This window comes from Eurosta solidaginis, chromosome 2, assembly GCF_040869045.1.
Source record: "Eurosta solidaginis isolate ZX-2024a chromosome 2, ASM4086904v1, whole genome shotgun sequence".
Classification (NCBI taxonomy): domain Eukaryota; kingdom Metazoa; phylum Arthropoda; class Insecta; order Diptera; family Tephritidae; genus Eurosta; species Eurosta solidaginis.
In genome coordinates this window covers 200,660,634-200,948,991 of record NC_090320.1, presented here as the reverse complement: position 1 = coordinate 200,948,991, position 288,358 = coordinate 200,660,634, and the positions used below count along the sequence as shown (strand labels likewise).

The 288,358-nt window shown below is 37.0% G+C and overlaps 5 protein-coding genes and 2 pseudogenes across 9 annotated transcripts; 6 read left to right on the top strand and 1 right to left on the bottom strand.

The window, feature by feature from the left end:
- Positions 1 to 15,012: 15,012 nt before the first annotated feature.
- Positions 15,013 to 24,171, top strand: LOC137240510 (glyoxylate reductase/hydroxypyruvate reductase-like). 3 transcript variants are annotated; one of them, XM_067766906.1, is made up of 5 exons: positions 15,013 to 15,122; positions 18,572 to 18,977; positions 19,047 to 19,384; positions 19,449 to 19,574; positions 23,967 to 24,171. In XM_067766906.1, exons 2-5 carry the CDS (start codon positions 18,577 to 18,579, stop codon positions 24,083 to 24,085), a joined length of 984 nt encoding a protein of 327 aa, XP_067623007.1. In that variant the 5' UTR covers positions 15,013 to 15,122; positions 18,572 to 18,576; the 3' UTR covers positions 24,086 to 24,171. The 3 variants fall into 3 exon arrangements, with proteins under 3 accessions (XP_067623007.1, XP_067623009.1, XP_067623006.1); XM_067766908.1 differs by lacking the exons at positions 15,013 to 15,122; positions 23,967 to 24,171 and adding an exon at positions 19,667 to 19,796 and having other exon boundaries at positions 16,881 to 18,977; XM_067766905.1 differs by lacking the exon at positions 15,013 to 15,122 and having other exon boundaries at positions 16,882 to 18,977.
- A 3,402-nt stretch (positions 24,172 to 27,573) lies between these two features.
- LOC137242556 (glyoxylate reductase/hydroxypyruvate reductase-like) lies at positions 27,574 to 36,127 on the top strand. The gene is made up of 4 exons (XM_067769828.1): positions 27,574 to 28,153; positions 28,223 to 28,560; positions 28,627 to 28,752; positions 35,858 to 36,127. Exons 1-4 carry the CDS (start codon positions 27,657 to 27,659, stop codon positions 35,977 to 35,979), a joined length of 1,083 nt encoding a protein of 360 aa, XP_067625929.1. The 5' UTR covers positions 27,574 to 27,656; the 3' UTR covers positions 35,980 to 36,127.
- An 8,268-nt stretch (positions 36,128 to 44,395) lies between these two features.
- LOC137242555 (glyoxylate reductase/hydroxypyruvate reductase-like) lies at positions 44,396 to 47,638 on the top strand (annotated as a pseudogene).
- A 3,242-nt stretch (positions 47,639 to 50,880) lies between these two features.
- Positions 50,881 to 59,868, top strand: LOC137241791 (glyoxylate reductase/hydroxypyruvate reductase-like; annotated as a pseudogene).
- Oseg5 (intraflagellar transport protein Oseg5) lies at positions 59,693 to 200,447 on the bottom strand. Of its 3 annotated transcripts, none has more exons than XM_067766902.1 (10): positions 70,920 to 71,112; positions 70,568 to 70,845; positions 70,323 to 70,501; positions 64,731 to 64,958; positions 64,275 to 64,654; positions 61,070 to 61,239; positions 60,609 to 61,008; positions 60,247 to 60,538; positions 59,874 to 60,179; positions 59,693 to 59,814 (listed from the first exon to the last, which is right to left on the bottom strand). In XM_067766902.1, exons 1-9 carry the CDS (start codon positions 71,102 to 71,104, stop codon positions 59,886 to 59,888), a joined length of 2,406 nt encoding a protein of 801 aa, XP_067623003.1. In that variant the 5' UTR covers positions 71,105 to 71,112; the 3' UTR covers positions 59,693 to 59,814; positions 59,874 to 59,885. The 3 variants fall into 3 exon arrangements, with proteins under 3 accessions (XP_067623003.1, XP_067623004.1, XP_067623002.1); XM_067766903.1 differs by adding an exon at positions 200,389 to 200,447 and having other exon boundaries at positions 59,701 to 60,179; positions 70,920 to 71,031; XM_067766901.1 differs by having other exon boundaries at positions 59,701 to 60,179.
- Positions 115,613 to 202,227, top strand: LOC137240509 (UPAR/Ly6 domain-containing protein twit). Its single transcript, XM_067766904.1, has 3 exons — positions 115,613 to 116,176; positions 166,475 to 166,660; positions 201,245 to 202,227. The coding sequence occupies exons 1-3, from the start codon at positions 116,116 to 116,118 to the stop codon at positions 201,457 to 201,459; spliced, it is 462 nt and encodes a 153-aa protein (XP_067623005.1). The 5' UTR covers positions 115,613 to 116,115; the 3' UTR covers positions 201,460 to 202,227.
- Positions 202,228 to 239,461: 37,234 nt separating this feature from the next.
- Positions 239,462 to 280,770, top strand: twit (target of wit). Its single transcript, XM_067769826.1, has 3 exons — positions 239,462 to 239,899; positions 278,665 to 278,868; positions 278,947 to 280,770. The coding sequence occupies exons 1-3, from the start codon at positions 239,833 to 239,835 to the stop codon at positions 279,156 to 279,158; spliced, it is 483 nt and encodes a 160-aa protein (XP_067625927.1). The 5' UTR covers positions 239,462 to 239,832; the 3' UTR covers positions 279,159 to 280,770.
- The last annotated feature ends 7,588 nt before the right edge of the window (positions 280,771 to 288,358 follow it).

Here is a 288,358-nt window from a genome sequence, read left to right as displayed (position 1 = left end):
TGTTATTAAGGGTGCGTGCATGTCAGAGATGCGATAAGCGATAAGAGCGTCGATAAGAGCAGCGACAAGAGCATAGCGTCGAGCTTTAGTTTTGTGTGGTATATATAACAGAGCTGCGATAGGAGCGTTAGTTGCATTTGCAATTTAAGTTTTGAAAAGTGAACAGCTATAATATTTATAATAATGAGTGATTCAGAGGAAGAAAATATGTTATTGTTGACGCCTACTGCTGCATATTATCATCTAGATAATACTGTAAGGGAAAAGCGTCAGTTTTCGGCGCATCCTATAAACCAAGCAAGACTAAAACTCGGAGAATTTCACCATCTCTATAGTAGTTTGAGACAGGATCCAAAAAAGTTTTTCGAATATATGAGAATGACAAGCGATACATTCGATTATATTCTGTCTCAAATTTCGGATCGACTGCAGAATAATGGGCAAAACTGGCACAACAGGCCAATCTTGCAAGAGGAGCGATTGATGCTTACAATAAGGTACGTACGAATAATTTTATTGGAGAAAAATCATCACATCTAGCCGTGGTGTTTTCAGTGGTACATTCAATATAAATATGTATTGATTTATTGACCAGTTCATGTGTCAGCTGCAATACTTTCATCCTGTATTCAAGTTTATGCAATGAAGACATATTTCTCAGATGAGGCAATAAACTTTAAAAAAAACAAAGATCTTCATCATCCTCATCTTTTTTTGCTCTCTTTTCTTGCAAAAATCCAAGTCTTTCCTTCTCCATTTCAAGCAATGCATTGATGGAATGATGGAGCTTAAATTTTCTCGTTTCTTTTGAAATAGAATTTTGCATTTCACTTTCATCATCATTTAAAATTTCATCCATCAAAGAATTCATAGATTCATCTTCAACTATCGCTGGCAATTTGCTGGTGGATGTCCTGGCAGTAAACTGATCTTTTTAAAAGGACAGATTATCAAAATACTGCCACGAACCATTGTAATCCGCCAATTCAGCAGAACCAGATTTTGGTTTGGAAATGCTTGCCAACGTAATTCTATATTTGTCATGTAGTCCTTTCCATTTATTGCGAACTACGGGTATTACAATAATAAATAAACAATAATGCCACAATTTATCCAAAATGAACCTGTTGTGGTGATTTGCATCTTTTTGATCCCAAATTGCAGGTTTTAAAAATACTGCACTTATAAAATCGTCTGTGTCCATCATCGATAATAGCGAAGAAATTACTGACCTACAATTTCAATGCTCTTATCGATGATAGCGAGCAAAAAGTGAGTTAGCGCGCTGCTCCGACTTGCATACTTCTATTAAAATACATGCATTAATTTTCTACGCTTCGCTCTTATCAACGGTCTTATCGCATCTATGACATGAACGCACCCTAACATGTGTACTCTTACAGCGGGTTATAAATATAATGATAGTCGATTGCTTAGTATATATCATTAAGCTTTCTTAAAGCTTTTCTTCTACAGAGAGAGCTGATATAACAGCAGTTGAACAGAAGTCTAAAGCTTTGGGTAAAAGAAAGGCATTGCCAGAGTATGAAAAACTGAATTTAAAACTGTAAGATAATTTATTATATCGTCAGCTTAGTGTGAGAATGTGCTTAGTCACTTTTTTTGAAAAATTTTATTTTAATGCAGTTTTAAAACTGAATTCAAAATACATCGAACACAAAAACAATATTTTAATTTTTCATTCTTAAGCGCAATGATGTGTAAATTTCCTAAGTCGTCAGCTGTTAAAAAGAATGTGCCAAGTCAACCTGTCAATAATATCAATCTGAATTACTAGTCATTTCTTTGTACGCGCATTTTATTTATTTATTTAATTCATTCTGTCTAAAAGTACATGCGTTGTTGTTGTTGTTGTTGTATTAAAGATGAAGACACTCCCCGAAGGATTTGGGGAGTGTTACCGATGTTGATGGTCCTTTGCCGGATACAGATCCGGTATGTTCCGGTAACAAAGAACTGTTAAGGTACTAGCCCGACCATCTCGGGATAGATTTACATTACCACAATAAACATTCTTGACCATGCCGTCCTCCCCACTAGAGATATACGCCGCCGATAAACGCCGACTTGGGTCGTTGCTCACTTTGTTTCTCGCCATTTCTTTCGTGTGTTCATCGCCCAATGCTTGGATTGCTTGCTCAATTTCTGATATTGTATGTATTGCGGAGAAGTTTTTTCTTGTCGTCGGAAGAGTGGCGAGAAAAAAAGTGAGCAACAGAATTCTCCAATTTAAACGAAACATAAAAAACAATTCATTGGAAAAATTTATATTAGAAACATACAACAAAAGCAAAGCATTTCTAAACCTACACAAAAACAACATAGTTATAACAGACGCAGACAAGGGAAACAAAACTGTGGTTATATACAAAAGAGACTATAAAGAGAAAATGGAAGAGCTACTAGAACACAAAAACACTTACAGAAAACTTAGAACAGACCCAACAAATACACTACAAAAGAAAAACAACAGAATAGTCAACGATCTATACAAACAAAAATACATAAACATTAAAGAAAAACACAAGTTAACTTGCTCGGCAGCGATTGCACCAAAACTTTACGGGTTACCAAAAATACACAAGCCCAATACACCCTTACGCCCAATTGCAACATCCGTGAATGTACCATGCTACCAGATATCGAAACATATAGGAGAATACAATCTCAGAAGAGTACAACATTAAAAATATGTTTAGGCTGAAAGAGAGACTGCAAAATATGATAATCGACAAAGAAGAAGCTCTTGTATCTTTCGACGTCGTGTCACTATTCACGAACATTCCCACCAATCTCGCCATACGGATAATAATGGAAAAATTTGATAAAATCAACTCTTTAACAAATATACCCAAATGCAAATTCCAAGAAATTTTAAGATTTTGTTTGCTCGATAATAATTATTTTATTTATGACAACGACATATATGCCCAAACTTTTGGTATGCCAATGGGCAACCGTGGTGTGATGGTAGCGTGCTCCGCCTATCACACCGTATGCCCTGGGTTCAACTCCCGGGCAAAGCAACATCAAAATTTTAGAAATAAGATTTTTCAATTAGAAGAAAATTTTTCTAAGCGGGGTCGCCCCTCGGCAGTGTCTGGCAAGCGCTCCGATTGTATTTCTGCCATGAAAAGCTCTCAGTGAAAATTCATCTGCCTTGCAGATGCCGTTCGGAGTCGGCATAAAACATGTAGGTCCCGTCCGGCCAATTTGTAGGGAAAAATCAAGAGGAGCACGACGCAAATTGGAAGAGAAGCTCGGCCTTAGATCTCTTCGGAGGTTATCGCGCCTTACATTTATTTTATTTTTAATGGGCAATCCGCTCTCACCTACAATAGCGGATATAATTCTAGATGACCTTATTGATAAAACTCTAAATGAGCTGAAACAAAAACATGACATCGACATAAAATTTTTAGTAAAATATGTGGACGACATTCTGGCGATTGTAAAACGTAAGGACGTGGATTTAATATTAGAAACACTTAACAAATATCACAACAAAATTCAGTTTACGATTGAAATGGAGAGAGATGACAGCATACCATACCTGGACGTAAGAATATATAAAAATATAAATAATGGAAGCCTCTCATTTGAGTGGTACGCAAAGCCTTTAGCCTCCGGCAGATTGATACATTTTCATTCGTCCCAGCCAATGAAATACAAAATAAACACGGCGAAAAATTTGATAAAGAAAGTACTAACTATAAGTGACAAGCAATACTGGAACACAAACTTGCAAAAAATTGATAAAATGCTTAAAAGCAATAACTACCCACACACCCTAATTAAAAATCTAATAGAACAAATAATAGGAGAAATAAATAACGCACAAAACAACACAACTGCACATAAGGAAAATAAGTCAAAACAATACTTCAGTGTAACCTATGTACCTAAACTTACCCAAAACTTCAGCAAAACTATATTCCACGACAAACAAAACATATCTTTATCATATAAATCAAACTATACACTAGCAAGTATATTTACTAACACAAAAAGCCCAACCGAAAAATTAGAACAAAATAATGTGGTATATGAAATAACGTGTAAAGGTAAAGAAAATGAAAACTGCAGCAGGGTATATATAGGGACTACCAAACGTGCACTGGGAATCCGACTGAAAGAGCACGAAGCTGATATACAAAACAAAAAAACCACCACCGCCTTAGCGCAGCATATCACAACAAGTGGACACTCAGCTGATCTGGCTAATACAAAAATAATAGATAGGAACAAACACGGGAGAGCCAGATATACATTGGAAAGTCTGAGAATATTGGAAAAACGGGCAAATACGATAAACAAGAAAGAGGACACACAAAATATAGCAGCTGTTTACCTTTTATGTTTATAGTTAAGAATCAGTATGACAATGATACTAATGCTTTTAGTTTTAATATTTAAACAATAAATATATTAAGTAAGTGTTGTCTATGTTTGTACGTATGTAAATCAATGTTAGTGTTGTTCTCGTTACATATATAAAGTAAATTTATATATATAAATTAATGCAATCTGTATACCATAAATTAATGTAAATATTTATATCTTTATTGTTGTTAATAAATTAGATCACCTCTGATGATGCTAGGAAGTCTAGCGAAACGTTAGGTGGAAAAATTATTTGCAATTAAGAAACGATTGGTCAAAAAAGCCTATTACCAACAAAAATCTACAAAAATAAATTGACAGGAAAAGTCATAATATTTTTAATTGAGTTATCCTTTGAAGATGAGAATTTTTGAATTACTTCAAAAAGAAAATTTTTGTTTTAGATATTTAAAAACTTCAGATGAATAAAAACTAAAAGTTGTTCTTAAATTTTTTTTTATCGGGAAGTTGCTTAAATTTGAATTACAAAATTATGATCGCTACACATAGTCAAGCTAAATAGACCCGTTTAAAAAGCATTTATTTTGAAATAACTGGCGATACAAGTTGAGAAACATTTATTGCGTCCTACATTGTAAAATTAATTTTATATGGATTTGGAGGTTGAATTTTTATTTTCCACGAACTTCAAAGGGGAAGCACAATGCATGGTTTGTTTTACCATTATAAGCCGAATTTGTGCTCACGACTTGAGAAGGCATTATATGAGTTGTCATGCTGAACTCTCCACAGATATTTTAGTGGGAGAATCGCGGAAAGAACTAGTGGAAGCTCTTCGAAAATCATTTATTGAGCAGGATGCGAAAAATATACTGTCGTATATTGAAAATGATGGAGAACTCGTGGGCTCACGGCTCTCTAAAATTCAACGTTTCCCAGACAATACCCCCTTAAGAGCTTCATACATTGCAAGCTTAAGCATTGCAAAAAATTGCAAAACCTTCACAGAGGGAGTTTTCATTAAAAAAGTTTGCCAAGAAATGCTGCATTGTTTCGGAGATGAGGGTGGATTGTTGGCAGATACAATAGATAGAGTTTCTCTCTCCGCAGTATCTGTGACTCGCCGAATCGCAAACTTAAATTCCTTTCTGGATGGAGCGTTAGGTGAAAAGTTGAATTCCTGTAGCTATTTTTCCATTGCCTTGGATGAAACTTGCGACATTTCCGACACAAGTCAACTCATTTTAGCAGTAAGAATGGTTAATGAAAATTTTAGCATATCCGAGGAGATTTTCGCATTAATTCCTTTATTAAAAAATACTCGGGGAGTTGATATTTTTAATTCCGTTAACGAAAGGTTAAATTTAAGCGCTAACATTGAAAAGTTTTCTTCGGTGTGTACAGATGGTGCACCCGCAATGGTTGGAAAAAAAGAAGGCTTTGTTGGCCAGCTCTTGAAAAACGATATACGGGTTCCATCGTTTCATTGCATAATACACCTGGAGTCTCTGTGTGCAAAATGGACTAGTAGTGTTATTACGATGAACGTGGTCGTAAAAATGGTTAACAGAATCAGAGGAGGGCACAATTCATTAACACATAGAAAATTTAAGATATTTTTGGATGAAATCGGAAACGAATACGGCGATTTGTTAATGCATACGGAAGTTAGATGGCTTAGTAGGGGAAAATGTCTGCAGCGATTTTTTGAACTGAGGAAAGAAATTGATGTATTTATAGAAACTGAAGTGAAAGGCTTTGATGATATTTTAATAGAAATTAAGTCACAAGAACTTAATATAAATCTTGCTTTTTTGACAGATTTGACAAAATATTTAAATCATTTAAATATTTCAATGCAAGGATTTAATAAAACGATTTTTGAAATGGTGAACTCAATTGAAGGGTTTGTAAATAAAATTGGCGTGCTTTTAGCTGATCTGAATATAGAAAAACTTCATCACTTTCCTTCATTAAAGTTGGTTCTAAATGAGTATAATATTTCAACTTACAATTTCTCTTTTTTATAACTTGTCTCACTGACTTGAAAAATAACTTTTCTAAAAGATTCCAAGACTTTGAAGTTATCAGGAAAATGTTACCAATTTTTTTTATACCCATGACATGCGATGCAATTGAGCAGAGGCCAGAACTCCAAATAGAGCTATGCGACTTACAATGCGACTCTGAACTACAGTTACTAGATTTAAAAGGCATTGATTTTTGGAAAGTTGTAAGCAAGCACAAATATCCCTTACTGCGTCAAGAAATTTTAAAATTTTATTCAATGTTTGGTAGTACGTACATTTGTGAAAGCTCCTTTTCATTCCTTAAGCAAATAAAAACAAATAACAGAAATAGAGTTACAAATCAGCATTTAGAAGCGCTTCTGAAATTATCAAACACAAACATCAAAATAGGTGTAGAAAAATTAGTTGCGGGCAATTTAAAGTAGGTTAATATCTGCAGTTTCATCCTAATTTTAATCCTTCTTTCCGAAATATTATTAAATAAAAAAATTAAAAACAAAACAAACAAAAAAATAAAAAATATATACAAAAAACAAAAAAATATAAAAGATGGAATAAAATAAATGAATGAATCAGAATTACAAGATTATTATTATTTATATTATTTTGTTTCTAAAGAAACAAAACAAAACAAAAAAAAAAAAAGCCTAAAAATGTAAAAAAAAATTTTTTAAATATAAACAAAAAAAAACTAAAAAATTTAATATAAAAAAATCGAATGAATTTACCTTCTATCAGTATTACAAAATGTATAATTTTCTTTCAAAAATAATATCATTTTAAGAATTTTCGCAGTTTTTACAGTGTACTTTTTAATAGCTCTGTCGCCATTTTTTTATTTTTGGATTTCAAAGTAGGTGTGGTCACGCTTCCATAAGAAGCTTGTGGCGATCGCTGGTCTAGAATATTTTTAATGCCATAAGTCGAACAAAAATTTACCAATCCTTTTACCAATTTGGTAGGCGCATAGATTCTTTGACGATAACTGTTTTTTGTGAAAATGGGCGAAATCGGTTAAAGCCACCCCCAGATTTTATACACAGTCGACCGTATGTCCTTCCGCTCGGCCGTTAACACGATAACGTGAGCAGAAATCGATATATCTTTACCAAAATTAGTTCACGCACTTATCTGAACTCACTTTACTTTGGTATAAAAAATGGCCGAAATCCGCCTATGACCACGCCCACTTTTTCGATATCCAAAATTATGAAAAATTTAAACAATGCCTTAATTCTCCTATAGAACACTGAAAGAACAAGTAAGGAAGGTTAAGTTCGGGTGTAACCGAACATTACATACTCAGTTGAGAGCTATGGTGACAACATAAGGGAAAATAACCATGTAGGAAAATGAACCGAGGGAAACCCTGGAATGTGTTTGTATGACATGTGTATCAAATGAAAGGCATTAAAGAGTATTTTATGAGGGAGTGGGCCATAGTTCTATAGGTGGACGCCATTTAGGGATATAGCCATAAAGGTGGATCAGGATTGACTCTAGAATGCGTTTGTACGATATGGGTATCAAATTAAAGGTATTAATGAGAGTTTTAAAAGGGAGTGGTGGTAGTTGTATATGTGAAGGCGTTTTCCAGATATCGACCAAAATGTGGACCAGGGTGACCCAGAACATCATCTGTTGGATACCGCTAATTTATTTATATATGTAATACCTGCCAAGATTTTAAGGGTTTTTTATTTCGCCCTGCAGAACTTTTTCATTTTCTTCTACTTAATATGGTAGGTGTCACAACCATTTTATAAAGTTTTTTCTAAAATTATATTTCGCGTCAATAAAACAATCCAATTACCTTACCATATTTCATCCCTTTTTTCGTATTTGGTATAGAATTATGGCATTTTTTTCTTTTTTCGTAATTTTCGATATCGAAAAAGTGGGCGTGGTCATAGTCGGATTTCGTTCATTTTTCATACCAAGATAAAGTGAGTTCATATAAGTACGTGAACTGAGTTTAGTAAAGATATATCGATTTTTGCTCAAGTTATCGTGTTAACGGCCATGCGGAAGGACAGACGGACGACTGTGTATAAAAACTGGGCGTGGCATCAACCGATTTCGCCCATTTTCACAGAAAACAGTTAACGTCATAAAATCTATGCCCCTACCAAATTTCAAAAGGATTAGTTAATTTTTGTTCGACTTATGGCGTTAAAAGTATCCTAGACAAATTAAATGAAAAAGGGCTGAGCCACGCCCGTTTTTAAATTTTCTTTTATTTTTGTATTTTGTTGCACCATATCATTACTGGAGTTGAATCTTGACATAATTTTTTTTTTAAAGTGGGCGTGGCCCTTCTCCGATTTTGCTAATTTTTTTTAAGCGTACACATAGTAATAAGAGTAACTCTCCTGCCAAATTTCATCATGATATCTTCAACGACTGCCAAATTACAGCTTGCAAAAGTTTTAAATTAACTTCTTTTAAAAGTGGGCGGTGCCACGCCCATTGTCCAAAATTTTACTAATTTTCTATTTTGCGTCATAAGTTCAACTCATCTACCAAGTTTCGTCGCTTTATCGATCTTTTGTAATGAATTATCGCACTTTTCGGTTTTTCGAAATTTTCGATATCGAAAAAGTGGGCGTGGTTATAGTCCGATATCGTTCATTTTAAATAGCGATCTGAGATGAGTGCTCAGGAACCTACATACCAAATTTCATCAAGATACCTCAAAATTTACTCAAGTTATCGTGTTAACGGACGGACGGACGGACGGACATGGCTCAATCAAATTTTTTTCGATCCTGATTATTTTGATATATGTAAGTCTATATCTATCTCGATTCCTTTATATATGTACAACCAACCGTTGCCCAATCAAACTTAATATACTCTGTGAGCTCTGCTCAACTGAGTATAAAAATACTGGTATAATCAACCGAAATACGGGTCAATTCAGACGAAATTTTTGTCAATTTTTATCCATCGCAACAAGATGTTGAATCAACAGCGAACAAATCGTTGATTTGTAATTGACCGTTTTAGTAGTCAAATGAACAAAAAAATTTGTTGCGACAGCTTTGTATGAAAGTACCTATGTTGCCATATAAATATGTAAGTAAATGTAAGGCGCGATAAACTCCGAAGAGATTTTAGGCCGAACTTCTCTTCCAATTTACGTCGTGCTCCTTTATAATTTTATTTAATTATTATAATTTTACAAATTGAGTGACGGGACCTACTTTTTTTATGCCGACTCCGAACGGCATCTGCAAGGCATGTGAGTTTTTACGGAGAGCATTTAATGGCAGAAATACACTCGGAGTGCTTCCCGAACACTGCCGAGGGGCGACCCCGCTTAGAAAATTTTCTTCTAATTGGTAAAGCTTGTTTCTAAAATTTAAATGTTGCTTGGTCCGGGGTGTGAACCAGGGTCTTCGGCGTGATAGGCTGGGCACGCTACCATCACACCACGGCGGCCGCCATGTAAATACGTAAATATGTGAATACATAAATACGCATGGTGGCTACATATACATACATATGAATATAGAAATGAAAATAGTAGGCACATAACTGATTCTTTCAGTTGCAGCCATGGCGCAACGATACAAGGTGGCAGCATGGAACAGCTGATTATAAACTTTTTTTTATTTGATTTGATACATCAACTTCCGGTGCAGTACGATTTTGACATTTGTCCATCGAATTAACAAAAACAAAGTACATGGGATTTTAATTTATGTTTGTAGGTATGTCACCATGCTGCCACCTGGTATCGTTCCGCTATGGTTGCAGCTCAGCTCATTCTCAATTTCTTCTCTCGCATGTAGATGCCACACCTGATTGTTTCGAACAAAACTTGTAGTATAAATATTTGACGTAACATTTTAAAAAGAGAACTTGTAAGTTATAGCAAATAAAGAATCAAATCGCAGGAAGGTAATTCACCACTGGAGTAATTTTACATGTAATTCGGCAAGTTTTATTTTGGTAACACTTTAAGTCGAAACGATTCCAAAACAACTCAAACTTTTATTTAGTCGGAAACATCAACATTTAAAAAGGATGTTTTCATAAAAACTTGAACAAAATTTTACTAACTTTGAAAAATCCTGATCGTTCAAGCAAAACTTTTGCAACAAGAGGGGGCAATTTTGCATTTCGCTTGGACGAGAAGTTGCAAAATTGCACCCGATAGATAGGTGTCCCGGTATCTCATAATTTTTTGCACAGTAAATTCAAAAAAAAGGTTTTTTCGTTTTGTATTGATAACTGAAAAACTAGTTTTTTGTTGTTTTCCCATTTTGTGTGTTTTTTCGATTTGACGGTTTTCTTATTTCGGTGTTTTTTTTAACAAGTGGCACCCTCGTCATAAGTACAAAGTAGAGAGCACAGTGAGCGTAAAATTCTCTTTGAAATTTGCTCGTGTATTGAAAGTTGATCGCCGTTGAAATGACCTGTAAGATCAGTTGTGTTAACAGAAAAATCATTTAGATTGATTACGAATCTGTCAAGTTTACAAAATTTTGTTAACTTAAGAGCGACAATTTCTCTTCTGTTGAAATGACTAAACTAATTTGTTCGCTTGACAGAGAACTCGGTCAAATTAACCATAATTCGATCAATTTCACCGAATCTCCGTTAAGTCAAGAACAACAGAACCGATTTGTTGATTTTACTAGCACCATTTCTTTCAGTGAACTAAGGCCCACTCCTTTTAAATAAAGATTAACACCTTTCATTTGATACCCATATTGTACAAACGCATTATAGAGTCACCCCTGGTCCACTTTTATGGGGATATCTCGAAAAGGCGTCCACCTATAGAACTAAGGCCCACTTCCTTTTAAAATACTCACTAACATCTTTCATTTGATACCCACATCCTACAAACACATTCTAGAGTCACCCCTGGTCCACCTTTATGGCAATATCCCGAAATGGCGTCCACCTATAGAACTATGGCACACTCCCTTTTAAAATACTCTTTAATACCTTCCATTTGATACCCATGCAATACAAACGCATTCCAGGGTTACCCTAGGTTCATTTTCCTACATGGTGATTTTCCCCTATTTTGTCTCCAAAGCTCTCAGCTGAGTATGTAATGTTCCGTTACACCCGAACTTAGCCTTCCTTACTTGTTATTTATCTTTTTCAAAGCTTCTAGACTCAAATGTATTGCAACTAAGGTATCCTGATTCACAGTTTTGAAAAAAGGTTATTTCAAAAATTATTCATTTTTTTCGTCTCCTGTAAAATTCGTAAAAAGTGACTTAGCACATTTTCACATTCAGCTAACGATATGGATATCTCCATATATATTAGACTGACCCTATTTTGCATCATATTTTTATATTTTTGATGCTGAATGCTAGAAACCTTCGAATAGGTCTCAGAAGTAATTTCCCAGAGTTTGGAGGCGAATCTGGAAAATTTACCCGATGCGAGTGTTCGTTTTTTACGAATCTTGGCCACTTCCTTTTAGAGCTTCCTTGCAGAGAAGGCGGTGATAGTTGATGATAAAAAAAAGTTTCCATTTAAGTTTCCATTTTAAAAAATCTAAAATTTCTCCATCCATGCTAACTGAAACATTTTAGGTAATTGTCGACCTGATTGATAGTGTTGTATAGTGTTGCATATTCAAAAAAAGGGCACTATTGTGAACGAGCGAATGAAATGAACATACGAATGTGCAGATAAACAAAAATAACAGCGTGGCGGCAGGGTGACATACATACAAACAAACACACGCATTTCATGTATTTTATTTTTGTAATTCTCTGGTTGAGTGTCAAAAACATACTGCGCTAGAAGTAGAAATGTCAAAGCAGCTAAAAAAAGAAACCATCTGTATAGTTTTGCCATAATGAAACTGTTTAGCTAGTTGGAGCGTTTTTTTCGAGCTCGCGTAATAAAAAGAAGTAAGGAAGGCTAAGTTCGGGTGTAACCGAACATTACATACTCAGTTGAGTGCTGTGGAGACAAAGTAAGGAAAATCACCATGTTGTAAAAATAACCTAGGGTAACCCTGGAATGTGTTTATATGACATGTGTATCAAATGGAAGGTATTAAAGAGTATTTTGAGAGGAAGTGGGCCATAGTTCTATAGATGGACGCCATTTAGGGATATCGCCATAAAGGTGGACCAGGCCTGACTCTAGAATTTGTTTGTACGATATGGGTATCAAATGAAATGTGTTAATGATAATTTTAAAAGGGAGTGGGCCTAAGTTCTATAGATGGACGCCTTTTCGAGATATCGCCATAAAGGTGGACCAAGGGTGACTCTAGAATTTATTTTGTACGATATGGGTATCAAATGAAAGGTGGTAATGACTATTTGAAAAGGGAATGGGCCTTAGTTCTATAGATGGACGCTGTTTCGAGATATCGCCATAAAGATGGACCAGGGGTGACTCTAGAATTTGTTTGTACGATATGGGTATCAAACGAAAGGTGTTAATAAGTGTTTTAATAGGGAGTGGGCCTTAGTTCTATAGGTGGACGCCTTTTCGGAATATCGTTATAAAAGTGGACCAGGGGTGACTCTAGAATGCGTTTGTACTATATTGGTATCAAATTAAAGGTATTAATGAGTATTTTAAAAGGGAGTGGGCCTTAGTTCTATAGGTGGATGCTTTTTCGGAATATCGTTATAAAAGTGGACAAGGGTTGACCCTAGAATGCGTTTGTACAATATGGGTATCAAACGAAAGGTGTTAATGAGTATTTTAAAAGGGTGTGGGCCTTAGTTCTATGGGTGGACGCCCTTTCGGGATATCGCCATAAACGTGGACCAGGGGTGACTCTAGAATGCGTTTGTACAATATGGGTATCAAATGAAAGGAGTTAATGAGTATTTTAAAAGGGCGTGGGCCTTAGTTCTATAGGTGGACGCCTTTTCGAGATATCGACATAAACGTGGACCAGGGGTGACTCTAGAATGTGTTTGTACGATATGGGTATCAAATTAAAGGTATTAATGAGGGTTTTAAAAGGGAGTGGCCCTTAGTTGTATATGTGAAGGCGTTTTCGAGATATCGACCAAAATGTGGACCAGGGTGATCCAGAACATCATCTGTCGAGTACCGCTAATTTATTTATATATGTAATAGCACGAACAGTATTCATTCCAAGATTCCAAGGGCTTTTGATTTCGCCCTGCAAAACTTTTTCATTTTCTTCTACTTAATATGGTAGGTGTCACACCCATTTTACCAAGTGTTTTTCAAAAGTTATATTTTGCGTCAATAGACCAATACAACTACCATGTTTCATCCCTTTTTTCGTATTTGGTATATAATTATGGCATTTTTTTCATTTTTCGTAATTTTCGATATCGAAAAAGTGGGCGTGGTCATAGTCGGATTTCGGCCATTTTTTACACCAATACAAAGTGAGTTCAGATAAGTACGTGAACTGAGCTTAGTAAAGATATATCGATTTTTTCTCAAGTTATCGTGTTAACGGCCGAGCGGAAGGAGAGACGGTCGACTGTGTATAAAAACTGGGCGTGGCTTCAACCGATTTCGCCCTTTTTCACAGAAAACAGTTATCGTCCTAGAATCTAAGCCTCTACCAAATTTCACAAGGATTGGTAAATTTTTGTTCGACTTATGGCATTAAAAGTATCCTAGACAAATTAAATGAAAAAGGGCGGAGCCATGCCCATTTTGAAATTTTCATTTATTTTTGTATTTTGTTGCAACATATCATTACTGGAGTTGAATGTTGACATAATTTACTTATATACTGTAAAGATATTAACTTTTCTTTTAAAATTTGAATTAAAAAAAATTTTTTTTAAAAAGTGGGCGTGGTCGTTCTCCGATTTTACAAATTTTTATTAAGCAGACATATAGTAATAAGAGTAACGTTCCTGCCAAATTTCATCATGATATCTTCAACGACTGCCAAATTACAGCTTGCAAAACTTCTTAATTACCTTCTTTTAAAAGTGGGCGGTGCCACGCCCATTGTCCAAAATTTTACTAGTTTTCTATTCTGCGTCATAAGTTCAACTCACCTACCAAGTTTCATCGCTTAATCCATATTTGGTAATGAATTATCGCACTTTTTCGATTTTTCGAAATTTTCGATATCGAAAAAGTGGGCGTGGTTATTGTCCGATATCGTTCATTTTAAATAGCGATCTGAGATGAGTGCCCAGGAACATATGTACGTACCAAATTTCATCAAGATACCTCAAAATTTACTCAAGTTATCGTGTTAACGGACAGACGGACGGACGGACGGACGGACGTGGCTCAATCGAATTTTTTGTCGATACTGATGATTTTGATATATGGAAGTCTATATCTATCTCGATTCCTTTATACCTGTACAACCAACCGTTATCCAATCAAAGTTAATATACTCTGTGAGCTCTGCTCAACTGAGTATAAAAAGAAACTACTTTCAGAATTGGAATCAATCACACATATATTATTATACCCTATCACTCGTTGTGCTAAATTATAGGCAGAAGATTAGAAACAGAGCTTTAACAAATATTTACGTATAAATTAAAATTTTGTTAGTATTTGTATGGAGAAATATTTTTTTTTATCTTGTTCGCACCGATAATTGTAGGTAGGGGTTTATTTAATTTTTGATTAAATACTCTGAATTATGTATAAACATTGTAGCTTGAAAACAAACTGATTCAGTTACATGCGGAACATTCAGGCGCTAAGTTGACTGGGAAAGTGAATCGTACAAAATTTCAATAGGCAGAAAACGTAGAGATCAAATTGGTGAGTCAGAAATGTTAAGTTGACGTAAGAGAAGCTAAAATGTTTGCACTCAAAGCACAGTGGTATAGTTGTGGCAAATATCTCTGTATATTCTTTCGTGATAAAAAAGTAAGAGTAAATAAAACTTCTCTCACACACTCAAAGTGAATTTAACAAAGTGTGATTGACAGTGGAATATGATTTTCTTGTCAGGGACTAGTTATAAAGTCAAACGAATGTAAACGAATGTATTAACCCTATGTGGTGCATGTAGCATTTTATCACTTCTGTTTTATTTGCTTTTACCTTGTGTGACATTTCATTTATGACTACAAAAAAATATAAATGAGAACTTCAAAAGCGAACCTACTTATTTCAATAAAACCAAACACACAAGTTACGTTTTAATATCTGATATTATATTAGAAGTGTATTTTACTAAAAATAAAACATATTGCCTTACACACCGTTTAAGCAATTTTTTGTATTTAATTGCCCAAGATTTATGATTTCCGTATTAATTATATTCTCCCTTCCAGAACTACATTTTGTTAGGATTTTTAAATTTACACAGCGAACCTCCTTGAGCCTTACTTCCATGTTTCATATCTTCTGCTTTCCAAAACTGGTTTAGAAAAGGATTTCTGTTTGAGTTTCCAAATCGGAAGCATGTATGGTATTTTGCTTACTTGTGTTTAACTTGAAGGACGCGACTCAATTGGAATGGGAACAGCTGCTGGATAAAACCGAACACGTTTGTAAATACTAAGATCAGGGCAGCTGATAAAATCAACTCTTTGAAATTATTTTCGGAAAGGCGAGATGAATTTCTTAATATAACCTCATAGCTTTCTTCCCATCGCTTCCTTCTTTGTTGTTGTTGTTGTTGTAGCGATTAGGCCACTCCCCGAAGGCTTTGGGGAGTGTTATCGATGTGATGGTCCTTTGTCGGATACAGATCCGATACGCTCCGGTAACACAGCACCATTAAGGTGCTGGCCCGACCATCTCGGGAACGATTTATATGGCCACATTAAACCTTCAGGCCATCCCTCCCTCCCCACCCCAAGTTCCATGAGGAGCTTGGGGTCGCCAGAGCTTCGTCTGTTAGTGAAACGGGATTCGCCGCTCGAAGGTGAGGTTGACAATTGGGTTGGAGAAGCTATATATTGCGCTACACAACCCCTTGAATCCCTTCTTTGTTCGCAAGCTGGCGTTTTGAAAATAAAATTAAAGAAAAAAAAATTTTTTTTAAATAAGCTTTTATTATTGGTGAATAAAATTAACTAAAAAGTAAAAAATAAATTGACTGTAAAGAAATATAACACTTTATAGTTCATCGTAACGTTTAACGATAATTAGGCGTTTTCGTCTGCGACAAAAAAATTCAATATTGTACATAATTATATATTTTTAACAATAAAACTTTACACCTAAATTATTAAATCTTACAGTTCATATCACAGTCCTTATTGTTCTAATAAAAAGCGTGTTAAATTTTGGTGCTATAATTAAGGACATTTAGGACCTCCTTTTCTTGCTATCACAATGTAACACGCCTTTATTAGAACAATTAGGACTGTGATATAAACTGTAAGATTTAATAATTTAGCTGTAAAGTTTTAATGTTAAAAATATATAATTATGTACAATATTGGATTTTTTTGTCGCAGACGAAAAAGCCTAATTATCGTTAAAAGTTACAATGAACTTATAAAGTGTTATATTTCTTTACAGTCAATTTATTTTTTACTTTTTAGTTAATTTTATTCATCAATAATAAAGGCTTATTTAAAAAAAAAAATTTTCTTTAATTTTATTTTTTACTTTTTATTTTTATATTTTTTTTTACTTAGTTATTTGTAACGTTTCTCATCCTATCCATTTCTTTTAATGCATCAACATTACAAGGTTTCTTCGAAGTCAACTTTGAACAGTTAAGTTCTTCTATTCGAGCGTTAACTAACTTAAAATCATATTTTATTGTGACTTTGCCTATGTCGCGTTCAGTTGACAACTACTCATTGCAGATCTCTGCTCTGTTCCATCGCCAAAAATCTGTAAAACAAAATCAAGTGCGCAGAAAAATATGCAACAAAAAGTATGCAACGTTTGGCGATAACAGCCTAACTTCTACGTTTGTTGCATACACAAACAAAGCGAAGTTACCTGCGTTCTTGAGGACTTAGGCTTTTATTCCTTTGTGAACACAAATCTTTACTGATAACTCTGTTATCGATTAATTTATCGAATTATCACCAAGTAATATTGCATTGTCATCGGCGTGTGTGCGAAATTTCAGCTCAATCGGACACCGGGAAGTGTATCAAGTTTAACTTGCAAGATTTGATTACAGACAACAGCCAAGTGAAAGTAAATAGGCTTAAAAATTGACTACTTTGCTGTCGTCGCTGTTGTGATACGTACCGCAATCTTCATACCTTGTGCCTCTTTTAATATTTTTACCCTCTATGATCTTAATGCAATGATAAGCGAAATGAAAAGCTTTATAGCCTTACAGCTTCCGCAAACATTATCAACATCACCTACTCGAGGGGAATACTGTTACAAGTATGAAAGTATCATACAAATATTTATCACGCGAGTCGTAAATGCCGTGGGTTCGATTCCAAACCAACATCAAAATTCATCTGCCTTGCAGCTGCCGTTCGGTTTCGGCATAAAATATGGGACCTCTGTGCATGCCAATATGTATGGCGCCAAGTATTTATTTATTTAATCTTTTAAAAGTCCTATTGAAAATACTGACCGGTTCTGCACCCAAAAAATAAATCGGCATCGTTTCAAATATCGTACTCTTGATACCATTCTCCGATATAATTTTAGATCATCATTAATCATAGAAGTTTACATCCAAATGTTCTTTCGAATCCATGATTTAATTAATTCAAAACAAATTGTTTTGCTATATTTTTTGCTTGGAAATTTACAAATAAGTCACACTGTTATCCTCAGAGCAAACCTTTTATAAGCTGGTGTAGGTAAGAGAATGTTAAAAGCTAAAACAAAATCACACAAACAAATGGCCGGCATTATTCAGAGAACTTATACATCTGCTACTTTGCCAAATTGATCAAACATTGAAATATGTTGGCTTCGCGTGAGATCCCCTTATTGGGTATTAACACTTTGCGCTTTTCTTCCACACTTTGTGTAACAAGGTCGCAGGCGAAGCTTAAAAAAGGTACATGAGAGTGAATGCAAACCCTGCGGCTTGCATTAATGAATGTGTATAAAAGAGCTTTGTTTTGTTTCCGACATTTAGTTGGTTCTAAGGAGTTAGCACAAACAGAACGTTAAATTCTTGCTCAGGATTTCTTTGTGTTATTTTTAAACAACTTTCTATAACCGCAAAATGTTTATAAATAACTTATCTCCTTTTCTATACCTCGTCGTCATTGCGCTTCATGTCGCTGTGCATGCCGAGAACAAAAACGAAACTAATGCAGTAAAAATGTCAGGCGAAGAAGCGAAATGCAAAATATTGGTTACACACCCGGAAGTGCCACAAGCTGCTATCGAACTTCTATCGCGTAGCTGTGAGGTTATCATGTGCGAGAGTTTACCAACTAAGCGTTCCGAGATTTTGGAGAAGTCCAAAGGTGTGGACGGCATATTCTGGGGAGGACATGATGCGTTGAACGCTGAGGCATTGGATGCTGCTGGTCCGCAACTAAAATCGATTTCCACCATGTCTGCGGGTATTGATTATGTCGATGTGCCGGAGGTGAAACGTCGTAAAATACCGCTAGGGCATACGCCCATCGTACTGAACGATGCTGTTGCGGACACAGCAGTTGGGCTATTGTTAGCGGCAGCGCGCCGCTTTCACGAAGGACGACTGAAGATTGAAACGTTCGTTTTTGATGAATTGCCGTAAAGCTAAAAGTCAGCTTGATTTCTATTATCGTTTCTCTTTTTCAGCGGTTCATGGGAGACTTTCCATCTAAACTGGATGTTGGGCCAGGATTTACGTGGCTCTGTTGTGGGTTTCTTTGGTTTTGGCGGTATCGCTAAAACGATTGCTAAACGCTTGTCTAGTTTCGATATTGATCACGTACTATATACGACACGTCGTCGTGCATCTGAAGAAACTGAATTGGAATATAAGGCAAAAAAGGTCGATTTCGATACTTTGTTAGCGGAGAGTGATTTTGTTATAGCTGCTGCTCCTTTGACTAGTGAAACTGCAGGCGTCTTCAACGCCACCGCCTTTGGTAAAATGAAGAAAAGCGCTGTGTTTGTGAATATTGCGCGTGGAGGTAAGACAAATATTGTATTCTGTTAGTAAGTTCCAACTAGCCACATTTTAAATTTCCTATTTAGGTCTTGTGAATCAGAAGGATCTATATGAGGCTCTTAAAACAAATCAAATATTCTCTGCTGGCTTAGATGTGATGACACCGGAACCATTACCTACCAACGACCCACTGCTAAGTTTGCCAAATATTGGTGAGTATTGAATTAATTGAACCTAAGCAATAACTTAAGATGTAACTAAGAAATGGCGATATTTTCCGATATTTACGTTGTCTGCTTTAAAGGTGTTTAAGCTAAGCAGAATTTATAAAAAAAAAAAATACTCTCTGGCAAAACCCCGTTTATACTATTTTTGAAGTTTCTTACTTGCATTGCGACTTCAACCTGGAACCCTGATGGTTTTGGAGAAAATGGATAAAGTAGCCAGTGACGGTAAGTTTTGGAAATCGGTTTGGCTGAATAAGCATAGTTTCCAGTGCATTGCAAGATATTCGCCTTGAAGAGTTTTTGGAGGCCTTAACATTTCTTATAGGTTTTTCAGCTTCTGTTCAAGAAATATTTCATGCTTGCCTTCCATAAACTCAGTGTCGTTTGTTACGCAGAATCTCAAATCGTATAATTTCTCAGCCAGCCCTTCTTCAAACAACCATTTGAGAAGATTTGGTTTTCATAATTCAGTAGCGCACAAATTTCGTGATATTCCCGCGGTCTTACTTTCCGTTCAATAGGGGATATTGCACATTTAGCATTAATGCTGTCCACTCAGATCTGGACTTAGTTACTTATCGAGTTTGTAAATTATTCGAGATTCGTTAATTATCTACTTACAATGATTTCAGGGCCCTTAAGAAATCTATTCAGAATAATTTGGTTTTTTTAAAGATTAGTTAGGGATCTTTTTGTAGTGGCATTTTTCTACAAATTCGTGTACTTTTCATAACGATATCCGTACTGTTTACACCTATTTAAATTTTTGTTTAGAAAGTTACATTGAAGTTAGGAGTTTTCAACACAAGTTCAGATAATTGCAACTGAAGTTCAGAAAATTATTATTGAAATTCAGAATTTGAAATTAAAGTTCAGAAAATCACAATTGTAGTTCAGAAAAAAGTTTCATTTGAAGTTCACAAAATTTTTCAATTGACAAATTGACATTTTCTGAGGTTCATTTGAAACTTTTTGAACTACAACTGTCGTTTTCTGAACTTCAGTTGTAATTTTCTGAGCTACAAATAAAAAATTCTGAACTACAGTTGCAATTTTCTGAGCTTCAATTGAATATTCTGAACTTCAATTGTTATTTTCTGAGCTTCATTTGAAAATTCTGAACTTCAATTGCAGCTTTCTGAACTTAATCGGAAAAAGGCGTAGAAATCTATTCAGTTATTTACAGTGGAATTTTTGCGGGACCATGCCGGAAATATTTAAGAATAATTGGGTTGGGGATTGTTTTGGTTTTACATGGTAATTTTTCGTTGATTTGGAATTTGTTGAGACTACTTTGGAACTGTTTTAGAATTCTTTTCTGAGTCATGTCGCACCACTTGAGAACTTCTGCTGTATCCTTTTCTTCGGGACCATGTTTAAAATGTTAAGTTTCTGTATTATTTCAGGAAAAGATTCCTATCTGATCCCGAAATAGTTTTTAAGATTATAAACGTAGCACGAAAAGGTACATGAAGTAGGAGCCCTAATTGTACCCAAATTTCACTGAAATAAGACATATCAATCCCGAAATATACCTAAGTTATACGGGAATAGGTCTGGAATATTCCTGAGTTGATTCGAGAGCAATCCCAAAAAATAGCTCCTAAAAGGCCCGGTAAATAATGCAGACAAATTTTTTAATAGACCCAAAATAGTTTATAAACCCATACAAAAAAGGTCCGTAATGGTCTCAAAATGACTCCGCATAGTCTCCAAATAATCTAAAAAATAGTCCAGAAAATTTTAAAATCGTGGGGAGTTATCCTTGAAAACAATCTATCTCGAAATGGTTCCCAAACAGTTCCAAAATAACATACAAATAGTTGCAAAGTACTACTGACATTTTCCCGTGAGAGTTGCAAAGTATTTCCACGTTTTCGAAGAAATCCCGGAATGGTACGAAATTTGTTACTGAATGATACCCAAATTATTCCAAAAATATCCCAAACAAGTAAAAAATACAAGATTATTTCGAAAAGATCTTCAATTGATCCTTTGAGGCTCCTAAATTCTAAAAATACCCTCAAAGACAAGCAGAAGTTTTGTCCCACTTTTCCGAACTTGGAAATATTAAAACACTTCTCAAAGATCACATGCTAAATCACAAAATAAATTGCTTTAGTAAAGAAACTTAAGGATTTTTACCTTCTCAACAGTTTTCCAAATTATGGTAATTGGTTATACCTCTCTATAGGCGTATACAACTCAGATAAAATTAACTGCATATATAAACGGACTTTCACAGTTCCGTGATATGCAGATATTCAAACCCAAAATCTTATCAATTTGCTGGAAATATACTTTTTTTTATTATAGCCATAATTGCTGTCGTGTTTGTTATATTTTTTCTTTAGTTTTCTTATTAAGATAAATAAAAAACATTAAATTACTTGTCACAGCTAATCATTTTAAAAATGATACCTAAATCGATTTCCTTTTTTGTTTGAAGCGTAACTATGAAGGCAACTTTGACTGCGCCATTAAACGTTCCAGTAGTAGTTCATGCTGGATAACAGCATTGGGGTCGTAAACCCTGTATTCCTCTGTACTTGCCCAAAGAGGTTCCGGCACAATCATGTTAGAGACGGACTCCATAATCTAAGCTTTAATTTTTTAGTAGCATTCAATCAGGATCAGACTATTTCTAAAAATTTGTATTATGTATTATTTGTCGCAAGCTCACTTATGCCATTAATCCGATCCACCATTTAAGAGCTATTGTGATTTAAAAAATGAGCTTCGATCACCGATCGTAACACGTAATACGTAAGCCTTCGTTGCGACAATGTAAAACATGTATGCAAACGTCAAACTGAAATTACATCCAGAACAAAAATTGGAAATTGTGTTCGCTTTTTACGCAGTAAATTCAATTTCGGTTAATATCATACAATTTGTAAGTGTATGAGACATTTTTGCATGATTTAGAAGCGAAAAATTAATAACTGACTGAAAAATTAATATATTTCATTCAAACCAAGTGTATATGTTTGTATGCCTTACCCCCTTCAGTGAGGATAGGCCAAGGAGGGTAGGGGCTTGGGGGGTTGGACCCCCCCTCCAACATTTTTGAATTTACCCCAAACAAAAACTTTCTTATAGCCTTATCTTGTTCTTTTATTCACAACTGAAAATACCTCTATTTAAATTTCTTATCTTCTTCAAACCACGAAACAAACTTCCCAAAAAATGTACATTGGTGTAATTCACTTGAATCCATCTCATACAAAGTTTTATAAAAAAAATCGAACTTTACTGCAGAATTCATCATACAATCCCTCGTCTCTATTTACTCCCTCCATAAAGCAGTAAACGCGTGATCTAAAACGGCTCTATCCTTTTGTATTTGGTCACGTTCTACAATCCACACCTCATACAACTCCCTCTTTGTGATCGTCATTATACCAAAATGGGGACCTTCGGGGATGAAGAATCATTTGAGTTATGTGCAATAATATTGCATTATTGTAGAAATTCAAAAATTATTGTGGTACAGCATGGTTCAAACTTTTGGCAGGCTTTTATTTTCACGGTTTTATATATTTTCAGCACAAAAATAATGCATATTAAAAACTCATAATTTCGTAAAAAATACTCAACCAAAAAACGTTTCAACACTTGCAAAATAATATAATTACGTGTAGATTTTAAATAATCAAAAAATATTTTACCTTTTGTTTCACCACAAAGTTTTGTTTAATTTTAAACCACGCGTTGTTTCCTTCTGTAAATTGTACTAATTAGCGCGTCGTCAACAACCCACAGTTTGACAGAAGATTATTCAATGAAGAACAATAATTATTAGAAATAATAATTACCGTTATATACTGTGAACATTTTGAAAACAAACTGCATTCAAATAAAAAAAAAAAGACTTGAAAATTTTTACTTTTTCGCGCCTAAACCAAGCAAAAAATGCCACTGTGTGCCGCAGTGCGTTTTCATTAGGTTTGTCTGTAAGGCTGATGACCTAGTCGTGGCTCTCTCGGCCTTAAAGCCTTTTCTCCGGCATCGAATTTTCTTCGCATTCACGTTTTTCACCTTGCTTCATTTTGATGCGCTGTAAAACCTGCATGGATCAAAACAGATGTTGTTATTTCCAATTTAAAACAAAGTTCAGGCATCATCGTGAATTATCCCCCGATAGAAAATCCTACGTCCGACTCTCCCCCAATAAGAGGCAGTACTCAAGTTATTTTCTGTTACGCTGAGGTTGTATAATTGAGCTTTTATTATATTTACAGTGGGATCTAATGAAATTGTTTAAAAAGTGAAACGGCAAACATATTCGCTACAAAATTTATTTTATTATAAAAAAAATGCAATCTCTTTAATTAAAAAGTTGCTAATCACGTTACAATATTTACCTCTTTTCAGTTCTCATCCCCCACTTGGGATCGGCTACTGAGCGTACTCGTAGCGAAATGGCTGTAATAGCTGCACATAATGTTCTACGTGGATTGGCTGGTGAACCAATGCTCTCGCCTGCTTATTAAATAGAAAAATTAATTAAATATATAAACATTCACACAGATGTTCTACAGTATTTGTAACATATTGCAATAAAAAGTAAATCTATTAAGTAGTGAGTGGTTTCGTATTTCATGCTAATAAACTAGAAGTTATGGATAATTTATACAATACCCACTGAGTATTACATAGTTACAGCAAATACATAAATAAATAAACAAAGAATTCAAAAAAGTAAAAACAATGCCAAAGCTGAGTAGTAAAATTTAAAATAAAATAATGTAAGGCGCGATAACCTCCGAAGAGATTTTAGGCCGAGCTTCTCTTCCAATTTGCCTCATGATCGTGTTTTTAGTTTTTGCACAAATTGGCGGTACGGAACCTACTTGTTTTATGGCGACTCCGAACGGCATCTGCAAGGCAGATGAATTTTCACTGGGAAGCTTTACATGGCAGAAATACACTGCAGTGCTTGCCAAACACTGCCTAGGGGCAAACCCGTTAAGAAAAGTATTCTTCTAATTTAAAATACTTGTTCATAAAATTTTGATATTGCTTTCCCCGAGGCGTGAACACAGGATATTCGGTGTGATAGGCGGAGCATGCTACCATCACACCACGGCGTACGCCAAATGTAACAATTGCCGTGTTTTTTAAACAGTTTTATTTAGCTTGACTTGACAGGCAGGCCACACGGCCGCATGCACGGCCGTTGTGAACGAATTTTGTAATTGAAATTTAAGTAACTTCCCGATAAGCTCCAAACTTGAAACTTGGAATATAGTTCAGAACCCGATGACAATGCAATAATAAGACAAAAATCGCCGCTAAGTGGCGCAAGGATCGAGATATTCGCAAAAATCGTATTTGCGGTCCGATTTGGCTCATATTTGGAACACATAATACATACAAGAATAGAAAGCGACCTATGCAAAAACAAATCGCCGCTAAGTGGCGCGAGGATCGATATATTCACAAAAATCATATTTGTGGTCCGATTTGGCTCATATTTGGAACACATATTGCATCCAGTCCGGTAGAAGTGACATCAAAATATTTTGGAGTTGGAGGAGGGACAAGCATACGTGGCGCAGAGTCGAGTAAAGTCTTTGGAAGTATTATGTATTGACGACTTAGTTTGTAACAAATTGTCAGGAAAGAGTCACTAAATGAACTAAATGGAATGAGAAATAATAGGCAATTAAATAAAGACTAAAAACTTGAAAAAAAATTAATAATAAAAAAAATTTTAAGTTAAACGGTTTTATTGAAAACAATACTTACATGAAGTAATAATAATACGAAAAGCTAGAAAATAATTAGGTAGGTCCTAGGTACTAGTCATCACACTCCTTATCAATCTAGGGCGTTGGTCAGACAATTAAATAAAAGCGTTGGACGCGTCAAATTTCTATTGATAGTCATATATAAGACCAACTGAACCTTAATCAGGTTATGCTACGCCTCACATTTTTAGACATTTCACGCGCCCAATGCTTTTATTTAATTGTCTGATAATCGCCCTAGATTGATGAGGAGTGTGATAACTAGTAACTTGGACCTACCAAATTATTTTCTAGCTTTTCGTGTTATTATTACTTCATGTAAGTATTGTTTTCAATAAAGCCGTTTAACTGAAAAATTTTTTTTATAATTTTTTTTTACATGTATATACAACTGCATTCGTGGGTAAAAAAACACGCTTATCATCACTTAGGCCGGTTTTGTGTTGAAGACGAATAGAGTTTAACCTTGCCACTTTGTTCGACCATCTAGGGAACGATTTGGTATGACCACGTGCAACCTTCTAGGCCATACCGCCCTCCCACCCACTAGACCCATCAGGAGTTCGGGGTTGTCAGAGCCTCGGATGTTAATGAAACAGTATTCGCCACGCGTAGGGGAGGTTGAAAATGTGATTGGAGAAGCTATATATTGCGCTGGCAACCCTTTGAGAGGTTGCGCTACACAACCCCTTGAATCAATTTGGTATTTTAGTCGCCTCTTACGACAGGCATACCTACAACTGAAGCGTTAGGGGCTTAGAATATGCCAGCTGCCGGTCCTTAGATAACATTTAGGAGACCCCTCTAGCGGCATTTATTGAAGATGCGCGGCAGTGGCAAATAACTCGCACAAAACGGGTTGTTCTTAGCGGATATACGCACCTCTGTTGATCATAGTGTATAACCTTTAGCTGAATCGGTTGCGAAGAATAGTGCTCACACATTTTTCGGTCATAAAAGTGAAGAATAGTGTAGAGATACAATAGAGAGACACATTTCAGTTACAGCTGAGTATAATGCGTACTGAAATTTAGCAGTACTTATTTTCTACGCAACAATTTCATAAGTGTAGATAAAGTTACACACTTTGCAATCCATAAAAAGTTTAAGTGCAAAGGTATAATTAACAAAAAAGAAAAAAAATGCAGCTAATATTAGCTCTACTTAAGGGTTCTCCAAGCAACACTATGGATCTTTTTATTTTTTTTTTGAAAATGATTTGTAATTCTGTTCAATTTAATGGAAAAATAAAAACAAAGCCATAACAACAAAAAAAAAAAGGCTACAGACGTAAGCCCGGAAATACTTTATACATATGTCTAGTAGAGGTTTACGCCGATTACTTTATCGGCGCGCCGGCGTTCGCCGGTGTTCTTACTTTAAAAAGCTTGTTTTTTCTATTAAAAAAAAATATTTAAGAAAGGGTTTGTTTGTATGTATTTAAGGAAATCAACGTTTTGGCCATTTCGGAAAGATTGGGGGGGGGGGGGGGGTTTCCCTCAGAACCTCGCATATCGTTCAAAAATTTTCAGGAGTAGCTCTTGCGGAGGGATTGTCCCTCGTTCACTTACTCCAGAGAGGCTTCGAACCTAACCCCAGTCTTTGGAATTGGTACTGCTGCGTCTGCTAAAAAGAAATAGAGATACATAAAATGGTCACACTTTTGTCTGTATATCTCGTGCAAAGCGTAGTTTCACCTGGGGTTAACTCCTAATAATCGTCGCAAACACAATTTATTTAAATCATGTGGCTCCTTGGCGGTCACGCACAAGGCGACTTACGGTTGCAATTAATGGTCTATTAATACTCATGACTTTCATGGCACAGGGCGCCTCCAGTTTTTTCGGCTGTTTTTAAGAGCTACAATTCCCGATGTGCGAACAGCAGCAAACCCGACCACCAGTCGCTACCACGCCTCCTGACTCTAACACCATATGCCACAGAAGGACAGGAATTGTTAATTTTTCGAAACGGTCTGATGTACCTGAAAGCTAAATCGGATTATGTAGTTCTTGTCACCGTTGCATTTTGCATACCATTACTCAAAAATGCTTAACGGTTGTGGACAATTTAAAAAAAAATAAAAAAAAAATTACTGTATCACTGTGCCAGACCAACAATAAATTTATACCAAACCGGTTTTTTGAAGTTAAATATTCACAAATATGAAATATCTTTTAACCCACGTTTTGCGCTTTAGTTTGTTGCAAGAAGTCCATAAACCCAGATGGATATTTAACTTTTGATTGCACATAAATTTGTCTAAACCGTAATATATTAATTTTTCAAGTTTGTTTATAATAAACGCAAAATGTTTTTAAAAAACGCGTCCTTCCTCTCCGCTATCTTCGCCACATTAAATGTCGTGGTTAGAGCTGAGATAATTACCGCGAATAATACAGACAAATTATCTGGAGAAGAAAAGAAATGCAAAATTTTGATCACACACCCAGAAGTGCCAAAAGTAGCTATCGACATACTCTCGAGGAGCTGTGAGTTGATTATAACACAGATTTTTCCACCTGATCGCGTCGAAGTGTTGGAAAAAGTCAAAGGGGTGGACGGTATTTTTTGGGCCGGTCTTGAAAAATTAAATGCTGAAGTATTAGATGCTGCTGGTCTGCAACTAAAAGCGATTTCTACAATGTCAGCGGGTTTTGACCATGTCGATGTGCCCGAATTGAAAAGACGCAAAATACCGCTAGGACACACACCCATTGTTGTCAATGATCCTACAGCTGAGATAGCAATCGCCTTGATGTTGGCAGCAGGACGTCGTTTTCACGAAGGTCGACATGCGATAAATACGTAAGTTTGTGTGAAGTTGTTGGTGTAAGGAAGACAGTAATAATTATATATGCACTTCTCACTTTTTAGAAATACATGGCAGAACTTCCGTCTCAACTGGCTGTTGGGCAAAAATATACGCGGTTCTGTAGTGGGTTTCTTTGGTTTTGGTAATATCGCACAATCGATCGCTAAACGTTTAGCTGGCTTCGATATTGATCACATTATCTATACGACGCGTCGACGTTTGCCTGAGGAAATCGAAGCGCAATTCAATGCAACTAAAGTAGATTTCGATACTTTATTAGCAGAGAGTGATTACCTGTTGGTTGCTGCTCCATTAACTAATGAAACGGCTGATATCTTCAATGCCACCGCTTTTAGTAAAATGAAAAACAGCGCTGTGTTTATCAATGTTGCGCGTGGAGGTAAGGCGGGTTGAATGAAAGCGTGAGTGACCTTGGTCTAATTCAATTATTTACTTATTTACATAGGACTTGTGAATACGAACGACTTGTACGAGGCTCTTGAAACAAATGAAATATTCTCTGCTGGCTTAGATGTGGTGACACCAGAACCATTACCTTCCGATCATCCCCTGCTAAGTTTGCACAATCTTGGTGAGTGATGAATAAGTGAAATTTAGAGTAATAGCCCTGCAGATAATGGCGCTGACTTGAGCCTGGTGCAGAACTATCGTATTTAGAAACGGTACTACTCCTCAATATATCCTCAAGCAGTGCTTTCAACTGACGCTTCTAACATAGCGATGTCCACGAAGTGACAATCACCACCCGTTGCTGAGCTTTATAGCGAACTCTTAGCTTTCTCAGTCGTAGGTGGTACTGAGATGGTCACTGCCTAATTTATATATGCTATATATAGCTCAGACTTAAGCGTTGTTATTACAAGCTTGCCTGCCAATTGCCTCGCTGTCGATTTTTGTCTTATTCATAACATTTTTATACTCAGCTGAGCAGAGCTCACAGAGCATATTAACTTTGTTCGCATAACGGTAATCCGTAACGGCATAAACTAATCGAGATAGATATAGACTTCTATATATCAAAATGATCTGGGCAAAAAAAGAAATTCATTTAGCCATGTCCGTCCGTCTGTCTGTCCGTCCGTCCATAAACACGATAACTTAAGAAAAATTTGAGGTATCTTGATAAAATTTGGTATGTAGGTTCCTGGGCACTCATCTCAGACCGCTATTTAAAATGAACGAAATCGGACCATAACTGCGCCCACTTTTTCGATATCGAAAATTTCGAAAAACCGAAAAAGTGCGATAATTCATCACCAAAGACACCTAAAGCGATGAAACTTGGTAGGTGGGTTGAACTTATGACGCAGAATAGAAAATTAGTAAAATTATGGACAACGGGCGTGGCAGCGCCTACTTTTAAAAGAAGGTAATTTCAAAGTTTTGCAAACTGTAATTTGGCAGTCGTTGAAGATATCATGATGAAATTTGGCAGGAACGATACTCCTATTACTATATATGTGCTAAGTAAAAATTAGCGAAATCGGATTACGAACACGCCCACTTTTAAAACAAATTTTTTTTTAAGTCAAATTTTAACAAAAAATTTAATAGTTTTACAGTGTATATGTAAATTATGTCAACATTCAACTCCAGTAATGATATGCTGCAACAGAATACAAAAATAAAAGAAAATTTCAAAATGGGCGTGGCTACGCCCTTTTTCATTTAATTCGTCTAGAATACTTTTAATGCCATAAGTCGAACAAAAATTTACCAATCCTTGTGGAATTTGGTAGAAACATAGATTCTATGACTATAACTGTTTTCTGTGAAAATGGGCGAGATCGGTTGAAGCCGCGCCCAGTTTTTATACGCAGTCAACCGTATGACCTTTCGCTCGGGCGTTAACACGATAACTTGAGCAAAAATCGATATATCTTTACTAAACTTAGTTCACGTACTTATCTGAACTCACTTTATCTTGGTATAAAAAATGGCCGAAATCCGACTGTGACCACGCCCACTTTTTCGATATCGAAAATTACGAAAAATGAAAAAAATGCCATAATTCTATATCAAATATGAAAAAAGAGATGAAAAATGGTAATTGGATTGGTTTATTGACGCAAAATATAACTTTAGAAAAGACTTTGTAAAATGAGTGGGTATTAAGTAGAAGAAAATGAAAAAGTTCTGCAGGGCGAAATCAAACGCCCTTGAAATCTTGGCAGGAATACTTTTCGTGGTTTTACATATATAAATAAATTAGCGGTACCCGACATATGATGTTCTGGGTCACCCTGGTCCACATTTTGTTCGATATCTTGAAAACGCTTTCACATATACAACTAAGGGCCACTCCCTTTTAAAACCCTCATTAATACCTTTAATTTGATACCCATATCGTACAAACCAATTCTAGAGTCATCTCTGGTACACCTTTATGACGATATCCTGAAATGGCGTCCACCTATAAAACTATGGCCCACTCCCTTTTAAAATACTCTTTAATACCTTTCATTTGAAACCCATTGCATTCAAACACATTCCAGGGTTACCATAGGTTAATTTTGCTAAATGGTGATTTTCCCTAATTTTGTCTCCAAAACTCTCAGCTGAGTATGTACTGTTCGGTTACAACCGAACTTAGCCTTCCTTACTTGTTTTATTCATACTTTATTTTCTGTTTTCTAGGTTTTATCGTTATTAAATTTTTTTTTATATATTCCTCAACCTAGAATAAATTAAATGCAAATTATACAAGAAAATCGCTATTTAGGATGGCATAGATATTGGATAACAAACATAAAAACCAGCTTAAATTTAAAATTTACTACCGACCGCATCTCGCTGATTTTTTAGCCGAGCGTGCTTTCGAATGTGTTCTTTACAGCTGGTTCAAGCCGCCTGACAGTAAATTAAATATCATTATTTTGAATATTTTGAAAGCGGAAAACAAAAAAATAAATGTAAGGCGCGATAACCTCCGGAGAGATCTAAGGCCGAGCTTCTCTTCCAACTTGCGTCGTGCTCCTCTTGATTTTCCCTACAAATTGGCCGGACGGGACCTACATGTTTTATGCCGACTCCGAACGGCATCTGCAAGGCAGATGAGCTTTCACTGAGAGCTTTTCATGGCAGAAATACACTCGGAGCGCTTGCCAGACACTGCCGAGGGGCGACCCCGCTTAGAAAAATGTTGTTCTAATTTTGATGTTGCTTTGCCCGGGGTGGGAACCCAGTGCATACGGTGTGGTAGGCGGAGCACGCTGCCATGACACCACGGTGGCCGCTTGAAAGCGGAAAAAGGTTTAGTAAATTAATTGTAATGGTTTTTTTTTATGAGGAGAGGTTCAAAACCTCCAAAAATGCGATTTGCAAATACAAAATCCCCAACTTAAAAAAACGCGAGAAAGTGGAAAGTCAGTGTAGAATGTAGACTTCTCAGCCCTGGAAAACAACAAATAGTGGGCGAACCAGTTTTTACGGTATTTATCATACGAAGTGTCTATTTGCACATCAAAGATGTCTTGGTAGGGAGAAGTTCGGCTCAGAAATACAGTGGACGGTGCCATGACATAGTTCCAAGTTGCCTTACCCCATTTTTAAACGGTTTTATTTAGCTTGAGTTGACAGGCCGCATGGCCGCATGCACGGCTGCACGGCCGTTGTGAACGAAGCTTGTAATTGAAATTTAAGTAACTTCCGATAAGCTACAAGCATGAAACTTGGAATATAGTTCAGAACACGATGACAATGCAATAATAAGACAAAAATCGCCGCTAGGTGGCGCATGGATCGAGATATTCGCAAAAATCGTATTTGTGGACCGATTTGGCTCATATTTGGAACACTTAATACATACAAGAATAGAAATCGACCTGAGAAAAAACTCGCCGCTAGGTGGCGCATGGATCAAGATATTCACTAAAATCGTATATGTGGCCCGATTTGGCTCATATTTAGAACACATAATACATACAAGAATAGAAAGCGACCTATGAAAAAAAATCGCCGATGGTGGCGCATGGATCGAGATATTCGCAAAAATCGTATTTGTGGACCGATTTGGCTCATATTTGGAACACTTAATACATGCACAAATAGAAATCGACTTGTGAAAGAAAATCGCCGATGGTGGCGCATGGATCGAGATATTCGCAAAAATCGTATTTGTGGACCGATTTGGCTCATATTTGGAACACTTAATACATATAAGAATTGAAAGCGACCTATCAAAAAAATCGCCGCTAGGTGGCGGAAGGATCGAGATATTCACAAAAATTATATTTGTGGTCCGATTTTGTCCATATTTGGAACACATAATACATAGATACATGAATAGAAAGCGACCTATGATGCCCGATTTGGCTCATATTTGGAACAAATATTGCATACAGTCCGGTAGAAGTGACATCAAAATATTTTGGAGTTGGAGGAGGGACAAGCATACGTGGCGCAGAGTCGAGTAAAGTCTTTGGAATGATTATGTATTGAGGACTTAGGTTGTAACAAATTGTCAGGAAAGAGTCCTTGAAATAATGAGTCACTAAATGAACTAAATAGAATGAGAAATAATAGGCAATTAAATAAAGACTAAAAACTTGAAAATAAAATAATTAAAAAAAAATTGTTTAAGTTAAACGGTTTTATTGAAAGCAATACTTACATGAAGTAATAATAATACGAAAAGCTAGAAAATAATTAGGTAGGTCCTAGGTACTAGTCATCACACTCCTTATCAATCTATGGCGTTGATCAGACAATTAAATAAAAGCGTTGGACGCGTCATATTTCTACTGATAGTCATAAGTAAAACTAACTGATTCTTAATCAGTCACATTTTTAGAAATTTCACGCGCCCAACGCTTTTATTTAATTGTCTGATCAACGCCATAGATTGATAAGGAGTGTGATGACTAGTACCTAGGACCTACCTAATTATTTTCTAGCTTTTCGTATTATTATTACTTCATGTAAGTATTGTTTTCAATAAAACCGTTTAACTTAAACAATTTTTTTTTATTATTTTATTTTACTTTAAATTATATCAACCCCACTGCAGTGTCAAAATCCCAAGAAAGCCCAGCGCGCTTCATCGTGCATGATAACCAAGAACAAGAAAGGGCTTTTTGAGTAAGATGTGTTCATTTTTGAGTTCCTTCTGTATTCCTCATTGATGAATTTTTATTATTAATTGTTTTATCATTATCTCTGAGATCTTTAGTGTGATTTATTGCCTAAAGTATTTTCTTTTATTTTCTGTTATTTTGCGGCCGAAATTGGTTTCGAGAATAGTAAATTTATCTCCCGTCTGCTCTGATAGATTGAAGATAATTTAACCTTAATATTAGGGGGTCTGCAAATAATAATTATTCCTAAAAATTTAAACCAGGAAAACCATACTACGTCCCGATTGTATATTTCTGGGGTTCTGAGGGAACTATGTCCAGGACCACTTTCAAATAATTTCTGGACTGTTCGGGGATGGTTTTGGATTAGTTCGATTGATTTTTTTTGTTGGGTCATTCCATTCGAAATAATTTGGAGAGAATGTTCGATTTGTTATAAAAAAATATTGATCTTTTAACGGATTTGTTATCGAAAAAATATCGAATTGCACGGATATATTCGATTTGTTACCAATTTGTTATTGAAAATATTCAAACAATAATAACAATATTGAATTGTTATCGAAAAGTTGCAGATTTGCTATCAAGAATTTATCGATTCGTTATTGAAACGTTATCGACTGGTAATCTTGAAAATATCGATTTGTTATTTAAAAGGTGTCGATATTTTTCGATAACAATTCGGTAAATTTACGATAAAATATCGTGAACTTATCGATAGTAAATTTAAATTTTGGTAACTTTTTGACAACAAGTCGAAAAATCGATAACGATAATTTTTTTCCATTGTAAATATTTTTCAAAAAAAAAAAAAAAGAAAACACAAATTATTTTTATTATTAAAAATTTATGAGCTTAACACCAGCTTACAATAATTGAATATTCAATTATCACGTTTTTCTAAGAGAAACTGAAAAGAAAGAAAGAAACATTTACTGGCATATTGCGATGGTACCATTTCGAAAAACTTCACGAATTCATCATCAGGCAATTTCGTAATGTTATCAAAGGTTTCACCGAGATTCGAACCGCGAATCATACGGTGAAACTGCAGTTGCGTTAGGTTATTCTGCTTGTATTTGTTTCCTTGCTTAATTCAGTTTATCTCATTTCGACACTAACAACACAATTGAGATATTCTGACCCCATTAATTTGCCTGTTATGTAGATTTGTTTTTGTAAAGTTTCTTTTTCGTTGCGAATGAGAAGCTTTGTAAACTCGGGCTCAGTTTTACATATTTATGTTTGTTTGTTTTAATGGTTTGAGATAAACTGAATTAAACAAGGAAACAAATACAAGCAGGATAGCCTAGTGGTTAAGGCAACTGCAGTTTCATCGTGTGATTCGCCGTTCGAATCTCGGTGGAACCTTTGATAACATTACGAAATTGCCTGATGATGAATTCGTGACGTTTTTCGAAATGGTACCATCGCAATATGCCAGTAAATGTTTCTTTCTTTCTTTTCAGTTTCTCTAAGAAAAACGTGATAATTGAATATTCAATTATTATAAGCCGGTGTTAAGCTCATGAATTCTTAATAAGAAGTATAAATTGAATAAACCATTAAAACAAACAAAAATTATTTTCTTCCCTTTCCTATTCTTTCCGTACTTTTCCTTTCCTTTCTCTCTCTTTTCCTTTCTTTTGCTTCTTTAGTGCCTTTTCCTTTCCTGTTCTTTTCTATCGTTTCATTTCCTTTGATTACCTTTTCTTTACTTTTCTTTTCTTTTCTTTTTCTTTCCCTTCCCCTCCTTTCCTCTCCCTTAATTTCCCCTAACTTCCATTTCTTTCCTCTTTTTTCTTCTGTTTCCTTTTATTTTCTTTTCCTTACTTTCCTTCACGTCGTATTTGCGCAAGCGATAAATAATTCACAGGTATGATATTTGTTTGAAGCAACTCTGTTTCCTAACATATACACATGCACGTTTTAAAAGAACGCGATTTATATTTTATCGGTAATCGGTAGCTCTCGTTCACTGACACTCTGTCACTAAAATTGTTATTCTCTGTGATAAACTGAGACCAGTGGAAAATATCGTATGCGGGAGCCGCTATATGTGATATCTGGCTTTTATCATGATAATGATAATCAACTACCTATCAGCGTTCGACAATCGCTAAAGAGAAAATATCCCTGCTATAGTAGTTTTAAAGTAAGACATTAATTGTAACTAAAGCGAAAAGGAACACATTTTAGAAAAGGTCATGGCTTTTATTGACGAGGACTTTTCTGGCATTTCGGGATCCGTAGCTCATAGCTGAGTGTATAATGTTTGGTTTCACACGAATTTACATTCTTATACTTGATTTTTAGACAAAAGTTTGCAGTCGCAAATTGTAAAAACTCTGACTTAGGATAATGGAACTCTGCCAGTAGGTAATCATGCCCTTAAGCTTTTTCAAATAAACCTATGTTGCAAAATGAAATTATTGAGCTCCATGAGATCCGGAGGAAACCCAAAAGTTCCAAATATTTTTGGAACATAAATCACTTCTGTGAAATACACATCCGCAAAAAGTTAATCAAATAACTATCTTAAAAATATGAAAATCTACAACAAAAGAACGTTGATAATATTGATATCATTCTTCTTTTCAGTCCTCCTTCCTCACTTGGCAACGGCTACAGAGCGTACTCGAAACGATATGGCCACCGTAGCTGCGCGTAATGTTCTACGAGCGTTGGCTGGTAAGCCAATGATCTCACCTGTTTATGAATAAACTAAAGATTTGAGTGCTCAATATATGTGACCCGACCTATGAAAAGGTGGATTATGACTAAAAAAAAATTACTACTACTAAGAAACTGAAGAAATGCATTCTTTATCTTTAACAGCTGTTTCTCGTAATTTATTTTTTGAGTCATAAGCCACCTATTCATAGGCCGGGTCACATATCTAAAATATTATATTAAATAGTAGATCTTAAAATAATTAAATGGTTTTGTATATAATGTGTCTTACTTATTAGGCATTTTAGCAAAATAACTAATTAGCGAACTGTTTTAACATTCATTTTGAAATAGATGGCACTCCTATTCAAAAAGAAGAAGAATTAGCATAGACTGAGACGTCACTTGGAGGCGACTTCGTTTATGGTGGTGTTCCTCTTCGTGTCGCGTTAACGCCCGCTGTCGACCACCGTGGTGTGATGGTAGCGTGCTCCGCCTACCACACCGAATGCCCTGGGTTCACACACCGCGTGCAAAGCAACATCAAAATTTTAGAAATAAGGTTATTCAATTAGAAGAAAATTTTTCTAAGCGGGGTCGCCCCTCGGCAGTGTTTGGCAAGCACTCCGAGTGTATTTCTGCCATGAAAAGCTCTCAGCGAAAACTCATCTGCCTCGCAGATGCCGTTCGGAGTCGGCATAAAACAAGGAGGTCCCGTCCCGCCAATTTGTAGGAAAAATTAAAAAGGAGCACGACGCAAATCAGCCTAAAATCTCTTCGGAGGTTATCGCGCCTTACATTTATTTTTTATTTATTTATTTTTTATTGTGCTCATACGTACCGTGGCCCTATTAACAATGCCCTTTTGCTCCGAATCTGCATGATATTGCTCATCGCATCAGCAGAATTTTCCGACAGTAGGACCAAAGACCGCTTCCTTGTCCACCCTGGCTTTAAGGTAGCCTAGCATGATCATGACAGAAGAAGTCATTGTATGCCCTTTCTAGTTTAACCGCGACTTAATAGCCGTGAATGATAATATTTGGCGCCGAAGTCTATTTTCTATTACAATATTCACTCCAGACTATGTTTACGACTTCCCTTTTTCTGCTACTGTGGTCTACGCAAGGTCGGTGACATTGATGTTCGCTTTTGTCTTCACGAGGGCATACACTGTGCAGGGCGTTTTGAGAAATTCAGTTCTCATCCGAAGCTTGGTAATAATATTTTTCATTGTTTTTTTGTAATCATTCTGCCCGCGCGCTAATTTAAAAACGTTTCATACCAGAATATTTTTCAAAAATGCCCTTTATCAGAATTCGGTTGAAGTACCTTCTATAATTGGTGAAATAGGACGTACTTCGAAACTTTTCTATATAGGGAGTTTTCGGAATGACAGCCACTCAGCAATGGAAATGTAAAAACAAGGAGACCCTACTTGTGTTGATAGTTCTTTGTCGGATTTTGATACGGAACGTTCGGTAAAATAGCATTTTTAAGATACTAGCCCGACCATTGCGGAAACGTTTCGTTACTGGCAGCTCGTCAAGATGAGAATCATTAGAAAATGATGAGAAAAAGACTTTCACACTTGTCTAATTAGTACAACCATTAGACAAATTACCACTCCAAGTCACACAAGGCGAGAATATTGATATCCGTATTTCACTCCATATTCATGTTGGGGAGGATTGTTTGTGTGCAGTTCAGATTACAATTCCCCAGATAAAATTTTTGGGAGGCATTGCATGGTATTAGCCGTGTGTTTTTTTTTACACGCGTATACGTTTACGTTTGCGTGTATAAAAAACGCGTATCCTCGCTTAGATAATGATTAGGAGTAGGTTAAATAACTAGCTACAGAACAGAGTGTCCCTAAAATCGGAGACACAAACCTCTGGTGGCCATAACGTATAACATATTGTAAGCCGATGCTAACCAGTGACGTGAATGCACATCAATAATTCAATCATTATGTATCTACATAAACGAATAAATAATTGCGTCTACACATATGTACGTATACGAGCAGCGGAGCGGCAATGCACAAACACATGCATATATCTTATTTGAGTTGTCACAAGAGAGAGCAATAATTTGTGCACGTAGTTGTGGCTGGCGATTTTGTAGGCGAACTAACTAGTAACTTCTGGAAATCGAAGAGCCTAGAAGTATGCAGCGTAAACTATAAAAGCGGGGCAGGCGAGTAAGAAGTAATTCAGTTTGATTTGAGTTGTCAAGCAGTTTGATTAAGACGATATCTAGCGAGCAATAGCAGTGTTATTTTGAATAGTAGAGTTTCATTGAGCTATCAATCAGTGTGGTTATTAAGCAAGCTATTCGTTGCACAGTTTGTTATTGTGAAGTACTTTAATAAAGGCCATTTTGCATTATTACAAATTGGAGTTATTTATTCAACAGTTTAGTGATTCGAACTTAGCAGAGGATTGCAGATAAGAGGATTTACAAGCAAATTCGTTACAATTGGTGTCAGAAGAGGAATTGTTGAATAAATTCCAAAGGACAACAAGGACATGGCAAAGTTCGGTGAATTGAAGATCCAGCAACTAAAGAAGGAGTTGGAGACCCGTGGATTGAATACAAGCGGCGTTAAACTTGAACTTCAGGCACGGCTACGAGAGGCAATGGAAGCAGAAGGAATTGATGTGGAAGAGCATGTCTTTCATCTTGATAGCGAGGAGACAACAAAAATTGAAGAGAAAAACGAAACATCGCAGACGGTTACCAGTACAGACTTGAACATGATTTTAGCTGCAATATCTGCTCAAACATCGACAGTGTCATCTCAACTGGCAGAACAGCAAACATATATGGAATCGCAGGAGAACCGAATAACATCGAAGATTGAAGCACAGGAAACAAAAATTTCTTCACAACTTGAAGAACAGAAGACGTATATGGTATCCCAACTGGAGTCGCAGGAAACCCGTATAACATCCAAGATGGAAACGCAATTGGAAGAACAGAAGACATATATGGCATCCCAACTGGAATCGCAGGAGACACGCATAACATCAAAGATGGAAGAACAAGAAGCGCGCTTATCATTACAGGTGGCACAAATGTCTTCACAGTTAGAAGCACAGGAAGCAAGGGTAACATCAAAGCTGGAAGCGCAGGATGCAAAAATCGCTCAATTTCAGGCAGAAGTCGATGATTTGAAGGGTCGTATGGAGCAGTTACAATTAAATCGTCCAGCAGTTTCAGCGAGTAATCCAAAGGTAAAAACACCATACTTTGACGGTTCTGTTCCTTTCCAGGTCTTTAAGCTACAGTTTGAGAAGACCGCAGCAGTGAACAACTGGAATGTGGAAGATAAAGTTGCCGCGCTCTTCGTAGCATTGAAAGGACCAGCTGCCGAAATCTTACAGACTATTCCAGAGTACGAACGGAACAGTTATGACGCATTGATGGCTGCTGTAGAACGGCGATACGGAAGCGAACACAGGAAACAGATATTTCAAATAGAATTGCAAAACCGCTACCAAAAAGCTAACGAGACTTTGCAGGAGTTTGCTTCTGACATTGAAAGATTGGCTCATCTTGCAAATGCGGATGCACCCGTGGAATACACGGAAAGAGTGAAGATTCAGAGCTTTATAAATGGCATACGGGACGTCGAAACGAAGCGAGCCACATACGCGAACCCAAAGCAAACATTTTCTGAAACGGTATCCCATGCATTGACTCAGGAAACGGCGTCATTATTGAGTAAACCAGCATACAAAGCTCATCGTGTGGAAGTAGAAAGGCCAGAGTGGGTAGATACAATTTTGGAAGCTCTGAAGGGATCACAACAGAAAAATGCCGGAGTTATGAAATGTTTCAAGTGCGGCAACCCAGGTCATATTGCACGACATTGCAGCACCGGTCCTAATAGTTCCAACAATGTGGGTGGCCGTAAACGCAAAGCTGGCGGAAATGAGCAAGAACGTGTCGGATGTAAAGAACGAAAACTTGCCCCGGCTATTGAATGTCCTGTGATATCTGTGTCGCAGATTGGAAGGAAATCAAGCAGTCTTACCATCAGAGGGAATGTGGATGGTAAAGAGCGTGTACTGACTGTAGATACGGGGGCATCTCATTCCTTGATTCGATCTGATTTGGTCTACAGGAGAGTAAAGTCGTTACCTGGAGCAAGGTTGCGTACGGTCACAGGCGAGTATAATCAAGTACAAGGCGAAGTGGTATGTGAGGTATTAATTGGAAAAGTCATGGTTCTACACAAATTCGTTGTGGCGGAGATCGTTGATGAAGTCATATTGGGAGTGGACTTCTTGGTTGACCATGACGTCAGGATCGATATGCGGAGAAAAATTATGCGCTATAAGAACCAGGACATACCACTTAACTTTAGTTTGGAAAAAGGTTTCAGCAGTAATCGAGTACTGGTGTAGAAAAGTCGACAAAGGCCACGAAAGTAAAGGTAAAGGTTGATGAAACGAATGGGCCAAACAAAGCGAAATCAAAAGTACCTGCGAGGAAAACACCGGCATTGACAAACCCTAATGGACGCACTAAAACGACTGCAAGAATTTTGCAGGAAGCATGCAAGGGTGGTTTCAAGCCATCGCGCACTTCTGTTGGGAAACGGCGGAACGATACTGTCAAGCCAATCCGTCAAGCGTAAGCTCTGCGAAGTAGTTCATTGGTCAAACAACAGAGTGCGAGGAAACGACTAAGGATAATGAGTAGTAAGATCAAACGCAGGTACAATGAGAACAATAATTCGGAAGGGTTCTTGGAGGGAGATTTGGTACTGTTAAACAACCCTCACCGGCGGAAAGGTGTTCCAGCCAAAATTCGGTGCATTTGGGAAGGCCCGTACAAGGTTGTGAAGAAGATCAGTAATTCCATCTACTGCATACAAACCATTGGGAAACCACGAAATAGAAAGGTGGTTCATTTGGAGATGCTAGCGGCGTTTAGATCGAGAGATTTATCTGATCGGGACGATCAGACTTAGGTGGAGGGCAGTGTAACGAATGTTAGCAGCACTGAGCGATGCTATCGTCTCTAAGCCGATGCTAACCAGTGACGTGAATGCACATCAATAATTCAATCATTATGTATCTTACTTACTTACTTACTTAATTGGCGCTTAACCGTCTAAACGGTTATGGCCGTCCAACAAGGCGCGCCAGTCGCTCCTTCGCTCCGCCAACCGGCGCCAATTGGTCACACCAAGGGAGTTTAAATCGTTTTCCACCTGGTCCTTCCAACGGAGTGGGGGCCGCCCTCTACCTCTGCTTCCATAGGCGGGTTCCGATAGAAACACTTTCTTGGCCGGAGCATCATCTTTCATTCGCATAACATGGCCTAGCCAGCGCAGCCGCTGCGTTTTAATTCGCTGGACTATGTTGATGTCTGCGTATAGCTCGTACAGCTCATCATTAAATCTTCTTCGGTACTCGCCATCGCCAACGCGTAGAGGTCCATAAATCTTTCGAAGAACTTTTCTCTCGAACACTCCCAAAGCCGCTTCATCTGCTGTTGTCATGGTCCATGCTTCTGCCCCATATAGGAGGACGGGTACGATAAGTGACTTGTAGAGTATGATTTTCGTTCGCCGAGAGAGGACTTTACTTTTCAATTGCCTACCTAGTCCAAAGTAGCATTTATTGGCAAGATTGATTCTTCGCTGGATTTCAGTGCTGATGTTGTTGCTAATGTCAGTAATTGCACGCTTTTATAGTATATTGTTCCAGTGCGGTTAAGTTCTGCAGCTAGTATAATTTTCTCCAGCATCAAATTAAAGAAATCGCACGATAGGGGGTCACCCTGTCTGAAACCTCGTTTAGTTTCGAACGGCTCGGAGAGGTCCTTCCCAATTCTGACTGAGCTGATGGTGTTGCTCAACGTCATTTTGCACAGCCGTATAAGTTTTGCGGGGAAACCAAATTCAGACATAGCGGCATATAGGCAGCTCCTTTTCGTGCTGTCGAAGGCGGCTTTAAAGTCGACGAAGAGGTGATGTGTGTCGATTCTCTTTTCACGGGTTTTTTCCAAGACTTGGCGCATTGTGAAAATCTGGTCGATGGTAGATTTACCAGGTCTGAAGCCGCACTGATAAGGTCCAATCAGCCGGTTCACGGTGGGCTTCAATCTTTCGCACAATACACTTGAAAGGACCTTATATGCGATATTAAGAAGGCTGATTCCACGATAGTTGGTGCATTTTGCAGTATCCCCCTTCTTGTGGACTGGGCAAAGAACACTTAGATTCCAACCGTCGGGCATGCTTTCGTCCGCCCATATTTTGCTAAGAAGCTGCTGCATGCGCCTTACCAACTCCTCGCCGCCGAACTTGAATAGCTCCGCAGGCAATCCATCAGCGCCCACGGCCTTGTTGTTTTTCAATCTGGTTATTGCTATTCTAACTTCGTCATAATCGGGCGGGGGGACATATATTCCATCATCATCGATTGCGGGATCGGGTTCTTCATCTCTGCGCGGTGAATTGCTGCCTCCATTTAGGAGAGCAGAGAAGTGTTCCCTCCATAATCTAAGCACTCTCTGGACATCAGTTACGAGGTCGCCGTTTTCATTCCTACAGGAGTTTGCCCCGGTCTTAAAACCTTCCGTCTGTCGCCGTATTTTTTGGTAGAATTTTCGGGCGTTATTCCTGGTGGCTAGCAGCTCAAGCTCCTCGCACTCACGCCTTTCTGCTTCTGCTTTTTTCTTCCTGAAAAGGCGTCTCGCTTCCCTTTTCAACTCACGATAGCGTTCACACACTCCTCTTGTCGCGCTCGCTTTTAACGTAGCCCTGTAGGCAGCGTCTTTTCTTTCGGTTGCAACGCGGCATTCTTCATCATACCAGCTGTTTTTTCGTGGCCGCCGGTAACCAATTTTTTCCTCGGCGGCAGTATGAAGTGCTTTGGAGATATGCTCCCACTGCTCCTGTATTCCTTCAGGATGAGTTGTGCCCTCAGAGAGCAGGTGTGAGAGTCGAGTTGCGAAATCATTGGCAGTCTGTTGTGATTGAAGCTTTTCGACGTCTAGCTTTCCTTGTGTTTTTTGTTCCTTGTTTTTAGCCGCGTTGAGGCGGGTGCGTATTTTGGCTGCAACGAGATAATGGTCCGAATCGATGTTAGGTCCTCGGATCGTTCGCACATCTAAAACACTGGAGGCATGCCGTCCGTCTATCACAACGTGATCGATCTGATTGCGAGTATTTCGATCAGGAGACAGCCATGTAGCTTGATGTATCTTTTTATGCATGAACCTCGTGCTTGATATGACCATGTTTCGAGCACCGGCAAAGTCAATCAGCCTCAGTCCGTTAGGAGAAGTTTCATTGTGTAGGCTGAACTTTCCGACTGTAGGGCCAAAAACACCTTCTTTGCCCACCCTGGCGTTAAAGTCGCCAAGCACGACTTTTATATCATGACGGGGGCAGCGCTCGTATGTGCGTTCTAATTGTTCATAAAAAGTGTCTTTCACCTCATCGTCTTTCTCCTCTGTCGGCGCATGGGCGCAGATGAATGATATATTAAAAAATTTTGCTTTTATTCGAATAGCGGCGAGACGCTCGTCCACAGGCGTGAACGCCAGCACTTGGCGACAAAGTCTCTCTCCCACCACGAATCCGACGCCGAAACTGCGCTTATTCGCATGGCCACTCCAATATATGTCACATAAACGAATAAATAATTGCGTCTACACATATGTACGTATACGAGCAGCGGAGCGGCAATGCACAAACACATGCATATATCTTATTTGAGTTGTCACAAGAGAGAGCAATAATTTGTGCACGTAGTTGTGGCTGGCGATTTTGTAGCCGAACTAACTAGTAACTTCTGGAAATCGAAGAGCCTAGAAGTATGCAGCGTAAACTATAAAAGCGGGGCAGGCGAGTAAGAAGTAATTCCGTTTGAATTGAGTTGTCAAGCAGTTTGATTAAGACGATATCTAGCGAGCAATAGCAGTGTTATTTTGAATAGTAGAGTTTCATTGAGCTATCAATCAGTGTGGTTATTAAGCAAGCTATTCGTTGCACAGTTTGTTATTGTGAAGTACTTTAATAAAGGCCATTTTGCATTATTACAAATTGGAGTTATTTATTCAACAGTTTAGTGATTCGAACTTAGCAGAGGATTGCAAATAAGAGGATTTACAAGCAAATTCGTTACAATATAGCTAACTCAGTAGCGATGAATAGTGGACACGCATAGAATATATATAATTAGTGTAGAGGATGAAACATAGACACAGATTTCAGTTACATCTGAGTATTTAAAATTTAGTAGTACAAATTTTATGCGCAGCAATTTCAGAGGTGTATTTAAAGTTTGACGCTTAGCATGTAAAAAAAAACACAGCTATTGAACCAATAGCGACCGTACTACGAGAAAATAAGAAAAAGCGAAAAAAAACCTAAAAGGTATTGCGCTCCGCCTGCGAACTAAGTTCGCTACGCCACTGATAGATTATTATCTATATTGTTTTGGTGTATTTGGTGTTTAAGCAAAAACCACGCATACTAAAATAGTACTCAATTAAGATACGAGCTGCTATCAGAGCAGTACGTCTCTATTCGGTCATGGGTACATACTCACTATAGCTACAATGTCTGCAACACATCGCTGTTCTAAAGTTCTTGTCACACATCCCCAAGCACCAAAAGCAGCTGTGGAACTTCTCCAGCAACGCGGTTGTGAAACAATCATTTGCGAAAATGTTCCACCGCATGACGAACTATTCACTAAATTGCCCGGAGTTGATGCCATTTTCTGGTCACATCATGAACCATTAAACGCGAAAATACTTGATGCGGCGGGTGAACAGTTGAAAGCGGTTTCTGTCCTCTCATCAGGTATTGACTATGCTGATGTTGGAGAATTTAAACGGCGCCAAATACCACTGGGTCATACACCAAGCATTGTAGGGAATTCAGTTGCTGATTTAGCTGTGGCGTTGATGGTTTCCGCAGGTCGAAACTTCCATGCTGGACGTTTAGCGATTGAAAAGTGAGTAACAGTGCAGTAAATAAAAAAAAATTTAAGCTTTTTTAATAGCACCGGTCAACAGTTGTTGGCATTCTGAAGCTCTAAAGCTTAAGCTAAGGAAACGCTTAGCGGCACTACACTACATTTAGCGTCGCCAAGCTTGAAAATTTGTCTGTTGTATGTTAAACGGCAATTCTCTTTTCAGTTCTGGTTGGCGTGTAAAGCTTCTTGACTTCATGTTATGGCAAGAGGTGCGCGGTTCTGTTGTTGGATTTTTTGGTTTTGGCGTCATTGGGCAAACTATAGTGAAGCGTTTACAAGGTTGGGGGACGTCCAAATTTATATACCATACACGTAGAATACACGATGGGGCGACTCATATGAGTTTTGGGCAGCTTTTGCAGGATAGTGATTTCTTGGTTGTCTGCAGTCCTTTAACGGTGGAGAGCGTCATAAATTTAATGCAAGCGCGTTTAAACTAATGAAACGGAATTGTGTGTTTGTAAATTTGGCACGAGGAGGCGAGTTTACCAAAGTTTATAAAATTTTGTTTGATTCCAATTAATTGAAAATTAATATTTCCTATAGGAGTTGTCGATCAACCTGCTTTGATTGATGCCTTAAAAAGTGGTGAGATTGCAGCGGCGGGTTTGGATGTGATGGTACCCGAACCACTTCCAGCAGATGATCCATTACTTAAGCTAGCTAATTGTGGTAAGTGTGTGATTAGAAAATTCATAGCCCATTGCACGCTTAAGTAGTTCCAATACTCAGTTTCTATAATTATAAGCAATTATGCAGTGGAGCTGGGCGTTCATCGCCATCACGTGTTTCGAATTTTAGGGCAAGCAAAAGTCGTAGAATTCGAGGAGTAGGGGTGAATATTAAGGGATTTGTTTAAGGAACTAGAAAATTATAGAAGCTAAAATAGCCCCCTGGAAAAACTTTTGTGCAGACTTCGAATGCTCTCGAAAAGCAGCAAATTTGAGAAAAGTTCTACCTATCAGTAAGCTTAACTAAAGCAGGGGTTTGTTGAATGTACGCTTAGTAGTGAAAAGGCCATTGAGGCGCTTATCGAAGCATAGGGAGATGATGTGGTACAGCCGATATGTTGTACCTCGATTCCAATTATGTAGCGAGTAGTGCCATGGTTGTTCACTAATACATAAATACAAATGGGCGTTAAAAGCGTCTACCTTGTAAAGATCGTCCGACTCAAAAGGAATATTCACCCTTTTAGCTTTGATAGATGCATAGGACTGAATCATGTGCTGCACGTCAGGAGAACGGTTTCTTACCAAAGACGGGAATTTCAATCATTTGGAACGGGGATTTAACATTTTTGCTGCACAAAACCATTTATTGACTAATATTAATTTATGAAAAATCGAACTGCGGACGTAAAGCTGGTTTCTTACGCACAAAACATGTACATCAAAGACAAGTAAGCAAACAATGCCCTGTTTAGAGTTGTCTTCAACAAAGAAAAGGCCTTGGAATATATGGATTACGCCAAATGGATGGTCTCGATTTCACACATTCCACCTTAAAAAAATGGATATGTATGTCAAATTGCAGGAAGATTACTTCGCAATGGGCGCTACATAAGTGAAACTGTTGTACGACCATAGTAGTATAACGTCATCCAACATTGGGCCTACAGCAGTGTTCACCAAAATTTATGATGGTAAGGTGTAATCATAGTAGTGGTAGTGGGAGTCGTTGGTTAGCTAGCAGTGAGGAAATATGTATGCTTACACTAAAAAAACAATTTTTAAATCTTATATATACAATTTTCGTGTCACAGGGTTTGACGAAGCGGCTTCGCTGGTTAGACCATGCTATGTGAATGAAAGATGACGCTCCGAATACGAAAGTATTTTTGTCGGAACCCGCCTGGTGAAGCAGAGGAAGAGGGCGGCTCCACTCCGCTGGAAAGACCAGGTGGAAAACGTTTTAAACTCCGTTGGTGTGACCAACTAGCGCCAGCTAGAAGTGTGAAGATGCGACTCGCGGGCTTGTTGTACGGCCATACCTGTTTATACGGTAAAGCGCTAGTTAAGTAAGCTGCCGATCTCTGGGTTACAGCAAGACACCATGCACTTGCTTCGATGGGAATTTTATAGTCACAATACCGGTGGAAGTGTGGCGAAAGGGTGAGGAAATGAAGGTGATCCATGATGAACACAGTTGTTTAATTGGCTTAAAACTAGAGGAAGGAATAGGGTCTGTGGTATACATTGCCAGATAACTCTTTCCTAGCAGCAGAAGATGGAAGTTTTGAAGAAATGGATGAGCATATATAGTGCTTGCCCCTGTGCACATCATATAGATAAGGTTCCTGCTTATAGCAGTAGCAAAATTTCTTGTTTATGAGTAGGTAGTAAACTGGGTTATTGAAAACATTAAGTATTAGCAAAGAGCACATAAGAAAAATTATCTTAAAAAATTGGAGAAAAGCAGTTAATAACCACACCCACTTTAAAAATACTTTGTATCAAAAAACTCAAACTAAATGAATATTATTCCAAATAAAATGCTTTTTTTCGTTTCAGTCGTCGTACCCCACTTGGGCACTCAAACAAAGAAGACGAGAACAGAAATGGGAATATTATCTGCCAATAATATGCTGAATGCGCTTGAAGGTAAACCGACGATTTGTCCAGCTTACTAAAAGTGGTTATCGGCTTTTAATATTGTTCCAAAGAATAGAAAATAAACATTAAGCACTTACAAATTTATTCAAGTGTTTTTTCATCTTACTTACTAAAAGGCACTTAACGGTTTAGCTCGTTCAATAAGGCGCGCCAGTCGCTTCTTTGCTGTGCTAACTGGTGCCACTGAAACCAAGGGAACTTAAATCATTTTCCCCTCTTTCTCTGCTTTCGAAGGCGGGTTCCGATAAAAATACTTTCTTATTGATTCATTTATTTGTGTTGATTTTCCGACAGGGTGGATAATTGATGCATATTGGAAAGATTTTCCGCCATCCCCTGTCAAATTTGGTTTCGGTACAAACCGGTTTCGGCGTTGTGCCATCATCAGTGTCGATTTTCGTTCTGATCTATCGTGGTTTGTCTTGTATTTATAGTTCGTAAGTACATGAGCACACATTGTCAAAATGGAAGTGTGTATATATATATATGTGTATGTGCAGTGTGTTCATTCAGAACCGAGGGTGGCTTTTACTGATCGATTTGTGTGACCGACTGAGGCAGGTAGAAGTCAGTAATTCTAGTCGTTTGACCTTCTTTGTGGGTTTGTTGCTTTGGTGCGTTTATTGTTTTGTATTTATTTGTTATTGTGTGTTTGTCTGTTTTACTTTGTTTCTTTTAAACAAGTTATAAAGGTTCAAATATTGTGTCAGAAATTGTGTTTGTCTGTTCGTGTCTACCATCGAATGTTTCTGTTTGTAGATTTCCATGTTTTCGAGTACGTTCAGGCCGCGGCCTTTTGTATGTGAAGGACCCTGGCATGATGTTTGGATTCCGTGTTTTTTTGTTGTAATCTCTAATGTGTTCTCTGAGCCTCGTTCTTATTTGCCGTCCTGTTTGTCCTATGTAACTGTGTTGGCATCCACAGGTAAGCTTTTATACGCCGTGGCTGCTAAACGGATCCTCTGAGTTAGTATTAATTCTTTGCAAATTTATATGTTGCTTTTCCAGTATAATTTGCAACTTCTGCCGTATTTTAACATAATCTTGTAGAAAGTCGAACGCATACACACAAACAAAGAAGTAAACAAGGAGGACCTGTTTAACAATACATGTAAGGGTATAAAGAGTGGAAAAAATATCTGCCAGACCGTACCTGTAGCAGTATAAACCTGACGAGCAATGCTCGTAAGGGTATAAAAGAGGTTAGAAAATCAATCTGTCCGACAGTACCTGTAGGGGTATAGAGAAGACACTACCCGCTCAGGCATAACTTTCTCATTCGCTAATTAGAACAACCTTGAAAAAAAAAATGGGCGGTATCGTCGGCTGATTTTAGTCAGTTTTACTGGGCCTATAGCTCATAACAAAAGTTACACCTCTGCCAAATTATAACATGCTATTTTGAACAGCTTAAGAGTAAAAAAGCATTACATTTTCTCCTTAAATGTAGGTGGTGCCTCTCCCATTTCGCAATTTTTTAATAAGCTACATTTTTTCCATTTTATAAATGCAAAACAATCCATTCAAAATAAACCCAATTTTAAGATTTGGAGATAACTCATTTTGTTCGAGCTAACACATGATTACACAGTATTTCAAAGCCACAAAAATAACAAGTAAGGAAGGCTAAGTTCGGGTTTAACCGAACATTACATACTCAGCTGAGAGCATTGGTGACAAAATTGTCGTTTTCATGGATACATACAAATGGTAATACTAAAAAGTGGAGCAACTTGCCTTTTCTATCTTTCTTCAACTATCAATTCATTTTATTTGGTTTTTATTTTGAATATGAAAATTTGGTTAATTATGAGTCCGATAACCACCGTGGTGTGATGGGTAGCGTGCTCCGCCTATCACACCGTATGCCCTGGGTTCAACTCCCGGGCAAAGCAACATCAAAATTTTAGAAATAAGATTTTTCAATTAGAAGAAAATTTTTCTAAGCGGGGTCGCCCCTCGGCAGTGTTTGGCAAGCACTTCGGGTGTATTTCTGCCATGAAAAGCTCTCAGTGAAAACTCATCTGCTTTGCAGATGCCGTTCGGAGTCGGCATAAAACATGTAGGTCCCGTCCGGCCAATTTGTAGGGAAAAATCAAGAGGAGCACGACGCAAATTGGAAGAGAAGCTCGGCCTTAGATCTCTTCGGAGGTTATCGCGCCTTACATTTATTATTTATTTATGAGTCCGATAAGAGTCCGAAATTGTAGACCAAGAGTGACATTTTTTGGAACGATTTTCCTTCATCCTTTGTCAAACAAGGGAAATAATTCACCATGTTGGAAAATGAACCTAGTGGAACCCTGGAATGTGCTTCTATGACATGGGTATCAAATGAAATGTATCAAACAGTATTTTAAAAGAGAGTGGGCCTTAGTTCTATAGGTGGACGCCTTTTTGAGATATCGCCATAAGGGTGGACCAGGGGTGATTCTAGAATGTGTTTGTACGATATGGGTATCAAATGAAAGGTGTTAATGAATATTTTAAAAGGGAGTGGGCCTTAGATCTATAGGTGGCCGCCTTTTCGAGTAATCGCCATAAAGGTGGATCAGGGGTGACTCTAGAATTTGTTTGTAAGATATGGGTATCAAATGAAAGGTGATAATGGGTATTTTAAAAGGGAGTGGGCCTTAGTTCTATAGGTGGATGCCTTTCCGAGATACCGCCATAAAGGTGGACCAGGGGTGACTCTAGAATATGTGTGTACGATATGGGTATCAAAAAGTATTAATTAGGGTTTTATAAGGGAGTGTCCCTTAGTTGTATATGTGAAAGCGTTTTCGAGATATCGACCAAAATAGGGACCAGAGTGACCCGGAACATCATCTGTCGGGTACCGCTAATTTATTTTTATATGTAATACCATGAACAGTACTCCTACCATGATTACAAGGGCTTTTGATTTCGCCCTGCAGAACTTTTTCATTTTCTTCTACTTAATATGGTAGGTGTCACGCCCATTTTACAAAGTTTTTTCTAAAGTTATATTTTGCATCAAAAAACCAATCCAATCACCATGTTTCATCCCTTTTTTCGTATTTGGTATAGAATTATGTCATTTTTTTTTTTATTTTTCGAAATTTTCGATATCGAAAAAGTGGGCGTGGTCATAGTCGGATTTCGCCCATTTTTATTACCAAGATAAAGCGATTTCAGATAAGTACGTGAACTAAGCTTAGTAAAGATATATCGATTTTTGCTCAAGTTATCGTGTTAACGGCCGAGCGGAAGGACAGACGGTCGACTGTGTATAAAAACTGGGCGTGGCTTCAACCGATTTCGCTCATTTTCACAGAAAACAGTTACCGCCATAAAAGCTATGGCCTCGCCAAATTTCACATGGATTGGTAAATTTTTGTTCGACTTATGGCATTAAAAGTATTCTAGACAAATTAAATGAAAAAGGGTATTTTGTTGCACCATATCATTACTGGAGTTGAATGTTCACATAATTTATTTATATACTGTGAAGATATTCAATTTTTTGTTAAAATTTGACTTTAAAATTTTTTTTTTAAAGTGGGCGTGTTCGTCATCCGGTTTTGCTAATTGTTATTTAGCACACATATAGTAATAGAAGTAACGTTGATGCCAAATTTCATCATGATATCTTCAAGGACTGCCAAATTACAGCTTGGAAAACTTTTAATTTAAACAAGTAAGGAAGGCTAAGTTCGGGTGTAACCGAACATAACATACTCAGTTGAGAGCTATGGAGACAAAATAAGGAAAATCTATCTGGGGTAACCCTGGAATGTGGTTGTATAACATGTGTATCAAATGAAAGGTATTAAAAAGTATTTTAAGAGAGAGTAGGCCATAGTTCTATGGATGAACGCCATTTAGGGATATCGCCATAAAGGTGGACCAGGGCTGACTCTAGAATTTGTTTGTACGATATGGGTATCAAATGAAAGGTGTTACTGAGCATTTTAAGAGGGAGTGGGTCTTAGGTCTATCGGTGGACGCCTTTTCGAGATGTCCCCATTAAGGTGGACCAGGGGTGATTCTATAATGTGTTTGTACGATATGGGTATCAAATGAAAGGTGGTAATGAGTATTTTAAAAGGGAATGGGCTTTAGTTCTATAGGTGAACGCCTTTTCGAGAAATTGCCATAAAGGTGGACCAGGGGTGACTCTAGAATATGTTTGTACGATATGGGTATCAAATGAAAGCTGTTAATGAGTATTTTGAGTATTAGTGAGTATTAGGGTGGGCCAGGGGTGACTCTAGAATGTGTTTGTACGATATGGGTATCAAATGAAAGGTGGTAAGGAGTATTTTAAAAGGGAGTAATCCTTAGTTCTATAGGTGGACGCCTTTTCGAGATATCGCCATAAAGGTGGACCAAGGGTGACTCTAGAATGTTTGTACGATATGGGTATCAAACGAAAGGTGTTACTGAGCATTTTAAGAGGGAGTGGGCATTAGGTCTATAGGTGGACGCCTTTTCGAGATATCGCCATTAGGGTGGGCCAGGGTGACTCTAGAATGTGTTTGTACGATATGGGTATCAAATGAAAGGTGGTAATGAGTATTTTAAAAGGGAGTAATCCTTAGTTCTATAGGTGGACGCCTTTTCGAGATATCGCCATAAAGGTGGACCAAGGGTGACTCTAGAATGTTTGTACGGTATGGGTATCAAACGAAAGGTGTTACTGAGCATTTTAAGAGGGAGTGGGCATTAGGTCTATAGGTGGACGCCTTTTCGAGATATCGCCATTAGGGTGGGCCAGGGTGACTCTAGAATGTGTTTGTACGATATGGGTATCAAATGAAAGGTGGTAATGAGTATTTTAAAAGGGAGTAATCCTTAGTTCTATAGGTGGACGCCTTTTCGAGATATCGCCATTAGGGTGGGCCAGGTGTGACTCTAGAATGTTTGTACGATATGGGTATCAAACGAAATGTGTTACTGAGCATTTTAAGAGGGAGTGGGCATTAGGTCTATAGGTGGACGCCTTTTCGAGATATCCCCATTAGGGTGGGACAGGGGTGACTCTAGAATGTTTGTACGATATGGGTATCAAACGAAAGGTGTTACTGAGCATTTTAAGAGGGAGTGGACATTAGGTCTATAGGTGGACGCCTTTTCGAGATATCGCCATTAGGGTGGGCCAGGGGTGACTCTAGAATGTTTGTACGATATGGGTATCAAACGAAAGGTGTTACTGAGCATTTTAAGAGGGAGTGGACATTAGGTCTATAGGTGGACGCCTTTTCGAGATATCGCCATTAGGGTGGGCCAGGGTGACTCTAGAATGTGTTTGTACGATATGGGTATCAAATGAAAGGTGGTAATGAGTATTTTAAAAGGGAGTAATCCTTAGTTCTATAGGTGAACGCCTTTTCGAAATATCGCCATTAGGGTGGGCGAGGTGTGACTCTAGAATGTTTGTACGATATGGGTATCAAACGAAAGGTGTTACTGAGCATTTTAAGAGGGAGTGGGCATTAGGTCTATAGGTGGACGCCTTTTCGAGATATCGCCATTAGGATGGGCCAGGGGTGACTCTAGAATGTTTGTACGATATGGGTATCAAACGAAAGGTGTTACTGAGCATTTTAAGAGGGAGTGGACACTAGGTCTATAGGTGGACGCCTTTTCGAGATATCGCCTTTAGGGTGGGCCAGGGGTGACTCTGGAATGTTTGTACGATATGGGTATCAAACGAAAGGTGTTACTGAGCATTTTAAGAGGGAGTGGGCATTAGGTCTATAGGTGGACGCCTTTTCGAGATATCGCCATTAGGGTGGGACAGGGGTGACTCTGGTATGTTTTTGTACGATATGGATATCAAATTAAAGGTATTAATGAGGGTTTTAAAAGCGAGTGGCCCTTAGATGTATATGTGAAGGCGTTCTCGCGATATCGACCAAAATGTGGACCAGGTGATCCAGAAAATCATCTGTCGGGTACTGCTAATTTATTTATATATGCAATACCACTAACAGTATTCCTGCCAAGGTTCCAAGGGCTGTTGATTTCGCCTTGTAGAACTTTTTCATTTTCTTCTACTTAATATGGTAGGTGTCACACCCATTTTACAAAGTTTTTTCCAAAGTTATATTTTGCGTCAATAAACCAATCCAGTTACCATGTTTGATCCCTTTTTTCGTATTTGGTATAGAATTATGGCATTTTTTTCATTTTTCGTAATTTTCGATATCGATAAAGTGGGCGTGGTTATGGTCAGATTTCGCCCATTTTTTATACCAAGAAAAAGTGAGTTCAGGTAAGTACGTGGGCTAAGTGTAGTAAAGATATATCGGATTTTGCTCAAGTTATTGTGTTAACGGCCGAGCGGAAGGACAGACGGTGGACTGTGTATAAAAACTGGGCGTGGCTTCCACCGATTTCGCCCATTTTCACAGAGAACAGTTACCGTCATAGAATCTATGCTCCTACCAAATTTGAGAAGGATTGGTAAATTTTTGTTCGACTTATGGCAATAAAAGTATTCTAGACAAACTAAATGAAAATGGGCGGAGCCACGCCCATTTTGAAATTTTCTTTTATTTTTGTATTTTGTTGCATCATATCATTACTGGAGTTGAATTTTGACTTAATTTACTTATACACAGTAAAGATATTAAATTTTTTGTTAAAATTTGAATTTAAAAAAAATTTTTTTTAAAAAGTGGGCGTGTTCTTCATCCAATTTTGCTAATTTTTTTTTAGCACATATAGAGTAATAGTAGTAACGTTCCTGCCAAATTTCATCATGATATCTTCAACGACTGCCAAATTACAGCTTGCAAAACTTTTAAATTACCTTCTTGTAAAAGTGGGCGGTGCCACGCCCATTGTCCAAAATCTTACTAATTTTCTATTCTGCGTCATAGCGTCAACCCATCTACCAAGTTTCGTCGCTTTATCTGTCTTTTGTAATGAATTATCGCACTTTTTCGGTTTTTCGAAATTTTCGATATCGAAAAAGTGGGCGTGGTTATAGTCCGATATCGTTAATTTTAAATAGCGATCTGAGATGAGTGCTCAGGAACCTACATACCAAATTTCATCAAGATACCTCAAAATTTACTCAAGTTATCGTGTTAACGGACGGACGGACGGACGGACGGACGGACATGGCTCAATCAAATTTTTTTTCGATCCTGATTATTTTGATATATGGAAGTCTATATCTATCTCGATTCCTTTATATATGTACAACCAACCGTTATCCAATCAAACTTAATATACTCTGTGAGCTCTGCTCAACTGAGTATAAAAATAAAATAAATGTAAGGCGCGATAACCTCCGAAGAGATCTAAGGCCGAGCTTCTCTTCCAATTTGCGTCGTGCTCCTCCTGATTTTCCCTACAAATTGGCCGGACGGGACCTACATGTTTTAAGCCGACTCCGAACGGCATCTGCAAGGCAGATGGGTTTTCACTGAGGGCTTTTCATGGCAGAAATACACCCGGAGCGCTTGCCAAACACTGCCGAGGGGCGACCCCGCATAGAAAAATTGTCTTCTAATTTAAAAACCTTATTTCTAAAATTTTGATTGTGCTTTGCCCGGGGTGCGAACCCTGGGCATACGGTGTGGTAGGCGGAGCACGCTTCCATCACACCACGGTGGCCGCCACTTTACTTTTTTACCTTCTTTTAAAAGTGGGCGGTGCCCTAACCATTGTCCAAAATTTTACTAATTATCTATCCTGCGTCACAAGGTCATCCCACCTACCAAGTTTCATCGCTTTATCGGTCTTTGGTAATGAATTATCGCACTTTTTCGGTTTTTCGAAATTTTCGATACCGAAAAAGTGGGCGTGGTTATAGTCCGATGTCGTTCATTTTGAATAGCGATCTGAGATGAGTGCCCATGAACTTACATACCAAATTTCATTAAGATGCCTCAAAATTTACTCAAGGTATCGTGTTCACAGACAGACGGACGGACGGACGGACGGACATGGCTAAATGAATTTCTCTTTCCGCCCAGATCATTTTGATATATAGAAGTCTATATCTATCTCGATTAGTTCATGCCGTTACGGGGTACCGTTATGCGAACAAAATTAATATACTCTGTGAGCTCTGCTCAGCTGAGTATAAAAATATCCGGCCCGATAACCGGATAGCTGAAAAAACCGATTAAATTTGTTTTTCTTAGATCAAACCATTAGCTTGTTTCTAGTGTAACAGCTAAGGCTGGATGTAAATGTATAGCTTATAATGATTGCTATTGCACTGCACGATACTGTCTTTATTTAATTTCATAATTAATCTGTATACAAAAGCTCAACGCTGTTAACAGAACAATTCAGTCTTTCCATGTGCGCTCATTTGTAAACACATACCACCAATCATAAGAATGTCCGCAACGCGTCGCACTTGTCACACATCCTCAAGTACCTAAAGCAGCTTTAGAGCTCCTCCAGCAACGTGGTTGTGAAACAATTGTTTGCGAAAACGGTCCCTCCAATACTGAAGTACTCTCCAAACTACCCGGTGTAGATGTCATTTTCTGGGCACACTATGAACCACTGAACGCTGTAATACTTGATGCTGCCGGCGAACAATTGAAAGCCATTTCCACCATGTCGTCGGGGATTGACTATGTTGACATCGCAGAATTTAAACGACGCAAAATGCCTCTGGGTCACACACCGGGCATAGTAAAGAATGCAGTTGCTGATTTAGCTGTGGCTTTAATGATCTCCGCTGGTCGGAATTTCCATGCTGGGCGTCATAGATGAGTGGATTTGCAACTCTTTGTTTCGAGAGAGCGCTGTCAAAATGCACATTTTTTATAACATTTATCAATGATGCCACTCCAAACAAAAATGAATAGATCTGAAACTGGGTATTTTTGACATACATTTCGGCGATTATAGTTTCAATCATTTAATAAAATCATAGTCGTAAAATATTTATTTCCTTAAAGTTATTTTACAATAATACGACTAGTTAGAGTTAAATATAAACAAATCTAAGTAAAATTTACATTTCGATTAAATTAATTAGTCAAATATTGTAACGCATTTAACTCGCAGTGAAAACCATATATTCTTTTGAAATTTCAGTAAATCGGACCTATGATATAATAGTTAACATTATTTAATGGATAGGGCTTATCCTACATGTTTGGCGTTCCAGGTTCTGTGATCAAAATGGACTGGTTGCATCGGGAGTTCATATTTACAAAACCTATTTTTAGTGATAACTTTTGAATGGGAAATAATATTTACGCTCTGCCTTCGAACTAATAATACTTACACTAAAACAAGTATTTTTATCCTTTTTCCCATAATTTTTGAAAGCTATTCTACAGTTGTAGGTGAAACTAAAGTTTACCAAAATTTTTGGCACGTTTTTCGTTTTGGCTGGCACATTTTTTGTTCTGGCACCCGCTTCAGCTGGTGCGAGGGATTTATCTGTGATTGTTGCCAGCAACAACTAGAAGATAAATCCCTCGTGAGAGCGAAAATATGAGAGCGTAAGCAAAAGATTCGTATCAATCTAATCTATGCTGGGCGTCAGGCAATTGAAAAGTGAGTAGCATTGTAGTAGTGACCATGACGGAACGATACAAGGTGGCAGCATGGTGACATACCTACAAACATAAATAAAAATGCTGTTTTTGTAAATTCGATGGACAAATGTCAAAATCGTACTACGCCGAAAGTTGATGTATCAAACCAAATAAAAAAAGGGTATGATCAGCTGTCCCATGCTGCCACCTTGTATCGTTCCGCCATGGTAGTGACATAAGCAATTGTGTGCTTTAGATACTGGAAGCAGCTGATTTAACAGCTTCGTACAACAGTTTTTAGTCTGATAAAGCTTTTGAAGCTTACGTTGGCATTGCCAAACTCGAAAATATGTTTGTTTATAAATTGCTCAAGTGCTCTTCGCTGTTAACCGCCAAAAAACTTTTCAGTTCTGCTTGGCACAAAAAGCTTATTGAATGGATGAAGGGTCAAGAGGTGCGCGGCTCTGTTGTGGGATTTTTTGGTTTTGAGGGCATCGGTCAAGCGATTGTGAAACGCTTACAGGGTTGGGAGGCGTCCAAATTTATATATCATACACGTACAGTACACGGTAACCCCTATGGCGCAAGTCATGTGACTTTTGAGCAACTTTTGCAGGAAAGTGATTTCTTGGTTGTTTGCAGTCCTTTAACAGCAGAGGCGCCATAAATTCAATGCAAGTGCGTTTAAACTAATGAAACGGAATTGTGTCTTTGTAAATGTGGCGCGAGGCGGTGAGTTTATCAATGTTTATAAAATTTTGTTTGATTCCAAATAATTAAAAATTAATATCTCCTATAGGAGTTGTTGATCAACCGGCTCTGATTGATGCCTTAAAAAGTGATGAGATTGCAGCGGCGGGTTTGGATGTGATGGTACCCGAACCACTTCCAGCAGATGATCCATTACTGAAGCTACCCATTTGTGGTAAGATTTTGATAAGAAAATATATGTCAGACTTTCCAGGCCTGGTCTACGGGATTGGTAAGGGCTGTTGTTTGTGAATAACTCGGCCTCAGCCATCTCGTTACATTTCCATGACATTACTGTTACAACAACAGCTATTCATTTTCTTCTTTTCGGGTTTGCTCTGATCTCGTGTTAAACTGCGATCGGTGCGACCACTTACTTATTGCCAACAATGTCCGAGGAAATTTGCTGTTTCAATAGGTTTGACCCGATAGAGGTTTTAGAGATACTGGTGTTAGAGGCGATGGTTCTGCATTGCAATTGAAAAAATGGTTGGTGTCATGTAGGGACACATTACAAGCGGGACATAAATTGGGTATGTCGTGGTTGATTGTAGATAAGTAAGTGTTTATCCCATTGCAGTATGCAGATCGAAGTTGAGCTAGAGTGACGCGCCTCGCCCTGGGGATGTTGCTTCCCTCAACTGCGAGCTTGGGGTATTTTTCGTTAAGAACGGAAATTACCTAGCAATTCCTGGCATAGTGGTCAGACGCCTCTTTAGGGAAGTTTCTGAGGGCCTTGCCAGGATCCTCTTTTTCGAACTGCTGAGTTTTTATGTGCCGGATTTCTTCACAGTGTTTACGAATTTGACTTCTTAAGTTGAGTACAATCAGATGTGGGTATTTCTTGGTTTCTGGGTATCAAGCTGTTTGATCAGCATTTAATTTCTCTTCTTTATGGGGAGTATTCTCGCCTTACTGTGTAGGTAGTGTTCTGGGGACATAAGAAGTCATCTCGTGGTCATCCTTCCTGTTGCACTATTTTCATATCTGCGTAAAGCTCATAGAACTCATCGTTAGTCAAGTATCATAATTTTTTATAAAGTCTTTAGCTACAGATTTTTCGGGCGAACGGGCAGTGCTAAGAAAACAGCGACATCAGGAATGTCTATTCAGAGCTGTTAAAGTGAGCTGTCTTGAAACTTTTCTGTGAACTCGCATCCCAAAAATAATATGCTTGGTTTCTTCGGCTGCATCCAATCAGTTTTGAAGTGCATAGTTGGATGTTGGAGAGGCTAGAGATGTACGGCCGCTGTGATGAGTGGTAGCATGCTCCGCCTACCACACAAAAAGTTCTGTGTACAAGTTCCGGCAACTATAATAAAGGCGCTGGACTAGAATTTGACTTGGAGGACAGAAGAAGAGTCCCCAAGCTGCATAGCTGAGGCTTTCTAGGATATTAGGGCTTACAATATACATAGATCCTAATTCGGATGTTACCTGTTTTCACTCCAATTACCATGAACGGCTGCATTGTACCATATCCTAACAATTGCGTCAAGCCTTTTGATACCACAACTGGCCACACAGACGTGAATGCCTGCCAAAAGGTGGTTCGTTCAGGATTTGCTTAGCTGACTCAAGGTCAATCAATCCAGAGGCATAAAGCAAGTGGCCAGCGGAACCTTAAAGTCTTTACAGACTATAAACTTCGGATCGCACGTACTAAGAGAGGTCAAGTTGATAATTTCGAGGGATATCCTGTAGTTTTGGTACCTAATAAAAGAGTTTGTTGACACTGTACATTATTTTTACAGTAATTTACAGCTCGTTCCGTATTAGTTGTCTACGCTTTTCCTCCCTTAAGGGAAAATGAGGTACTATTAATTAATAAAAACAATAAAAACATAAAACCATAAAAAAGGCAATAAATCCGATTCTCCTAAATATAAAATTGTATACTTTACAGTCGTCATACCACATCTGGGTACCCAAACGATGAAAACTACAACGGAAATGGCTTTAACTGCAGCCAATAGTATACTCAATGCACTTGAAGGTAAGCCAATGGTTTGTCCTACCTACTAGAAATTGTTGTTTGTTGTTATTGTGAAAATAAAAGTGAATAAATTTTACACACTGAAGATTATTTTTATTCGCCTTTGTCCTCATTTTTTTTCACTTGAAAAGGTAAAAATAGCGTATCCCATTCGTCGCGCTGCAAAGCTTTCAAATATTTGCGCCTCTTTTCCAAGACCTTGTCTAACAATTCAGGTTGATAGTTTTGCGCCACCTCTAAGGCTCGACGCCAATTATGCATGCGCAAGCAAAGTGCGATGGCTTCAGTAAACTTTTTGTTATGCAACAAAATGGTTTCGGCTTCGACTAGACGTCCCAACATGAGCGAGTTCTCAGCCATTTGCTCTGGGCTGGCTTTTGCTAATTCCTAAAGGAGAGGATAATAAAATTTATTTTATTTTTGATGAGCATGAACTTCTGGGTGTTTATTTTACCTTAATGTACTGTAAGTAACTGACTTTGTCGATCTGTAGCGCCGCCGAGTATGCTTCCTCGCTTATCTGCAATTGGTTTTTGCGTGTTGCAATTGCGGCCAGCGTAGCCCATAGATTTCCATTTTGCGCTAGACGACAAATTTTTAAGGCCTGCTGCCATTGACCATCCATTAGCGTGCGATGCAAAATTTCGCAATAAATATTAACATTGACCGGTAGTCGAGCGCCAGCACAACGAAACGTCACAATGGCATCCTCAAACGACTCTAAGCTGATATTTTTGCCAAATTCACTGAAATAAATTTTAATAAAAATCATCCAAACTTGAAATTCCACCTACATACGTATTTCACCCCACTTACGTTGCATCAATGGTTACTGTGGTTAACGCAATCAAAGTCGGATCCGCAGCACCTTCACCTGGACAGTACCATATGCTATAGCAGTTATCGTGCACACCAACCAGAATATTGGTCTCACTAGCCCATATAACTGTTGTTACCTGCGTACCGATCTTATATATTTCTCCTCCATTCGAGGAGCTATTGCCTCCACCAACTCCACTACTTGCACCACCACCAGTACTAAGACTACGGGTCTCTGTGATGTACAGATCACGATTATTATCGATAAGTACTACGTATTGATCGTCGATTGTACCCGCACGACATGCCGCTATTTCGGAGATCAGCGATTTTGCATGCAATGAATGTGGCTCGTATTGACGAGAAGCGCCTGGCACCAAATCGAATATGTGAATCACTTTAGAGAAAGTAAATTTATATTCATATAACAAAATATCGTAAGGCGAAAGGAACTTTACAAGTGTTATCTGAATTATCTCGTATAGCGAGCACATCTAGCCCCAACGATACAGCGCTCCAGGTAAGTAACGGTACTTGTGCTTGTAGACCAGGATAACGTGGATTTAAATGCAGCCGACCAGTGTAAGTATAAACCCAAACTGAAGTAGCATCCAGAACCATGAAGAATCTAAAACAAAAGGTTCAACTCAAATCAATTGAAGCCAAAAACAATTTGGGCCTGACGATCTTGATTTCGAGTACTTCCCTTTCATGATATGGAACGTTGACAGAACTAAGTAGGCTAGCAGAGGAATGTCGCCGGTCAGCAAATAGCCCTATTACTTATCACATCTGGGGCGAAAGATCCTCTACAATCTAAACTAGAAAGTTGGCAACAATATAAAGTAAAAAATGGGGCTCTGGGTGAAGGTAATGTTTTGGCTGCATGAGACGATCGTGCTGGCGTATGGTTCAATAGTATGGTGGGAATATCTCAGAGAAACTAAAATATCACCAGGCTCCAGAAAGCTCAACGCCCTGCGTACGCTGCCTTATTACACCTGCCCCACGGGGCCCCTTAAATCTTACACATAACCTGCTTCCGATCTACTCGCGTATTATCTGTACAACGGCAATCTGGATCCTGAATTCACGTTCGTTAGTTGCGAAATAGATCATTATCCTCACAGACTTGATTGAAATAAAGGCACAAACGAGGAACATATATATCGGCATAATTCTACGCCGACGACTCTAAGATGGATTAAGTTGCAGGGGCTTCTAGAGATTCCTATGTTACTTAAACTCCCGTCATACTATGTGTTTCAAGCAGAAGTCCTGAAGTAACTAAAGATATTCTACGTGAGCCAGTCCTGCTTTGGTTATTGGGCTATAGCACGTACGCGGAAAAGCTGGGCAGTCAGTCTAGCTAGCACTGCAGAGGCTGTAAGACGTAACTATCAGAGAGACAGTTGAGCATTTTTTTGTTTAATTGCCCTCTTTTGGATAATAAAAAAAATGTAAGGTGCGATAACCTCTGAAGAAATTTCAGGCCGAGCTTTTCTTCCAATTCGCGTCGAGCTCCTTTTAATTTTTCCTACAAATTGGCGGTCTCCTACATGCTTCATGCCGCGTCCGAACAGCATCTTTAAGGCAAATAAGTTTTCGCTAAGAAGCTTTTCATGGAAGAAATACACTCGGAGTGTTTGCCAAATAGCTCTGAAGGGCAACTCCGCTTCGAAAAACATTATTCTAATTGAACAAAACTTGTTTCCAAAATGTTTAGAAAGGCGGAGCACGCTACCAAAAACACCACAGCGGCACTGGATAGATTACCAGACATAGGGATTTTAAATATTTTTGACCGCGGAATCGGACTTCAGTTGTCCTAGGCTATTATATTGGTCTGGGAAAACATCTTATAGTTTGGTTATGCCTCACATCTCTAACCATAGCCCATCTGCCGATTCTGAGGATGAGGCCGCCTCAGAAGTGATCCTAAAATGTTTCCTTTTCTCTGTTAAGCAAACTGGCCGCACTCGGAAAAAATGACAAATGTCGTCTATAATTTCACATCTTAGGCAGTTTGTATTTTCAGGCTTTCCTAATTTGTGGAGGTATTTGCGGAAGTAAACGGGTCCTGCTAAGAATTGCATCAGTATAAAATTGTTTCCTTCATGCGCCTACTACTAGTACTTCTGCTCCATTGTTGTTGCCAGCGTCCGATACATTTTTCTTGTGTCTTCATTTACCTTTACGTCGAGGTCGTAAATTCATTATCTTTCTATAGCGCGAAGATATACTGGTATGGTTGCAGCAATACCCAGGACCACTAGTGGTTAAAACGAAATACTGGCACCTTTCTTTCTACAGCGAAAAGATATACCAGTATTGTTCCCTTAATGACCATTAAAGTTTGTGCTTGAAGCGTGCGATAAGCTGGAGTAATTGTACTGGTCCTTCATATGGACAGAGATGATAGCGGTTGGGTACTACTGATATTTCATTGCATCTTTTTTAGATCTGTCCTTTTTTGAGGATAGCTGTTTTTGTTTTTCCTCTTCTCAGCTGAATACCGTAAGTAGGCACCCATCTTTTATACGTGAAACCTAACCTGGTTCCCGTGCTATTATGACCACAGCCACATCGTCTGCGAAAGCAATAGGAAGAGTGCTTTCTATTTTGTATGTAAGATTTTAGAGGAAGTGGCCTAGTACTGAAATCTAGGCCTCTTTTCATCACCTCGTTTTCACAATAAGTGGTTTCGAATGCTGAATATCTGTCAGATGGCAGATAATGTCTCAAGATATAAATCAGATATTGCCTCCAGCATGCTGTCCCACCCAGGTGAGTTTCTGGTCCAGCGTGGTTATTAACACAATATGTGTTGCCACGTTGGTTGGAAAGGCGACAGAAAGTTCTGGTCTCATTTGACCTTCCTATTTTTGCAACTTAAACTCATGCAATTCCAGAATATGAGTTGAGCACAACGAAATAAGAGTAAAATTACAAAACTATAAATGGCGATGTTTGCGGGCACATGTTCCTGGTCATCAATTCTTCATCAGTTAGCTTAGAAGATGGCATTTTATAGCTCAGCCGGATTCCGGCCGACTAAGGCGTTAATATATGCTCGCGGGAAGAACGCCTGCTTTGAGACAAAACTAAAAACCATAGACCTAGAAAATTCCAAGTGGTCAATCGTTATTATTTCCAGAATGTATGTGGTCCGGCAGAGGACATCCCTCGGGAGTCTTTATGGCCTCAAGAAGAAGAAGAAAATAACTCAGCCACATGAAAACTCCTGAAAAGATATAGTTATATTTCTAGCCAAGGTTGAAAAAGAGCGTCTTTCATTCATAAAGGTCCATCACTCGTTAAATAAACATCAATATTCTGAACTTCATATGTCCTTTTAATTAGGCAGGGGACGGGGTAGCTTGGTAGTTTGATGAATACTATCCATCTGGCAAAACCGGCAGTTCTTTTAAAATGTCGACACTTTTATCAACCACTCATCTCGTTTGTTATTTGTTCTATGCATTAAGTTGAAATGAGCGTCGAGTCATTTTGACTTTTACGGGCTAGAGCATATGATATTGTTTTTAGTAGTGCCGAATGGGTACAAGTGACAAAAGTTGTCAGTTCAAGATAACCGCGGCTTTTGCCAAACCAAAATTTCATAGGCATAATTTTACTGAGGGAGTTTGTGAATATACTCACTTCTTTCCCACTTCAATAACACGTACATCCGCCCTTCCATCAATAATGATCGGTGTGTTAATATACTTTTCATTGTAGATATGTATATGATTTGATGTAGCCACTATTAAATGACCATAGCCCAAGCCAAAATTAATAACTCGTTCAGGAAAGTCCAAAACATCATTGCTGTTATTCGTAATATCCTTTAAAACTATAGTTTTGCGACCTGTGGTGGTGGCCTTCAAATTACGTGAGATCAACTGCCGTTCGATGATATAACCCATAACAAGATTACCCGTCGACGTGCCACAAGCGACTTGTGTACCATCCGAAGACCACGACATTGTGTAGAACGACCCAACAGCGGGTTCGCTGAAACGTGTGCTGCTATACGACCACTAGTTATTTGGATTAAGGAGACAAAATAAACTTTGTGTATACATTTATGTATCCTTATGTAAAGATATAACTCACCCCTGCACTTGAACAAAGTTTTAACATGTTAAAAGAGCCGACCAGCAGTACATCTTTCTCAGAATTGAAGCATACCGAAGTTATGGCATATTCCTCTGCTGAACTGGTGAACAAGTTGGCACCTTGTGTATCCCATATCTTGAAACGAAAATCTTCACCTCCAGAAGCAATGATATTTGAGTGAGTAGACCAAGTTAATGAGAGTACAAGACCATCATGAGCACGCCACTAAACGAGAAAGAAAGAAATTTTCGAACAGCATAATACGTGTTTTGTTTTTTTTTTTTTTGTTAAATTCGATATGGACCAAAACTGTGTGTTTGATTACACATTTTGTGAAATACCTTACGCAGTCTTTTTCGAGCCCTATGGATAATTATACCCCGAGATCACACTATAAAGAAAAAATATCATATAGCATCTCCGAAGCCGTACAAAAGTGAAATGTTTTAGAAGACTTCACAGGCATACTATTCATTTGTCGCACTAATGTCTGCGATTGACACATGCCCACATCGAGAGCTCTCCTCCATGATTATCGGAGAGTATTAAAGCTTCAAAGCTATGAAAATATGCCAATGCTACCATAAACAGCGCAAAAGAAGATAATACTAAGATAGTACTAAAAGAATCAGGATGGCATCATACGACTAAGTTACAATATGCTTTTAATTCTTTCACAAATCCAAAAAAGATCGGAACAGCTACGTAAAAACATCCGGCATTTACAACAAAATTTATATTTGCTATACGAAGTCTGAAAAGCAAGTGCCCAAGGCAGTGGCGGATCCAGGGGGGGGGGGGGGGAGGGAGAGGGGGGCGATCGCCTCCGCCGCTCTGTATTGGAACTTATGAAAATTATAAAAGTTTGGTTTAATTACATATACAATTTTAAAATTTTTACCTTTTATGCATGTATAATAGACTGGGTCGATTTATTAACCTATATCGCGGCATCGATTTTTCGATAGGTTTTGGGCTCAGGAAAAAAAAGTTTCACTACGCATACCCAAAAAAATAATTTTTAAACCTGCAAAATTTCTATGATTTTTTCGATTTTTTATGCACTTTTCAAGGCTCCAAATAATTTTTTATGTATTTTTTTCATTTCAATTGGCAAATGCAAAATTGGTAAATGCAATTTTTTGAAAAAAAAAAAATTTCTTTTATGGAGATTTAGAAGAATTTTGGTCGAAAAATCGATTTTTTTTGCAGGCTCAAAAATTATTTTTTTGGATATGCGTAGTGAAACTTTTTTTCCTGAGCCCAAATCCTATCGAAAAATCGATGACGCGATATATGTTAACTTTCGTCCATACAAATCGACCCAGGTTAATATATAATCTATAAGATCGTCCTAATCGAGAGAATAATTCTAAAAATTCTTACTGAAAGCTAAAAATTTGCATGAAAATTCGCGGAATTTTCCCGAAATTTCTAAAAATCTTAAGTGTATATTTGGATTGTTTGGTGTTACATAATAATACGTTCTTCTAATATATAAAATTCTTCTGTCACGGTTTTAGAGGCTTAACTCCTCCGAAACGGCGGAACCGATTCTCATGAAATTTAGTGAGCATATTGGGTAGGTCTGAGAATCGGCCAATGTCTACCTTCTTTTTCGGTACGTGCCTAGGGTCTTGAGACCAAAACGTGGACCCGGGTACCCCTAGAATGTGTTTATACAATATGGATATCAAATGAAAACTGTTGATGAGTGCTATAGTACAGGATAATTTTCATACAACTGTGAGACTAGGGTCTCGAGATATAGCCCAAAACGTGGACCCGGTTACCCCTAGAATGTGTTTATACAATATGGATATCAAATGAAATCTGTTGATGAGTGCTATAGTACAGGATAATTTTCATACAACTGGGAGGCTAGGGTCTCGAGATATAGCCCAAAACGTGGACTCGGATACACCTAGAATGTGTTTTTACATTATGGGTATCAAATTGAAGCTGTTGATGTGTGCTATAATACAGAGTAAATTTTACACCGCTGAGTGACTAAGGTCTCGAGATATAGGCCAAAACATTGACCCGGATACCCCTAGAATGTGTGTGTATTATGGATATCAAATGAAAGCTGTTGCTGAAAGCTCTAAAGTTCATTGTGATATTCGATTTAGTCGCATCAACCTGGCAAAGCTGATAAATATGCATGCGAAGCCGAAATAAAGACAAGAATTAATAATACCCACATACCTATTTACATACGTCCTATTCGATTTGCCTGAAATTTCGTATATAAATTTGCCTATATTAGTATTTACAATGCTTTTTTCCGGGAAGTATACAAGAGACGGACTGGGATTGGGATTAGGACTAGGACTGGGACGGAGACTGAGACTCGGAGTGGGACTGGGACTGAGACTCGGAATGGGACTGGAACAAAATACATACCACCATCTGGGGCTGGCAATAAGAGATGAAGAAGAAGGAGAAAAACTTGAGAGAAGAGAAAAGAGAGAAGGATACTGAGAAAGAGATAGAATGAGACGAAGAAGGAGATGAAGCGAAAAAGACGGAGGGAGGAGTGAATAAAAGGATTAGGAAAAAGTATAGAGGGGTAGGGCAGAGCTAGACGGAAAACACTTATTAAAATGTATGCAGATAAGCCAAATTAAGGACAGAACAACGTCTGCCGGGTCTGCTAGTATTTTTATAAAAATAGCGAAAATAATGAAGGTAGAAGCAAAACTTAGTAAAAACTGGAAAAATCTGAGTTATGGTGACTTTTGTAAGTGAGTGTAGATATGTATGTGTGTTTGTATGAAAAATTTTAAGGTCACTTTATCTTACTTAAGAAGTTGACTTAAATCGCCCCTCCCCCTCCCAAATCGTGCTGGACCCGCCCCTGCCCCAAGGTAACACCAACTCTATACAGATTGTCCTCATTGCAAAGTTAGACGCGAGAAACGCGTTAAGAGCTTACATTATTCCCGCGATAAGGTATTCGCTGCCGCTAGATGCGAGTAAAATCCACACACCCGGAGGTTCCTAGCCTTCGGCAATAAAGGGGTGTTACAGATATGGACAGTCTTTTGCAGGATACGAATCAAGGAATGTTTATTATTTGGACCACCGCTTTTGCGATTACAACATCACCAGAACTTCTCATCTTCGATACAAACCTCAGACCCATGTGGATCATGGCAGTCCCCTGCGGAGCTGCTTAATGGGATGTCAGTTCGTCTGAAGCTTTCTTGAACCAAAACCACACAATAGGCATTATAGTGGGCACTGATAATATAGCCTCAAGTACAAATTCAGCTTGCAAAATTTAAGACATCTTAACAAATTTTATTGCTAAGCAGGTAGATGGCTATGCCGAAAGACCAACAAAAAGCAAAAGGAAGCCACTGACAAACGTCATGTACGCTATGAAAGCTATATTACGACTCCGACTTTAGAAAGCACACTTCAGAAGGCCGTAAGCGCAAAAAATACCTATACAGAATCGAAACATCTTTACAGATATTAAAGGTTCGAACTATAGGTAAGGCGATGCAGATGTGAACGATGCTGACGACAATTTCTTCTCGTGCTCGCAGTAGAGCCAGTATCTATGGAAATTTCAATGTGGTCATATTAAATCATTCCCACGATGGACTGACGTGAACGTTTATGGTGCTTGTTAAAGCAATATACCAATTCTATATCGGGAAAAGAACCATCAACATTGATAACTTTCCCAAAAACTTTCTCTATCAGTTGAAATGTTGAACGGTCCAAAATCGTGGATGATTTTGTAGAAGCCCCACACTTAGAGCAACAAAGCGAAACCACGGACAATAGAAGGTTATTGGAGATTGAGCAATATAGAACGTCACCCTAAGGCAATGGGACAGCGGTCCCATGGTGGACGATGGATCCAAGAGGGGAACGTTTTTTAGTCCGCGATCACCGAAAAAAATCCTGAGACCTTTTCGAATCTTACTAATTTTCAACCGGCGATTGCTTATAGACATGCTTTAGAAGGGGTAATATTTTATTCTTTAAAAATGTTGTTATTGTTGTTGAAAGAAGCAACAAAGCGAAACCACGGACAATAGAAGGTTATTGGAGATTGAGCAATATAGAACGTCACCCTAAGGCAATGGGACAGCGGTCCCATGGTGGACGATGGATCCAAGAGGGGAACGTTTTTTAGTCCGCGATCACCGAAAAAAATCCTGAGACCTTTTCGAATCTTACTAATTTTCAACCGGCGATTGCTTATAGACATGCTTTAGAAGGGGTAATATTTTATTCTTTAAAAATGTTGTTATTGTTGTTGAAAGAAATAAAATAGTGTCGAGGGTTTCTTGTGATGAACCTTTAGTGTGACAGTCCTTTACGGATAGTGAGTTCAGTGCGATGAAATATTAGTAACTTCAATTTGTAACGTGGGTTTCGTCAAAACCTGATGTAGTACTTCTCAGACCATTCAAAGTTGGACCTCCAACTTCCTGGAAGTAAATTTTTTGGTGTTGTTTGAATCACGCACATATATACACACTGTTGTGGAGAATTATAACTATTCGAAATGAAGTGAAGATGAGCTATAGATGACCAGTCGTCGGTTCACGGTAAAGACGGTGGATGGTCGATACAGCGGATAGAATTGAAGAGCCTTATATGGTAAAGACGGTGGATGGTCCAAACTGCGGAGAGAATTGAAGAGCGTTAAACTAATGACCGATTCCAAAACCAACCAGTGAAATAGCTAAATAGATTGACGTACACTCGGATTCGACGGCGGATCGGTGGAGGGTGTATCGATAAGCAGTTAGCTGGTATCCAGAATGACCGGGGAAGGTTTGGTGATGGTGATCATTCGATGGCGGAACTAGCGAATTATTGACCAGTGGATGGTTGATCATAATAAATGAGGGGTAGACCGGAGGATAGTAAAATAACGAGCGGTGGAGAGGGTAAACGGTGAGCCGATGGCCAAATTAGCTTAACCGAACCTGCGGGATGAGGAGTCCACGGATCGTAATGATGCAGGCCTCTAAGTTTCCTGAATTACCATAAGATTTAATGATCGAAATGGGAAAATTGTCTAGTAAGCACGGGAGTAAGAGGAAAAGACATACTTATGGAAACCGCTCTCTCGATGCTTTGTCGAACGCAAATCGGTACTCAAATGTAAGTAGCAAGCAGAATAATATATATCCCCCAAACAATTTGCTTGTCTCCGTTTGAAAAGTGTTACTTCTTGTTATTACTCTTTTAACGCTTCCTCTTCTAATTTACTTTCCTATGTTGCTTGAATTCCTACATGATCTCCGCTTCCAATCCCATAGTCACTCACCCGTTTCTAATGCCAACTCTTACCACCATTCTTACACCCTCTTCATCTCTCATTTCAATCCCCATTCTCACTTTTGCGTTTATTCCCACTTCTGTACCGTATACCCTAATGCCTTGGAGCAAGTGACATACTTAAGTGCTTGGTTTAGGGTTAGTCCTATGAAAATGTTTCAAAAATTTGACTTTTCATTATTAAGAGCTAGGTATCTGCTAAAGGAGGCATGGACACTGGGGAATACTTGCTAGTGGTCTCTAAAGAAGCCAAGTTTAAAGTGTAGTTTTACTTACCCTGGTTATTTTACTATTGGCTGCCAAAGGTTTAACAGACATATAACTACCTTGGCTAAAAACGATTGAAGTTGAATTGGGTGCCCAACGCGCGCAGCTTATTGGTTCATCACTTTGAACCACAGTTGACCGCAGCATACCAGATCTTGACCAAATCTTAATAACACCATCTTCGCCAGCTTAAGAAGTGAATAGAAAAGTGTAATAAGATCATACTAAAACTTTTTAAGACTTAATTGGACTACCTGTCATCAAACCAGCGCCATCGGGACTCCAACGTCCAGTGCTTATAGCCGCGGTATGTGCCGAAATATTACGCTCAACTCGTGCACTTTTATTCAAAATAATAAAACGCCCATCATTGCTACAGATAAGCAAAGTATCACTACCCTTGCCTCCACCGCTGCTACGTCCACCCAAAAGCAGCCAATGCAAATCGGTCGGTATAAAATCGACAGGTAATTTGGCCACCTCCACGGAATCGCGTGTATTTGCACTCCATTTGTAAATCTGATGGTCATCGCTGTATACAAATAGGCACGATTAGTGCTTCCTGTGTCCTAAATACAACACAAATTGATTTGCCTTCTAGCTCACCTCACAAAATATATTTCCTCATTGCTACTCCAATCCACACAGCTCAATGGTGCTACATTAGCTTTTTCATTATTTCCTGTATCTTTGTGTCCACTTGCAGTCCGCTGTGCTGCTGAATTTTGTAATCGATAATCAACATTATTATTGACCGAAGTTTGTTTGCAAATATGAGTTTTTAGGCGCATTTTTTAAATTTTGCGATTAACTTCACCTGCAACTTTGGCCAAACTAATTTTTCTATAAAAATTGTTTTGTTTTGTTTCCCGGTAATATTGCCATGACAACTTCGTTGAATTTAACACCCCAAGAAACTACCCTCAAAGTTCGACCTTTGCAACTTGTTGGATATCTACATTACACTACATTGTCAAATAATGTCATTAAATAAACGATTTGTTCCAGTCTGAACCCTTTAAACGATTATACCAAGATCCAATATATCAAATGCAACTTTCGAAATGGATCTATCTGCGCAGCTATGGCAGGTTGTCTGAAAAATTTTCTACTTACTATTCCAATAACAAAATAAAATTTTTCAAATTTAGAAAAATTAAAAAATAACAGTAATTATCATTAGAAAAAAATTATTGTTCTGGCCTTGAGCTCGAATCGAACCTTGAATCATTTATCATTAGGCCGATAAAAACAAAAACAATTGTTAACGGCTAAGGCCACGGTACGATATACCTTGACAAAAGCTAAATTCTCGATGGAGCCAGTCTTCGATATTCAAACGAATTTATTGAGTATAGCATTTCTTTATGCCAGGAGGAAGCATCGAAAGTCTCAAAGTCAGTGTGAAATTTTGAGCGAACAAAACCCACCCTCTAAGTACAATTTCCTCTCTATTACTAGAAGTGAGACTATCAACTTCTTCTGGAATTGATGGTTTTTGTGTATTTTTTTAAATAAATTTTTATTTATTTATCTATTACAAACATATTTTTTGTTTTTTTTTTTTCGTATATTCTCAATACTTGGGGAGTATGTAACACCCAGATGTTGTTAGTTGCCCCGGTTGAAGAGGCCGCGTCTCCAATCCGTGCTCAGACAACCATATTTTTGACAGAGAACTGCACTTTTGCTAAGAAAATTTTCATTGCAGATATACATCCGGATATTTCGCCGACCACTGCCGAGGTATGACTAATTTTTTTTATTTGCCTGAAGTGGTTTGATGTCATATGTGGGAAGACTTGGTGCTGGTACCAAAGAGAAATATAGTCTAGGGACTAATGAAAAAAGAAAACGGGAATGGTCACGTAGCAGCGAAGAGTCCCTTGAGGTGCTTTTCGACTTGCATTTACCATCAGGAAATGATGCAGAAGAGCCAGCAAATAGAGCTTAAACTTTAATACCAAGGTCGGATGGGCGGAGAGGACTTCGTCTAAGTTCAAATCGCTGAGCCCAGATGGCATATTCCCTGCCATGCTACAAATTTGAGTAGAGCGATCATTGAATGGCTTAAATGAATAAGCAATGTAGGCCCGTCTTGGGGAACTATTCGTTTAGTTTTCCTACCAAAGGCGGGAAAGATCGGTCGGGTGTGCCTCAAAGACAACAGCCCCGTTATCCTTACATCATTTTCGCTCAAAACCTTTGAGAACCTGATAGATGTGTATATAAAGTTCAACATTTATGGAAAACTGTTCACCACAACACAATATGCGTACACCAAAATCAAGTCGGTACATCCAGCCCTAATGGATCGACTGCACTTCAAAATCGGGGTTGTATGAGGCCACTAATTCAGTGAACAAGAACACGCCGCACGGCAGGGTGTTATCACCTCGCCTGTGGGGACTGGTTATCAGCAAACTGCTGAAGTGGTTCTATGTGGACCCATCACACTTACTGGGTACGCAGCTGACCTTGCAGTTGTACTAAGAGGATAGTACCTTACAACAATATGGTCTGTTTCCCTCACTCCAGTGATATACACAAAAAGGCGCCGCAACTCTATGCCAGGAATTGCCCGGTGAACCCAGTTCTTAAAGAAAAATACCCAGAATTCGCAGAGGAGGAACGTTCTCTCCCTAGGTTAACTGTAATATGTTAAACTCTTACCTATCCAGAATCAACCCCCACATACATAATGTATGACCTACTTGCAATGTGTCCAAATATGACACCAACCATGTCTTTAATTGCAATATGGAACCAACGTCTCTAACACACCTCTCACTCTGGCCCATCTCTGTTGGAACTGAAACTACAAGTTTCTTCCTTTTGAGTCCCATTGGAAGATATTGATGATAATTTGTGATCGGTCGCGCCTATTGGATGGAGCGAAGCACTGCTGCAACAACAACAAGGGATATGGTCTTGTTCACCAAGATGTATAAGGTCCCGAATTGGACAAGGCATAACCTTAAAAGGGGTAACCCTGCAGAAGAAACCCAGCTCAGATATCGAGGAATCATTCTAGACAGAAAGTTATCTTGGAAGTTCAACGTGGAGGCCAGAGTGAAGAAGGCACCGACGGCACTTTATGCATGTAAAAGAATGCTATAGCGAGAGAGAGAGCTCTCATTGGGTATTTACAGCGATTGTTGAGCCTATCCTATACTATGGAGTCCTTGTTTGGCAGCCAGCCACAAAAAAATTGACTTTGCTCAAAAAACTATAGGGGATTTTGCAGGTTATCAATGCTTAGCATTATGGGAGCTCTGAATGCAAATCTGTAGACCTGGTGGTGAAGAACAAAGCGGCAGCAACTGCAAAGAAGCTCAACGCTTCGGGGCAGCTTCAGCGCAAACCATACGGCCATAGTGTATAGCGTAATCAATAATAAATAATTTTGGACCCGCACTTAAAAGGGGCTACAATAGAGGGTCTTAAAGCCACAAAGTGTGGAAATATGGAGTTCTAAATGATTTCGGCACTGCTAAGAATACATTTAAGCGGAAGAGTTTCTAAAGAAAACCGAAGCATTGTTTTGCATTTGAATGGCAATTTGGCATATACAAAGTCCTAACAACGCAAATTAGGGCAAGGCCTCGGCAAATATATGGACATAATTGGTAACTTAGGTAAATAGTTATTCATTTTCGGGCATTTGATTTTATTTATAGCCCAGATTTATTTATAGGCTAACCTACATTTCAGTCCAATTTACTTAACCAAATTGACATTTGTGAATGAAGTTCAAAACTATAATTACAGTTATTAGAGGAAAGTAGAGCCGCGTTTATAGGGATGGAATAAAAAAATCCTGAAAATATTTACTTTGTAGTTATGCAAGTAATGTTCCCATGAATTGCATAATTAAACAGCAAATTCTTAGTTCACTGTTCTAAAGAAAAACCAAAATTGCATGTAAATAAATAGTAACGAAATGTTATTTTAACTTGCAGGAAAAATATAAGAAATATTTGTTAAGTTTTCTCCATAGAAATGTGTCCAACCCTTAACAACGGAAATTCGTTATTACGTTAGTATAGCTCTAGTGAATAGAATTTATTTTGAAAAGAAAATTACTCATAATATCTTTTGTAAGGATCATCATTAACGTATTGGACTAAATGAGCTGATAACCTGACAGGATCCCAAATGATCCCGAAATTATCCAGAAAAAGCTACGAAATGACGCCAACGCTATCGCGGACGGATCCCGAAAACCATCCAGAAATGCCCCGAAAGGGTCTCCAAAAGTTCCCCGAATAGTCCCAAAAAAACCCGAAATGAGAGCGACACGATTCTAGACGTATCCAGAGAACCACACAGAAATGATCCCTGAAGGTGTTTCAAAATGATCCCGAAAAGGTTCCGAAATGACCCTGACGGGCTCTCGGGCGGATCTCAAAAACCATCCAGAAAATATCCAGGAAGGGTCCCTAAATTATCCCGACTAATTCCAGAAAAAGTTCCGAAATGGCTCCGAGGGGATCCACGATGGATCGCGAAAACCATACAGAAATGATTCCGGAAGGATTCCAAAATGATCCCGAGATAGTCCGGAATTGACCCAGATGGGATCCCGCACAGATCCAGAAATGATCCCGGAAGGGTGCAAAAACTATCCCGGAAAAGTAACAAAAAATACCGAAATGGCTCCTACGGCATCCCGGACGGATCCAGAAATGATCTCGGAAGGGTCCCCAAATGATCCCAAAATGGTCCCGAAATGACCCTGATGGATCCGGCAAACCATCAAGAAATTATGCCGAAAGGGTCCCAAAATGATCCCGAAATAATACAGAAAAAGTCACGAAACGACCCCTAGAGGATCCCCAAATGATCCCGTATTAGCCCCGAAAAGGTCCCGAAATAACCCCGACGGGATCCCGGACAAATCCCGAAAACCATCCAGAAATGATGCCGGAAGGAATCCCAAATGATTCCGTAAAAGTCCCGCATTGATTCCGACGGGATCCCGAACGGATACCGAAAATCATCCAGAAGTGATGCCGGAAAGGTCCTCAAATGATCACCTAATAGTCCCGAAATGACCCTTAAGGGGTCATGGACGGATCCCATAAACCATCCAGAAATGATCCCGATATAGTCCCGAAGAAGTCCCGAAATGACCCTGACGGGATCTCAAACGCACCCCTAAATGACCCTGACGGGATCCCGGACAGATCCCGAAATCCATCTAGAAATGATCTTGGGAGGGACCCCAAATGATCCCGAAAAAGCCCCGCAATGATTCCGAGGGGATCCTGATCGGATACCGAAAACCATCCAGAAGTGATGCCGGAAAGGTCCTCAAATGATCACCTAATAGCAAAATGACCCTGACGGCATCCCGGACTGATCCCAAAATCCATCCAGAAATGATCTTGGGAAGGTCCCAAAATTATCCCGAAATAGTCTCGGAAAAGTTCAGAAATTACCCTGACGGGTTCCCGGACGAATCCTGAAAGCCATCTCTAAATGATCCCGAAAAAGTCCCGAAATGACCCTGACTGGACCCCGAAAGTATCCCGAAAACTATCCAGAAATGATGCCGGAAATGTCCTCAAATGATCACCTAATAGTTCCGAAAAGACCCTGACGGGATCCCGAACGGATCCCGACAACTATCTAGAAATGATGCCGAAAGGGCCCGCAAATGATTCCGTATTAGTCGAGAAAAAGTCCCGAAATGAACCCGACGGGATGCCGGACGAATCCCAAAAACCAACCAGAAATGATGCCGGAAGGGACACCAAATGATCCCGAAAAAGTCCCGCAATAATTCCGACGGGATCCTGAGCGGATACCGAAAACCATCCAGAAGTGATGCCGAAAAGGTCCTCAAATGATCACCTAATAGTTCCAAAATGACCCTGACGGCATCCCGGACAGATCCCGAAATCCATCCAGAAATGATCTTGGGAGGGTCCCAAAATTATCCCGAAATAGTCTGGGAAAAGTCCAGAAATTACCCTGACGGATCCCGGACGAATCCTGAAAACCAATCTTAAATGATGCCGAAAGTCCCGAAATGACCCTGATGGGACCCGGAAAGGATCCCGAAAACTAACCAGAAATGATGCCGGAAAGGTTCTCAAAAGATCTCCCAATAGTTCCGAAAAGACCCTGACGGGATCCCGAACGGATCCCGACAACTATCCAGAAATGATACCGAAAGGGCCCGCAAATGATCCCGTATTAGTCGAGAAAAAGTCCCGAAATGACCCCGAAGGGATGCCGGACGAATCCCAAAAACCATCCAGAAATGATGTCGGAAGGGACCCCAATGATCCCGAAAAAGTCCCGCAATTATTCCGACGGGAATCTGAACGGATACCGAAAACCATCCAGAAGTGATGCCGGAACGGTCCTCAAATGCTCAACTAATAGTCCCAAAATGACCCTGAGGGCATCCCGGACAAATCCCGAAATCCATCCTGAAATGATCTTGGGAAGGTCCCAAAATGATCCCGAAATAGTCTCGGAAAAGTCCAGAAATTACCCTGACGGGTTCCCGGACGAATCCTGAAAGCCATCCTTAAATGATACCGAAAAAGCCCCGAAATGACCCTGACGGGATCCCGAAAGGATTCCAAAAACAATCCATAAATGATGCCGGAAAGTCCTCAAATGATCCCCTAATAGTTCCGAAATGACCGTGACGGGATCCCGAACGGATCCCGACAACTATCCAGAAATTATGCCGGAAGGGTCCGCAAATGATCCCGTATTAGTCGAGAAAAAGTCCCGAAATGACCCCGACGGGATCCCGGACGAATCCCAAAAACCATCCAGAAATGATGCCGGTAGGTATCCCAAATGATCCCGAAATAATCCAAAAGACCTCGTCGGCATCCCGGACGGATACCGAAAATTATCCAGAAATGATGCCGGAAAGGTCCACAAATGATCCCCTAATAGTCCCGAAATTACCCTGATGGGATCCCGGACGGATCCCGAAAACCATCCAGAAATGATGCCGGAAGAGCCCCCAAATGATCCCGAAAAAGTCCCCAAATGACCCCGACGATATCCCGGACGGATCCCGAAAACCATCCAGAAATGATGCCGGAAGAGCCCCCAAATGATCCCGAAAAAGTCCCCAAATGACCCCGACGAGATCCCGCACGGATCCCGAAAACCATCCAGAAATGATGCCGGAAGAGCCCCAAATGATCCCGAAAAAGTCCCCAAATGACCCCGACATACTCCAGAAAAGGTTCCGAAATGGCTCCGGGGGAATCAACGACGGATCGCGAAAACCATACAAAAATGATTCCGGAAGGATCCCAAAATGATCCCGAAATAGTCCGGAAATGACCCAGATGGGATCCCGCACAGATCCAGAAATGATCCCGGAAAAGTAACAAAAAATCCCGAAATGGCTCCTACGGCATCCTGGACGGATCCAGAAATGATCTCGGAAGGGTCCCCAAATGATCATAAAATGGTCCCGAAATGACCCTGATGGATCCGGCAAACCATCAAGAAATTATGCCGGAAGGGTCCCCAAATGATCCCGAAATAAAACAGAAAAAGTCACGAAACGACCCCTAGAGGGTCCCAAAATGATCCCGTATTAGCCCCGAAAAAGTCCCAAAATGACCCTGACGGGATCCCGAAAGGATTCCGAAAACAATACAGAAATGATGCCGGAAAGGTCCTCAAATGATCCCCTAATAGTCCCGAAATGGCCGTGACGGGATCCCGACAACTATCCAGAAATGATGCCGAAAGGATCCGCAAATGATCCCGTATTAGTCGAAAAAAAAGTCCCGAAAGGACCACGACGGGATCCCGGACGAATCCCAAAAACCATCCAGAAATGATGCCGGTAGGTATCCCAAATGATCCCGAAATAGTCCCGGAATGACCTCGTCGGCATCCCGGACGGATCCCGAAAATTATCCAGAAATGATGTCGGAAAGGTTCCCAAATGATCCCCTAATAGTCCCGAAATTACCCTAATGGGATCCCGGACGGATCCCGAAAACCATCCAGAAATGATGCCGAAAGGCTTCCCAAATGATCCCGTATTAGTCGCGGAAAAGTCCCGAAATGACCCCGACGGGATCCCGGACGGATCCCGAAAACCATCCAGAAATGATGCCGAAAGGGTTCCCAAATGATCCCGTATTAGTCGCGAAAAAGTCCCGAAATGACCCCGACGGGATCTCTGACGGATCCCGAAAACCATCCAGAAATGATGCCGGATGAGCCCCAAAATGATCCCGAAAAAGTCCCCAAATGACCCGACGAGATCCCGGACGGATCCCGAAAACCATCCAGAAATGATGCCGGAAGAGCCCCCAAATGATCCCGAAAAAGTCCCCAAATTACCCCGACGATATCCCGGACGGATCCCGAACCATCCAGAAATGATGCCGGAAGAGCCCCCAAATGATCCCGAAAAAGTCCCCATATGACCCCGACGAGATCCCGCACGGATCCCGAAAACCATCCAGAAATGATGCCGGAAGAGCCCCCAAATGATCCCGAAAAAGTCCCCATATGACCCCGACGAGATCCCGCACGGATCCCGAAAACCATCCAGAAATGATGCCGGAAGGGTCCCCAAATGATCGCGAAATAGTCCCGAAATGATTCCGGAATAGTCCCGAAAATGTTCCAAAATAACCCCGACGGGATCCCGGACGGATCCCGTAAACTATACAGAAATGATCCCGGAAGGGTCCCAAAATGATCCCGAAATAGTCCCGAAAAAGTCCCGAAATTACCCCGGCGTAATCCCGGACCGATCCCGAAAACCATCCAGAAATGATCCCGGAAGGGTCTCGATATGACCCTTACGGGATTACAAATAAGGTGAAGCTAATTATAAAACCATGTTAATAAGGCAGCAGGCGCATTGGAGCGAATAAAAAGTTAGATAGAAACATACAGGTAAAGCTAATAAAAGCGTGCTAATAAAAACAATTGATGGAGGGCGGATGGCGGAAGTAGAGGAGAGGACCACTGATCGTTCCTCCAAAATTGTCTAGATCTCGTTCTGTATGTACCAGATACCAAAAACTATTGATTTAGGAGAAAATTTAGATTGAGTTATAACAATTTATGGATTTTACACCAGAGGGGAGATAAAGGGGGGCGGGCGGAGGATATCACTGCTTACTTTGTAAGCCCTCGACTTATTTGACACCTTGAGTCTGTGATATTGGTGAAGGCCAGTATACGTAAAGTTATAATGTGTAAAAATTATGAAAAATAATTTCTAGAAGGGGTCGTGGGACCCCACCCCTCTTTCCATGTTCGAAAAAAATTTCGCTAGTAGACTATTGGCTGTGTCCCAAATTTCATCAAAATCCGTGTAGCCATTCTGGCGTGATTCAGTCGCAAAGACGAAAAAATATAATAATTAAATTATAACTGTTCCTGGGGGGCGGGGACCACGCCCCTTTTGAAAAATATATAGCTAGTAGATCCTTCTAGACTATTGGCTATATGTGTGCAAAATTTCATCCAAATCGGTCCAGCCGTTCTTGCGTTATTGAGTCACAAAGACAAACGTCTAGACAAACATCCAAACATCCAAACATCTTAACATCCAAACTTTCCCATTTATAATATACTAGCCTTTACCCGCGGCCCTGTCCGCAAGGAGACATTTAAATATATGGGCTATTCGCGTTAGCCTGCTTATCAAATTATCTGTTTAAAATTTTGTTTTCTGTCTAATGCATTTTATTTTTGTAATTTGAGTAAAAAAAAAGAACTAAATGAGCTGATAACCTGATAGGATCCCATTTGATCCCGAAATTATCCAGAAAAAGCTACGAAATGACCCCCACGCTATCGCGGATGGATCCCGAAAACCATCCAGAAATGCCCCGAAAGGGTCTCCAAAAGTTCCCGGAAAACCCGAAATGACAACGACACGATTCCAGACGTATCCAGAGTACAACACAGAAAGGATTCCTGAAGGTGTTCCAAAATGATCCCGAAAAGGTTCCGAAATGACCCTGACGGGCTCCCGGGCGGATATCAAAAACCATCCAGAAAATATTCAGGAAGGGTCCCTAAATTATCCCGACATACTCCAGAAAAAGTTCCGAAATGGCTCCGAGGGGATCCACGACGGATCGCGAAAACCATACAGAAATGATTCCGGAAGGGTCCCAAAATGATCCCGAAATAGTCCGGAAATGACCCAGATGGGATCCCGTACAGATCCAGAAATGATCCCGGAAGGGTCCAAAAACTATCCCGGAAAAGTAACAAAAAATCCCGAAATGGCTCCTACGGCATCCCGGACGGATCCAGAAATGATCTCGGAAGGGTCCCGAAATGATCCCAAAATGGTCCCGAAATGACCCTGATGGATCCGGCAAACCATCAAGAAATTATGCCGGAAGGGTCCCCAAATGATCCCGAAATAAAACAGAAAAAGTCACGAAACGACCCCTAGAGGATCCCCAAATGATCCCGTATTAGCCCCGAAAAGGTCCCGAAATAACCCCGACGGGATCCCGGACAAATCCCGAAAACCATCAGGAAATCATGCCGGAAGGGATCCCAAATGATTCCGAAAAAGTCCCGCAATGATTCCGACGGGATCCTGAACGGATACCGAAAACCATCCAGAAGTGATGCCGGAAAGGTCCTCAAATGATCACCTAATAGTACCGAAATGACCCTTAAGGGATCCTGGACGGATCCCGTAAACCATCCAGAAATGATCCGGATATAGTCCCGAAATGACCCTGACGGGATCTCGAACTCATCCCTAAATGACCCTGACGGGATCCCGGACGAATCCCAAAAACCACCCAGAAATGATACCGGAGGGGACCCCAAATGATCCTGAAAAAGTCCCGCAATTATTCTGACGGGATCCTGAACGGATACCGAAAACCACGCAGAAGTGATGCCGGAAAGGTCCTCAAATGATCACCAATAGTCCCAAAATGACCCTGACGGCATCCCCGACAGATCCCGAAATCCATCCAGAAATGATCTTGGGAGGGTCCCAAAATGATCCCGAAATAGTCTCGGAAAAGTCCAGAAATTACCCTGACGGGATCCCGTACGAATACTGAAGACCAATCTTAAATGTTTCCGAAAAAGTCCCGAAATGACCCTGATGGGACCCCGAAAGGATCCCGAAAAATATCCAGAAATGATGCCGGAAAGGTCCTCAAATGATCTCCTAATAGTTACGAAAAGACCCTGACGGGATCCCGAACGGATCCCGACAACTATCCAGAAATGATGCCGAAAGGGTCCGCAAATGATCCCGTATTAGTCGAGAAAAAGTCACGAAAAGACCGCGACGGGATGCCGGACGAATCCCAAACACCATCCAGAAATGATGCCGGAAGGGACCCCAAATGATCCCGAAAAATATCCAGAAATGATGCCGGAAAGGTTCTCAAATGATCTCCTAATAGTCCCAAAATGACCCTGACGGGATACCGAACGGATCCCGACAACTACCTAGAAATGATGCCGAAAGGGCCCGCAAATGATCGCGTATTAGTCGAGAAAAAGTCCCGAAATGACCCCCCGACGTGATGCCGGACGAATCCCAAAAACCATCCAGAAATGATACCGGAAGGTCCAAAAATGATCCCGAAATAGTCTCGGAAAAGTCCAAAAATTACCCTGACGGGTTCCCGGACGAATCCTGTAAGCCATCCTTAAATGACCCTGAAAGCCATCCAGAAATGATGCCGGAAGGGATCCCAAATGATTCCGAAAAAGTCCCGCAACGATTCCGACGGGATCCTGAACGGATACCGAAAACCATCCAGAAGTGATGCCGGAAAGGTCCTCAAATGATCACCTAATAGTCCCAAAATGACCCTGACGGCATCCCGGACAGATCCCGAAATCCATCCAGAAATGATCTTGGGAAGGTCCCAAAATGATCCCGAAATAGTCTCGGAAAAGTCCAGAAATTACCCTGACGGGTTCCCGGACGAATCCTGAAAGCCATCCTTAAATGATCCCGAAAAGGTCCCGAATTGACCCTGACGGGACCCCGAAAGGATCCCGAAAACTATCCAGAAACGATGTCGGAAAGGTCCTCAAATGATCTCCTAATAGTTCCGAAAAGACCCTGACGGGATACCGAACGGATCCCGACAACTACCTAGAAATGATGCCGAAAGGGCCCGCAAATGATCCCGTATTAGTCGAGAAAAAAGTCCCGAAATGACCCCGACGGGATGCCGGACGAATCCCAAAAACCATCCAGAAATGATGCCGGAAGGGACCCCAAATGATCCCGAAAAAGTCCCGCAATTATTCGGAAGGGATCCTGAACGGATACCGAAAACCATTCAGAAGTGATGCCAGAAAGGTCCTCAAATCACACCTAATAGTCCCAAAATGACCCTGACGGCATCCCGGACAGGTCCCGAAATCCATCCAGAAATGATCTTGGGAAGGTCCCAAAATTATCCCGAAATAGTCTCGGAAAAGTCCAGAAATTACCCAGACGGATTCCCAGACGAATCCTGAAAGCCATCCTTAAATGATCCCGAAAAAGTCCCGAAATGACCCTGACGGAATCCCGAAAGGATTCCGAAAACTATCCAGAAATGATGCCGGAAAGGTCCTCAAATGATCCCCTAATAGTCCCGAAATGACCGTGACGGGATCCCGAACGGATCCCGACAACTATCCAGAAATGATGCCGAAAGGGTCCCCAAATGATCCCGTATTAGTCGAGAAAAAGTCCCGAAAAGACCCCGACGGGATCCCGGACGAATCCCAAAAACTATCCAGAGACGATGCCGGTAGGTATCCCAAATGATCCCGAAATAGTCCCGAAATGACCTCGTCGGCATCCCGGACGGATCCCGAAAATTATTCAGAAATGATGCCGGAAAGGTCCCCAAATGATCCCCTAATAGTCCCGAAATTACCCTTATGGGATCCCGGACGGATCCCGAAAACCATCCAGAAATGATGCCGAAAGGGTTCCCAAATGACCCCGACGAGATCCCGGACGGATCGCGAAAACTATACAGAAATGATCCCGGAAGGGTCCCAAAATGATCCCGAAATAGTCCCGACAAAGTCCCGAAATTACCCCGACGGGATCCCGTACCGATCCCGAAAACCAACCAGAAATGATCCCTGAAGGGTCTCGATATGACCCTTACGGGATTACAAATAAGGTGAAGCTAATTATAAAACCATGTTAATAAGGCAGCAGGCGCATTGGAGCGAATGAAAAGTTACATTGAAACATACAGGTAAAGCTAATAAAAGCGTGCTAATAAAAACAATTGAAGGAGGGCGGATGGCGGGAGTAGAAGGAGAGGACCACTGATCGTTCCTCCAAAATTGTCTAGATCTCGATCTTTATGTGCCAGATACCAAAAACTATTGATTTAGGAGAAAATTTATATTGATTTATAACAATTTATAGATTTTACACCAGAGGGGGATAAAGGGGGGGGTGGCAGGGGGTGTCATTGCTTACTTTGTAAGCCCTCGACTTATTTGACCCCTTGAGTCTGTGATATTGGTGAAGGCCAGTATACGTAAAGTTATAATGTGTAAAAATTATTGAAAAATAATTGCTCGAAGGGGTCGTGGGACCCCACCCCTCTTTCCATGTTCGGAAAAAATTTCGCTAGTAGGCTATTGTCTGTGTCCCAAATTTCATCAAAATCCGTGTAGCCATTCTGGCGTGATTCAGTCGCATAGACGAAAAAATATAATAATTAAATTATAACTGTTCCTAGGGGGCGGCGACCACGCCCCTTTTGAAAAATATATAGCTAGTAGATCCTTCTAGACTATTGGCTATATGTGTGCAAAATTTCATCCAAATCGGTCCAGCCGTTCTTGCGTGATTGAGTCACAAAGACAAACGTCTGGACAAACATCCAAACATCCAAACATCCAAACATCCAAACATCTTAACATCCAAACTTTGCCATTTATAATATATATTAGATACTAGCCTTTACCCGCGGCCCCGTCCGCAAGGAGAAAATGAAATATGTGGGCTATTCACGTTAGCCTGCTTATAAAGTTATCTGTTTAAAATTTTTTTTCTGTCTAATGCATTTTATTTTTGTAATTGAGTAAAAAAAAGAACTTTATGAGCTGATAACCTGATAGGATCCCAAAATGATAACGAAATTATCCAGAAAAAGCCACGAAATGACCCCGACGCTATCGCGGACGGATCCCGAAAACCATCCAGAAACGCCCCGGAAGTGTTTCCAAAAGTTCCCGAAGTAGTCCCAAAAAAACCCGAAATGACAACGACACGATTCTAGACTTATCCAGATAACCACACAGAAATGATGCCTGAAGGGTAACAAATTGATCCCGAAATAGTCCCGAAAAAGTTCCGAAATTACCCTGACGGGCTCCCGGACGGATCTCAAAAACCATCCAGAAAATATCCAGGAAGGGTCCCTAAATTATCCCGACTAACTCCAGAAAAAGTTCCGAAATGGCTCCGAGGGGATCCACTATGGATCGCGAAAACCATACAGAAATGATTCCGGAAGGATTCCAAAATGATCCCGAAATAGTCCGGAATTGACCCAGATGGGATCCCGCACAGATCCAGAAATGATCCCGGAAGGGTGCAAAAACTATCCCGGAAAATTAACAAAAAATCCCGAAATGGCTCCTACGGCATCCCGGACGGATCCAGAAATGATCTCGGAAGGGTCCCCAAATGATCCCAAAATGGTCCCGAAATGACCCTGATGGATCCGGCAAACCATCAAGAAATTATGCCGAAAGGGTCCCAAAATGATCCCGAAATAATACAGAAAAAGTCACGAAACTACCCCTAGAGGATCCCCAAATGATCCCGTATTAGCCCGGAAAGGTCCCGAAATAACCCCGACGGGATCCCGGACAAATCCCGAAAACCATCCAGAAATGATGCCGGAAGGAATCCCAAATGATTCCGTAAAAGTCCCGCATTGATTCCGACGGGATCCCGAACGGATACCGAAAATCATCCAGAAGTGACGCCGGAAAGGTCCTCAAATGATCACCTAATAGTCCCGAAATGACCCTTAAGGGGTCATGGACGGAGCCCATAAACCATTTAGAAATGATCCCGATATATTCCCGAAGAAGTCCCGAAATGACCCTGACGGGATCTCGAACGCACCCCTAAATGACCCTGACGGGATCCCGGACAGATCCCGAAATCCATCCAGAAATGATCTTGGGAGGGACCCCAAATGATCCCGAAAAAGTCCCGCAATGATTCCGAGGGGATCCTGATCGGATACCGATAACCATCCAGAAGTGATGCCGGAAAGGTCCTCAAATGATCACCTAATACCAAAATGACCCTGACGGCATCCCGGACTGATCATAAAATCCATCCAGAAATGATCTTGGGAAGGTCTCAAAATTATCCCGAAATAGTCTCGGAAAAGTTCAGAAATTACCCTGACGGGTTCCCGGACGAATCCTGAAAGCCATCTCTAAATTATCCCGAAAAAGTCCCGAAATGACCCTGACTGGACCCCGAAAGGATCCCGAAAACTATCCAGAAATGATGCCGGAAATGTCCTCAAATGATCACCTAATAGTTCCGAAAAGACCCTGACGGGATCCCGAACGGATCCCGACAACTATCTAGAAATGATGCCGAAAGGGCCCGCAAATGATCCCGTATTAGTCGAGAAAAAGTCCCGAAATGAACCCGACGGGATGCCGGACGAATCCCAAAAACCAGCCAGAAATGTTGCCGGAAGGGACACCAAATGATCCCGAAAAAGTCCCGCAATAATTCCGACGGGATCCTGAGCGGATACCGAAAACCATCCAGAAGTGATGCCGAAAAGGTCCTCAAATGATCACCTAATAGTCCCAAAATGACCCTGACGGCATCCCGGACAGATCCCGAAATCCATCCAGAAATGATCTTGGGAGGGTCCCAAAATTATCCCGAAATAGTCTGGGAAAAGTCCAGAAATTACCCTGACGGATACCGGACGAATCCTGAAAACCAATCTTAAATGATGCCGAAAAAGTCCCGAAATGACCCTGATGGGACCCGGAAAGGATCCCGAAAACTAACCAGATATGATGCCGGAAAGGTCCTCAAATGATCTCCCAATAGTTCCGAAAAGACCCTGACGGGATCCCGAACGGATCCCGACAACTATCCAGAAATGATACCGAAAGGGCCCGCAAATGATCCCGTATTAGTCGAGAAAAAGTCCCGAAATGACCCCGACGGGATGGCGGACGAATCCCAAAAACCATCCAGAAATGACTTTGGAAGGGACCCCAATGATCCCGAAAAAGTCCCGCAATTATTCCGACGGGAATCTGAACGGATACCGAAAACCATCCAGAAGTGATGCCGGAACGGTCCTCAAATGCTCACCTAATAGTCCCAAAATTACCCTGAGGGCATCCCGGACAAATCCCGAAATCCATCCAGAAATGATCTTGGGAAGGTCCCAAAATGATCCCGAAATAGTCTCGGAAAAGTCCAGAAATTACCCTGACGGGTTCCCGGACGAATCCTGAAAGCCATCCTTAAATGATCCCGAAAAAGCCCCGAAATGACCCTGACGGGATCCCGAAAGGATTCCAAAAACTATCCAGAAATGATGCCGGAAAGGTCCTCAAATGATCCCCTAATAGTTCCGAAATGACCGTGACGGGATCCCGAACGGATCCCGACAACTATCCAGAAATTATGCCGAAAGGGTCCGCAAATGATCCCGTATTAGTCGAGAAAAAGTCCCGAAATGACCCCGACGGGATCCCGGACGAATCCCAAAAACCATCCAGAAATGATGCCGATAGGTATCCCAAATGATCCCGAAATAATCCCGAAATGACCTCGTCGGCATCCCGGACGGATACCGAAAATTATCCAGAAATGATGCCGGAAAGGTCCACAAATGATCCCCTAATAGTCCCGAAATTACCCTGATGGGATCCCGGACGGATCCCGAAAACCATCCAGAAATGATGCCGGAAGAGCCCCCAAATGATCCCGAAAAATCCCCAAATGACCCCGACGACATCCCGGACGGATCCCGAAAACCATCCAGAAATGATGCCGGAAGAGCCCCCAAATGATCCCGAAAAAGTCCCCAAATGACCCCGACGAGATCCCGCACGAATCCCGAAAACCATCCAGAAATGATGCCGGAAGAGCCCCAAATGATCCCGAAAAAGTCCCCAAATGACCCCGACATACTCCAGAAAAGGTTCCGAAATGGCTCCGAGGGAATCAACGACGGATCGCGAAAACCATACAGAAATGATTCCGGAAGGATCCCAAAATGATCCCGAAATAGTCCGGAAATGACCCAGATGGGATCCCGCACAGATCCAGAAATGATCCCGGAAGGGTCCAAAAACTATCCAGGAAAAGTAACAAAAACTCCCGAAATGGCTCCTACGGCATCCCGGACGGATCCAGAAATGATCTCGGAAGGGTCCCCAAATGATCCCAAAATGGTCCCGAAATGACCCTGATGGATCCGGCAAACCATCAAGAAATTATGCCGGAAGGGTCCCCAAATGATCCCGAAATAAAACAGAAAAAGTCACGTAACGACCCCTAGAGGATCCCCAAATGATCCCGTATTAGCCCCAAAAAAGTCCCAAAATGACCCTGACGGGATCCCGAAAGGATTCCGAAAACAATACAGAAATGATGCCGGAAAGGCCTCAAATGATCCCCTAATAGTCCCGAAATGACCGTGACGGGATCCCGACAACTATCCAGAAATGATGCCAAAAGGGTCCGCAAATGATCCCGTATTAGTCGAAAAAAAGTCCCGAAAGGACCATGACGGGATCCCGGACGAATCCCAAAAACCATCCAGAAATGATGCCGGTAGGTATCCCAAATGATCCCGAAATAGTCCCGAAATGACCTCGTCGGCACCCCGGACGGATCCCGAAAATTATCCAGAAATGATGCCGGAAAGGTTCCCAACTGATCCCCTAATAGTCCCGAAATTACCCTAATGGGATCCCGGACGGATCCCGAAAACCATCCAGAAATGATGCCGAAAGGGTTCCCAAATGATCCCGTATTAGTCGCGAAAAAGTTCCGAAATGACCCCGACGGGATCCCGGACGGATCCCGAAAACCATCCAGAAATGATGCCGAAAGGGTTCCCAAATGATCCCGTATTAGTCGCGAAAAAGTACCGAAATGACCCCGACGGGATCCCGGACGGATCCCGAAAACCATCCAGAAATGATGCCGGATGAGCCCCAAAATGATCCCGAAAAAGTCCCCAAACGACCCCGACGAGATCCCAGACGGATCCCGAAAATCATCCAGAAATGATGCCGGAAGAGCCCCCAAATGATCCCGAAAAAGTCCCCAAATGACCCCGACGATATCCCGGACGGATCCCGAAAACCATCCAGAAATGATGCCGGAAGAGCCCCCAAATGATCCCGAAAAAGTCCCCATATGACCCCGACGAGATCCCGCACGGATCCCGAAAACCATCCAGAAATGATGCCGGAAGGGTCCCCAAATGATCGCGAAATAGTCCCGAAATTATTCCGGAATAGTCCCGAAAATGTTCCAAAATAACCCCGACGGGATCCCGGACGGATCCCGTAAACTATACAGAAATGATCCCGGAAGGGTCCCAAAATGATCCCGAAATAGTCCCGAAAAAGTCCCGAAATTACCCCGGCGTAATCCCGGACCGATCCCGAAAACCATCCAGAAATGATCCCGGAAGGGTCTCGATATGACCCTTACGGGATTACAAATAAGGTGAAGCTAATTATAAAACCATGTTAATAAGGCAGCAGGCGCATTGGAGCGAATAAAAAGTTAGATAGAAACATACAGTTAAAGCTAATAACAGCGTGCTAATAAAAACAATTGATGGAGGGCGGATGGCGGGAGTAGAGGAGAGGACCACTGATCGTTCCTCCAAAATTGTCTAGATCTCGTTCTGTATGTACCAGACACCAAAAACTATTGATTTAGGAGAAAATTTAGATTGAGTTATAACAATTTATGGATTTTACACCAGAGGGGGAGATAAAGGGGGGCGGGCGGAGGGTGTCACTGCTCACTTTGTAAGCCCTCGACTTATTTGACCCCTTGAGTCTGTGATATTGGTGAAGGCCAGTATACGTAAAGTTATAATGTGTAAGAATTATGAAAAATAATTTCTCGAAGGGTCGTGGGACCCCCACCCCTCTTTCCATGATCGAAAAAAAATTCGCTAGTAGACTACTGTCTGTGTCCCAAATTTCATTAAAATCCGTGTAGCCATTCTGGCGTGATTCAGTCGCAAAGACGAAAAAATATAATAATTACATTATAACTGTTCCTAGGGGGCGGGGACCACGCCCCTTTTGAAAAATATATAGCTAGTAGATCCTTCTAGACTATTGCCTATATGTGTGCAAAATTTCATCCAAATCGGTCCAGCCGTTCTTGCGTTATTGAGTCACAAAGACAAACGTCTGGACAAACATCCAAACATCCAAACATCCAAACATCCAAACATCCAAACATCTAAACATCCAAACATCCAAACATCTTAACATCCAAACTTTCCCATTTATAATTTATAATATATATTAGATTAGATTTTTACTTAACAATATTTTATTTCCCTAAAAATAGATTTCAAACACATATCAAACACTAACCGCAAAATAAACTGGAATGAAAAATTTGAAATGGGTAATTCCAGCCTATAGTATAAGGGATTGTTAACACAATTAGTGAAATCGATAACTAAGTTATTTAGGTCGAGTATCTTCATGCGCCGAATTATTAATTTCAAAACATTTTTTAGTTATACACTATGGAAGTCTCACAATTTTATTACATTTCAGAATCTTGTAAATTTCACGAATGACAACTATCAGTTAGTTTAATTAAATGTCAACTTACTTCCCTAAGCGGCATCTGTTGGCAAGTAGTTAAATGGTTAGATGTCGTCTTCAAATTGAACATATGCCTCTAGTGTTCAACGGTAGCAAATTACCATGGTGAGATACCTTTTTGCTACGGTGAGAAATCTTTCTTATAATAATCTGTGAGAAATTGCAATTATTCATTTCATATTTGCCAAAAATATGCATTTAAATATATATTGCTAGAATTTGCCACGGTGCCTTTATATTGCATTTCAATTTTATTAGCGTGTATGAAATTTAGAAAATTAAGTCGAATCATGTGTAAGATTTTTTTACGAAGATTTTTAACTTTAATGTTCTCCTTTAAAGCTTTAATAGAATATGAGTAAGTAGAGTACTATTTCGTCCAACTACCCCAACCCTAATTGGTAACCCTACTCAAAGATGTCCCTATTGTAATGCGGAGTGAAATACCTTTCTTTTGATATCCATATCGGCATATCTCATGCAATTTTTTTTTAATTTCAAATATGTGGCAACCCTACTCAAAAATGTCCCTATTGTAATGCGGAGTGAAATACCTTTCGTTTGATACCCATATCGGCATAACTCATGAATTTTTTTTATTTCGAATAGGTGGCAACCCTAAATGGCAACCCTGCTCAAAAATGTCCCTATTGTAATGCGGAGTGAAATTACTTTCATTTGATACCCATATCGGCATATCTCATGCAATTTTTTTTTTAACTTCGATTACGTGGCAACCTCAAATGGCAACCCTACTCAAAAATGTCCCTATTGTAATGCGGAGTGAAATACCTTTGTTTTAATATCCATATCGGTATATCTCATGCAATTTTTTTAAATTTCGAATAGGTGGCAACCTTGTGAAATATTCTGAGTGGCAATACCTAAGTAGAAAGTCTTAGAAGGTGATACATTATCTCTGTGCCAAATTTCATTTAAATCGGTGTGAGCCGTTCCCGAGATCGCTCGGCTATACAAACAAACAAGAATTGCTCGTTTAAAGTTATAAGATTTAAGAAAATTTGTATAAATGGTATCGATTGTCCTTCTGCATTACCTTGACACCAAAATTTCGTCCACCTTAGCAGATACAGTTTTGGGTCGGCATAAAACATGTATTTAGGTGAGCCAATTTGTAGAAAAACGAATACAGGATACGTAGCCTTCGAATTGGATGGAAAGCTAGACCTTAATCTCATCGGATATATATCACACCAAATTGTTATTATTAGTAGATATGTATCTCTTACGTATACCTTGGCGGTAGGTCGGGTTTTTCTTCTCGTCGCAAACAATTTGTTGAAGAAAATTCCTCAGAAGAGGATTGTGGTCTGATGCTTTTGTTATATTTTTGTTATGAAAACAAAACCAAAATAAAAAAATAAAAATGTGAGAGTAGTGAGAATTAAAAAAATTTTTTAAACGTCATTTGTCTCGCACCGGTTTTACCTTGTAATATTTGTATCATGGTATACATGATATAGAATAAAAAAAAATACGGAAAGGGAAAGGGGGATGTGTTAAACAAGAAGAAGGACATAATTTGGACCAAATTCGAGATGCGTGTTTTACAGATAAAGTAGTATGAAATTCTAGAACTAAATAAATAAATGTGAACCGCGATAACCTCCGAAGAGATTTAAAACCGAGCTTTTCTTCCAATCTGCGCCGTGCTCCTTTCAAGGACAGAACAACGTCTGCCGGATCTGCTAGTTGTATATAAAGGGAATAGCAATAGAGGCATCTGCCTTTACACTAGTATGAAGTATGAATGTTGGAGATTTTGAGTTCAAAACTCAGCTCCCGAAAAGATAGCTGATGAAGAACTGCAATTCCGTGTGCGAATTTTGAAATTTTTCTGTAATATCAATAACCAATATCCAATTCAATACACAAAAATATGTATGAAGAAAGTTCGAGATATCTGTGGAGTCCATCAAGTACTCCTTTTTTCTCATATTCGCTGCGCCTTTTGCTGGCCACATGAAAATATATAGAGTGTTAAGCTCCAGACATGTATCAGCTTCTGGCTTCTCTTGATAAACTGAAAAAGCACGTGAGAAAACGAGTAACTTGTTTTTGACGGGCTGTACGTTAAACGACGGTCTAATATCCATAAATATTAAATGTAGGTAAACATTTCCATTTCTTATAAAATTGAGTATTTTATGTGGTCGATTGATTAGCCCAATCAATTTCTTAGGCGAGGCTAAGGTATGAAATGGGGTGATTGCTAAATTCAAGGCTGATTTCGATGTTATTCTGTTGGTTTTATATTACTACAAACCATTGTTTGTCTGCCGCTTGGCCAATGAACTCCAAATTATGTGAGTGTGTATGTTTAATTATCAGTGAAAGGAACAATCAAATAATTAAAATTTTTTTAAGTTAAACGGTTTTATTGAAAACAATACTTACATGAAGTATTATAATACTAAAATATAGAAAATAATTAGGTAGGTCCTAGGTACTAGTCATCACACTCCTCATCAATCTAGGGCGTTGATCACACAATTAAATAAAAGCGTTGGGCGCGTGAAATTTCTATATGAGGCGTAGCATAGCCTGATTAATGTTCAGTTGGTCTTATATATGACTATCAGTAGAAATTGCACGCGCCCAACGCTTGCATTGTCATCGTGTTCTGAACTATATTCCAAGTTCCAAGCTTGTAGCTTATCGGGAAGTTACTTAAATTTCGATTACAAAATTTGTGCTAGCCAGCCAACCAATCAACCAGCCTGTCAAGTCAAGCTAAATAAAACCGTTTAATAATAATAAAACCGTTTAATAAGTATACATAGATATATGTATGTACATACATAATTACGTCCTACGCACCGTTTAATACGCTTTGTGTACGTAGTTTGCCAGTCGTTAAACAGACAACCCTAAATATCGTAAAATCAAAATTCACGAATATGTAAGATACTTTTCTCGGTGGTACTACGTAAAAGTTAAATGTATTAAAATATTTTCCATTGGCCTGTTGTGTCGTGCCTTACGCCCAGTGCACGGACCTATAAAATGAGAATGTTGTTAGACGAAAAATTAAAATAGTGGTAGAAGTTGGTAGATTTTTTTTTTTCAAGAAAACAATAGCTACATTTTATATTTGTACAAAAGAATTCATATTTTATTGTAAAACAAATAAAGCACATTTCACGGAAATAATACTTTAAAAAAAATGTGTAAAGAAAACAAAAAAATTTATGTAAATTTGTATATACATAGCTTATGCCTATATCATACTTGCTTTTTTCCTGTATTTTGAGCTTGAAATACTGATGCCTCTTTACCGATACGCCTCATTACAACAACAATTTTCCAATGTATCTTCCAGTATTTTTCTGCCACAAAATAACCGAATTCGGCATATTATCGTTTACTTAAAACTTTTTTTATTATCGTTCAAAATTATCCACAAACAAGTAAGGAAGGCTAAGTTTGGGTGTAACCGAACATTACATACTCAGCTGAGAGCTATAGAGACAAAATAAGGAAAATTACCATGTAGGAAAATGAACCTAGGGTAACCCTGGAATGTGTTTGTATGACATGTGTATCAAATGGAAGGTATTAAAGAGTATTTTAAGAGGGAGTGGACTATAGTTCTATAGGTGGACGCCATTTAGGGATATCGCCATAAAGGTGGACCAGGGGTGACTCTACAATTTGTTTGTACGATATGGGTATCAAATGAAAGGTGTTAATGAGTATTTTAAAAGGGATTGGGCCTTAGTTTTATAGGTGGACGCCTTTTCGAGACATCGTTAAAAATGAGGACCAGGGTTGACTCCAGAATGCATTTGTACAATATGGATATCAAACCAAAGGTGATATTGAGTATTTTAAAAGGGAGTGGGCCTTAGTTCTATAGGTGGACGCCTTTTCGAGATATCGCCATAAAGGTGGACCAAGGGTGACTCTAGAATTTGTTTGTACGATATGGGTATCAAATGAAAGTGTTAATAAGTATTTTAAAAGGGATTGGGCCTAAGTTCTAAAGGTGGACGTCTTTTCGAGATATCGCCATAAAGGTGGACCAGGGGTGACTCTACAATTCGTTTGTACGATATGGGTATCAAATGAAAGGTGTTAATGTGTATTTTAAAAGGGATTGGGCCTTAGTTTTATAGGTGGACGCCTTTTCGAGACATCGTTATAAAGGTGGACCAGGGTTGACTCTAGAATGCATGTGTACAATATGGATATCAAACCAAAGGTGATATTGAGCATTTTAAAAGGGAGTTTGCCTTGGTTCTATAGGTGGACGCCTTTTCCAGATATCGCTATAAAGGTGGACCAGGGGTGACTCTATAATGTGTTTGTACGATATGGGTATCAGATTAAAGGTATTAATGAGGTTTTTAAAAGGTAGTGGTGGTAGTTGTATATGTGAAGGCGTTTTCGAGATATCGACCAAAATGCGGACCAGGGTGACCCAGAACATCATCTGTCGAGTACCGCTAATTTATTTATATATGTAATACCACGAACAGTATTCCAGCCATAATTTCAAGGGCTTTTGATTTCGCCCTGCAGAACTTTTTCATTTTCTGCGACTTAATATGGTAGGTGTCATGCCCATTTTACAAAGTTTTTTTCTAAAGTTATATTTTGCGTCAATAAACCAATCCAAATACCATTTTTCATCCCTTTTTTCGTATTTGGTATAGAATTATGGCATTTTTTTAAATTTTTCGTAATTTTCGAAATCGAAAAAGTGGGTGTGGTCATAGGCGGCTTTCGGCCATTTTTTACACCAATATAAAGTGAGTTCAGATAAGTACGTGAACTGAGTTTAGCAAAGATATATCGATTTTTGCCCAAGTTATCGTGTTAACGGCCGAGCGGAAGGACAGACGGTCGACTGTGTATAAAAACTGGGTGTGGCTTCAACCGATTTCGCCCTTTTTCGCAGAAAACAGTTATCGTCATAGAATCTAAGCCCCTACCAAATTTCACAAGGATTGGTAAATTTTTGTTCGACTTATGGCATTAAAAGTATCCTAGACAAATTAAACGAAAAAGGGCGGAGCCACGCCCATTTTTATATTTTCTTTTCTTTTTGTATTTTGTTGCACCATATCATTACTGGATTTGAATGTTGACATAATTTACTTATACACTGTAAATATATTAAATTTTTTGTTAAAATTTTACTTAAAAAAAAATTTTTTTTTAAAAGTGGGCGTTGTCCTTCTCCGATTTTGCTAATTTAAGATCATCATGCTAACTTCAACGACTGCCAAATTACAGCTTGCAAAACTTTTAAATTACCTTCTTTTAAAAGTGGGCGTTGCCACGCCCATTGTCCAAAATTTTACTAATTTTCTATTCTCCGTCATAAGTTCAACTCACCTACCAAGTTTCATCGCTTTATCCGTCTTTGGTAATGAATTATCGCACTTTTTGTGTTTTTCGAAATTTTCGATATCGAAGAAGTGGGCGTGGTTATAGTCCGATTTCGTTCGTTTTAAATAGTAATCTGAGATGAGTGCCCAGGAACCTACGTACCAAATTTCATCAAGATACCTGAAAATCTACTCAAGTTATCGTGTTAAGGGACGGACGGACAATCAAATTTTTTTTCGGTACTGATGATTTTGATATATGGAAGTCTATGTATATCTGTCTCGATTCCTTTATACCTGTACAACCAACCAATATCCAATCAAAGTTATTATACTCTGTCAGCTCAACTGAGTATAAAAACTAATGAAAATATCGCAGGAAAATATTTGCGAGCTCATTTACTACATTTTTTTCATAAACAAATTTGTAATAAAAACCGAATTTTCAACAAAAAAAAAAAACTGTCAGAAAAAAACAAAAGAAAAATCTAGTTCCATACGGGTGTTATTAAATACAAGGAACAAAATTACCTTCTACAAAGTAAATTTTTTTATAAAATCTTATTAATTTAATTGGAGGCTGAAATAAAGTCCGTCCGATACAATACTCTTTTATTAATATTTGATTGGAAATGCGTGAAATTTTTAATCCATTACGCTTGGCGGTTTTTATGTCGTTCATTATAGAGAACTACCTTTCTGCGGCTGCACTACTGTGAGGTAATATTGCTAAGGAGCACATTTATTCACCCAAATTGCCTTTTAGAAGACTTTTTTCAGTTCCCAATTTTTTCCATCCTTCAAGAATATCGTCGGAAAATATCTTTTCTATTATTTCCTTATCATATAACATTAATGATCGCCATTCGTTTCCATGGGAACAATCATTGTCATTTGACTAGAATTAATATTTTTTTCATCAAAGTTTTTCAAAAGGTGTAACTTTTCATCTTCGGAATTGAATTTTTTGATTGTTCTGATTTTCTCAAATCGACCACGTGATGCAATAAAACCAGACAGGTAGAAAGAAGTCAGTAGCACAACAATAAAAATTGGACGGTCCTCATAATCCGTTAATGAATTTTAAAGTAGTAGGGGGACATTTTTTAACACTTTAGCAATACAAATTTCGGAAAAAAGGCAAACGAAAAAAGAGGAAATGGAGAAGGGAAAGAAGAGGAAGAAGGAGGGAAGTCAGACAAGTTAGAGGTTAACGAGAAGAATAAGAATAACAAAGGGATAAGATTAAGAGTAATAGGAAAGAGTAAGAACAAAAGGGAGAAGAAAGAACGGTTTGATCATAAGGCTGGAATTATTTCATGTTATTCTAAACATTTACAGAGTTAGTCAGAATTGTTTAAAATAAAGATCTTATAAGCCAAAGGCATGTAGTTGCTGTAGCAATAAAGACACTCCACGAATTTTTTGGGATCTTATCGATGTTGATGGTCCTTTGCCGAATATAGATTCGGTACGCTCTAGTAACAAGCACCATTAAGATATAAACGCGATGACCTCGGTAACGATTTAATATGACCACATTGAACCTTCTAAGCCATCCCTCCTCCACTCCCTACACTCAGAGAAAAAATCGTTCTAAAACGAACGAAACAAGTTCAAAATTAAGAACATTCGTTGACAAAAGTCTGCTAAGTACGTTTTTTCTTAACTCTTGACCGATGGACTTATTTTAAGAACAGTCTTTCCAAGTACACCCTTCGTATTTTATGATCACTTTGATATTGATGTGTGAACCTTCTGCGCTCATTTCAAGCACTACTTGGGCTTGATTTAAGATTTTTCGTTCTCACGGTTCGAGAACGATTTGTGGTCGATTTAACAGTTTTCGGTCTCAATTCAAGAACGGTTTGTACTTGATCATTGGTGGGAGTGGGAGGGTACCATTTATTTATTTTTTTATTAATAAATAATTTTTTTGTCATTAATAAAAAATATTAATAACAAAAAAACTATGATGCAATCTGAATATATATTTAAAACATTTCATAGCAAGTTTGAGAATTACCTGTGCATATGTGAATAGAACTGAATGAAAAATAAGAGTTAAAAAAATAGAATAAAAAAAATTGTTTTAAAAAACTTAAGAGTTTGACGGTGATCGAACTCGCGCAACACGATCACAACCAGAACATCATAGCCGCTGGGCCACTACAACTGCTTGATAGCTTGTGCCAAATGTTGTATTTGACATTGTAGTGCACGCGAATTATACTGTTTCATTTTTCTTGAACTTAATTTAAGAACATTGTTCTCATTAATAGAACATTTGTTCATATTTTAAGACCAGCCGCATCACTGAAATTATATGTCCATATTACAGACGTGCTCAACTATACCATAACGATATACCATCGATTCGCGTAGACTTTGGTAATGATGGCGTTCACATAATACAGCCTAAATCGGTTCAATTTCCTTCTAAATTTAATCACGGCACACCTGAAAGAAGAATGCTCTCGATTTTCCTGTCGTAGGCTTCAACTGTGCACAAAATGCAGGGAACTACTGTAGATCATGCTGTTATTCATCTAGGCTGCAAATTATTTTCTGCTGGTGAAGCTTATGTTGCTTTAAGCCGAGTTAGGTCTTTAGCAGGTCTTCGAATCGAAGAACTTGACTGTTGACTTCGAAAAAACCTTGTAATGTTCATGCATTAAAAGAAATGGATAGGATGAGAAACGTTACAAATAACTAAGTAAAGATTACATAACTAATTTAAACAATATTTTACCCTACTAAAAATTAAAAAAAAATTGATATTTAAATTAAATTTAAGAAGAAAGCTTTCTAAGAAAAAGCTTTTATTACTTGTTAAATTAACGAACTAAAAAGTAATTAAACTTAAAGAAAAAAATCTTTTTTAAAAATAAGCTTTTATTATTGGTTAATAAAATTAACTAAAAAGTAAAAAATAAATTGACTGTAAAGAAATGTAACACTTTATAAGTTAATTGTAACCTTTAACGATAATCAGGCTTTTTCGTCTGCGACAAAAAAAAATCCATATTTTACATAATTATATATTTTTAACATTAAAAGTTTACACCTAAATTATTAAATCTTACTGTTCATATCACAGTCCTAATCGAGGGAGCCCGCGATTTAGAGGTACTATGACATTTTTTTTAATTCAGGAGAGTCTTTAGTTGTGTAGAGGGCAATTGTCATACCCCTGGGTGACTAGGGTCTGGAGATATAGGCCAAAACGTGGGCCAGTGATACCTAGACAGTTTTTATATAATATGGATATCAAATGAAAGCTGTTGATGAGTGCTTTAGTACAGAGTAATATATTATCCAGAGACGGAATGGGACTGGGATTAGGACTAGGACTGGGACTGAGACTCGGGGTGGGACTAGGACTGAGACTCGGAGTGGGACTGGGACTGGGACTGAAATAAAATGCATACCACCCTCTGGGACAGGCAATAGGGATGCAGAAGAATGAGAAGAAATTGAGAGAAGAGAAAAGAGAGAAGGAGATTGAGAAAGAGATAGAATGAGACGAAGATGGAGATAGGTGAAGCGAAAAAGACGGAGGGAGGAGTGAATAAAAGGATTAAGAAAAAGTGAAGAGGGGGGGGGGGGGGGGGGAGGGCAGAGTCAGACGGAAAAAGCTTATTAAAATGTATGCGGATAGGCCAAATTTAGGGCAGGACAATGTCTGCCGGGTCTTCTAGTATATAAATAAAATGCTTATGGAAGTTTTTAATTTTCATATGGATGTGCAATGCAAAGGCACTTTAATATGATGAACAAGCACTTCGGTATAAGAAAAAAAAAACAAAATTACACTAATAAATTGACAACAAAAAATTATTCTAAAATATTATGCCACTAAAAAAAGTGCTCAAAGTTGTTTCATTAAGAAAATATAAAAGAGTCCAGCCCTTTAAGGCTTTCACCTCGGAATTCGAGAAAATACTTGGAAACTTGCAAATGCCTCTGTTTTGACATTATGTTGATAGTGTTGCGATGTTCCAGACCCGGGTTCTTAAACATTTAGTACTTCCTACGTTTGGCTCGAGCTTCGCGCTCAGATCGAAGATGAACATCATGAAATTCTCCACAGGTCCAGCCTTAAGTACTTTGCGTGTTCTCAACCATTTCTGAGTTAAGGCTCGAGCAGTTGCTCCAACTTTGCATCGACCTAAATTATATATTAATAAAGCGAACTCATTGTATTTGGACTGACATTTGGGTTGCCAGCAACAATGATTCAAAATTTTTAGAAATGGGCATGGCTCCGCCCTTTTTATAATCAGTTTTTCACCACATATATTTATATATATTATATTTATTTATTTATTACCACTCTAAGAGCCTAGTTAAAAACTTAAAAATATGATTGCATTAATTAACAATGTGTACTTAATCTAAATTTTTAAATTAAAAAAAAAAAAAAATTTTAATTATGACACATGTAACACTAATGCATTAATCTCAACGAATATATCATTTAATCGGCCTAGATTTGGTGTAGTCATACAACCGTCTGCTAAATAAGTTTCTATCACAATTTTTTATATATTCAGGTAGTTCGTTGAAGTATTTCAACCCTTTGTAAAAAAGGCTATTTTGTTCCGATTCTGTTTTATAATTTGGCAATTTAAAATTATTTCTCTGCCTTGTATTTATATCATGGACCTCGTAATTAAATGTAATACCTGTTCTGAGATACTCTGGCAAAATTCCGTGCATTATATTATAAATAAATTTCATTGTGTTGAAGAATATTTGTTGTTTAACGCTCATCCAATTTAAACTTAGAAGCATGTCTTTTATAGGAGTATCATAACGTTTGCTTAAAATAAAGCGCATTGCTTTATTTTGCCTTTTATGCACTTATCAATTTGCGAATCTTTCATAATAAAAAATATTGTTGAGCAATAAATAAAGTAAGGATCAACTATGGATCTATTTATTGTAATAGCTTCAAAATTAGCAATGTTTTTTCTTGAAATAAGCACGTATTTAATTTTAAGTTTGTTTGTACACAGCCAGATATAAAGTGCGTTTAAGTCACTTTGTAACTTGATTCTTATATCATTTTCATTTTTGCCATTTATAGAAATTAGAGCATCATCAGCGAAAAGTTTTATGGAGCTGAATTTCAAAACAGAATTTATATCATTAATATAAATGTTGAATAAAATTGGTGCAAGAACAGAGCCTTGGGGTAGGCCAATCCACTTCGGCTGATATTATCGAACCAATTACTGTTCTTTGTTTGCGATTTGTTAAGAAATCTTTAAACCAATCCAGTTCAACATCTCTAATACCAATTCCTTCCAATTTTCTTAATAATATTTTTTTATCTATAGTTTCGAAGGCTCCTTTAAGATCAATGAAAACTGCTATTATTGCCTTTTTATTATTAAGTTCTTCTTTCCATTCAGCTAAAACCATATTCAAAGCTGTTTCACAGGAATGTTTTTTTCTAAATCCTGATTGTTGAGGTATGAGTATATTTTTTTCTTCCAAGTATTGAACCAACTGTTTTTTACCACAAGTTCTAAAATCTTTTCATCACTGGCCAATGTATTTATCGGACGTAACTCCTCTGCTTTTATTGTGTTATTAACTTTTTCGATTGGCACAATGGTAGAGGTTTCCAAATCCTCGGAGCTATGCCACTACTTAAACTTTCATTTATGATTTGCGCATAGAAGTATCCCAGATATGATATCATGTCTTCAAGAACACCATCTGATAACAGCTTTTTACCACCTCGCTTAGATTTAAACGTCATGATAATTTTGATGACATCGTCTGTACTAACTTTTACAAATTTGAAAATCCCATTTAACTGAATAGGAAAATTTACTTCTGTATAAAATTCTTCTATATTATTGCAAATATCCTCAATGATATCAACAAAATATTTATTTAGATTGTTAGCAGTTTCAGATTCATCCATATATGCTGTACCGTTTATCAAAATTTTCTTGAAAGAAGACTCTTCATTAAGCCTAATTATTGCGAATTTCAAATATTTCCACATCGCTTTACGATCTTTACTATTCATCTGTATGTTATGCTCCATATGCTTAATTTTTTTAATTTTTACTAGCTTTTTATATTCTTTTTTTATGTTTTTATACTCATCCCATTCTCCGGATATTTGAGCTAGTTTATAAAGTTCTAATTTATATTTATTCATGTTGGCTAACTCTTTGTCATACCATTTATTAATTAACTTTAAGTTTACTATCTTTTCATACGTTAAGTTGCGCATGGCATTTAAATCATTGCTATTAACCAGCCCTACTTTGGACTCTAAATCACCAGCCCTACTTTGGACTCTAAATCAATTCTATTAAAGTTGCTAAAATCGCACAAGCGCAATTGATTAATCAGTGCTTCCGTATTATAATACTCCCAAGAAGTAATTTTTTTAAGGCTTCTCATTTTTGTCTTAGGACTGCTTTTAATTTTAAATTGGATGGTTTCATGATCTGATATTTGGTGTTCATCTAACTTTTCACAATCTATATCATCAGTATTCGAAAAGAGTAAATCAATTTTAGTTTTTGATGTCGCAGTTATACGGGTATCAAAATCAACTTTTTGATTCATTGAATATGATTTAAATAGATCGATTAGTTGAATGCTATAAGTTGAGCTATTATTCAAATTGATATTAAAATCACCTACAAGAATATTGCTATCCGACAGTTCGCAAGTACTACCTAGGACGTTGCGCAAATAGTTAATAAAATCGGCATCACTTGTACTAGGAGAGTCATAAATCACTCCAATTTGCCATTTTGGGTTGAAGTGCTTCAATTTAATAAAAATACACCAAAGATTTTTATCTATTGCTTTGTTGAATTTAATGTTATATTCAATTGAATTATGTACGTAAATCAGCACACCGCCAGTATGTCTACTATGTGAATCGCATCGCACTAGTTTGTAAGTATGTATATTTAACTCTGAATTTGAAATTTCATTAGTGGTACATATCTCAGCACATAATATTATAGCTGGATTTTTTATTTCAATAAGTCTTTCGAGTTCCTCTTTATTGCCTAAAATACTATTAATATTAAGATAAAGACAAATAGGATATTGATTTCTTGATTGCTACTTTCTAGTTCTGGATTTACTTTCAATATATCTTTTATATGCGGGGCATTCCTGACTAAAGGCAGTATGGTGTATATCCGCTTCCAATAGTTTTTTATGTACAAGCTCACAACAATTAACACACTTAAAAATACTTGATGAGCAATCTTTTAAGTCATGATTTCCTGCACATTTACTACATGCTTTTTTGTTAATGCATTCAACAGCCTTATGATTAAAACCTAAACATTTAAAGCATCTAAATACTCTTACGTACTCAATGGTAATGCAAGAGTCCCACTCTATATTTATTCTCTTTTGGTGCAAAATATTTTCAAACGTCTCTGCATCTGTTTCAACAAGTGCATTAAAACATTCTTCTCTACGACTATAGTTCTCAAAAATCTTTACAACTTTAAACTCTTTACCCTCATATATACTATTCTGTTTCGTAATGCATTCTACTAAGCGCTCACTGCTTAGTCTCTCTGTTAAACCAATCACTTTAAATATTTTCTTCATTTCTCTCTTGTCTTTAGTTTTCTCTGCCTCGAACTCTTTTCCAATTTGTTCCGCTATTTTCTTCTGCAGTAGTTCGCATGACTCTTTATTCTTGCATTGAACATTTCCGAAATACAAAAAAAAAAAGTCTACATAGGATTTCTAGATCAAAGCTAGTGTTACAACTCCCAACACGTTTTCCACACAACATTTTTATTCAGCACAAAAATTTAGTATGATAACCATAAAACAAATACCTTAATGTTTCAAATTTGAACAATTTAATAAAAAGGATCAAATCAGAAGAACCAAGGACAGAACACTACATGTTTGGTTAAAATTAACTAAAGTGACACCAATACCCAAGACTTCGATCACAATATTCTATCTTGGAAAATATTCATTACCAAGAACTTGTTAAGGACCCTGTAAAATAAAACTGATTTTACTCAAACCAATTAGAAGTGATGGTCTATCGTGATGCCAAGGCTCTTGCTATTTAGTCAACTGGTGCGGAAAAGAAAGATTAGTCGTTCAAATATGCCTTTTTAATGTAATTGAATATATATTACAAAGTGTCCACTAAACATGCAAACCATAAATTATGTCGGAAATTGCTGACGACCCAACTAATTAAAACCCCTTTAGGAATGTAAGTATGTACAGATACGCAAACAATCAAAATAGTTCAACGCACTCAACAGATTGTTTTATAAATACCTACGTTTACACAAAAATAACATGAAACTTTATGATTAATATATATTTGTGCGGTTGTGTGTGTGCTTTCATGCAGGCCATCATTAAACCCATTAAACCTCCTTCGTTAAACAGTCTTGGGATGGAACACAAACTTTCCGGAGAATATTTCTTTTGAATACTCCTTGTTTGCCAGGCCTACTCAGTCCGAATACCACATGTTGGTTACCAGGCTGACACTCATTCCGTTTTTAACACTAGTTCCGAGTTTTTCCGAGTAGTTTATAACACTAGTTCACTATTCAGAATCTATATCCTAGATCAATCATCTTTACTAAAGCAGTGAAATTCTAAAAATGTATTAAAAAAATACTTCCAAAGAAATGAATTCCGAGATCATTTTCTAATTTTCTGCTACAAAGCTAATCAATTTTTGCTGTGGAGTTTTTAACGACAGAAAATATACTCGGAGATCTTGCTAGACCCTTACGTAGGGTGACCCCGTTTAGAAACACTGTTCTAAAGTATTTTTATTTGTCTTGGCAGTATGGAGACCAGCATACTACCCCTATATATTTCCTGTAGGGAAACTGCACAAACAGCCATGACTTTTAGCAATTCCTCTTGTATCTTTATTCCAAATCAAAAATTTGTTTTGTTAGAAGATATCTAAATATGAATTTTTGCTTGGTGCATTTGTCTTTCTTTCCCTGAACGGTATTTTCCAAATCTATGAACATTTTCATTCATAAGGAAGCTGTGTCGTATTTCAGGCTGATATCTGCACCTATGTACATGATCTCGTACCATATTGTAACGAATTTTGGGAAATTCCTCTTATTTGCAACCTTCTACTAACGTTCGAATCACTATGTTAAATAAATAACTCCACTATTCAATAATGCAAAATGGACTTTATTCAAGTACTTCAAAATACTACTACTTCTCGACAGATAGCGTGCTTAAATCAAACTAATTCTGATTGCTCGGATTGCGCTCTTTTATACTCTTCGATTTCCTCGTTCCATACTTCTAGGCGCTTCTATTTCTAGAATTTACTCGTTCACCAGCTATAACTACAGATGCACGATTTTATAGCTTCTCGCAAAGCCCATGCGCGTGTATATGTGAGTGATACTTGCAGAAATGATTGCATACTTTCGGGAGTATCTCAGATATATGCATGTGTTTGTTTTTCTCTCTCTGCTGCGTGTACGTACATATGTGTTGACATAATGATTGATTCGTTTATGTAGATACAAGTGACTGCTTGTTTTATTGTTGTTGTGGCTTCATTTACTAGCATCAAACTAGTGATGTGAGTATAACTTATAACGTTTTCTTTTCTGGCTATAGTGTTACGCTTTTGTACGCCGCGCAAGGGTTGTTGTTCTATTTTAAAAAAACAGGTAACGCCTTTACGGGGTATTTCGTTCTCGCAACGCAAAAGTGTTACACTTTTACCCTGTTAAAAATGGCGGTGTGTCAGTGCAACTCTGTGAAACTCTCAATTCGCTCTTGAGTTCCACATATACTCTGTTAATATGAGTGCACAGATCACCTACCAGATTGCGCATTCACGAGTTCAAAATTGCTTCGTTCTGCTCATCTACGTCACAGTTGACTGTTTGAGCGAATGAGAGAAAAAAGAGAAAAAACAAGTAAAGAAGGTTAAGTTCGGGTGTAACCGAACATTACATACTCAGTAGGGTGTCCCTTATTTTTAGAAGTCTTTTTTTTTGTAACGCATACCCTTCAGATCGGTTCTCCTTAATCCAATATACTCAATAAAAAAATATAAGCTCATTACGAAAACTCTAAACCGTGCCGAATTACGTTGGAAACAAGTTGGTTCAGGTTCAACGGTTAACATTCGATCAAATTCTTTTTATTTGAAATGAGGTGTTCTATAAACAAATTTTTACGATTTGGGTTTTATATATTATATTCTAAATAAAGTGTACTAATATTTAGAATATAATTTTACGAGTAGTATCAGTGGTGTAGATGGGAGGGATTTTAGGGAATGGATCCCTCCCATGGGCTTCGATGCCAAATACCTTAAATTGAAACCTAAATATGTGGGTAGTTGTTTTTCTGAAGATTTCATGATTTCATCCCCATATAGTGAGTACATTGATTTGGGATACTTGGATACAGTGGCGAATTTGCGGGGGGGGGGGGGGGGGGAGGAGGTGCGGGTTCAAACCCTCCCCGTAGGACTCGATTTTCTATGGAAAAAGACAAAAAAAGGCAATTTTACTGGCAAAAGAACTCTTTGAAAGCCAAATACCACCAAATACCACGCAAATGCTCTTTCGAAACAACAAATTGTTCCATATGGATCACATTGTTATTAAATTTTCATGTTAAATGTTCATCCGTCAGTGGCGCCACCTTCTGTATTAGAACAACAACGCAACGCAGTGCAGCTTTATACAGAAATATAGCCCGGCTACATTCAAAACGACGACTGCGAACGACAACGGCGAAAAACTGAAGCTTGACGATAATTGCCGCCAAGCACCGACGACTGATTATAATGAAAGCGACAACGACAGTTCTGCATTAGCTCAAACAACAACAAAAAATTTAGAAAAAAGTATTGCATGTGTTAAAAAAATTTATAACAAATCAATTTCAACACATATTTAAGGCTATTTGCATTTATTTTGATTTTTATTCACAAAAAGAAAAAAGGACGCCACGACCGTCGCCTGTCAAAATAGAAATAGATCTAATCTAGCGACAGCGGCACTCATGATTAATTGCCGCTTTGTCGTGTCGTACGCAAAAAATTCCTCCCCATAAGAACATGTGTAAAAATAATTTGACAGATGCCGCACCGTCGTTGTCGTCTTGAATCTGTTTTCCCTAATACGCTAGCTTTTTCCAAATAAAAACAATTTGATAATATTAGGCCAACTGATTTGGTGGCGTTTCTTATTAATAGAAAAAAATTTCTACATAACTGTTCGTTCAAATAAGACATGCACGGATTATTATTCTTGAGTTGTCGGGTTTTTCATTTCGAAAATGTCAGTGGAACTAAGAAGCAATAAAAACAGTATATTTCTGGTGGGTGAGATTAATCACCAAATAACAGGCGCAAAATTACCGTCGAATCGTCAAATTCTTGCGGTTCTGTTTTTCAACATTCGCGAAATAAAGTTAACTATTAGTGAAAGTGCAAATCTTGTGGCTCGGGAGTGCATTATATTCTGGGAAAAAGCTAGAATACCCACCAGAGCTTTCCCTAATTGTGTTAAAAAAATTGTGGATCTTTATCAGTTCTGCCAAGAGCTGCAAAAAAATTGTAAAAAGATACCGGATTTTTATAAACGTCGCGAGGAGGAGTTTCAACAGGATTTGGATAATTTATTCGATATCGCACATGCTGATGCGCTCAACAGAATTAAAATAGAAGAAGATAAAGTATTCTTACGTAAACAGAGAGAGCCAGGCCGCCCAGGTTGCTTAATGGGTGTAGACAAAAAGTTGGCTGTAATTGAAGAAAAGGCAAGGTTAAGACAACTAGCAAAAGAGAAATATAGATTAAAACAAATGCCCTCAGATGCCGTATCGACATCTGTTGCTGCTTACAAGGATATGACACATACAGAATTAGATGACCAATCTGCAAGCTCTGAAGAAAGTCTGAACGAACCGACTCCTTCCACTTCTCAATCAATTCGTTCTTTAAGTGCAGTAGCAAAAAGAGGAAGAAAAAATTTCATCACGTCAAAATTGGTTGCGACTTTAGACAGATGTCAACTCAGCATTCGAGATTCTGTTTATGTAGTTCAAGCTGTAGTGGAAGCACTAGGTCTTAACTGTGACGATTACCCAATCAACAAATCCTCTATTCAACGCATTCGAACGCAAATGAGAAAACATAGAGCAGAATCCATTAAATCTGATTTTCAGAATAACATACCCGAAGTTGTTGCTGTTCATTGGGATGGAAAACTGTTACCTAGTCTCAACGTAAAAAGCTCTAAAGAAGAACGCTTGCCAATCGTTATTTCGTTTGAAGAGAAAGAACAAATTCTTGCAGTCCCGAAATTAGAGAGCTCTTCCGGCTAAAATCAAGCAAATGCAGTACTAAATACGCTAAATGATTGGAACCTTAATGATAAGGTACAAATAATGTGCTGTGATACGACAGCATCTAATACAGGTCGCTTGAATGGAGCTTGTGTGCTTTTGGAGCAAGCATTAGAAAGGAATTGTTACTTTTTGCTTGTCGTCATCATGTTTACGAACTTGTGCTCAAAAGTGTATTTCAAACTAAAATCCAAGAGGACAGTACCAGTCCCGAGATTCCACTATTTAAAAAGTTCAAAGATAACTGGAAGAATATTAATCCTAATGCTATCGAACCCTGCTCTAATTTCGTAAAACAACACTTTTGTGAGACCATGATAAATGAATTGGTGGAGTTTTATTACAACGAACCGGAGAAGTCAATTGTACGAGATGATTATCGGGAACTGATTGAACTAGCTATTATTTTTTTGGGAGGAAACTCTGAGAATAAAATTAAAATAGACCTCCAGGCGCATTGTATCAAGCTCGGTGGATGGCAAGAGCTATTTACTCTATAAAGATATGTTTCTTGCAGTCTCAATTTAAAATGAGCGTCAAGGACGAACAAGCGCTTAAGCCCTGGCTAAGATGCAGTTTAGCAGTAAAAGCGCCGAATCAAGACTTACTCTTTTTAAAGACCCTGAAGGATTACGAAAGAGTTGACAAGTTGATTTCCAAAGCAGCTTTAGGAAAATTCAGTCACCACCTGTGGTATTTATCAGAAGAAATAACCCTGCTATCAATTTTTTACGAAGACGTTGATGAACAAACCAAGAAGAACATTGTAATTAACTTAAAAAGAGAAAGCTTTGATGATTCCGGAAAGAGATACGTTCCATCGAAGGATGAAACGTCGATATCTTTATATGGTGAATATTTATTCATATGTATTAAGCTATGCTCACTATTTACTAAACGCTAAACTTTTGTTCTTGTTTTAGAAAAATCTTTGAGTGATTTCATCACTATTAGAAGCAAAAATATATTTTCGAGGCTAAAAGTTGACTGCAGTTTCCTTCAGGAAAATATATCTTCGTGGGAAGAAAACGTGGCCTATATAGAAGCAAAAAAGAAGATTTTGTGCTTAAAAGCAGTTAATGACACAGCTGAAAGAGCTGTTAAACTTCTGCAAGACTTTCATGGTTTGATAACCGCAGAAGAAGAACAAAAGCAGTTCTTTTTACGCTGTGTGCAAGAACATAGAGATATGTATCCAGATTGTAAAAAACAGACTTTAAAAAGAAAATGTTCTGAGTAATCCTATTAACAATACTGCTATTTTTGAGGCCCTGTCGGCACGGGTTAAAGTTTACGTGGAAAGTTAAAATTTGTTATTTAAGCAGAGGTTTGTATACTGAACCGAATTAGAGGGTATGCGTTTTGATAATTACAAAACGAAATATTTCGTTCATATAAGGGACACCCTAATACTCAGTTGAGAGCTATGGTGACACAACATAAGGGAAAATAACCATGTAGGAAAATGAACCGAGGGAAACCTTGGAATGTGTTTGTATGACATGTGTATCAAATGAAAGACATTAAAGAGTATTTTATGAGGGAGTGGCCATAGTTCTATAGGTGGACGCCATTTAGGGATATAGCCATAAAGGTGGATCAGGGTTGACTCTAGAATGCCTTTGTACGATATGGGTATCAAATTAAAGGTGTTAATAAGTATTTTAAAATGGAGTAATCCTTAGTTCCATAGGACGCCGTTTCGAGATATCGCCACAAAGGTGGAACGGGGGTGGCCCTAGAATTTGTTTGTACAATATGGGCATCAAACGAATGGTGTTAATGAGTATTTTAAAAGGGAGTGGGCCTTAGTTCTATAGGTGGGTGCCGTTTCGAAATATCGCCATAAAGGTGGACCAGGGTTGACTCTAGAATGTGTTTGTACGATATGGGTATCAAATTAAAGGTATTAATGAGGGTTTTAAAAGGGAGTGGTGGTTGTTGTATAGGTGGTCGCCTTTTCGAGATATCGCCATAAAGGTGGACCAGGGGTGACTCTAGACTTTGTTAGTACGATATGGGTATCAAATGAAAGGTGTTATTGAGTATTTTAAAGGGAGTAATCCTTAGTTCCATAGGTGGACGCCGTTTCGAGATATCGCCATAAAGGTGGACCAGGGGTGACCCTAGAATTTGTTTGTACAATATGGGTATCAAAAGAAAGGTGTTAATAAGTATTTTAAAAGGGAGTAATCCTTAGTCCCATAGGTGCACGTCGTTTCGAGATATCGCCATAAAGGTGGACCAGGGGTGACCCTAGAATTTGTTTGTACAATATGGGCATCAAACGAACGGTGTTAATGAGTATTTTAAAAGGGAGTGGGCCTTCGATCTATAGGTGGACGCCGTTTCGAAATATCGCCATAAAGGTGGACCAGGGGTGACTCTAGAATGTGTTTGTACGATATGGGTATCAAATTAGAGGTATTAATGAGGGTTTTAAAAGGGAGTGGTGGTTGTTTTATAGGTGGTCGCATTTTCGAAATATCGCCATAAAGGTGGACCAGGGGTGACTCTAGAATTTGTTTGTGCAATATGGGTATCAAAAGAAAGGTGTTAATGAGTATTTTAAAAGGGAGTAATCCTTAGTTCCATAGGTGGACGCCGTTTCGAGATATCGCCATAAAGGTGGACCAGGTGACCCTAGAATTTGTTTGTACGATATGGGTATCAAATTATAGGTATTAATGAGGGTTTTAAAAGGGAGTGGTGGTAGTTGTATAGGTGGTCGCTTTTTCGAGATATCGCCATAAAGGTGGGCCAGGGGTGAATCTATAATGCGTTTGTACAATATGGGCATCAAACGAAAGGTGTTAATGAGTATTTTAAAAGGGAGTGGGCCTTAGTTCTATAGGTGGACGCCGTTTCGAAATATCGCTATAAAGGTGGACCAGGGCTGACTATAGGATGTGTTTGTACGATATGGGTATCAAATTAAAGGTATTAATGAGGGTTTTAAAAGGGAGTGGTGGTAGTTGTATAGGTGGTCGCCTTTTCGAGATATCGCCATAAAGGTGGACCAGGGGTGACTCTAGCATACGTTTGTACAATATGGGTATCAAACGAAAGGTGCTAATGAGTATTTTAAAAGGGAGTGGGCCTTAGTCTTAGTTCTATAGGTGGACGCCTTTTCGAGGTATCGCAATAAAGGTGGACCAGGGGTGACTCTAGACTTTGTTTGTACGATATGGGTATTAAATGAAAGGTGTTAATGAGTATTTTAAAAGGGAGTGGGCCTTAGTTCTATAGGTGGACGCCTTTTCGGGATATCGCCATAAAGGTGGACCAGGGGTGACTCTAGAATATGTTTGTACGATATGGGTATCAAATGAAAGGTGTTAAGGAGTATTTTAAAAGGGCGTGGGGCTTAGTTCTATAGGTGAACGTCGTTTCGAAATATCGCCATAAAGGTGGACCAGGTGTGACTCTAGGATGTGTTTGTAGGATATCGGTATCAAATTAAAGGTATTAATGAGGGTTTTAAAAGGGAGTGGGGGTAGTTGTATAGGTGGTCGCTTTTTCGAGATATCGCCATAAAGGTGGACCAGGAGTGACTCTAGAATACGTTTGTACGATATGGGTATCAAATGAAAGGTGTTAAGGAGTATTTTAAAAGGGCGTGGGGCTTAGTTCTATAGGTGAACGTCGTTTCGAAATATCGCCATAAAGGTGGACCAGGTGTGACTCTAGGATGTGTTTGTAGGATATCGGTATCAAATTAAAGGTATTAATGAGGGTTTTAAAAGGGAGTGGTGGTAGTTGTATAGGTGGTCGCTTTTTCGAGATATCGCCATAAAGGTGGACCAGGAGTGACTCTAGAATGCGTTTGTACAATATGTGTATCAAACGAAAGGTGTTAATGAGTATTTTAAAAGGGAGTGGGCCTTAGTTCTATAGGTGGACGCCGTTTCGAAATATCGCCATAAAGGTGGACCAGGTGTGAGTCTAGGATGTGTTTGTACGATATGGGTATCAAATTAAAGGTATTAATGAGGGTTTTAAAAGGGAGTGGTGGTAGTTGTATAGTTGGTCGCCTTTTCGAGATATCGCCATAAAGGTGGACCAGGAGTGACTCTAGAATACGTTTGTACAATATGGGTATCAAACGAAAGGTGTTAATGAGTATTTTAAAAGGGAGTGGGCCCTAGTTCTATAGGTGGACGCCTTTTCGAGATATCGCCATAAAGGTGGACCAGGGGTGACTCTAGAATATGTTTGTACGATATGGGTATCAAATGAAAGGTGTTAATGAGTATTTTAAAAGGGAGTGGGCCCTAGTTCTATAGGTGGACGCCTTTTCGAGATATCGCCATAAAGGTGGACCAGGGGTGACTCTAGAATATGTTTGTACGATATGGGTATCAAATGAAAGGTGTTAATGAGTATTTTAAAAGGGCGTGGGGCTTAGTTCTATAGGTGGACGCCTTTTCGAGATATCGCCATAAAGGTGGACCAGGGGTGACTCTAGAATGTGTTTGTATGATATTGGTATCAAATTAAAGGTATTAATGAGAGTTTTAAAAGGGAGTGTGGTAGTTGTATATGTGAAGGCGTTTTCCAGATATCGACCAAAATGTGGACCAGGGGGACCCAGAACATCATCTGTTGGATACCGCTAATTTATTTATATATGTAATACCTGCAAAGATTTCAAGGGTTTTTTATTTCGCCCTGCAGAACATTTTCATTTTCTGCTACTTAATATCGTAGGTGTCACAACCATTTTACCAAGTTTTTTCCAAAGTTATATTTCGCGTCAATAAACCAATCCAATTACCATGTTTCATCCCTTTTTTCGTATTTGGTATAGAATTATGGCATTTTTTTCATTTTTCGGAATTTTCGATATCGAAAAAGTGGGCGTGGTCATAGTCGGATCTCGTTCATTTTTTACACCAAGATAAGGTGCGTTCAGATAAGTACGTGAACTAAGTTCAGTAAAGATATGTCGATTTTTGCTGTAGTTATCGTGTTAACGGCCATGCGGAAGGACAGACGGACGACCGTGTATAGAAATTGGGCGTGGCTTCAACCGATTTCGCCCATTTTCACAGAAAGCAGTTAGCGTCATAAAATCTATGCCTCTACCAAATTTCAAAAGGATTGGTAAATTTTTGTTCGACTTATGGTATTAAAAGTACCCTAGACAAATTAAATGAAAAAGGGCGGAGCCAAGCCCATTTTGAAATTTTCTTTTATTTTTGTATTTTGTTGCACCATATCATTACTGGAGTTGAATGTTGACATAATTTACTTATATACCGTAAAAATATTAAATTTTTTGTTAAAATTTTACTTAAAAAAAAATTTTTTTTAAAAGTGGGCGTGGTCCTTCTCCGATTTTGCTAATTTTTATTAAGCGTACATATAGTAATAGGAGTAACGTTCCTGCCAAATTTCATCATGATATCTTCAACGACTGCCAAATTACAGCTTGCAAAGTTTTTAAATTACCTTCTTTTAAAAGTGGGCGGTGCCACGCCCATTGTCAACAATTTTGCTAATTTTCAATTCTACGTCATAAGTTCAACTCACCTACCAAATTTCATCGCTTTATCTGTCTTTGGTAATGAATTATTGCACTTTTTCGGTTTTTTGAAATTTTCGATATCGAAAAAGTGGGCGTGGCTATAGTCCGATATCGTTCATTTTAAACAGCGATCTGAGATGAGTGCTCAGGAACCTACATACTAAATTTCATCAAGATACCTAAAAATTTACTCAAGTTATCGTGTTAACAGACGGACGGACGGACGGACGGACATGGCTAAATCAAATTTTTTTTCGATCCTGATGATTTTGATATATGGAAGTCTATATCTATCTCGATTCCTTTATACCTGTACAACCAACCGTTATGCAATCAAACTTAATATACTCTGTGAGCTCTTCTCAACTGAGTATAACAAGAGCTAAAGGAAAATGACGTAAGAATTGCCCATAAAAAAGGGATGATCTAATGTTTACATGCGCAATCTTCTTGTGTGATTTGTGATATGAGTGAATATGGTGGGTGAAATGTTCTTTGTATGCACTATAAATGTTGACAATTTTCTGGTGTAGGAGTAACACTATTAAGGCTTTACCATTTACTTAGTCAACAATTTATTTCAGAAAAGAAAACGCTATTAGTGTCACTAATATTCGTCACAATATGTAGCCATACCTAAGTGATGTTATGCTACAAAATATATCGGCTTGTGGCTATCATATGATATAACATGTGATTCCTTGTCATCTCATGTATATATAGTATAATATTGTATAGTAAGATACGTAGTGTGAATTAGAACCTATAATCGGAATGTGTTTATCATATGAAGCATGATGATATATGTTTAGTAAGACACAACATGTGTTTTCTTAATACATCATGTGATTTCTAATACATGACATATTTGTGTAATTTCCTGTCATAACATTCATCGTGTGATATCCTAAAACATCCCTTCTGTGAACCGCACTGGTTCAGAGCCAGCGCAGAACTATCGCAATAAGAGAAGGTACAAGTTCTAATTCTATACCTTCGCAGTGTTTTCAGCTGTTACTTGTATCATTGCGATGTCCTACGAAGTGGCAAAGCATTAAAGGGGGGCCGACGATATATCGTGTGAGTGCGCACCACATGCGATTCCTTGACATGAGATATATCGTATGATTTTGTATCATATGATAAATTATGATAATTTGAGTTCATAAGCCGTCAATGTGATTACTTATATTTTGCCTTCCTAAAATCATGTGACTCCCTTACATATGTCATGTGACTTCCTCTCAAAAGATTCATCATGTGATTTCCCAACACATAACACATAATGTGATTTTTTAACACATGATCCATCAAGACATTTTCTAATGCACAAAACATCTTGTGATTTTCTAACATACGATACATCATGTGATTTTCTAGCACAATATATCAAGTGAGTTCCCACCAAATCACCTGCGAAATAATACCTGTAGTTAGAGCCAATCGTGAAGTGACAGCCACATCGCATGATCAGCTCTATAAGAAGAGTAACCTGACCAAATTTTCACATTGCTTGAACCCACGTAATTTTTAAGCGTTGCAGCTAAATATCACTCTAACAAAAGTGTGCATGTAAATACTTTGTATATACATTTTTTAGAATGACTAGAAGTAATTTTTTAAACACACAAAAGTTCGACACGCATTCTTACACACGCAACGCCAGAGGTTTTATATTGATGAGAATGACTTAAGATTTAACTTGTAGTATGAACAGCTATCAAAAGGAAACACCATAAATTTAAGTAACACCAAGTTATCTATGTAGGTTGGTGCATTTCTTTTTTAAATCGTTATACTATCACCAAAGACTGTATTTTATATTTAGTTATCATGCAAGAAACAAAATGCTATCGATTTGCGACCCTAAGCTTAACAACGGAATTACCGCCCAAAACTTAATAACATAGCCAGTTTGTTTTAACTTCCGTCCGCTGAACGTGCCACACGACATTGGCAAATAATAGCAAAACAAAAGCATTCACACACTTTCAAACTTGAGACACTACGCTCCCAGACGTTTTAATTCTATGGCAACAAAACGTACTGAATCTTCACCGATAGAAACAATCACATACACGCACTTAACCGCCGGGAGCTGGTTGGAGCAATCATTTTCAAATTCGTTTGTAGTAGTCAACGAATGTACCACTCGAGCTGTGGAGGCCAACGACGCATTAATGTCAACATTCAAACGACAGTCAGTCAGCAACGTTGTCGTCGTCCGGTAGTGTTTTGGGTGGAAATTTATTAGTGGCGCGAGCATTTTCGAAATTTTTTCCAAGGGAAAATAAAATAAATGGCTTGCAGTGATATTCGATGTGAAATTCCTAAAAATAGTGTTTGTTAAATAAATTTGTGTAATTTAGTTTATACATTTTACATGTAAATTTTGGCAAAAAACAAATTTTAAATAATTTTATGACCAATTTTGCATTCCCTCTTTGTTTGTACTAACTGCATATGTGGGCGTATGTACTTTGCGCCAAAATATATGTAAACAAAAAATTTACGAACATATTAAAAACTTTACAACATTTATTTAAAACTCGTTGTACAGCAAACTTATAGCAATAAGTGCCTTTTTAATCTTAATCATTGGATCTTTTACAAATCAACATCAAAAATATTCTTTGAAATCAACATCATGTCGACTTCAGCATTTATCCTCGCGCTAGTCTTGGGACTGGCTTTAGGAAGCACAGCAGGTGAGCACTTCACAAAAAAACTGTCTTTACTTTCGTGATTCGGGGTGGGCTTTAAGTACGACGAGCTGCAAGTTCTACACATAGTAGTGGATTTGTAAAGAAAAGTAAAAGTATAAAACAAGTGGTATTGAAAACAAAAATATTTTTTTTGTGTTGCAATTGGACATCGTTTTTCCTTAGAAATAAAATTGAAACACACAATAAAATAAGTGCAGTTTTAACACTTTTCGGAGTAATATGAAAACTAATTTTTGTTTACTTTCAAATTTAGCACCAAAATAGTGCAAAGTGGAAAAGTCTTGGTGTATACACCTTTCAGAAAGATATCAAAACTAAGTTTGCAGTCAATGCTGTTGCTCGTTGTATGGAGTAATAATCTATCTTTCACACCGTACGTGAACGAAGGAAGAAAGAGCGAAACTTTGAGACCCTGTATAATCAAGTTTTTCAAGTCGGAACATTTTTCGCAGCGATGAAGACACTATCCGAATGTTTTTATGTATGATATATCCATATTTAAAACAGGATCGGCATCGGGAACGTGAGGTTGACAATTGGGTTGTGGAAGATGTTGCTTCACATTTAATTGCGCTTAAATTCCTTTGAAAGTCCCTTACATAGATAATTTGTTTACAGTTTTTTTGTCCCTTTTATTGCATTGTCCCGGTGCTCTTAACTATGTATAATGATAAAGTTTGTAGCTGCTTAGTGGATGTCTTAAAAATTTATGTCTCGATCCCTCTCTTTCCCTTCCACTTTCGGATGATTTTCCCAAAGAGTTAGATCCGTGCGACACCTAGCGAACCTTTTTCTCATATGTGTTAACCCATCATTGACCTCTGAATCACATTTAAATTTCAAGTTTCTAGCTTGTCGGCAAGTTACTAAAAACCCGAATTATCTCGACACATGTTCCATCTAGTGGAAATTTGTTTTCCTTTTTTATTATTGTCTCGGTGTCCTGGATGAAGTGCAAGCTTTCACGTTCGTAGTTTAGTATTTACCAATCGAACACAATATTCCTCATGTTCTATATGGATTTTCCAAAAATTTCAAAATATTTCAATCCTTGGCCAATATAAAAGCTTTTTCTGTCCTAAATATTGCATTTTAATAGTGATCTACCACCTTGTGATAGTTTTATTTATTTATTTATTTTCACACATGTAGCGCTGTAATTGTGTTCTGATTTGTGCTTCAAGGTTGAAGATTTTAGCTCCATGGGAAGTTACTCAAAAATCGATGGCAAGACTTGCGAATTTTGTATTGAGTTTTGCGGATAAGCATGATAGCGATCTAACATAGAGGAAGTAAAAACGTGGCCAAAAAAGTCTGTCGCGATAGCTAGATGGACAGCTGTCTGAAGTTTAAATTTAGATAATAATTCTTATCTTTTTTCCGCGCTTGCTGATTTTTTTATTAGACTTAAATCGAAAAAGGCTATCGAAAAACTTACTCTAAACTTTTTTTCCAGCTACCATCAAACGAAAGCTTTTTATGCAAGATAAATGTAATCTTCTCTTTCTTCTCGAGATGGTACACAATTCTATAATTCATGCTAACTCTCGCAGTCTTATTTGGAAAATGCGCATCAGATGCGTTTCCCTCGATCACAAACGCTGTCGAAGATATTCTTAACCGATTTCCAAAAGGTCGCCATGGTTAGTTTAAGATTATAGCAATTCGCTATTTTCGCATATCCGCTTCAGATCACTGTATACCTCCCCCTCTTTAGAAAACAGTCATCGACCATAGACCATTGTTTCGCGACTATATAACTTAATAGCATGTCACCAACCAATATTTTCCTCCCCCCTTAACTGCGCGCCAAGTTATAATTTGACCAACGAGCCGGTTGACCTCTTATGTCTTTTTACCTCTGTTCTTCTCTTGCAACACTTCACTAAGTACACTTGAGTTGCATATAAAATGGTTTGTTCCATTTTATTCATATAATCGCCGTTTGGTCGCATTTTTTTTTTGTATGTGTATAAAAATTCTGTTTAGCATTGGCACCGACCGTGGCGCATAAGAGTCCACTAATTATGAGTTGCGCCTATTTAAACAAATGTGCTACCTAAATTCCTAAACTTTGACCCCTTTGCCGCCCATTCCGTTTCATGTTACATACACAAACTTATGCGAGTTCAGTCAACTGTTGCCGCTTCCGTTGTTTGTATCAGTTCGCGTTGTGTCAAAAGTGCAATGTAAATTTTGAAATGGTAAAGTTGAGTAAATGTATTTGTGAAACTTTTGAATGCAAGTTTGGATTATGAATTGAAAGTTGTTAAATTACCAATGGTAGCTTTAATCTTATTAATGTGATAAGTATGGATGTTTGGAGAGTCCCGCAAGAAAAGTTGAACGTACTTAAAAGCAATTTGACACACAAATCAAAAAATATTTGGCCTAACAGGCAAATCTATATATATAAAAATCAAATTCTCTGTGTGTGTGTGTGTGTCTGCTCGCTATGGAAACGTATTTCCAACACTTCAATCATCACCAAATTTTGGCTATAGGTTTCTTCGATCAACAGGAAGTTTTTAGGCTAAAATAATTTCGATATATAAAAGGGGCGTGGCACCTTCCATGCAAATAAAATATTTGGTACTGCATAACTCAGAAGGTATACATGCCAGAACATTGAAATTCAGTAAGGAGTTATATGAGGTCAATCCCTAACACCACCAATAAAATGTAGAATTGGGAAAAAGGGGCGTGGCACCTCCCATACAAATGGAATATATCATACTGCATATGTCTGGATGTAGTAATGGTACGATAATGAAAATTGGTCATATACGTTAAGTCCTAACACCTCCAGTAAAATGTGGAATTGGGAAAAAAGGTGCGTTCCCTACAAATGGGATTTTTCAGAGCTTGGGCTGCCGTACAAACCTAGGTTATTTCAACACCTAAAGTTTGACTGCATTGCTGAGTTTGGCTGTTATTCCTTTTGGACGTTTAGTAATCTGCCGCCGTTAAAAAAATTTGTTAGCTTCAGTCTATCTACATCAAATTCTGTGTGTGTTTTCCCTATGGAAACGTATTTCGACACTTCAATCATCACCATATTTAGGGTATAGGTTTCTTCGATCAAGACGACGGTTTTTCATATTTCAGAATTATGAATTTTAAATTAAATTTTTTTTTTGCTATGCGAACGAGCAATCTTAGCTCCCAAAAATGATCATGTTAACAAAATCAATGATCGCATTCAAAACCAAATTCCTGGTGAAGTGAAGAAATATAAATCGATCGACAGAGTTACAGATCAAGAATAAATTGTGAACTATCCAATTTAATTTCTAAACTCTTTAGAACCACCTGGAATGCCTGCGCATATATTAACTTTGATAATTGGCTCTCCAATCATGCTTCTTTCGAATTTAGACCCACCAAAATTGTGCAATGGAACCAGACTTTGCGTTAAGAAATTAATGCCGAATGTAATCGAAGCAACAATCATCAGCGGTAAAATCAAAGGTGAAGATGTGCTCATACAAAGGATCCCAATGATTCCTGCAGATTTGTCATGCAATTTTAAACGCTTAAAGTTCCCTGTACGCCTTGCTTTTACAATTGTAATCAGCAAAGCACAAGGACAATCGCTTACTGTTGCAGGATTAAATTTAGAGAGTCCGTGCTTTTCCCATGGCCAGCTATACGTTGCTTGTTCTACAGTTGGAACGCCAAAAAATTTGTTTATCTTTGCACCGAACGAAAAAAACAAAAATATTTTGTTTTACAATAAGATACAATAATAAAATGTTTTAAACGAAAATTTCACCAAATATGCGTACAAAATTCAATTCAATTTACAGAACAATAAACTAAATTATCAACCAACAAAACAGAAAAAATAACGCAACATTCAATCTCGGGCGTTACAACGTACGCCGGGTAAAGCTAATCAGATATAAGGGGAATCTCTCCAAGCATTATTAAGATATACGTCACACTAGAAAAACACTGTTTGTACCAGATTAGCATAAACATGCCCTCAGCCGCATACGCAAAGATTCAGCAAAGTCTTATGCCGCTAATTGCCCGCGAACCCCATACTCAAATGCCAGTACCCGAAAATTGCAGTGGAGGAAAGCAGACTTACAAAACTAAGCAAGCAGGAACGACTAGTTTGCGTTGGCATAACAGGTGCGATGTTAGTTACTTTGTGCAAATACCTAGGCTCGGAACTTACCTGAAACAAAAAAAAAAAACAGTCAAAAGCCAGAGATTTTGTCCGCCAGCACTCTGTATTGCCATTCCTCAACGGGTACTGTTTCCCTTTTGGATGTGAAATAAGGACCACAGGCACCATCTCTATTTTTGGGTTTATGCCGCGGGCGTTATTTCGCAGCTTCAAGAATCCTAGCAATGTTTCAATCTACGGAACTGAGTGGCTTTATGTTCAGAGTATAACATTGTCTACAACTAGGGGACATATCAAAATACCTTTAACGTTAATGAGATGACGATTTAGAAATTTCTCGTGAAAATAGGTATATGGGAGGCTTGTAATATAAAAACTGTGGATTGGCGGATTACGGCAAGAAGACCCCAACATTTACCTACATATGTATACCAAGCGCTAGAAGTAGGCTCTTTAGCAGGAAGAGGTGAATGATGTAAAATATAGCGGCAAAGGTTCTAAATTTCGAACTCCACATAAGTATATGTCTTGGAGGCTTATCTCGAAAAACGGTACTTTTTTTACTTATGTATCAATTAGACCTGTTAAATTTGATTGGCATTAGTAATCAATTAATTTAGATTCTTATTTTAATGGTCACTGATTATTTCAATTGTTTTCCGAAAACGATTTTATTGCCATTAGAAAAAAATAAAAAAAGGATCATGATTTTTCCGATTATTGAAAAAAATCTAAAATAATGAAAAATAAAAACCTTTTTTGATTAATTTTGATTTTTTTGATTTTTTTCAATAATCGGGAAAATCATGATTTTTTTTGTTATTGGCAAGTAATCATTAAATGGTTTTTAAAGAAAATATTCAATTGAACGGGTAATCATTACCTTTAGTCATCATTATTTAAGAGTTCTGTTATATATAATATATAGAAAAAAATCAGTTTGGTTCAATTCCAGGCAAAATGCTGTATAGTGAAATAAGTATCTTGTGATGGGGAAAACTTCTCAATTCGGCTATTTTATTGATTTAAAGATTTCAGTCTTCTGCTCCATGACGGATCCATACAAAGTATGGGCAGGTTGACATACATACAAACATAACTATTCAACATATTGTTGCGTTCACTTACTCTCAGTATCTCGGTCTTGACGATAACTAACTTAAACTGTACTGATTCTTTAGCTTTGGATCTGCTAATTGAATCTAATTCAGAAAGCAGCAACAAATACACAAATGCCTTGCCCCTCTTTCAATTACTTATGATTCTTTTACAAACAGTAAATCAAAATCGTATCATAAACTTTTTGATTTGAGAATCAGAAAGCAGGACATAAAAAAATACAAGGTGCGTCGTGCTCCTTTTAATTTTTCCTTCACATTGGCGGGACGGGACCTCGATATTTTACTCCGACTTCGACTGACATCTGCAAGCTTTTCATAGCAGAAGTACACTCGGAGTATTTCCCAAATCACTGTCGAGAGGCGATGCCACTTAGAATTATTTCTCTAATTTAAAAAACTTGTTGCTAAATTTTTGATCTTGCTTTGCCTGTGGCTCAAACCCAGAATCTTGGGTGTGGTAGGCGGAGCTCGCTACCACCACATCACAACGGTGACCGAACGGAGAAAACATTTCACTTATTTATAAAAGCCCATGTTGCAGTGCCAATCTGGTATCCTAAAGTATTTTACACTTTTTTCGCTATTTAGAAAAATATGACATGGAAATAACAACAAGCATGCCAGTGTCCTTGCCTGCTGGCTAGTTATAACCCGAATATTTCATTTATGTTTGCAATCGCACGACAATGGCATTCGATAATAACTTGTTGACAGGCTGTGGTTTTCGTTCTCATTTCCATTTTTCTCCTTCAACGCTTTGCAATACTGGATAAGATGGTTTCTATTCAGGATATTACATTTACTATGCTTGTGGTTGTAAGAATCATATAAATGTATTTACAGTAGTAGAATGACATTTTTTAATTGAGCAATATTTTTAGACAAAGGGTCAAATATGTAAAGCACGCAGAGCTGTTTGTTTAAAATCGAGTTATAAAAATCGCGAAAATATGTTAACTTTTGCAAATACAGATTAAGATCAGAAGAAGAGGAACCAAAAGTCAAGAACTATCTGTGAAAGTAAAAACGTTTTTACCGGACATGCCTTAGCTTTAATTCAATTCATTAATACACAATCTTAATAGCAATACAACCTCAAATCTGAAGAAAAGAACCTAAATAGCCTCTCCATAGGTTACTATTTACAAACAAATTCAAATACCGCCCGCTGAAAAGTCAAGAATCAGACTAAAAATACCGTAGGAAACGACGCACTCAAATACTCGGGTTTCAGCCACGCGGTATGATGAAGGCCCTGTGTCAGGAAGACCTGACGCGGGTACAGGAGGCTATCATGGACAATGTTTTTCAGAGTTGAAAATGCTCTTTGGTCTTGAGTGAGGGGACTTGAGGTTTTCAGCGCTGGGGTGGCATAATCTTTATAACGATGAAACCAAATGATACTCCAGCGACGCAAAGAGTAACAATGTATATACCCAGGTCGGCTGTTTGCCTAAAATCTACTTAAAGCTCGGTATACAGTTTTGAACATGGATATGTGGCACACAAGCAGGAACAATATTAAGAGTTAGAGACTGGGAACTAGGATGATAGTCCTGAAACTGGAAACAGTGTTACATGAAAAAAGATGAACTCCGCTGGGAGGTGTACGGATCGACACAATTGAAAAGTTAAAAATCGGTGGAATCGTCAAACTAAACGTAAAACCTTGCAATATATTTTAAAGAAGCTTGCCGAGAAGCCAAAAACCTGAAACTCAAATCTTTCTTAAGACACTACGACTATACAACATGAGGGCAAAAATCTCACTAGGTGACGCATGGATTTGGAAAATTTGTGCAGAAACGAGTTTCAGATCCCAGTTAGGTAAGGTTGAACTGGCCGGTAAAGAAAGACCTCACATAAACTGAATATGTCCATAGTATTACCAGAATTTGTTTGCCTACCAAACGGAAGAAACCCAATCAGGTGACAGGATTTATGTAACAGAATAACTCCGACCTCTTGGCAAACACTAAAAGTTGTCTTAACTTAATTGTTGCCTCGAGAACTGGCAACTCTGCCGCCTCTAATTGCTTTAGCGTTGACTTGGCGAGTGCAGGATACGAACTCAGAACGGGTTCAACCGTTTCTTCGTGCAGCTCGCACTTCCTCCACCTGCTGTTACTGACGAGGCCTAACTTATAAGCATGTGACGCCAGAAGGCAGTGTCTAGTTAGGATGCCCATCATGAGCCTAAAGTCTTCTCTCTTCAGAGATACGAGCCAATTTGTGAGTCTAATATCGTAGGCTTTCCACATCATCTTAGATATTTTGCAGCCCTTTTGTCCACGCCTTTCCTGCTTGTTGGATCATATGCAACTCCTGTCTCCCTTTGATTTCTCCCAAACGGATTAGGACATCTATCCTCTATTCAGCGACTGCTGCAACTTCCTTTGACAACACGTCGGGCCTTTCCGTTACCTTCTATCCCTTTATTACCGGGAACCCAGTAAAGATATATTGTCCGGTCTAAGCGAAGTTTTTCAATTCTTCTTTGCATTGTAGAATATGCACTTCTTAATAAAGTACTGCGTGAGATTATTCTTCATTATTATTCAGATCCCGGTGATGTGAAAGAAAATTCCCACGGTGGTGCACTGGTCGGATAATTCCTTCGAAATATATGGAATCCTGCTATAAAATTTGAATTGATTTCCCCCAATGCTTGGGACTTGTAGCTGGGAACATATTTCTAATCCCGCTGACAATGCAACATGCGGCAAAAATTTCGCTAGATGGCGGATTCAAATTATTTGAAATCATATGACCATTGTTGGTTAAGTTATATAAAGGTAGCCTTTAAAAGTTTGTTTGCCTTATTTTTATCTATAATACAAATACTCTTTGAGAAAAAGTTATAAAAAAGTATTAATTACGAACGGAAAATTCTTTGACATCTAAAAAAATTCTTGGCATTATTTCCGTAATTGTTTCACATTAAATTTTTAACAATATTTCAAATTCTGCACTTAATTTAATTATAACTTAATTATGAGTGGCAGCATGCTTTTTGAAAATTCAAAAGTATTCATATGCCAGTACATGTGTGAGATTAATAAAAGTTTGATTCGTTGAATATATTTACGAAAGTAATAACAATGAAATACAGGTTGTACGCAGCAAACGTCGCTCTTGCCTTATGCGGGACCTCGAACTTTGTGAAATCATAAAGTTTAACTTTAAGGCCTGTTCAAAACTCAGAATACCGATTAGTGCAAATCGATTTGAAATGGCTTGAATTGAAAGGTTAATCGGTTCAAATCCGTTCAGCATTTTCCCTTTATCCGTCAGGTCTATGGCTTTGAATAAGCTCCTTACGACACCATTGTATACGAGGAAATAATATTAAGCCAGTACGGACCTCTAAAGGTATAAATTCAACGATCCGCAAACATTCACTCCTCATTTTGTTTGATTGGTGCGGCTAGGATCAACACATAAATCGATGTTAGTGAGTTGTGATCATCAGCAGCCTACTCCAGAACCTTGCATAAAAACTTTGCCTTGTAGAAACTTACGCTGAGCTCCTGGTTAACGTTGTAAAGTAAAAAGTTCTTTAGTTTACTCGTGCGATATTCTGTACATTAATCTTGATTTAGTGACTGGGCGGTCTGAATCAACCCAATTTTCTATCGACTACCTAAAACAAAGGGCACCTGATCTGCCAGTTCTCATTTCTCCTCAAATATAAAAGGTTTCTTGTGATGAAAACAGTACAGTGAATAGTGGACTGCCAATATTTATACAGTGCATTGCCCTCCAAGCGGAAGTCCCTGCCATTAGGGGAGGATATTCAGTGCTCCTTCGCCTATGGGGATTCATTATTTACTCATTTATCCGAACAGCAATTACAACTCCGAAAATGAATGTGCTACTATGCAGGCTGGTCTGCGAATGCCTGAACATACTTTATTTCAAAGCACAAATGCATCGCGCAGGCAGACCTGTTACCCCAATTCGCGCTCTGCCAAACCTATTTGGTTCACTCACAGCCCGTTACTATCACAATTTAGTTTTTATTACAGACATTTTCCATAATAAAACAGAACTACCTAGGTATTGGTTTCCTCGAATAGCATATGTGTTAAACAAATTCAAGTAATAGAGAGTAAAGGTGGGTTATAACAACGGCGCCCAGCAGAGCACTTACTATTTGAAACAAGCTCAGCCTTCGTCTGATATCTGAAAACATCATGGACGACTTGAAACTTATGGATTTATAGTGTTGGACAACGTCATTTCCAGGGAAACAAAGTAGAATTTAGGCAAGGAACTTAAACTTAACAAACCTCATTTTATTGTTCTTGATCTCCTTCGATATTTAACAATACGAAGTTTTCCTTCTATAACCGTATAATATGATGGCAAATGTTGTTTAGTAAAGAATGCAAAGAAAGTCTAAAATTGATTATTTATATCGTCGCCCGCTTGCCAGAAGCATGAATGTGCCAAAATGAAAATGATGGGAAATCGAGTTTGAAAGTTTATTGCTCCCTCAAGATTAGAAGAATTAGTTCCTAATGTAAAAGTGTATCTACATATTATATTCACACTATGCTCTTTCATCTTAGATAATTGTTCTGCTCGCATCCCTTCTATTTTCCGAGATTTAGCACATTCATTTTTCTGGCGCAACAAAAATTTTAAAAACTGATCTAATTTTTTGTTAACACAGCTATAGAAAAAAACAAGTAAGGAAGGCTAAGTTCGGGTGTAACCGAACATTACATACTCAGTTGAGAGCTATGGAGACAAAATAAGGAAAATCACCATGTAGGAAAATGAACCTAGGGTAACCCTGGAATGTGGTTGTATGACATGTGTATCAAATGGAAGGTATTAAAGAGTATTTTAGGAGAGAGTAGGCCATAGTTCTATGGATGGACGCCATTTAGGGATATCGCCATAAAGGTGGACCAGGGCTGACTGTAGAATTTGTTTGTACGATATGGGTATGAAATGAAAGGTGTTACTGAGCATTTTAAGAGGGAGTGGGCCTTAGGTCTATCGGTGGACGCCTTTTCGATATATCGCCATTAAGGTGGACCAGGGGTGACTCTAGAATGTGTTTGTACGATATGGGTATCAAATGAAAGGTGGTAATGAGTATTTTAAAAGGGAATGGGGTTAGTTCTATAGGTGAACGCCTTTTCGAGAAATCGCCATAAAGGTGGACCAGGGGTGACTCTAGAATGTGTTTGTACGATATGGGAATCAAATGAAAGGTGGTAATGAGTATTTTAAAAGGGAGTAATCCTTAGTTCTATAGGTGGACGCCTTTTCGAGATATCGCCATAAAGGTGGACCAAGGGTGACTCTAGAATGTTTGTACGATATGGGTATCAAACGAAAGGTGTTACTGAGCATTTTAAGAGGGAGCGGGCATTAGGTCTATATGTGGACGCCTTTTCGAGATATCGCCATTAGGGTGGGCCAGGGTGACTCTAGAATGTGTTTGCACGATATGGGAATCAAATGAAAGGTGTTACTGAGCATTTTAAGAGGGAGTGCGCATTAGGTCTATAGGTAGACGCCTTTTCGAGATATCGCCATTAGGGTGGGCCAGGGGTGACTCTAGAATGTCTGTACGATATGGGTATCAAACGAAAAGTGTTACTGAGCATTTTAGGAGGGATTGGGCATTAGGTCTTTAGGTGGACGCCTTTTCGAAATGTCGCCATTAGGGTGGGCCAGGGGTGACTCTAGAATGTGTTTGTATGATATGGGTATCAAATGAAAGATGGTAATGAGTATTTTAAAAGGGAGTAATCCTTAGTTCTATAGGTGGACGCCTTTTCGAGATATCGCCATAAAGGTGGACCAAGGGGGACTCCAGAATGTTTGTACGATATGGGTATCAAACGAAAGGTGTTACTGAGCATTTTAAGAGGGAGTGGGCATGAAGTCTATAGGTGGACGCCTTTTCGAGATATCGTCATTAGGGTGGGCCAGGGGTGACCCTAGAATGTGTTTGTACGATATGGGTATCAAACGAAAGGTGTTTCTGAGCATTTTAAGAGGGAGTTGGCATTAGGTCTATAGGTGGACGCCTTTTCGAGATATCGCCATTAGGGTGGGCCAGGGGTGACTCTAGAATGTTTGTACGATATGGGTATCAAACGAAAGGTGTTACTGAGCATTTTAAGAGGGAGTGGGCATTACGTCTATAGGTGGACGCCTTTTCGAGATATCGCCATTAGGGTGGGCCAGGGGTGACTCTAGAATGTGTTCGTACGATATGGGTATCAAATGAAAGGTGGTAATGAGTATTTTAAAAGGGAGTAATCCTTAGTTCTATAGGTGGACGCCTTTTCGAGATATCGCCATAAAGGTGGACCAAGGGTGACTCTAGAATGTTTGTACGATATGGGTATCAAACGAAAGGTGTTACTGAGCATTTTAAGAGGGAGCGGGCATTAGGTCTATATGTGGACGCCTTTTCGAGATATCGCCATTAGGGTGGGCCAGGGTGACTCCAGAATGTGTTTGCACGATATGGGTATCAAATGAAAGGTCGTAATGAGTATTTTAAAAGGGAGTAATCCTTAGTTCTATAGGTGGACGCCTTTTCGAGATATCGCCATAAAGGTGGACCAAGGGTGACTCTAGAATGTTTGTACGATATGGGTATCAAACGAAAGGTGCTACTGAGCATTTTAAGAGGGAGTGGGCATTAGGTCTATAGGTGGACGCCTTTTTGAGATATCGTCATTAGGGTGGGCTAGGGGTGACTCTAGAATGTTTGTACGATATGGGTATCAAACGAAAGGTGTTACTGAGCATTTTAAGAGGGAGTGGGCATTAGGTCTATAGGTGGACGCCTTTTCGATATATCGCCATTAGGGTGGGCCAGGGTGACTCTAGAATGTTTGTACGATATGGGTATCAAACGAAAGGTGATACTGAGCATTTTAAGAGGGAGTGGATATTAGGTCTATAGGTGGACGCCTTTTCGAGATATCGCCATTAGGGTGGGCCAGGGGTGACTCTAGAATGTTTGTACGATATGGGTATCAAACGAAAGGTGTTACTGAGCATTTTAAGAGGGAGTGGGCATTAGGTCTATAGGTGGACGCCTTTTCGAGATATCGCCATTAGGGTGGGCCAGGGGTGACTCTAGAATATGTTTGTACGATATGGATATCAAATTAAAGGTATTAATGAGGGTTTTAAAAGCGAGTGGCCCTTAGATGTATATGTGAAGGCGTTCTCGCGATATCGACCAAAATGTGGACCAGGTGATCCAGAAAATCATCTGTCGGGTACTGCTAATTTATTTATATATGCAATACCACTAACAGTATTCCTGCCAAGATTCCAAGGGCTGTTGATTTCGCCTTGTAGAACTTTTTCATTTTCTTCTACTTAATATGGTAGGTGTCACACCCATTTTACAAAGTTTTTTCTAAAGTTTTTGCGTCAATAAACCAATCCAGTTTTTCATTTTTCGTAATTTTCGATATCGATAAAGTGGGCGTGGTTATGGTCGGATTTCGGCCATTTTTTATACCAAGATAAAGTGAGTTCAGATAAGTACGTGGGCTAAGTTTAGTAAATATATGTCGGTTTTTGCTCAAGTTATTGTGTTAACGGCCGAGCGGAAGGCAGACGGTGGACTGTGTATAAAAACTGGGCGTGGCTTCCACCGATTTCGCCCATTTTCACAGAGAACAGTTACCGTCATAGAATCTATGCCCCTACCAAATTTGAGAAGGATTGGTAAGTTTTTGTTCGACTTATGGCATTAAAAGTATTCTAGACAAACTAAATGAAAATGGGCGGAGCCACGCCCATTTTGAAATTTTCTTTTATTTTTGTATTTTGTTGCATCATATCATTACCGGAGTTGAATTTTGACTTAATTTACTTATATACAGTAAAGATATTAAATTTTTTGTTAAAATTTGAATTAAAAAAATTTTTTTTTAAAAAGTGGGCGTGTTCTTCATCCAATTTTGCTAATTTTTATTTAGCACATATGTAGTAACAGTAGTAACGTTCCTGCCAAATTTCATCATGATATCTTCAACGACTGCCAAATTACAGCTTGCAAAACTTTTAAATTACCTTCTTGTAAAAGTGGGCGGTGCCACGCCCATTGTCCAAAATCTTACTAATTTTCTATTCTGCGTCATAACGTCAATCCATCTACCAAGTTTCATCGCTTTAACTGCCTTTGGCAATGAATTATCGCATTATTTCGGTTTTTCGAAATTTTCGATATCGAAAAAGTGGGCGTGGTTATAGTCCGATATCGTTCATTTTAAATAGCGATCTGAGATGAGTGCCCAGGAATCTACATACCAAATTTCATCAAGATACCTCAAAATTTACTCAAGTTATCGTGTTAAAGGACGGACGGACGGACATGGCTCAATCAAATTTTTTTTCGATACTGATGATTTTGATATATGGAAGCCTATATCTATCTCGATTCCTTTATACCTGTACAACCAACCGTTATCCAATCAAAGTTAATATACTCTGTGAGCTCTGCTCAACTGAGTATAATTAAAAGTAGTCGGATCAGGTAATGCGACTCATGTTTTCTATACATTTTGATGCGCTGAATCAAATACGCTATAAGAATTGGCTCAAGTTGTCATGGTATGGCCTTAACCTCAAAACACGTAAAAAAAATCACTGCATATTGATTTTTAAATAATGTTAGGGCCAAGCCAATACCTGCTAGGCCAATTCTGTTGGCGGATTGGGATTCGGAGCATCACAGTATTTGGGAAAACATCCACGGTTTTGACTTATAGAAAGTATGTATCTAAACGAAAAAGTTATACATTTAAATCAATTTCATATACACTAATGTGTTTTTATTTAAGATATTATTGCAAACTTAGAACTAGTTCTTATTCTTATCAGAATCAGAATCTCTGAAATATTGGGTTTGGGTAAAGCGTTGCCCTCAAGATTTTTATAAAAAGAATGATATTCTTTTGATATAACCAGTTTTTCACACAATTTTTTCAAGTATTTTAGTTTTGATTTGAGAAGAGACAACGGCTTCGAATAAATCGGTTTGTCTCGAATTAAACAACTATCTTTTTTCAGATATTCAGCTATTAAAAATTCTTCATCGGTATAATTTTTTATGAAGAATACCTTATACAGCTCATCTTTTGTGTATCTCAACTAGCATATACATATATCGCATGGGTAGTTTTACAGCTCCCTGAGTAAAATAATTATAATTAAAAAATCGTCATACAATTGTGTGTGAACCTCGAAAAGTTTTGGTGAGTTACGAGTTGGTGCCCACCATTCAAGCACGTATACCGGAACATTCGAATATACGAATGTGTGCTGTTCTTACTTTTTTTCCAAAATTGTTTAGCCATATAAACGAATGTGTCATACCAACAGGAAAATCATTACCTTGTTGCTACATGAATGTGCTACATTCATTTTTCTGGCTCAACTTTGTGTGATTGAAATGTACATTTATGAAAATGGCACTGCAAATTATTGGGATTTCCACGTGCTTAGGAAGCTCTAGATTTAAGTAGAACCTAGAGAATCTAAAGGGTAATATAACGAGGCCTATAACACAAAATCGGAAAAATTGCACATTCATGCTTCTGGTTAGTGGGCGACGATATGGAAATTTATTGAAAATTCCATATTGCGTTCAACTTCAAAACTAACCTAAAACTGGGAACGATGAGCTTTACATGGAAAAAGTTTTATGGGGCCGCTTTTTTTAAATATTTTAAGCAGCGTGATCTTTCAGTCAGCCCTTAATATTTAGTTATTTTCATTTGCTTTTCCAATATTCTTTCTATCCATATATGTAGGTAGCCATAAAAAATTGTGTAAGTGTTTATTTCGATGACGCGTTAGAAATATTGAATTTTGTTATTAATTATTTTTCTTTTGCTTAATGTCTTATATCTACCTTAGTCTGATCCTGAATTCATAAATAACCCTTAATATTTTCGAACCACCAAATGCATGAAAACATTTAGGGATTTTTATACGGCCGTGCTATATCTTCGGTAGTTGTTCTTCTTTTGATTTTGAAATATATTGGTTTTCGTAGATGCTGTCGGAAAGACGCTTAAACAATTTTTTTTAGTATAGGACTAAACTTAACGAAAACTAAATTCGTTAAGTTTAGTCCTATAACTTTCAAGTAAAACATTTATTATCAAGTAAATTCGTGGGATTGTGGTTTATTGGTAGAAAAATTTTGCAAAACAGTTTTTTGGTAAAATTTTTTTTTTTTTAAATGTTGTTGGAATTTATTTATTATTATTAATTTCATAAGGGCTTCATTCTGTATTACGAACGATAGCTCAGACGAGCGGTTCGCTTCCAAACGATTTCGTCTAGTAATGGTATTCTCTATCATTTCCGTTCTGCCTTTACGATTCTTACTTTATGTCAAATAAGAAGGCGAAAGCAAGTGTCAAATGATATGTTTCCATCGTTTGACATAATGCAAATACACTAGCGATTCGTCTCTCAGGCGAAACGAACGTTCGTTTCGTAATAGAGAATGAAGCCCTAACGTTTGTTATGTCCTTTAAACATTTTTATCGCTTAAATTGAGAGGGTTTTGTTGGTATGAACAATGTATATCTATCTATGACTTTGATGATTCCTCTGTTTATTATTATAGGTTTGTGTCACTGAACTGTCATGAAAACACTTACAAAAATTGGCCCTCATGCATAAAAACCGAGCTTTTGCTCGAGTCGAGTCTGTAGAGCAAATAGATCGAGCTCGTGCTCTCTTTACTATAAATAAAAAGCGAGGTAAAAGGTAGTAGTAGTGGAAATAAAACGAATTGTTATAGTTCGCAAAGTGCTTGGGTGTGCTCCGACGTCATATCCAACCATGTTTTGAAACAAAGACACCTCCTCATTGTTGGTGAGAGAAGTAGGTATAATCTCTTCCTTAAGAGTTCGGAAAACCGCGTGTTACCAAACTATTACACGCCTTAAAATTATTCCGTTACCACATCCTAAAAGGCTGGTCACAAATCTTTGTAACATTTTTCCCCCTGACAATTGCCTTCGTATTAGAAATCAATTTCCCTTTCGTGCTTTCGTTGTCTTATTTCTAGTACTGGCAGCAATTTTTTAATCACGGTAGTTGGAATTCATAGTGGTGTGCGATATTTGATAACTTTAATATAGTGTTTGCATATGCTACTCCTGAGTGACAGTAGCAACGGAAAATATGCTCTGCACTACAGCTTCGTCTCTGAACATGGACAGGACGTGGAGCTGAGCCGTGCATAAAAAAAATTATAACATTTTTAAAGCAAATAGCGGGAAAAAAACAACGACCGAAATACTATACTTGCGCCGCTCTCAAACAGGGCTTAGCTGATAGCAGAGCCTTGTGGCCGACCATAATGAAGTTTTTCATATTGTGGATGCGTTCATCGCGCAAGATGTTGCTTTTGTAAATATAAAGGAACTTCAGACTTGGCAACTAAAGTTAATTTTGCCTTGACCATTCACATAGAAAATTTCGCAAAGTACTGGTATACAAATTCTCACTATTGTTAAATTGCAGTTTATAACTGTGAAAATATTAGAAAAGTACCAACAATAGGGAAAAATAATTTCACTTCCAAAGTAAGAAAACACCTTAGCCAAAGCAAATGTTGAATTTGGCTACTTTTCCATGTCATATGATGCCAGCCTAGCTCGATCTGCCGTTCTCCTTTAAAATACGTACAATCTACTCATCATGCATCATACAGATTGCGTTAAACGCGTCTATATGAAAAACTGCTTTCGTGACGGGGCCTTAAGAGATGCTATCATTTTTTATGCTTCGGTTCTGCGCTATGCTCTGTTGATGTTAAGAGCCGGAGCAATACTAATAAAAACTCCCTAGCAGCATAGCATTATTATACCTTTCATGAACATGAAATGGTATATTAACTTTGGTCCGATGTTTGTAACGTTGAGAAATATGGAAGATAGACTCACCATTAAGTGTACCGAATTGATCAGGGCGACGAACTGAGTTGATATAGCCACGTCCGTCTGTCCGTCCGTCTGTCTGTTTGAACGCAAACTAGTCCCACAAATTTTGAGATATCTCAATGAAATTTGGCAAAAGGATGTATTTTTGTATTATAAGAGACATTTGTCGGATCCGGTAGGCTCGGACCACTATAACATATATCTCCCATACAACCGATCGTTCAGATAAGACGATTTTGGTCATTCCTGCCGCAATTTAGAAAGTATAAACGTGAAACTCGGTGGTATATATTCTAATATATCATAGAAGATATCCAGAAAAAATCAATTTGGTCGGAGCTATATATAGTTATATCCCATACAATCGATCGTTCAGATAGAAAGATTTTTGGCCATTTCTCCCTTAATTTAGAAAGTACTGTTACGAATATTAGCAAAACTAAGGGGTGCTGCTATCTCTAAGCCGATGCTAAGCAGTGACGTGAATTCACATCATTAATTCAATCATTATGTATCTACATAAACGAAACAATAATTGCGTCTACACATATGCACCATGTACGTATACGAGCAGCGGAGAGTCAATGCACAAACACATGCATATATCTGAGATACTCCTGAAAGTATGCAATGAGAAGCTATAAAATCGTGCAATTGTAGTTACACTGAGAAGTTTGAGAGTTGATGGACTAGAAGATTCTGGAAATGGAAGCGCCTAGAAGATGCAACGTTGAATTCAGAGAGTATCGAAGGCAGCAAATGTAGAGGCGCTGGAATTCAGTGTGATTTGAGCTATCAAGCAGTTATTGATTAAGCACGCAATCTGGCGGGCAATAGTAGAGTTTCATTTGAGCTATCAATCAGTTTGGTTATTAAGCAAGCTATTCGTTGCAAAGTTTGAGTGTTATTGTGAAGTACTTTAATAAGGGCCATTTTGCATTATTAAATATTTGAGTTATTTATTAACAGTTTAGTGATTCGAACTTAGCAGAGGGTTGCAAATAAGAGGATTTGCAAGTAAATTCGTTACAATATCATAGAAGATTTTCTGAAAAAATTACTTAGATCGGAGCGATCCTTCAGACAGAAAGATTTTTAGCCATTTCTCCCTTAATTTCCAATATAAAAACGTCAAGCTTGGTGATATTTATTCTAATATATCATGGAAGATTTCCTGAAAAAATCACTTTGAGCGGAGCTATATGTATGTAGTATATACCTATCCCATACAACCGATCGTTCAGATAGAAAGATTTTTGGCCATTTCTCCCTTAGTTTCCAATACAAAAACGTGAAACTTGGTGATATATATTTTAATATATCATAGAAGATTTCCTGTATAAATCATTTCGATCGGTGCTATATATAATATATATCCCATACAAACGATCGTTCAGATAAGGGGGTTTTTTTTTCTATTTTTATACTCAGTTGAGCAGAGCTCACAGAGTATATTATGTTTGATTGGATAACGGTTGGTTGTACAGGTATAAAGGAATCGAGATAGATATAGACTTCCATATATTAAAATCATCAGGATCGAAAAAAAATTTGGTTGAGCCATGTCCGTCCGTCCGTCCGTCCGTTAACACGATAACTTGAGTAAATTTTGAGGTATCTTGGTGAAATTTGGTATGTAGGTTCCTGAGCACCCATCTCAGACCGCTATTTAAAATGAACGATATCGGACTATAACCACGCCCACTTTTTCGATAACGAAAATTTCGAAAAACCGAAAAAGTGCAATAATTCATTACCAAGGACAGATAAAGCGATGAAATTTGGTAGGTGAGTTGAACTTATCACGAAGAATAGAAAATTAGTAAAATGTTGGACAATGGGCGTGGCACCGCCTTCTTTTAAAAGAAGGTAATTTAAAATTTTGCAAGCTGTAATTTGGCAGTCGTTGAAGATATCATGATGAAATTTGGCAGGAACGTTACTCCTGTTACTATATGTATGCTTAATAAATATAAGCAAAACCGGAGAAGGACCACGCCCACTTTTAAAAAAATTTTTTTTTTAAGTAAAATTTTAACAAAAAATTTAATATCTTTACAGTATATAAGTAAATTATGTCAACATTCAACTCTAGTAATGATATGATGCAACAAAATACAAAAAATAAAGAAAATTTCAAAATGGGCGTGGCTCCGCCCTTTTTCATTTAGTTCGTCTGTCCTTCCGCATGGCCGTTAACACGATAACTTGAGCAAAAATCGATATATATTTACTAAACTCAGTTCACGTACTTATCTGAACTCACTTTATATTGGTATAAAAAATGAACGAAATCCGACTATAACCACGCCCACTTCTTCGATATCGAAAATTACGAAAAATGAAAAAATGCCATAATTCTATACCAAATACGAAAAAAGGGATGAAGCATGGTAATTGGATTGGTTTATTGACGCGAAATATAACTTTAGAAAAAACTTTGTAAAATGGTTGTGACACCTACCATGTTAAGTAGAAGAAAATGAAAAAGTTCTGCAGGGCGAAATAAAACACCCTTGAAATCTTGGCAGGTATTACATATATAAATAAATTAGCGGTATCCAATAGATGATTTTCTGGGTCACCCTGGTCCACATTTTGGTCGATATCTGGAAAACGCCTTCACATATACAACTACCACCACTCCCTTTTAAAACCCTCATTAGTACCTTTAATTTGATACCTATATCGTACAAACACATTCTAGAGTCACCCCTGGTCCACCTTTATGGCGATATTTCGAAACGGCGTCCACCAATAGAACTAAGGCCCACTCCCTTTTAAAATACTCATTAACACCTTTCATTTGATACCCATATCGTACAAATAAATTCTAGGGTCACCCCTGGTCCACCTTTATGGCGATATCTCGAAAAGGCGACCACCTATACAACTACCACCACTCCCTTTTAAAACCCTCATTAATACCTTTAATTCGATACCCATATCGTACAAACATATTCTAGAGTCACCCCTGGTCCACCTTTATGGCGATATCTCGAAAAGGCGACCACCTATAGAACGAAGGCCCACTCCCTTTTAAAAATACTCATTAACATCTTTCATTTGATACCCATATCGTACAAACAAAGTCTAGAGTCACCCCTGGACCACCTTTATGGCGATATCTCGAAAAGGCGACCACCTATACAACTACCACCACTCCCTTTTAAAACCCTCATTAATACCTTTAATTTGATACCCATATCGTACAAACATATTCTAGAGTCACCCCTGGTCCACCTTTATGGCGATATTTCGAAGAGACTACCACCTATGCAACTACCACCACTCCCTTTTAAAACCCTCATTAGTACCTTTAATTTGATACCCATATCGTACAAACACATTCTAGAGTCCACCTTTATGGCGATATTTCGAAGCGGCGTCCACCAATAGAACTAAGGCCCACTCCCTTTTAAAATACTCATTAACACCTTTCTTTTGATACCCATATTGTACAAACAAATTCTAGGGTCACCCCTGGTCCACCTTTATGGAGATATCTCGAAACGGCGTCCACCTATGGAACTAAAGGTCACTCCCTTTTAAAATACTCATTAACACCTTTCTTTTGATACCCATATTGTACAAACAAATTCTAGGGTCACCCCTGGTCCACCTTTATGGAGATATCTCGAAACGGCGTCCACCTATGGAACTAAGGGTCACTTCCTTTTAAAATATTCATTAACACTTTTCATTTGATACCCATATCGTAACAACACATTCTGGAGTCAGCCCTGGTCCACCTTTATCACGATATCTCAAAAACGGTTCCACCTATAGAACTAAGGCCCACTCCCTTTTAAACTACTCATTAACACTTTTCATTTGATACCCATATCGTACAAACAAATTCTAGAGTCAACCCTGATCCACCTTTATGGCAATATCCGTAAATGGCGTCCACCTATAGAACTATGGCCCACTCCCTCATAAAATACTCTTTAATGCCTTTCATTTGATACACATGTCATACAAACACATTCCAGGGTTTCCCTCGGTTCAGTTTCCTACATGGTTATTTTCCCTTATGTTGTCACCATAGCTCTCAACTGAGTATGTAATGTTCGGTTACACCCGAACTTAACCTTCCTTACTTGTTTATTTTATATTTATCTTAAAATCGTTTAGGTATGCACATCTGTTCACTATATATTTCTTATATTATACAGCGCATTATTTGGAGATTACGAATGGGATAAGATTATTGTTCAGTCCCATTCATGAAAGGTATGAAGTCTTCGGCACAGCCAAAGACAGTCCCGTCCTTACTTGTTAATTACTAATTTAATGTAAGCAGTTTTTCATATAACGAATATTTCTCAAAATTTTCCAACCTAATAAGGAGCAAATTTATTGGTGGGTGTCTAACACAATCCTATTTATTTTATATTTTCTTCATATTGTCATCGTTTAAGTGATTTCTTTTATATAAATAAACATGGTCTTTATGAGCTCATAAATAAAATGCAGAACAGCGATGTAGAAACTTTACACAGTTTAGATATTTTTACTGTATTTTCGAGTTATTTTTGCCTTCATAAAAATAGGCTAAGAGTGCCACTGCTTGGCCTACGATTTGTTATGCTAAAATTTTGTTCGACTTCAATTTTCATATTGAATTTTAGAGAATTTTGGGCTTATTGATAAAAATAAATTATTGCTGTTTGTTTAAAATTGTCTGTACGCGTATGGTTGGTATGCAAAATATTCTATCAATTCATTAAGATTACATACATAGTTAGAGATTTAGTTAGGTAATATATTTTATTCATGTAATAGGGTGACTGTGAGAAAGGAGTTGTATTGGCGAAGCGTCGTGAAACTGTATTTCAGAATAAATCAATTTTCTTTCAAAAAAGCTGAAATGAATATCAGAAAAGTGCAAATGTATTACAAAAAAGCCATTTTTTTCAGAAGCAGGCGTGGCTCTGGTGACCCCAAGTTCCTCAGAAGGTCTTATGTGGTCATATTAATTGTTTTCGCGATAGTCGGGCTAGTACCTCAAGGGTGTTTGGTACCGGAACGTTTCCGGATCTATATCCGGCAAAGGACTATCAACATCGGTAACACTCCCCAAAACTTTCGGAGAGTGTATTTATTGTTAATTAAACAACAACAGAAAACCGCAAATGTATTTCAGAAAATGAATAAAGATAAAAAGTCAAATGCATTTCACAAAAGCTCTAATGTATATCCCAAAAATTCAAATGTTTTTCAGAAAACAATACCCTTTTAGTAAAGAAATATTTTTGTAGAAAGTTAAAATTTCAATAAGCCCAAGCAAAAAAATAATATTTTGACTCTCACTGTAAAGAAGTTAATACTTTTATTAAATTTTAAGGGAATGTTAGCGGTCTGGAACTCGGGCCTCCATCAAGAGATTGGTGATATAAGCACACTAAGTGTGCTCTCGATAGAAAGGCGTCGTAGTTTATTCAAAAGGGAAAAAGGGTTCAAGAACTTTTAGGGAAGTGGACGACGTTATGCTATAGGAAGTCTATTTTAACAGATCAGCAACTCGTTTAGGTTTGAAACTGTACTTTTCGATGCTCAAACCAAATGAAAATTCATGGTAAGGATGAAATCTTTTAAAGTCATTGAATGACATTTGTTATATATATAGAACGTGGTTTTTTTTACAAAGACAAAAAGCGGCTGCAACAGCTGATTGTGTCCGTGCTATACAGCACTCCGGTATGTACTTTTTTTTAGATGCTTCGGATCATCGTTGAAATGTAATACCATTTTTATTTTCTTTATATAATTTTGTTTGATGTTTTTCCGCCAATTTCTATACAAAATTGGAATATTTTGCAATCTAAATATTTTTGAGTAGAGCTGGGAGAGCTAGAGTCTTAAAATTTGAAGCACACATCAGAACCCGATGACTATTTAACGTTAGGGGGAAAACTTTGCTAGGTGGTCCATGAATCGTGAAAATTCTAAAAAACGTCCGACCTGGGAAATTTTGCTTTCAAATTTTAACGATAACGCAGAGTTCTCAAACTTGTAACATAGATTTGAGCTTTATCACGTTGTAATGTTTAGGATGAACGAGATTTCTAGATGGGAGAGGGAATGAGATATACATAACATAATACACATAAAAATGTGTTGAATATTGCTTCCGCTATTTGAGTAACTTCCCGTAGAGCTAGATTCTTGAAACTAAGAATATGATTCAGAACCGGATAACAATGCAACATGAGTTAAACAATTTCTTGGAAGGTGGTTCAGGGATCGTGAAAATTCAAAAAATCTTCCGTACTTGGAAATTTTTCTATCGATTTTCAAAGAACTTCCCGATAACCCATTGACCTGAAACTTGGAACATAGCTTCGGGCTTTATTGCGTTATATAATTGGGGATTAAGGAATTTTCTCGATGGGGCAGGGATCAAGATATTAAAAACATTACAAATTTCATTTACAACATGTTGAATCTTTCGTCCGCTATTTGATGTACTTCTCGTAAGGCTAGATTCTTGAAATTCTAAACAGGCTTTCGAGATAACCTTTACCTTAGGCCGGTAATATGCCCTCCACCTTTATATTTTTGTTCCCCACAAAAATTTTTACAGATGTTTTGTTAAGGAAGTACTTGAAAATTTTGTATTTTCTTTTCATTTTTAATGGTATTTAATTCGGTGCTTTTGTCATGCTTTTAACTTGATTAACTTCTTTTTTAGATTAAAATGCCATTTTATATAGACTTTTATGATATATCTGAGACTTTCTGGAACATATTTGACTTGTTGTGAACATTTTTTTTTACCTTCTGATATAAATTTGAGATTTTTGGAAGTACATTTTAGGCCTTCTGGAATACATTTGGAAAATCTGATATACAGTTGACCTTTTCCGAAATTCATTTGAGCTTTTCTGAAAAATAGTTGAGGTTTTCTGAAATAAAATTGGAATATCTGAAATACGTTTGTAGTTTTCTTAAATATATTTACACTTTTCTGATATTCATTTAAGATTTTCTGAAATACAATTGATTTTTCTTAAACAAATTTGTTCTTTACCGAAATATAGTTGAAAAAGGTTTAGTAATAATGTGTTTATCGCGAAAAAATAGAAAATAACGAACAAGATTTTATTTTCAATTTGTATATTTTATTAAAACAGTTCAAGACTGTTCACTTGTGACAGCAATCGCTGCTATTATTGGTCCAATTAAAAATCAGTTATTCATTCTTAATTGAGTTTACTTAAAGTGTGGGTGGAAATGACTAAAGCCAATCACAATTACCAGTAGTTATTTTGTAATTACTGTCCTGACAAATGCGCGCTTTAAACATTCGTGTGAATTCCAAGTAGATACGACATTTACGCCTGTCACGACTGTTTGGAGTTTGCGATTCATTTTTTAGTGTTTTTAAACAAAATTATAGGTTGCTAAAAATTTTAAATACTATATACATTTTTTTATACTAACAATTTAAGAATAAAAGCGTTCAAAATCTAATTCATTTAAATTGACTAATAACACAAAACAAATACAAAAGCATTTCCCTCGATTGTTCGAGCAAATGAGCTGAATGTTTTCTATAAGCAAATCATCTCAAAAAATCTTTTATAAATCTGATATAATTTTCGCATTCAGAAAAATAATTAAAAGCTATGCTGCAAAATTATTAATTAATGTATAAATATGTAATTACAACAGATTTGTTGACAATGAATGTCATTACTGCAGCTGCTACTGTAGTTAACGCTGCGTGCCTCATTTAACTCATTCGCAGGTTATGGAAGGAACGAATGATCATGGCATTAATAAAAGTTTAAAATAAAAAAAAAATAAAAAAAAAATTAATAACAAAATATCGCACAGATCTTAAAATAATGGGTGGGTGGATGAGATCCACACATTACAGGGCTTTATACATATTCGTACATATGTATGTATGTGGATAGATTAGACCGTTTCAAAAGCAGTCTTTAGTGCTCAAGAACTTCGTTTTGAGGAAAAGTGGCTACATATATAAGTATTACCGATTTGAGCCTGTACCAAAGAAAAATATTTTTTTGATCGGCATAAAGTGCTTATATATTTGTACATTAAACATTTATATACATATGTACGTGTGGAAATGTATAGTTATTGTAAAATGCCTTGTGAAGGAAATGGACTTAATTTGAATGGGAACTCAAAAACATGTATGAATTGTATGCGAAGATGGGTGGGTTGAATACTTTGTTGAGCTGTTAGCCTTCCACTAACATCTTCGTCGGTAGTTCTACGACTTTTTCTTTCGGTAACGTTCTCTTTTACACATCAAACAATTCGTTCGTCCTTCGTTGTATTGTTAGCATACTACATCTACCTATTTCCGCTTCTAGCAGCTTTCGAAGTAGTTTGTTCCCGCTTATGGGGTGAATCAGTCTTTCAGCATTAGACGTACATATATGTCACGTCGTTCTCGGGACTGGATATATTTAGGCCTCTTTAAAACAGGCATATCGCCTAATCACTGTTTTTTACATTCTTATAAGCGAACTGCCTTCATCCTGCTCCTATAGCCATGCCAAGCACTCCTTCTCCAGGGTAGCTTCAGTTACTCTTTGAATAGGTAACTTTTATGAATTGGAATGTTTTTAACTTTTCGGAACCAGATGCTTTGAAACGGTAACTTTTTAGAAACTGTTACTTTTGTTGTGCCCGTTATTGTACTGCAATCGGTTACTTTTTGAAGCTGTGTGTTTTAAGGAATCTTCGACTTTTATAATTTTTGGGGCTGCTTAATTTTTTGAAACCAGAACTGGTTAATTTTCTAGACTGTTTCCTTTTTTGAACCGTGTGACTTGTATGACAACTGCTGCTTTTTACTTTCCTGGAACAGGAAGCGAAACAGGTTACTCTTCTGAAAGCGATAACTTTTGAAATATATTACTTTTTGGAACCGATTTTTTCTGGAACCGGTACTCTGAGGAGCCGGTTACTTTTTTAGAACTTTTAACTTTTTTGAAACAGGTTATTCTTTTTACTTTTGAAACCGGTTACTCTTTTGGAACCGTAACCTTTTGATACCGGTTACATTTTTGGACCCATAACTTTTTGAAACCGGCTACTTTTTTAGAACCAGCTGCTTTATTGGGAAAGTGTATATTTTCAGAATTGATTATTATATTAGAACGAGCTCCTTTTTTGAAACCGTTTAATCGTTTCAGACGGTTTTTGGAACAGTGCACTTTTTTGGTAAAATTATGAAATCCTGAAAATCGCATTGCAAAAGTCGATAAAAGCTTACATCCTTAGTATGGAGAATTCGCCAAAAACTATAATTTTAATTTTTTTTTTTTCAAACAAATTGTTTTCTTAAGATTACTAAATAGCTTGACTTCATATTTGTCAAATGAGCTACAAATTATTTTATTTTATGATCACAAATAAAATAATTTAAAAAAATTATGAAATGTCTAAAAGTGTGAGGCGTTAAGGTTCAGTTGGTCTTTATATGACTATCAATAGAAATTTGACGCGCCCAGCGCTTTTATTTAATTGTCTGATCAATGCCCTAGATTGATGAGGAGTGTGATGACTAGTACCTAGGGCCTACCTAATTTCTAGCTTTTAGTATTACTACTACTTCATGTAAGTATTGTTTTCAATAAAACCGTTTAACTTACACATTTTTTTAAATTATTTTATTTTCAAGTTTTTAGTCTTTATTTAATTGCCTATTATTTCTCATTCTATTTAGTTCATTTAATGACTAATTATTACAAGGACTCTTTCTTGACAATTTGTTACAATTTAAGTCCTCAATACATAATCCTTCCAAAGACTTTACTCGACTCTGCGCCACATATGATTGTCCCTCCTCCAAATCCAAAATATTTTGATGTCACCTGTACCGGACTGTATGTAATATTTTTTCCAAATATGAGCAAAACGGACATCATAGGTCACTTTTTTACTATTTTTTTACTATTTTTTTTAATACCTCGATGTTTGCGCCACTTAGCGGCAATTTTTTTTTTTCATAGGTCGCTTTCTATTCTTGTATGTATTATGTGTTCCAAATGTGAGCCAAATCGGACCACAAATTCGATTTTTGTGAATATCTCGATCCTTGCGCCACCCAGCGGCAATTTTTTTCTTATTATTGCATTGTTCTGAACTATATTTCAAGTTTCAAGCTTGCAGCTTATCGGGAAGTTACTTAAATTTCAATTACAAAATTCGTTCACAACGGCCGTGCATGCCTAAGATTGTTTAGGCTATTTATTGTTCATGTCGAAAATTGGTCGGATATGGTCGAAAGTAGTATCAACAGATGTGCATCACTACCAGTTATAAGAACGTAATTGCGAAATTTAACTCTTTCTAACTGCTCAAAAGTTATTTAAAAAAACATACGCTTTCGACGTCATCTTAGCACGGACTTTGCATCACCCAATTCACCAATTTCAAAAAATTAATAATGAACAATGAATTCAAATAAAATGTCCCAAGTCGAGCATGTTTTCAAATTGTCCACAAGTTTTTAAAAAAGGCAAAATACTCAAAAAAGGTGCCGATTTTTAAAAAAAAATGTATATTACGATTGGCTGGAAGAATAAGCGAAATCAGTGATGCAAAATCCTTTAGTAGGTTCTAGGGGTATAAGTACTCATTTGAAATGATTCTCTTACTTAAGATGAGGATATATGTACGTATGAGAATGGTCTGAAAAAATCAGTTGGGCTTACCTTCAAACATCTGTTGTTTATTTGCGAAACTATACAATAGCGTCTGAAATGTTAATTTTGATTTTCACACTTCAAGTTGGCGGTCCTATCCAAAACTAGTCCCTTGGAGTGAATCACATTGATTATAGCCTATCAACGAAGTATAAATATCACCTACACGTTACGGCTCCTTTTACCAGGTGAGGCTTTGTCCTTCGCAAGAACACTCACTGAAGCAAAAGCTTTCCCAAGACAGTCGAACTAAGGACCGTGTGCTACTATCCTAATGTAGTGGACAGTCGAACTAGTCTGAAAACTGAAGCTTTGCGGTCATCCATAATGAGCTCTTATATCACAAGGACGGAAAACAACAGTTAACATCTTCCAACTTAAAATCGGTCGACTTTCATTCTTAAATATCGTGTAGATTTAACGAAGACTATTGAAATCAATGTTGTGAACACAAACGTCTGCAAACTTTGGTTTACATTTAAAAAATTTTATAAGGGAAGGCGCGGTAGCGACTGGTGGTTGGGATTGCTACTGTTCGCACATCGGGAATTGTAGCTCTTAAAAACAGCCGAAAAAACTGAAGGCGCCCTGTGCCACGAGAGCAATCGTAAGTCACCTTTTTGCGTGACCGCCAAGGAGCTACAAATGATTTAAAAAAGTTATATTCGCGACGATTATTAGGAGTTAACCCCAGATGAAACTACGCTTTGCACGAGATATACAGACAAAAGTGTGACCATTTTATATATCTCTAAGACCGGGGTTAGGTTCGAAGCCTATCTGGAGTAAGTGAACGAGGGGCAATCCCTCCGCAAGGAGCTGCTCCTGAGAATTTTTGAACGATCTGCGAGATTTTGAGGCTAAAACCCCGGATCTTTCCGAAATGTCCAAAACGTTGATTTCCTTAAATACATACAAACAAAACCGTTCCTAAATATTATTTTTTTAAATAGAAAAATTAAGCTTTTTAAAGTAAGAATACCGGCGTATGCCGGCGGGTCGCCCACGTCGCCGCCGCCGGTAAATAATAGAGCCTACGCCGCCGCCGCCGATAAAGTGATTGGCGTAAACCTTTAGTACTTATGTATCTGCTTGAGTCCATTGGCTTTTTTGCTTTCCCTCGCCGCAGTCTGTAATTTGTTATAGGAAATTTTGCACTTGCGCTGCCAAGTGTTGGAAGTCACTGTTGCAAGTTCATACCTTCAAATATAAGTTTGTATGCATATTTGAATACATTTTTGTTAATAGTAGTTTTATTTATGTCTCTTTGTTTGCCAATTGGGTTTTCTTGCAATTATCTAACAAATGTCTACATTTCGTACACATCATAAAATATGTTGCGCAAACGCATATGCAATGAACCTACGAGCTGAGCATAGATAATTACCAAATGGCTGATACATATGTCACTTGTATTATGCAGGAGCATGAAAAATGACAAAATCAGATCCGGTGACTCTGGGAGTGTTCGACAGAAAAGTTTTGGGAAAGATTTACGGATCTCTACAAGCTGGCAACTGCAAGTACCGAAGAAGATTTAATGATGAGCAGAGCGAGCTTTACCCAGACATCAACATAATCCAGCAACTAGAAAAGCAATGGCTACGCTGGCTTGCCCATGTTATGCGAATGAAAAATGACGATTCGGCTAAGAAAGTATTTTTATCGGAGTCCGCATATAAAGGCAGATGAAGAGGGTGGCCCTCACTCCGCTGGAAGGAGCAGGACGAAATATTGATAAACAATTTACCACGCTTTTCGAATGCGCCCAAGCCGAAAACATGATAAATTTTATATCAAACGGGCATGTGAATTGTAGAAATTGCTGATGTTAGATATATAATTACTCCCAGATTCAAGGGGTGGATAAGCACAATACAAAGCTGTATATCTTCAGAGATCCGAAACCCAATTGTCAACCGTACCTCCGGGAGGGGAATCCTGTTGCAAATATGAAAGTATCATTCACATTTTTAGTCGGTGTGTCTGTGGAGACCCCAAGATCTTCAAGAAATTATAGGGGGGGGGGGGGGGGTTGGGTTGGGGGGGGGGGGGGGGGGTATGGCCTTGGAAGCTTAATGTGGAGCGTACCGATTCTGTATCCGCCAAGGCCCATCAACATCTATAACACTCCCCAAATCCATCGGAAAGCGTCTTTATCGTTAATACAACAACAACATGTAATTACTTAACTGTTATGCAACATCGACGCATAGCTAGAATATTATCCTATGTGTACTGCCACTTCGGAAACACCCTATCTCAGAATTTGTTTCAAAAACTCGCTACTATAAAAAAAATTAAGGTGCGATAACCTCCGAAGAGATCTAAGGCCGAGTTTCTCTTCTAATTTGCGTCGTGCTCCTCTTGATTTTCCCTACAAATTGGCTGGACGGGACCTACATGTTTTATGCCGACTCCGAACGGCATCTGCAAGGCAGATGAGTTTTCACTGAGAGCTTTTCATGGCAGAAATACAATCGGAGCGCTTGCCAGACACTGCCGAGGGGCGACCCCGCTTAGAAAAATTTTCTTCTAATTGAAAAACATTATTTCTAAAATTTTGATGTTGTTTTTCCCGGGGTGTGAACCCAGGGCATACGGTGTGGTAGGCGGAAAACGCTACCATCATACCACGGGTGCCGCGCTACTATACATATACAAATTAAAGGATCAAGGATCCTTGCACTGAAATAAATTAAAGTGCCAACTTGCCCTGCAAACACAATAGAACAACACAATAAGATTTATTTTAGGATACTTATAATCCTAATTACAAATAGAATATAGTATTGGTTAGTACGAATACCCCGACGCAACTGCCCTCTCAATGTCGTCTGCTGCCTTTTATAACATTTCTCTTGGCGTCGTTCCGTAGCCAGGCATATGCGACGTCTGGGTGTGAGTGTGGCCTTGGCTTCCCGCAGGTGTCTTGCTTGGCTGGCATTTGCAATGCAAAAGTTTCAGAACAGTGTGAAATAGAAATATGCTGACTTCGCTGCAATTTGCATAGGTACTGACTTGGTTCCCATAGGTTTGATAACGTTGCGAAATATTGTCATTGCGCGATATGATGAAATGCACTTGGCCTTGAAGCGGGTTTGGGCTGCAATTATGCTGCTTATAATAACTATGCTAACGCAGCTGCAGGTGGCCCATGGGACTGTGGGAAGAATAATTATGCTGACACAGCGGCACGTGTAAACTTTAGCTTGTGGGAATCCAACATGTTGGGTACCGCCAGCGTGTTAACTTACATAACTTTATACAAACGTAAGTAAATAGCTATATATATGTAGATATATTAAGGGAGTAAAAAATAAACATATATGCGCCCTAATACATCAAGCATTAGGCTTGCAAACCTCACTAACTTATGCACGAAAACTCCTTCTTTTGAAAAATGAAACAGCTAGCACCAAACCTAAAACTTATTTTTATACTCGGCTGAGCAGAGCTCACAGAGTATATTAATTTTGTTCGCATAACGGTACCCCGTAACGGTATAAAGTAATCGAGATAGAAATAGATATTCTATATATGAAAATGATCTGGGCGAAAAAAGAAATTAATTTAGCCTTGTCCGTCCGTCTGTCCGTGAACACGATAACTTGAGTAAATTTCTAAGTATCTTAATGAAATTTGGTGTGTAAGTTCATGGGAACACATCTCAGATCGATATTTAAAATGAATGAAATCGGACTATAACCACGCCCAGTTTTTTGATATCGAAAATTTCGAAAAACCGAAAAAGTGCCATAATTTATTACCAAAGACGGATAAAGCGGAAACTTGGTAGGTGGGTTATGACGCAGAATAGAAAATTAGTAAAATTATGTACAATGGGCGTGGCATCGCCCACTTTTAAAAGATGATAATTTAAAAGTTTTGCAACCTGTAATTTGGGAGCTGAGTATGTAATTTTCGGTTACACAAGAACTTAGCCTTCCTTACTTGAAACCACAAATGATGTGGCATTTTTAGTTACTGATGCAAGTGTTGTACACGATCGATGCTTCATCTCCAGTAAGTATTGTCTAAGAAAATGTAAAAAATATGTATAGTTTTCAAAAGGTATGAGCTATTATTTCCATTCAAAGAGATACGGTTATGGGAGAAATCAATCATTCACATAGAAACCTTGCTAAAATTGTATATTCTCTGTTGGTTGAATAAAAGACTGTTCGGTGATCATTTAGGTAGCACTTTTGGTTGGTTTTCGGTATCATTTTAATTATTCCAGCACTATTTCGGTATTGCTTCAGAATTTTATTTTCAGGATTTATTTCAGAATTATTTTCGTAATAATTCCTGTATTAATTCGTCACCATTTCCGGATTTGGGGATATGGGATCACTTTAAGACTATTTCGGGATCATTTCGGGCCCGTTCCATGATCATTTCGGAAGCTGTCTACAATCATCTTGACAGGTTTCCCAGACTCGCTTTAGATTTGTCCCTGTCTCAAAATGGGTCTGACTGTGCCTAGCTTCAATAAAAATACCATTTTTGTGAACTAGAGGAATCCTTTATAAGATACAAAAAGTCTTTATTAATACATAAACGGACTTTCTTCCATATATCCATGTTGTTCTGATTGAGTATATATGTATGCTACATATTTACTTAAGTAGTAATGTATGCCGTATTATACATATGTACATACATCGGAATTCACCTTATATTTATGAGCTTTATGCTACTGAATGCTTTCAGTTCTGCTATATATTAAACTGTCGTAATAAAATTGGGCGATATGTTTCATTAGCTTATCGTTTGGCGGATGATCAGTCTAATGGACAACTTGGTCGTCATTTTCCTGTGCTATATTTATTCACATATGTATGTACATACCAATATACATACCTATGTAGGTTTATGATGGCATTATTTATTTACAAAATGTATAATAGGTTGGAATTTGTTTACATATTGGCATACTGGACGTCACTTATGAAAGAATATTATAAACAACTAAATGATACATTGTTTTTTGTATTAAAAAAATGATATTATATGTACATATGTATATAACTTTTAAGTATGTCTCTATTAGAAATAATATTATACCAATGGGTGGTTTTGTGGCAAAATTATTGGTATCTTGGATGAAATTCAGTGTTTCTAAAATGCGAAATTTAACAGACCCAACTCGCAGACTATTGGCTAAAACAAGTGCAACAAAATATATTTTCATACGTAAATCGATCTTAATAAGAGCCCGGAAAGCCATTTCTGGTTAATTTTGGCAAAGCTGTGATTATTTATCTATTTATTTGTCTAAGTATTTGGACAGCAATCCTTAAAGACTATATTGCTGCGAATTTTGGAAATTCTGATTACTATGCACCTTTTGCTAACGTTCGAATCGCTGAACTGTCGATTAAAAACTCCAATACTCAATATTGCAAAATGGTATTTACTTAGACCACTTTGGAAGTAGTACTTCACAAATTCAATTATACTTCACTACTAGCTTCCATCGCGCTGCTTTTGTACTATCAGTTAGACTCGTTCACCTATTTCTCCTAAAGTCTATGCTTTTCATGAAATGCCTTCTGGAACAGTTGTATTTCATACTTGCTTTCATACTTTCATACTTTAGCTATATGCGTGTGTATGTGTGAGTAACAACTTCTGCTCTTACCCTGCAAAAATCGTTGGATCATGTGATCCGCTGGAGTACTTATCATTATACTCCACTGTAATGCAGCAATGGACCCAACTCATGTTTCTCCACGAACATATTGTAAGCCGATCATTGCTCGTTTTTAACGATTGTAATCACTACACGATGTTTATTGGACTCTGGGTACTCCATGGATTACTCTGAATAAATGCGGAGCTGGAGTATATGGTCCAGTCCTAGGACATCGCAATGTTAATTGGACCATATTTTTTGTATGAATTGTGGTTAATTTTGGAGCACTCGCTTGGTCCATGCATGCATGGAGTACTCGCAATTTTTGCAGGGTAGCTGATGATTAGATATGTGTATGTGAGATAATCTCTAAACTTCGAGTTGCTGGTTATGTGTGTGGAATATTCTTCGTTGCCTTGTACATATTGTCACGGATATTAGCATCACTAAGCTATACCATCACTAAGGCGATGCTAAGCGATATTTACGTCAATAATCAAATCATGTATACACACATATAAGGCAGCCGAGAGATGTCAAACACAGATGCATTTACTTATACGCCTATGTGTGCGCGAGAGACTGTAAACTACAAACATTCACATCAATAATTCAATCATTATGTATCTACATAAACGAATAAATAATTGCGTCTACACATATGTACCATGTACGAATACGAGCAGCGGAGAGTCAATGCACTAACACATGCATATATCTGCGAAGTTTGAGAGCTACTGGACTAGTAGATTCTGGAAGCGCCTAAAAGATGTACAAAATTGTGCAATTTTAGGTATAGCTGGGAAGTTTGAGAGCTCATGGACAATGCTAGTAGATTCAAGAAAAATGCGAACGAGGAAACCAAAGCGTATAAAAGGCGACAGATGTAGAGGCGCTGTAATTCAGTTTGATTTGAGTTGTCAAGCCAAGCAGTTTCGATTAAGACGATATCTAGCGAGCAATAGCAGTATTATTTTGAATAGTGGAGTTTCATTTGAGCTACCAGTTTGGTTATTAAGCTATTCGTTGCACAGTTTGAGTGTTATTGTGAAGTATTTTAATAAAGGCCATTTTTCCATTATTCAATATTGGAGTTATTTATTCAACAGTTTAGCGATACAAACCTAGCAAAAGGGCAAATAAGAGGATTTGCAAGTAAATTCGTTACAATATGTAAGTGTGGCTGCTTGCTTTATTGTTTTCATGTACTTAAGTGTGACTTCTTGCTTTTTTTGTTGTTGTGATTATTTGCTAACATCATAGTGATGCTAATTGTTGAGTCCGTATTTGCATATTCACAACTTTTATATATGTTAGTGTCGAAAGGGTTAATACTCAAGCACAATCTATCAAATAGTTTTGACATTTGTTCTATATTGCCATTCTTTGTTGTCTTCTTATTATCATCTTTCTTCTTGCTGTATATTCGACCGCCCGCTTTATTTAGTGATTAATAATTAACATAGTTTTAGTGGTTATATTGTAATAATTGAACTTATAATTAAAGTCATATTTGATTTAACCACCCGCGTATTATTTCACACGTGAGTTATCGTCAATTGGTAAACCGCTCTTTCAAAGTAATCTGCAGCAGTGCATCGTGATTAGATGGTCCGCATACAGTCCACAACCAGGTAATCCGCAACAACATTTTTTCCCACAATATTATAAAACTATCTCAATATGTATTACATGTAGCTAAAAATATGCAGAATTCAACATATTCACAAAATCACCTTTGGAAGTAAAAAGTCTGTAGATACTTTTCTAGTCAAAGCGTTAAACTCACATAAAGCGCCAACAATGGGGGCATAACTATCATAGCAAAGAGGATAAATATAATAAGAGCCGTCACTCGTTATTTTTTAGGCATTTACTCGATGTAAACTGTGAGGTAGTCGCTACTTTTGTTTTATGAGGGACATTTTTGAATTGCCTTCCATTTATCCATGCGGTGTTGTCACTTTATGCAAACGTGTTTTTTGGAAAGAGAATTAAATAATTAATTTAATACAGTCGGAAAAATAGCCCATAAAAATGTATAGAAGACATTTATAAACATCTCGCCCAAAAAAAAAGTAGAGACTACCTCACAGTTTACATCGAGTAAATGCCTAAAAAATAACGAGTGACGGCTCTTATTATATTTATCCTCTTTGATCATAGTTGGTTTTGAGGTTATTCCACTAGAATGGATAGAAAGCAAATTTTTTTTAACAGATTTGGGCAGTAAATGGCCACTTAATTATATTATACATGAAATTTAAGCAAAGCATAGAACGACGATTTGCTAGGAACTTGGGCCCTAAAAGCATAAGCAAAGAAGAATAAGATTGCATGGGATCAGAAAAGATTAATAGTCAAAGAGCAATATTTAAGTAAAATTTTCTGTATTCTCTCATTATATTTATACCTATCTGAGTAATGAGTGGGAGCACTATCGGAACCCTTTTTCGACATAATATAGTTCCAAAAGGTCTTGAGATTCGATTTATTATAAAACTCAATATTACGAATATAGTTTGTATATAGAAATATGTTCAATTTGTTGCAACTCTTTACAGATTGCTTATATTTGTTGAAGAAAAATGATTCTTGATATGTTGTTGTTGTAGCGATAAGTACACTCCCCGAAGCTTTTGGAAAATTGTTATCGATGTTGGTGGTTCTTTGCTGGATATAGATCTGGTATGTTACCGTAAGAACCACCATTAATGTACTAGCCCGACCTTATAGGCCATCCCGAGCCCCATCCCCTTGTTCCATGAGAGCCTCGCCTGCTATATATATGTATGGTACATGATCCAATGATTTTTGCAGGGAATATGTTCGTGAAGAAATATGAGTTGGTCCATTGCTGCATTACAGTGGAGTACAATGGTAAGTACTCCAGTGGACCACATGATCCAATGATTTTTGCAGGGTAAAGGTACGAAGCATTAGGGATTTAATGGGTTGATAAGCGCAATTCATAGCTTGCGCAACACAATTGTCAACCTCACCTACGCGAGGCGAATCCTGTTAAAACCCTGCAAAAATCGCGAGTACTCCATGCATGCATGTATGAAATACTCGCTATGGACCAACCGAGTGCTCCAAAATTAACCACAATTCATACAAAAAATATGGTCCAATTAACGCTGCGATGTCCTAGGACTGAACCATATACTCCAGCTCCACATTACATCAGAGTAATCCATGGAGTACCCACAGTCCAATAAACATCGTGTAGTGATTACAATCGTTAAAAACGAGCAATGATCGGCTTACAATATGTTCGTGTAGAAACATGAGTTGGTCCATTGCTGCATTACGGTGGAGTATAATGGTAAGTACTCCAGTGGACCACATGATCCAACGATTTTTGCAGGGATTACTCTGATGTAATGCGGAGATGGAGTATATGGTCTAGTCCTAGGACATCGCAATGTAAATTGGACCATATTTTTTGTATGAACTGTGGTTAATTTTGGAGCACTCGGTTGGTCCATAGCGAGTACTCCATACATGCATGCAGGCATGCTTAACGAACGAAACGATATCATTTCGTTACGATAATCAACGCTAATAAACGAAACGAAGTCATTTCGTTTATTAACGTTGATTATCGTAACGAAATGATATCGTTTCGTTCGTTAAGCATGCCTGCATGCATGCATGGACTACTCGCGATTTTTGCAGGGTTTTAACAGGATTCGCCTCGCGTAGGTGAGGTTGACAATTGTGTTGCGCAAGCTATGAATTGCGCTTATCAACCCATTAAATCCCTAATGCTTCGTACCTTTACCCTGCAAAAATCATTGGATCATGTGGTCCACTGGAGTACTTACCATTGTACTCCACTGTAATGCAGCAATGGACCAACTCATATTTCTTCACGAACATATTGTAAGCCGATCATTGCTCGTTTTTAACGATTGTAATCACTACACGATGTTTATTGGACTGTGGGTACTCCATGGATTACTCTGACGTAATGCGGAGCTGGAGTATATGGTCCCATCCTAGGACATCGCAATGTTAATTGGACCATATTTTTTGTATGAATTGTGGTTAATTTTGGAGCACTCGGTTGGTCCATAGCGAGTACTCCATACATGCATGCATGGAGTACTCGCGATTTTTACAGGGTTGTAAGCCGATCATTGCTCGTTTTTAACGATTGTAATCACTACACGATGTTTATTGGACTGTGGGTACTCCATGGATTACGCTGACGTAATGCGGAGCTGGAGTATATGGTCCCATCCTAGGACATCGCAATGTTAATTGGACCATATTTTTTGTATGAATTGTGGTTAATTTTGGAGCACTCGGTTGGTCCATAGCGAGTACTCCATACATGCATGCATGGAGTACTCGCGATTTTTGCAGGGTAATTTTCTTGAGATTTTTTCTTAAGGTTCCTCGGGCTTAGTAAGTACATAGAATACCATTTGTAATTTTCCTTCTCACCGAAATTTCATCCAAGGTAGATTTGAAAGTAGAAAAGCTATTTGAGGTATCCAGTTCCCCAAGTAACTGATAAGCAAAACTCCATAGTTTAAAACTGTCGAAGAAAACAATTAAAAGGTCATGTTTGGGACATTCTGGTCGTATCTCATTTTAATCATTAATAAAGTTGTACATCAAGAAAACGACTGAGTAGGTTACAATTTAAAAATATGAAAAGAAATTAAAGCTTCATACCTTTTCTGTACAAAATAGTAATTTTTCGGAGCATTAAAAATGGTCTGCCGCCGTGAGTTAACACTAGTTTGCTTGTCTAAATCAGTAAATGTCCACGACTTAAGTATTGGGATAACCTACATCAAAATACTTCGGACAGGGACGGCGTCGCCACTCGATTGGGTGGCGGAATAAAAAAGGAGGAAAAATAAAAAAGTAGAACCCCACAAATTAGTAAAGAAGCTCCGCTTTTATCTCTTTGGTGGTGCATGGCGACAAGTGATAGCTGATATTACCCTCATAAATAACATTTTTTCGGAGTCGTAAATGATAACAAAAAAAATCGTTCTACGATCACCCACTGAAATATGTAGAAAATGGAACCATTCCTGTAAAACTTTTCTGATACTTAATTGGATTCTTTTCAAGCTAGGCGCTTGAAGCCGCCTTTTGCTCAGGGGATGGGAGTTTCGTATTTGCTGATTTTATTTTGCCGTTAATCTGGCTGACTGTAGAGAGCCCAAAGATGTAGGGCATTTAAAGTTTAAAAACCACAAAATATGCCAATAAATAACAACACACGAATTCGCAAAGGTTGGAGAAAGTGTGAGTTCCCAATTTGATTTACAGCATTGTTTACTATTTGAAGCTTAACATTTTCTCAAACGTAAATTTCCGACTTGTGTACGATTTTAGAAGCTATTAAAAAGAGCCTTTTTATTCCATTTTGTCTGCGGCCGCCATGGTGTGGTGATAACGTGCTCCGGCTACCTCATCGAAGATCGTGGGTTCAAGCCCCGGACAAAGCAACACAAACATTTTGAAATAACTTTTTTCAATTGAAAAAAAGTGGTTCTAAGCGGTGTTGCCGCTCAGCAGTGACTTTGCAAGTACTCCGAGAGTATTTCTGCCATCAAAAGGCTTCTTAGTAAAAACTCATCTGCCTTGCAGCAAGCTTGATCTCTCACTAACTATCTGAATTAAAAATACGTCTTATATACTTGAAAAAAAAAATTATTTTATTCATAAAAATTTAGTATAGTGTTTCTACCTTAATTGTAACATTGCTTAGCATAAAATTATAAATTAATTAATTTAGTTTCCTATCAATAACTTAAATAAAAACCTTGAGTTCTCAAAGCTTGGGCCTTCTGCTTACATCTATGCTTGTTGTAGTGAAGCGTTTCAGTTGTGAGAAAGTGGTGCGCGCCATCTGTTGGGTGACAGTCACGGCATTCTTCGAATTAAGCCAGACAAAGCGTGGTGGAGCATGACGTTTGGAATAGGGCCGTTTTCCATCGAGGTATCCCTTAGCAAAGTCATTTCTTCTATAAGTACATTCGATCCATATCCAATTTCTAGCTTTCATTTCTAGTTCTCTTGCGACAAAAAAGTGTATCCACATGCTGATGGTAAATACCGAACGACGAAGTTCTTATGCTAAAGTTAAAGTTGATAGCAGCAAGACTCGTCAGTATACATACACTCTCGACAAAACAAAGTGGCTCACTAATTGATATGCGACTATGAATGAAAGCTTTGGTATGCATGACACCTGTGCCCACATATAAAGATATGTAAATATTTAAAAAGTCAGCGAGATCGCTATAGGCAATCACATACTATGTGTGACACTCACCATACCGCTAGCAAAAACAGGCTCAACAACCTGTTGAGCAAGCAAAGTGACTTAATTTATTTTAAAGCTATAGCCAGTTTTTATTGAGCCGCGAGTTTCTGAGTATAAAACTTAATTTGTCGTTAAATAAAAATACTTTGCTCTCTCTGATTTTTTAATTCCTTCTATTTTAACTTTAGTAGTTGGTGAAAAAAGTTTAAAATTTTGATGTTGTTATGAGCTGCGTTTGCGTTAGTTGTCATGCGAAGCTGTCATATGCGGAAGTATGTACATAATTACAAACGTGAAAGCCTAGAAGCTCATAGAAGGAAGCGCTTTTTGTTAACAATTTAGAGCTTTGTTTTAATTTTTAATAAAGCCTAGAATTGAGGGTGAACGCAACTAAAAATTAATACCTTAAACAGAAGGATAGAGGTATTAACATTATATGTATAAAGATAGTGTACTGGCTTACCATACCAAATGTCACAGGTTTAGGTCACAGAACAAATAACATTCAAACTATAAAGTATAATAGTTTAACGATTTTTAAGCATATATTTGTTGTTGTTGTTGTTGTGTTTACAGTACTTCGCTCCATTCAATGGGCATATATCCAACTTATTCTGGTGGGGAAGAGAGTTTTGATATAAATAAATAAAATAGAAGCGGGGATAGGACACCGCCCTGTGGTATCCCCTGCTTAATTTTTCTAGGATTTCAGATTTCGTTCCTAAATTGAACCGACGCTTGCCGACCATTCAGATAATTTGCGGTCCATATATTTGGATAAGGGGGAAGGTGTGAGCCTTCTATGTCTTGGAGAAGTGTGCCGTGATTGACTATGTCTAAAGCTTTTGTTGACCTGTCAAAAGCATCGTCCTGTGATGGGGTTTTTTCTGGTTTAGTCTGTAATTTATCTGAGTGTTGCTATGGCGGCCTTTTGCTATATTTGTTAGTAGAAATTTGCGCAAAAAGATTCTTATGCCGAATGCAAGTCCCTTATATGCAAATAAGTAAATAATTTGTTAGAGATCCAATAGAAATTAGAATAACAGCAGGCGATATAATGAGTCGCATTTCAAATCATTATTTTTTACTGCTGTTACAAGCCCTTTTTGAAATCAATATGCATAGGATGACTAGCTTTGAATTTTAATTGTTCTAATGCTTTCCCGCAAGTACCTCAACACTGCTGATCTTCTACAAATAACGTAGGTTTTGTATGAGTTTTTAAGCGGGGATTACCCTTATTACTTTAAATGGATGAAAACATTTATTTCAAGCAATTTTTAATTTATAATTTATTTAATAATGTGGGACAAATTTAAACAACGTGACATCAGGACGGGCAAGGCGACAGCTGTTTCGATTATACCTTGTAAATCTCTTCAAAGCCTTTTCTCCCGGGAGTGGGATTTGAACCCGCACTCCTACGATGGTTGAAGTGTTACAAACGCATTCAGCCACGTCATGCCTTAGTTGTTGTAAACCTTATCCCAATTGCCTTCTTTGCATATTTTCTTTATTCATAGTCCATACTTCATATGGCATCATATGGCGAAGTTGTGCGTTGGTAAGGTTTTCTTACAAGGGCAAATGATATTACAACTGAAATGCAACGCAATAATTTGTTATAGAAATATAAAACGAAAGCTAAGGAGGATTTTATTTGCAGGCAAAATAGGTCTCATTACTTATATACTTAATATAAATACTATATAGTTTGAAACTCTTTTAATGAGTAAGTAAAGTTAATTAATAAGCACTAGAGTTGGATTTTTTAGTTCAATGAAAACATAAGTTCACTTCTAGTTCGTTCAGTGCATCGAACTAGTTCTTTTGGTTCTTAGTTCAGCCACCTTATTGAACTATTGTTCTACCAATTGAACTAGTTCAATAACTCAGGAAACTGCCTCACTTTTGAGTAAGCCCCCATACAAAGCTCATCGCATGGAAGATGAAGCCCAGACTGGGTAGACACAATTTTAGAAGCATTAAAAGGAACGCAGCAGAAAACCGATGGTGCCGTCAAATGATTTAAGTATGGAAAGCCAGGGCACATTGCACGTTATTGCAGTACCAATACGAATAGTTCCAACAATGTGGGTGGCCGTAAACGCAGAGCGGAAGGAGATGAGCAAATCTCCAAGTCCACTCAATCGTTAAACTAAAGCAAGTCAGCTGCAAGGGGCAACAGCTGGTTCCCTCAATTGAATGCCCCATAATCTCTATCTCGCAATTTGGAAGAAGTTCAAGCAGTCTTACTGTCGGAGGACATGTGAATGGAAAGGAATATTTACTGATTGTAGATACGGGTGCATCTCATTCCATCATTCGATCAGATTTAGTCAACAAGAAGATAAGAAAATTTCTTTGAGCAAGATTACGTACAGCCACGGGAGAGGACATCCAGATAATTGGAGAAGAAGGATGTGAAGTAGCAATTGGGAACATCATGGTACTACACTATTTTATGGTGGCAGAGATTGTTGATGAAATCATAATTGTAGTGGACTTCTTAATCGACCAAGGCATCAAGATCGATATGCAAAGCAAGACGATGCGATATAAGAACATGGATGTGCCCCTTAATTTCGGCTACGATAGAGGCTACACCAGTAAACGAGTGCTGGTGGAAGAGAGTCAACAAATACCACCAAAATCCGAAGCAGTCATCTGGGCAAAGTTTGAGGGAGATTGTGGGACAAACAAATTGTGGGTTGTCGAGGCAGCAAACAAATCAACACCGAACATACTTGTATGAAAAACCATGGCTATGATAAAACAAGATGGACGTATTCCGGTAAGAGTACTCAATGAGTTCAAGTCACCAATCAAACTGACCAAAGGAGCTATATTGGGAAGATACCAGGAGGCTGATGTAGTTATTAACTGTGAGCAGCTCCAGGAACACGTATCAACTAGCAACACTGATCTTTCAAATGACATCACGGCATGGACGGAGGGGCTAGAGGAAGACTATCAGAGTAAGGCGAAACAACTACTCTTGAATTACGCCAACATATTTGGCCAAGATGGCTCCAAACCAGCCATACCAACGTTGTGAAACATTAAATTGACACTGGAGATGCGGGGCCGATACCTCAAGCTCCTCGTAGTGTTCCACTGGCGAAGCGGGAAGTTGTGAATCAAATCGTACAAGAAATGAGCGACAGCGGCACCATCGAACCATCAGCTAGTCCATGGAGCTCACCTGTGGTACTTGTGAAGAAGAAAGATGGAAAAATGAGGTTTTGCGTGGACTATCGAAAAGGACAGGTACCCATTGTCAAGAATTGACGACACACTAGACTCGCTATCTGGTACGAAATGGTTTTCTACACTGGACTTAAAAAGCGGCTACTGGCAAGTGGAAGTAAAGGAGGAAGACACAGAGAAAACAGCCTTCAGTATCGGTGATGGTCTTTGGCAATTTACAGTAATGCCCTTTGGGCTATGTAATGCACCAGCTACTTTCGAGAGATGCATGGATCAGGTATTGAAAGGACTACATTGGAAAATATGCTTGGTGTACCCGGACGACATCATCATATTGGGCAAGAACTTAGAAACTTAGAGGAAGTTTTCCAGAGAATAGCTGGCGCTGGTCTGAAACTAAGTCCCAAAAAGTGTTCGATGTTTAAAATGTAAGTAAATTATTTGGGTCACAAGGTAACGACAGAGGGCATCTACACTGCGAATGAACAGATAGAAGCAGTAAAGGATTGGCCAAGACCTCTGAACCTGCATGAATTGAGAAGTTTCCTTGGGCTGTGCACATATTACCGCCGATTTGTGCCAAACTTTTCCAGTGAAGCCCATAGCCTCGATGAGCTTACAAGAAACAAGTAAGGAAGGCTAAGTTCGGGTGTAACCGAACATTACATACTCAGTTGAGAGCTGTGGAGACAAAGTAAGGGAAAATCACCATGTTGTAAAAAGAACCTAGGGTAACCCTGGAATGTGTTTGTATGACACGTGTATCAAATGGAAGGTATTAAAGAGTATTTTAAGAGGAAGTGGGCCATAGTTCTATAGATGGACGCCATTTAGGGATATCGCCATAAAGGTGGACCAGGCCTGACTCTAGAATTTGTTTGTACGATATGGGTATCAAACGAAAGGTGTTAATAAGTGTTTTAAAAGGGAGTGGGCCTTAGTTCTATAGGTGGACGCCTTTTCGGAATATCGTTATAAAAGTGGACCAGGGGTGACTCTAGAATGCGTTTGTACAATATGGGTATCAAGTGAAAGGTGTTAATGAGTATTTTAAAAGGGCGTGGGTCTTAGTTCTATAGGTGGATGCCTTTTCGAGATATCGCCATAAACGTGGACCAGGGGTGACTCTAGAATTTGTTTGTACGATATGGGTATCAAATGAAAGGTGTTAATGCGTATTTTAAAAAGGAGTGGGCCTTAGTTCTATAGGTGGACGCCTTTTCGAAATATCGCCATAAAGGTGGACCAGGGGCGACTCTAGAATTTGTTTTTACGATATGGGTATCAAACGAAAGGTGTTAATAAGTGTTTTAAAAGCGAGTGGGCCTTAGTTCTATAGGTGGACGCCTTTTCGGAATATCGTTATAAAAGTGGACCAGGGGTGACTCTAGAATGCGTTTGTACAATATGAGTATCAAATGAAAGGTGTTAATGAGTATTTTAAAAGGGCGTGGGCCTTAGTTCTATAGGTGGACGCCTTTTCGAAATATCGCCATAAAGGTGGACCAGGGGCGACTCTAGAATTTGTTTGTACTATATGGGTATCAAAGAAAGGTGTTAATGAGTATTTTAAAAAGGAGTGGGCCTTAGTTCTATGTGTGGACGCCTTTTCGAGATATCGCCATAAACGTGGACCAGGGGTGACTCTAGAATTTGTTTGTACGATATGGGTATCAAATGAAAGGTGTTAAGGAGTATTTTAAAAAGGAGTGGGCCTTAGTTCTATAGGTGGACGCCTTTTCGAAATATCGCCATAAACGTGGACCAGGGGTGACTCTAGAATTTGTTTGTACGATATGGGTATCAAATGAAAGGTGTTAATGCGTATTTTAAAAAGGAGTGGGCCTTAGTTCTATAGGTGGACGCCTTTTCGAAATATCGCCATAAAGGTGGACCAGGGGTGACTCTAGAATTTGTTTGTACTATATGGGTATCAAATGAAATGTGTTAATGAGTATTTTAAAAGGGAGTGGGCCTTAGTTCTATAGGTGGACGCCTTTTCGAAATATCGCCATAAAGGTGGACCAGGAGCGACTCTAGAATTTGTTTTTACGATATGGGTATCAAACGAAAGGTGTTAATAAGTGTTTTAAAAGGGAGTGGGCCTTAGTTCTATAGGTGGACGCCTTTTCGGAATATCGTTATAAAAGTGGACCAGGGGTGACTCTAGAATGCGTTTGTACAATATGAGTATCAAATGAAAGGTGTTAATGAGTATTTTAAAAGGGCGTGGGCCTTAGTTCTATAGGTGGACGCCTTTTCGAAATATCGCCATAAAGGTGGACCAGGGGCGACTCTAGAATTTGTTTGTACTATATGGGTATCAAAGAAAGGTGTTAATGAGTATTTTAAAAAGGAGTGGGCCTTAGTTCTATGTGTGGACGCCTTTTCGAGATATCGCCATAAACGTGGACCAGGGGTGACTCTAGAATTTGTTTGTACGATATGGGTATAAAATGAAAGGTGTTAAGGAGTATTTTAAAAGGGCGTAGGCCTTAGTTCTATAGGTGGATGCCTTTTCGAGATATCGCCATAAACGTGGACCAGGGGTGACTCTAGAATTTGTTTGTACGATATGGGTATCAAATGAAAGGTGTTAATGAGTATCTTAAAAGGGCGTGGACCTTAGTTCTATAGGTGGACGCCTTTTCGAAATATCGCCATAAAGGTGGGCCAGGGGTGACTCTAGAATTTTTTCGTAAGATATGGGTATCAAATGAAAGGTGTTAATGAGTATTTTAAAAAGGAGTGGGCCTTAGTTCTATATGTGGACGCCTTTTCGAGATATCGCCATAAACGTGGACCAGGGGTGACTCTAGAATGCGTTTGTACGATATGGGTATCAAATTAAAGGTATTAATGAGGGTTTTAAAAGGGAGTGGCCCTTAGTTGTATATGTGAAGGCGTTTTCCAGATATCTACCAAAATGTGGACCAGTGTGATCCAGAACATCATCTGTCGGGTACCGCTAATTTATTTATATATGTAATACCACGTACAGTATTCCTTCCAAGATTCCAAGGGCTTTTGATTTCGCCCTGCAAAACTTTTTCATTTTATTCTACTTAATATGGTAGGTGTCACACCCATTTTACCAAGTTTTTTCTAAAGTTATATTTTGCGTCAATAGACCAATACAATTACCATGTTTCGTTCCTTTTTTCGTATTTGGTATATAATTATGGCATTTTTTTCATTTTTCGTAATTTTCGATATCGAAAAAGTGGGCGTGGTTATAGTCGGATTTCGGCCATTTTTTACACCAATACGAAGTGAGTTCAGATAAGTACGTGAACTGAGTTTAGTAAAGATATATCGATTTTTGCTCAAGTTATCGTGTTAAAGGCCGAGCGGAAGGACAGACGGTCGACTGTGTATAAAAACTGGGCGTGGCTTCAACCGATTTCACCCTTTTTCACAGAAAACAGTTATCGTCCTAGGAGCTAAGCCTCTACCAAATTTCACAATGATTGGTTAATTTTTGTTCGACTTATGGCATTAAAAGCATCCTAGACAAATTAAATGAAAAAGGGTGGAGCCACGCCCATTTTGAAATTTTCTTTTATTTTTGTATTTTGTTGCACCATATCATTACTGGAGTTGAATTTTGGCATAATTTACTTATATGCTGTAAAGATATTAACTTTTCTTTTAAAATTTGAATTTAAAAAAAATTTTTTAAAAAAAGTGGGCGTGGTCGTTCTCCGATTTTGCTAATTTTTATTAAGCAGACATAAAGTAATAAGAGTAACGTTCCTGCCAAACTTCATCATGATATCATCAACGACTGCCAAATTACAGCTGGCAAAACTTCTAAATTACCTTCATTTAAAAGTGGGCGGTGCCACACCCATTGTCCAAAATTTTACTAGTTTTCTATTCTGCGTCATAAGCTCAACTCACCTACCAAGTTTCATCGCTTAATGCGTATTTGGTAATGAATTATCGCACTTTTTCGATTTTTCGAAATTTTCGATATCGAGAAAGTTGGCGTGGTTATTGTCCGATATCGTTCATTTTAAATAGCGATCTGAGATGAGTGCCCAGGAACATATATACGTACCAAATTTCATCAAGATACCTCAAAATTTACTCAAGTTATCGTGTTAACGGACAGACGGACGGACGGACGGACATGGCTCAATCGAATTCTTTTTCGATACTGATGATTTTGATATATGGAAGTCTATATCTATCTCGATTCTTTTATACCTGTACAACCAACCGTTATGCAATCAAAGTTAATATACTCTGTGAGCTCTGCTCAACTGAGTATAAAAATAAAGCTTTTGAATGGAAGAAGAAGCAAGAGGTGGCTTTCCAAACATTGAAGGAGCGTTTGTGCACTGCCCCAATGTTGGCATATCCGATTCCAGGAGCAACATTTATTCTAGATACAGATGCGAGTGGATATGCTATAGGAGGCGTTTTATCACAACTGGTCGATGGACAGGAGAAGGTAGTTGCATATTACAGCCGTTCAATTCGGAAACCAGAGAGGACCTATTGCGTTACACGGAGAGAGCTGTTGGCATTGGTAGAGTAATCCAGAAGGACAAATGGCACGGTGGATCGAGCGACTACAAAGCTATGAGTTTTCCTTTGAGCATCGAAAACGTAGTACCCGTGGAAATGCTGATGCAATGTCACGAAGACCATTTAGTTTGGAATGCAAGCACTGTTCAAAGGCCGAGGCTAAAGAAGACATTATAGATGTCCGGCTAATGACTATAACACGTACAGATGAAAAGGACAATGAACAACTAAGGAAGTGTCAGCTAGAAGATACTGATCTGTCACATGTTATGCAAGGCTCGAACGAAACGGAAGACCAAATAGAGAGGAGATGTCAGCCGAAAGTCCCATTGTGAAGTCATATTGGGCACAGTGGAGCAGTTTAGAATTGATGTCCGGTTGCTTGCATCGACTATGGGCGAGTGAAGATGGCCAATGCAAGAAGAAACTGATAGTTGTTCCCAGAAAGAGTATTCCTGACGTGCTCAGAGAGTTGTATCATGGTCCAAGCGGAGGTCATCTTGGAATAACAAAGACGCTCGAGAACATTAAACAGAGATTATCTTGGGTTGGTTGCCGTCAGTCGTTCACTGAGTGGATTGCGAACTGCGAGGTTTGCAGCAGAGCGAAAGGGCCCAAAACCCGAAGTCATGGCCAGATGAAGCAATATAACTCAGGTGCGCCATTTGAAAGGATCGCTATGGATGTCGCAGGTTCATTTCCTACTAGCAACTGCGGAAAGAAATATGTACTGGTGGTTATGGATTATTTCAGCAAATCCCAAATAAATAAGCGGAAACAGAAGCAGGAGTGTTTATAAACAATTGGGTTGCAAGGTATGGTGTACCAATGGATTTACATTCTGACCAAGGCAGGAATTTCGAATCAGCTGTGTTCCAGGAAGTGTGTAAGTCATTTGGCATTCGAAAAACACGGACAACTGCATTGCATCCTCAGTCCGATGGTATGGTGGATCGATTCATTCAATAGAACATTGGAGGAGCATTTAAGGAAAGTAGTGTACAAGTTCCATAAAGAGTGGGATACCCGCATACCACTATTCTTGATGGCTTACCGATCAGCAGTCCATGAGACAACTGACCAAACTCCTGCAAAAGTAATTTTTGGCAATGACCAATGACTGCCAGCTAATTTAAAGTTTCGGATAGGTGCCGATGCGGAGAGAAATGTCAAGAAATCCACTGGTATTTTGGAAGAAGAGCTGATAGAAATACACGATCTGTTAAAACGACGAACAAATATTATAAGTGACAAGATGAAAGCCAGATACGATAAATCAATTAATTCGGAAGGTTTTCAGGAAGGAGATTTGGTGGTGTTATGCAACCCACAACGGAAAAAAGATTTGTCCCCGAAATTGCAGAGTAACTGGAAAGGCCCATACAAAGTTGTAAAACGAATGAAGGATGTAGTTTACCGCATACAAACCATTGGTAAACCACGAACCAATGAAAGTGGTTCATCTGGAAAGGCTGGCGGCGTTTAGATCAGGAAATTTTTCTGATCGGGACGATCAGACTTAGGTGGAAGGCAGTGTGACAAATATTTAGCAACACTAAGGGATACTATCATCTCTAAGCCGATACTAAGCAGTCACTTGTATCTACATAAACAAATCAATCATTATGTCTACACATATGTACATACAGCAGCGGAGAGATACTCACAAAAGCATGCAATCATCAGCAAAGTAGTTCTCACACATACACATGCATATTTCTGAGATACTCACAAAAGTATGGAATCTTCAGCGAACTACTAAATTCTAGAAGAAGAAACGTCTAGAAGTATGCGAACGAGGAAATAAAAGCAGCACAAGCTGAGGCATGAGCAATTCAGTTTGATTTAAGCAAGCTATTGGTTGTGAAGTATCAGTGTTATTGTGAAGTACTTTAGTAAAGGCCATTTTGCATTATTGAATATTAGACTTATTTATTCAACAGTTTAGCGATACGAACGTTAGTAGAAGGTGTTAAATAAGCGGAGATTCACTAAATGCGTTACAATATTATTGGTTACTGAAGCCGGTGGCTATTGAATCCCATCGTGGTATTCATCAAACACTAGCATAAACATAACTTGGTTTGGTCTCTACATTAAAAACATTGTGGAAATTATTTATGTTATTTTATTTATTCCCTTATTATTGTGGCAATCTTTTCACTTATTAAGTCATATATTCATTTGATTTGTACAGGTTCGCTTTTTTGGTGGGAATTAATTTTTTAAATAAAAAATTGTAGTAGCATTGCCTGCTAAGAAAAAAAAAATAACCAGAAAAATTACAACATAACATGCTATACAACAAATACGATTTTTTTTTATAAATAACGCATACATTTTATTCATAAAGTCACTGAAAAATTTGCAGCGAACCGTGGCTTTGCTTTCCGAGGCATTGTATGCCAATTCTCGGAATTTCGCACACAATCAAGGTCTAATTTAAAGAAACAAAATAGGCAAAAATAATTTATGTTGTTTAATATCCACGCAAGTATGGCCCCCTTGGCATATGACTATTGTACTTTACTTCATTACTAACAGTTGTGTTTATTTTACTTTTATTATATTATTTAAAATATCAAGTACGTTGCCAGAACTTTACATTACATACATATGTACATATGCCCATACTAGTATAATTTTATTTTTCTCATTAATGTTTCATCTTTACAGTTGATGCCCTTTTAAAATGCTGGCGCTGTTCAACGGATGTTTCAAATGGAGTCTTCTGCGATGATCCGTTCGATCCCGAATTTATTTCCGATCAACAAAGGTATTGGAGTTATGTGAATTGTTCATATTCAGCGGGTTTCAAATCAGTTAATGCTCGACCCGTTTGTAAGAAACTAGTACAAGAAGGTGAGTACAGAAAATGGATATATGTATGTTGTTGAGGTTTTCACTTTTAGCATTAAATTGTCTCTTACAATGTGGCAACTATATTTCGTTTCTTGTATGTCATAATAAAAAACATTGCGGATTTTGTAATTCTTCTTCCGTCTTTTGTTATCTCTCTCCCTAAAAGATCTCGCTAAGGTGAACACGTTTCTTTTGATAGGTCTTGTATATTTCATAAATTGTAATCAATACTCATCTAATAATTACTTGAATTAAATAATTTATCACATAGCATAAACCTTCGTCGTTATTACTTTGTTCTGTTCTGCGTTTTTATTTTGGGTGATCCTGGAAAAATCTTCATTATATTAACATACGTAATGGATATATGTATATTACGCTGAAGGAAAAGAAAGGTATCTCATAACTATCTATTTACCAGTAGGTCCAAATCCTCTTTTTGGCCCCGCAATAGCACAGCCAAACATAGAATTTGTGCTATGCCCAAATTGCTTCGTAAGTCAGCAAACTGATGAAGTAAATTATGGTTTCTCAAAGTCAATGTAGTAAAAAATTTCTTGATTACAAACATATGAGAAGGTGCGCATGCGTGCGTGTCCAGAAATTATAATTAAAGTGATGCTAGTAGTCGAGAGGTTTGAGGAAAATTAGCTTGATGCAGAAAAAGTTTTCGTTTTGATTTTGTTTTAATATTCTTTATTTGTTTTTGTTCTTCATTATTTCATTTAGTTGACATAATTTTTTTATTTTGTTTAATATTATTTACTTAAAATTGGCAAATTTTTTAAATTTATTTATTTTTATTTCAATATATTTTTTTGTTTTTTTTTATATTGTTTTATTTTATATTACTTATCTTTTTTTTTTTGTTATATTTTTTTAATAATTTCAATTTATTTAATATATTTTATTTTGTTTTTTGTTTTTTTATACTCAGTTGAGCAGAGCTCACAGAGTATATTAAGTTTGATTGGATAACGGTTGGTTGTGCATATATAAAGGAATCGAGATAGATATAGACTTCCATATATCAAAATAATCTGGATCGAAAAAAAATTTGATTGAGCCATGTCCGTCCGTCCGTTAACACGATAACTTTAGTAAATTTTGAGGTATCTTGATGAAATTTGGTATGTAGGTTCCTGAGCACTTATCTCAGATCGCTATTTAAAACGAACAATATCGGACTATAACCACGCCCACTTTTTCGATATCGAAAATTTCGAAAAACCGAAAAAGTGCGATAATTCATTACAAAAGACAGATGAAGCGACGAAACTTGGTAGATGAGTTGAACTTATGACGCAAAATAGAAAATTAGTAAAATTTTGGACAATGGGCGTGGCACCGCCCACTTTTAAAAGAAGGTAACTTAAAACTTTTGCAAGCTGTAATTTGGCAGTCGTTGAATATCATGATGAAATTTGGCAGGAACGTTACCCCTATTACTATATGTACGCTTAATAAAAATTAGCAAAATCGGAGAAGGACCACGCCCACTTTTAAAAAAAAAAAATTTTAAGTAAAATTTTAACAAAAAATTTAATATCTTTACAGTATATAAGTAAATTATGTCAACATTCAACTCCAGTAATGATATGGTGCAAAAAAATACAAAAATAAAAGAAAATTTCAAAATGGGCGTGGCTCAGCCCTTTTTCATTTAATTTGTCTAGGATACTTTTAACGCCATAAGTCGAACAAAAATTAACCAATCCTTTTGAAATTTGGTAGGGGCATAGATTTTATGACGTTAACTGTTTTCTGTGAAAATGGGCGAAATCGGTTGATGCCACGTCCAGTTTTTATACACAGTCGTCCGTCTGTCCTTCCGCATGGCCGTTAACACGATAACTTGAGCAAAAACGATATATCTTAACTAAACTTAGTTCACGTACTTATCTGAAGTCCCTTTATTTTGGTATAAAATATGGCCGAAATCCGACTATGATCACACCCACTTTTTCAATATCGAAAATTACGAAAAATTAAAAAATGCCATAATTCTATACCAAATACGAAAAAAGGGATGAAACATGGTAAGGTTGTTTTATTGACGCGAAATATAACTTTAGAAAAAACTTTATAAAATGGTTGTGACACCTACCATATTAAGTAGAAGCAAAAGAAAAAGTTCTGCAGGGCGAAATAAAAAACCCCTAAAATCTTGGCAGGTATTACATATATAAATAAATTAGCGGTATCCAACAGATGATGTTCTGGGTCACTCTGATCCACATTTGGTCGATATCTGGAAAACGCCTTCACATATACAACTACCACCACTCCCTTTTAAAACTCTCATTAATACCTTTAATTTGATACCCATATCGTACAAACTCATTCTAAAGTCACCCCTGGTCCACCTTTATTGCGATACCCCGAAAAGGCGTCCACCTATAGAACTAAGGCCCACTCCCTTTTAAAATACTCATTAACTCCTTTCGTTTGATACCCATATTGCACAATCGAATTCTAGAGTCACCCCTGGCCCACCTTTATGGCGATATCGCGAAACGGCATCCACCTATGGAACTAAGGATTACTCCCTTTTAAAAAACTCATTAACACCTTTCTTTTGATACCCATGTTGTACAAACAAATTCTAGGGTCACCCCTGCTCCACCTTTATGGCGATATATCGAAACGGCGTCCACCTATGGAACTAAGGATTACTCCCTTTTAAAATACTCATTAACACCTTTCTTTTGATACCCATATTGTACAAACAAATTCTAGGGTCACCCCTGGTCCACCTTTATGGCGATATCTCGAAAATGCGACCACCTATACAACAACCACCACTCCCTTTTAAAACCCTCATTAATACCTTTAATTTGATACCCATATCGTACAAACACATTCTAGAGTCACCCCTGGTCCACCTTTATGGCGATATTTCGAAACGGCGTCCACCTATAGAACTAAGGCCCACTCCCTTTTAAAATACTCATTAGCACCTTTCGTTTGATGCCCATATTGTACAAACAAATTCTAGGGTCACCCCTGGCCCACCTTTATGGCGATATCTCGAAACGGCGTCCACCTATGGAACTAAGGATTACTCCCTTTTAAAACACTCATTAACACCATTCGTTTGATGCCCATATTGTACAAACAAATTCTAGGGTCACCCCTGGTCCACCTTTGTGGCGATATCTCGAAACGGCGTCCACCTATGGAACTAAGGATTACTCCCTTTTAAAATACTCATTAACACCTTTCATTTGATACCCATATCGTACAAACGCATTCTAGAGTCAACCCTGATCCACTTTTATGGCTATATCCCTAAATGGCGTCCACCTATAGAACTATGGCCCACTCCCTCATAAAATACTCTTTAATGCCTTTCATTTGATACACATCTCATACAAACACATTCCAGGGTTTCCCTCGGTTCATTTTCCTACATGGTTATTTTCCCTTATGTTGTCACCATAGCTCTCAACTGAGTACGTAATGTTCGGTTACACCCGAACTTAACCTTCCTTACTTGTTTTATTTTATTTTATTTTATCATCATCAGTATCGAAAAAAAAATTTACTTAGCCATGTCCGTCCGTCTGTCCGTTAACACGATAACTTGAGTAAATATTGAGATATTTTCACCAAATTTGGTACACTAACTTATCTGGACCCAGAATAGATTGATATTGAAAATGAGCAAAATCGGATGATAACCACGCCCACTTTTTATATACCTATATACAATTTTTGAAAACACAAAAACCCTGATAATTTAGTAAATAATATACCTAGAATGTTGAAATTTGACGTGTGGACTGATACTGAGACTCTTAATAAAAATGGGCGTGGCACCGCCCACTTGTGATAAAATCATTTTTACAAATATTAATATTCATAAATCAAAAATCGTTAAACCTATCGTAACAAAATTCGGCAGAGATGTTGCCTTTGCTATAAGGAATGCTTTGAAGAAAAATTAACGAAATCGGTTAAGGACCACGCCCACTTTGAAAGATTTTTAAAAGGGTCGTGGACGAATAAAATAATCTATATCTTTGCAAAAAAGAGCTTTATATCAATGACTTATCTTGTTTGGTTGACAGGGTGGATAAATGATGTATATTCGAACGATTTTCCGTCATCCCTTGTCAAATTTAGTTTTGAGACAAACCGGTTTCGGCGTTGTGCCATCGTCAGTGTCGATTTTCGTTCTCTCTTTCGGGAAAATCGTTCCAATATACATCATTTATATCAATAGTATTTCATTTCCCAATTGGATTTATAACAATAAATAGGAAAAACTTCAAATTAAAACAAGTAAGAACGGGACTTCATACCTTTCATGAATGGGGCTGAACAATAATCTTATCCCGTTCTTAATCTCCGAATAATCGGATGTATAAGATAAGAAATATATAGTGAACAGATCTACATACCTTAACGATTTTTAAGATAAATATAAAATAAACAAGTAAGAACGGGACTGTCTTCGGCTGTGCCGAAGACTTCATACCTTTCATGAATGGGGCTGAACAATAATCTTATCCCGTCCTTAATCTCCGAATAATCGGATGTATAAGATTAGAAATATATAGTGAAGACATCTACATACCTTAACGATTTTTAAGATAAATATAAAATAAAAAACAGGTAGGTACTTTGTGTGAGGATGCAAAGTTTCAGGTTTTTTGTGGTTTGCGTGTAAAAACTATGACTACGAATCACGTATTTCAACAATATATGACGTAAACGTAACTATTTGATGAAATTTGATGAATTTTGAAGCTTCTAGCCGTAAAAAGGGGGTAAAAATTAGAGTTTATATGGGGTATATAATATATATACCACCGATCTCTATGATTTTTTCAGACAACAATATATGCTATATACGTAGGCATATAGTGAAATTTGAAGCTTCTAGCTGTTAAAATGGGGAGGAAATTGCGCAAAGTTTCTTATCTGAACAATCGGTTGTATGGGATATATACTATATATACCACCGATCTCAATGATTTTTTCAGACAACAATATATGCTATACACGTAAGCATTTGGTGAAATTTGAAGCTTCTAGCTGTTAAAATGGGGAGGAAATTGCGCAAAGTTTCTTATCTGAACAATCGGTTGTATGGGATATATACTATATATACCACCGGTATCTATGATTTTCTCAGACAACAATATTTGCTATACACGTAAGCATTTGGTGAAATTTGAACATATCTAAACGATTTTTAAGATAAATATAAAATAAAAAATAGGTAGGTAATCTGTGTGAGGATGCAAAGCTTCACGGTTTTTGTGGTCTTCATGTAAAAACTATGACTACGAATCACGTATTTCAAAAATATATGACGTAAACGTAACTATTTGATGAAATATGATGAATTTTGAAGCTTCTAGCCGTAAAAAAGGGGTCAAAATGACAGTTTATATGAAGTATATAATATATATACCACCGATCTCAATGATTTTTTCAGACATCAATATATGCTATACACGTAAGAATTTGGTGAAATTTGAAGCTTCTAGCTGTTAAAATGGGGCCTAAATCGTAAAAAAATATATATATACTATATATATATACTATATATACCATCATATATATATTATATATATCACCGATCGCTATGATTTTTTGACGCAACAATACATACTATATACGTAAGCAATCGGTGAAATTTGAAGCTTATAACTGTTAAAATGGGGTAGAAATTGCGAAAAGTTTCTTATCTGAACAATCGGTTGTATGAGATATATACTATATACAACCGATCTCTATGATTTTTTCGGACAACAATATATGCTATATACGTAAGCAATCGGTGAAATTTGAAGCTTATAGCTGTTAAAATGGGGTAGAAATTGCGAAAAGTTTCTTATCTGAACAATCGGTTGTATGAGATATATACTATATATACAACCGATCTCTATGATTTTTTCAGACAACAATATATGCTATATACGTAAATATTCGGTGAAATTTGAAGCTTCTAGCTGTTAAAATGGGGCTTAAATTTGCGAATATATATATATATATATATACTATATATATATACTATATATACCACCATATATATACTATATATACCACCGATCTTTATGTTTTTTCACACAACAATATATGCTATATACGTAAGAATTCGTTGAAATTTGAAGCCTCTAGCTCTTAAATGAGGGCAGTAATTACGAAAAGTTCCTTATCTGAACAATCTGTTGTGGGGGATATATCCTATATATACGACCGATCTCATAAATTTTTTCAGGCAACAATATGTGCAATATACGAAAGTATATGGTGAAGTTTGAAACTTCAATCTGTTAAATTGGGTAAGATATTACAAAAATTCTCTTTTTCTGAAAAATCGGTTGTATGGAGGATATATGCTATAGTGGTCCGATCCGGTCGGTTCCGACAAATGTCTAATCGGACACCCAAATACACCCGCTCACCAAATTTTATCAAGATATCTCAAAAATTGAGGGACTAGTTTACATACAAACAGACAGACGGACAGACGGACAGACGGACAGACGGACATGGCTAAATCAACTCAGCTCTTCAACCTGATTATTTCGGTATACTTAATGGTGGGTCTATCTATTTTCCTTTAAGGACTTACAATTTTCGGTTTCGTGACGAAATTAATATACCATTTCATTTTCATGAAAGGTATACAAAAGGGCGTGGCACCGCCCCTTTTAGGGCTAAGCAATTTCTTATGTTTCGGGAGCCATAACTCGAAGAAAAATTAGTTCAGAATAGCACCATATGTATATGTATTATTGCGCAGCCTTGTAACACTGTTAAGCACACAAAACAAACAACAACAGGATTTCAAGTGTATAGCTGGGTATGTAATGTTCGGTTTGACCCGAATTTAGACTCCCTTACTTGTTTTATTTTTTGTTTGATGATTTCTTTTATTTTATTTTATTTCTTTTTCATGTTATATCACTAAAATTAATGTAATACAATTTATTCATTTTTATTTTTTATATTTGTTTATAATTTTTCGTGATATTTTCTTTTAATTATGTTGTTATAATTTAATTAAGCACTTTATTTATTTCTTTACTTCTAGCTTATTTGATGTATTTGATTTTAAATTCTATTTGATGTTAAATTTATTCAATCAAGCTGTTTGTAACATAAATTCCAAGTCAAACTGCCAAATTAGTAAAAATTAGCTCGTATTTTTGGCCACCCAACTGTGACCAAAAGTGGAGGTAGTTGCGGAAAAGTGGGTTTCAAAAATGCCAAAAAAGTTGATGTCAGTAGTACAAAAGTGTAAGCCCATGTGGATTCCTATTGAATACTTAATATATCAAAACCTAGTTTAGACAAATACTAATTGATTTGGCATAAGAACCGCCGGTGGTCTCAAAAATTAGAAAAAAATGAATTCAACATATTTATATTTGTTAGCTGTTTGTTAAAATTCTTTAGGCTATTTCTATTTACTAATCCGCACTTTGTTGTTGAGGTGTCATATAAATTGAAATTGATTGGGCTTAAAAATGTAATATGAACTATACTACAAGCACTTATTAGTTATATGCAATTGGCGTCACTGACAGTAACACCCGCAACATTTTACAGAAGTAAACATTGCACCCACTCCACCAAACATACAAACTAGGGTTGTTCCGGATAACCGGACTTCTGTTCATTAGTAAGAAATAATAGCTGAAATTATTTTATTTTAGTTAAGTAATTTTGTGCGCTGCAAATTATATACATACTTTTTCTTTCAGTGGAAGGTAGCACAAGATATGATACATTTTTTTAAGCCATTTGGAGAAATAGTAAATTTAGCCAGGGCCCGTATTACGTTTTAAGATTACCATTTTCACTCAAACGATAACTGTGCAAATGATAACTATTTCTAAAAATTTTAATAAATGCGGGCCCGGTTTTGACAATCCAGATACAGAAATTTGATGACGAGAAAATTAAGCAATTTATACCAATAGATTAGCACTTCAGAGAGACATGCATTCAATATAAGTTCGCGAGAGAGAATGTTCACGGAGAGGCTTATATACTCATTATCTCATACAGGCAGGCAGCCTTGCGTGCCTTGCAATCTTACGCCATTATTTCTAAGCTGGTGGATGTATGCATTGAACTCATAAATGATCTGGGAGCTAAAAATAATCCCGGACATGAAAATAAAGAAGAGGCAGGTAACCTAGCCAAGTAGGATGCTATGGCAGTATTTTATGGGCCATCCTCCTTCTGTGGACTCACAAAGGCACATACTAGGGAAGCGGTAACTAATTGGGAAGCAAAGCATTGAATGCGTAAAGCAAAGACAGACCGGTTCACATTCTCTGCGAATGCATCGCTCTGGCAAGGCAAATAATCCCCTATCTAGGTGGTGTGAGTCCTAGGCCTGAAGAAGTACTTAGATACTTCCCTGTCTACTACTAAACGGATTTGAAGAGATTTTAAAAGTGAGGATATTTTCAATTAATCCAAACTGGATCCCGAAATTTTCAGAGTATGGATGTTTTATTAGAATTCCGAACTTAAACTTAGGGAAGGTCGAAAAAACCATCCGTTAACTAAAATTAATTGGGAAAAAATTTTAAACTCAACACAATACGAAATAAACCTTTTGGTCATTGTAAAATTTCAAAACAAACGAAGGCCAAAAATTATGGCCCGCATACGCATAGAACTGAACCGAGGAGCCCCTAAGTTAGTTCAAACAAACCCCAATGAATCTCTGTGCTCCTTCTAATTAAAGTTAAATTTTATGTTGTTAATAAAAATAGGCTTTGACGTTGTTTTTTTCCAATGAAAAATACCACAATGTTTAACTATGTATGATAATAGAAAACATTACGTAAACCCACGACAAAATTTAAAAATCTCGAATGAAATACGTTCAGTAAGAAAACGAAATCCCGCCACATACTCGTATTGGCACATATCCAGCTAAATACCGGATACCCGAGACAACTCTGTTAAAAACAAACCCAATAAAAAATATCTCAACAAAAACTACACCGCTTTCTCTAGGCTGACAACCTTACCAAAGAAGAATATTTTGAAGCAGGGACGGAAAATAATAATTTTTTTTCGGAGTGGAAAAAGTCCTGGTCAAAAAATTGTTCTAGGTGAAAATGTTCGAGTTCCCAGGTATCCCTATAGCAATATCATGTCGAATTATGCATCATTTTTATTTTTTGAACTTTTTCCATAAAAGTCCACATATAAAAGTAAAATATGTATTTTTATTGTTTGAGTCCGATAGAACAACATTAAACACATATGAGGCATTTACGTCACTCATTGGCAACTTATCTGCTTGAAATTTTTTCGTTTTTATAAATTCTGTAAAAAAGTAACCACATAACTAGATAAGCTGATAACCAGATATTCACATAACGAGGGTTATCAGATTATCTGCTAATAAAGTAATATTTTTCATTCAGTTAACCAAAGCAAAATGCACTGTAGAGTTCATGGTTTAAGAGATCAAAGACAGGTTTTTTTTGCAAACGAATTAAGGTACAAGGTTAAAAGTTTCAGCCCAAATATAAATCCTTTTTGTTTTACATAAATGACCAATACAAATTTGGTTTCAAATATAAAATATACCAGTCTTCCTGACAACTAGAGAGGTCTATACTTTCAGTTGTGAAAAAGAAAAATATAGTGGGTGGTGGCCTAGTTTCGAACCGACGTGCCACGGATTCTAGCAGGTTGCTCTACCTACTGAGCTATCACATCTTTATAAGAAAACATATTATGCACCCCAAACGTCTAGCAAAATGTTTCGAAAAAGAATCTATGACTTCCAGCACTTTTTTCAAATGAAATTTTTTATTTTTAAATTTTCCGCATCCAGTTTTAACTACTGAGGTTTATTTTAAAACCATACTTGCATACAAGGTCTATTTTAAATTTTTGAAACTTTTTTGGTTTTGTTTTAAAATAATTTTTTTCAGTCTAATTGTTCAAATTAATTTAAAATTTATAAGCCGAATAAAATTAATAAATACTGTAGTAAATACAGTAGAGGTTTCCAGTTTCGTTCAAATATGTTTGGAAGTGATTAAACCGAGGGATGGTCTAAAATTTTTGGTTCAAATTTCTACCCGTGTAAAAATTAAGATATGAAAGGATTATGGTACTTCCAATTCCAATTTTTAATTTGCCTACTAAATAGAGGTTTACGCCGCTCACTTTATCGGCGGTGGCGGCGTGGGCGGCACGCCGGTATACGCCGGTGTTCTTACTTTAAAAAGCTTGATTTTTCTATTTAAAAAAATAATATTTAGGAAAGGTTTTATTTGTACGTATTTAAAGGAATCAACGTTTAGGCCATTTCGAAAAGATCCGGGGTTTTTGCCTCAAAAACTCTCAGATCGTTCAAAAATTTTCAGGAGTAGCTCTTTGCGTAGTAGCTCTTTCGTCTGCTGAAAAGAAATATAGATACATAAAATGGTCACACTTTTGTCTGTATATATCGTGCAAAGCGTAGTTTCACCTGGGGTTAACTCCTAATAATCGTCGCGAACACAATTTCTTTAAATCATTTGTGGCTCCTTGGCGGTCACGCACAAAAGCAACTTACGGTTGCTATTATTGGTCTATTAAAACTCATGACTCTCGTGGCACACTGCGCATCCAGGTTTCTCGAGCTACAATCCCCTATGATTAAGAGCTACCATTCCCGATGTGCGAACAGTAGCAATCCGACCACCAGTCGCTACCACGCCTCATGACTCTGACACCATATGCCAGCACAGAAGCTATAGGACTGCGACTTGAAACTCATATATACCTTCGTCGACGTCACTTTCCTACAAGCCCTAGGTGTAGCTCCGAAGGCTTTCTAACGGATGCTTTTGTCGCACTATGCTGCCGAGCTACACCCGAGAAACACCTTGAAATGTTAGGGAGTGACTATCCGGCCAAAGATGACGCCCTTGAAATCATAAGCAGCCTAAGTGGAGGTCATTGCGAAACTCATGGGAGAAAATCGTGTAATCCTCGGCGCATCTACATAATTAAAATTTTACAAGGAGCCTGGATAAAACTTTTAAAATGTAGACCAAAGTTTGCAGACGTTTGTGTTCACAACATTGATTTCCTTAGTCTTCGTTAAATCAAAACGATATTTTAAAATGGATGACCGCATAGCTTCAGTTTTCAAACTAGTTCGACTGTCCACTATGTTAGGGTAGTAACACACACGGTCATTACTTCGACTGTCTTGGGAAAGCTTTTGCTTCACCACTTTGAGTGTTCTTGAGAAGGACAAAGCCTCACCTGGTAAATATTTGTACCTACGTATTCACATTTGTAAAAGGAGCCGAAACGCGTAGGTTATATTTAATCTTAACTGGTAGGCTATGAAAAATGTGATTCCGTCCAAGGGACTAGTTTTGGATAGGGCAGCCAACTTTAGGAAATGTCAAACCGGGAGACTTGGGTGTTGAAGGATGAAGTGTGAAAATCGAAATTAGCATTTCAAAATCAAATCAACATTGTATAGTTTCGCAAATAAACAACAGATGTTTGAATGCAAGCCCAAGTGATTTTTCAAACCCTTCTCATATGTACATATGTATATCTTCAACTTAAGTATGAGGTAAGAATCATTTCAAAGGAGTTTTTATGCCCCTAGAACCTACTAAAGGATTTTGTATCACTGATTTCGCTTATTCCTTCGGCCAATCGTAATGTAATTTTTTTTTTAAAACCGGCACCTTTTTTGGGTAATTTGCTTTTTTTAACAACCTGAGGACAATTTGAAGGGAGTGCCACGAAATCCCCCAAACAAAATACCCAAACTCATAATCCCCAAATTCAAAATCCCCAAAATCAAAATCCCCAAAATCGAAATCCCCAAACACAAAATCCCAGTGCTATGATAAACATCATGACCGTGTAAAAAATAGCAATATCTCTTTCCTCTTTCATTCATATTTATGTATGTATAACTATATATTCACGTTAAGGCAATACATATTTTTACTTATCCATATATAGGACTGCTAGTCGCTCTAATTCGAACAAGCTAACAGAAGCGTGTTCTACGCAGAAGGACATCACCGTGGCGGTAGCCACGGTTATACCACACACCCGGACTTGGCATGGCGTAGCCCAGGGTTACTTTTTATAAGGGCGGCCAAAGGCCGCCTGTGCAGAAAGTTGGTATGGATTATTAGCCTTTTTTGGTCGCGGCGATTTTAAACCTAATTTGAATTTATTTCACACATAAAATGGGGATTTTGTGTTGGATTTTGATTTTGGGAATAACGTGGTAGACCCCAATTTAAAAACATGTTCGCCTCGGGTCATTTTATTTGAATTCATTGTTAATTATTAATTTTTTGAAAAAAAAAAATATATAAAGTGAGCATATAAATTTATTATAAAACTTTTCTTTTAGTGTTTTGTTTCAATAACTTTGTGAATTGGGTGATGCAAAGTCGGCGTTAAGCTGACATCGAAAGCGCCTGTTTTTTTAATAACTTTTGAACAGTTAAAAAAATAAAAATAAAATAAATGTAAGGCGCGTTAACCTCCGAAAAGATTTTAGGCCGAGCTTCTCTTCCAATTTGCGTCGTGCTCCTTTTTAATTTTTCCTACAAATTGTCGGGACGGGACCTACTTGTTTTATGCCGACTTCGAACGGCATCTGCGAGGCAGATGAGTTTTCACTGAGAGCTTTTCAGGGCAGAAATACACTCGGAGTGCTTGCCAAACACTGCCGAGGGGCGACCCCTCTTAGAAAAATTTTCTTCTAATTGAAAAACATTATTTCTAAAATTTTGATGTTGCTTTGCCCGGGGTGTAAACCCAGGGCATTCGGTGTGGTAGGCGGAGCACGCTACCACCACACCACGGTGGCCGCCGGCATAAACAGTCTTAAACGAGTAGAAAATACAGTAACGCGCCGGACGCCGCGGCCGCCGCCACCGCGCCGATATTTTTGACATTCGGCGGCGCCGTGCGAAAAACGACTAAAATCGGCGGCGGCGTTTATCGGCGGCGTATATCTCTACTACTAAATGCTCCAAGAAACTAAATCTGCAAAAACTAGCAAATTTTTGGTCAAATCGGCTCAAAACGACAACGCTGCTCACAGTACGGAGGGGTACCCACACACATCTCCCACATTTCCCACCTACTTGCTTCCACATGTTGTGGTCTCGTATGTTGTAGCAGGGGCGGATTAAAGGAGGGGCTAGCAGGGGCTATAGCCCCGGGACCCAGCATCGGCAGGGCCCCGCGAGCTCAAATAAATAGTATCATATTACATATTTGCGTACACATAATTTAATTTTGCACCTCAAAATTTATATACAATAGTAATATGGAAAAGAATATATGCACTCGTTAAGAATAAGATAATGTAAGCAAGCAGTTTATACCCCACTTGAAACTACAGCCAAACGGGGTTTTCTCTAATAGAACAGAAAAATTATATAACTATACAGAACAAATTCTGTGCCCTTTGCAAGTTCTTAATTGGATTGTAGATGTGAGCATGATCGAAGTATTCCCGAATATCTACATCGCTTACAGGATTTTGGTTACGATTCCAAAAGTAACCTGCGAATCTGAAAGGTCATTCTCGGTTTTAAAAAGAATAAAAAATATGTATCGATCAACTATGTTAGATGAACGGTTGTCCGCATTGATGAGGTTAAGTATTGTAGTTGATTTACTTCGATCGATTGATTTTGAAATCAGAAAAAAAAATTTTTATTTGTATAATAATTTATAGTTTTTAATATGTAAGTACCAAAGAAAAAATGTTTGCGAGAATAAATTATAAAAATAATTATAACAGTTTTTATTTTTTTAAAAAAATATTATCATATTTTGCTCCCCTTAAGTGGGCCCCATATTCATTTTAGTCCAGGGCCTCGTAAATCTTTAATGCACCCCTGTGTTGTAGGTCTCGTTTATATTTTTGTTTGAAAAAAGTTTGCAATGAATTATTCAAGGGTCGCTCGCTGACACTTGGATCACTAATTCGATAGTTTTGTTGTTGCCGGTTGGATGTAGCGCTAATTTGTTGCAAAATTTATTGCACCATTTCGGCAGCAAAACACCGGCGCACTGTTTGGTGTGCCATGTTGTTGTTACATATTTTGTTTTATCATCGCCGAATCACAGAGTCGTGACGCACACATTGACACCAACGCACTCATTGCTGATTTGCAGAAATATTTGCAAAAATTTTTAAATGAGTTAGTACAACTAGTGTGTATGTGTGTGTGGGTTTTCTGCATATGTGAATATGATTGTGGATTTGTAGTGCAAAAATTACAAAATGCATTTCTGATTGTTGCTGACTTGTCGCTGTCCGTGTAAAATGCAAATTTTTATGTATTTGGATTTTTTTTTTACATTTTTTATTTTCTGTGTCACTTTGAAAAATATATATGTACACATGTCTGTACTTTGTGTGCATACTTTCGATGTATTCTCCTTAAGTGGTTTTATTGTTAACATTTCCATTTTATCCACATGCAACATTTATTATCTAAGACTGTGCTTACTTTTGCTATATGTAATATGTAATTAAATATGTGCGTGTATATTGTTGCAGTGAAATATCAAACTAGTCCGAAAAAATACTTTAAATATAAATTACAGATTCTTACTCAATTTAACTGATTTTTCTGTTAAAAGAACTAATTTAATTGGTCAATTCAGCAGCGAATAACTGTCAACATTTTGCAAATGTATCAGCTAATTATAAGGAGAAACTTAAGACCACGGTGCTCACGATAATTTAACAGTAAGCGCTGGTAATCTCTTAATAACAGTAATCTCCGTCAGTTCAAAAGTATTCACTGCTATTAGAGCCCGAGCTATGCCGAGTATATTATTCTAATGGTGACCGAAATCGGTTATTTTAAGAGTTATTAGATTGATATTTATAATCGTTAGGTTAACAGAGTTATGGCTGTCGCATGATGTATTTTTTTTTTTGCTGATTTGACTGTTGAATCTGTCAGTTCGAAATCAACAATTTCAAAAAGTTGATTCAACTGCAATGGATTGGCCTACATTTCGGTATCGATCCATGGTTCGGTTGATTTTTTATTACTTTTTCTTTCTGTGTACCAATTGTAAGTTAGTTAACAACTAGCTGGTTTGATTGCTGGGTTTTAAGTATTTGTTTCAATTGCATGACGTTCATTAATTTTGTTTTTACACAATCAGCTGCCTGTGACACTTTTAGAATACTTTTATACTCATAATGTAGATAAAAACCTAAAACTCAATTTACATTTCTTACTATTATGTACGATTACGAGCTATCAGTAAAAAACTTACACCAAAAGTATTCAGCGCAACTTATAAAAAATATTTTTTTAAATAACGTTAACTTTTTTAGTTGTACTAAAAACTTTTTCTTGCTCTACAAACTAAAGGGTCCCACAACTTTAACCTAATTTCGAATGACATTTACGAATATATGTAAGTAGTATAGTGTTGTTTTTAGTAGCTTGACAAGTATTCATATGGCTAGTCATTCTAGTTGTTACCAACACAAGCGCCACCCAAAACAACAAGCGATGAACTTCTTCTTTTATAAATGCAAGGCACAATGCAAGTGAAAGCTTGCATGCATTTTCTTTGGCAGGCCGTCGCCTGCCTCGAATGCCTCGTGTATGTAATACAAAAAAGTTTCAAATTTAGCTCAAACTTTTAACCGTATGAAGCGATGTGATATCATATTGAATACCATCATCTAATAAGAAATAAGCGTATGATGTGACGTACAACCATAAGCTATAAAATCGTGATATTTTCAGAAAATCAGTATTAGCAACGAACTATTCGTCTTGTTAAAAAAATATTATACTAAAAACGTTTAACTAGTGCCAAATATGGTAGGTTTTACTAACTAGATATGTGCCTTGGTATGATATAATATGATTTATCGACATGTGCATGATTTGACGATATGATGCGCGTTAATTTCATTTAGTGATGTTGTGAGCTCATCTAATATTGTAGAAAAGCTTTAATTTTACCATCTTACTGTGCATTAATTATCTCAACACTGTGAAATATAGCTCTTAACTCTTCATAATTCATTAAGGTTTATATGTAGACAATATACATATGTATAAAGTATATGGATCAATCGGCCGAAAAATACATCACAACTAAAAGACTGGTATTATCTGATCGTCTAGAAATGCATGACAAACGTGGAGTAGATTTGCAAAATGCTTTAGGAATTCTTAAGATTTTTTGGTTTATCAAAGATAACATGAATATTTGAAGAAAAAGAAATCAGTTGGAATTTATTAACACATCACTTGCTTCCAGTGCAACTTGTCTCACCCGTCACAAGTTAATTGAGCTTACATTTTTACTTTATTAAATATATACATAAGTAAAGTTAAAGTACAAAATAAAATTTTTTTTTAAACATATGCCACAGCCTATTTTGAAAATGTTTTATAGTTTTCTGAAATTGGAAAATGAAGTCCTCAACTTTTATAGACGGGTGATTTTGTACTTTCACCCGTTCCTTTTAAAGAGCTATGTTTTTGCGTGACACTTACATTACTATGATAAACACTTTATTAGCTTCGTATCAAATGATTATTCACCTTTAAGTGATCAAATTTTAAAACTTATATCGTTCCTCTTCCAAGAGAAATTAACTAAAGTTTGAGAAAATATCGAATAAAAATTACCCACCCGTCACTATGGAATGCCCCACATATTAAACCGTTTAAAAACCCATAAAATTGTGTACTCAAGTTCTTCGCACATAAAAATATATGCACAAATATTTAGGTTTAAATACATCATCAGAATATCACAACAACAAATTCAACTTTTCACATGTACAATACCAAAAATACTAGTTTTATTTTTAAGAACAAAAAACAAAATAAACTCAATTTCATGTTTGCAGCTTATTTCGTTATTTTTACTTTCGTGTTTAATATTTTTTTCGTTTTTCCTTTATATCATCTTGACTATTCAATATACTACTACCAATGATAAAAAAGTGTTCATACATATTTTTTGAGATTGGCTTGTAGTTCGAAACATAGCAAATAAAAACGGCAGCCAAAAAAAGAGAGCAAAAAAAAAAACAAAAAACTAAGCAACAAATGCAACAACTTGACTGACCCAAACGCATTTTAATGGCGCGAGCAATAATATTATTTATTTTAAATGGAGTAAAAAAACAGCAACACTTGATTAGAATAAGAGAATATAAACAAGTAAGAACAGGACTGTCTTCGGCTGTGCCGAAGACTTCATACCTTTCATGAATGGGGCTGAACAATAATCTTATCCCGTTCGTAATCTCCGAATAATCGGATGTATAAGATAAGAAATATATAGTGAACAGATCTACATACCTTAACGATTTTTAAGATAAATATAAAATAAAAAACGGGTAGGTACTTTGTGTGAGGATGCAAAGTTTCAGGTTTTTTGTGGTCTGCGTGTAAAAACTATGACTACGAATCACGTATTTCAAAAATATATGACGAAAACGTAACTATTTGATGAAATTTGATGAATTTTGAAGATTCTAGCCGTAAAAAGGGGGCAAAAATTAGAGTTTATATGGGGTATATAATATATATACCACCGATTTCTATGATTTTCTCAGACAACAATACATGCTATACACGTAAGCATTTGGTGAAATTTGAAGCTTCCAACTGTTAAAACGGGGCAGAAATTGCGCAAAGTTTCTTATCTGAACAATCGGTTGTATGAGATATATACTATGTGTACCACCGATCTCAATGATTTTTTCAGACATCAATATATGCTATACACGTAAGCAGTTGGTGAAATTTGAAGCTTCTAGCTGTTAAAATGGGGCCGAAATCGTAAAAAAAATATATATATACTATATATATATACTATATATACCATCATATATATATTATATATATCACCGATCTCTATGATTTTTTGACACAACAATACATACTATATACGTAAGCAATCGGTGAAATTTGAAGCTTATAACTGTTAAAATGGGGAAGAAATTGCGCAAAGTTTCTTATCTGAACAATCGGTTGTATGGGATATATACTATATATACCACCGGTATCTATGATTTTCTCAGACAACAATATATGCTATACACGTAAGCATTTGGTGAAATTTGAACATATCTAAACGATTTTTAAGATAAATATAAAATAAAAAATAGGTAGGTAATCTGTGTGAGGATGCAAAGCTTCACGTTTTTTGTGGTCTGCATGTAAAAACTATTGCTACGAATCACGTATTTCAAAAATATATGACGTAAACCTAACTATTTGATGAAATTTGATGAATCTTGAAGCTTCTAGCCGTAAAAAAGGGGTCAATATGACAGTTTATATGAAGTATATAATATATATACCACCGATCTCTATGATTTTTTCAGACAACAATATATGCTATATACGAAAGCATTTTGTGAAATTTGAAGCTTCTAACTGTTAAAACGGGGCAGAAATTGCGCAAAGTTTCTTATCTGAACAATCGGTTGTATGAGATATATACTATGTATATCACCGATCTCAATGATTTTTTCAGACATCAATATATGCTATACACGTAAGCAGTTGGTGAAATTTGAAGCTTCTAGCTGTTAAAATGGGGTAGAAATTGCGAAAAGTTTCTTATCTGAACAATCGGTTGTATGAGATATATACTATATATAGAACCGATCTCTATGATTTTTTCAGACAACAATATATGCTATATACGTAAGCAATCAGTGAAATTTGAAGCTTATAGCTGTTAAAATGGGGTAGAAATTGCGAAAAGTTTCTTATCTGAACAATCGGTTGTATGAGATATATACTATATATACAACCGATCTCTATGATTTTTTCAGACAACAATATATGCTATATACGTAAGCAATCGGTGGAATTTGAAGCTTATAGCTGTTAAAATGGGGTAGATATTGCGAAAAGTTTCTTATCTGAACAATCGGTTGTATGAGATATATACTATATATACAACCGATCTCTATGATTTTTTCAGACAACAATATATGCTATATAAGTAAATATTCGGTGAAATTTGAAGCTTCTAGCTGTTAAAATGGGGCTAAAATTTGCTAAAATATATATATATATACTATATATACCACCATATATATACTATATATACCACCGATCTTTATGATTTTTTCAGACAACAATATATGCTATATACGTAAGCATTCGCTGAAATTTGAAGCCTCTAGCTCTTAAAATAGGGCAGTAATTACGAAAAGTTCCTTATCTGAACAATCGTTTGTGGGGGATATATACTATATATACGACCGATCTCATCAATTTTTTCAAGCAACAATATGTTCAATATACGAAAGTATATGGTGAAGTTTGAAGCTTCAATCTGTTAAATTGGGTAAGATATTACAAAAATCCTCTTTTTCTGAAAAATCGGTTGTATGGAGGATATATGCTATAGTGGTCCGATCCGGTCGGTTCCGACAAATGTCTAATCGGACACCCAAATACACATGCTCACCAAATTTTATCAAGATATCTCAAAAATTGAGGGACTAGTTTGCATACAAACAGACAGACGGACAGACGGACATGGCTAAAACAACTCAGCTCTTCAACCTGATTATTTCGGTATACTTAATGGTGGGTCTATCTATTTTCCTTTAAGGACTTACAATTTTCGGTTTCGTGACGAAATTAATATACCATTTCATTTTCATGAAAGGTATAAAAATGAAGTGCTGTTACGAGTATAAATGTTTGTAAATGTATGCAATAAAAGTCACTTTTGATTTCGTTTTGCGCTTTTTATGTTGTTTTCGCTTGTTTCACTCTTGTGGTGCAACGAATGACTTACATGTTAATAAAAAAGTCACTCATACGCCCAGGATATTTTGACACTTGATTGAAATAAGAGCATTTGAAGTGGAGCATAAGTATTTAAAAAGTTGTATAACTCAATTGAAGAAATGTATACCAATGAGCGATGGTTAGAGTGATAAAGTATGTATATGGTCATTGGGTTGGGTGCCCTTGTGGCTGACAGAAATTCGATATTGTGATAGAGGAGACATATATAATATCAAAGTTTTGTTTATTTACAATCCCAATATTTAATACGCAACCTTCAACTCTCTTCAAAACTTGTTTACTGTAGCCTTTTTTAACTGATTGTATAACTGATTACTGTAGGATTTGGCGACACAAATGCCATAATCACTGATGTCGTTTGCCATTGGGCAATAAACTTTTAGTTTTTTGGCAATTTATAGGTTAGGTTAGATTAGGTTAGGTGGTAGCTGCCCTGATAAGGATAGCTCACTTGGACAACACGAAGGTCCGTTGTGTTACCACATACACCCAAAAATAACGGTGACTTAGATCTAGCTGATTAGAGAATCGTTGGGTAGCAACGATAAAGCTCCGAATGATACCGATCTCAACTTTGGATAAATCCTCGGGAGATCCATGTGAGTAGCGACCGAAGTACTTTCGCCTAGTTCTGGCAAAAGCTGGGCAATCAAGCATAAAGCGATTTGGTGATTCCACCTCATCATACTCCATACAGCTGCAGCAGGATGGGGTTTCCAGTATATTGAGACGTATCCCATGGATACCCATGGGACAGTGCCCTGTCAAAACCCCAATGACCATTGATAGGTGAGCCTTAGGTAACCCAATTAATTCAACAGACCACCTGCCATCCACTTTCGACCAGAAAGATCTTGCTACCCTGCAAGACGTGGTGTCCGCCCAACGTTTGCTGAGCTGACTCGAGTCCCAGCTATGGAGGAGCAATCCACAGGTGGCCAGCGGGATCCCGAAATCCCTACAGCCATCTTCATCCGGTTCAGTTGTACCGATGCGGGCTAAGAGATCCGCTTGACAGTTACCCGGGATATCACTATGGCCCGGGACCCAGATAATCTTAATTGTAAAATAATTCGATGCAATCGCAAGCGAGGTCAGGCACTCCAAGACCACCTTCGATCGCACTGTAGTTGAGCTCAAGGCCTTGATAGCCGCTTGGCTATCAGAGTAGATGTTAAATTCCCTAACCGTAGTAGCACTGGATAGCATTCCATCCACCGCATCCTTAATCGCAGCAACTTCCGCTTGGAATACACTGCAGTCATCAGCCAACTTAAACTTGCGGCTTACATTTAGCTCTTGACAAAACACCGCCCCACCAACCTTTCCATCCAGCTTCGACCCATCCGTGAACAAGTTAACCGGTCCCATGCCCCAGATATTTCCTCTTCCCCACTCCTCTCTTGGTGGAATGACTGAGGTGAAGGTTGTAAAGCTGCCGGGCAACACACAAAATTTGCTTGATGGTTACCCAGCAACGTGTAGTTGTGTGCGTATCGGGCGATGTCGTGCTCACACGTATTTGTTGTCGGCTTCGCGTTGATGAAAATCAAAATTTTTAGATTTTTTCGCTTGACAGCTGGTCTATTTGATCGTGGCCGACGTCGTTGACAAGCATTAATGTGTTAGTTTTGTAAGAAGGTGCAATGAGTAACTTCGCGGAAGTTTATTGCGTTGCGGTTTATTGAAACCTACGAATGCAAAAGTCGGATGGAAAAAAAAAATTGCCAAAAATCAGGTAATTTTCTTAGTGGCTTAAGATTAGCATCTTATTATATTAAAATTGAATAAGCTACAAAACTGCATACTCGAAAAAATTCTGAGAAGAATGTTGAAAAATTTTTATGAAAATTCGCAAAATTTACAAGCAATAAAAAATCGTCATCCAATCTACACGTTGCTATGGTAACCATCAAGCAAATTTTGTGCGTTGCCCGGCAGCTTAAAGGGAGCAGCTATCGGCATACAATAGTCCGTTCTGTCCGGGATAAAGTCGAAACTGGTAAGAAGGCTAGAGTGTCCGCGGTCAGAAAGCCCATATGCCATATCACGAAGCCTGACCAACGACCTTGCCGCGGCCGCCTTTCCCGCAATATCTACTGGGTATATGTCAACATGACGTTCAGTGCCAAGGTAGGTGTTGTTCTGAGAGTTCCACTGATACCGATCAGCGCCGTCCGTTGCACGGACATTAACATTTTGGAGGTGCTCGCCGTGTCCGTGCTTTCCACCAGACCAACACCCCATATAGCAGAATCGGGTTGACCACCATCCCATAAAGCCAGGGTACTACTCCTGGTGAGAGTCCCCATCTCTTTCCGATAGCCCCTCTGCAGCAGTACAAGGCAATGGCAGCCTTCCTGGCCCGATCTTCCACATTGGGTCTCCTGGACAGTTTCTTGTCCAAAACAATCCCCAAATATTTAGCCCTATCAGAAAGTACCAACGGTACCCCTCCAATCGAGGGAGTTCTAAAATCGGCCATCTTATATCTCCTTGTAAAAAGAACCATTCCGTTTTTCCCAGGTTGACCGCCAATCCACATGATTAAGCCCACATAGCCACAGTATCCAGGTAGCCCTGCAGAACATCGCGCAGGGTGCCCAGAAATTTGTCTCTGACTAGGATAGCGAGGTCATCTGCATAGGCAACCACCCGACAACCATTGGCTTCCAGCTCCACAAGAAGCTCGTTGACTACCACAACCCAGAGGAGAGGAGATACGGCACCTCCTGTGGCGTGCCCCTACACACCTTCCCCTTAATTATGGCCCCTCCCCACTCCGCTGCGACAATTCTGCCGCATAGAAGTTTGCTAATAAATTCAACCAGAGCCGCCTCGACTCCTAAACCCACCAGAGCTCTTTCGATTGCCCCCGGTAAGACATTGTTAAAAGCTCCCTCGATGTCTAGAAAGGCTCCCAGAGCATACTCTTTGTGTTCTAGGGACCCCTCTATTTGCTTTACAATCGAATGGAGAGCCGTTTCCGTCGATCTGCCTTTGCAGTACACATGCTGTGAAGCCGACAGTAACCCCCGAGGTATCCTTTCCCGTAGGTACAGGTCAATCAACCAATCAAACGCCTTAAGAAGAGCCGACGAGAGGCTAATTGGCCTGAAATCCTTAGGTAATACATGTGAGCTTCTGCCGGCCTTCGAATGAAAATAACCCTACCCGTGTGCCAAGACTTCGGGATATAGTTAAGCCTGAGGCAGTTAGTGTAGATAATGGCCAACCAGCGGCAGGAAATCCCCAAAGACTTTTGAAGTTGCGCAGGAATGATTCCATCCGGGCCCGGATACTTATAGGGCTTGAACAACCCTATATTTCAGGTTATTTGACTTTCTGGTATTGGAATTGCAGGCACTTCTGCATGGACAACGACCGCCGACCATGCAGGCGAAGATCCCTGCGCAACTGGGACATCGGAGGAGCAGGATTCCTAGAGAGTATTTTTCTAAGCCTCGCGGATTCATTGCAGCCTTCTACGTTTTCGCAGAAGCTTCGCCATGCATCTCGCTTGGCTATCCTTTTCTCATATTTATAAATCCCCAGACTCACTTTATAGAGCTCCCAGTCCGAGGGTAATTTACTCCTCCTGGCTCTGTTGAAGAGCAGCCGACTGGACACTCTTAGATCGTCAAGAGAATCCGGTCACCAGGGCGGCTTGCAATAGCTCTCCCAGCTTCCTACAATACAAGTCCCAGTTAGTACTTCTAGCGTACCTAAAAGATATTTTACCGGGACGTTCTTCGTTCACCGAGAACTGAATATGTCGGTGATCAGAGGAGGAGTGCTCGTTGAGAACCCTCCAGCCAGATATCCGACCTTCCAGTTATCTACTAACCAGGGTTAGATCCCGGACCTCCTCCCTTACCGCAGTAATTAAAGTCGGTTCATTCCCCCTGTTACATATATAAAGACCCTCATCTACAATAAAAGTAAATAAAGACTCACCTCTAGTGTTGGTATCCGAGCTTCCACAGACGCTAAGATGGGCACCGATGATCACGCCAACACCTCTCCGCCTTGCTTTAGCGGTGATTTCGCCCAGTATCGCAGGTGGTGGTCCCGCTACGTCCCCGTGGGCATGTACGCTGAGACCACTCACATTTCATTACTTCCTCGCTCGAGGCAGACCGTGGTTACGTCAGCATTGCTGAAATTAGAGAGAATAAAAGCTTTAATCTCTTTTTTAACAAGCGCACAGGCTCTAGGCCTAACTGCCTCCCCATGCACCAAGGTGTTGAATTTTCCAGTCCTTAGTCCAGAAATCTTACTGCCGTTACTACTCAGCCAGGCTCCTGGACAAGGACTATATCCACTCCGCATTTTTCAAGGCAGAGCAAGCGAAGCCTCCTTAGAGCGCTGAAGATTGATTTGACGGATTTCCATCAAAACCGCCCTTCTTCCGCACCCCATCCTTGGCGGATTCGTGTTAGTCGTGTCCATTCCAAAAAGTTCCCCCTCAATGCCGCTATCCGGAGCCGATTGTGTAGTCAACCTTCAACGGTATCGTGGTTATCTATGCTACGCATTGAGGCCACGCGAGGGTTGACGCATTACCTTATGAGTAATGCGTTCAGAGCCAGACCGGACGCGAAGCGGGAAAATTTTCAACCGCACCTACACCACCAACTTAATGGCGACGGAGCCGGAACATACCTTGAGACCCGCCACGGTTTTAACAGGACGTGGGCAGGTGTAGCATTAGCCTACCATCCATTTCGGTAGGGTTTCACCCCGACCGACTAAGGTGGCAGAATACCGCACCTACCAGCCTAAAGTCATCAAGTCAAAATTCAATGTCAATAATCAAAAGCCCTGAACCATCCAGTTCGGCACCGTGTTGTACCGATCTTGACTCCTAAAGAGTCCCTCCCCTGAACTCGGCACAATGACTCAGGGGTGCGGGTTTTGTCGAGTTGTCCTCCGCCATTATCAATAGAAGCAGGTGCACCTCCTGCAGGACGTGATAACTAATCACGCGTGACATTCGTCACTATGGCCCGTCTAAGACTGATAACAGCCCCTGATCCAGAGCCTGGAACCACTTATGATATCCAAGCCAAGTATCTTAGCCCCCTTGGCAATTTATAGGAGATATATAATTCAAAAATAGAATCTGTACTTCCCAAACTTGTTTATGCTGATTACAAACAGTTGCAAGTCAAAGATTCACGAGTTCCAGATTTTGAGAAAAACCTAGTCAAAATGCTAAAAAATCAAGTTCTTGGCAATGATTGGAAAGACCTGCCCAAGAAACATAAGATTAGGGAAACTTAAGCCTTGGCCGTCACCCAGGTACTATTATATTCTGTTTCATACTGGTGTTTCACATGGATACATCTTATATGTATATAAACTGTTTTGTGGCTGACCTCCTTGAACATATTGAGCAGGGCTGAGAATTGAAAATTATCTATTTTTCATTCCCCAAAATATTAAGGAATGTCCATCCCTTGTTTTGTACAAATTTTTATTATACTCAGCTGAGCAGAGCTCACAGAGTATATTAACTTTGTTCGCATAACGGTGATCCGTAACGGCATAAACTAATCGAGATAGATATAGAATTCTATATATCAAAATGATCTGGGTGAAAAAATAAATTCATTTAGCCATGTCCGTCCGTCCGTCTATCCGTCCGTCTGTAAACACGATAACTTGAGTAAATTTTGAGGTATCTTGACGAAATTTGGTATGTGGGTTCCTGCGTGCTCATCCCAGATCGCTATTTAAAATGAACGAAATCGGACTACAACCACGCCCACTTTTTCGATATCGAAAATTTCGAAAAACCGAAAAAGTACGATAATTCATTACGAAAGACGGATAAAGCGATGAAACTTGGTAGGTCCGTTAACCTTATGACGCAAAATAGAAAATTCGAAAAATTTTGGACAATGGGCGTGGCACCGCCCACTTTTAAAAGAAGGTACTTTAAAAGTTTTGCAAGCTGTAATTTGGCAGTCGTTGAAGATATCATGATGAAATTTGGCAGGAACGTTACTCCTATTACTATATGTATGCTTAATAAAAATTAGCAAAATCGGAGAACGACCACGCCCAATTAAAAAAATATATTTTTTAAAGTAAAATTTTAACAAAAAATTTAATATCTTTACAGTATATAAGTAAATTATGTCAACATTTAACTCCAGTAACGATATGGTGCAACAAAATACAAAGATAAAAGAAAATTTCAAAATGGGCGTAACTCCGCCCTTTTTCATTTAATTCGTCTAGAATACTTTTAATGCCATAAGTCGAACAAAAATTTACCAATCCTTGTGAAATTTGGTAGGGACATAGATTCTATGACGATAACTGTGAAAATGGGCGAAATCGGTTGAAGCCACGCCCAATTTTTATACACAGTCGACCGTGTGTCCTTTCGCTCGGCCGTTAACACGATAACTTGCGCAAAAAATGATATATCTTAACTAAACTTAGTTCACGTACTTATCTGAAGTCACTTTATCTTGGTATAAAATATGGCCGAAATCCGGCAACGACCACGCCTACTTTTCCGATATCGAAAATTACGAAAAATGAAAAAAAATGCCATAATTTTGTACCAAATATGAAAAAAGAGATGAAACATGGCAATTGGATTGTTTTTTTGACGCAAAATATAACTTTAGAAAAAACTTTGTAAAATGGGTGTGACACCTACCACATTAAGTAAAAGAAAATGAAAAAGTTCTGCAGGGCGAAATCAAAAGCCTTTGGAATCTTGGCAGGAATACTGTTCGTGGTATGACATATATAAATAAATTAGCGATACCCGACAGAAGATGTTCTGGGTTACCCTGGTCCACATTTTGGTCGATATCTCGAAAATGGCTTCACATATACAACTAAAGGCTACTCCCTTTTAAAACCCTCATTAATACTTTTAATTTGATACAAACACTCTAGAGTAACCCCTGGTCCACCCTTATTGCGATATCTCGAAAAGGCGTCCACCTATAGAACTAAGGCCCACTAAGTTTTAAATAATCATTAACACCTTTCATTTGATACACATGTCATACAAACACATTCCAGGGTTACCCTAGGTTCATTTGCTAAATGGTGATTTTCCTTTATTTTGTCTCCAAAGCTCTCAGCTGAGTATGTAATGTTCGTTTACACCCGAACTTAGCCTTCCTTACTTGTTTTTTTATGAAACAGCATTCAGAAATACATACAACCACCTGGGACTGTGACTGGGAATAAGAGATGGAGAGGAATAAAAGGAACTAGAGATAGGAAAAACGAGAGAAACTGAGAAAGTTATAGATTTAGACAAAGGCAGAGATAGGTATAGATGGAGCAGGGGAGGGATAAGAAGCCGGAGAGAAGGGATAGAAAAGACGGACAGGGAGAAAGAGACGCAAAGAGAGGAGTGAATAAAAGGGTAAAGAATAGGTGGGTAGAGTGGGAGGGAGAGTATGAGGTTAACACTTAGGGCAGAACAACGCCTGCCGGATCTGCTAGATATTTCATATATTTTTGTTTCATCTATCAGGAATTTGCTGATTTTTTATTGAATAAGAATAAAAAGTTTTATTTCTTTATACATGTAAATCCCTACAAATAAGTCCCAATAACAGCTGTGGGTTGCTAATGAACTCTCTTGAGATTTTTTCATTTGGCTAAGCACTTAGTAGCCAGTCTAATTATATACTAATTCTTTGTCCAGAAAAATAATTCACTTAACTTCTAGTTATTGCTCGGAAAGTCAAATAGGAAAATCCATGCTTTAATTGACAATTAATAACTGTAACGATTTTCATAATTGCCGTACCAATCTTGAAAACATCTTACCCTTATGGAAAAACACATAGAAATAGAAGAATAACAAATTACACATTAAGACACAAGCACTTGCTTAAGCTAAGCTACTAAAACGACACAACGCGAACTCCATAGAAAAGTAATTAAGTTGTTGTCCCAGTAATGAGTGCAAACAATCATAACAACACAAACTGCAATTACAACTTCAGTCAACAACAAAAAATTTAAACAATAATTTAACAAAAGTTAAAAAGCGGGTAAAAACCAAGCAAAATGACACTGAGCGACACGAAGCAGAGATAACTTAAAAGAATAATGATTTAATTTGTTTTTTAGTTTTAATGCAAGACCGTGTTCAAACATGTGCTAATTTAGTATAAATGCAAAAAATTTTTTTTAAATTTTTATATAAAATTCCCGTCCCTAGAAACGAAAAGATTAGTAAAGCTCAAATCTATATGTCGGCCATTCTGTGGACTATTTTTTTGACATTCTCTTTTATTTTATGCTTCCTTTTAGATATGAAACCTGACAAGGGCATTTCTAGAACATTTTCAGTGTTACCAATTTTCTAATGTGTATGGGAAATCTACTTATTTAACTACAGATTTTTAATACGTACGAAAATTAAGATAATCTCGATATATCAATGGTTGAGTGGAATACCAGCCTGTCCCGGCTGCCAGTTCAAAAACGCCCTATCTGACAATATTTTTTAAAAACACCCTCTTTCGGAGTTTGTCTCAAAAACTCACTATGTCAGAATTCCATTGAAGAGCGCGTTATCGCAAAAAATTTTCGTAATCGCCCCAAGTAAGGTTAAAAAATTTTATTTACACCCAGATAGGGAGTTCTTGAAACAAATTTTGAAATGGGGCGGTAGACCACGTTCACACATGCCTTAATCTACAATAAATCATCAATCGATAATCTACGTGTTTACATATATTCCATCCCTGTGAACTAGATTATTTTCTGTAAAATTCTCTTCTCTTTTTTTTGTGCTTCCAATTAAAGATTATACTCTAGAGGTGGAACTTTTTCTATGAAAAAAATCCGAATATCTAAAATTTGTTCATAATTATCGATTATCGAAGGGAGAAATGTATATGGGCAATCTAGTTGTCTAATTAACGATTAGATATTAAGTTTGAACATGAAGATCCCGTTATATGTATAGTACTTATGGAAAGTTTTTCTCAAATGGGGCGTTTTCGAAACAGCGACCGAGATAGGATGATAATCCACTCGGTAGTCGATATGTAAACTCTGTCTAGGCTTAAGCATGCACCTATTTTAACAAAAACCCGTATGCTGAAGCTGATTCTGTCTATCATGAATGTGTTCGCTATCCTTAGACCGAAGTTTTTCATTCGACAACAAAGTTAAAAGGCAATATTTCAAACTAGGTTAAATTTTCTCATAGGACCACATATAACAATTTCCATAGGACCACATATAACAATTTCCATAGGACCACATATAACAATTTCCATAGGACCACATATAACAATTTCCAATAACTTGCAAGCCCGTCAAGATGCTGGTGGCTAAACGTCTCATAACATTCTAAGCCCAAGTTAGTGCTTCTAGAATTTCTTAAAGATATCTTAACATATTTGGTCAATTGGCAAAGAAATGCTTAAGAAGATTTTGATGCAGGTGCTGAGTTGGCGTCCAGAGCGCATCTCAATGACTCCTTTTGCTGGGCCCCAGGTAGAGCAATAATGAAAGGAAGCAATTTGATGATAAGATGCCAGGAATGGTTGAAAATATATTTATACTGGGGGAGGAACTCCGTACGCACAGCGCTAGATTACTCCCTGAGAATAATCGAGGAATACGCTATGAGGTCAACGAACTTAAAGCTGACAATTCTTTTTTTTTCGTTCCCATATGGTTCTTCTTCTACTTATTTTAGCGATAACGAGACTCCATGAAAGTTTGAGTGAGTTTTTTATAGGACAACGTTGCACCTTTTAGGTCATCCAGCCCACTTTTTTCGTGAGAAAAATGGGGCCGCTAAAGCCTCCCCTGCTAAATAACAGGAAACGCCACGGGTAGTTAAGGTTAACTATTGGATTTAACAATGCGCGATCCCCTGAATCCCTATTGTTAGTCAAATACTGACAAACCGGGATGATCCTTGTGGCCAGGTTTGAATAACTAATAAGAATAAGAACTAAGAAATCTGCATTCCAATAAGCTTCCTCTGCAGCCACGTTTAGGATGAGGAGGAAGGGAAGTCCATTCGTCACTTTCTTTTCCGAGTACCAGGACTGCAGAAAATATAACACAGATTGCTAAGCAGACATTTAGCTCCTAGCTAAGTTTATACGTGAAAGTCCATTTCATTCACAACAGTCAAAAATGTGTCCAAGTGGAAGAGTTATGGAGATTCTATGCCAGCCCTCTTAACCTAACCTAACCCAACCTAGCATAGATATACTCCTCGTGAACATATATCTACAGCTTCCTTAAATCCTTAAAAAGTGGCGCAGACCCCTCTGATATACTCGTTCAGGCAAAAACAATAACAATAAGTCTACCCATAAGACGTGCTCTAGCAAAATGGACCAGTTCAACGCACATAAAAAAATCGATACTTGGTAAAGTCGCATGCTCCTTTGCTACTCATCCCGGATTCATCCTATACTTATCGTCTTTTTTGTAGGGTTACTATTGAAAAAAAAAAACAATTCGAGAAAATTTTCTTGCCATCTTCACTCAAAGCTTCGCTGCCCAATTCTTACTTGTGGCTGCACCGTTATAAAATTGTTGAGTGTTAGCAAATATGAAATATTAATTAAAATATATGGTCAAAAACGCTAAATTCTGTTAAAGAATACAAAACCCAAATCCGATAGCGTACAACAACTGAAGTTAATCCTCAGAAAATTTAATTGTTGGATATTGGCTGCAGTGAGCTGTAAAATAACTGTAAAGTTTTTATGGTGTATAAGTTTTTCTTCGTTCTTTTAAACTTTATTTAGGTTTAGTTCTCATTTTTTATATTTTTTTACGACTTTTTTGCGTTTTTCTAGTATTTCCTTTTCTGCTTCATTTATCTCTCATCTCACGCAACCGCAATCACTTTGCCGGTTGTTGTTGACCACCTAAATTTGGAGTTGAGTTAACAGTTGCGCCCATTTTAGCCAGCACACGTTGCATTTTATGGTTGGTCATAACTTTTTTTTGTCCAGTGATTTGTCTTCTTTTTTGGCGAACTTGCTGCTATGTAAGATGTTAGTTAGAAGTTTGTAACGAGTTGGTATTGTGAAGACCAAAATTTAATTAGCTTGTGGCATTTTGAAAATCGTTGGACATATTACGACATTTGACCTGAGTAGGCCAAATAAAAAAATTTTATTTCGATAATTAGATATTAAAATTAATTAAAAAATTCCATCGTTAGTATTCGTAGGATTTGGTTGTTTTTAACTTTGGGAAAATAGCTAGCTGTAAGAATGTTTAGAATACTCGATAAATATTGTGACTAATTTTATTACTCCTCGATTTATTCTCTGCGGTCATTGACTCGAATTTTTCGAGGTTATTCATACTAGTTATTATTTCATTTGGATTTTGTCTGTCGAACTCGATGGAATGCACTAATGCTTTCTGCTGGCAACTTGCAATACATACTTCATTTAACAAGGCTAGATGCTATTTTGGCCCTAACTTTGGTTTGTCTGCATAATTTTTAAGAAGTTTTTACCTCTTACTCTCACTCCTCCTCTCTTCCCCTTTACTTACCCTTTAATTCACTCATCCCTCTGCCTTTTTCATACTCTGCGTCCCTTTCTCTCTCTCCGTCTTTTACTCATCTATTCCTATCTCTCTATTTTCGTCTAACTCTATCTCTTTCTCTGTCTCTTTCTTCTTCCCTCTTTTCCCTTCTCTATAGCTCTTTTTATTCTTCTCCACCCTTTATTCTCATTAATAGTCCCAATACCAGCCTCAGAAATAAGCAACACTTTAAAGGGACACCAAAAGAGATTTGCCGATTATAGCTTCACATGCATATTTATCCGTTTTGCCAGATTGATGCAACTGAACCAAATATCACAATAAAAGTTACCTTACTTTAAAGCTCGTATCAACAGCTTTCATTCGATATCCATATTGTATAAACACATTCTAGGGGTAGGGTCCACGTTTTGGCCAGTATCTCGGGACCCTAGTCACCCAGGGGTACGAAAAATTACCCTGTACTAAAGCACTCATCAACAGCTATCATTTGATATCCATATTGTATAAACACAATCTTGGGGTACCCGGGTACACACTTTGGCCTATATCTATAGACCCAACCATCCAGCGAGATAAAAGTATGCCTATGGACTTCCGTGGAGGAAACTACATAAGTATGCGCATTTTTGCATTATTCCGTTGTGTAGTTTAGGCGCATTTATATATGGGGTATTCCATCCCATTTCGACCAATTTTGTACCCGACCCCTTTAGAATTCTTCTTTTTCTAGCTTACGAAAAACGTTTTTCAGAATTTTTTCAAATTTTTTCATCCAACTCAAAAAAAGTTATGAATTTAAAAAAAATACCGTTTTTGTTTTCAAAATGCTATAACTTTTTCAAAAATTGACCGTTTGGGATCTTTTCTTATTTTTTTAGTTTGTTCTTACATGTACTTTTCGGAAAAAATACAAAAAAATTTTTAAAGTTTTTTTTTTTTTGTAATTTTTCAGTTTTTCGAGATTTTTCGAATTTCGCCTTTTTTTTTTTTTGTCATAAAAAACTTCAATCAATTCTGCAATCATCCCCACTAATTCCGGAGTGGGCCGATTATTTTTTTTTTATTTAATTGAAAAAAAAATTTTTTAAATAAAAATTTTTTTTATCTATTTTATTTATATAACAAAAAAATTTAAGAAAATGATTTTTAAGTATTCTTTTCTTTATATATGTTACATTATTTTTTAGAAAACTTACATTTTTACTGTGTCAGTCATTAAACCTGGTTATTTTAATTGTATATTACCATAATATATAAAGAAAAGAATATTTAAAAATCATTTTTTTACATTTTTTTGTTATATAAATAAAATTGATACAAAAAATTTTTATTTTTGAAAATTTTTTTTTTCAATTAAAAAAAAAAAATATAAAAAAAATCGGCCCACTCCGGGATTAGTGGGAATGATTACAGAATTGATTGAAGTTTTTTATGAGAAAAAAAAAAAAAAATGGCGAAATTCGAAAAATCTCGAAAAACTGAAAAATAAAAAAAAACTTTAAAAATTTTTTTGTATTTTTTCCGAAAAGTACATTTAAAAACAAATTTAAAAAAAACAAAAAAAGACCCCAAACGGTAAATTTTTGAAAAAGTTATAGCATTTTGAAAACAAAAACGGTGTTTTTTTTTAAATTCATAACTTTTTTTGAGTTGGGTGAAAAAATTTGAAAAAATTCTGAAAAACGTCTTTCATAAGCTAGAAAAAGAAGAAAAACTTTCAGCCAATTCTTAAGGGGTCGGGTTCAAAATTGGTCGAAATGGGATGGAATACCCCATATATAAAAACTGGGCGTCATTTTCGATACGAATCTATTCTGGGTCCAGATAAGCCCGTGTACCGAATTTGGCGAAGATATCTCAATATTTACTCAAGTTATCGTGTTAATGGACAGACGGACGGATGGACAGACGAACGGACATGGCTCAATGAAATTTTTTTGATACTGATGATTTGGATATATTGAAGTCTATATCTATTTCGAATCATTTATACCTGTACAACCAACCGTTATGTTACCAAAGTTAATATACTCTGTGTGCAAAGCACGCTGAGTATAAGTACACTGCTATATAATTTCACTCTGTGGGACTTTATATCAAACAAGTTCCCAACTTGCCTGTTCCCCGCCTTTTATAGTATTTTGATGCTACAGTCTCTTTAGCAAGAAGCGTCAATATCTTCCAATCTTCGTTCATTACATCATTGAGAGAATATAGAACGAACTATGTCAAAATATCAATAAATTTAGGAAATTATTATATAATTATTGCAAAGCACTACTATTTAGATAATGATCCCATACATGTACCTCATATAGGTTTACAATACCGTGAATAAATAAATAAATAAATACTTACCATACGGTTGTGGTTCAGTGCTGCTCGTAATCACGTCCATTCCGACATCATATACAAAGCATTTTATAAAAATTAATTGTATATACCAAAGCCTGCATATTGAAAATTTTCAACGACAAGAAAGAAATAATTTATTGGAAACTAATCTTGTCAGGCCTACTAAATATCTAATACCATGGTACTCGTCCATGTCGACATCGTTAGTAATATAGCTCTACATTTATTTGAACTGGATATTGTTAAAACTTAGATAATGTGTCAATTTCGTAAACTTTGTTACATATATTTACATATATAGATATTTGTGTACTAAATATCTTGATACACAGTTGAACATAAATAAATAAATAAATAAATAATTAACTTGCTATTTTAAATTAATACAATTGAGGAGTTGCGTGCAGAACGTCATCTTCTTTGAAAATTACGTTTTGAGATTTTCGTGTTTTACACATTTGAGGTGATATAACATTTTTGTTCTTGTAATATTTGAAAGATTTTCTTGATATATAGCAAGGCGGAACCATACAAGGTGGCAGCTCGGTGACATCCCTACAAACAGGAATAAAATTTACATGTACTTTGTTTTTGTAAATCAATGGACTAATGTCAATGCCATTTTTTTAATCACGAAGCAAAAAATTGGCACAGAGCTTTACATTTTGCAGTGTCACGAAATCAGTTCAAAAATATAAGCAAATATTTGGTTTAGGTGTAAAACTTGACCGCCGCTTCGAATAGAGCTGTTTTACGCAAAAAGGGATCTTCGAACGTTGATCTCTTTTTGCACGCAACTCCTCAATTTATAATTATTCGATTCCTAATGGAATTTATTTTGTCTTACCTTTCTTTGCAGTTTATGGCAAGCGGGTTATAACGCGCTCCTGTTTCTACGAGGACTTTGATGATACCTCCGATCGTTGTGGGCATGAGACATCATCATCTTATATCAAAACGGTTTTTTGTCAAACGTGTAGCACGGATGGATGCAATGGCGTTACTGCTTTCACACCATACGTTTCGTTAATGCTGCTACCGTTTGTCACGATTTTAGTTAAAATTAACAAATGAAGATTGGCGTAATGAAAATTGAGTTTATAGAGGAATTTTCTTAAATTCGAAGGCAGAAAGGCTTTTTAGTTGTAAATTAAAAAAAGAAGAAAAAATTATTTAATATATTTTAGAAGTTGAAAGTGGCGTTTAATATAGCTTTTTAAGTTAGAAATTTAATTTTGATTTACATACATTAATATTTTACATTATGAATAGCTAAACATTTGTATAAAATCAATTTTGAATAGTTAAATTTTAATTTATGTACTTTTGTAGCTCATGAATATTTAATAACTATTTCAGGTTATTTTTCTAAACAAATTAGTATGTAATGCGTTTTTCGCTATATAAAGAGTTTTACTCGAATTCGCACATTTTTTTAATGAATACTTGAAACATATAAACCGAAATATAATGTAAGCAATGTTACACTAATGTTACACCAAAACTAAATTCAATAAAAAATGTTACACTAAAAAAAGAGCAAATGTTTCAAAGTATGAGAATTGTTTACAATACATAACAATAACTAAGCAAAATTCTTAAAATCATTCATAACACCAATAGCCCAAATACTTTATATTTTTACCAACTATCCTAATTTATATATATGTACATACATGACTACATTCATAAGGCTATTAAAACTTGATTATATTTTTTCAATAAATCAATTCTACTAATAGCGCTTTTGTCTTAGAATGGCTATCTTATTACGAATATGGTATAAATTTATGGATGTAAAAATGACAAATGTCCAAATAAAGTAACTAATTTTGAAATGAATTTAAATTTTAAAACTTGGATAATATATAATATATGTGTGTAAATATCCACAAAAACTAACCCAATTCAATTGATACTAAGATGTCCTAAGGCAGGCCATCTCGCGCAGCTCTCGTTGACAGTCTGAGTACTCCATTAAGCATTTGAGGGCAAGTACTTGGGGAGACTAATTATAATACATGATGGACTTACAGGTACATATTCTATCAAAATTGCTTTAAGCTAAGACGGCTAAAACACACCAAAGCCTTCGTATGTGGGAATCTTGTAGATACCTTCAAGTGTATTCGGAACCACTAATAGTGCGCCCTCTATACCTTTTACTTGTTTTTAACTGGTAAAATTAACATGGCGCTGTCATAGGCGGTGAAAATTTTCCCCGTTGTATTACCTTTTTTACAGTTCCTAACTAGATAAATATTTACACTTTAGAACTAGTTGGTTTATTGGCACTGTTTCGATACTTCCGAACTGGTGTAAACATTTACAATTACTTTTGTTGCCTTTGCCAATAGTTCCGAACAAGCGGGAATATCAGTGGGAAAGGCTTTAAGGTATAGGGAAAGAAAGCATATGCATAGTCGAAGGTCTTTAAAGCTAATGACAGTTTTTTGTTTCTAGATACCCCGTAGCCGATTTTTGAACTAGAGAAACTGAAGAACCTATCGAACTAGTGTTTATTTGGTTCTTTAGGTTTAGTCCTGAACCAAAAGTTTAAAATTTCAAAATTATTTTAAAACAACACCAAAGAATCTAACAAATATAAAAACAAAATTTTGTGGACACCTCTGGTTTTCAAATAAAACCCAAAAGTTCAGAATTATGCCATAACTCAGTGGATAGAGCGTACCATTCTGATCTATAGCCCTTCGACCCGAAATCTGTGGACGGACCGCACAATTTCTCATTTTTTTAATGCAAATATAAACTTAAAATTAAAACCAAGTTTACCGCACTTATTCTCACGTAAACCTGAATAATCTAACAATAATTTAATTTTTACCAAAATTTGGGTGGATCATACATATGGTATAAAACAGTGTCGCATTTAGGCTCAAAATTATAACCTTGCAAGAGAAGTGGTAGATGGCGAAAGTTATAGAGATTATCTGGTCTGACATCGTCTTCTCTGGTGGCCTTGTTGCATTTATATTAGTATAGGAACTTCGCAGGCAAATACTGTCGCACCATGTAACGCATCACAACGTTATCTTCTACAAATTGTTCATTTGCGCACACGTGTCAACGGAAGATCAAAAAAAGGTAAAAAGGACTATATCTATGGAAATATATAAAAAAAGCCTATTAACACCATGATATTAAAATCCTGTTTAGCGACCTTAACGCCTTCGTGAACGGAAAGGGAGCATTTGGTGAAGCTGTGGAAAAATTCAGCGTTCATGATGGTGCATGTTCCAAATGGTTGGCATTGATTAACTTCTGTGTAAAGCTCATATAGCTTATCATTATAGCTGCTTCGATAGTCGCCGTCGGCCACATGGACAGGACCATAAATAATCTTGAGTACTTTCCTCTCAACACCGTGCATGGGCTAAGTATGATGAGGAACTTGCAATGCGTGATTTTTTCTCGTCGAGAGAGGACTTGCTATCATCCAAGATAGACTCGGTATATTGGCGTCTTGGCAGCCACGTTACTGTTGAAGGAGAGCCAACCAGCTTTCTGGGGACAAGAGAACAATTGCTATTTTAGACTGAGTAAGTAATTGAAACGTAAAGTCCTCTCTATCACTTGCATTCTGAGGTAAATAGTCGACTTAACGATGTTTCTTACTCACTACGTTCAGCCGCTGAAGACAACATAGGGTTCCCATGTCCTCGGAAGTATAACTGATTAATGCCACTCTGCCTCGAAAAAGAAATGCACTACCTGTAGAGTCAACCTTTTAACGAGGGAAAGTAGATTAAAAAGAGTAGTCCTATATGAACGTTGGAAAATAAATTGAGATGTTCCATCTCTTTGTCATCCTCAAAGCAATTTTTTCCGCCACGTCTGAGTTGGACCCCTTTTAGCCACTCGAAACCAAATGAAGGCGATTTCTTTTACCTGGTGCCAGAGAAGATAACTCAGACATCGAAACTAAAGTACTACGGAGCAATATCTTACAAGAGCCAGTCGCATAGCAGATGCGGGTGGTATCTTTTTAATTGGCTTTAACACACGCAAAGTTAATTTTGGCTTCTTTGTCTAACATAAAGAAGCGAAAGCACATTGTATTCCGAGGACCGAGAGCAAGTACTGTGCACTTTAACCTTAACAGCCGCAACACTCTAAAGAAGGTCGTATATTTCGAAATTAACTTAAACAGCGAAAATTAATTGAAGCCAGAAATTTGACGAATAACTCTCATTCTACTTTAAACTGACTAAGCTATTGACTCCTCTCTCGACGAGTGAACATAATGCTCTATAAGTCTGTTGTCAAAACCGCCCTGATACACCGCTCGGAACCATGGACTCTGAAAAGCACAAAGCATGTCACTCATTGAGTACTCCAGGTAAAAGTTCCTCAGAAGATTCATGGCTTTTCCGTTATGCTATCTGTAAGTTTTGAAAGATGCCCTTTTTAGATTTACTACTAAGATAGATGATCCGGCCCAGAAGGTTTTCCCGCAGACTTCCGACTTTGGCAGCAAAGGTAAGAAAGGCTGCAAAATGGCTTGATGTTCCCAATTGTATCAGTAAGCACCTGAAAAACGTACGAGTAGCATAGCAATGAATGAATATGACAATGTTAGTTAACACAATTGTTTTCCAACAATTGAGTGAGTTAAACATTTGGCGAACTACCAACCTCCCACCCGCAACTATATTTCTTTCAGGTAAGTTTTTGGTTATTATACCATTGCGCGTTCGTTATCGCTACATTTGATGATCTCTTTAACAACAAGTTCTTCCCCTATATATTATTAACAGTTCCATAATTTTCTTAAATGATGAAGTGCATCATTTAGATATTTTAGTGTTTGCGACACTCACTTGCCAATAGATCCTTAATAAGTGCTGACTAAAATGTTCGCTCCACAAATTAGCACCCACCAATGCTGTCCCGACTGCCGTGGCAAAAGCATGTAAGCTCACTTTCTTGGAGTAGAGTTACTCAAGTTCTTGGTTTTTATTCCGAGAAATACGGTTACAGCACGTTCTATCATTCATTTATTAATTCAGCTTTAAAATGAACGGAAATACGAATTTGTAGTGTGGCATTCCTTGTTATGATTTAATTTTATTTACACTGAACTTTAGAATTCTTTGTTGTTGTGTTTATTAAAGTTTTTCGTGTTTTTTTTTTTTGCAGCAGTTTTGCTTAATTAATTCTCATCCTATGTCCACGCACGCGTTGTGCATCCGCACATTTACGGGCACATTTACGGCCTTTGACCGTTGCATTGTTAGTTGCACACATATATAGGTACTAGGGTGATTACTATTTGTATGCGGAGATATTTGAACCAAATATACTTTTTCGTAGAGTTTATACTTTATAGATAAAAAAAAAATCTGACGTGTACATGAAAATCGCCGATACACTTGTATTTTTATTTTTTCTCCCCTTTCCGAAAAAGTACATTTGGTTCTTAGGACAGAACTAAAGCTCGTTTTTGTAACGCAGTGTAATAAGCCGAAGATATAAACGTCGCTAGCCTTTAGCAGCTGCTCCAATTTTGTACTTTTAAATGGCCATCTATGTCCTACCAAGGTAAAATATTACACTTTGAGCAATTTTAGCCAAAAGACAAACTTAAGGTGGAAGGTTCGAACTCGGTTTAGTACTCAAACTTCGCCAAAATCAGTTTTTGCTGTAAAAATAAATGGACAACGACCCATCTTAAAATGAAATTATCTAAATGACAGTTTGGATGATTATAGACCAGAGCTAAAACTTCTTTAGTGGAATGATTACGTTCTGTTTATTTTGTGCAATATCTCAAATATTATCATGAATGTTATATCGTAATTTTCCCCAAGTTGTGTTCCAAAATCTCGCGCTGTTATAAACTCTGATTTGTGTGGAAAAACCAAAGTGGCGATGTAGCACCTTCAAACAATAAAATATAAAGCTGAAATATTTACAGGCCATCTTTTGTTCTGATGTCCTGAACAATGTTTTCAGTATACCAAAAGGAAAAAAAAAAATATTTTTTTGCCCACCCTATGAAAAATATTTATGTTTGTTCATCATATGCATATTCCGTGACTGTCATTTAATTGGCAATGACCGTGCCTGCGGGTCGAAGTAAATTTTAATTATTACACAAAGAACTCAAATCTCTGTATGGATATTTGTTTATCTAAAGCTAAAGCAATGACCTAACAAAATTAGCATACTTGGAGCATACCATGTGATCTTTTCTTGAGGTATACACCAGAAGCAATTTTACGGAGCTTATTAACAGTAAATCAATTCATAGCTTATTATGGAGAGCAGGCATGCTTAACCAACGAAACGATATCATTTCGTTACGATAATCAACGTTAATAAACGAAACGAAGTCATTTCGTTTCGTTTATTAACGTTAAGATCGTCAAATTAACGAAATGATTTCGTTTCGTTTTCTGCCATATCCAAACGAAATCAAATCGTTTATGTTGATTATTAATTTCAAACTATGCTGGCAAAGCTGATTGATGGCGGAGTCATTAAAGGTGAAAGCATTAGCCAAGCTGATTGCAACTTTTCTCATGAATTTTGACAGTACAAACATTTCTCAGAGTATTTTTGACATTACCACCAACGAATTACACAAACAAATTACATAGAGTTTGTGTGTGTATGTGCGCTCGTTGTTGCCACCTTACGGCTTCACCATGGCTATAGCATTGCCAGCACAATTCAAACATAAAGTATCACGTTTTTGTTAACGTTTTTAACGTTATCTAAAGCTTTTAGTTTCGGTTAAAAACGAGATACAATTTATCTTGATAATTTCTTTATCGATAATATTTCGAAGTGTTTCAACGGAAACGGTGGAAATTTTTTGATAAACGATTAGCTTAACGTTAAGGTGCATCCCTGATGGAGAGTATAGAATTCAGCCATACTAACAAGGGACAGGGTTAATAAGCTGATAATGTTTAAAAGCTGTGCCTCTTTATCCCTTCCGTAGCGCTTAGTTGAGAATTTCCCAAAGCTTAACATTACTGAGTTCTGAGGCCCTCGAAAAACGGTTTCTCAATATGAACTATGTAAAGTAGTCAAATGTATGCCCTACTCTTCACACTGGCTAAGCAGACTTGATGCTATCGCAACAGGCCAGAGAACAATGGTTACTCTCTTGCAAGTACCAACTGTATACACTTATTCCATGCATAATGCGTAGCGAAGATTCTTCATTGAAATAAGCCCGCTTAATACAATAGCCATATATATGCATGTTTTCTATATTTTATTTAAGAAAAAGAGAACTCCAAGCCCAAGGCACGTTCGAATGCCATCCGAGTCCTTTTGCCCTCAGAGCTTCTATAGGGCATGATCTTATCGCCTCTGCGATAGCACCAATAGCAAATTGTTTAACTCTCCCTAGCATGTTATTCATGAAGTTCGCATCGACTGCCTTCCACTATAGCAACCCTCTGTAGGTTAGGATTGGAAGAATAACCGCCTTGTACAACCATATGGTGAGTTCTGGTTATATTCTACTTCGCTTTTTTTAGGCATCCTAGGCCCTATCGCCCGTTTGAACCTATGCTCTGAATTAAGCCTAAAGCTTTACTTCGGCGAAGTTAAAATTATTCAAGGAGATATTCAAGGTAAGTCCTGAATCTTCGTTCATCCACTCAATTTCCCGCTCATTGCGTTGAGACACTACGTTATCTGCATAGACCACCTCAAGACCATTTCCGGTAAGATTTTCGAAAATCCTGTCAATAACACGAAGAGTGTGGGAGAGAGGAGTCCTTACCCTATTCACTGCTAGCAGATATTCAGCCCTATTCTGCATTTCGACTTGGATTGGAATTTTTTCGATTTGGCAATTTTGGTATTCTGTGTTCCGATCTCCTTCGATCCAACTTCGAATCGTTCGATTTTTTGTATTCTGCATTTCGATCGTAGTTCCGTTTTTCTAAGTTGCAAATTAGTTGGCGGAAAAATATTTTCTTTTTATTTTTTTATTAATTTATAACAGAATTTTAACAAAAATGTAAGTAAAACTTGTTAAGAAACGTAGAAGGCTTGATGATGATTGTTTTTTATATGTTTCCAGGTCAAAAACAACATGTCGATGTCGAAGTCCTTGGACGTATTTGCCCCGCAAAAGTATCTAGCACATACTTGAAAGCATCCTTGTTAAGTCGGAAGTTTTTTTTGAACCTAAATAAGAAAATAAGTCATTATACTTTACCACTTTTAAGTTCAATTTCTTACAATTCGTCACTCATCTCAAATGGATTACACAAATTTCGCAATATTTGCCTTTCCATTCTCGCCTGGCAATTTTCGTATGCGTTGCTTTCCAACTTCAAAAATAATGCCGCGGCTATTGATTCCTAGACAGCTATAATTTGTGTCTGTTCGTTGAGTCCAATTATATGCCAAAGCAAGCTGCCGGCGTAAAGGAAGGTGAAGCGAAAACGTAAACAATCCTTGCGGAAAGAATAAATAAACCTTTATAAAGTATTTTAGGCCAGTGCACTGAAATTAGCATCCTTAAAATTCAAAAATGTCAACTATATTTGTGCAGGAATCCGTTGTAACAAAACACGTGGCCACGGCAGGGAATTGGCCAAAAGAACGACAAAAACGCACTTACAATTATGAAAGCACTTCACTCAAAAAAATATAACACTGCGGCAATATATTCTATTGCTTTTTTTTTGTACAAAATGGCGTGGATAATAAAATATAAACGCTTTTCAGTGTTTTTTACAAATTTTCATTAATTTATTTTGTTCCAATGTTCACACATTCCGTACCAACAGCTGATTTCGAAAAATCATTTGCTCTTCCTCTTCTCTTTACGATTCCGTCGTAAAGCAGAATACCAAACTTCGATTAAAGCGGAGCGTAGAACGGGAACGTAATCGAAATGCAGAATAGGGGTGATTAGATTATTTTTTGTTGCTTCCAATATTAGGGAGCCTTTAATATCAATATCCAAAAAATATAGCCAGAGTAAAGCGTAGTCTCGGTTCAGCTGCACTTGAGCTAAGCATATTGGCATGTTGAAAGGTATAGGATCATGCGAATGCGGGCGGTTAGTAGTCATTCAAAAAGACAGCGAAGCACTAGCGTATCCAATGTTGTTGAAACTTGAATAAGCTCTCGTAATAATTTTTGGAATTAGGACTCATATATTCCAATAAGGGTGTCACTATAAAGTAAATTTCGCGTAGCATGGCTGGAAAGATTTAATTTGGGCATGGGGATTTAAAAAGTCGAAAACTTCTGATCGTTTATTACATCTAATCAAGCATTATTAACCTATTTATTAGTCTGCATAATTTTTAGACCTTTGATTAAATATGCCTAGAACTACAGCTGATAAATTATGAGTTGTTGAGCAATTTGCGAAACTCATTTTTGAGCCTGAAAAGTTAGGTATTCCTCCAAAGGAAATATCATTTTTTGCTAAAAAATTGTTGGACAAGTTATTTGCAAAGCACCATTTAAAGCTTTCAATCATTGACTTCTACCTGCCTCAGCTAACCACACAAGTTGATCGGTGAAAACCACCCCCGTCCCTGAATGAACACAAAACACACATATATATGTATACATACACAAATATTCAATTTGGCAATACCTGTTCCTACACCTACGAACTATAAGTATAAGATAAACAACAAAGGTCATAACTAAAACTGACACTGATGATGGTGCAACGCCGAAACTGGTCTGTCTCCAAACCAAATTTGACAAAGAATGACCGACAATAGTTCTAATATACATCATAGCTAGGCTTTTTCACCATTACACCTAACTTAACAATGTTATGTGGTAGAATGCTCAAGCTAGCTGTGCTGTTTGAACGTTTGGTTCATAGTGAACACACATATAAAATGGTTTTTATATAAAAATATAATAAAGTTTTTTTAATTTCTTAACTATTTTCATAGCTAAGCTTTAAACTGAAAAAACCTGTTTTCATATCGGAGGTTGCTGTGAGGAGTTATTATATTAAACTAGAAGACCCGGCAGATGTTGTTCAGCCCTAAATTTGGCTTATCTGCATACATTTTAATAAGCTTTTTCCGTCTGACTCTGCCCTCCCCCCTCTTCCCTTTTTCCTAATCCTTTTATTCACTCCTCCCTCCGTCTTTTTCAATTCATCTATCTCCATCTTCGTCTCATTTTTTCTCTTTCTCTTTCTCAATCTCATTATCCTTCTCTCAATTTTTTCTCATTCTTCTGCATTCCTTATTGCCTGTCCCAGTCCCAGTCCCACTCCGAGTCTCAGTCCCAGTCCTAGTCCTAATCCCAGTCCCAGTCCGTTTCTGGATAATATATTACTCTGTACTAAAGCACTCATCAACAGCTTTCATTTGATATCCATATTCTATAAACACATTCTAGGAGTACTCGGGTCCACGTTTCGGCCTATCTCTCGAGACCATGTCGATCGCAACGAAACCTATGTAATAACCACCGCGTAAGGTTTACGCAACTTGTGTGAAAGTTTGAACAAAATCGAGCAACGCATCTCTTCAATCACCGGCGACCAACTAACACACATTTTAGCATTTCTTGTTATAAATATAGATTTTTATTTTTCACACTTCACTATAATATTAAAACGAAATGCAGATTTCCGTTGCTTTTGAAATTCGGCTTAAAAATTGCACATGGAACAACTAAAGATACGTAAAATTTATTATTACGTATAAAAAAATAAAAAAAATTTACAATAAAATAATATTGCGACTATAAACTGAGAAATAACCTATCCTATATTTCAAGTTAGATCGAACTACACACGGGGTGCAACAAATTCAAAATCGGTTCAGTAGTTCAGGAGTCCATCGGGAACAAACATAGTGACACGTGATTTTTATACATTAAGATTTTATTTAAGCGGCTTCATTTTACAAGATGTACTAGCAGATCCGGCAGACGTTATTTTGGCCCCAACTTTGGTCTATCTACATAATTTTTAAAACGTTTTTACCTCTTACCCTACTCGTCCTCACTTCCCCTTTTTCTTATCCTTTAATTCACTCATCCCCCTGTCTTTCTCATTCTCTGCGTCCCATTCCCCCTCTCCGTCTTTTCCTCATCTATTCCTATCTCTCTATTTTCGTCTAACTCTATCTCTTTCTTTGTCTCTTTCTGTAGTTCTTTTTATTCTTCTCCACCCTTTATTCTCATTAATAGTCCTAGTACCAGTCCCAGAAATAAGCAACACCAAAAGACAGTTGGCGATAATAGTAACACGGAGTTTATGCGTTTGAACTCGAACATTTTATTTCGGAAGTATGTATGTGTATTATTCATATCTTTATTTCGGCTTCGCACGCATATTTATCCGTTTTACCAGGTTGATGCAACTAAACCATATATCAAAATAAAAATTATTTTACTTTAAAGCTCTTATCAACAGCTTTCATTTGATATCCATAATGTGTAAACACATTTTTGGGGTACACCTTGGTCCATATCTTGAGAACCTAGCCACCCAACGAGAGAAGACTATGCCTATGGACTATGGACTTCCGTGGGGGAAACTACATAAGCATGCGCATGTTTGCATTATTCCGTTGGGTGGTTTAGGCGCATTTATATATCTTTGTATATAAAAATCACGTGTCACATTGTTTGTCCGCGATGGACTCCTAAACTACTGAACTGATTTTGAATTTGTTTTACACCCCGCATGTAGTTTGATCTAACTTGAAATATAGGATAGGTTATATCTCAGTTTATAGTCGCAATATTATTTTATTGCAAATTTTTTTATATGTTTATACGTAATAATAAAATGTTACGTTCATATTTTCATGTGGTGCGGATATACTTCCGTGTAATTGGTTGGGGTTTAATTAAACAACGTGCTTATCAATAAAAAATATTATAGCGAATGATATCACAGTATAGCACATCACCAGGCCCCTCTAGAGGGGGGGGGGGATTACCACCGGACCCCGGGCTTCTGAGGGGGCCCGCGATTTAGAAGTACTAAGACATTTTTTTTTAATTCAGGAGATTCTTTAGTTGTTCCATGTGCAATTTAAGCCGAATTTCAAAAGCAACGAATATCTGCATTTCGTTTTAATATTATAGTGAAGTGTGAAAAATAAAAATCTATATATATAAAAGGAAAGGCTAAAATGTGTGCTAGTTGGTCGCCGGTGTTTGAAGAGATGCGTGGGTCGGTTTTATTCAAACGTGGACCCGGGTACCCCTAGAATGTGTTTATAGAATATGGAAAACAAATGAAGCTGTTGATGAGTGCTTTAGTACAGAGTTATATATTATACCGCTGGTTGACTAGGGTCTCGATATATAGGCCAAAACCTGGACCCGGATACCCCTAAAATGTGTGGGTAAAATGGATATCAAATGAAAGCTGTTGCTGAGAGCTGTAAAGAAATTTTCATTGTGATATCCGTTGCATGCGAAGCCGAAATAGGGACATGAATTAATAATACCCACATACCTTTTTACATATGTCCTATTCAATTTGCCCGAAATTTAGTAGATAAATTTGCCTATATTAGAATTTACGATCCTTTTTTCCGAGAAGTAGACCAGAAACGGACTGGGACTGGGATTAGGACTAAGACTGGGAGTGAGACTCGCACTGGGACTGGGACTGGGAGTGGAACAAAAGAGATAGAATGAGAGATAGATAGAATGAGACGAAGATGGAGGTAGGTGAAGCGAAAAAGACGGAGGGAGGAGTGAATAAAAGAATTAGGAAAAAGTGAAGAGGGCGAGGGCGACGAAAAAAGATTTTTAAAATGTATGCAGATAGGCCAAATTTAGGGCAGAACAATGTCTGCCGAGTCTGCTAGTATTAGATATAAAGAACCAAATTTTATCAGAGAAAGACTGCCTATTTGATACTCTCAATTTATTTATCCGAATAATGCTGTTACCGCTTAGTAACATCCAAAACTTTATCCTAATAATACATACACTTAAGTAGGGTGTCAAAAAAAGGGAGTCCCCCTCGAATTCCTTTTTAACTACAACTACTTTTTCCCAATGCTAACAAATGAAATATCTTTTAAGTCTCATATAAAACTTCAACTGGCATTAGGTAAGAAAGATATTACAAAAAAGTTAACTAAAAAATATCGCAAAATTAAGAATATCAAGGCGAATTCGAAACGCAATAAACTTTGGCATATCCACGAAATTTTCCAATAACTTAATACACACAGCTCAACTAAACGACCAAATTTAGTATTACATTATAGCCAATAAATATAGTATTTATTAACAATTTTCAACGCACATGCTAAATATTTAACTTCATAGAAACACAAAAAAAGAAAAAAATTTAACACAAAAATAAATAAGTTGTAATAAACTCGAATTGGCAATATCTATGAGTTTATATGCAAATATTGACATTTATCTTATTCATTAAACGACAACAAATTCGAATGACGATCTGCCTGGGGAAAAACGCAAAAAGCGGGGAGGAATTGGAGGAAAGCTAACGAGATATATACAGACAGTACTTATATTATTATCCCATAAATTCAATAAAAGTATAAAAATATATGCAAACACATACACATGAATCTATCTATACACAAATAATCACATGCTCGCCATTTGCGTGACAGCCTAATGACTGAGAGTAGACGGCGCACACGCGCATGCGTTATGCGTCCGATTATTTTTTATTGAACGTACAAATAAATTGTCGGTTTTTTATTCTAAAAAACTGTCAATTGTGAAGGAAAAAATTGATCAACAAACAAGCCAGTTGAATTTACTTCTAAGCACGTACTTACCAAATATTGTTAACATTGTCTATACAGATAATGCGAAATAAATCGCAGCGCTGCTCAAGCCAAGCAAAATGTTAGAAACCTCATGCCACATGCAATTTGCCTTGGGCAATATCAACAGCAACCAACTACAACTCCAAATGCCACGGGCGAAATAATAACATATCTACTTATGTAATGTAATATTTATTTTGTTATAAGTTGCTCAAAAAGCAATTTTAAAAAGGCATGGCTCATGATCAGTGGGCATGCCAAACCGGCCAATCAAGTGACTGACCATTCGCATACGTTCTTGGCAGACATTTGGAAAGTTCGTTGCGAAAATATTTTGTTTTGAATCGTAATGACATCAACGGTCTCTAAAATAAAATTTGAAATCAGTTAGATAGCGTAAAGTGAACTGATCTTGTATGGGTCACTCACATTACAAAAAGAAGAAGTGTGTTGCTGTTAAAACTACTGAGGTAAGGGAGAAGCAGCGCCACGTGGCTCTTGTCATTAGTGATACATCGCTCCCGTGACTTTTCTTCTTCTTGTTACGATAAGAAGACTCCGAATAGGAGTTTTATCGATATTGATAGTCCTTTACCAGATATATACGCCATGTTTCAGAAAATAGCACCATCACGGGGACGTTTTCATATGACCACGTTCAACATTCTAGTTCATCCAACCCAATTCTTCAGTGAGGAGCTTGGAGTCGCCAGAAGAGATTTAGATGATTAGGTTGATAAATATTTTGGATAAACTATAACTATAAATTGAGCTGGAAAGCAATTGAAATGGTTGCGCTAGACAACTCCTTGAATCCTGTTGTAAAACGGCTTCTAAATGCCGATTCTTGGCCTTGAGGGCTGTGGTAGAGTCATAAGTTACAGCCTAAACTCCATGTCCCTGCGGATACAGAATAAAGACAAACCAGTAATGAAGACTCCGTTGGTGGAGTCTTTGGTTGAACAGGGTAGGCTTGAGCTAACCCCAAATATACGCAAGCGGTGGTGGTGGGGACGGGTAATATGGAAACGCCTTGAGTGGACTGGACGATACTGCATTCACCTTGCAAGATTTGACTTTAGGTAGCGGAAATCCCACAGGCACGGCCCCAGTGACCCTCCAACTTGTTGGATGTGACACCGCAAGCGACTCCTGGAGTGAAAGATTCTCGGTATGAGACCAACATTCGGCAATTGGGTAGGCTTGCTTGAGAGACGAATAAGAAACTCGGAAACGGTGACAGCTCATCGTGAGTCATAGCTACAACCAAACGGGAAGAAGCAGAAGAAATAGCAGAGTATGCACCCACCGAGCTCTTATGCTTAAGCGGAACCTACAAGTTATTCCGCATCATTCAAAAGCTGATCGGTTGCCTTTCTCTTGGGGAAGTTTGATCATTGAGGCTGAGGCTATCTCTCATAATACATTCTGGAGTTTTACCGTCACCAACCTTCGAGGTGAGTATCTTTTAGATTTTATCCTATTTAATAATCCAAGGTTAAGTAGTCTCGACAGCAAGCGTAGCTTTGCTACCGCTAACAGAAGAATGTTTCTGTTTTAGAGGTGTCGAAGCGTTAATAAAACGAGTCAGACTCCCTCCATGAGTTAAGCTCATCGTTAGTAATCGAAGAAACGATACAGGTGATTACAAACTCTTATTACACTGCATTTAGTGCCTCCTGTCCTGTGTCTTGGCTCAGGCAAGACTGAATATCACTATGATAAAGGTCCAATCTCGCAAAGATGCCGTAAATACGTTCAATAAAACAAAAGGACTCTTGGGAATATTTTTGCAAAAATACACTGAAAGAAAAAGACTGGTAAAATCAACGGATATTCGGGTCAATTCAACCGAAATTTCTTCAAATTTTTATCCATCACATCATCAACTGCGCACAAATCGTTGATTCGTAATTGACCGTTTTAGTAGTCAAATGAACAAAAAAAGTTGTTGCGACAGCTTTGTATGAAAGTATCTATGTTGCCATATAAATAAATAAATGTAAGATGCGATAACCTCCGAAGAGATTTTAGGCCGAACTTCTCTTCCAATTTGCGTCGTGTTCCTTTTTAATTTTTCTTACAAATTGGCGGGACGCGACCTTCTTGTTTTATGCCGACTCCGAACGGCATCTGCAAGGCATATGAGTTTTCACTGAGAGCATTTCATGGCAGAAATACACTCGGAGTGCTTGCCGAACACTGCCGAGGGGCGACTCCGCTTAGACAATTTTTCTTCTAATTGAAAAAGCTTGTTTCTAAAATTTTGATGTGGTGGCGGTGGTAGGCGGTGTGGTAGGCGGAGCACGCTACCATCACACCACGGCGAACGCCATATAAATACGTAAATATGTGAATACATAAATACGCATGCTTGCTACATATACATACATATGAATATAGAAATGAAAATAGTAGTCACAAAACTGATTCTCAATTCTTTCAGTTGCAGCTCAGCTCATTCTCAATTTCTTCTCTCGCATGTAGTTACCACACTTGAATGTTTCGAACAAAACTTGTAGTATAAATGTTTGACATAACATTTTAAATAGAGAACTTGTAAGTTATAAAAAAGTAAAGAATCCAATCGCAGGAGGGTAATTCACCACTGGAGTAACTTTACATGTAATTCGGCAAGTTTAATTTTCGTAGCACTTTAAGTTGAAACGATTCCAAAACAACTCAAACTTTTATTTTGTCGGAAACATCAACATTAAAAAAAGATGTTTTTTTATTATCTTATTAGATTCGTTCGGGTTAGTGAAAATTCATAAAAACTTGAACATAATGTTACTAACTTTGGAAAAATCCTGTTCGTTTAAGCAAAACTTTTGCAACAAGAGGGCGCAATTTTGCATTTCGCTTGGACGAGAAGTTGCAAAATTGTACCCGATAAATAGGTGTCCCAGTATCTCATAATTTTTTGCACAGTAAATTCAAAAAAGGGTTTTTTCTTTTTGTATTGGTAACTGAAAAACTAGTTTTTTTATTGTTTTCCCATTTTGTGTGTTTTTTCGATTTGATGGTTTTCCCGTTTTGGTGTTTTTTTTAACATGTGGCACCATCGTCATAAGAACAAAGTAGAGAGCGCAGTGAGCGTAAAATTCCCTTTGAAATTCGCGCATCCCAGCGGCGAAAGTATGAATTACGTAATCCAATACTTCTCCAACACTTCGAGTCAGTATGCAATACAGAATCAATTACAATCAATATTACTTTTCCATAAGCATGACCGCTTTGTGGACAGAACTCATTACTTACAACATTACTGGTAATGGAGTAAGTAAACGATATCCGAACAATCTTCGGATGTTTATTACTCTAAGGCATACTTTTCTGAAATTGTAATCGGCATTGTAGAGAGGTCACCCACATAACGATACACGATTTCTAAAGGGTAAAGAACCTTGTAACACAGCCACTATACCAATTCGTGTACTTGTAATCGAAGTGGTAAAGTATAGTGAACACATTGCACATTACATTTATGCATTTGTAATCGGCAATGGAGAGAGGTCACCCACATAACGATACACAAATCTGAAGTGGTAAGTGCTCTTGGAACATAATCATTGTACAACTTAGTGTATAATTCAAAGGCAGGGTAACAGCAAAGTAAATTATGTATTTTCATTTATACCATTTGTAAAATGTTTATTTTTATTTCATTTCATTTATTAATAAATGCATTAGTACAATAAAAAAATTATTTTTTAGTACAACAATAGTAATTTAACACATATCAAGCAACATTATTATTATTTATTAAATTATTATTTTAGAAAATATTAAATTTATATGAAATATTTCATCAAAAACGCTTCAAAAACTTAAATAGCATCCACAAGCCTAACCTATATATATACCTATAATTAATAAAAACACTGAAATATTATTTGAGAAAAAAAAACGTCAAAAGGATAAAAAGAAACTAAAATACGAAGTCCATATTTTTCGTATATGTATATCTTTGGTGATTTCTTATGTACTACCAGCACTTTCAATATTTTCCTTGTTTTTAATTTGTTTAATTTTATTGTCATATTTTCGTTTCGCTAAGCGACCCTTCTGCGTTTTGAATGCTTGTCGTATAAATAAATTAAAAATAAATGTAAGGCGCAATAACCTCCGAAGAGATCTAAGGCCGAGCTTCTCTTGCTTGTCGTATAGTTTGTTTATATATGCGCTCATTGGTGCCATCAATTTTTAAAGCATCTGTAAATTAAACAAAAATTAGGACTTGATTTGCATATATATATATAAATATAATAAATAACACAGTTCTACACAAAACACAAAAGTGTATTGGGGTATTCACGCCAGCAGCTTATCAACTTATCTTAATAAAAATTATTTGCCTCTAGTATAATTTGTTTTTTGGAAGTAATGTAAAAAATATACCACATAAGCATATAAGCTGATAACTGTACTCAAGTGAATACCCCATATGTGTCTGGGAAATGATGTTTTTCTTGCAGGTCTCGTCGAGTAGAACATGAATTTGGGTAGGAGATTTTGCAAACACACCCAAAATCTTGAGTTACGGTAAAAAACTGTTTTAAAGGGAAGAAAAGTTTCTTCCTTTCCTATGATACATAGTTAGGAAATTTTTCATATGTGTGATATTGTTCAACATACCTCAAGATTTTAAAGATGTTTCGCAGATTTCGCTTGCTTAACCCCTTTTTGCTACTCATATTAATTTTCCGTTTTATATTGTAATAGTAGTAATATTACTAAGTAAACAAATTACGAATATGTTTTTAACTATAAGCTGATACTGCACTTTTATACAAAACAATTAACGCACAAGTTTTACACGCAAATACATGTTACGAATATAAATATATATGTATGTACATAAAATCACAATATATCAGTAGTTCATAGAACTTACCGTTATGCTTGCTGGAACTCCACAATGCACACACTAAATAAGAAGAAACATATTATTATAATATGTAAATCTAAGTAATTTAACAGAAAAACTCACTTAAATAGTTTAAATTTGCTTTTATTATTTATTGCCTGAGGTTGTTTGCTTTTAAATTTTTTCGCATCTATTTACAGCGCACAATCTTCACACGAATAATCGACTGACTCGTGCCACAAAATGATCTGTATAAATGAACATATATATATGTAAAAGTATGAACATACATATATATGTATATATGTATGTTACACGAACCTTCACGAAGTTTTAAAATCTCTATTACGAAGAATGCATAGAAATTTCTTCATTACAAGTCAGCATACAATCTAAGTGAATGTAATACATTACTTATAAGGGTTTCGTAATGCATAACGTGGAAGGATCGCAGACTCACTTCTCCGTTGGGATGTATTGACAGTTGATCGCCATTGAAATTACCTGTAAGATCAGTTGTGTTAACAGAAAAATCAGTTAGATTGATTAGGAATCTGTCAATTTTACAAAATTTTGTTAACTTAAGAGTGACAATTTCTCTTCTGTTGAAATGACTACACTAATTTGTTCGCTTGACAAAGAACTCTGTCGAGTTAACCGTAATTCAATCAATTTCTCCGAATTTCCGTTAAGTCAAGAACAACAGAACCGATTTGTTGATTTTACTAGCACCATTTCTTTCAGTGTAAGAAGAAAACTAGGAGGCCCATGGTCCTTTCAAAGAGCCAAACTGCACCCAGTTAAAAAGAAACGCCCAATAGGGTAAGAACGTGATCTCGGTATAATTTTTGACTCTTCTCTCACTTTTGTTAACCATGTTAACTATATCATACCGAAGGCTTATTCTAATTTAGCTATTTTAAGGCGTTACACGAAGGACTTTAAGGACCCATATACTATCATAATTAATAAATACTATTAAAATTATAAAAAATTAAAACAATCTAAGTTAGAGTATGGATCTCTTATTTGGAATCCAATTTACTCCACACGCTCGGCGAGAATCGAAGGGGTTCAATGCAAATTCATTCGATTCGCTCTTCGACCTCTTTATATTGATAATCCGTTGCCTCCATATACTGCATGCTTATCAACATTTTGCCGCTCGAAGCCAGACGTTCTGTTCAAAATTTGATGTTTATCTTCGACATTATCGCTGGTTAATTGACTCTCTTCTTGGGCAAATTTGTTTTAATGTTCCCAATAGAACTCTCCGTTCTTATAACATATTTTACCTTGAAGTTCGGAGATCTAATTATCCTAAATTTGCACCTCTCGTTAGAGGACTTGAAGAGTTTAATCGGATCTCTAGAAGTCTGGATCGTGACTCTAGGATATAAAGACCTTTGTTTAAGTTTGATTTGAGTCTTACTAACGAGCAAATACAACTATTCCTTGAACTCATTGTTAATTAGTTTTAAGTTAATTTATGGTAATATTGTAAATCTAGTCAGTAAGGTCTTTTGCCATTGACTTAATAAATATATGAATATGAATATGAATATGAATATACCATCACGAAGTGTCGAAATATTAGACGTTTTAATGAAAACACGGAATTTCCTGCAACAAACTGCAACAAAGAACCACCAAGAGCTGACAACCCTCCGGCCAACTATGTACAATTAAATGTTGCATTTAATCATCCCTCGAATGGGCAATCAAATCCATCGAACCCTTAAAATATCTGGGATCCAATAATATATTTGCCGCAGAACTTCAAGTAGCAAGCAGAATTCTAAATCCCACCCTCTAAGAAATATATAAAATTTGTCTAAGGCTCTGCCACATTCCGTCGGTAGAGCATCCTATGCGATCACCCTTAAGAATCTTTCGCGATATAGAGATAGAGTTTAACAACATCTTTCCGCAAGCAATAATAGATCCCTTTTTATACATAGGCTTTGGTAAACTCGCCGGTCCTCGCAGACCTCGCATAGGCAGAATGTGACAGTTGCTAAATAAGCTATCTTCTCGTTGGACCACAGTGGATATGTGGGTCCCAGGTCACACTCGCGTACCGTGTTTCTGATTAGGTACCCCGACAAATTTGACCTCGCATAAATGAGAATGAACTTGATTCCATTTTAATCGTAACGCTTGGGCATCTCAACGAAGGTTTTTCGCAAAACCGTAGGGATGAAATCGAGATAGAAAGAGTTGAACATTTCTCCGAAAGATGCTGCCCTGCTCTGCCGGGAATTACATAGGATCTTTAAAAACACTTTATCGGTTTTTTGGAGGAGCATGCACTGTTGAAATTGAAGGCAACCTACGCTATTTTTGATATTCGAATCAGTTCAACTTTTCCCATCTATAAAAGAGCAAGGGCGTTAGCTCATTCAGTGGTATCACAATTTGCCGGCTGATCTCAGTGTGCCCTCAGTCTATGAAAGAAATTGTTTTTGTCGCTTTAAAAGAAATCCACTCGACAGACTTAGCATCTGATTCTAGGATGTTCGCACTCTTTGACCATTGGCTGATATCAGTGCCTTTAGCACTGATTTCTCGATAAGTTCATTCGAATTCAAAAAAATCGATATCTTCTTTTTTGTTACCTTGGTTCGAGGAATACGTGGGCAAAGTACGTAAACGCAACTTCGGGCCAGCCTGTATAACCTTCGGTTTCGTCCAGACTTTGACTTCCTTATTAGATGTGTTTCACTTCGAAATTTGGGACGCACATCATTAAGCAGAACAACGTAATCCGCCAACACAAATAGCTGTTACAGCCGCCTGTAAAACGACATTCCCCAAAACCATATCTCGTCTTATTAACTCCTCTGTGACGACTTTAGTAATTAGACCTTTATCACCACCTCCATATTTCAGATGAGGACAGTATCCTGCTACGAGATATTGCTTGACTTTCGCATAACGTCGCATTGTATACAGGATTGCGCTCTGACATAATTACTGGCACAAATCACTACTTCACCCGGCCATTTACATCAGCTTTTCAATTTACAACTTAAGTGGCAGCCTTATTCCGAAAGTACTTGACATGCTTACAGGAAGTAAGCTGAGCTCAGTCAGCGTAAAAAAATGTGATTTTAGATACTGATAACAAATCAAAAAAAAAAAAATATTATTTATAAATGAAGCCTTTATTTTCCAATGACCACCAATTCGCTCAATAAAATAAATAGCATCGCAAATGGATCATAATAATGCTATAACTGACGGCTAAAAACATCTACATACATACATCATTATTCTTAAATGCAATTAACAATAAAATAATGTACATTGACAAAAACATTGCTTTCTTTTGGACAATGAGATAAGTAAAAATACTCTGCTTTCTGTTGATTTTTTTGTTGTTGGGCCAATATTTTATATTTATGTGTTGATATTTATTGAGCTTTACGGCCGATTTCAAATTATAAGTTTTCCTTTTTCTCCTATGCACTTCGGTGCTATTTTGCACCTTCTTCAGGGAGCCTAGTTTATTTGACAAAACATAAAACAATTACAAAATATTCGACAAGTTCACATTAAAATTTCACTTACATACATATAACATTAAATTATAACATATAAACAAACAACATTAAAAACAATTCACAATTTTTTAATAAGAACTTCCGACTATTTCCGTGCGCATACATGTTTACTCTCTGAAATCCCTGTTGAATAAGCGCAATTTATGTTGTCCACATCTTCTTTAAAATTGACAGCATCTTTTATTCGTTGTTGTATCCTCACAGGCTAACCTAATATAAACGCACGCAAGTCATTTTCTGTCAAAAATGTTTCATGCACATACAACTTGTATGAGAGCAACCCAAATTGAATTTTCTGCGTGAAAACCTAACTCGATTTCCAATTTTTGTTTTGCGTGACATTTAGATTTGACGTTTACTGCCAGCTGACGTTTAGTTTTTATTTACAAATTGTAATTTTGTTTCGTGCTAAAATGGAGCTAAGAATTCATTTGCGTAAAAAATTATATATTTTTATTAAATTATAACCTTTTTGGATTTATTTCAGATTTGTAATAAGCAGCTTATTACTGCCGTGCAAGCGCACGTTTGTTTGTACAAAAAATCCTCGGCGCTTTATAAAAATAAAGCTGCAAAGGATGCAGCATGGGAAGCAGTTGCAGAAGCAATCAACAGCAATGGTAAGTAAATGCTGGCGGTGGTTTATTTTTGTATTTTAATAATTATTTTATTGTTTTTCAGCCTATAACTGCAAAACACGCTGGCGTTCTTTGTGCGATCGATATAGGAAGGAGAAATCCGAGGATGCAGGGCGGTCGGGTGCTGGCACCAGCTTTAGAAAGCAGTGGAAGCTGTTCAGCACGATGCAGTTTATTGAAGAATCTGCAGAGGAGGGAAGGTAAGGAAATTTTGGTAATTCTTTACGACAGCATGACACTGTTACGCATACGCGTCCAAAAATATCGAAAGATGTGTCAAAAGGCGCGTATTGACCTCGACAACAATAATCCGAATGCGGAAAATAAAAATTGTATCTGTGTCCGGAGATATTTGCAGTTGAAGTTAGAGATTTTCATGTGATTGTTGTAATTTCGTACCCACAAAAAAAATTGTTTTGCGCGGTTATAGTTTTGGTATCCAAACCGGTGTTGGACCCATCCAGGGTAATTTATTATAAGCGCGGCCGAAGGCCGCCAATGCAGAAAGGTGTTCTGCGCAAAAATACTATGGATGCCACCCCCGTTTTCGGAGGTACCCACAGGTATTTTTTCGGTTTTTCGTTAATATCTTTTGAACGAGTTAAAATTTTTATTTCCGCCTTCGGATTATTAATACTGATGTCAAGACGCGTCGTTTGACATCACTATTTTTGGACGCGTATTAGCAGTGTCATGCTTTTGTAAGGAATTACCAAAATTTTTTATATTAAAGTAAATATTTGTGCCTGAGTGTCGCTAATGTTTCCACTAGTATATCGACTGCTAAAACACCTTCAAAAATGTCGGTAGCGTAAAATCAAAAGGAATAATTGTGCCTATGAAATGTTTATTACCGTTTTTGAATTGTTGATACCGAGATTTATGGATGTATTTTAGCTGTCTATCGCAGACGTAAAGTACTCTAGCATTTAAGTGAAAGTTTCGATGTCCAGACGTTTGTCTTTGTGATTCAATGAAATATTTCATAACGAAACCCAGGGCAGTTTTAAATATCATTGAGTTTTTTGTTTTGTCGCGGATCGATCCGCAATCCCTCCGCAAAGCATCCGTCGGATATCGTAACAATCACGAAAATCTTTCATTCAAAAAAAAATTTCCAATTTTGAGGCTTATTTGGGATCATTTACAAAAATTTAAATTGCTATATACTTTGAACGCCTATAATAAACTTTTATTAAATCTTTTTTTCTACTTGCACTCCAGTTACCAATGTAGATTCTCCTAAGCCACCAGACAAACGCCCTTCACCTCGTGAGCCGCCGAAGAAGAAAAAGGTGGATGACCTTTTTGAAGACGTTTTGATAAAGATGCGAGAAAGGTACTCTTCGGCTAATACGCAAGAAGACGAAATATTTTTCTCCTTGCTTAAATCTAAACTTGCAAGGCTGTCTCAATCGCAAAAGGACGAGTTGCAAGCAGACATCTTAGCACTTGTTTCAAACAAATTGAAACATTATAATTTATAGCAGTGGCAATTTTTATCACTGAATTGATTTGAGTATGTGGTTTTGTAGCCCAATAAATTTTAGTACAACAAAGTACAAATTATAGATCTCTCATAATTCGCCTTGATTTTTGACAGTTTTTTCGAGGGTATTTCAGATTTTCGCCCATAAAATGTGAACAATTTTTTGTTGGTTGCTTAAAATTTATTGGGCTACAAAATCACATACTCAAAACAATTCAGTGATAAAAATTTCGACTGATATTCTATTTTCTGTTCGCCGGTAAAATAATAGCAGTGGTCTTTTTATCATATTTCGTCAATTTATTTCTCTTTTTTATTTTTGATAATTTATGAAAAAACTTTTGTAAATTTTGCAGAAACTATGCAAACCAATCTCAAAAACAGTTCCAAAAAAATTCTAAAGCTCGAGAAAATTCTACGAATATTTCGAAGTATTCGATTTAGAGCTTTCAGATGTTTGTTGAGTATGCAGCTTTGTATCCAATTCAATTTTACTTTAAAGAAGTGCAAGTTTCAAAACGATATTGGCCAACGTTTAGTTTTGAGAATTTTGTTGTCGATGGTGTTGCTCATTTTCTTCTATATCATCATTCATTATATGAAAGAAAACGATCGTCTTAAAACCTTATTTTCATTAAAATAAAATTGAATTGGCTAAAGAGCTGCATACTCAACAAACATCTGAAAGCTCTAAATCGAAAACTTCGAAACATTCGTAGAATTTTCTCGAGCTTTAGAATTTTTTTGGAACTGTTTTTGAGATTGGTTTGCATAGTTTCTGCGACAAAATTTACAAAAGTTTTTTCATAAATTATCAAAAATAAAAAAGAGAAATAAATTGACGAAATATGATAAAAAGTACCACTGCTATTATTTTACCTGGTCTGTATATCCGTAAAGTACAAGATGTGCCATTTGTTTGTAAAACCTTAAAAAATATAAACATAGATACAATAAGTACAAATTTTGAATTTTAGTAAATAAAAATATTATTTATTTATTCTCAAATTTTTATTTCATTAGTATTTAAAATAACGGTTGTTAGTTACTAAAGGTGGTATCAAAAGACACGTCTTGACCTCCGTTTTAAGAATCCGAAAACGGAAATTTTTCTGTCGAAAGTTATTCACAAAAATCCGTAAAATTACCCAGAGCAGGTCCGAAATATGGGACCTGATCCATAGTTTTTTTTGCATAGAACACCTTTCTGCTTTGGCGGCCTTCGGTCGCGCTTATAAAAATTACCCTGGGTGGGTCCGACACCCTTTTGGGGATCAAAACTAAATGCACGCAGAACACCTTTCTGCATTAGTGTGTAAGTGTGTACAACAAATCTGACGAAAAAACAACAACCACATGAAAATTAGAACCGATTTTTTGCTTATATCTTTTGACAGAAATAACAATTTTAATTTCCGCTTCCGGATTCTGAAAACGGAGGTCGAGACGCACCTTTTGATACCACCTTTGATAATTTTCGATAAAAATTAGGTGGTGGACCGTCTTGTAAAACGTTACCGAATTCGCAAATATATTTTTGTATATGCTTACAAAAGCGTAGCAAAAAGACGCTGCTCTGGATCTATTTTAGGCCTACGAGATTCCTTTAGTAAATATGGTTCCAACAGTCTTAAAAATGTTTCGAATAGGTCGCAAGACATCCTCACGGACTTATAAAAGAGGTCTGGACCTTTGCGCTTCAGAATATCATAGCCAGTCGCTTGGAATCCAAATTCATCCCGAGTTTTAAATAATTGGCGTCTACATCTGCGTCCATGCTGTCTTTGATACATTTCCCGTAATAAAATAAGGTCTTCCGTGTCACTTAAAATTTCCATTATCTCCTTTTATTTTCTTTGTTAAATTGTTAATCAAACGTATTAAATTTGAACTTGTCAATATTTTTACAAACAAATTTGACAGATATGACAGCTCAGTTACGCACGCACGCATGCTTATTTGGGTTAAGGCAAAAAACGCCGGTTGTTTGCGTGCGCTAAAAAAACGCAGTGCGGTTTTATTAGGTTGGCCTGTCAGTCCTTCCAGTGTCAGTCGGGTTTTTGTTCTTCTTTCTACGTCTAGTATTCGTATATTTGTTAAGTCCGCTGAATGTTTGTTGTTTGTAAGGTGGTCAGCTAAAGCTGTATTCGTTTTGTAAGTTATAGAAAAGTAAAGAATCCAATCGCAGGAGGGTAATTCACCACTGGAGTAACTTTACATGTAATTCGGCAAGTTTAATTTTCGTAACACTTCAAGTTGAAACGATTCCAAAACAACTCAAACTTTTATTTTGTCGGAAACATCGACATTAAAAAAGGATGTTTTTTATTATCTTATTAGATTCGTTCGCGTTAGTGAAAATTCATAAAAACTTGAACAAAATGTTACTAACTTTGGAAAAATCCTGTTCATTCAAGCAAAACTTTTGCAACAAGAGGGCGCAATTTTACATTTCGCTTGGACGAGAAGTTGCAAATTGTACCCGATAAATAGGTGTCCCAGTATCTCATAATTTTTTGCACAGTAAATTCAAAAAAGGGTTTTTTCTTTTTGTATTTGTAACTGAAAAACTATTTTTTATTGTTTTCCCATTTTGTGTTTGTTGAAATAATAACTTGGATTTTAAGTTTAATATTTCCTATTGAGAACATATTTCTAATAATTAGAATGAATAAGACATATTACATATATTGATGAGTTAACTATATGTACACATGAATTTTATCTTTTAGTCCTCATTAAATCGTCGAACTAAGAAGTGGTTTTCTTTTATTGTACCGGACATTCACGCAAGTATACAAATCCCATTCCAAATTCCTACCAACAAAGGTTATCGTCCCAGATCGCGTGTGAAGTTATTTAAAATTTAATAATTAATCGGGTTTTACAAAATAAAATTTTAAAAATGAATTCGAGTTTGCAAATCGAAAAACTGAGCTATAATAACTATGATGTGTGGTGCATGCAAATGCGCAGCATATTGGTTAATATGGACCAATGGCGCATCGTTAATGAAGATTGTAAGCGCAGTGATGAAAATGCAGAAAAGTGGGATCAAGATGATCAAAAAGCGCTAGCTAATATTATTTTATGCGTAAAACCGACGCAACTCAGCAATATTAAGGCTTGTAAAACTTCAGTGGAAGCATGGAAGAGACTTCGAGATGTTCATGTGCCGAGGGGACCTTTACAAAAAGTTTCGCTTTATAAAAAGTTGCTTGGTTGCAGTATGTCTGCTGGTCAAAGCATGTCAACTTATCTAAATTCGTTTGTCGAAGTCGTAGATAAATTAGCCGAAGTGAACATCGAGTTAAACGAAGAGCTAAAAGTCATAATACTATTATCTAGTTTGCCGTCCGAGTACGAAAACTTCGTGGTAGCTATCGAGACTCGTGATGAATTGCCGAGTTTCAGTACTTTAAAAGTAAAGCTGTTAGAAGAGGGTGCTAGAAGGGAACAACAAGCAGATCAAAAAGCTCCTGCGCAAGCTGTTTATACAAGTGTAAGAGAATCAGCGCATAATGGTAGTAAAATAAATACAAAAGCAAAAAGTCATGTAAAGTCAAATGAGTTCAAGGGTAAATGCTTTAGTTGTGGCATGCGTGGCCATACGGCTTCACAATGCAAAAGAAAGGGCAAACAACAATATGATCGTGAAGATAAACAAAGTTCTAAAATTAACGAGCTTTCTTACTCTGTATATGCTGCTGCTGTGGGGGATGAACGAAGTAAACACAATTGGTGTGTCGACAGTGGTGCAACCACACATATGTGTTGCGACAAGAATATGTTCGTGTCATTCATCGAAAAACGAGAAAAAGTTATGTTAGCAGCAGATAATTTCACTTACTCACAAGGTATAGGTACGGTCAAAATAAAAACAAATGAATGTGAAATAGAGCTACGTGATGTATTGTTTGTGCCTTCACTGAAAATGAACTTTTATTCTGTTAACAAAGCTCTGCAGCATAAACATACAGTGGTATTCAAAAACTATGTTGTGGAAGTAAAAAATTCCATAGGATTAACATTGCTTAGAGCTAGATTACAAAATGATTTGTTTATATTCAATGCGCAAGTACAAGGTTCAAAAACTTATTTAAATAATTTAAAGTGGCATAATCGATATGGTCATATAAACTTCGAAAGTTTAAAGAAAATTGCCGACAAAGGTTTAGTGCGAGGTATGGACACAAAAGATGTGAAAACAAAAACAAATTGTGACACATGCAACAAAGCAAAATTAAGTGCAATGCCTTTTCCGAAAAAATTTGAAAAGTTTCAATTATTAAAAAATATGGTCGAATGTCAAACTCAGAAGAAAATTAAAAAGCTCCGAAGTGACAATGGTACGGAGTACATAAACAATAAATTTACCGATTTTTTAAATGAGTGCGGAATTAAAAGGCAGTTAACTGTGCCATATACTCCCCAGCAAAATGGAGTTAACCGCACAATTGTAGAAATGGCTAGAAGTTTGCTGGTGCATGCAAATATAGAACAAGAATTGTGGGGTGAAGCTATACACACAGCTGTATATTTACGTAATCGCGCACCTACAAAATTACTTAGAGATTGCACTCCTTATGAGATTTGGTACAATAAAAAGCCGTCGGTAAAACATTTCAGGGTTTTTGGTTCGCGCGCATTCGCGTTAAATAAAACGCAGCGTGGTAAATTCAGCGCAAAGTGCAAAGAGTATTTGTTCGTCGGATATTCTGAGGTTGCAAAAGCTTATCGCTTGTATGATAAGGAAACGAGGCAAATTTGTGTAAGACGTGACGTAAAATTTTTAGAAGATGAAGTCAACTTAGCTGTGCCCGAAGGTGACACCAAAAACAGAGATGAAAATGACATTGCTACAATTTTTGTAAAAATCGACGATCGTAAACATGTTGAAGAAGAGCGGAAAGAAGATGAAGAGTTTGAAAGTTGCACCGAAGACGAAACAGAGGTAGAAGAGGCAAATGTAGGCAATGTTGCAGAGAATGGAATCGTTTTGGATGAAATGCAAATAATAGGTGAGTCTCATAGAAATGGAAACGAATCACGTCGCGGTCGAGGTAGGCCAAAAATTATTCACACTGGTCAAGTAGGGCGTCCCAAAAAAGAGTATCAGATGCTAAATTATCTACAATATGGTGAAGATGTAGACACGCCTCGATCGGTCAAAGAAGCATTGTCAAGCGAATACTCCTTTGAGTGGAAGAAATCAATGGAAGAAGAATATTCGGCGCTTCTTGCTAACAACACTTGGTCAGCAGTAGATCTGCCTGATGGTTTCCAATGCATATCTCAATAGTAAGCTTACGGAAGAAATTTACCTTAAACAACCAGAAGAATTTGTAGACAATAAAAATCCTAATAAAGTTTTAAAGCTAAATAAAGCCATTTACGGCTTAAAGCAGTCTGGGCGACACTGGAATAGTACTCTTGATGTAGCATTGAAAGATATGGGTTTCAGCCCATGCAAAAGCGAACCGTGTTTGTATGTCAAACAATACAATGGCAGTTATAGTTACATTGCCGTTTATGTCGACGATCTTATCTTAGCATGTCCAAGCGAGAAAGAGATTGCGAGCATTAAAAAATCATTATCGTCTAAATTTCAACTACACGATAGCGGGGCAATGACATTTTTTCTTGGCTTCGAAATAGAACGTCAGGGTAAGACAGGTACGATTTCTGTGTGTCAGAAGAACTATATAAACGGGTTATTGAGTATGTATGGTGTGACATCATGTCGTCCGGTAAGCACACCTCTAGATCCTGGTTTTCAAGTAAGCTGCAGAAATGACAAGTGCACTAAAATAGACGCAACAAGCTATCAATCGTTAATTGGATCTTTAATGTACTTGGCCATTTCAACGCGGCCAGACATTATGCACGCAGTAAGTTTATTAGCACAAAGAAACCAAGAACCCCACACCGAAAATGAGGCTGGTGCAAAACATGTCTTACGATACTTATCAAAAACCATCAATTTAAAGTTACACTACTGCAAAAATGGTAAACCGGTAGAAGGCTATGCGGATGCGGATTGGGCGAGTAACGATTTAGATAGGAAGTCATACACCGGTTATTCGTTCTTTTTGGCGGGCAGCGCTTTTTCCTGGCAAGCAAAGAAGCAAGATGTAGTCGCATTGAGCAGCACAGAGGCTGAGTACATCGCTTTAAGTACGGCAGCAAAAGAGGCTGTATATCTGCGGCGCTTACTTAAAGAAGTTGGTTTTATTCACGACATCGGTCCTGTTAAGTTAAAAGGCGACAACATGAGCGCAATTCAAATTTCAAAGAACCCTGTGTTCCACAAGCGAACCAAGCACATAGATTTGAAATATCATTATATCCGAGAAGTTGTCGAACAAAAAGTAATAGAATTAGAGTACGTCTCCACAAATGAAAATGTTCCTGATATTTTTACAAAAAATCTGCAAAAACAAAAACATGTAAAATTTGTTCAAATGCTTGGTCTTAAAAATTAACTGAAGAAATATTTAACTTAAGAAAGAGTGTTGAAATAATAACTTGGAGTTTTAAGTTCAATATTTCCTATTGAGAACATATTTCTAATAATTAGAATGAATAAGACATATTACATATATTGATGAGTTAACTATATGTACACATGAATTTTATCTTTTAGTCCTCATTAAATCGTTGAACTAAGAAGTGCTTTTCTTTTATTGTACCGGACATTCACGCAAGTATACAAATCCCCTTCCAAATTCCTACCAACAGTGTTTTTTTCGATTTGATGGTTTTCCTATTTTGGTGTTTTTTTTAACATGTGGCACCATCGTCATAAGTACAAAGTAGAGAGCGCAGTGAGCGTAAAATTCCCTTTGAAATTCGCGCATCCCAGCGGCGAAAGTATGCATTACGTAATCCAATACTTCTCCAACACTTCGAATTCAGATACAGAATCAATTACAATCAATATTAATTTTCCATAAGCATGACCGCTTTGTGGACAGAACTCATTACTTACAACATTACTGGTAATGGAGTAAGTAAACGATATCCGAACAATCTTCGGATGTTTATTACCCTAAGGCATACTTTTCTGAAATTGTAATCGACATTTTAGAGAGGTCACCCACATAACGATACACGATTTCTAAAGGGTAAAGAACCTTGTAACACAGCCACTATACCAATTCGTGTACCTGTAATCGAAGTGGTAAAGTATAGTGAACACATTGCACATTACATTTATGCAATTGTAATCGGCAATGTAGAGAGGTCACCCACATAACGATACACAAATCTGTAGTGGTAAGTGCTCTTGGAACAGAATCATTGTACAACTTAGTGTACAATTCAAAGGCAGGGTAACAGCAAAGTAAATTATGTATTTTCATTTATACCATTTGTAAAATGTTTATTTTTATTTCATTTCATTTATTAATAAATGCATTAGTACAATAAAAAAAGTATGTATTTTTTAGTACAACAATAGTAATTTAACACATATCAAGGAACATTATTATTATTTATTAAATTATTATTTTAGAAAATATTAAATGTATATGAAATATTTCATCAAAAACGCTTCAAAAAACTTAAGTAGCATCCACAAGCCTAACCTATATATATACCTATAAATACCTATAATTAATAAAAAAAACTGAAATATTATTTGAGAAAAAAAAACGTCAAAAGGATAAAAAAAAAAACTAAAATACGAAGTCCATATTTTTCGTATATGTATATCTTTGGTGATTTCTTATGTACTACCAGCACTTTCAATATTTTCCTTGTTTTTAATTTGTTTAATTTTATTGTCATATTTTCGTTTCGCTAAGCGACCCTTCTGCGTTTTGAATGCTTGTCGTATAAATAAATTAAAAATAAATGTAAGGCGCAATAACCTCCGAAGAGATCTAAGGCCGAGCTTCTCTTGCTTGTCGTATAGTTTGTTTATATATGCGCTCATTGGTGCCATCAATTTTTAAAGCATCTGTAAATTAAACAAAAATTAGGACTTGATTCGCATATATATATATAAATATAATAAATAACACAGTTCTACACAAAACACAAAAGTGTATTGGGGTATTCACGCCAGCAGCTTATCAACTTATCTTAATAAAAATTATTTGCCTCTAGTATAATTTGTTTTTTGGAATTAATGTAAAAAATATACCACATAAGCATATAAGCTGATAACTGGACTCAAGTGAATACCCCATATGTGTCTGGGAAATGATGTTTTTCTTGCAGGTCTCGTCGAGTAGAACATGAATTTGGGTAGGAGATTTTGCAAACACACCCAAAATCTTGAGTTACGGTAAAAAACTGTTTTAAAGGGAAGAAAAGTTTCTTCCTTTCCTATGATACATAGTTAGGAAATTTTTCATATGTGTGATATTGTTCAACATACCTCAAGATTTTAAAGATGTTTCGCAGATTTCGCTTGCTTAACCCCTTTTTGCTACTCATATTAATTTTCCTTTTTATCAGGCATGCTTAACCAACGAAACGATATCATTTCGTTACGATAATCAACGTTAATAAACGAAACGAAGTCATTTCGTTTCGTTTATTAACGTTAAGATCGTCAAATTAACGAAATGATTTCGTTTCGTTTTCTGCTATATCAAAACGAAATCAAATCGTTTATGTTGATTATTAATTTCAAACTATGCTGGCAAAGCTGATTGATGGCGGAGTCATTAAAGGTGAAAGCATTATCCAAACTGATTGCAACTTTTCTCATGAATTTTGACAGTACGAACATTTCTCAGAGTATTTTTGACATTACCACCAACGAATTACACAAACAAATTACATAGAGTTTGTGTGTGTATGTGCGCTCGTTGTTGCCACCTTACGGCTTCACCATGGCTATAGCATTGCCAGCACAATTCAAACATAAAGTATCACGTTTTCGTTAACGTTTTTAACGTTAACGAAAGCTTTTCGTTTCGGTTAAAAACGAGATACAATTTATCTTGATAATTTCTTTATCGATAATATTTCGAAGTGTTTCAACGGAAACGGTGGAAATTTTTTGATAAACGATTAGCTTAACGTTAAGGTGCATCCCTGCTTTTTATATTGGAATAGTAGTAATATTACTAAGTAAACAAATTACGAATATGTTTTTAACTATAAGCTGATACTGCACTTTTATATAAAACAATTAACGCACAAGTTTTACACGCAAATACATGTTACGAATATAAATATATATGTTCATAAAATCACAATATATCAGTAGTTCATAGAACTTACCGTTATGCTTGCTGGAACTCCACAATGCACACACTAAATAAGAAGAAACATATTATTATAATATGTAAATCTAAGTAATTTAACAGAAAAACTCACTTAAATAGTTTAAATTTGTTTTTATTATTTATTGCCTGTGGTTTTTTGCTTTTAAATTTTTTCACAACTATTTACAGCGCACAATCTTCACACGAATAATCGACTGACTCGTGCCACAAAATGATCTATATAAATGAACATATATATATGTAAAAGTATGAACATACATATATATGTATATATGTGTGTTACACGAACCTTCACGAAGTTTTAAAATCTCTATTACGAAGAATGCATAGAAATTTCTTCATTACAAGTCAGCATACAATCTAAGTGAATGTAATACATTACTTGTAAGGGTTTCGTAATGCATAACGTGGAAGGATCGCAGACTCACTTCGCCGTTGGGATGTATTGACATTTGATCGCCATTGAAATGACCTGTAAGATCAGTTGTGTTAACAGAAAAATCAGTTAGATTGATTACGAATCTGTCAATTTTACAAAATTTTGTTAACTTAAGAGCGACAATTTCTCTTCTGTTGAAATTACTAAACTAATTTGTTCGCTTGACAAAGAACTCTGTCGAGTTAACCGTAATTCAATCAATTTCTCCGAATTTCCGTTAAGTCAAGAACAACAGAACCGATTTGTTGATTTTACTAGCACCATTTCTTTCAGTGTAAGAAGAAAACTAGGAGGCCCAAGGTCCTTTCAAAGAGCCAAACTGCACCCAGTTAAAAAGAAACGCCCAATAGGGTAAGAACGTGATCTCGGTATAATTTTTGACTCTTCTCTCACTTTTTTTAATCATGTTAACTATATCATACCGAAGGCTTATTCTAATTTAGCTATTTTAAGGCGTTACACGAAGGACTTTAAGGACCTATATACTATCATAATTAATAAATACTATTAAAATTATAAAAAATTAAAACAATCTAAGTTAGAGTATGGATCTCTTATTTGGAATCCAATTTACTTCACACGCTCGGCGAGAATCGAAGGGGTTCAACGCAAATTCATTCGATTCGCTCTTCGACCTCTTTATATTGATAATCCGTTGCCTCCGTATACTGTATGCTTATCAACATTTTGCCGCTCGAAGCCAGACGTTCTGTTCAAAATTTAATGTTTATCTTCGACATTATCGCTGGTATAATTGACTCTCTTCTTGGGCAAATTTGTTTTAATGTTCCCAATAGAACTCTCCGTTCTTATAACATATTTTACCTTGAAGTTCGGAGATCTAATTATCCTAAATTTTCACCTCTCGTTAGAGGACTTGAAGAGTTTAATCGGATCTCTAGAAGTCTGGATCGTGACTCTAGGATATAAAGACCTTTGTTTAAGTTTGATTTGAGTCTTACTAACGAGCAAATACAACTATTCCTTGAACTGATTGTTAATTAGTTTTAAGTTAATTTATGGTAATATTGTAAATCTAGTCAGTAAGGTCTTTTTCCATTGACTTAATAAAGATATGAATATGAATATGAATATGAATATACCATCACGAAGTGTCAAAATATTAGACGTTTTAATGAAAACACGGAATTTCCTGCAACAAGCTGCAACAAAGAACCACCAAAAGCTGACAACCCTCCGGCCAACTATGTACAACTAAATGTTGCATTTAATCATCCCTCGAAAGGGCAATCAAATCCATCGAACCCTTAAAATATCTGGGATCCAATAATATATTTACCGCAGAACTTCAAGTAGCAAGCAGAATTCTAAATCCCACCCTCTAAGAAATATATAAAATGTGTCTAAGGCTCTGCCACATTCCGTCGGTAGAGCATCCTATGCGATCACCCTTAAGAATCTTTCGCGATATAGAGATAGAGTTTAACATCTTTCCGCAAGCAATAATATATCCCTTTTTATACATAGGCTTTGGTAAACTCGCCGGTCCTTAAGACCTCTTATAGATAGAATGTGACAGTTGCTAAATAAGCTATCTTCTCGTTGGACCACAGTGGATATGTGGGTCCCAGGTCACACTCGCGTACCGTGTTTCTGATTAGGTACCCCGACAAATTTGACCTCGCATAAATGAGAATGAACTTGATTCCATTTTAATCGTAACGCTTGGGCATCTCAACGAAGGTTTTTCGCAAAACCGTACGGATGAAATGGAGATAGAAAGAGTTGAACATTTCTCCTGCTCTGCCGGGAATTACATAGGATCTTTAAAAACACTTTATCGGTTTTTTGGAGGAGCATGCACTGTTGAAATTGAAGGCAACCTACGCTATTTTTGATATTCGAATCAGTTCAACTTTTCCCATCTATAAAAGAACAAGGGCGTTAGCTCATTCAGTGGTATCACAATTTGCCGGCTGATCTCAGTGTGCCCTCAGTCTATGAAAGAAATTGTTTTTGTCGCTTTAAAAGAAATCCACTCGACAGACTTAGCATCAGATTCTAGGATGTTCGCACTCTTTGACCATTGGCTGATATCAGTGCCTTGAGCACTGATTTCTCGATAAGTTCATTGGAATTCAAAAAAATCGATATCTTCTTTTTTGTTACCTTGGTTCGAGGAATGCGTGGGCAAGGTACGTAAACGCAACTTCGGACCAGCCTGTATAACCTTCGGTTTCGTCCAAACTTTGACTTCCTTATTAGATATGTTTCACTTCGAAATTTGGGACGCACATCATTAAGCAGAACAACGTAATCCGCCAACACAAATAGCTGTTACAGCCGCCTGTAAAACGACATTCCCCAAAACCCTATCTCGTCTTATCAACTCCTCTGTGACGACTTTAGTAATTAGAGCTTTATCACCACCTCCATATTTCAGATGAGGACAGTATCCTGCTACGAGATATTGCTTGACTTTCGCTTAACGTCGCATTGTATACAGGATTGCGCTCTGACATAATTACTGGCGCAAATCACTACTTCACCCGGCCATTTACATCAACTTTTCAATTTACAACTTAAGTGGCAGCCTTATTCCGAAAGTACTTGACATGCTTACAGGAAGTAAGCTGAGCTCAGTCAGCGTAAAAAAATGTGATTTTAGATACTGATAACAAATCAAAAAAAAAAAAAAAAATTATTTATAAATGAAGCCTTTGTTTTCCAATGACCACCAATTCGCTCAATAAAATAAATAGCATCGCAAATAGATCATAATAATGCTATAACTGACGGCTAAAAACATCTACATACATACATCATTATTCTTAAATGCAATTAACAATAAAATAATGTACATTGACAAAAACATTGCTTTCTTTTGGACAATGAGATAAGTAAAAATACTCTGCTTTCTGTTGATTTTTTTGTTGTTGGGCCAATATTTTATATTTATGCGTTGATATTTATTGAGCTTTACGGCCGATTTCAAATTATAAGTTTTCCTTTTTCTTCTATGCACTTCGGTGCTATTTTGCACCTTCTTCAGGGAGCCTAGTTTATTTGGCAAAACATAAAACAATTACAAAATATTCGACAATTTCACATTAAAATTTCACTTACATACATATAACATTAAATTATAACATATAAACAAACAACATTAAAAACAATTCACAATTTTTTAATAAGAACTTCCGACTATTTCCGTGCGCAAACATGTTTACTCTCTGAAATCCCTGTTGAATAAGCGCAGTTTATGTTGTCCACATCTTCTTTAAAATTGACAGCATCTTTTATTCGTTGTTGTATCCTCAGTCCTTCCAGTGTCAGTCGGGTTTTTGTTCTTCTTTCTACGTCTAGTATTCGTATATTTGTTAAGTCCGCTGAATGTTTGTTGTTTGTAAGGTGGTCAGCTAAAGCTGTATTCGTTTTGTTATTTCTCGCATCTGCTTTGTGTTCATTGGCTCAAATTCCCAATGCACGTTTTGTTGTACCAATGTATATTTTGTCGCAGTTTTCGGCAACTTTACCATTGCATTTTATTTCGTTATGACATTGTGTTGTTGTTCTTTGTCTATTTTGTGTTTTGTTTGTGTAAATATTTTATTTAGGGTACAGTGCGGTTTGTATGTAAAGCTTGTGTTGTTGTTGTTGTTCATAAGTTTGTTTAATGTTTTGTTGTCCGTTAAGCCAGGTATATATGTGACTCCTGTGTACACTTTATTTTCCCGTTCATGGTTTTTTTCCATAGTTCTGTGTTCCTATTCTAATTTATTAATTGTTGTTTGTATAAGCATTTCAATCACTGTATTAGGGATTAGGGTATCCATTTTTGAATAGGATATCTTTTATTTTCCTCTCGTTGTCTATTTTGAAGTAGTCGTTGCTTAGGGTGAAAATTTTGTTAATGGGGTTTACGGCGGTATTTTTCTTCTGGGTTCATGGGTGGTTGGAATGGTAATTTATCATTCTGGAGGAAGCTATGGATTTACAATACTAGTTCGTTTTGAGTTTGTTGTTTTCTCTTATAATTTCGATGTCTAGGAAGGTTAATTTTTGTTTCTTTTCTTTTTCTGTCGTGAACTGGATTTTTTATGTTGTGCGTTCACTGTTTTGAGAATGTCTTCCACGTCTTTGATTATTACAATAGCTAATATATCGTCTACATATATGTCTATGTATTTGATATATATGTCACGGGATTTCCATTCAGTAATGCTGGCGTTTTGCCTTATAATTTGAAATCGGCCGTAAAGCTCAATAAATATCAACATACTCTGCTTTCTTTTGTGGGTTGGGTGGTGGGTGGGTGGGTGTTGTGGTGGTGTTAGGCAAGGGGAAAGGGGGCTGTGGGTGTAGGTGGAAAATACTCTGTTATTACTTTACTCTGTTCTGTTATTACTCTGCATTTCGCTTGGCAAGGAGGCAGGTGCATCTCTGTCCTCCTCGAAATACAAGAATTCTGTTATGTTCCTCGCCAAAACACAAGAATTCTGTTATTTCTCTGCAAAACCAGAAAACAGTTTGACAACTGCTGCACTAACAGTCAACAAAAAACACGGAAACGGAAACCAAGGAACACGAAAACTTTGCTTATCCCAGTGACACTCAAACTGTATTACATTCATTTTAAAACTGTTAACATGTTTAGCAGAATATGTGAACATAACAGCATACGAACAGCGCTTGTCAAAATTTGCTGTTAACAGCATCCCCTTGTGTAGGGAGTAATGCAAGAGCTCGTATTTCGTTCTTGGCGCCATTAAGACTGCCACCACCATCGACATCATTACCATGGCCACCGCCATATTGGCGCCATTGATGGGAGGATGAAGCACAAAAAGTAGTTCATATTAAAGAGAATATAACCAAAAGACAAACAGCAAATGGGAATTAGCAACGAAAGTTGTTTGCAGCATTTAAACAGAGCCGGAAAATAACAGAGCGGCAATGGGTGGCGGCAATGAGTGACGTCACACGTCACATATGAAAATGTGAAAATTACTTTGCGTTGTTCTTGCCGGCTACTAGCGCTAGCTGTTGAACTGTTTGGTCGCATTTGCTTTGATGGCTGGCTGTGGTAGCTTCTTTCATTGGCGTTGGCTGTTGTGCGCCTCAGTCGCAGTTCACTAGGGAAAGTGTTTGCATCGCGTTCTTTCTTTGAGCAAAGTGAACATTTTTTCATAAAATAAAGAGTATTGTAATTTATAAATTATTTGAAGTTAACGTTTAGACCGCCATTGATTTTCGTGTTATTTATGTACACATAAACAAACAAGCAGACAAGAATAAATATTTAAAGCAGTGAATACAAAAAGTATAGGGGAGAACAATTCCTTCTCTTCACGGAAAGCAAAACCATTTGAAACCCTTTCATTCCAAGGTCAAAAATTGACTTTGCTAGTCAACGGAAGTACCTGCCAGCCTTTGCTGATAGTTGGCCCGGAAAGAAGTAATTTATTTTGAGGCTAAAATGCTAAACAATGTGAAAATTATTTTAGTCGCAATTTGCTGCATTTTGCTGACGCATTACAGCCAAGGTTGGTATATCTTGAAATTTTATTATGAGTGCATTTACGTGGTGTTATTGTATGTCCATTATATAATTTTATATGCGGTATATAGTAAGCTTTTCTGAAATTGCTTTATGGGGTCTATCGAAGAAGAAGAGTGTCCAAAAGTGATAGGGAGTGTTTCCGGAGCTTCTTTGCCGGACATCAATGCCTTCTCATGCTAGCAAGACTGTCGCTGTATCGGTTTATTTCACCAATAATCCAAGCATCGGGTGTCTTCATGTGCCATGGAGGCGAAGCAGCATTTGTGTGCTGGCTCATCCAAGTTTGCTACAAATCAGAAGCCATTAGACGATTTTCAAGCGTCATGAGTATTGTGACAATTCTAAGTTCGATACTCTGACAGGCCTTCACCCTTCTCCAGTGGGTGTCACAAGAGAACTGTGGAAAAGATGCTTCTCACAATCCTTCTTGATTTAGATGTATATTTCCCTCTTATTGCATGAAAGAGATAAATAAGCCTTCTGCGTCTTGGAGTAGGGTGGCCTTGACAGTTTATTTTTCGAAGGAAGGACAAATGAGGGCAGTAACAAATTGAAAGCATGTTAGGTTAGGTTAGACTGAACTGGCCAGTCCATGAGGACCTCACATAGATTGAATGAGTCCGTAGTATTACCAGAAGTTTATTTAACGACTAAACTAAAAACCCCTATCAAAAACCAAGACCTCTGTTATAAAATAACCCTATTTCTTGGCAAATACTAGAAGCTTTCTAGAACCTATGCCACTTGCTGCTTCTAGATCTCACAACTGTAGCACTCCCAATAGCTGCAGTCTTAGCCTGGCAAGCGCAGGGCAAGGGCGCAAAACGTGCTCGATCGTTTCCTCCTCCAACCCGAACTTCCCACATCTGCTATCACTGACCAAGCCTAATTTAAAGGCATGTGACGCCAGAAGGCAGTGTCCAGTCAGAATACCTGTCATGGGTCTACAGTTCTTTCTGTTTAATGATAGAAGCAACTTTGTTAGTCTAAGGTTGTAAGTCCTAGACATAATCTTTGATACTTTTCCTTGTCCCGATTCTTTCCGGAGACTGCTTACACTCTAACACACTTTTAGATGCTGTCCTATGCGAGATTATTGCCTTAATTACTGCTGGGATGTAAATATTTAAAGCCTGTACTGGGTTGCAATAATATCGGTAAGAATATTCGGTAGCCACCGTGGTGTGATGGTAGCGTGCTCCGCCTATCACACCGTATGCCCTGGGTTCAACTCCCGGGCAAAGCAACATCAAAATTTTAGAAATAAGGTTTTTCAATTAGAAGAAAATTTTTCTAAGCGGGGTCGCCCTCGGCAGTGTTTGGCAAGCGCTCCGGGTGTATTTCTGCCATGAAAAGCTCTCAGTGAAAATTCATCTGCCTTGCAGATGCCGTTCGGAGTCGGCATAAAACATGTAGGTCCCGTCCGGTCAATTTGTAGGGAAAATCAAGAGGAGCACGACGCAAATTGGAAGAGAAGCTCGGCCTTAGATCTCTTCGGAGGTTATCGCGCCTTAAATTTATTTTTTATTTATTTTTATGAAACCACAGCGGTCGTTATGGTAGTGGGTCCGCATTGGATTTATGTTTGTGCGCATGTGTAACAGCTCGTTGTTTGACCTTATCTAAAGAAAAAAGCATTATAGTTTTCGGCCGAAAGGGCTAGCGGTTTATTTTCATCCGAATAAACTAAATATATCCAAAAACGATTGACACTTTATTATTTTGTGGGCATCGACAACGACTTTACAGTTGATACTAACTGTCCAGCACCAGCGGCGTTGGTTGTTTAGTTACTGTGCCACTGAACACCAAAGATCCGAGTCCAAGTAGAGCACGGTTGACATTTTGATGGGCATTTCTCCTGGAACCAATTGCTGCTGTTTAGAATGCAGTCGTCTGGCCTCCACATTGATGGCAGTCAATTGGGGATCTTGCGATGCGATGCAATGACACTCTTTATCGGCAAGATTGCAGCTTGGAATGCATGTTAGAAAGTGTGGTCCTTTATCGAGAATTTCGAAAGCTGGTATGAAGCGAGCTGTCTTCCACTGGGGTATTGTTCGAAACTTTCATACTCCTTGATGGAATTTAGTCGAAATAGGGAATGTAATGAACGAGCACTTCGTATGCTTCTTCAAGCCCTTCCATTTAGCTTTATTGCCGACAATGACAATCTGTAGTGAAATCTGCAGTTTAGGACTCCTGCGCTGACTGGAAATATCTGGGAGGTTTGCCAATCTTCTATAATACGCGCCCATCGTGAACGCTTCATCAGCAAGGAGGCTGCATGTGACGCTGCGCAGATGATATTAGTTTTCAGAGTTGTGTCTCCAATGCCTGTTTGCACTTAAAAATTATTAGAAGTTGTAATTGTTACTGTTGTTGCTGTTGGGTTCTGATCAGTCGGGGTGGAATCCGCATCAAAAACAATAAGTTCCCTATATGCTAGAATAAGAAAAAAGAAGATCTTTTGTTTGCTTATTAAGCCACTTGTTCGAAAAAATACTGGTCAATTGCGGTTCGAATCAATGATGTTGCTAGCTTACGACCTTACTGAACTGCCGCTATCTTGCACTGAGATAGAAGAGTCACTCGTGATTTGAATATACAAAACAGAATGTTTTTACTCCATCTCTGAGTTGAATTAAAAAACAAACCCAATCTTTTAAAGTTGCATACAATTCCAAGAGCCAGTAGACCCCTTGGAGAAAATAAAAAAGCCTATTTCATTTTCAATAAATAAAACGTGCCATTTTGGTTTCGATTTAATTAGATAGATATGCCAGACAATTTATTTAAAATTCATATTCGAAACGGTTGCCAAAAGACAAAAATGCAATAATTTTTAACGGAAAGGCATCTTCCTCATGAAAATATATATATTTTAAGTACTATATTAAGCATACATTCCTATTAATATAAACAATCGTCGATACAAATGTAATAAAGAAAAAAGATGTTTTCATTTTAAGATCTTGTATCGATTTGGTTTGGTTTTGTGTTTGGCTGCGATATTGATTTGCATGTGAATAGCAAAATTTAAAAATATTTTCTTCATTAAAAGATGCAATGACCTTTGCATTATGCGAAATTAATTCTACATACACTTCTGTGTCTTCAAACTTATACTTATATATATAGTAAAATTATAGTATATGTTTTATTTACTTCAAAGACTGATCTGGTTCTCTTAAAGATAGGTCCGAAAACGTTATCGGCGCCCCTCCGCTCTTTAAACTAAGATCTTTGTCAAGTTTGTAAATACCATGGTACTTTTACAAAATTGCCTGCATTTTTGAGATACTTTTCTCCATATTGTTACGAATATTAGCAACACTAAGGGGTACTGCCATCTCTAAGCCGATGCTAAGCAGCGCTTTGCATGCACATCCATAGATCAATCATTATGTATCTACATAAACGAATTAATCATTATGTCTACACATGCTACACAGCTGAGAGCAACGCACAAGCACATGCAGATATCTTATCTGAAATGCTCCTAAAGGTATGCAATTGTGATTGTAGAAGTGTCGCTCACACATACAAGCGCATTGGGTATTAGAGAAGCTATAAAAATTATACATCTGTAGTTGTAGCTGAGCAATGTGTAACTAAGTAAATTCTGGAAGCGCCTAGAACATGCCACGAGGAAATCACAGAGTATAAAAGCATCAGCGGTAGAGGCGCTATGGGCAGTTTCAGTTAAGCACGCTATCTGACGGGCAATAGATCAGTTTCATTTAAGCTATCAGTCAGTTTGTTTATTAAGCAAGCTAGTTGCAAAGTATAAGTGTTATTGTGATGTACTTTAATAAAGGCCATTTTTCTATTATTCAATATTGGAGTTATTTATTCAACAGTTTAGCGATACGAACGTTAGCAGAAGATTGCAAATAAGAGGATTTGCAGTAAATTCGTTACAATATATGTATTTGATCTCGATTGGGTAACTTTAAAAATATATACGAGGGTGCTGCTTATAAGTCCAATAAATGTTTTTCCAGTCTTACCTTTCAAACGAAAATACCTAGGTCAAATCTAATACACACACATTTTGGGCTCGAGTGGAGACGGTTAAAGGGTGTCTCAAAGGCGTCAATGTTCACATTGCTCTATCCAGACTCAAAAAATTAACACTAAATTTGATTTTCAATATCCAAATACTATATTTGGCGAAATTTTTATCTTGATTGGTAGCTGTTAAGGGCTGTTGTACTGGGACTGTAAACTGTAAACACCATGCGATAATTCTTATACGTTTCTTTTCACGATCATAAGCTATAAAGTGTGACAACGCCAACTATAGGACTATAGATTAGGGGTATTAGAAACCAAAATATTCAGTTTTTTATTTTTTGTGTTTCCATAGAGAAATCTTGGCTATGACCCCTGTGTGACATCCTTCAACCGTCTTCAGTTCAGACTAGGAAAAAATGTTTATTTGATTTATGAGGGCCACCCTTATATAATTACATACATAGTATGTGCTATAGTTGCTTACAGGCAGCAAGCTAAACAAATTAAAAGTACCCAGCAGATTTTGAATTAACTTGATAGCTACGATCGATAATATTTACTAACTTCCATGATCGATTAGTAAATAAATAAGGCTATAAAGAGAGAGTCCTTAAAAATTTGTGAAAAACAAAATTTTCGACTCTATATTTTTTTTTTTTTTGCCTTTTACTGTTATTTTTTTTTTAATAAACCTTTTTTATTTCTGACCAATCCATGAATTTTACAAATTTTTGTACCAATATAAAGGTTTTGATATCTAGAATTAAACAAAATTCATGTATTTGGTTTGTTTAAGATGTGGAGTTTCGCTTTTAAAATATACTTTTACAATATGAAATATACTATTACTTTTTTGGAATCGGTTACTTTTGAAAATAGGTAACTTTTTTTGGTACTGGTTTCTTTTGAGAACCGGTTACTTTTGTGGTATCGGTTTCTTTTGAGAACCGGTTACTTTTGTGGTATCGGTTTCTTTTGGGAACCGGCTACTTAATAACCGGTTGCTTTTTTGTACCGGTTTCTTTTGGGAACCCATTGCTTTTTTCGTACCAGTTTCTTTTGGGAACAAGTTACATTTTTGATACCGGCTTCTTTGATTTATGTTTTAAGACCAAACACCCTATGTAAGTATCTTATACATATGTGACCTGGAATCATGAAACGACCTTATTGTGCGAAAATACCGTTCTTCACTTTTTGAGTGATTCTTATAGGAAATTAAACGCTCTTTCCAACTGAATAAACCGCAGTTTCCTACCTTTCTTAGTTTTTTCACAAATCGCATTTAAAACCAAATAGGACCACAAAAACGTATTTTTGAAATATTTCCATCCATGCGCCACCTATCGGAGTTTTTTAAACGGTTTTATTTAGCTTGGCGGCCACCGTGGTGTGATGGTAGCGTACTCCGCCTACCACACCGGATGCCCTGGGTTCAAAGCCCGGGCAAAGCAACATCAAAAATTTTAGAAATAAGGTTTTTCAATTAGAAGAAAATTTGTCTAAGCGGAGTCGCCCCTCGGCAGTATTTGGCAAGCGCGCCGAGTGTATTTCTGCCATGAAAAGCTCTCAGTGAAAACTCATCTGCCTTGCAGTTGCCGTTCGGAGTCGGCATAAAATCATGCAGGTCCCGTCCGACCTATTTGTAGGGAAAATCAAGAGGAGCACGACGCAAATTAGAAGAGAAGCTCGGCCTTAGATCTCTTCGGAGTTTATCGCGCCTTACATTTATTTTTTTTTTTAGTTAGCTTGACCTATGATGTCCGATTTGGCTCATATTTGGAACAAATATTACATACAGTCCGGTAGAAGGGACATCAAAATATTTTGGAGTTGGAGCCTCCTCATACGTGGCGCATAGTCGAGTAAAGTCTCTGGAAGGATTATGTATTGAGGACTTAGATTGTAACAAATTGTCAGGAAAGAGTCCTTGTAATAATGAGTCACTAACTGAACTAAATAGAGTGAGAAATAATAGGCAATTATAAGGACTAAAAACTTGAAAATAAAATAATTAAAAAAATGTTTTAAGTTAAACGGTTTTATTAAAACAATACTTACATGAAGTAATATTAATACGAAAAGCTTGAAAATAATTAGGTAGGTCCTAGGTACTAGTCATCACAGTCCTTATCAATCTAGGGTTTGAGTCAGACAATTAAATAAAAGCGTTGGACGCGTCAAATTTCTATTGGTGGTCATATATAAGACCAACTGAACCTTAATCAGGTTATGCTACGCTTTACATTTTTAGAAATATTACGCGCCCAACGCTTTTATTTAATTGTCTGATCAACGCCCTAGATTGGTGAAGAGTGTGATGACTAGTACCTGGGACCTACCTAATTATTTTCAAGCTTTTCGTATTATTATTACTTCATGTAAGTATTGTTTTCAATAAAACCGTTTAACTTAAACAATTTTTTTAATTATTTTATTTTTCTTATTATTGCATTGACACACAAAATTTTTAAATGCGTTTTTCTCGAAAACTTGTTTTCGACAATGGGGTCGTTTCATGATTCCAGGTCACATATGTACTATGTTTTTTTTTGTAAATTTGATGTATTATGGATCTTTCGAAATTGCCTTGTTTGGGTTAAATTGATTGGTCATGAATGCTTGCTTGCCAAGAAAATGTATCTTGCTTGCTTAACTGATATTACTCGTAGCTGGCTGTGCTGAAGATCTCATACCTTTCCACGACGACCGCCGTGTTGGGGTGGTAGCGTGCTCCACCTACCACACTAAGCTCCTGGGTTCAGGCCTCAGGCAGCGCAACATCAAACTTTTAGAAACAAGTTTTATAAATTAGAAAAGTTTTCTAAGCTGGGTCGCTCTTTGGCATTGATTTGGCGGAGTCGGCATAAAACATGTTTGCCCCAATTTGTAGCAGAAATTAAAAGAAGCACGAGGCAAATTGGATGAGACACTCGGCCTAGAATGTTTTCGGAGGTTATGGCGCCTTACATTTATTTATTCATAACCTAATTCAGTGTCGAAATTTCGCAGTATTTGAACAATCGGTTGTATAGAATGAATGCTGAATTCTTTATCATCTCCTACAATTTTTTAGCTGTGAAAATGAGGACGAAATTAAGAAAATCCTTTTATATGAACAACCGCATTTACGTGAGATATATGTCAAAGTAGTCCGATATGATGGGTTCCAATAAACAGCTAATCGAACGTCAAAATATGCCCGCTCACGAAAATAAGGTGCAGCGATTTTACATCTTTGCTAAAATTAAGGCCGTGTTGTTCTTCAACTTGCAGTGTGCTACTTAAAAATTTTCCAAAAAATTGAGAGAACATGCAAATTGAATGACTACTCCGAATGGTATCTGCAAAGGCAGATGAGTTGGTGCTCATGCCTCGTTTTCTTAAGGTCAAAATGAATTTTGAATATCAAATTTTTCATGTCGTTGAGCAATTGGCTTTTTGTTTATTATGGGTCAACTCCATTGTCCTTTGTAGTCGAAAGGGACGGCAAACGGATTTGACGTGGTATGACAAGCGTAGTTTGTGGTCATTGACCTAGCGAAAACCAAGCATTCGAATTTTTTCATGGAAGAAATACAATCGGAGGGTTTGAAAAACACTGCTAAGAGAGACCCTTTTGTTTGCTTGATTTTGCTGGTATGGCACGGAAGCCTGAAAAGATCTTTATCATAGGCAGGTACACAATTCAACATGATACATTTAAACCTGAAACACGATTTTAATGACCTTCAGCACCACTTGATTATTTGTGGGCTATTTGTGAATTTGCTTAATCTTTAACAGCTCTTAAAATTGCTTGTCAATGTATACATCTTGAGTCGTGAGTAGCATTTTAAGCATTTATTTATGAGTTACAAAATCTAAGTAAATGTAAACAATAATAAAATGAAAACAAAAGTACGCAATCGAATAATCATTTAGCTACTCAATTGTTTTTAAGAAAAAAAGTTGTGGTTTTTATCAATACGAAATTTGGAGCACGAGTACTTAATATGAAGGAAGAAACTTAAATATAGTTGAAGGTGATGAAGTATGGAATTAAATTTAAAAGGTGAAGAACCCCGGAAAAATAAGATGCCTTTACCTAAGAAGAACGAAGAAACTATTGAGTTACGGGCTTAAAAATTTAACTGTACTGGATGAATAGAACATGGATTGGTTGATTATGGTATAAAGGTAACAAAGTCAAATGAGGTTATGCTTCATTTTAGTATTAAACCTCTTCTTCAGGGAAGATAGGGTTAGGTAAACAATTTTGATGATAAACAAACCGAAACATCAACAGACACTATGCGATCTATCTCCGGGCACTGTAATTCATAAGATGACTTTCGTAATTGACAGAAGGAATATGTTCAGGATGTACATATGTAGGAACGTGTGAAATATTCTCCTTGCGAAACGAAAAGACGACAGCTTAGCCAAATAGCGAGACAATATCCAAAGGTCCCACGGAGCGCGCTTTTTCAGGTGAAGGTGAGAGATAAGTTTAAGTACGTAGGCTGTCGAGAGAATAAAGGAGTGTTACATATGAAGAACTTCGCTGCTACTTAGTGTAGGAGGCTTAACAAGCCGATTAGTGTACAGAAAAAAAGTATTAAAAAATTAAACAACTAATTATACTATTATTATTATTCTTTGATTATTTCCTTTGAAAAGAGTTGACTATTTTTTTATGGCCTGCATGATATGACAACCAAAAAGTTTTGAGTAGTGGTTACATCAATGGCAACGTTGCACGACTTGACAACTAATTTAATAGCTCACTTTTTTGTAGTTGACTAAAAGTCTGATGTTTTGGGTATTTCCCTGAAAGAGTCAGCTACTAGCGAGCTTGGTTTTAGCTATTGTTTTTTTGTTTCTGTACGAGAACAATGCTTAAAGAAACCCAAGAACTATCCCTTATAGAGCTATCTGGAATGTACATATGTACATATACCCAACGAATTTGTTGAACGATAGCCGTAATAGAGGAAGCGTTGAACCTCGAGAACGACAAGCGTGGGATTCGTAAAGTGAAACTCATTATAAAAATAAGGCTTTCCTCAATTTGTTCTAAGCAAATAACATAAATGGTTTTCTCAAATTTTTTAAGATATCAAAATGTGATAGGTAAACTAACAACCACTACCGAATTAACATCAAAACAATTAAAGTGAGATGAACAAAATAATGAGTAATACTGAAGTATTCTTAATAATTAATTTTTCCATAGCAGTCCGAAAAGTACTTGTACACATAAAATAATTTTTTTTCTACAGGTGTTCTGTTATACTATTTTTTGTTGCTCTTGTGTTTCGCCGCATGTCTGTCGGCTGTCTATGTTAAATAAGAAATTTCAAAATTATGAAACATTGAACTTGTCGATATATAAATGTGAACGAAGTGATTTGAAAAATATTCAAATTTATGACCCTGAGTAAACAGATGCGATTACATAACGAAAGTTTTTAATTGGAAGAAGAAAATATGCATATGCGAGAACACCACGTGCCAAATTTATAAACTCACAACAATAAACTTGATCTTCTGAATAAGAAATGTATCCTAACAATATAAAATTTTTAACGAGATTGGGAAAGCGGTAATAGAGAGAGAAAAGAGTTCGAGGGGAGAGACCGTGATATGGAGAAATGTCTTGAGGAGCAAAAGAAAGATAGATAGATAGATAAAAGCACGGTACACGGTTAGAAGTTTGAGCCTAAATTTTAAACCATTCATCGGTATAAGCAATTCTTCAAACTTGTTTGGTCTTGTTTGGAAACCTCTAAATCTAGCTTTTTTTATTTTATTTGGTTTAAATTTTAGGACCAGCTGAGCAATCGCTATGAAATTTCAAAAATGTTTAAATCATGATACAAAAAGTTCCATTTAGTGTGACGTTAGCCACTTGACTTTTGCGGGGACAATGACAATTTCACCAAAAACAAGCTACCAGGTTGAAAATGTTACGAATTTTTTCATTTTTAATGGATTTCATATTAACGGATACGACTAAATTACTTTCATAGTTATTTTAATGAAAAGGGGGGAAAAAATGAGCCGCATGCGTTGGAACGAAGACTTCATACCTTTCATGAATGGGGCTGAACAATAATCTTAACCCGTTCATAATCTCCAAATAATCGGATGTATAAGATAAGAAATATATATTGAACAGATGTACATACCTAAACGATTTTTAAGATAAATATAAAATATAAATGGCAAAAAACCCCCTTATCTGAACGATCGGTTGTATGGGATATATATTATATGTATATAGCTCCGATCGAAATGATTTTTACAGGAAATCTTCTATGATATATTAGAATATATATCACCAAGTTTGACGTTTTTATATTGGAAACTAAGGGAGAAATGGCCAAAAATCTTTCTATCTGAACGATCGGTTGTATGGGATAAGTATATACTAGGCCGGATCGATTTGTGGGGAGGCAAAAAAATCGCCCATTGCTCTGTGAAAATCATATTCTAGGGATCAAAACAAGAAACTTTGCCGAAGGAACCATACCTCTAAAACGAATTCTGATGTCCCCCCTTTGGGTCGTAGGGGCAAATTTTGAAAAATCCCACTTTGAAATGCCTATGTTTTTTCTTTTTGGAGTTTATTTTTCTCTTTAGAAATTTATTTAGTCAGAACATATGTAAATGAAAAAATGAATTTAACTTAGTAATAGAAAAGAGATTAAAAAAAATTATTAGAAATTAGCGTTTTTACAACCCCCTTTTAAAACCAAGGCATCACTGTGATGCATTTGCATGTCGTAAACATAGGTGTGTGGGTTTTTTATTCAACCGTTTTAAAAAATGAAGGTATCACTGTGACACAATTGCAGATCGTAAAATTGCTTGTGTTGTTTTTTTTAAGCCACCACAAGACACAACAGGTAGAACTGAAATTGCCCCTACCCAAAAGTTCGACCCAAACGGGGGGACATCAGAATTCGTTTCAGAGGTATGGTTCCTTCGGCAAAGTTTCTTATTTTGATCCCTAGAATACGATTTTCACAGAGCAATGAGCGTTTTTAAACCGACCGGCCCTAGTATTTACTATATACATATAGCTCCGATCAAAGTGATTTTTTCAGGAAATCTTCTATGATATATTAGAATAAATATTACCAAGTTTAACGTTTTTATATTGGAAATTAAGGGAGAAATTGCCAAAAATCTTTCTATCTGAATGCTCGGTTGTATGGGATATATACTATATATAGCTCCGATCAAAGTGATTTTGTCAAGATATCTTCTATGATATATTAGAATATATATCACCGAGTTTCACGTTTATAGTTTCTAAATTGCGGCAGGAATGACCAAAATCGTCTTATCTGAACGATCGGTTGTATGGGAGATATATGTTATAGTGGTCCGATCTTACCGGATCCGACAAATGTCTAATATAATACAAAAATACATCCTTGTGCCAAATTTCATTGAGGTATCTCAAATTTTGAGAGACTAGTTTGCGTTCAAACAGACAGACGGACGGGCAGACGGACGGACAGACGGACATGGCTATATCAACTCAGTTCGTCGCCCTGATCAATTCGGTATACTTAATGGTCTATCTTCTATATTTCTCAACGTTACAAACATCGGACCAAAGTTAATATACCATTTCATGTTCATGAAAGGTATAAAAATCAAGTTTTTTGAAGTAAGTAAGGCAGAGTACGCAGGCATCGCCGCCGCTAACGGTATATAATAGATCCTACGTCGCCGCCGCCGATACAGTGATCATCGTAAGCCTCTACTATGGAAGTTGGGGAGAAAACACTATGTCCAAATGTGTGGGTCACAATTTTTTCGACTTTGTTTGCCAAGAGTGTGTGAGCTTTCATATCACTCATTGCCTACTCTCAAATTGTAAAAACTTATTGCAATGCAGAAGTTCAAAATCGACCGAAAAATCTCGAAAACTAGAGCGAAACAAAATTTTCGAAAATCAGATTCTAACTCGACGGGGAAATTCCTATCAGAAACGATTTTTACAAGTTAGGCCGCAAAAACCGTGTCTTGCTGTGTTATCGGTTCGTTACGGGTATGCTATCGACGAGGTGTAGAGGAGTTATCGATTTGTTATCGAAGTATTATAAATTTGCTATCGACAACAGAGTTTATCAATGAGTAAATTTTTTTTTCAGACAAGTTATAGGTTTTTATTGAAAAGTTATGGATTTATTAATAATTTAAATAACTTCGGAAAATTGACTATGGTAAATTGTATGCTGAATATTGAATAGTGTCGCCATTTTGGTGCTTTTGGAGCCAGATCTAGCCCATTTTTTTTTGCGTTTAGCTCCAAAAATACCTGTTTAGCCCCTAGCTCTTTTTTGGCCTTCTTTAAAATGTTTGCCCCTTTTTGGCTCCAAATCTATTTCGGCAATACGTATTGTGAAATTTGTAATGTGTCTTATGTGTGTCGAAGTTTTGTTTTACTTGTTTCGTTATGTATGACGTGGCAACTCGGTACTCAACTGATAACAAAAACTTTAGTCGATAAACTGTGTCATGAGGTTGTATATTTGCTTTCCAGCTAGTGCAACAGCATAGTGTCACCTTCTAAGAGCTTCGACTCTTTAACTCCAGATTATAATAAATTTTTGCCTCTCTTATCTTATTTTCATTATACCTTTGAAGAATATATACGAACTCATAATTAAATTAATAGAGCAATTAAGGCAACGCTTGCCGCACAACATAGAAACGCTTACACTGAAAGAAAAAGACTGGTAAAATCAACCGAAATACGGATCAATTCAACCGAAATTTCTGTCAATTTTTATCCATCGCAACAATCAAATTAATCAATTGCGCACAAATCGTTCATTCGTAATTGACCGTTTTAGAAGTCAAATGAACAAAAAAAGTTTTTGCGACAGCTTTGTACGAAAGTACCTATGTTGCTATATACATACATACGTAAATATGTGAATACATAAATACGCATGCTTGCTACATATACATACATATGTACGCACTTACTAACCGTACTTAAATTGGGCGTACATCAAATATGCTGGCACACATTAAACATTATACACTTTATTATTTTATTTTATTAAACGCACTTTCACCAAATTTTATATTTTATAATTTACTAGAAGACCCGGCAGACGTTGCCCGCCCTAAATTTGGCCTATCTGCATACATTTTAATAAGCTTTTTCCGTCTGACTCTATCCCCCCCCTCTTCACTTTTTCCTTATCTTTTTACTCACACCTCCCTCCGTATTTTTCGCTTCATCTATCTCCATATTCGTCTCATTCTATCCCTTTCTCAATCTCCTTCTCTCTTTTCTCTTCTCTCAATTCCTTCTCATTCTTCTGCATCCCTTATTGCCTGTCCCAGAGAGTGGTATTTTTTTTTATTCCAGTCCCAGTCCCAGTCCCACTCCGAGTCTCAGTCTGAGTCCTAGACCTAATCCCAGTCCCAGTTCGTCCCTGGATAATATATTACTCTGTACCAAAGCACTCATCAACAGCTTTCATTTGATATCCATATTGTATAAACACTGTCTAGGCATTCACTGGCTCACGTTTTGGCCTATATCTCGAGACCCTGTACCTGTAGTAACCACCGCGTGAGGTTTACGCAACTTGTGCGACCAACGCATCTCTTCAAACACCGGCGACCAACTAACACACGTTTTAGCCTTTCTTTTTATATATATAGATTTTTATTTTTCACACTTCACTATAATATTAAAACGAAATGCAGATTTTCGTTGCTTTTGAAATTTCACATGGAACAACTAAAGACTCTCCTGTACTAAAAAATGTCATAGTACCTCTAAATCGCGGGTTCCCTCAGAAACCCCTCCCCCTCTCGGCGGGCCTGGTGATGTGCTATACTTGATATCATTCGCTATAATATTTTTTATTGATAAGCAGGTTGTTTAATTAAACACCAAGCAATTAGACGGAAGTATATCCGCATCACCTTAAATATGAGTGCCACTGCACACGTATAAACAAATGAAAAAAATTGCAATAAAATAGTATTGCGACTATAAACTGAGATATAACCTATCCTATATTTTAAGTTAGATCAAACTACACACGGGGTGAAAAACAAATTCAAAATCGGTTCGGTAGTTTAGGAGTCCATTGGCATCAAACCTGTGACACGTGTTTTTTATACCTTTCATGATAATGAAATGGTATATTAATTTCGTCACGAAACCGAAAATTGTAAGTCCTTAAAGGATGATAGATAGACCCACCATTAAGTATACCGAAATAATCAGGTTGAAGAGCTGAGTTGATTTAGCCATGTCCGTCTGTCCTTCTGTCTGTTTGTATGCAAACTAATCCCTCAATTTTTGAGATATCTTGATAACATTTGGGGAGAGGGTGTATTTGGGTGTCCGATTAGACATTTGTCGGAACCGACCGGATCGGACCACTATAGCATATATCCTCCATACAACCGATTTTTCAGAAAAAGAGGATTTTTGTAATATCTTACCCAATTTAACAGATTGAAGCTTCAAACTTCACCATATACTTTCGTATATTCCACATATTGTTGCCTGAACAAATTGATGAGATCGATTCAGATAAGGAACTTTTCGTAATTACTGCCCTATTTTAAGAGCTAGAGGCTTCAAATTTCAACGAATGCTTACGTATATAGGATATATTGTTGTCTGAAAAAATCATAAATATCGGTGGTATATATAGTATATATATGGTGGTATATATAGTATATATATATAGTATATATATATATATTTTCGCAAATTTTAGCCCCATTTTAACAGATAGAAGCTTCAAGTTTCACCGAATACTTACGTATATAACATATATTGTTGTCTGAAAAAATCATAGAGATCGGTTGTATATATAGTATATATCTCATACAACCGATTGTTCAGATTAGAAACTTTTCGCAATTTCTACCCTATTTTAACAGCTATAAGCTTCAAATTTCACCGATTGCTTACGTATATAGCATATATTGTTGTCTGAAAAAATCATAGAGATCGGTTATATTATAGTATATATCTCATACAACCGATTGTTCAGATAAGAAACTTTTCGCAATTTCTACCCAATTTTAACAGCTGTAAGCTTCAAATTTCACCGATTGCTTACGTATATAGCATATTTTGTTGTCTGAAAAAATCATAGAGATCGGATGTATATATAGTATATATCTCATACAACCGATTGTTCAGATAAGAAACGTTTCGCAATTTCTACCCCATTTTAACAGCTATAAGCTTCAAATTTCACCGATTGCTTACGTAGTATATAGTATGTATTGTTGTGTCAAAAAATCATAGAGATCGGTTATATATATAATATATATATGATGGTATATATAGTATATATATATATAGTATATATATATTTCGGCCCCATTTTAACAGCTAGAAGCTTCAAATTTCACCAAATTTCATCAAATAGTTACGTTTACGTCATATATTTTTAAAATACGTGATTCGTAGTCATAGTTTTTACATGCAGACCACAAAAAACGTGAAGCTTTGCATCCTCACAGAGATTACCTACCTATTTTTATACTCAGTTGAGCAGAGCTCACAGAGTATATTAACTTTGATTGCATAACGGTTGGTTGTACAGGTATAAAGGAATCGAGATAGATATAGACTTCCATATATCAAAATCATCAGTATCGAAAAAAAATTCGATTGAGCCATGTCCGTCCGTCTGTCCGTTAACACGATAACTTGAGTAAATTTTGAGGTATCTTGATAAAATTTGGTATGTAGGTTCCTGGGCACTCATCTCAGATCGATATTTAAAATGAACGATATCGGACAATAACCACGCCCACTTTTTCGATATCGAAAATATCGAAAATCGAAAAAGTGCGATAATTTATTACCAAATACGCATTAAGCGATGAAACTTGGTAGGTGAGTTGAGCTTATGACGCAGAATAGAAAACTAGTAAAACTTTGGACAATGGGCGTGGCACCGCCCACTTTTAAATGAAGGTAATTTAGAAGTTTTGCAAGCTGTAATTTGGCAGTCGTTGAAGATATCATGATGAAGTTTTGCAGGAACGTTCCTCTTATTACTTTATGTCTGCTTAATAAAAATTAGCAAAATCGGAGAACGACCACGTCCACTTTTTAAAAAAAAATTTTTTTAAATTCAAATTTTAAAAGAAAAGTTAATATCTTTACAGCATATAAGTAAATTATGCCAAAATTTAACTCCAGTAATGATATGGTGCAACAAAATACAAAAATAAAAGAAAATTTCAAAATGGGGGTGGCTTCGCCCTTTTTCATTTAATTTGTCTAGGATGCTTTTAATGCCATAAGTCGAACAAAAATTAACCAATCATTGTGAAATTTGGTAGAGACTTAGCTCCTAGGACGATAACTGTTTTCTGTGAAAAAGGGCGAAATCGGTTGAAGCCACGCACAGTTTTTATACACAGTCGACCGTCTGTCCTTCCGCTCGGCCTTTAATTCGATAACTTGAGCAAAAACCGATATATCTTTACTAAACTCAGTTCACGTACTTATCTGAACTCACTTTGTATTGGTGTTAAAAATGGCCGAAATCCGACTATGACCACGCCCACTTTTTCGATATCGAAAATTACGAAAAATGAAAAAAATGCCATAATTATATACCAAATACGAAAAAAGGAACGAAACATGGTAATTGTATTGGCCTATTGACGCAAAATATAACTTTAGAAAAAACTTGGTAAAATGGGTGTGACACCTACCATATTAAGTTGAATAAAATGAAAAAGTTTTGCAGGGCGAAATCAAAAGCCCTTGGAATCTTGGAAGGAATACTGTACGTGGTATTACATATATAAATAAATTAGCGGTACCCGACAGATGATGTTCTGGTACACACTGGTCCACATTTTGGTAGATATCTCGAAAACGCCTTCACATATACAACTAAGGGCCACTCCCTTTTAAAACCCTCATTAATACCTTTAATTTGATACCCATATCGTACAAACGCATTCTAGAGTCACCCCTGGTCCACGTTTATGGCGATATCTCGAAAAGGCGTCCACATATAGAACTAAGGCCCACTCCTTTTTAAAATACTCATTAACACCTTTCATTTGATACCCATATCGTACGAAAAAATTCTAGAGTCACCCCTGGCCCACCTTTATGGCGATATTTCGAAAAGGTGTCCACCTATAGAACTAAGGTCCACGCCTTTTTAAAATACTCATTAACACCTTTCATTTGATACCCATATCGTACAAACAAATTCTAGAGTCACCCCTGGTCCACCTTTATGGCGATATTTCGAAAAGGCATCCACCTATAGAACTAATGTCCACGCCCTTTTAAGATACTCATTAACAACTTTCATTTGATACCCATATCGTACAAACAAATTCTAGAGTCACCCCTGGTCCACGTTTATGGCGATATCTCGAAAAGGCGTCCACACATAGAACTAAGGCCCACTCCTTTTTAAAATACTCATTAACACCTTTCATTTGATACCCATATCGTACAAACAAATTCTAGAGTCGCCCCTGGTCCACCTTTATGGCGATATTTCGAAAAGGCGTCCACCTATAGAACTAAGGCCCACGCCCTTTTAAAATACCCATTAACACCTTTCATTTGATACTCATATTTTACAAACGCATTCTAGAGTCGCCCCTGGTCCACCTTTATGGCGATATTCCGAAAAGGCGTCCACCTATAGAACTAAGGCCCACTCCCTTTTAAAATACTCATTAACACCTTTCATTTGAAACCCATATCGTACAAACAAATTCTAGAGTCACCCCTGGTCCACCTTTATGGCGATATTTCGAAAAGGCGTCCACCTATAGAACTAACGCCCACTCCTTTTTAAAATACTCATTAACACCTTTCATTTGATACCATATCGTACAAACAAATTCTAGAGTCGCCCCTGGTCCACCTTTATGGCGATATTTCGAAAAGGCGTCCATCTATGGAACTAAGGCCCACGTCCTTTTAAGATACTCATTAACACCTTTCATTTGATACCCATATCGTACAAACAAATTCTAGAGTCACCCCTGGTCCACGTTTATGGCGATATCTCGAAAAGGCATCCACCTATAGAACTAAGGCCTACGCCCTTTTATAATACTCATTAACACCTTTCATTTGATACCCATATCGTACAAACAAATTCTAGAGTCACCCCTGGTCCATCTTTATGGCGATATCTCGAAACGGCGTCCATCTGTAGAACTAAGGCCCATTCCCTTTTAAAATAGTCATTACCACCTTTCTTTTGATACCCATATCGTACAAAATAAATTCTAGAGTCACCCTTGGTCCACCTTTATGGCGATATCTCGAAAAGGCGTCCACCTATAGAACTTAGGCCCACTCCCTTTTAAAATTATCATTAACACATTTCATTTGATACCCATATCGTACAGACAAATTCTAGAGTCAGGCCTGGTCCACCTTTATGGCGATATCCCTAAATGGCGTCCATCTATAGAACTATGGCCCACTTCCTCTTAAAATACTCTTTAATACCTTCCATTTGATACACATGTCATACAAACACATTCCAGGGTTACCCTTGGTTCTTTTTACAACATGGTGATTTTCCCTTACTTTGTCTCCACATCTCTCAACTGAGTATGTAATGTTCGATTACACCCGAACTTAGCCTTCCTTACTTGTTTATTTTATATTTATCTTAAAAATCGTTTAGATATGTTCAAATTTCACCAAATGCTTACGTGTATAGAATATATTGTTGTCTGAGAAAATCATAGATACCTGTGGTATATATAGTATATATCCCATACAACCGATTGTTCAGATAAGAAACTTTGCGCAATTTCTTCCCCATTTTAACAGCTAGAAGCTTCAAATTTCACCAAATGCTTACGTATATAGCATATATCGTTGTCTGAAAAAATCATAGAGATCGGTGGTATATATATTATATACCCGATATAAACGCTAATTTTTGCCCCCTTTTTACGGCTAGAAGCTTCAAAATTCATCAAATTTCATCAAATAGTTACGTTTACGTCATATATTGTTGAAATACGTGATTCGTAGTCATAGGTTTTACACGCAGACCACAAGAAACCTGAAACTTTGCATCCTCACACAAAGTACCTACCTGTTTTTATACCTTTCATGAAAATGAAATGGTATATTAATTTCGTCACGAAACCGAAAATTGTAAGTTCTTAAAGGAAGATAGATAGACCCACCATTAAGTATACCGAAATAATCAGGTTGAAGAGCTGAGTTGATTTAGCCATGTCCGTCTGTCCGTCTGTCTCTTTGTATGCAAACTAGTCCCTCAATTTTTGAGATATCTTGATAAAATTTGGTGAGCGGGTGTATTTGGGTGTCCGATTAGACATTTGTCGGAACCGACCGGATCGGACCACTATAGCATATATCCTCCATACAACCGATTTTTCAGAAAAAGAGGATTTTTGTAATATCTTACCCAATTTAACAGATTGAAGCTTCAAACTTCACCATATACTTTCGTATATTCCACATATTGTTGCCTGAAAAAATTGATGAGATCGGTCGTATATATAGTATATATCCCCCACAACCGATTGTTCAGATAAGGAACTTTTCGTAATTACTGCCCTATTTTAAGAGCTAGAGGCTTCAAATTTCAACGAATGCTTACGTATATAGCATATATTGTTGTCTGAAAAAATCATAAAGATCGGTGGTATATATAGTATATATATGGTGGTATATATAGTATATATATACAGTATATATATATATTTTCGCAAATTTTAGCCCCATTTTAACAGCTAGAAGCTTCAAATTTCACCCAAGACTTACGTATATAGCATATATTGTTGTCTGAAAAAATCATAGAGATCGGTTGTATATATAGTATATATCTAATACAACCGATTGTTCAGATAAGAAACTTTTCGCAATTTTACCCCATTTTAACAGCTATAAGCTTCAAATTTCACCGATTGCTTACGTATATAGCATATATTGTTGTCTGAAAAAATCATAGAGATCGGTTGTATATATAGTATATATCTCATACAACCGATTGTTCAGATAAGAATCTTTTCGCAATTTCTACCCCATTTTAACAGCTATAAGCTTCAAATTTCACCGATTGCTTACGTATATAGCATATATTGTTGTCTGTAAAAATCATAGAGATCGGTTGTATATATAGTATATATCTCATACAACCGATTGTTCAGATAAGAAACTTTTCGCAATTTCTACCCCATTTTAACAGCTATAAGCTTCAAATTTCACCGATTGCTTACGTATACAGAATATATTGTTGTCTGAAAAATCATAGAGATCGGTTGTATATATAGTATATATCTCATACAACCGATTGTTCAGATAAGAAACTTTTCGCAATTTCTACCCCATTTTAACAGTTATAAGCTTCAAATTTCACCGATTGCTTACGTATATAGTATGTATTGTTGTCTGAAAAAATTATAGAGATCGGTGGTATATATATTATATACTTGATATAAACTGTCATTTTTGCCCCTTTTTTACGGCTAGAAGCTTCAAAATTCATCAAATTTCATCAGATAGTTACGTTTACGTCATATATTTTTAAAATACGTGATTCGTAGTCATAGTTTTTACATGCAGACCACAAAAAACGTGAAGCTTTGCATCCTCACACAGAGTACCTACCTATTTTTATACTCAGTTGAGCAGAGCTCACAGAGTATATTAACTTTGATTGCATAACGGTTGGTTGTACAGGTATAAAGGAATCGAGATAGATATAGACTTCCATATATCAAAATCATCAGTATCGAAAAAAAAATTCGATTGAGCCATGTCCGTCCGTCCGTCCGTCCGTCTGCCCGTTAACACGATAACTTGAGTAAATTTTGAAGTATCTTGATGAAATTTGGTATGTAGGTTCCTGGGTGCTCATCTCAGATCGCTATTTAAAATGAACGATATCGGACAATAACCACGCCCACTTTTTCGATATCGAAAATTTCGAAAAATCGAAAAAGTGCGATAATTCAATACCAAATACGCATTAAGCGATGAAACTTGGTAGGTGAGTTGAGTTTATGACGCAGAGTAGAAAACTAGTAAAATTTTGGACAATGGGCGTGGCATCGCCCACTTTTAAATGAAGGTAATTTAGAAGTTTTGCAAGCTGTAATTTGGCAGTCGTTGAAGATTTCATGATGAAGTTTGGCAGGAACGTTACTCTTATTACTTTATGTCTGCTTAATAAAAATTAGCAAAATCGGAGAACGACCACGCCCACTTTTTAAAAAAAAATTTTTTTAAATTCAAATTTTAAAAGAAAAGTTAATATCTTTACAGCATATAAGTAAATTATGCCAAAATTCAACTGCAGTAATGATATGGTGCAACAAAATACAAAAATAAAAGAAAATTTCAAAATGGGCGTGGCTCCGCCCTTTTTCATTTAATTTGTCTAGGATGCTTTTAATGCCATAAGTCGAACACAAATTAACCAATCATTGTGAAATTTGGTAGAGGCTTAGCTCCTAGGACGATAACAGTTTTCTGTGAAAAAGGGCGAAATCGGTTGAAGCCACGCCCAGTTTTTATACACAGTCGACCGTCTGTCCTTTTGCTCGGCCTTTAACACGATAACTTGAGCAAAAATCGATATATCTTTACTAAACTCAGTTCACGTACTTATCTGAACTCACTTTGTATTGGTGTAAAAAATGGCCGAAATCCGACTATGCCCACGCCCACTTTTTCGATATCGAAAATTACGAAAAATGAAAAAAATGTCATAATTATATACCAAATACGAAAAAAAGAACGAAACATGGTAATTGTATTGGTCTATTGACGCAAAATATAACTTTAGAAAAAACTTGGTAAAATGGGTGTGACACCTACCATATTAAGTAGAATAAAATGTAAAAGTTTTGCAGGGCGAAATCAAAAGCCCTTGGAATCTTGGAAGGAATACTCTACGTGGTATTACATATATAAATAAATTAGCGGTACCCGACAGATGATGTTCTGGTACACACTGGTCCTTATTTTGGTAGATATCTCGAAAACGCCTTCACATATACAACTAAGGGCCACTCCCTTTTAAAACCCTCATTAATACCTTTAATTTGATACCCATATCGTACAAACGCATTCTAGAGTCACCCCTGGTCCACGTTTATGGCGATATCTCGAAAAGGCGTAAACATATAGAACTAAGGCCCACTCCTTTTTAAAATACTCATTAACACCTTTCATTTGATACCCATATCGTACGAAAAAATTCTAGAGTCACCCCTGGCCCACCTTTATGGCGATATTTCGAAAAGGCGTCCACCTATAGAACTAAGGTCCACGCCCTTTTAAAATACTCATTAACACCTTTCATTTGATACCCATATCGTACAAACAAATTCTAGAGTCACCCCTGGTCCACGTTTATGGCGATATCTCGAAAAGGCGTCCACAAATAGAACTAAGGCCCACTCCTTTTTAAAATACTCATTAACACCTTTCATTTGATACCCATATCGTACAAACAGATTCTAGAGTCGCCCCTGGTGCACCTTTATGGCGATATTTCGAAAAGGCGTCCACCCATAGAACTAAGGTCCACGCCCTTTTAAGATACTCATTAACACCTTTCATTTGATACCCATATCGTACAAACAGATTCTAGAGTCGCCCCTGGTCCACCTTTATGGCGATATTTCGAAAAGGCGTCCACCCATAGAACTAAGGCCCACGCCCTTTTAAAATACTCATTAACACCTTTCATTTGATACCCATATTGTACAAACGCATTCTAGAGTCACCCCTGGTCCACTTTTATAACGATATTCCGAAAAGGCGTCCACCTATAGAACTAAGGCCCACTCCCTTTTAAAACACTTATTAACACCTTTCGTTTGATACCCATATTGTACAAACGCATTCTACAGTCAACCCTGGTCCACTTTTATAACGATATTCCGAAAAGGCGTCCACCTATAGAACTAAGACCCACTCCCTTTTAAAATACTCATTAACACCTTTCATTTGATACCCATATCGTACAAACAAATTCTAGAGTCACCCCTGGTCCACCTTTATGGCGATATCTCGAAAAGGCGTCCACAAGAACTAAGGCCCACTCCTTTTTAAAATACTCATTAACACCTTTCATTTGATACCCATATCGTACAAACAGATTCTAGAGTCGCCCCTGGTCCACCTTTATGGCGATATTTCGAAAAGCGTCCACCTATGGAACTAAGGCCCACGTCCTTTTAAGATACTCATTAACACCTTTCATTTGATACCCATATCGTACAAACAGATTCTAGAGTCACCCCTGGTCCACCTTTATGGCGATATTTCGAAAAGGCGTCCACCCATAGAACTAAGGCCCACGCCCTTTTAAAATACTCATTAACACCTTTCATTTGATACCCATATTGTACAAACGCATTCTAGAGTCACCCCTGGTTCACTTTTATAACGATATTCCGAAAAGGCGTCCACCTATAGAACTAAGGCCCACTCCCTTTTAAAACTCTTATTAACACCTTTCGTTTGATACCCATATCGTACAAACAAATTCTAGAGTCCCCCCTGGTCCATCTTTATGGCGATATCTCGAAACGGCGTCCATCTATAGAACTAAGGCTCATTCCCTTTTAAAATAGTCATTACCACCTTTCATTTGATACCCATATCGTACAAAGTAAATTCTAGAGTCACCCTTGGTCCACCTTTATGGCGATATCTCGAAAAGGCGTCCACCTATAGAACTTAGGCCCACTCCCTTTTAAAATTATCATTAACACATTTCATTTGATACCCATATCGTACAAACAAATTCTAGAGTCAGGCCTGCTCCACCTTTATGGCGATATCCCTAAATGGCGTCCATCTATAGAACTATGGCGCACTTCCTCTTAAAATACTCTTTAATACCTTCCATTTGATACACATGTTATACAAACACATTCCAGGGTTACCCTTGGTTCTTTTTACAACATGGTGATTTTCCCTTACTTTGTCTCCACAGCTCTCAACTGAGTATGTAATGTTTGGTTACACCCGAACTTAGCCTTCCTTACTTGTTTATTTTATATTTATCTTAAAAATCGTTTAGATATGTTCAAATTTCACCAAATGCTTACGTGTATAGCATATATTGTTGTCTGAGAAAATCATAGATACCGGTGGTATATATAGTATATATCCCATACAACCGATTGTTCAGATAAGAAACTTTGCGCAATTTCTTCCCCATTTTAACAGCTAGAAGCTTCAAATTTCACCAAATGCTTACGTATATAGCATATATTGTTGTCTGAAAAAATCATAGAGATCGGTGGTATATATATTATATACCCGATATAAACTCTAATTTTTGCCCCCTTTTTACGGCTAGAAGCTTCAAAATTCATTAAATTTCATCAAATAGTTACGTTTACGTCATATATTGTTGAAATACGTGATTCGTAGTCATAGTTTTTACACGCAGACCACAAAAAACCTGCAACTTTGCATCCTCACACAAAGTACCTACCTGTTTTTTTTATTATATATTTATCTTAAAAATCGTTAAGGTATGTAGATCTGTTCACTATATATTTCTTATCTTATACATCCGATTATTCGGAGATTACGAACGGGATAAGATTGTTGTTCAGCCCCATTCATGAGAGGTATGAAGTCTTCGGCACAGCCGAAGACAGTCCCGTTCTTACTTGTTATATACTAAGATTTAATATATTGTTTTGAACTTCGCTTTGCAAATAGAAATGAAAATAGTCGTCACAAAACTGATTCTCAATTCTTTCAGTTGCAGCTCAGCTCATTCTCAATTTCTTCTCTCTCATATAGTTGCCACACTTGACGGTTTCGAACAAAACTTGTAGTATAAATGTTTGACACAACATTTTAAATAGAGAACTTGAGAGTTATAGAAAAGTAAAGAATCAAATCGCAGGAAGGTAATTCACCACTGGAGTAACTTTACATGTAATTCGGCAAGTTTAATTTTCGTAACATTATAAGTTGAAACGATTCCAAAACAACTCAAACTTTATGTTGTCGGAAACATCAACGTTAAAAAACGGTGTTTTTTATTATCTTATTAGATACGTTCGCGTGAGTGAAAACTTGCAAAATGTTACTAACATTGGAAAAATTGTGTTCGTTCACTTTTGCAACAATAGGGCGCAATTTTGCATATCGCTTGGACGAGAAGTTACAAAATTGTACCCGATAAATAGGTGTCCTGGTATCTCATAATTTTTTGCACAGTAAATTCAAAAAGGGTTTTTCCTTTTGTATTGATAACTAAAAAACTAGTTTTTTGTTAAATTACAAGATAGCCGGTCAATTATGTGTTCAACAGCAGTATAAATAGGCTTTTTGACCATTATTTGCTTAGTGCAAAGCTAAATTAAACTCCACTATTTCGGCTCAACGTTTCGCTAAGCACCTTAGCTTCTTCAGGAGCAAAACGGAATTTATTTAGTAATTTTTATCACAAACAAGTAATTTTATCGCAACAACAATGTACATGAAAGAAAGTTATTAAAAGAAATTTCGGTTAGAATTAAGCAAACAGATTGTTTAGTAAGAAACTTACATATATAGTAGATTACATTAGGCGTCACAAATTGCACAATTTTAGTATAAACTAACTAAGTTATGAATGAAAATTAAAAGTATAAAAATGGTACTAGTAATATGTAGTACATTTGCCATTAAACTGGACTTTGATGGTCAAACATAATTGGCATGTTTCGTTTACATATGTACGTATGTATGAAAGGATGTGTTCAGTGAATACCTAAGAATGTGAAAATGTAAACAAAAACTTTATAATATCGCGAGTTAATATCGACCTCAAGGCGTAACAATAATTATTGTATCATTATTATTGTTATAATATATTTTTTCTTAATTGAAAAAATTTTAAATTAGAATAGAAGAAAGAAAAAATTTAGACAACTGCCAAAGCTCGTTGTATAGATCCATTTCGGGAACTGCTAAATTCCTTCATCGGCAACGATTAGGCGCCGCTGCTATAACCATTCAGCCATCACAGCGGTTTTTTGTTTGTCTTCATTATTCCTACTTCAATTCTGGTTCTTGCCAATTGATATTCACAGCACTGCGACATCTGTTACATCTGGGTATTCGAATCAAAGAACATGAGTCGGATATAAATAAAAAGAAAAATAATACAGCACTATCGCAACACACAACGGAAAGCGGACACTCTGTTGATCTACGTAAAGTGAGAATATTGGACAAGGAAAGGCGGGAAAAAGTGAGATACACAACAGAAAGCTTAAGAATTATGTCAAATAGAGAGAGAACTGTTAAAAGAAAGGAAAATTAAAAAATATAAAATGAACTATAACAAGTAAGGAAGGCTAAGTTCGGCTGTAACCGAACATTACATACTCAGCTGAAAGCTTTGGAGACAAAATAAGGGCAAATCAGTATTTAGCAAAATTAAGCTAGGGTAACCCTGGAATGTGTTTGTATGACATGGGTTTCAAAAGGAAGGTATTAATGAGTATTTTAAAAGGGAGTGGGCCATAGTTCTATAGGTGGACGCCATTTCAGGATATCGCCATAAAGGTGGACCAGGGGTGTGTTTGTACGATATGAGTATCAAATTAAAGGTGTTAATGATTAGTTAAAACGTAGTGGGCCTTAGTGCAATAGGTGGACGCCTTTTCGAGATATCGCCATAAAGGTGGACCAGGGTTGACTCTAGAATGTGTTTGTACGATATGGGTATCAAATTAAAGGTATTAATGAGGGTTTTAAAAGCGAGTGGCCCTTAGTTGTATATGTGAAGGCGTTTTCGAGATATCGACCAAAATGTGGACCAGGGTGACCAAGAACATCATCTGTCGGGTACCGTTAATTTATTTATATATGTAATACCAGGAACAGTATTCTTGCCAAGATTCCAAAGGCGTTTGATTTCGCCCTGCTGAACTTTTTCGTTTTCTTCTACATAATATGGTAGGTGTCACACCCATTTTACAAAGTTTTTTCTAAAGTTATATTTTGCGTCAATAAACCAATCCAATTACCATGTTTCATCTCTTTTTTCATATTTGGTATAGAATTATGGCATTTTTTTTTCATTTTTCGTAATTTTCGATATAGAAAAAGTGGGCGTGGTCGTAGTTGGATTTCGGCCATTTTTTATACCAAGATAAAGTGAGTTCAGATAAATACGTGAACTAAGTTTAGTAAAGATATGTCGATTTTTTCTCAATTTATCGTGTTACCGGCCAAGCTGGAGGACAGACGGACGACTGTGTATAAAAACTGGGCGTGGCTTCAACCGATTTCGCCCATTTTCACAGAAAACAGTTAGCGTCATAAATTCTATGCCCCTACCAAATTTCAAAAGTATTGATAAATTTGTGTTCGATTTATGGCATTAAAATATTCTAGACGAATTAAATGAAAAAGGGCGGAGCCACGCCCATTTTGAAATTCTCTTCTAGTTTTGTATTTTGTTGCACCATATCATTTCTGGAGTTGAATGTTGACATAATTTACTTATATACTGTAAAGATATTAAATTTTTTGTTAAAACTTCACTTTAAAAAAAAATAATTTTTAAAAGTGGGCGTGTTTGTAATCCGATTTTGCTTTTTCCTTAGCACACATATAGTAATAGGAGTACCGTTCCTGCCAAATTTCGTCATGATATCTTCAACGACTCCCAAATTACAGCTTGCAAAACTTTTAAATTACCTTGTTTTAAAAGTTATCGGTGCCACGCCTACTGTCCAAAATTTTACTAGTTTTCTATTCTGTCTCATATGCTCAACCCACCTACCAAGTTTCATCGCTTTATCCGTCTTTGGTAATGAATTATCGCACTTTTTCGGTTTTTCGAAATTTTCGATATCGAAAAAGTGGGCGTGGTTATGGTCCGATTTCGTTCATTTTAAATAGCGATCTGAGACGGGTGCCCAGGAACCTACATACCATATTTTATCAGGATACCTCAAAACTTACACAAGTTATCGTGTTTACGGACGGAGGACGGACGGACGGGCGGACATGGCTAAATGAATTTCTTTTTTCGCCCAGATCATTTTGATATATAGAAGTCTATATCTATCTCGATTAGTTTATGCCGTTATGGATTACCGTTATGCGAACAAAGTTAATATACTCTGTGAGCTCTGCTCAGCTGAGTATAAAAAGAGTATTATTTATATACCTCTCTTGTACCTTATTCTTTTTTGTTTGTTTTACTGTACCTTTTTTATAACTTTGTTGAAGTTTGATTTGAAATAAATGTGAAAACTTAAATTGCTCTTTTTGCAGCAGGTTTTGGAATTTCTTGAAGAAATTTAGCTCTTTCTAGCCCTGTTTTTTAGATTCTAGCCCCAAAGGAATTTTTCTCTGGCAACACTGATCTTGATATGTTATCAGAATGCAGTAAATGTTACTAGTAGTGTTTATGTCCAAATTAAATACAATTTTCTTACGAATCACTTATTTCAATTAAATATCCTAAATCGCTATAGGTAGCGCTCTCCGACATCTTTGCAAGATCTTAGAGGAGCTCTTTGAAAATATGGACTTCAAAGCTGATTTTTATTTACGCCTATTGGTATGAAAATAATATTTTGATCTTTTGCGTGAAAATCTGCATATAATCCTTTTGTTATCTGGTTTTATTTTCCAGCTAACACTTTAACCCACAAGAGAGTTCATACCAAGTAAAACAAACTCAACTAACTCAAATGCATTCAATAAACAAAAAGATATCGAATTCACTTTCTAGAAAATTGCAGTAAAGAATACGACGAAATTTATTGAAGGATAAATGAATTCAATACTTAAATTCAAGTGAAAGTAGACAACATTCGGAGTTCGATCTAAGCCATATAGCACACATACATATTTATGTTCATTTATGTATGAGAGTATAGAGGAATATTTAAAAGTGTAGGTTGTTTCGTCACATCGCAACCCCATTAAATTTATGGCTTCCTTTTCACACAACATTACAAAGCACACTTGACATTGACTGATGGTAAACAAAACAAACTACGCTCTATATAAACAAATTTGTATTCTTAGAATTGTAATCAATACAATTTGAATAAACAAAGTTAACTATGCCACATTGTAATGCTTTTATATAAAGGAGATGCGCTTTTTTTGGATGTGGGAGTTGAGTGCATTAAATCACTATGAATGTCATTGCTAATGAAAATCCTTCCTTAACAGAAGCGTTGTTGTTATTATTATTTGATTATAAAAATTATATTAAGAAGCACATTAAAATAATAAACAATTAGCTGGATATTATGAAATATCCCTGCTTACTATCACAACTTGAAAAAATAATCAAATTACGGCTTTAAGTAAAGTATAAAAGCATAAATTTAATTTGCTGTCGGCCATGGCGTATGAGCAACTTGACTTGACATGCAAACATCTTCACGGGCGGCGCACCCTTGACAACAACCCAGCTTAGGGTGGGTACGTGGTGTGCAAACAATACTTAGAACATAACAGCGGTATTAACGCTCTAATTACTAAAGTAAAGCCGTGATAAAAATGAGTTAAAAGCTGTCCTCAATAGCAACTTTAACTGGCAGTTGAAGGCGTTGTTGGTCGCATATACATAGATATGTCGCTTTTCCTTTGTAACTTTAAATTCATTTTGAGGTGCAGTTTTGCAATGTTTTTTGCAAACTAGATTATATTCATGTTCTGCCATGGCAACCATAATAAATGATTGGTCAATGTGCGTGCATACAAGAGAGCATGTGAGTGGGGATCTTTTCACATATAAACATGCCTAGGAAGGTGAAACATAGAGCAGTACATAAAAACTATTTGCTCATGTCCTAGTAATCCACTTTTATTTGCTTCTTTTCCAATAATAAACGATATGAGAAAATTTATAGTTTCGGCGAAATTGAAATTGAAAACTTCAAATTGTATTACTGTAGTTTAATTTGTATATATGTATACCTGTGTGTACATTGAGGTATGAATGCAAAGTTTTATTAACCCATTTTCAATTTAACGTTTGAGTAATGCACGCGAAAATGGGAGGAAATTTAACAATTTGTTGATCAAAACTCTTAAAACTAAAAATTGGAAACAAATTTAAAGTTTGTTTTACAAATGTTGAAAATTACATTCATAGATATGCATATGAGGAGTTCCAAACCAAAACGCAAAAAATACAGCCTTACCTTTTTGATGGGTAAACATCGTTGCTCACGATATAAGAGAATCCTAAACGTAAGCTCAAAGTGCAAGTATAACGGTAATGGTAAGTGAAAGAGTAGTCTTTATAAGTGGTACGCTTTCATGCATGCGTTGTATGTACTACGTAGTGTATACTACTGTACGGAGCACAAGAGAATGTGTTAGCATAAGAAATAAAAAATGAGAGCGTAAGAGAAGACACAAAAAGCATGCATGTGCTCGAACAGATGTAAACCCTGCTGTTTTGTTGAAAATAAATGGCCAGAGCAAACATGACCAAATGAGTGACTTTTATTACTGAAACACAAAACGTTTACAAAAACAAAGGGTTGGGTATTAAGGTTTAAGTTGAAATTTGTTTCCTTTCAGGGGTTTGTTGCTTGTAACATTTTTGTACGTTATAAAAAAAATGAAATTAAATTATATTAAATAAAATTAAATAAAATTAAATTAAATTAAATTAAATTAAATTAAATTAAATAAAATTAAATAAAATTAAATTAAATTAAATAAAATTATATTATATTAAATTAAATTAAATTAAATTAATAAATAATTTTGTAGGGCCAAGTATTTTAGTTAAACTGTTTGTTGTTTTATTTGGAGCTTTTCGGCCGGTTTATCTCAATAAAATCTACTTTTTCATTTCATTCAACGCGTCATTGGTGATTTGATTGAAAACGTATCATTCTTGATGATGCTACGGCTTTTTTGTGCCAGTTGGTTTTTATATTGTTATCTGGGGAATTGTGAATCTCCACATTTAAGAAATCTAATTTCCTGGACTTTTCTGTTTCGAGGGTGAATTGAATTTTCGTATGTTGTCCATTGAATGTATTTAGAATTTCTTCCACGTCTTAACTACAGCGAGCATATCATCTACATATTTGGTTATGTATTTCATATGTACGTCTTTGGATCTCTACCGATACACCTGGCAATTACCACAATTAAAGACGTGAAGAAATGACCAATTCTCCAAACACAAACCAAAATACCCAAAACCCAGTTTCTTAAAATCTTAGAATTCTGTTTGAGAGAAAATAATTACTTTTTATACGATGAAACTTACTACCAACAAATTTATGGCATGCCAATGGGCAATCCCTTGTCAGCGACTATAGCTGACATAGTTTGAGATAAAATTATAGACGACAGCCTCACGGAACTGAGATCCAAAGACGTACATATCAAATACATAACCAAATATGTAGATGATATCGCTCATTTACTTCAATAGTGTCATAACTCAAAAAACACAATTTTCCAGGAGAGCCATTCAAAGATTTTAACTACCATATGTTGCGCATATAAAGGAATATTTTCATTTGTATAGCGCATAGTAAATTTTTAACGGATCACAAAGATTTTTTTATACAACATAGATCATATTATTGGGCACGTTTATATGTTATTAACTCAAAAGTCATGTTTTTTTAGTTATGGCACTATTGAAGTAAATGAGCGATATGTTCGCTATAGTTAAGATTAAAGACGTGGAAGAAATTCTAACGCCTGACGGAAAGTAAACATACAGCAAATTTTGACGAAACAAAAGTATTAGACGTGGAGAACAGAACCAGAAGAAGGATGACATTACAAGGGTTGCGCATACAGCAACAAATACATACAGCGATGAACTTCAGAGAAGACGTCGACAGCATTAACTGCGCTTATGCTACAGCGATCACAGTGAATGCAAAAGATTGACGAATAAAGACGTGCTGCGCGGTTTGACTTCTTTAAAAAAATGTATCTGTTTGTTATGTGTATATATGTTTATATGTGTCCAAAAACTAGACGAATTTAATTTTGTGAATAATGTAAGTTTAGTGAAATGTAAAATCAGTTTTATATGTAACATATTAATATGCCTGTATTTAATAACTTTGTTTTTCGTATTTTCTAAAAAATATATTAGAGTCCTGGTGAAGACGCGAATATATGCGTCGAAATGCTTTGATTGAAATGAAAAAGTAGATTTTATTGAGATAAACCGGCCGAAAAGCTACAAATTAAATTAAATTAAATTAAAAATTTAATTAAAATAAAATAAATTTAATTAAATTAAATTAATTTTAAATTAAATTAAATTAAACTAAACCAAATAAAAGAAAATATAGCAAAATATAATAAAATATAATAAATTAAAATAAAATAAAATAAAATAAAAGAGGGTAAAATAAAATTGGTTAAAACAAAATAAAACAAAATAAAATATAATAAAAAAAATAAATAAATGTAAGGCGCGATAACCTCCGAAGAGATTTAAGGCAGAGCTTCTCTTCCAATTTGCGTCGTGCTCCTCTTATTTGTATCTACAAATTGGCTGGATGGGACCAACTTGTATTATGCCGACTCCGAACGGCATCTGCAAGGCAGATAAGTTTTCACTGAGAGCTTTCCATGGCAGAAATACACTTGGAGTGTTTGCCAAAACCTGTTGAAAAAACTTGTTTCAAAAATTTTTGATGTAGCTTTGCCCGGGGCGTGAACCCAGGCGGAGCACGCTGCCATGACACCACGGCGGCCGCTAAACAAAACAAAATAAAAGAAAAAAAATAAAACGACACAAAATAAAACAAAATAAAATGACATAAAATAAAATAAAAAAAAAAACTTAATAAACAAAATTTAATGAAATGAAAATAAAATTTTTTAAAAATTTAACAAAGTAAAAAATCAGAAAATGAAAAGAAACACTATTAAATTAAATTTATTTAATTAAAAGCAATGTAATTAAATTGAGTTAAATTAAATTATAATAAACCAAATAAACTTAAATTCAATTAAAGTAAGTTAATTAAAATGATGTTTTGTCGACTATTTATCCATTTGCTATTGAAATGGTATGAATATGTTTTGGAAAACTTATAGATTTGGTATCGGAGTGTTGGAAATATTTTATCGGCGTATTATCGAAACGTAATTGATTTTGTTGCCAAACATGAATCGAATTGATATCGATTACCAATATATTGTCGGCATGTTATCGATTAGTTATCTTCAAATCATCGGTTTTTTATTAAACACGTATGTACCATTAAAACTTCAATATAAAATTGTTAACACGTTTAAGCGGCTAAGCGCCAATCAATCCTGTGTGCGCTATAACTACGAAACACACTTTATTTATGCGTGATGAGCGTAAAGCACAAAACCTGTCCTCTACTCGAGCTCCAGCAGCATTATTGAATTATTCATTTTTCCAGCATCCAAAGTTTTTATGGACACTCTTAGAAAAGAAAATGTCTGCATGTATCTGACTTTTTAACAAAAAACACATTCCGCTCACAACTTCCTTAGCAAGCACAAAAAAGTGGGTGGGTAGTTAAAAGAGTGTTATGATAGTGAAAGTGTGTCATCTGAACAACATCAATGGAGCCAGATCAATGGTACAATTTACACGCAACAAATACTAAAATGTCAGCAACATATACATAAATATTGGTATGAAAGCGTTAAAAATTAGAGCACCCGCCACCATGGCGCCTTTTGTCTGACTGTGGCGTCCTTTGAAATTTGTGTTAACCAGATATTCGCAGTTATGGAAAAATTGGCGCCAAGCGGCGACATTTCCTTACTACGCGACATTGATTAAGTCAAAGCAAAGAAGAGAGTGGGATATTCGTATTCAGAGGGGACAGACAGCAATAATTTAAAAGCGCCCGGCTGTACTCTATAACACATACATACATAACAATTCAGTCTAAATTACAATAAGTTTTATATTATCTAGGCATTTACATGTACATGCCCTACATGCAAGTGTTCGATATGCAGAAGTTCCAAAGTGATTAAATTAAATGCATGTCCACGATTTACTTTCTCAACTTGTTGCCTTTCCTTATTAAATTTTTATGTCTAGGAAGATGTTGACTATTTGAACAACGCAATACGTCAATTAAATGTGATTTCCTACCTTCAGACACGCAGGCTTATATATAGCCACACTTTGCTAGGGTCATGCCTACATACATACTTATATGTAGTCTGAAAACAAATCTGAACTGTAGGCGCCCAACAGACTGAGACTTCCTGCCGAAATGTGCCAATAAACCACATGACATCGTTTGGAAAAAAACAAATTCCAATAAAATTCTTTATTTTCGCACATCCTTTGATATATATGCACATTTGCCCTTAGTCTTATTACTTGGTTGTTGATGATATCAACATTGCCATTTTATCGCTTCTGTACGGTTATGCTATACATTTTTTGTATAAGAGGTAGCTCGAAATAGTGTCGACCTATATAATAACGTTTATTATGATATTTTCTTGATTAGCATTCAGCCAACATCAAAGAGGAGACCCTGTTATTTTATTCGAAACTTGAGTCAGCTTCATGCTTGTGACTAGCTGCCTAAAACTCAATTAAAAATTTGGAAAAAGGTATGCTTAGCGCATCTCTGAACTTTTTTTTCATCATTTTAAAGCGTACCTACATATGAGAAATGGTTTATTTGAAGGAATCTATAAAATGTGCGAGGCAATTTGTCTTCACTTCATTGGCTCTATAACCACCTAGACAGGTTTTTTCTAATTTTGTTTTCGGGGACCTGAGTTACTTAGGAGTAAATTATACTAGCTGCAGAACTAAACCGCACTTAAAACCGTGCAATTACTGGCATATGATGATGACATTGATATCATCGGCCTAAACACCAGCGCCGTTAGTTCTGCTTACTCCAACTGGAAAAAAAAGCGGTAAAGATGGGTTTGATGGTGAGTAAGGACAAAACAAAGTACCTGTTGTAATCGAGCAAAGAGTCAACGCATATGCGCCTTGGCAACCACGCTACTGTTGGCAGCCATAATTTCGAAATAGCAAAAGACTTCGTTTATTTGGGAACCAGCATCAACACTAGCAACAGCATCAGCTCTGAAATCCAGCGAAGAATCACTCTTGCCAATAAATGCTACCTTGGACTATGTAAGCAATTGAAAAGTGAAGTCCTCTATGGGAAAACGAAAATTATGCTCTACAAGTCACTTATCGTTCCCGTCCTGCTATATGGTGCAGAAGCATGGACCATGACAACATCAGATGAAACGGCTCTGGGAGTGTTCAAGAGAAGAGTTTTTCGAAAGATTTATGCACCGCTACGCGTTGGCGATGGCGAGTACCGAAGAAGATTTAACGATGGGCTGTAGGAGCTCTACGCAGACATCAACATAATCCAGCGAATTAAAACGCAGCGGCTGCGGTGGCTAGGCCATGTTATGCTTATGAAAGATTGCGCTCCGGCCAAGAAAGTTTTTCTATTGGAACCCGCCTATGGAAGCAGAGGTAGAGGGCGGCCCCCTCTGTTGGAAGACCAGGTGGAAAACGATTTAAACTCCCTTGTTGTGACCAATTGGCGCCGATTGGCAGAGAGAAAGAGCGCCTGGCGCGCCTTGTTGGACGACCATAACCACTTAAACGGTTAAGCGGCAATTATGTAAGTAAGTAAGAGGTACTTAGGACACTGTTTTCCGGAAAGTAGGCTGAAGACCAATGTATGCGAAAAATTGGTATAACGGGGAGACTCTTGTACACATCATATACTTGTACCAGAACTATACATTTTATTGGATAACGGTTGTACGTCATAATGACCAGCATCGAAAATGATCTGAATTAGGTCATGCCCGTTTGTTAACACGATAACTTGAGTAAAAATTGAGAATATATTCTAACTAAACCGATGAATTGATGGGACTTGATGACTTTATGAGGGTCTTCTTGTTACTCTATATACTTCAAGTGAAAATTTGCAACATCGGTTAATGACCACGTTTACTTAAAACTTTTTTTAAGTCTAATGTTAAAACAAAAATCAATTTGCCTATTTACGTTACTATGATTATCAAATTACCTTTTTAAAAACTGCTTTCGTCTGGTGTATATATCGATAGCCTGGTAAGCACGACTCATGAATAGCTGAAATATCTTTACGGTATATAATCAAATTAGAGCCGAAGGTGGTAACACTAGTGCTCCTATCCAGTGTAAAGCAATGAATCGTCACTCCTTTTCCAATATATAATAATAATAATCAAATTAAACTGATATTTTACCACAGAAGTGGTACTGTGGAGCAAAGTACGAGAGTTGAAAAAATTTCGAGAACGAGTGTGGCTCCACCTCTTTTAAAATTAATATCTCTTTGATATATTTGATTCCATAAAACAGACAAAAGTTGACCAATCGTAACGAAATTTGGTGAAAGCGTTATTTTGTGACAATAAGTGTTTCTTATAAAAATGGGCGAATTCGCTTGGAAAGCACACCCACTTTTTATACCCAGACTTCTGTCTGTCTTTTCGTCCGTCTGATAACACGACAACTTGAGCAGATATCTGAAAAAAGTTAGTGCACGAGCTTATATGAAAACAATAGAAAGTGGCATCGGAAAAGGTCGTTATCAGTTTTTTCGATACCAAAAATTTCGAAAAATTAAAACACTTGTACAATACATCAAAAAATATTCAAAGAAATGATGAAACTTGTCGAGTGGATTGAGTTTAGAAGCAAAATAGAAATTTAGTAAAACTTTGGAAATTGGCAGTGCCACAGTTAGTAAAAGGAAGTTTAAAAGTGTTCAAAGCCATTAATCATTGGCTTGATATAATTTTGCAACTTGGCAGAAGGGTGAGTCTTAGCATTTCATCTAGTTTAGGCGAAATCAGTAGGCGATCACTTTAACTTTTTTAAATTAAGTTGATTAAAGTTTAATCTTAAACATATTTTAGTCACGTAACTATTTTATCAGAAGGGAGATGGTAGGGCAAAGTAAGAAAATTCAATAAATAAATAAATTTTAAATACTCATTATTAATGCCATAAGTGGACAAACATTGGTCAATTCTAAGAAATTTGATAACAACATTGCTTTTAAGATAGAAACTCGTTTATAGCCTTTCACGAAAGACGATATTTACATATATATGTTAAAGTATTATATTTAAAATACTTGATATATGTAGATAATTTTTTATATATTCAATCAAATTAAGTTATATTTATTGCAGCACCTTGTATATCTATTTGAGAAACAAAATTGGGAAAGACACGTTGATTTTAATCCACATCTTATCTTCCTATCCTTTGCTTTTGTAAATACTTTTCATTTCTGTCAGCACATGCGAAAATATTTAGCATATAACATTATAAATGACCTCTTTCATAAGTAATTGCTAGAATGTACATAAATATTTCACCCACTGCCGACAAATTCCTACTTATTTTTATTTTATGTCATTTACATGACGCCATTAATAGCGTTCTTGGAAGCCAGGAAGTGACATCCCTTTTGCACTAAAGTCTCAAATTACCTACATGTTTTAAATAATATGCTATTACTATGCATGTTCAGGAAGTCTCTATTTGGTAGAACTTACGAACAAACGTATTACGCAATTTAGCTTATAGAAACATGTGAAAGTCAAACACTTAAGATAACCTTCAGTGTAGAAAATGAAAAAATAGTCCCGTCATAAATATATACAGATATATATTTTTATCAACCATAAAGTAAAGTTCTGTAAAGTTATAGAAAATAAAGCTGATTTTGTTAAGCTGTCTACACGAAATGTTATCCATTCACTCAGTCCGTTCGACGTTCAATTATGTGCCGATTTAAGCTGAACTCTATAAAAAAAAAAATTTCGAGTTGATCATTTCAACTGAAGTAGAATGGTGAAATCAATTACTTGTTTCATTATAGTCGTCTTATTTCACCACTGATTCAACATTAATAGTGCTAAAAACTGTTTAGTGTAAATGCACCGTAATTCGACCAAATCGCTATTAAGGCGCGATAACCTAAGAAAAGATTTTAGGCGGAGCTTCCGTTCCAATTTGCGTCGTGCTCTTTTTAATTTTTCAAACAAATTGGCGGAACGAAAGGGTACTTCAGGGAGGAAACCCCCAATTGTAATTGTATTAACAATAAAAACACTCCCGAAGGTTTTTTGGAGTGTTATCGATGTTGATGGTTCTTTTCCGGATATAGATCCAGTACATTCCTGTAACAAAGCACCATTAAGGTACTGACCCGACCATCTCGGAACGATTAACATGACCATATTAAACCTTCAAGGGCACCCCGCCACCACCCCCTAGTTCCATGAGTAACTTGGGATCTCCAGAGCCTTGCCGGCTAAGTATGTGTATGATACATTCATATTTGTAACATAATCCCCCTCTCGTAGGTGAGGCTGACAATTGGGTTGCGGAAGCTCTGAAGCTATAAAGCTTTGTACTGCGCTTATCAACCCCTTGAACGCCTGGTACTCGGTGCTTTCATATAGCATAGAAGATAGTTAACCCAGTGATTCCTTTAAAAATATATCGAAAAAATTGATGCTTTTGACAAGAGGGTGACGATAATTAAGAGCAATTTCTAAATTTAGACATTGTTGACTATATTTTCCCTTATGGTGGCTTATAAAATAATATCCGAGAAAAAATTCATCGACATTGCATTCATATGTTATTGTGATTGTTGTTGTATAAATTAACTTTTACTTTACAGCCAATCCACCAAAGCAGCTTGCATGTTGGCACTGTAGTTCTGAGACAATTGGTGCCGAAGACTTTTGCGATATCACATTCGATGAGGATAACATACCCAGACAGGAAATGATGAAGGAACATAATATTAGTGTTTTACGCAATTGCACTAGCACAACACATTCGGATCATGAGAGACCTGTTTGTCGTAAGACTGTTGAAAAGAGTGAGGTTTTTTCTTAATTAATTATTAAACAAATATGAAGAATGTATTAATATACACGCACACCTCTATTTTATCTAGTCAATGGCAAAACGATTACAAAACGTTTCTGTTACTACACTAACAAATCCGATTCATTGGAACATTGCATGGAAGAACCAACCGAGAATAATGTTGAACGAATATTTTGTCAAGATTGTCTCACTGATCAGTGTAATGGCGTTGGTCAACAGTTAGCTACATGGCTGAGTCAGCTGCTGCCTATAGTTTTAGCTAAATTGGTGCGTTCTTAAATTTGGATAATTCCAAAAACTTGGAGAATCGCTTAAATTTGAGCTCATTGCAGTTCGTATTTAAGAAACAAAAAAGAGACATGCTATATTATTTTATTTTTCAAAATATTACTTAAGTTATGCACCTCTCATTTGATACTCATTTTATAAAAATAAAAAAAAATACTACCAAGTCTGTTATAGTTTTCAGTATTTTCAGCATAATTTTAGCTTTAATATTTATTGTTAATAGTCGTTAGTGTAATTTTAAAATAAGCATTGCACTGTAGTTAGTCGTTATTAAAAAAAAAAACGTTCTACTTTCGTTGTTACTAATTTAAAAGACTTCACATACATTAACTAATAATTTATATATTTACTTATTAATTCTTAAATTACTTTAAGTGGTCGTTTATTATTTAGAACCAGAAATTTAAGTAGGTTTAATGTTTTGTTTTTAAAATTTTGATATTTCTGATAAACTTCAATTATTTTGGAACGTTGGTTGTTCTGTGTCTATTTTGGTTTGGAAACAAATAAGTTAATTTAGTTGTCATCTTCAGTGATAACTCATTTCAAGCCAAAATTGACAAGGGCAACAAAAAATTATTCCAAAATAAATCATTGATTCAATACAATTGGCACGCAGAACAAAAAAGTTATATGTACATGTGACCAGTCCTATTTATCTTAATGTAATTCGATCTGCTGAATCAAAATCTGAGTCTGTTAAGAAAATTTCAAATAAAATGATAAAAACTTTTTCAAATTGTTAGTAGTCGCAGGGGATTGCATTTTGAAGTACCTGAATAACATCGTTTTTTCATCTATCAAATAGTTTAAATTTGCATGCTTTTTGATTTGAAAAATATGGCCGAATTTCTTTCTGCATTTTGATGAAAAATCAAGCAAGTTTTAAATTTTTTTTATTCTTCCCCCTGCAGATATCTAGAAATTTCTCCACTCTTGACCAATCTTAGCGCCAATTAAGTAAGTAAGTACTTAATCAATCTAAGTTGTTCTACTGCCGTCTATAGCAAAATTGCCCTATCTCTCGTCAAATAGTATTGACTTTTTGCTCAGATATGGCATTTTCGAATAAAATTCTGAAATAGAGCATTTTTTACAAGTTTTCTGAGGTATAACGTTTTCCAAACGGCAGCCAATATGTGGTGATTCCAACCAGAACTCGATATTTTAAGTAAAAGAAGTTTTCAAATTTTAGCAGAATAATTTTCACTACAGTAGACCAAAAATATTTGTTGTGATTGCATAAAAACCAAATTATAAAAGAAATACATGCATACATACATTCAAAGTACAGAGATATCGAATTTAATAAAAACAATAACTTAGCACACAAATAAATTCCCATTAATATAAAGTTCTTCCTTTAATTTAAGCAGTATTATAAAATGTATTAAGTTATACCTGAAAAATTAAATGTAAAATGCATAGCCGTTGTTCATGAAATAATTAGTCTGAAGATTTAATTCTTCCATTGTTAACGATTTAATACCTACACAAACATAAATGCATACCTATACACACTCAAACCACACGTTGTTTTCATCTCAGATCTCGTACTTTTTAACTGTAAAAATTATATGTATGATGAAATGAATAGTCCGCCGATTTCGGATATCTGTAAAATAAAGTTCATAAAATTATAGAGGAAAAAAAGAAAGTGTCCAACGGTTTTTGATTAATCGAGTAGCTTCCTACATTTGCTTGATGACTTTTTCCTTGGCCAGGTCGGTCAAAACAATCCAACAAACTGCTGTCCAAATAAGTAATATAGGTATCTACATCTTTTTTTTCAAAAATTTCATATTTAGATAAGCGAAACCGTCGTGCAAAAATACTTTCCAAGTTACAAAAAGATATTGAGTTATTACTTACTTAATTGGCGCTTAACCGTCTAAACGGTTATGGCCGTCCAACAAGGCGCGCCAGTTGCTCCTTCGCTCCGCCAACCGGCGCCAGATGGTCACACCAAGGAAGTTTAAATCGTTTTCACCTAGTCCTTCCAACGGAGCGGGGGCCGCCCTCCACCCCTGCTTCCATAGGCGGGTTCCGATAGAAAAACTTTCTTGGCCGGAGCATCATCTTTCATTCGCATAACAATAGCGCAGCCGCTGCGTTTTAATTCGCTGGACTATGTTGATGTCTGCGTATAGCTCGTACAGCTCATCATTAAATCTTCTTCGGTACTCGCCATCGCCAACGCGTAGAGGTCCATAAATCTTTCGATGAACTTTTCTCTCGAACACTCCGAAAGCCGCTCCATCAGCTGTTGTCATGGTCCATACTTCTGCCCCATATAGCAGGACGGGTACGATAAGTGACTTGTAGAGTATGATTTTCGTTCGCCGAGAGAAGACTTTACTTTTCAATTGCTTACCTAGTCCAAATTAGCATTTATTGGCAAGTTTGATTCTTCGCTGGATTTCAGTGCTGATGTTGTTGCTGTGTGAGTGTTGATGCTGGTTCCCAAATAAACGAAGTATTTTACTATTTCGAAATTATGGCTGCCAAGAGTAGCGTGATTGCCAAGGCGCGTATGCGCTGACTCTTTGCTCGATGACAGCAGGTACTTCGTTTTGTCCTCATTCACCATCAAACCCATCTTTACCGCTTCTTTTTCCAGTTTGGAGTAAGCAGAACTAACAGCGCGGTTGTTTAAGCCGATGATATCAATGTCACCAGCATATGTCATTAACTGCACGATTTTATAGAATATTGTTCCAGTGCGGTTAAGTTCAAAATTAAAGAAATCGCACGATAGGGGGTCACCCTGTTTGAACCCTCGTTTAGTTTCTAACCGCTCGGAGAGGTCCTTCCCAATTCTGACTGAGCTGATGGTGTTGCTCAACGTCATTTTGAACAACCGTATAAGTTTTGCGGGGAAACCAAATTCAGACATAGCGGCATATAGGCACCTCCTTTTCATGCTGTCGAAGGCGGTTTTAAAGTCGACGAAGAGGTGATGTGTGTTGGTTCTCTTTTCACGGGTTTTTTCCAAGATTTTGCGCATTGTGAAAATCTAGTCGATGGTAGATTTACCAGGTCTGAAGCCGCACTTATAAGGTCCAATCAGCCGGTTCACGGTGGGCTTCAATATTTCGCACAATTCACTTGAAAGGACCGTATATGCGATATTAAGAAGGCTGATTCCACGATAGTTGGTGCATTTTGCAGTATCCCCCTTCTTGTGGACTGGGCAAATAACACTTAGATTCCAACCGTCGGGCATGCACTCGTCAGCCCATATTTTGCTAAGAAGCTGCTGCATACGCCTTACCAACTTCTCGCCGCCGTACTTGAATAGCTCCGCCATTTAGAAGAGCAGAGGAGTGTTCCCTCCATAATCTAAGCACTCTCTGGATATCAGTTACAAGGCCGCCTTTTTCGTTCCTACAGGAGTTTGCCACGGTCTTAAAACCTTCCGTCTGTCGCCGTATTGAGTTATAGTAGTATTAAATTCACACCTCTGCAGTATCTACACATATTTCACAAATACCAATGAAAAATGTAGGTATCTACAAAAAAACTCAGTATATATGGGGTATTCCATCCCATTTCGACCAATTTTGAACCCAACCCCTTTAGAATTGGCTGAAAGTTTTTCTTCTTTTTCTAGCTTACGAAAGACGTTTTTCAGAAGTTTTTCAAATTTTTTCATCCAACTCCAAAAAAGTTATGAATTTTTAAAAAAACACCGTTTTTGTTTTCAAAATGCTATAACTTTTTCAAAAATTGACCGAAATTGATTTTTTTTTATTTGTTTTTAAATGTACAAATTCAAAAAAAATTTTAAAGTTTTTTTTTGCAATTTTTCAGTTTTTCGAGATTTTTCGAATTTCGCCCTTTTTTTCTCATAAAAAAACTTCAATCAATTCTGCAATCATCCCGGAGAGGGCCGAGAATTTTTGTTTTTTTTTTTTATTTAATTGAAAAACAAAAAAAAACTTAAAAATTTTTTTTGTATTTTTTCCGAAAAGTACATTTAAAAACAAATTTAAAAAAAATCCCTAACGGTCAATTTTCCAAAAGTTATAGCATTTTGAAAACAAAAACGATGTTTTTTTAAAAATTCATAACTTTTTTTGAGTTGGATGAAAAAATTTGAAAAACTTCGGAAAAACGTCTTTCGTAAGCTAGAAAAAGAAGAAAAACTTTCAGCCAATTCTAAAGGGGTTAGGTTCAAAATTGGTCGAAATGGGATGGAATACCCCATAAACTTTTTATAGAAACCCGAGTGAAATTTCAGCATGCTTCCTACTGAACATGGCTACAGTGAATGTGAGATGCAGAGATATGAGAAAAGTAAATAAGCAACTAATTTAGAGGGCTGTTCGCAAAAATTCTAGACTCTAAATAAAATAGGCGAACGAGGAAACTGAGAGTATAAAAGCAGCGCCAGCTAAGGAATAGTGAATCAATTTAATTTTAACAAGCTATAAGTGAAGTATGCGAATATATTAAATTGTGAAGATCTACTACCATGGAAGTGCTATTAATACAGTATATTTTACATTCAGAATATTAGCGTTTATTTACAGTTCAGTGATTTAAACGATAAAAGAAGGCGCAGAACTATCGAGTATATCTTAAAATTCGTAACAATACAGTAGATACTGCTCCCGGAGAAGTTTTCTTACAAATTTTGTCTTAACATAGTGTATAACTAACCAAAGTTGTATTAGCTTTTTTTCCATCTTATATATAAATAGACAAGATGAAAAAATGTGGAACCGTTTTCTGCTAAACTATAATTCTAAGGTATACACATTATATATGTATTGATAGGAAAGTTTGAGCTGCACTCAAGGTTCGATTTGAGCTCAAGGCCCGAACAATAATTTTTTTCTAATGATAATTATTGTTATTTTTTAATTTTTCTAAATTTGAAAAATTGTATTTTGTTTTTGGAATAGTAAGTAGAAAATTTTTCACTGCACTGTTGTCCATATATAAAAAAAATTTGAAAAATCATTTTAATATAAAATATTTAATATAAAATTAACACCACTACACATGCACTTATTCATACTATAGACACGCTGTATGTGTGTACTTGCTTTTTGTGTACTATGCTGAATCGTGAGCATGGCCGAGGAGTTGCTTTGTACACAATAAAAATGAAACAAAAATACATAGCTGATCATGCATCAAGTCTATTTCTTTTCTTTCCTTTGCTTTCCTTTCTTTTCAATTCTATTCTTTTATTTCCCTTTCCTTTGTTTTCTTTTCTTTGCTTTCCTTTCCCTTCCTTTCCTTTTCTTTCCTTTCCTTTCCTTCTTTTCTTTTCCTTTCCATTCCTTTCATTTCCTTTTCTTTATTTTCCTTTCCTTTCCTTTCTTTTAATTTTCTTTTCATTTCCTTTCTTTTATTTTCATTTCTCTTCCATTCATAGTCCTTCCTTTCCTTCCCTTCCTTACGTTTCCTTTCCTTTCCTTTCCTTTACTTTCCTTTCCTTTTCTTTTTTCTTTCTTTTCCTTGCCTTTCCTTTCCTATCCTTTCCTTTCCTTTCCATTCCTCTACTTTTCTTTTTCCTTTCTTTTCCTTTCCTTTCCTATCCTTTATTTTCCTTTCCTTTCCTTTCCATTCCTCTACTTTTCTTTTCCTTTCCTTTCCTTTCCTTTCCTTTTCTTTCCTTTTCATTCCTTGCATTTCCTTTTCTTTCCTTTCCTTTCCATTCCTTTCCTTTCCTGTCCTTTCCTTTCCTTTCCTTTTCTTTATTTTCCTTTCCTTCCTTTTAATTTTCTTTTTATTTCCTTTCTTTTACTTTCATTTCTCTTCCATTCATAGTCCTTCCTTTCCTTTCCATTCTTCTACTTTTCTTTTTCATTTCTTTTCCTTTCCTTTCCTTTCCTATCCATTTCTTTCCTTTCCTTTTCTTTCCTTTCCTGTCCTTTGCTTTCCTTTCCTTTACTTTCCTTTCCTTTCCTTTACTTTTTGTTCCTTGCCTTTCCTTTCCATTCCTCTACTTTTCTTTTCTTTCATTTCTTTTTAAATAACTCTTTTTCTTAGTAAGGTAAATATCGTTAAGTATGAACTGCTTGTGGTTGAATTTCAACCACTGGGCGAACTCTAGTACATAGAAAATCACATCAGAAGTAGTCTATATAAAAAAACAGCATATGTTTGGGAGGTAAAGATGCAGACACGTAATTTTCAATATCTCAGTTTCAGTTAAAATGTAAATACCCACTTTCATTATTAGGACAGCAGCTAAGGCTAAATGTGTTCACAGTTTTACCAAATTAAGTATGTATTAAATAAGGGTTATAACACAACGAGGGCCACAGCTGCCGTCCTGGCCTGGTGTGATGGTAGTGTGCTCCGCCTTCCGCACCTGCACCGTGTTTGGTAAGCACTTCGAATGTATTTATGCCATGAAAAGCTTCTCAATTCATCTGCCTTGCAGATACCGTCCGGAATCGGCATAAAAAAGTAGGTCCCGTCCCGCCAATTTTTAGAAAAAATTAAAAGGAGCACGACGCAAATTGGAATCGGAGGTTATCGCGCCTCACATTTATTTTTTTACATTACTGTTAGTCCAAAATCTGTACAAAAATTACAACTAATTGCAAATTACATTAAAGTATATAATTAAATAGAGATTCGCCTCTATCATTTTGATGGACAACCGTCCTTTGCTCCCTTCCACCTGAACTTCCCTGAAGACTCCATCCCATTATAAGCCACATAGAAGGATACTAAGATAAATGTCTGCTATTTCTTCCGCTCGAATGTAACCACCTCTTGCTTCTAAGTAATGTAATTAGCTATCATCAAAGTACAGCTGCTTACAACAGTCATACATGCTACAGACAGTCATATCTCTTGGATCACCTCCATAGTGAAGGTATTCTCCTCAGAAGTAAGATAAATTTGCTTGAGCCACATTGCTTAATTGAATATATATTAACCAGGCTCTCATTTCTAATTCAAGCTGTCTTTATCTTTATCATATCCTGAAGCCACGATAATCTTGTAGTTCATAGGTCTCTTCACATTTCTTCTCCCTTTTTTCTGTTAGGGCCCATGCGCCAATGCGTTTTTGGGTATAGCATATTCTCTGCCTTTTCGTTGATTTGGGGGATGTAGAGCCGAGTCTCTTCCTGGGCTGAGACACAAGATGTACCTTCCAAATTCGTGTCGGTTTTCAAGAAACTCCTTTATCCATCCTTGGGTTTCGACTTCGTTGTACCATTCTGGGCGGCTTAGCTCAGCTAGTTATAATGTGTTTTATGACATTAGATAGAAGAAAGCACAGAAAAGGATTCACAATATCTTATGCTTCAACTGTTTCCTAATGGAGTTTACAATGTTACTCATGTTCATGTAAACTCTTCGCACTATTAAACACTGGAGTTGAATACCAAAACCGCTATTTAATTATGAATAATAATACTAACACGATAAAGATTAATGACCTGCTATTAAACGGTAAATAAGTAGATGCAACATTTTTTTATATTCAGCCGGTTCTCATGAGCATACTTTCACCTGCCTGAAGCGGATACAATATTTAGTTTTCGTTAATTAATTTGAACAAACCTGTTGGGAAGGTCAAGGGCAACGCCTCGATTTTAGTTTAATGCCACAAAATAAACGCCTATATTCTAACCTGACGCCTAACTTATATATTTACAAACAAAAACATTAAATGTAGGGGCAAAATAAAATATGTGCCAAAAATAAATATCAACTTGTCACGTTATGTTCAACAAGGAAGAATTTTTTAGATATATGATTAGCAAATTAGAATGAAAAATCTTCTTATTTTATTTTACTGTCACACTTCAAGGCCTTAAGGTTTGCTTGTTTGGTGTGCGTTGTTCATAAGTACATAACGGAAATTAGTTATGGCAAAATATCGATGTTTCGTCGCTGTGGTCACTTTCGATGGTAGCATCAACCTATAGTAATAACTATCGAAGTATGCACATGTTTATCACGAATTGCAAATGTCCATCAACCGCTGTCACAGTGACTTAAGGACCACAGTCAACTGCAGTGACAGATACCACGAAATCCCCGACTGACTGTAATAGCAGTGATTATACATGAACTGCGATAAACTTAGTCGACACAGGTTCTATTGCATGGTTGCATGATTGTTGAAGTACTGTTTACCCTAATCTCAAATGTGGAAGCCGTTTTTCCTAGCAGCTCTAGTTTTCGAAATATGTAATAACAATTTTTGTAAAAATTATTTTTTTTTAATAATAATCTTTATTATTCTCAATTACAGTGAGTTAAATTTTTTTTATCAGTTGATTCAGTAGCACCACTCTGAGTTCTCCAACAGCTACGAGCATATGGTCCCAGTGTAAGAAGTGCATTGAAATGTATTTGAAACATTCACCTCTTTTGCCTAAGGCCTTTTTACATATTATTTCATAAGACTCAATTTGATATATAGAGGAGGTAATATTATACGGTAGTAGTTAGTAGGTTGGGAAAAATCCACCTCAAGTTATTCGTACGGTTTATTCCTGTTATGTTTACCACACAGAAATAACAGTCGCTGTGATTGTCCGACAGTTCACGCCATATCACAGCAGATTGGTACTTGAAATGAAATATTATACTCAGTTGAGCAGAGCTCACAGAGTATATTAAGTTTGATTGGATAACGGTTGGTTGTACAGGTATAAAGGAATCGAGATAGATATAGACTTCCATATATCAAAATCATCAGGATCGAAAAAAAAATTTGATTGAGCCATGTCCGTCCGTCCGTCTGTCCGTTAACACGATAACTTGAGTAAATTTTGAGGTATCTTGATGAAATTTGGTACGTAGGTTCCTGAGCACTCGTCTCAGATCGCTATTTAAAATTAACAATATCGGACTATAACCACGCCCACTTTTTCGATATCGAAAATTTCGAAAAACCGAAAAAGTGTGATAATTCATTACCAAAGACGGATAAAGCGATGAAACTTGGTAGGTGAGTTGAACTGATTACGCTGAATAGAAAATTAGTAAAATTTTGGACAATGGACGTGGCACCGCCCACTTTTAAAAGAAGGTAATTTAAAAGTTTTGCGAGCTGTAATTTGGCAGTCTTTGAAGATATCATGATGAAATTTGGCAGGAACATTACTCCTATTACTATATGTATGCTTAAAAAAAATTTTGTTTAAAGTAAAATTTTACAAAAAATTTAATATCTTTACAGTATATAAGTAAATTATTTCAAC

What these genes read in the sequence shown, in the direction of transcription:
- LOC137240510 (XM_067766905.1), top strand. Translation starts at nt 18,478, where the DNA reads ATGTTTATAAATAACTTATCTCCTTTTCTATACCTCGTCGTCATTGCG. An exon ending in GGACGACTGAAGATTGAAAC is followed by an intron (nt 18,978 to 19,046) that starts GTTCGTTTTTGA and finishes TCTCTTTTTCAG; the next exon opens with CGGTTCATGGGAGACTTTCC. An exon ending in TGTGAATATTGCGCGTGGAG is followed by an intron (nt 19,385 to 19,448) that starts GTAAGACAAATA and finishes TTTCCTATTTAG; the next exon opens with GTCTTGTGAATCAGAAGGAT.
- LOC137242556 (XM_067769828.1), top strand. Translation starts at nt 27,657, where the DNA reads ATGTTTTTAAAAAACGCGTCCTTCCTCTCCGCTATCTTCGCCACATTA. An exon ending in TATCAATGTTGCGCGTGGAG is followed by an intron (nt 28,561 to 28,626) that starts GTAAGGCGGGTT and finishes TTATTTACATAG; the next exon opens with GACTTGTGAATACGAACGAC. An exon ending in GCTAAGTTTGCACAATCTTG is followed by an intron (nt 28,753 to 35,857) that starts GTGAGTGATGAA and finishes TCTTCTTTTCAG; the next exon opens with TCCTCCTTCCTCACTTGGCA.
- Oseg5 (XM_067766902.1), bottom strand. Translation starts at nt 71,104, where the DNA reads ATGCGCCTAAAAACTCATATTTGCAAACAAACTTCGGTCAATAATAAT. An exon ending in GAGGAAATATATTTTGTGAG is followed by an intron (nt 70,846 to 70,919) that starts GTGAGCTAGAAG and finishes ATTTGTATACAG; the next exon opens with CGATGACCATCAGATTTACA. An exon ending in AACTTTGTTCAAGTGCAGGG is followed by an intron (nt 64,655 to 64,730) that starts GTGAGTTATATC and finishes CCAAATAACTAG; the next exon opens with TGGTCGTATAGCAGCACACG.
- LOC137240509 (XM_067766904.1), top strand. Translation starts at nt 116,116, where the DNA reads ATGTCGACTTCAGCATTTATCCTCGCGCTAGTCTTGGGACTGGCTTTA. An exon ending in GGCTTTAGGAAGCACAGCAG is followed by an intron (nt 116,177 to 166,474) that starts GTGAGCACTTCA and finishes TCATCTTTACAG; the next exon opens with TTGATGCCCTTTTAAAATGC. An exon ending in TAAGAAACTAGTACAAGAAG is followed by an intron (nt 166,661 to 201,244) that starts GTGAGTACAGAA and finishes CTTTCTTTGCAG; the next exon opens with TTTATGGCAAGCGGGTTATA.
- twit (XM_067769826.1), top strand. Translation starts at nt 239,833, where the DNA reads ATGCTAAACAATGTGAAAATTATTTTAGTCGCAATTTGCTGCATTTTG. An exon ending in GCTGACGCATTACAGCCAAG is followed by an intron (nt 239,900 to 278,664) that starts GTTGGTATATCT and finishes TTTACTTTACAG; the next exon opens with CCAATCCACCAAAGCAGCTT. An exon ending in TCGTAAGACTGTTGAAAAGA is followed by an intron (nt 278,869 to 278,946) that starts GTGAGGTTTTTT and finishes TATTTTATCTAG; the next exon opens with TCAATGGCAAAACGATTACA.